Raw genomic sequence first — 247425 nt, forward strand, 5'->3', positions numbered from 1 at the left:
CAATCAATAGTTCCGAAAAGCTACACTCATCTATTATTCTCTTGGAGAAAATCCAAAGGGCCAAACGGAGCAGAGTGAGCGCGTGTGCCTGTGTATAGCTGTGCACACAAAAATAACAGTGGGTGATGTATGCTCATGCATGCATGTACTGTATATTTTTTCCTGCATGTATAAAGACACAGACCAGAGTTTCTACATCATTTCACATGCTAGATCCACCAGATGGCAAAATGGAAAGATTCATTAAGAACCTCTAATAATAATTATAATTTTAACAATAATTTAAAAGAAGAAAAAAATATCATAGATAGATAAATCGATATTTGTTTTGCCCACAGTTTGCCTAAAAAACAGCATAAATTCTTCTAGGTGCACTCACATACAGTTTTTGAAGGAACTCGGCAGGTAATTCGTTCCAAAAACTTGGAGAACTAAACACAGCCCTTCTGTGGCTGCCTCAGATCCTGCTGTCTCTTCGTGTAATCCCAGACAGACTCAATGATGTTGAGATCAGGGCTCTGTGGGGGACAAACCATCACTTCCAGGATTCCTTGTTCTTCTCTACACTGAAGATAGTTCTTAATGACATTGGCTGTATGTTTGGGGCCGTGTCCTGCTGCAGAATAAATTTGGGGCCAATCAGACACTTCCCTGATGGTACTGCATGATGAAGTATCTGTCTGTAATTCTCAGCACCGAGGACACCATTAATCCTGACCAAAAATCCCCATCTCCAGTTGCAGAAATGCCACCCAAAACTGCAAGGAACCTCCAGCATGCTTCACTGTTGCCTGCAGACACTCATTATCGTACCACTCTCTAGCCCTTTGCTTTCCTGTTACAACCAAATATTTCAAATTTTGACTCATCAGTCCTGAGCACCTGCTGCTATTTTTCTGCACCCAAGTTCCTATGTTTTAGTGTGTAGTTGAAATGCTTAGCCTTGTTTCTATGTCAGAGGTATGGAATTTTGGCCACAATTTTTCCATGAAGACCACTTCTGGTCAGATTAGATGGGTGTACCCGGGTCCCACTGGTTTCCGCTAGATCTTTGCTGATGGCGTTGCTGGACATCTTCAGATGTCGAAGGGAAGTAAGCATCTTTCATCTGCTGCATTAAGTTTCCTTAGCCAACCGCTGCGTCTACGGTCCTCAACATTGCCTGTTTCTTTGTGCTTACTGAAAATAGCTTGAACATCACATCTTGAAACCCCAGTCTGCTCTGAACTTTGCCTGGGAGAGACCTTGCTGATGCAGTATAACTACCGTGTCTTGTTGCTCTGCTCAGTCTTACCATGGTGTATTCTGTGACATGAAACTGTCTTCCAGAACCTCATCTTCTTAGCAGAGTTTGTCTGTTCTGCATCCAGTTTTAAGTCTCCTACACAGATCCTCTGTTTCAGATAATGATTGTATTTCAACCTGCATATGAAATTGATGATCATTAACACCTTCTTGGTATTATTGGCTAATCACACACCTGGCACTGATGCTACAAAATCCCTGACTTTGTTCAAGATGTCGGTTTGAAGCCAAAGGGTAGTCACATAATATATTTCATTTTCATGAAAATAACCAATGAAAATCTATATTTTTGAAAACATTACAGCATTCCTTCACACCTGCTGCCTAAAACTTTGCACTACAGCAGTACTGTACTCTCTCTCTCTCTCTCTCTCTATATATATATATATATATAAAGTGTTGGTTTTTTAGCATATACATATATATATATATATATATATATATATATATATATATATATATATATATATATATATATATATATATATATATATATATATGAAATATCCAAGAAAGTGTTGGTTTTTTAGCATATACATATATATATATATATATATATATATATATATATATATATGTATATGCTAAAAAACCAACACTTTCTTGGATATTTCATTATAAATACCGCCACGCACATGAATTCACACACTTGATTCTGCTGTAATGGTATCCGTAGCTGAACTGTGTTATTACAGCAAATGGCTATGCTTATCTCACTCTTGCTCAGCATTCTTGCACCTGCTCCATGCTCATCTCACTCTAATTTCATCAGGATTACACTGTAGCCACGCTTCTTTACCGCTTTCCAAATGGCTTCAAAGCGTAAGCATTGCCAAGCAAATATTAAATACCAGCATAAACATCTCTCTCTCTCTTTAATTTGCTCTTTCCATTTCTTCTAAATCCTACATACGCTTTCTCTCTCTCTCTCTCTCTCTCTCTCTCTCTCTCAGAATAACGGTAGTGGCTGGCATATTTGCAGCTTAGTTATGGTATAAATTTATTACCAGTTAATGGTAAAAAAAGGCTTTCAGTCTTCAAATAAAGTCTTTAAATAAAAATTGAAAAAATACATGCAGTAGGCCTTTATAACACATTAATAAACATTGCAGCCATCTTTTATTAATCATTGACTATGTCAAAAGCCATGAAGTGACATTAATAAATCTCATTAGGACTTTGTCATTATGTGAAAAAAAAAACAGACTGTTAAATATTATTATAGTTTGACTGAGACTGTTGGATTTGTTTCCTGAAATAGTTTCCTGAAACTTTTCCTTTTATTGTTTGGTTCTGTCTCCAACTCATCATGCCATTGGTCTGGTGCCTATTATGTTTATGATGTTAAGTATATCTAATCAAATGCACATTATCGTCCAGTGCTTGCTACTGTAATGAACAGCAGCTATACTAAATCCTCTCCACTTGCTTCTCTTTTTCTACTAATCCTGAGGCATCTAGAGACGTGTGCCAGCTCCAGTTGTGTTCTGCTTCATGAAGATTTTGACCTTCAGTGAGAAGAGGCCAACCCTGCGAGGATCCCGAGGCATCCAGAGATGTACCAGCTCCAGCTGGATTCTGCTTCATGAAGATTTCGGACATTTGAAGAGAAGATGCCAACCCCATGTGGGCTTTGAAGACAGCAACCTCCTAATCAATACATAAAATAACATTCAACATATGCTGTTTCTCCATCATTAAGCATCTGAAAGCTTTTGTTGAGTTTGTGTTCAATCTACAATGAACTCAGCTAATTTATGAGTTGCTCAGGAGCCCCTGGTTACACAACTGACTGTATATGACTGCAGAAAGGATGACATTCATAATCACACTTTCCAGTGTTTATGGTAATTAACACTTTCTGGCGTCACCCAAATGAGGATGGTTTCCCTTTTTGAGTCTGGTTCCTCTCAAGGTTTCTTTCTCTTACCATCTACAGTTTTTCCTTGCCACAGTCACCTCAGGCTTGCTCATTAGGGATTAATTCAAATAAATTAAAATATAAGTCTAATATTAATCTTGAACTTTTGTACTATATTTTTTAAGTTCTGTAAAGCTGTTTTGAGACAATGTCCATTGTTAAAAGAAATGAAATTTAATTTAATTGAATTAGAACCTGCTATGATCGTTCTGTACAAAGCCTTTTCAGTGTTATTATGCATTTCAGAGCCTTGTGTTTCTACATTTCTCTTTAAAAAAAAAAAAAACCCTGTCTGTTTTGGATTTGCTCATTTGGATTTGCCCATTTATGCCAATTATGCCAAGCTTCTGCATATCACCTTATATTGACCTTATCTACTTTATACAATATCTTAAAAATGGGATTTTCTTCCACCTGAAATATTTTTTATTCAATCATTTGCATTCAGCACTTTTACTGTATGTGTGCGGTGAGCTGGGGGAAAAAAGGTTTGATTGTTGTTTATGTACGTTAAGAATCCTGCTGGATAAGATTTTTTTCTCACTCTGAATGACATCAAGCTGAATGAACAGAAAGAAGGAAGTTCATCCTATAGAACAAAACTCGGTGAGTTAATCAGAGCTTATTTCAGTCAGTACTGTCAGGTCAACTCCAGTATCCTCAGAGTTTCCCAAACTAAACTTCCCAAAATACAAGAACTCGGTCACGTTCACAGTCACCGGACTTTTAATCATGCGCAGATGTCTCTAATCACACCAGCCACTTTATTAACTACGCAGACACACTCATTCAATGTGAAGTAAACACTCAGTGTGTTGTACCTGACTTCACCAAGCTTTTTGATCGTGTTTTGCTTCTCTTGTTTTTTGAAATTGTTTTTTCTCTGGTTTGTCCTTTCTGTATTGAGTCTTTTCACACATCACTTGACATTTGCCTGTTTTTTTTTAATATATAAGGATTTTGCCATACAATTTGGATTTGTTTGATTGTGGCTGTCACAATAACCTTTCTCTGTATTTGCATCCATTTATGACAAGTATGGATATATCAGCAAACATATGTGAGTGAACAGACAATTCTTTTCCCTCAGGTGATGAATTAGATTGAAGTGGATGATGCTTGATGTCAAAGCGATTACACATTTCCCATCATAAACTTCAAATTCTTTGATAAAGAGTACTCAAAAAACATATAAACAGATACATAGGCAGGATACATTGCTTTTCACAGCCTGCCAACTAAAGATAATAAAGATAAAGATATAGAGATGAGAGTTATTAAGCATGCTTAAAACAGTTATGGTGTAACAATATGCTATTTTATTGAAAATATATCATGCTGTTATTAAACATAGACTGATTTTTGAGTCTTCTGAATGGCCTGTCTGCCTACAGGCTATGTATTCATGCTGATATGGTTTTCATTGTCATTATAATTTGTACATCTTATTTATTGCATAATATATCTATCACTTTTAAAATTCAGAACTTCATAGGGTGGGGATTATCACATTCAATCTCACCAATCCTGCCAACCTTACCGTAGGGTTTCCAAGGTATAACACACATATAAAGGGAACACTTCCAATAAAATTTATTTTAATTATTCACGCTTAAATACTATGAGTGTTGAGAGAGGAAAAAAATTAAAGCCAAGCTGCCAAACTGGCTGTGATCTTTGTGGTGAACTTTTAAGGGAACTTTTAAGTGAAACTGCCAATTGCAGTGATTGCAGAGAGAAACACTGAAGCTTGTCAATCTTATTCTGAGCATTTTCTTTATCGGTACACAGCAAGTGGCCGCCAGTCTGCGATTCTACCTGGCACCACAGGTAGAACAACCTTTATACGTAATTCAGAACACATTTCCAGGTAGCCTGGCAACAAAGAGTCTTTGTACAATGGCTCATGTAATAACTTTGCAGGTAGAAAAGAGTCTTTATTAATCCATTCCATTTATGCAGGTTCTGAATAGGACCTCAAATTGTTTCAGACTGGGGTGGAAATTTTTGAATTTTCCTGAAAAATGCTCTCTCCTAATCACTGGCCTTTATGCTTGCGGATTTGAGGGGAAGAAAGACACAAAATGCCTGCTATAACAATGGCGCTATTCTTTGAAAATGATATAAGAATCAAGCAGGATAAAAAAAAAAAACATGCATAAAACAGTGAAAATTATGTTTTTCAGAACTATCTTGCAGATTACTGGGAATTTGTTTGGTATGATATAATAAAAGCAATACATTAAGTTTGTTTTTAATAAGAAATTCTAAGGAGGAAAAAAGAGGTTTTGAATATTATCTACAGCCGGTCCTGATCCCTCATCATGTCTCACAGAACAAGAATGGTTCAAAAATGGTTCAAAAACAATAGTTTTTTTTACTATTGCTTTTATAGCACTTGATATCCCATACAGAGAAACCCAGATAGCAGATCTTGACCTGTCACATAATGTACAAACACTGTACGTTATTTTAATGACTTTTCAAACATGACAGATACAGAAATCATGGTTGAATAAGATAAGCATGTAAGTACCAGTGCAATGGTTCCAGAGAAGATGAATATGAATAATACAGAAAATGAAAAATACTTGCAGCTGTACATTTTCAGTTTTTGTTCTGTTGTTTGTTTGTATGATTCCGAAGTCATATTCTCACTGAAAATACTTTAATTAATTGCTCTGTCACTAGGTATGGTCTGCATTTATCTGTGAATTCACCGTGTAAAGAAAGGCTGAAGGCTATCTTCAAAGTCCTTGCTATCCTTTTGAGCTTATTCCATTGATATAATTATTAAAACTGCTATGCCAAGACATGAACCCCAACTTAACATCAGTAACCAGAAAATAAATCGTTGGCTTCGTGGAATAAAAGCTGTAGGTTTTTTTAAAAAAAGAAAAAAAAAAAGAAAAGAAAATTCTTCTGAAGTCCTCACAAGGTCAAACCTGCCAGATATTTCTGCTCTTTTGGGGACATTTGATCATACATGTTTCATCACAGTTTAATGGGAATTAGAAGTACAGCTGTTGTTCTAACATGTTGCTATGTGCTACTTCATTTTTAGCTCCTCTGTCAGCATAAAATTCACTTTAACCCAGAAAACAGACAGCAATGGGAGAGCGTATGACAAGAGGAGATGAGTAAGATTAATAATCACAGACTGGGCTAAAGGCGATATATTCAAAGCTGAGAAATGCAAAGTTGTTCCACTTTCTCTTTCTGGCCCTTACATGGATCAGAAGTCGAATTCATTCTGGGTCGCCACCAATTTGCTTTTGCTCCGTGTCTTTTAAGGCTTTCTGCGTAATCTTGTCTTTTACATGTGTATACAGGCAGATATCAGAAATGATGCACCATGCCCAGGCTCCAGAGTGTCTAGAGACAGTGTGAAAAGGGTGTTCAATTTCACCAACTGCAGCTTCAGCCACAGAATCATTTCCCACTAACCACATATGTGTGTGCACTCAAATCGATATGGACACTGTTCCCAAACACTGTGGTTTACGGATACAGGTAAATAGTGACAGACTTCCCTTTCAAGGAGGATTTACGGCTCCGTGTTAGTACCCCGTCTAGGGCTGGACGACCTGGCATTTGAAGCAGATGGTGTGTGAGTGGCAGGACTGTAAATATGCAATAGGAAAGGTGACAGGGGCATGGAGCAAACACGGTGATCCATCATGCAGCTCTGACAGGCGGCCGAAAGCACACGGTAGATCTCCACCACCGCCCGGTTGCTCCTCCTTTTCCAACTCCATGTAATTCTCATGTTTTCTTTTCCGGCCACTCTCTCTCTCTTTCTCTCTCTCTCACTCTGTCTCTCTCTCTCTCTCTCTCTCTCTATTGCTATCACTATCAGGCATGTGGCTGGATGCTGCGAGAAGCAGATAAGAGGAGGCGCAGACAGTGTCTGAAATTGAATTCTGCTCAAATGTGGCAGTGATGAAGTGCTTTTCATACCTCACGCAATTGTCTCTATCACACGTACTGTCCAGGCTTATTAAAGACGCCCTGTTTACACTGCCAAGACCCAGTCATCTTACATTTAAATAACACAATTGGGAAAGTAAATTCACTATTGGGGCGCTTTATCTAGCCAATGAAGCAGGCACTGGAGCCTGTCATAATGAGACTCTGTCACTTAATGCCTTTTAAAGAGCCTCCACTCCTCCCTTCTCTCTCTCTCTCTCTCTCTCTCTCTAACACACTTTCTTTTTTTTTCTAAACATCAGCTCAACCTCCCCATGGCTAACTTTTAATAATAGAATAAAGTGCAGCAAATTGATCCAAGCTACTCTAGTGGCCTTGTCCTTGTCTGTGCTGACTCTGTAGTTCAGGTAAGAAATGAAAGCTTGGTAGAAAGAGAAAAGGTGATATGGGGGTGTTTATCCATTCTGATCAAGGCCTTTGCCAGTAGGAACAAAGCCAGATCAATCTTAAGTCATGTTATAATATCATATAGGAACGAGTAAAACATACATACATACATGTAGCGTACAGTTCCCTGTAGATGTGCTAACATTGCAACTTCGAAGGGAAACACATACAAAGACTAAACAGAGAGATTTGTTGAGAGAATTCCAATAACATCTATTCCTTTGAGATAGGAGAATGATTTGTCATGCTTTGCCCTTTATTTAAGTCTTAAGCAGTAAATTGTTAAAGTAATCCTTATTTGATTACTTGTCATAAAAACGGCCTCAATGGACATATTCATACTTTGAAATGTACTTTGGAAAAATGTGCACCTTGGGAATACTTGTAAAAAAAAAAAAAACAGTATTGACTACTAGTCTCTCAGGGCACACATTTTTAAAGGCTGATTTCTGAATATATACGGATGAAGTCTGAATATGGCCCGAGTTTTGTTAATGCTGTAAAAATTTGCAAATGTTTCACAGTAGAAGAACACAATTGCAGTATCTACACAGTGCCAATCTGGGAAAATCTGAGGATAGAGAAAATTCCCTCGTTACGCTCGCTTCACTTCAAATCTACTTTACTCCTTTACGACTGTGTCTTCTTTACACTTCCTCTATACAGGCTCTGTTTGATCCAAAGCACTTCAGCTTCAAGTTTGTCTTGCCGGCCTTCCTCTCCATAGCGATGATCCCAGAAACAGTCAGTACTATAAGACAAGGCAGGCAGGTGGGAATTTTAGTAGCTGAGCAAACCAAGTTAAAAGAGCATCAGTGATCACGAAGCCAGTCACTAGCCTTAACTAGAACATGTCAGTGTGTGTGTGTGTGTGTGTGTATGGGGGGAGAGAGAAAGGGACAGAGAGAGAGAGTTGGGAGGAAGGGAGGGCTGCATATACACTGTGGATTTTAGAACATCATCTCTAAAAGCTTTTTCTCCCAAACACTTCACCATAAGTATGAACAGCAAGACTAGTCTACTTTCACCCTCTTTTCTCTTGTTTGCTCTCATCCGTCCCTCCATCCACCCATCCATCTTCTTTCCTAATTCCAGAAATAGCATGTTCCTCTGTGAAACTTCACAAAAGTAATCTCACAAAGAACCAAAAGACTGCCCAGATTTCCATTAGACTTAAGATCATATGAGTGCAAATACTAAACAGTAAGAACAGCATGACCAAAGAAGGCTGACAATTTCAAACACAAAGCTACAAACGGACCCTTAGTTTTTTTCTTGTATGTAATGATGGGTACCATGATCAACAAGAATTCCTAATGGACTGCCCTTCTGGAGTAGTCCTCCAAATCCATAAGCAGAGCTTTAAAGCAGGTCATCACTCACTTTTTCGTCACCATTTTCTCTGGCTGTACTCACTTAGTACTGCTCTTGAGAACCTTTTTACCCCCCACCCCCGAAAGCAAATAAGCAAATAAATAAATAGGTCTTCGAGATTAAATATAGAGAGAGTCCCAGTGCCAAACAGCAGGCTAATATGCAGTGTTTCATGTACATATTTTCCTTCACACAAATGAGACCGCCCTTATCCACTACTTGGTACTCAGCAAAATAGATTTTTCCTGGAACCTCACTGGAACACTCTTAAACTTTTAGCCTGAAAACTACATTAGCCATGTCTTTAAAGATTTGTATTGCAGAAAGAAATGTCAGATACAATCAATAAGCATTATGATTAACGTATGACAACAAATGGCAACTGATTAACCTGAGTTTCTCTTTCCTGCTACTCTGAAAGTGTAAAGTACTCTTAGAGCAAAAATGCCATGCTGTGACAGCCTTTTCACGTGTAAGAATCATTACCCACTACAAATAAATGCCTCTAAATTCTGCAGAAGTTTATGGCTGAGTTTATATTGCTTTATACAGTGGCCTGCCAACATGTCAGTGACTCGCTGAAAGACCTTTGATCCAGTCTTTTCAAAAAGGAAACAAAATGAAAAACTCAGGATGTACCAACCATCATGATGTTAATAGCAACCTACTTCACCTGCTGCTCGGTTCAAATTATCAGGCTTGACAAAATTGCCAAAGCTCTCTCTTTATAACTAGGACTTGACAAAAACACTGTCTGAATCTGTCAGGGGGTAAAGAGTAGGCATTTCTCAAACACCTGCAGAGCGGTCAGTCGAGGAGAAAAGCAGAGCAGAAATGACCTTTAGGATGCACTAACTACCAGAGGCCTGGCCAGCCAGTGGTCAGATTCGATACATTTCAGCAGTCAGCCCCCACATCTTGTTGCTGTGGGTGACCTTTTAGAAGCACCACTGTCACCATACGACAGATTAATTTCAGTAAATCCCAGTGTTCAGGCATCTACCTCGCTGCATGACATACAGCTAACTGACCTTTTCTTTGGGCCTTTCTCCCTCCCTTTTTCTTTCTGTTCACACTTTTCTCTCTATCTTTGATCCAACATTTTCTCCCCTCTGTCTGAATCTATGTCTCAATGTATTTGTCATGTCTCACTCATATTTATACAATGAGAAAATAATTCATAGCTATTATATAACAGATGCCAACTGACAACAGATGCTGTAGATGAACAGGATATTGAGACACTGATTGAATAATCTATGACAATAAGCTGACAAATTGGTTTATATAGAAGTCTTTGGCTTCAGTGACATATTATCTGGGTCAATGTGTGGCATGAAGCACTTGATTTCATTTTACAGTATTTGGTATTATTTTTAAATGTACAGTATTATATCTTATACACTTCCATCTGCCATATTATTAAGATAAAATACACCTTACAGCTGCTAATTCATGCAATTATCTAATTGAGCTTTTCACACTGAGCTTAACCTTAAGTGATCATGTTTCTAAACCCTGTGTTTAACCCTGGATAAAGGAACATTTCACACTTGGTATTTAGAAGTGGGGTCAGCACAGCTCTTAACCCAAGGTTATGAAACCCTTCTGTGAAGCAGGGTTAGCAGCACTTTTGGAGTGTTAACCCACATTGCAGTGCCAAACAAGCACAGTGTGAAACAATGTGGTGTTAGAAAGTTACAGCTGGATGCTCAGACACTCAATCAGAAATCAGCACATTTCTCATATCATATGAAATCCAGGACATAGTAAATACTTAAAAAAAAAAAAAATAAACAGCTCGATAGCAACAAGTAGCAAAACACTGAACTTGACATTGGAAAATTAGTAGAAGTTGGATATCAGTGAGTGCTAGGTTAAGTATATAAAAACATTAAAAGGTTAAAAACGATTTGAAAGCTGTGAAAGATCACAATACGTTCTCAGGCACAGAAAGGCAGGTCTGTGTTTTATTCTGACTGGTGCGAAAACGTGAGACAAGCCGTTATTTAAAGCATCTGAACACTGCATTTATCGGATCACGGTCGTTGACACCACAAATATGCAAATAAGAAGGTTTATCCCAAGGTTTAGCAAAGTACAGTGTGAAACGGCGGATTATAAATAGCCAGGATTAATAGTTATTAACCATAACACTATGGTAAAGCATGAGCAGTGTGAAATGTGAAACCTAGAATTCCCTTTATTTTACAATCACCCAGAGTTAACTATTTTGAGTGTGAAAAGCCTTTAAAGTTAATCAGGAAAATGTATGCAATCATTCAGATATTTTGGATACTGTGAGAGTGAAGTCTTGGATGCTGTTGTAGAAAGGACATTATCAGCAGTTACATTATTTACTGTCCAGTGTATCCCAGATGAGGATGAGGTTCGTCTCAAGGTTTCTTCCTCATATCATCTCAGGGAGTTTTTCCTTGCCACCATCACCTCCGGCTTGTTCATCAGGGATAAACGTTCGGGATAAATAGTAACTTAACTTTAAACTTTATATATATATTTTTCTGTTTCTATGCTTCTGTAAAGCTGCTTTGAGACCATTTTCATTGTTAAAGGTGATATACAAATAAATTGAAAATTGAATTGAATAGACACAGGTCTAGAGAGTCAGTTAATATTCACATCAAACATCAGAATAGAGAAAAAAATATGATTTTAGTGACATGGACTTTGAGTCTGTTGTTTATACAGAATGGTGTGGAAAAATGTGTTGCATTTGCAAAATTATAAATACTATGTATTTTAACCAAACTAATCTCTACCGCAACCTTATATGAATAAGAAGTCAAGAATATTATTATATTGTAACTTATTGAAGGCTGCTCACTTCGTGTGTAAAGTTTGTGCTTTTCACAACATATGATTAGACATATGCTCATGAAACCTCTCCTCTTCTCTGCAAACACAATCGATTTTTTTTTAACTTAATGATTTCATTAATCTTTATAAAAAGTACAGGGACTACTACATTTTTGTATTCCAGTGAAATGAATCATATGTTCACACCTTGCTCTTTGTACCACACATTTACCTGCTTAATAGATAGAATTTGACTCAGACAATTTGTCTGACATTTCAGTGTACATTAGTATTGTCTTGGCACAGTACCATCTTGTTATTGTAAACAATTATCCGGCAGCATAGAGCTTGTGGGATTATAATAAGAAGTGTTACCAAATTGTTAAGATAATTAAGAACTCTACAGCCAGCCAAGTAAATGTCTATTAAGATGCAGTGCAATGAGAAAGACGTGTTTCAAATCTAACCGTTCCATGGAGAACACACTATGTGACACAGGTTAAAATGTGCAACAAAAAGCTGTTTGTCTGTGGTGAAAACTGCAGGCTTTGATGAACACAGATGCACAGTTACTCTTCCATCTGAATGTTCAGGTAGAATACAGAACACTCCTTGTGGCATCAGGCAACTTTTTGAGGTACACATGCTTTGATGCCTTGAAATACATAGAAGCTGTTTCCTTGTGAAGTTAAGAGAGAAAGTCAGCACTGAGTTTAACTGTGGCCTGTGGGTATAAAGAGAGTGGGAGTTGGAAAAGAGGAAGAAAAAAATGGGGAAAAAAACCTTTTTTTTTTCTAAAAATAGAGTAGCGATTTGGTCTTTGAAGAGGAGAAGAGGTGGGGACAGATCCCAGGAGAAAGAGTTAAACATGAAGAGTTTCAGAGTTTCACAACATTCACCGAAGGATCATGTTCTCCCTTTCTTCAAATTCCCCAACTTTCTGCTTAACACACCATGCACGGCCCATAGCCACAAGCACGCATCCAGTCATGCTACACATAAAGGTTTCTGATGTACAATGCAGCAATGAAACCTTAAACAACGTGTCCATAAAATTCAGCACTCATGGTTCATTTATTATTTCAATGACTACCTGTCGCGAATCAGACTCGGAAGGTAGGATGAAAATGCAGGGTGTAATAACAGAGCATCAAAAATATCAAAACAAGCTAAAAAAAAAAAAAAAAATTGGGCACAGTTCTAAAATATCAGAACAGGAAGAAAATTAGGCACAGGTCAAAAATATCAGAACATCCAGAACATCAGGCAGTAATGGTATCATTGGAACTGCTGACAATATTCCTCCTAAATTCAAAATATAACTATTGTTATTTAGAAAGGAAATGACAACACATCAAAATAACCCAAGATCATGCAGAGCTTTAATAACTCAAATAAAACAAAATGAAAATAATTTGTAAACAAATTGTGTTAATGCTTTGGCTAAATAACATTAAGAAATCAGTATTTGGTGGAATAACCCCGATTTGCATGCGTTTTGGCTCCATGCTCTCCACCAGTTTTTTACATTGCTGTTGGGGAACTTTATACCACTCTTTTTGCAAAAAAGCAAACAGCTCAGCTTTGCTTGATGGTTTGTGACCATCCATCTTCCTCTTGATGACATTCCAGAGGTTTTCAATAGGGTTCAAATCTGGAGATTGGGCAGTGGTCTCTTATTTTTTTCCAGAGCTGTATATATATATATATATATATATATATATATATATATACACCATGCACGGCCCATAGCCACAAGCACGCATCCAGTCATGTATATATATATATATATATATATATATATATATATATAAATTGAGGGTGAACATCAGCAGGCTTGCGACTGTGAGAATGAGAGTGCTGGTGATTGCTGGGAGTTGGAGTCCATGGCAGCCATATTTGTTGGCCATGGCTAATGGGAGTTATGTGTGAAGTTATACAACATGACAATAACACTATAATGTAGAATATCTGCACTATATAACTACTGTTGTAGCATTAATTTACTGTTGTGCCATTGATTTTGATTTTGTAAACACAAAAGACAACTCCAAATATAGCAGACTGTCTGATTATTCCTCTCAGAAATACAGATATATCTGAAGCTAAGCATTGCCACCTTATAGCCATAGGGTCTTTGGATCCATCCTGAGCTCAGGTCACTGTCTGTGTAAAGTTTCACATCTCCTCATTTGTGTATGGATATATTTTGGGTTCTCCAGGTTGTACTCACCCCCCAAAAATATGGTCAGTCAGTCAAGAGTCTGCTATAAACTGCACCTAGGTAATGACTGACACAAATGAATTGTTTTGTGCATGGTGCTCTACCATCAGTGTATATTCACTTGATGCCCAGTATTCCACCATGACCAGGATTGAATGGTTACTAAAGAGAAATGAACAAATCATATTTTGCACAATATTTTTGATTAACAGCAATACATTCTCTATTAAATTTATATATATAGCATATACAGCTTCTATATACAGGGGTTGGACAATGAAACTGAAACACCTGGTTTTAGACCACAATAATTCATTAGTATGGTGTAGGGCCTCCTTTTGCGGCCAATACAGCATCAATTCGTCTTGGGAATGACAGATACAAGTCCTGCACAGTGGCCAGAGGGATTTTGAGCCATTCTTCTTGCAGAATAGTGGCCAGGTCACTACGTGATACTGGTGGAGGAAAACGTTTCCTGCCACGCTCCTCCAAAACACCCTAAAGTGGCTCAATAATATTTAGATCTGGTGACTGTGCAGGCCATGGGAGATGTTCAACTTCACTTTCATGTTCATCAAACCACTCTGTCACCAGTCTTGCTGCGTGTATTGGTGCATTATCATCCTGATACACGGCACCGCCTTCAGGATACAATGTTTGATCCATTGGGTGCACATGGTCCTCCAGAATGGTTCGGTAGTCCTTGGCAGTGACGTGCCCCTCTAGCACAAGTATTGGGCCTAGGGAATGCCATGATATTGCAGCCCAAACCATCACTGATCCACCCCCATGCTTCACTCTGGGCATGCAACAGTCTGGGTGGTACGCTTCTTTGGGGCTTCTCCACACCGTAACTCTCCCGGATGTGGGAAAGACAGTGAAGGTGGACTCATCAGAGAACAATACATGTTTCACATTGTCCACAGCCCAAGATGGCACCATTGAAACCGACGTTTGGCATTGGCACGAGTGACCAAAGGTTTGGCTATAGCAGCCCGGCCATGTACATTGACCCTGTGGAGCTCCCGACGGACAGTTTTGGTGGAAACAGGAGAGTTGAGGTGCACGTTTAATTCTGCAGTGAGTTGGGCAGCTGTGGTTTTATGTTTTTTGGATGCAATCCGGGTTAGCACCCGGACATCCCTTTCAGACAGCTTCCTCTTGCGTCCACAGTTACTCCTGTTGGATGTGGTTCGTCCTTCTTGGTGGTATGCTGACATTACCCTGGATACCGTGGCTCTTGATACATCACAAAGACTTGCTGTCTTAGTCACAGATGCGCCAGCGAGACCTGCACCAACAATTTGTCCTCTTTTGAACTCTGATATGTCACCCATAATGTTGTGTGCATTGCAATATTTTAAGCAAAACTGTGCTATTACTCTTCTAATTAAACCTTCACACTCTGCTCTTACTGGTGGAATGTGCAATCAATGAAGATTGGCCACCAGGCTGGTCAAATTTAGCCATGAAACCTCCAACACTAAATTGACCAGTGTTTCAGTTTCATTGTCCAACCCCTGTATGTCTCATGGTATATGATAGTAAATAATGCAGTTCATTTCCAGTGAGTTTATTGTGTTATTTTGTTTACCATAATTCTCAGTCAATATCTTTGAACTATGGGCTGTTTTACAGAAGTACAAATTTACACAAAGCCAGTGTATCAGAGAGCAGCAGCATTGACCCAAGTGCAGAAGGGTAAACCTATAATAAGAAATGTAAATTTGGCACAGGGACAGACAATCTGCAAACAAGCTGAACCAGTACACACACAGAGAGACAGAAACTGAGACCGGGATTACAAACACACAAACTAGACAAGCTCAAAATCCTTAGCTCAGAAGTTGTGTGTGTGGGTCCAGGCCTGAGTTTCCCTGAGAGTGAGAAAGAGAGAGGGAGAGAGAGAGAGAGAGTTCAATGTGATGCTCGTTCAGAAGTCTAGAATATTGATCATGTCAGTGGCCATCTAACATGGTTTGTGTGACTGCTGAGGATTCTGGGGAGTACAATTCATGGTTTCAGTGGTGACAGGTACCAATAAAGGTGTGATACAATATAGCACACCCCACACAAGCACATTTTGGTTGTTCTGTTTTTGTGGCTTTATGCTTTTCTGTTCAAAATATTGCTGATTATTTGAGTTATCATACCCTTCCTGTCAGTTTGAACAAGTCTGTTTATTCTCCTTTGACCTCTCTCATTAACAAAGTGCTTCCAAGGTGTAACTGCTTACTTGGTGTTTTTATTAATCCCAACAACACTCTCTACTGTGAAGTCTAAAGATGGTTATCTGTAAAAATTCCAGGAGATCAGCAGTTTTAGAAATATTCAAACCAGCCTCTTTGGCACTAAAAGTCACACCACATTTGAAGTCACTGAGGTCACTGAGTTTCATTCAATCTGAAGTTTGATCTTGATATTAACTGACCTTCTTGACTCATGCCTATGTATTTATATACTGAGCTGCTGCTTCATAATACTTTGATTATATATATATATATATATATATATATATATATATATATATATATATATATATATATATATATATATATATATATATATATACAGATAGATGTACAGAGGTTCCTAATAAATTGGTCAGTGAGTGTATATATTCCAGACAATACATATGAATTAAAAAAATACAAACAAAGAGAAGCAAAAGCTCATTGCTTTCAGCCAAGATAGGGGTCAAAGGGAAACCATTTCATTTTACTTGAAATTATATGAAAACACAATGAGAAACAGTTCACAAAAATCAATATATGATGTATTTTAGGTTCTATGAGCAACACATATGTGCCTGCTCTTAAATGACCTGAACGTATGGACAACAATAACAATTAAGTGGTACATCAGTAGATCTCCAGGTGGACGGTACCAGCAACTGGGGAATTAATGTTGCTGTGATCACTAATCAGTAGACATTTATAGAAGCATTGTCTTGTTGTTGTGCAAGAATGTAAAACTAAAGCCCTATAATTACAGCTTGGCTAATAGTAAACAATTCCAATCATTGCTTGGATCATTACTGAATAATTACAGACTATTAAGAACTATTCTTTCTTTCCCACTTAGTTACCTTTGAAACAGTATTGTAAAGTGATTCCAATCTTTATTACCATGATACCGTTTCAGTGCATGTTACATAATAAGATCATGAATTAAATTTTGGTATAATGACATCACTAAATTGTGTATGCGTTATTAAAGATTAATAAGCGACCATGACTCTTTCGTAGTTCTGCATATTCTAATTAATTCTAAAAAACATGCTTACCGCAATCAGAAAATATGATGGGAATGACCGCATGAGCATCATTCATTTATAAAAGAAATCTCAGTGAAAGCCTGGACCTCATGAGGGAAACCAATTTCTCTAAAGGTTCCATGATGGTTGACCCACAGGTTAAACACCAATCAGTCACTGACTGTAATAATCAGAGATGAGGTAACACTTAAGAATGCTTGCCTCATCAGCTGAGAAGCACTAGCTTCACAACGGCTAAGCCAATAGCACTCTCTTTTTCAATAATACATGGAGCACTGGACAGTATACTGGCATTTACAGCAGATGTCAGCAGATGTTAAATACTATTACAGAATTTTATAATAATGCTGCATGTCCATAGATGACCCACTTTTTTGGGGAGAAACCTGTGTTTATTTTAACAAAGCTTATTAGAAGCACATCAGGTACCAGAAAAAATGTCTTTCTCTAAAAGCAACCATGCCGAAGTACACAAGCTCATTGAATTTACTTAATTCAAATGCGTACTGTACATCCACATGGTTGAATTGAGTAGCATTAACACAATTAGTTTTCGTACATCCAGCACGATTTGATCACATATTTTCAAAACCCTGAATGAGATCAACACCGAGATCACACCTGAGTTGAGAATTAAATCAAAAACACTGTTTTTTCACAACAGCCAAATTACTACTGCTTGATTCTTAAATTATAGTTATATTTCCAATTGGCAGAAACATCCTTGTGATCAGTTCCTTACATGAATTGATCATGCTCACTTTACATCATTCAATCTAGCAATAAAGAAAATTGTTTAAGTTTGGTAATAAACTATGAAATCACGTTTAGTTGAGAAAAGTAATATTTTCATTTCATCTATACGTTTTTTTTTTTTTTTTCTTGAATCTGACTGACCACATATTCCCGTTTTTCAGTGCATGAGTGATGCAATCTAGCAAAAAACTCACCTAGGAGACAAGTCCAGGATATTGATTGTCATTTAAGATTCAGTGGTATTTTCCTGCGGGTAATCTACTCAGAGTGTGAATTATACAATGACATTCAGGCATCCTAATCGAACACAGGCCAGAGGTTCAGTGAATTTGAAGTCTGATGGTAATGTATATTAGCCTAGGTTATACACCCTTTAGAAGAGTAGAAATATTATAGTCAGGAGAAGCAACGCATGTTATTTACAATTGTGAAATTATAAAGTGACAAATTTAGCAAATCATATAGGCCTATGATACATACTGCAACAATATAACAATCATCATATATTATATATACTTCAAAAAACAAGACAACTATGGTGTCAGTTTGCTGTTTACTTCCAGTGTTTAGTTTTTTCCTTGCTTACCTTCAAATCAGGTCAGTTTAATTATACTGCCTTGAAAAATGCATTATAACATGTGTTTCTTACCTCCATGCTTTCTGATCAGTCCTCTCTAATATTCCCCCTTTATAACGTGTTATGTTATAGTAGCATGTGACTTTTTTTCACATACAGCATTGTTCATATTTTCACCTGTGCTAGAGTTTACCATTCTAAATTCTCTACAGTACATCACGTCTCAACATCTACATAATTACTGCTTACTGTATGCTTGAATGGATCATCATCATATCCATTTTTGCAACATAGCACTGATGCTTTAAGTGGTTTAATTTGGCTCCTGTGATCTAGAAGAAATGTGTGATTGTTGTGAATATATTAACAGCCATAATATAATTACTGACACATTAATAATAGTAACAGAAATGTACGGTAGTTTAAATCTCCTATGCTATTCAGCTTTAAGGCAAGTATGTAAATCAAGTTGTCAGTCAGGAAAATAGACAAGACCACTAATGATAAATCATATCTCATCATTTGTGATTTAAGGAATGCATGTGTAGCACAGGGGTTGGTGCATAGATCATTCTTCAGAACAATTTTTCTAAACGACTTGATCGATTTCCAACTAGACAACTCTGACCTGTATACAAAACGTCATTTCCAGTAGATTTTTTTTGAAGTGTATATTGATTTTGAAGTTTAACATGAAGGCTAGAAGACAGTGTGGAGTCTGTCTGCATCACTGAAATAAAAAAGTTCCTATTTTATGCAAAAAAAAAAAAAAAAGAAATTGTTTTTTGGAAATCAAGTCTTCTGTCAGGAAAATAGAAAAGACACAAGTGTCACAGTGACACCACTCGCCATAGGAATTGAACCCTAGCCTATAGCAGGAGGGCTCAAGGTTTAACCACTGCACAAATTCCCAGACCCAGAAACAGAATGAAATGATAAGGGATCTTTATTAGATGAACAAAAAGGAAAATATCCAAGCAAATACATCCATAGAGCACCCATAGATTACCCAAAATAATCAAAATGGCAAAAAGCAAAACACAGGGAAAACTCGGAGAGAGTGTATAAAACATAGAAAACGTGAAAGAACACACAGAAAACTAAAAGTGCGTCACAGTTCAACGAAAACCCAGCAAAGAAAAACTGTATAAATAGGAAGGGTAATCAAGGGAAAATGGGAACAGGTGAGAAAAAAAGGCAGGAAAACAAAACAATAGGGCAAAACATAAAATGAGAGCACATAGCAAGGGCAAACATAAACAAATACATACGCATAAACAACAACAACAGTGCAAACGATAGCTATAAATACTTTAAGATATTAATAACAGAATGCATAATAAGACCTACTTATTACCATAATTAATGGTTATTTATATATGAATCAGTTGGCTGGTAATATATATGCTTCATTATTATGCAACAAGGATTCATCACTATGAATAAAAGCATTAGTTAAGTATTAATATTTATGTGGTTGCTTGTAAGACTTACAGAAATGAGTTGTTATATATGTGATTTTAAAAACCCTTCAACCTTAACTTTCTTTCAGGGCTTTCAAGGTCTTATTTAGGATGTTAAAACCAAACCCCACACTGAATCTACTCCACATTCCAGCAGTTGATGTTGATGAAGTGGCTGCTTGGCCCTGCAGGAGTGCACAGGTGTGTAATCCCGAATCCAGAGCACCATGAGAAACACCTGGGAGAAGATGATGTACATTGTGGGACTGGGAGACATAAAGGAGGCGAATGCGACCAGCATCGTCCAGACACTGGAGTCTGCAAGTGACATGAGAATTCCTGGACTTCCACAACAGACATTCTGTGGAAAAAAGAGAAACTAATGTGTTAAGATTGAATTCTATTCGAAATAAATCTTTACTTCGATGCTAACATGTTTTCCTAGTTAAGCACTGTTTATACATTTGGTTCATTTGGTAAACTGGAACTGGTCTGGTAAGTGAAGCTATTCAGTGGAGCAGATTCCATCTGTAAGAACACTTGATTTCTTCTGCAGTAATATCACCAAAAATGGATTCCTGCAGTTTGTCTTCATAGGAGTAACTTTACCCCTTAGAACTAATATAGAACTAATACTATATGGGCATCCTATAAATGATATGAAAAGTTATTCTAGGCTCTGTATTGGCCTGTCATAGTGAGGCTTTCACTGAAAATTGCTAAGCTAATTTGAGAATCTTCTGTATTCTCTATTTTGATTAACCTAGTTTTAGTCACTCTGTTTACTTTTCCAAGCCCACAGAAGTGAAGCCATTTAATAACTCACACTCTGGCCAGCAGAGTATAAAAACTCAAAAAGTCAGGCAATAGAGTGATTTATATGTAACAGGAATGAATCATTGACTTAACCAGAATCATAATTGTATTTATAATTAAAATAAGTACTCTGAAGAAAACAGTGTGAATTTATTATGCTCATAATTTACATGGCCTTCGGGTGCAACTGGTAACGTCTGTTGTAAATTTGTCCATCAGAGTTGCAAAAAAAGAGATTATCTACAATTTATGTGATTATGTATACAAAACACTATTGTTTTTTATTGGACAGCAATTTGGACTCTCCCCTATATGGCATTCAAAAACACAGCAGACTCGATGGCTCATTGTTATACCCCCATCTGTTGTGTTATACGGCATTTGACATTAGACAAAAATGCTAATTGCTGATAAACACACATTAGCATCTCGCACAATCTGATCGCTATTCTGAAGGCATCTGTCTGATTTACATTGTTCTGGAACGCTGCTAAACCCCAAGATTATTATCTTTAACCAGGCTCTTTCTATACATCCTGAAACCAGTACTTCATGTCTAGTTCTGAAAGTACCATTAAAATGTCAGAAATGTAAATTTGTGAAATTAAAGGTCATGCTATTACGTCTCTATCACTTGGAAGCTTGTAAATGGAAGATTTGCAGGATACTGCAAAGGGCAATGCAAAAAAAAAAAAAAAGCAGTGATATTATTCCACAGGGTTCCTTAGAATATCATAATAATCTTTGTTAAAACAAGCAAAAACCCCTTTAAGGCTTATTCACGAGGGAGGCATTACAGAGTCCAGTGCGCTTACTCACGCGTACCAAGTTTGTTAGGTGCAATTAAATGTGAAATGCTGCCTAATTCATCAAGAATTATACCTCCGATTATTATCCATTACAATCTCCCCCCTTGGAAAGAAGGGATCTCTAATGGCAATTTGCAGTAATGTTACGTCCTATAATTCTTGCTCTCTCTGTTGCTCGTATCGATGGCTGCTGTAATTGCCATTTTACTCATAGCTGATTGATTAGAACATAAAGTAACAAGCGAGGAACAATCATGTCAGAGAGATGGATGAGTACGCTCAATAGGCCAGCCTGGGATTCTGCGGATTTCTGGGAATCAATCCCACCTCTTCCTTCTCCTGGTGACAACCCAAGCCATAAGTCAGCAGTAGATCCTGCCTACGCTGCCAAGGCCAGCCTTTAAGAAGGGCCCGACTCCTGGGGATACGACCGTGCCCACTGTGTTCTATAAAGGAAGGTTAATGGCACAGCCGTGGCCATGGTGCTGGATGTTCTGTGCTGCTGGTGTGTGAGGAGAATACTAAAGACAAGCTCTTGATAAACAAGCTGTATCAACCTTGCAGCTAGTATGTGATGGCTAGAGATAAAACAGTGCGAATTAGAATATAGACGAGAGACACGTGGTAGTGAGGAATACTCAATCAAACTGCTGAAGTGTCACTAATGATAAATCATATCTCATCATTTGTGATTTGCATTTGTTGTACAGGGTTTGGTGTGCATACATACATAATTATTCATAACTTGTGAATGACTTTCAACTAGACCTGTATACAAAATGCATTTCCAATTGATTTATTTTAAGTGTTTATTGATTTGGGTCCTAAGTTTGACCTAAAGGCTAGAAGATATAAATATATATATATATATAAAATTATATATCTGTGATGTGAAGAAAAGTCAGTTATGTGAAGAAGACTCTGGGAACAAAGCCACTAAAGGAGTGCAAGAAGGAAAAAAATAGAAATATGACACTAATGGCATCATCAATAGGACAGTAACAGCATTAAAAAGGTCAGAGCTAGCAGTATGCATCAGGTTGGTGAGAATCCATTTGGCCCGTCAGATACTGATAAATAAACACTGGTCTGCTCTGGGTTTCTCATGTAGAGACTGTGTCAATAAGACCCTGATGGATTTGGTGAAGTACCGAGCACTTAATATACCTACAGGCCAGGGATCTGTAATAAATAAGCCAGTAGTCTAAATGAAAGCTCCCTGATCCAATTACAGAAGAACTTCCAGTTAAACCGTTGGCAATTAACAGCCATCAAAACTGATGATGCAGGTCTGGAAACCAGCGTATATAATTCAGTCCTGCAGACAGAAACCCACCAGACTTAATTAAAACGGCTCAAAAATGTTGTCAGCACCAAGGGTAGCTGAGGAGAGCAACAGTAGAGCAACAAGGCCCAGACTAATGATACAGCAGGACTTGATTCCCACATTAATTAAATATCAGTGTTGGGGATCCCATGATCTTAAGCTATTATGTCATACAATACTGAAATTCGACTTGGATTACTGTGTATTAGATATGAAAATTCTGCATGGACAGAACAGATTACACATAGCAGCTATGAATCTGAATGTCCTTGAGAATGTTTCAAATAGAAATAAGGAATCTCTAGCACACTCTCTGTCATTCACGTAACTGTTTTTATCTTATTTCATTTATTTTTGACTTCCAGTCTCACATAAAGCATGTGATGCATTGAAAATGTTTCTTAGTAGACCTTTGCAATAAAAAAATCTAATATAATATGTTCATTTAGTTCAATGTCAAAGTACTGGGCAAATAAACAGAGAATGAAAGACACATCTCAATCATTTTCTGCTATATTTTTATTCCCCTAATTTTATTACATCTGAAGGACAAAACAACATCCCTGAATGTCCCTTTTATGAATCCATAAATCATTCACTGAAAAAAGAGAGACAGAAAGCACCACACTAAACAGTTATGCAACCACATTTTCAATTTGTTACGCTATCCAATTTTTTGCACGTCCTAAAATGTGTTATTCCTCTCATTTCACAGCACTTGAAGAATAGTTAATTAATTTTTCATTTGTTAATGAATGACACATGCAGAAGAGAAGACAGTTCATTTTATCATGTTATAGCAGGTATAAACAGCGGTTTCCTCTTCTTTTTTTTTCCCAAAATGAACAGTATGGAATGTTCTGAAAAAGAAAGAAATGACTGGTGGACATTAAACAGGTCAGCAAAGGAAAACAGCAGCTGATGAGAGAAACATTGTGAGAGCTGTGAAAAAAGCACAAAAACAATAGTCAGTGACATCACCAACAACCTAAACAGAGAAGGGATGAAGGTATCACAATCCAATGGTCAAAGAAGACATCGAGAGCAGAAATATAGAGAGTTTTTACTACAAGATGCAATGCACTCATCAGAAGTAAGAATCAGAAGACCACACTAGAATTCCCAAACAAATACAGAGATGAGCCACAAAAGCTTTGGAACTAAAAATTAACCCCTGGAAAATGCTTGTAAGAAAGAAAGGATCTGCTCATGATTCAAAACATAAGAGCTTGTGGGTCAAACACAGTGGATATAATATCATATCTTGGGTTTGCATGACTTCTTTTGGAACAGGATCATTGATCTGCATTATTGATGATGTATCTCATAATGGTAGCTGCAGAATGAATTCAGAAGTCTGTAGAAACATCTGTCTGCTAATATACAGAGAAATACATCCAATCTAACTAGGAGGAACTTCATCATGCAGCAAAAAAAAATGATCCCAAACACACTGCCAACACAACAAAGCATATCATCAGGGAGAAGGTTGTACTGATCAAGTCAATCACCAGACCTTATCCCAATTGAGAAGCATTTCACCTCCTGAAGAAGAGACTGAAATGAGAAACCCCCAAAACAAACCACAGCCGATGGAGGCTGCATTACAGCCCGGGAAAACCATCACAAAAAAATTGAACACTTTGGTGATTTTGGAACAGAAGATTTTAATTGATTTTAAGCTAACCTAAAATTGGGTGGTCTACCACCGTCAGTGTCGTGTTGTAAGTTGTTTAACAAATCTAGATGTGAAGATCAGGAAATAAAAGCTGAATCTCTGATCCATCATCTCATATTCATCTTTCTGATCTCAAATCCTTCAGTGTAGAGCAAAAACAAAAGAACTGACCTTGCCCTTCCAATACTTTCAGAGGGGACTGTAAATGATATGAAGCACTAAATGTAGCCTAAAAAAAGCCTGGAGGAAGCTCAGAGGAATTGAGTAATGTCAAAGTGGAGCCTAAGGATGTATGTACTATCTTTTCTTCTCTTCTCCTTCTCTTTATATGTGTAGCCCTTTAGTTCACCCGTATTCAATTTCTCCAGTCTTATTCCAGATCAAAGGGAGGCTTAATTACAACATTTACTGTAAATTATATTCCCTCTTACAGCTATTAAAATATAAATTCCAATTTCAAATGCATGTGTAAATGTTTCCTGCATGACTAAATATGCTACATTACAGACCATCATGATCATTATCCCAGAGAAGGAAATGCCATCACAGCACTTTCTTTCTGTTTGTAAGTTCAAAGAAATTCAACTCTTTACCTTTGACCCTCTTCCCTCCAAAGAGAATCTCTGTCTTTTTCACAAGCGCTAAGAAGAATATCTCTAAGGGGAGAGAAAGAGAGAGAGGGAAGAAGGGTTGACATGGTAAAAAGCAAAAAAAATAAAAATAAAAATTGCTGAGCTATTTCAGATATACTGCGTTAAGGGATACGGCTCAGGTCTAAACACAAATGATTAAAAGATGTCAGAGTACAAAGCCAATGTTAATGCGGGGAAATGGTGTTAAATTGGATTTGTCAAAAGAGGATGGCAGCTGTCAGTGGTTTATGCGTCTCTAAAGTGAGAAAGCTGAAATGCTGACAACAGGTTCCTGACATTCACTTGTCACTGATGCTGAGAGATGAGACATGGTAAAGCACTGCAATGAGCCTTAAGCCTTATAGAATCAGCACATATTCCACAGACTCTCCACCGTTTTCCCTCTGAAACATACTGCACACTTGTCTTACTGAATGACCAAGCTGGATCACTAAAAAAGGTTTGTAGAAAACTAATTCTTTTGCCTTTCATTCATTTAACTATGCATAAGTGTATCAGAAAATACACACACATTATGCACATAATAATGGCTTGGTGGTTAGCACGTTCACCTCACACGTCCTGGGTTCGAGTCTCGCTCCTGCTCACTGTGTGTGTGGAGTTTGCATGTTCTCCCTGTGCTTGGTTGGTGCTCCTCCGGGTGCTCCGGTTTCCTCCCACAGTCCAAAGACATGCTTCTAGGCTGATTGGAGTCTCTAAATTGCCCATAGTGTGTGAATGAGTGTGTGTGTGTGTGTGCCCTGCAATTGGTTGGCCCTCCGTCCATGGTGTAACCTGAGACAGGCTCCCTGTGACCCGAGTATAGATCGGATAAGTGGTACAGACAATAATTTTTTTTTTTTTTGCACATTTGTTTTTCTATACTAATACTTGGAAAAGGAGACTACAGTAAAAAATGTACATTTCCCATGTATTTCCTGTTCTGCTTATCCTTACAAATAGTCACAGGGAACCAGAAGACTATTCCAAAGGACCGTGGGTAAAAGTCTGGGGACACTTTTGACACTTTTTACAGAACACTCACGCTCCATTCCATCGCCAGAATAGAAATCGACTTACCGGACATTTTCAATCAATATAAACAAATGAATTATTTTATCGCCGTAAGTCTGATATGAAATCAATTAGGACACTGTTGGTTTTCAGTATGAGATGTCTTTCCCTTTGTTGGGATAACCTTACACAGAATTCTAGTGGTTGAAGATAATGCTTTTAAATTTTAGATGCTCATGAACAGCACTTGAAGCATCTCAGAGTGCAGAAATAGGTTTAATATCACCATTTACTATGAAGATATAAACATTTGTATGAAATAAAAGTAACCGCTTTTGTGGAACTTTTCTATGGACATATTGCTCCTAGTAGGCTAGGACAGAAAAAACAGAAATACTTCTGAAAAGCTTCTTAAAGTCCTGAGTGTGTGCTTTTATGTGTGTTCTTTTGTGCCATTAACTACCATTTTGCAGTGTGAAACGACAGACAATCAATGCTAAACATGAGCTCACCAAAAACCAGGCATCTGGTAAAAAGATTTAAGCCTTCAATTTAATTCTGAGTAAAGAATACGCCATAGAAATAAAAAAACACTTGTTAGTACATCATATATTTTTTTAAGAAAAGAAAGGAAAACCCAAATAATGGCAAAAGAGTTGTGAGAAACTACTGAGAGAGCCTTTAGAGGTTATTGTACATTATGGTAGTTCTGGATAGTGATCTAGGAATTGACTAACCCCATTAATAAAATGTGTTTTTTAATTTCATTTTATATATCCAAGGAGTTACGTGTCAGCCTGCGCTTCCCTGCTGCTCTGCTTGTTATTCATCAGTTTAACTTATTACACTAATAACACAGCAATATCTATTTATAATGGAAAGAGGAAAGATTCTCCATCATAATGCTTGTGGAAAACAACACTTTCGCACAGTTTGGCCAACTGAGACACTCTTACAAATTGAAGATACCTGCTGGGGTGAATCTTTTTTTTTTTTTTTTCACTGACAAACATTAACCTGCAGTGTTTTTAATGGCTATGTTATAGGGATCACTGATTTTCTTCTAAATCCAGTAACTGACACATTTACTGATACTTTGAAAATGAGATATTTGTCATTTCTATAGTGAACATTAGCATTTTCCATCCATCTTCTGTTCTGCTTATCCTACCTAGGGTCACAGGGAATGTGAAGACTATTTAGGGATGATTTTGTCTAAGATTAATCTTGGACTTTTGCCCTATGTTTCTTATGTTCTGTAAAGCTGCATTGAGACAATGTCCATTGTTAAAAGTGCTATACAAAAATAAAATTGAATTGAAATTGAATATTCAAGAGGACTCGGGGGGGACACTCTGGACAGTGCACAAACACACTGTAGGACACAATCACACACACACACACACACCAGAGTAACCTGGAGAAAACCCCTGAAGAACTAGGAGAACATGGAAACTCCAATCCTGTGCTGACCACTAAGTCACAATTTAAATGAATTCTCTCTTTGGGCCCTAATTAAAAGAATAAGCTATCTATAATTCACAACATTTCTCTCTTCCCCTCTCTCTCTCTCTCTCTCTCTCTGTCTCTGTCTCTGTCTCCATTTCTGTGTGTGTGTGTGTGTGTGTGTGTGTGTGTGTGTGTGAAATAGTAAGAAGATGGCAGAATCTCATCCCTACAATGTTACAATATGCCAATTGGGACAAAGTGAAAGTTTATGTCTCGTTATTGTTCATTTCATTTGGATTAATGTATATGAAGACCAAACGTATCCCTCTTTGAGAAGTCATTCCAGCAGAGTAACATAAAAGCTTGAAATTTGGAAATAAATTTTAGCATTGAAATAAATAAGAAACAGGTTATATAGTAATATAAAAAAGATAGCATAAATAATTACATACTACAGTATATTAATAATATAGAATAATAATGGTTGCTTAAAAGTACAGTAATTTAATGATATAGCAGCAAAACACACACATATAAAACACACAGACACGCAAATCTAAATTAGAGGCACAAGGCTCAAGTTCAAGCAACATTACCATCACAACCGATGTTACAGACAATGGAAAATGATAAGGTTAAGAAGAATTGTACATAATAATTAAACGGTTCACAGATAACTGTGAGCTCTGATAAATATTACTTTTAACAATACAGGTTATTAGTTACCTATTGTATGTATTTCATGTAGGTTCATCCTCCTCATCAGCCCATAACGTGCAGGCAGCTCAGGAAAAAGTTACGGATACAGAATTAAACTCTACTGTCACATTCATTAGGGCATGAAACACACACACAAAAAAATGATCCTACATCAATGCCCTGGCTCTGAAAAGTCTGATAAACATGGTCTTGTGTCAGTTTTGCCGCCACCCAATTTCTTGCTTATGATTGATATTTCATTTCAATAGACAAATCAAATACAGTTTCATTCACCCTCAGAGAGCAGTACATATGGGAAACGTGAGACTCCAACATGTGGAGGAACCCCCAAACTCCCTTCTGTAATTTACTACTGAATAGTTTCAATCAGACTCTCTCCCAACTTCCTTTTCCTCCTTCTAAAAACCCATTTCAGCACATTTAGGCAATACAAAGGCTATCTTCCAGACTTCCAAGTGATAGAAACAAACATTAAAGAACCACAAATGCACTCATTCTTTAGCATTTTTCTGTATTTCATGATATAGAAATGAAATACGGATACAAATAAAATATGTCTGGCTTTTCATTATGTTCTTGAGTGATTAGCTTCACACCACAGGGATGCCCAAGCTCATTTATACTGCTGGCACAGAGTAAGTGAACAGAAATCATAAATCTGTAAGGGTTGAGACCAATGAGAATAAAGCAAAAGTAGACACAGGCCAAAAAGAGCATCCCTGGTGCATTAAATCTATATTCATACAAAAAAAAAATTGATATTCGATATTAGATATTAGCGAATGCACATGACATAGTATCTCATATAAGGATAACTGCACATAATCACTGTAGTCATCTGTGATGAAAAGTAACGTTTGAAGCAAGCAGAGACATTCAAGATAAGTCACACTTCTGCACAGTGCAAGAGTTGACGTCAGAGTGCAGAGACACGTTTTTGTACTTTTCCGAATCCTACCTGAGAGCAGGTTACTCTCCCTTCTTGTGTTGTCAGAGCAAATAAATCACAGTGAAGTGTGCCTCGCTCATTGGTCTCCGTTTTTCTCTGCTTGGAGTGCTAGCAGAGCAGCAGCCTGTCTACCCCAGCCTGGCAAAACAGTTCACTTCAGTGTGTATCCTCCCACTCTCCATTTACTCAGAGCCATAAAGACCCCATCATCAGCCCTATACTTTAACTGAGTGTGCGTGTTTAAAAAAAAAAAAAAAAAAGAGTGATTGCTGCTTTGACATAGGTGCTCTCCGTTCTCTTGCCTCCCACTGATACTCACTGGCAACCCGAGCAAACAGCATGTCTTTCTCCTTCCCTCTCTCTCTACTTCTCCCATTTAATAATTCCTTTGTAATTTCCTCTCTATTCTACATTTCTAAGAAGGTTCTGGAGCTCAGTTTAAACCCTTTTCTCATCTGAAAAAAAAAAAAAGTCTGCTCATTTCCTCAGTTGAATATAGGCACCCAGCGGAGGGTGCAATTACCTCTCCATCAATCTGTTGCTTCTAAATTATAGATGGCCTGACTACCTGTGTGCCATTCCTCACAGCTACAATAATGTGCTAAAGCCTTTCACTTTGCATGCAGATTCTTTATACAGATCATTTTTACAGAGATACATTCTTTAAAGAGATAATTCCTTCTTATGTATCTACCCCTCACTCCATCACATAGTGTATATTTACTTACAGCTAGCATTAGGAAATATTTTTTCATTCATATCAATAAAAGTGAGGGGTGTGCCCAAGCATAAGCGAGGTATATCAGCCACCTGACCTGTCTGAGATACACCGCTTTCTCGACTTTTATGAAGAGCCGAATTTCAATAAGAAGGGAAATGTCACTAGGGGTACAGACCTTTACTGGCTGTGAAGTCTTGAGGGAAGCACTGACCTAAAGGTGACCGGTGATGGCATATACTGTAATAAAGAAGTCCAAAAGTCTGCTACCTTTTTGTGTTCTTGCTCTTTCGTTGAGCTTTTGAACCCCATCCCGTGTACAAAGTCAAGAAAAAAGAAAGACAAGAGGCTTTCATATCTATAGACAAAAGACAGGAGGCCTTAGAACCTGCCTGTGATGGTGCCCTTCAGAACAAGAGATGCTTTCTGCGTGTGACAGACTGCAGTGTGGGGGCGGAAAGCTGACCAAATAAGGGAGACTGGAATAAGAGTCATTTTCAAGCCAAAGAATCTTTATATACAGTATATTCATCAGAACAACCCTGGCATACAGCATTTCTTATAATTTCCCCAATTAGCATCTTAGATATTATAATATTACTTAAATATAAATTCACTAAAAAGTATTTTATTTTTTTAAGTGGTCTGTAGTGGTAAACCGTCTTACATTTAAAAACTGTATTTATTAACTAAATCACAGCAATGCTGAATTTTTAATTCTGATCATTCAGATAATGTTGATTTAATTATTCCTGAGACCATCTTCAACAATTATTCATGCGGCATTAGACTTATATGCTAGATGCCCCATGTTAAAGAATTAAAACAATATTTGTATAATTGTTGTGTGTATAATAATAATAATCATAATCATAATCATAATCATAATCATAATCAATAGTTGTTTTTGGAAGGAGTCTCCAGTGCCAGGGATTTTTTTTATCATTAAACGTAATGATGCAACTTTAAGTTTTGTGCTATATGAACATCATCACAATGAAGGACTTTCCCACTTCTATGTCGCTTGATAATATGCTTTGTTTCCTGACTTTAACTTCTTTTGATAGAGAGAGATAGAGAGAGAGAGAGAGAGAGATTTCATAACAAAAAAAATGTATCAGTCTTTACTAAACAGAGAATTCACACCATCCTGTTGTTGATTTTTTATATAGGATGCCACGTCATGCGTAATTCCTTACACAAGCAATTGATCCAATTCAACAAAAGAAAACGATCAAGTAAACTTTGTCTGTTCTGTACATGATTCCAAATTGTAGACTGGCAGAACATCAGATAGCAGAAGTTCAGGAAAGCAATTTAGTATTGATCAAATACCCGAGCTTATAGTAAAGTAGCTCTGATATAAAGTTCAAATATAAAGATATGTACTCAGTCTAAAAGATACTAAAGTCTGTGTGTTTGAGAGAGAGAGAGAGAGAGAGAGAGAGAGAGAGAGAGAGAGACAGAGAGAGAGAGAGTGTGTTGAATATGTATAACCAGCCATTCTGAGATAAGGGTAAGAGCTTGTGACCTCGGTCTCACCAAAACAAGAAGTGCTTTTCTCAGCAGAAAGATCCTCACCAGTTTACCTGCTGCTTTAGAGCCTCTAAATCACCCTTCTGCCCTTCCATCCAGGCCCTAATCCCCCTTCCCATCATCAACTCACCTCATCTGGGCTCCACTTCCCATAATAAAGCAATACCCCCAACAGCTAACACCGGGCTGGCAGCAGGGAAAGTAAATGTGGCTACTGCAAATGAAATCAACATCCCACTTATGCCTTTGTAACTGCCCCCTTTGGAGCTGAGCCACTGGACTGCACCACTAGGAGACGCAGCTTTTTCAAAGTCAGCCTCGTCCTGCAAGGACATTCACATTAACTGAAAATGCACCTTGGTGAATATTAAAGGTGGAACAGTGTGTGAAATATATATGGCATGATAGCTGTGCAACATTTCTCTATTACCCAGTCCAAGGGCATCAGCTTTATGCTGTTCCCAAAATATTTTGTCCATAACTATTGTGGAACTAACTTGGGGATATAATTCTTATCAGCAGAAATTAAACACTACCTCAGCAAAACAGAGAACAGCATAGAGTTAGTCCTCAAATATCTGAAAAGACAAAAAATATGTATGTAGAAATACAAATAGATTTTCTCAAATGATAGACTTTTATGTCCCTTTACAGAATATGGACAGCATACAAATGTGTCATGATAGACAGTATTGAATGTATTCAGTAGAAAATCTTCTAAATAAAGATACAATGGGCAAAATTTTAGCATTTTTTTCCCCTGTTGTTCAAGTAACATTGGTAACATGCTGAACATGAAGAAACATATTTGTTGAAAGGAAGTGATCAAAGCAATTGTATTGCACACTTAAGAAGAAAGAAGAAGAAGAAAAGACTATCAGGTTTGTGTTGGACTCCTTGTATGTGTTAACAAGCCCTCCTGCCAGTCATGTTATAAACATGTTCCAAAGGGCATTTCTCTCACCATGTCTTTACTGCTACAGAAACACAAATGGGGCAAAAATCCAGTGCTAATTGGTGTGGGATAGAGCTGTTGTGTGAACAATACATCATTTGCTGTGAAAAAAATGAAGAAAGAAATAAAGCCAGATTAAGTTTGGAGCTGCTTAAAAAAAGTGTGGGGGGGTGAAGATGGACACTAAATTAGCTGCATGTACATGAAGATATACTTTGATCAGGAATGTTGTAAACTAATTCCAAGCAACAAATCATTTCTCGACATGTTGGTATTTCATGTTTTTGTCATAATTAAGTAAGCCCAAGTTAAACAGTTCACTATTACTAAAACAGTAATTAGACAAATTGGCTAAAAACAGGATCCTAGTGCCTTAAATATGCCATAAAACTTCAACCTCTCACTCTTCCTAGACTCTTCCTTCAGCAAATCAGTAGGTTATTTAATGCTACTATTTTGTATAAATATTATAGGAACATGGGGTATGGATGAGGTTGGGGGTCAAGAAATACTGTACATTTATGTTTTAGCTTCGATTCTCCCCAGTTCTTAAAATCTTTCAAATCTGATCTAATACACAAGAAAAAGAAGTTCTTAAATACCTTTAAAAAGTGTTTTAAATAAGCATTTTCCTTAAGGCAGAGGTGTGATGAATAAATCTGGCAAAGCTAGTAGATTGTAGTGAGGATCAGTAATGAAAAAGGATAATGTGTGTGTGTGTGTGTGTGTGTGTGTGTGTGTGCGTACGTGTGTGTGTGTGTCAGAGAGAGAGAAAGAGATAGGTTAAGAAGAGGCGGCACAAGACAACAATTAACATGTTATGCCTGAACTATCCACAGGTTAGTCATCTATATAGATATACAGAATAATGTAACAACTTCAGGTTTCCCTATTACCTTATCACAATCGCTCTCTCTACTGTGGGTAAAATATTCTATGATAAGCATAATTTAGAATTAGGATACAGAATGATCCCAAAACAAAGATGAATGTGGGTGTGTAATTTAAAAAAAAAGAAAAAAAAAGCAAATCATGGAAGATACTTGCATTAAAAAATTACAAGTCTAATGGTGAAATGAAATAATTATGCCACGTATTCAGAAAAATCAGAACACACCTCTGGGTCTGTTGTTTAGACCCTATTCAACCTCATCTCTCTAAAAAAAGCTAACTAATAACTCCATTCAAATTTCTCCAAAGACCACTTTCTGGAGCAATAACCATCTGGGCTCCGGCATTGCAATAATCTAAGCTGTGAGCAGACCAAGACAACAGGGTCTTGTTTACTGAAACATATGTTGCCATGTCAAGAGGGAAATGTTAAATCATACTTCGGTCCCACCCGTTCAATCCACATGCAGCAACACAATAAAGCCAGTGTTGCATAGAGTGAATAGTTTACATGCAGCAGTAGTTTATTCAGAGTTTGACAAGACCCAAGGTGAGCTGCTGAGTCGTTCATTTTAAAGGAGAACCACAGTGTGTGCAATAATATCCTTGACTGCACTTTTAAGTGTGTTTACATGCCATGTATTTCAGAAAAAACGAACGGTAATCTTTTTTTTCTTTTTTTGTATATATGTGTGTATATTTTGAATAGAGATTGTATTCAGAATAACAAGAAAGTATCGTTTCATTTCTCTGGTATGGATATTAATCTGAATGACCACGGCTGGCACATTTTCCCAGCATTTTATCGCGGAAATGTAATTTCCTTTGTGCCACTCTGCTGCTTCATAATGCGGTACAGCCAAACTCAATCATACCCATACATATTTGATAGACACTTTCAAATGACACGGAGCTTTATCCATGAGTTAGGCCAATTATGGTGGACAGATCATTAGTGCTGTATTTTCAAATCACAGCTCATTAATCACTGCAAACGAAATATAACGTCAAAGGCTAATTTGAGTCATGGTCCTGCCACAGTCTTTATGTAGGAAGTGAGAAAAGTATAATCTTCTAATATCTTCTGAGTCATTAGCACTGACCCAGACCAAATGTAATTGGGAGAAAAGGGCTTGAAATGGATTTTTACAGGAGACTGGTTGGATGACTGTGCTGGCATGGGTGAGTTCCACCTCGTCCTTCACTTGGCAGAGTAACATTTTAATGTTTTTACGTAGGACTCATTTTGCTAAAGTCGAGCTCATGAGGGTTTTTCCATATACAGTGCGATCCAATCAGGCTGACATGTACTGAAATCTGAATTATTCTTTCAACACAGTTTTATAGTATTTTATAGGTTCAGTTTGTTGTTTCAGTGTTCCCTCACCAGCAAATTTATTAGGAACATATTAATCTTAGGTAGGACCCTATTTGCTCTCACAGCAGGTTCATTATTTCTTCATGTAATGGATTTCATAAGTTGTTGGAAATATTGTTGGAAATTCTAGGCCATTTGATCATATAATTTTTTCAGATTTGTCAGTGACACATTCATGCTCCGAATCTCCTGATCGATCACATTCACATGATTGTGCTTTATGCATTATCTTGTTGGAAGCAGCCATGAGAAGATGGGTAAATTTTTGCCATGAAGGGATTGCACATGGACAGCAACAATAGGTTGTTGTATTGAAGCAAAGATTGATTAAGAAACATTCCCCACGCCATTATACCACCTCCACCAGCTTGGATTGTTAACTCAAGGCAGGGTGGGTCCATTGATTCATGCTGTTGATGTCAAATTCTGACCATCTGCATGTCGCAGCAGAAGATTCGTCAGAGAAAGACGCATTCTTCTTTATGTTTTGTTGAGCTTAAGGCCACTTTAGCCTGAGATTTTGTTTTGTTTGGTTTTGTTTTTCGTACCATTCTGTGTAAATGGCTTTTGTGTGTGAAAATTCCAAGAGATCAGTCATTTCTGAAATACTCAGAAATGCCCATCTGGCACAAAGCGTGCCACCATACTGTGGTCTATGTCACTGAGATCACATTTTTCCCTATTCTGATGGTCGATGGTTGTTCTTGACCAATATCTGCATGATTTTATGCATTTTCTGCTGCCCCATGATTAGCTGATTGATAATTGTTAGAATGATTAGATGTACATGTGAATCCTATCCATGTGACCAGTGATTGTATATCTATAATATAACTTGTCAAAAGAAACAGGGCATTTCAGACAAATGTCCTTGCTTCATCAGCCGTGCAAACAAAGCGTACCAAAAAAAAAAGAGAACATATTCATGGTGATAAAATCGGTTTAATTTAAATGTGACTAACAGTTCATTATCATTCTAATTTCTATCTTAAAAGTATCTGGGAGCCGAAGCTCATCGGCGATTGCTGTGCGTGACTAATGACACAGAGATGAAGCATTCAGACAGCTTTATGTGTGAACCTTCTCCCTAGGTTTATGGTGGCTGGATGACATCGTTAAGTTTATTTAGATCAATTTCACACTGTCTGTCCGATTAATCGAGAGACAATTATACACTGCAAGGCTCTGAATGCCACTCTAAATTACTAGATGAGAAACAGAAAGAGGATACAAACCTGTATCTTTCCTTGCCTACTATGAGACAGTTTCAAAAGCATTATACAAATTGAAAGGCTCAAAGACACCATTAAGGCATTTTCATTCTTGACGTTCGGCAGATGTTAAATTAAAATCAAAGTCCCAAAAATTAAGAAGCAGAATTGAATAATTAATATAATGAAACCACTGTGTAAATGATGGAGCATTTTGCCATTTTGTTATCTCCATATTCCCCCTTCCTCATTCTCCTGTCTTAGGCTGCCAGGCAGAAACATGCACAGATGTGTCCTCAGAGCCTCTGCCCTTTTGCCCTCAGCCTGTATTCTTGGTCAAGGTGTATAATAGCAGTATTTTAAAGGCCTCCATGGCTCATGGAGCAAAGATGCGTGTTTAGAGTGCAGTCATGTATCCTATGACCAGGGTCTGACCTTTGGCTTTGCCATTGTCCAAGCTCACAACTGGCTGTGCTCCAAACCAGAAATATAGCTAGTGGAATTGGTTTTGGTCCCAAGCTTTGTTGCTCTTATGCACCCTCTCTGATGCCGCATTGGTCAAATCCAGATATTTTTTCCCTCAGTCAAGAAGCACTGGAGGGATGTTCAAGAGGCCTGTAGATCATATCCACTTCACAGTTTTCATTATTATTTTACATTATTTAATACAAAATCAAAACAAATAAAAACAACTACACGGACAATACTGTACTATTGTAAATGCTGTTGTCTTGGCTAATGTTATTAATATTATTGTGTCAGTATTAGCCTACTCACCAGCAAGTTCTCTAGCTAGCTCATTATAATTAACAGTCAGATAGCTAATTATTGTTATTTCTTCTCACACCTATAGACCTATACGCATGTACATACGCTGTAGCTAATTTCAGCCATTTCTTTTCATTATAGTAATATTCCATCCATAATGTTTTGATGGTTATTCAGAGAACCTTATTTCCATGGCAGCAGCACATATTGTTATTCACCTACAACATTTCCTTCTCACTGAACTAATGGGGACAGATTGGCATAAACAACTGAACACTGATTGAATATATTGCTTGAACATATGTTAAACCTGGAATAATGTTTCAGTAGATGAAAAGGGAGCCATGATAATGAACAGAGTGCATTATGAATGGTGGAGTAGTGTGATGAGGGTAGGAGTAGTGGGCATGATACCCTGCTGCCAACTGAATAATCTATTAGAAATCATGCTGCTCTGTTATTCCCTTATTACTATGCCATTTGCCACCAAAGACTTTCAATGATAAATTTCTGGCAATGTCAGAATGTGTTTTTTATTAAAATCTCATACTGTGACCATTGCTTCAATGTTTGTCTAAAAGCCATCAATAGGAAGATGTCATAGGATTGCATCAAACTCACAGTGCAGCTGTATATACTGTAGTTGCGATGGTGAAATGCTAATGATGAAACATGCTAATAAACTGAATCAAATAGAGTCTTATTACTTCAAGCACAAAATGTTTCTGCGTAGGCAAGCTGCGTGTCTGTGTGGATCTGCATTGTGCCAATTTATGACGTAAGCAGACCATTTTTATCATTTTTAATCACTTCACTGTATAATCTGACATGAAATGAAATCCCACCGCTAGTTATAGAATTTAGCCAAGATATAATTTGATCATTTCATATTTTTAAGACGTAATAATCTTAAAATACTTTTAACTTTAAAGGCTTTACAGAGGGAGGGTTAGGTTATGAGTTATAGTGTGACTGGACAGGAAATAGGGATGGACGTCTAACTATTTTGACACAGAAGGATTTCTTCTCATCTTTGTTATCATTGTTTATCTTTCTTAGTATGTATGTTAATAAGGGTACCTGGTGTACATTCTTCCTGTAACTAACACATTTTAGGACTTGTTCAAAAGTGCAAATGAAAACATGGTAATAGGTTATTAAGGAAATACTTGACGATATGGTGACAAAATTCTGTTTCCAGGCTTTCAGATGACTATAGCTTGAATCACATAAAATGTGTAGATTGTTGTAAATCTTTACACATATTAGCATACATTACCATTACCAGAACTATTAATTCAAAATGGAACTATTAATTCAAAATGGAAACTAAACAGGCTTTGCAAAGCATGATAATTAAATGGCAGTGCTATGTACACAACAAAGCACAGGTGTTAAGATCCCCCATTCCTCTCTTTGATTGCAGTCTTCGGGTACCATTTAATTTATCTCAGAGTATCTGACAGCTTCATTCTGAGAATCACAGTAGATGATGGTGCGAGAGGCTGTATCACACAGGTACAATGTGATCCTTTTATTGTTCTACCTGACAACCTCTCCTTCCTCATATTGAACCACCTGGAGTGCACATGCTCACAAACAAAGCCATCTGCAACATTCTGCAACATTTGTCTCCCCGAAAAATTACCACATCCCCCTACTGCTTCACAAATCAAGCACCATGCAGCCACCAACCTTTTTTCCTCCTTCCCTTAGATGCCCCTCTGTTTCTGAACACTCTTAGCAATTTGGTTTCTAAATTACCAGGTCTGAATGGTCCCGGGAGCAGCATGAGGTGGACAGGCCTGCTGGCTGGTGGCAGTTGGGGGGAAGAGAGGGGTAGGTCCTATACAAACGCTACTGTCAACCTCTTTCATTTATTTTTCCTACAACTTCTTGTCATAAAGCAAACTAGATATCACTACCTATTGAGCTCCTGGTCATGTAAACCCAGGAAGAAAGAGAATAAGGTGAATAAATAAATTTATGACAGACACTTCTATCAGAGGAAGAGTCATGTCTGAATTAGGTGGTGTATGCAAAGCCTATGAGCTCTAACCCCTCTTGGGGAATGGTGCAATAGGATCACCTGCCCCATGAGCTCTAGCTATCACTGTGGTTCATAGCTCTTGATACAGACACCACATGTGTAGCTAGGAAATAACTACATTACCCAAGCTTCCATTTCTGTCACCACAGGGGTACCAATCCATATACAGCCTGTCTTTACCTAACGCAGCACGCAACGGCCGTTTTGGATTCTGTACACATTCACGCTTAGACAGACACACACAGAGGAAGATGAATAAAACATGGCAGAACACACCCTTCGACAACTTTGGCTGAGACTCCTTTTTTAGAAACAGCTTTCTTTGTCTTTGGCATATATCTTTAAGATGCACTTTCTCTCAAGGTAACTTGTGAGTCAATGTGGGTGCGAGATGGACAGGATTTTACTGCCCACATAAACGAGAAGCATAAATGAGCAGAACATAGGGTCAGTATGAGATGAGGCCATCTCCCTGTCAGGAGATAATGGCTGTACAGAGGTGTCTGGAAGCAACAGGGGCAATAAAAAGCATGGTATGTTTTAATAAGACGACTGATTGTAAATTGGCACTACATGAACAAGTTACATCAGCTGGAGGTGTTTAATGTGCTCCTTTTATTTTTTCCTTCAGTTCCAGTAATTACACAGAACATGAATGCGGTGACGTCTTGCCGTGGAGAGCTTGTAAATAAATGTAGCACGGTACTGAGGTAACAGTTTCTTCAACAGCTTTAGATTACACAACAACTAAAGATAATAGATAACAGTTTCTGAGACTAGAAGTTTTTAATGTTTTCATATATTTAATAAAGCCCAGTTTACACCAGAAGCAGCATGATTGTAGCATGCTCTCTATGTAAGTGCAGGTAAGGTACACACAAAGGGAGTGTTGTGGAAGTTTGGAGAATATAGGACACTGGTAGGCACAGGCAAGAGTAAAGGTTCACCCCAATCAATTGTTACACTGAGTTTTCATAAACACAATACAACGCCTGATCAGGACAACCTTACCGATGTCTGCCTAAGCTGATTCTTAGGCTTGAGTCTCACAATTTCGTCATAGGGCAAAATGTCATAGGAAAATCAATTTTCCATCATAGGAGTGAAGCAGTCACTTGTGTACTTTCTATCACTGGTTTAATAAAAAGATCATGCAAATGTCTTGTGACTATCAGATTATTCTAAAAATACACTACCGTTATATATGATGACATAAAATACTACACTCCGTCTCACTAAGAGCTGTCAAAATTGACACTCTGACATTATATTGCTATATAGTAAGGTTACAGGCATAAATAAAGCTTGTGTGTTGTGTAGGTTTAGGGCATTCACTGCGTTGTTTCTAGCTGGAAACCATGACTTTGCCATGTGCGGCACTCAGCAGAAATAGAATCCAAGCGAAAAATTCTGTTTGGCATCCACATCAACTGCACCACCATGCTTGCCACACAAGCCTGTGTAGAATACCACATGATTAACATGGGAGCATATTGGAAACACACAGGCTTATTGTGTCTGCTGTAAAATAAGCTTGACACTGCCATCATTTTAGTGAAACCTCCACCATGAAGCACACTAAATATGTTATAATGAAAAATGCTCTAGTGCTTAAGGAATCTGGTACTAATTTGTACACTGTGTGGATGAAAGGATGTTCGCACCTGACCATCACACCCATAAATGCTCGTTGAACATCCCATTCCAAAACCATGGGTAATTATATGGAGCTGATCCACCCTTCTGCAGCTATAACAGCCTGCTCTCTTCTGGAAGGGCTCTGTGCAGGTCACTCAAGTTCTTCCACGCCATCCTTGGCAAACAATATCTTTATGGACCATATCTTGGGCATGGGGCAGTGTCATGCTGGACCATGCTTAAGCTAAATTCTTGTAAATTTGGAGAAGGTGTACACATGAGTTGAATTGACAGGCATCAGCATATCTATCAGATATACAGCATATCTTTGGCCATATAAAGCAGGTCGATGCTGTATTTCTTTTATTTCTGTTAAAAGTTGCATGCAGGTCAGTTGTCACATGGGGACATTAGTGCAGTTACAATGTTGTTTCATTTGAAAAGTTTTTGGGACTTTTTGCTATCTGTTTGAGCAGAGTTTCAGAGTTTAACCAAGGCTCAAAACTGACCAGAATGTCAATGAAAGAACATTAAAACAAAAATATCAATTAAGTTCTTTTTTAAAAGTCATTTTGGATGCCACTAAATATCACAGATCAATTATTAATTAATGATATGCAAGATGTTCAAATTGGATTTTTCAACAAAAGATTTGATAAGATGAATGAAAAAGTGTGGCTGTTTGGGTTCTAAATTTAGGTTCAGTCAAAGTGCTCCCTAAATACCTGCACAGATTTTTAATGGCACCATGAACACTAACTAAATAGCAAGCAGAGATAATGGTCTGCATATTATGAGGTTTTAGGTTTAAGGTTTTAGTACAAGCAATCTCCAAAATCAGCGCACACACTGACCTCCTTTTCAGACCCTGTGTTGCTCTGTAAATTAATAACAAAAAAATGCACACTCTAGTGTACTAGCCTGGCCTTTCTAAAGGCACTCCAGTTTTGCTGTGGTCAAACCAATGCAAGTAGGTGTGCTGTAATATCCAGAGCTTGGTGGCCATGTTTAACCAGCAGTCAGTCCGGGCACTGTTTGCATAGTGAGCAGGCAATTTCCAGGGAGGTTTCCAAACACTGTGGCTTAATGTAAGATGGAGAGAGAGAGAGAGAGAGAGAGAGAGAGAGAGAGGAGCAAATGCACCCTGCTGAAGAGTCCATCTGTTCTGTGTGCATCCGCCCTGCCATGATGGGCCCAGCTGAGCTGGGAGGCAATTACCATCAAGGAGGTGAAAGTGTGTGTGAAGTGTCCAATTTGGCTGTGTATTTCTGGGGGAACAGCAGTTGATGGCTTTGAATCATCACAGGCAGCTTAGCTGTGAGTGTTAAAGCAGGGACGACTGTCCAGGTGCCAACGCACTCTGCTGTCCCATCAGGTCTGAAACGCAAAAGTGGAATGTTTCAGCTCTCTAAGCAAATTGAGTTCATTTCTGGAAATATGTGTACATACAGGACACCCTCCAAAGATCTTGTAAATATATCTCAACAAGATCCCTAAAACAACTCCTCATTCTTAAGAGGATAAAAAGATGTATATATTCCAAAATGATTGATTCCGAAAAAGCCAGTTAGCCTGGGTGAAATTGGATGTCAAGTGCGACAAATTTCATGTGTTGGTGTAGCATTTCAGAAGGCTGTTATTTCATGCATCATGTTCTCCTAAAGCACTTCCTCTCATGATCCCCTTCTCTTATGTCACAGTCACACACATACACACACACACACACACACACACACACACAAATGATTGACTTACTTGTTATATGATTGACCTTTCATTGCCATAATTATTAATGCAACTATTTGATTGAATACACTTAAATATACACTTAAACTACATTTAAATCTAACTATACATTTAACACTGGTAACTAAAAATATAGCATTTTAGTTGTCGTTTGTTTTTTAACAAAACATTGTAAACATTCAGTAAAAAGTCATTTTCCTCACTGGGACTAGTCAAATGTCCCAAAAGGGTATAACTGTCAGATATTCATATTCTTCTGGGTCCATTTTGTCCACACCAAGATTTAAAAACTTGCGCACATACACGCACACACACACACACACCTCTATCACCCTAATTCAGCCGCAGGGTTACGTCAGTGCTAACCCCCACTCATTACTCTGAAATAAGCCCCATTAATAAAAGTACACTCTGATTAATCAGCAAGGCACACATCAGCTGCTTAAGCATATTAAACATCCAGCAGCAAATAGCTTTTCCATTTAACTATATATTACTAAAACTAAATACAGCTAAATCTGAATCCTCAGCTTTAGTAACTCAGTGGTTTTATTTGAACATTGGTTTAAAAATGGACACACAGTGTTAAACTGCGATTTCCTTAAAGGGACATACTACATAGGGGGACACAAATGCATCCAGATGCCTGTAATCCAGGAGATTGAGAATGATGGACTGTGGTCTACAGTGGCAGGTAGTCTCAATACTCTTCCCTCATGGTGATGGAGTGCCTGGCACAAAGCACATCTTTCTCTGAGTCTATAATACACTGATCCTGGGTCAGAAACATCAGCGGCCTTAAACCTCCGCTCAGCCAAGGAGATTATCTACCATGTGCTTTCTCAATCTTGAGTCCAATCAGAAAGCCTCAGGTCTGCCACACAGAGACTGGCTTTGAACTGTTCTGATTAGATCCTTAGATAGTAACACCCACAGTGTTGATGTTCTAGGCCCCTTATCTCCTTTCATATCCACCCCTTGCACCTGTAATTTGGCTTTCACTTCTATGCTGATGAGTCTTTGAGTTTTTCCATACGCAAAGTTAAAGGTGCTATCTAAATATACAATACATAACATATAAACATGTGACTCACCTTCTGCAGGTGATTATAACTCCAATTAGATCCTCTAAAAACTTTACAAAACCAGTTTATCCCCAAGATTCATTAATGTTTCAGTCTGACTCACATACTGTAGAGTAGTACTGACCATCCCAGGACTTTTATTAACAATATCCCTATACTGAACACACTGACTACTGTTTGTTTTTACTCTTCTACTGGTTTATCAGACCACCATCCAGGGTCGCACAGAAGAGGCTTGTTTTCTTTATTGGATTTCTTGAATTAGAAATTGAATTAAAATATAGGTGCTGTGATGATGGTGATACATGATAAAACTTAAGAACAGAGCTGCAGAAAAGGAGAATCTTGAACTGAGAAATCTCAGCCCCCTGACTCATAGGAGGAGGAGATTAATTCAGTTCCATTTTCCAGAAGCTTCTAAGAGTCAGTGCAGCTCTGCCAACCCCATGTTGGCTGGAGGCAAGAATGTGCTGAAATAGACTCATGGTGAGACAGTGGACATCAGTATGCTTCTGATTACTGATCACTGAGGCTGGCAAAGCAAGCACACCGCAGGCATTGTTTGATTCAAACACAAGCCCCACCGTATCCACATCTCCAACATCCAATTATTCTAGGGCCTATAATTCCATTTGAATAGAGGAAATCATTTCACAGCTTCACGGAGGCTTTTCAATAAACAGTGTTTCAAGGGTTCCAAAAGCAACAAACAATTTATCACACAGAAGGAGTGATTGAGATTGCAACTCAATCTAATAATAACCAGGCTTCCCTTTTCCCCCCTTGATGAGAGCTATGCAATAGAATGAGAAGAGGAAATGAAGAGAGCAATATGTGGGCCAGATATGCAGGTGGTCTATACGGCAGGTAAAAGCTAATGAGGATGATAGTGACATCAGAAACAGGCATGAGAAACTCCAATACAGGCATTCTGAAATAAATATAAGTTCCCGAGATAATAAAGACTAAAATGTAGCTACAGGATCCCCAGGTTGATCGTGAATTCAGTTTAGTGTCTGTGTGGAGTTGCACAGAGTTGTTTACTCTGGATTCTTTGGATTTCTCCCACCTCATAAAGCCAGGTGATAAATGAGCTAGTCATCTGTTCAACTTCTATATTAGCTAGTCATTAATGTGGGAAGCTGTTGATGGCAGTGAAAAAGAATCTAAAAGGCAGGTCAGGGAATGGAAAGAAAACAGGCTAAACATATTTTGTTATTTTTTATATTTCAATCTGGATGAAGTCAATTCTCCAGCCTGCTGCAAGACCACATGCGGAATTTATTTATTTATTTATTTTACTTCGATATTTTTTCTTTAATGGATCACATGACACGTTTTTAATCCCACTTCTGCCCGCTCCTAATTGAATTCCTCCCACAGGTTATTTTTGTTGTCCTTTAAAACTAAATAAAGGTTGCGTAAAATCATTGCGCAGTGGCAGATTGAATTCCGTTGTGACCAGTGCTGTGTGAAAGGACATTTTCGAAGCTGCAGGTTGCACATCACTATTCAGTCCCAGTCAGCTAGTTTAGAGTCAGATCAGTGGTGCAGGAGGCTGATGTAGATTCAGTAAAGAGGTAGGAGTTGAACATGGTGGAAATATCTCTGCTCTAAACATCACATCACATCCCTCATCCATCACAAAGCTTTAAGGAGATTTCACATGGTTTCAGAAGCAATGATTTCAGCTGAGTCACCAGCTCATCCAATTACATTCTTAGAATTTGTCTTTAAATGGCTTAATATGATACACAGATTTATTACGCATTGATTAAGGCTTTTAATTAAAGACACTTTTTTTGCAGCACAAATAAAATAGCTTAAAAACTGGAATGTCCTAAAACGGATTTTGCTTACAAAATACAATTAGACTAATACTTTTTTAACATTATGATTGTTAAAAGTCATTCCTAGCACAACCCTGACAAGGGTAACACTGTTACTGAAGATTTATAAAAGAATGAATGAATGAATGAATGAATGAATGAATGAATGAATGAATGAATGAATGATTTACATTCACAACATTCACCAAATTACTGAGAAGAGAAACAGGTCTATGAAATCAGTAGATGTGTATTGAGGTGGGCAGAATCTAAGTCTCTCTCTCTCTCTCTCTCTCTCTCTCTCTCTTTCTTTCTTTCTTTCTTTCTTTCTCTCTCTCTCTCTCTCTCTCTCTCTTGCACATTCCTCCGTAGGATTTTATCACAAGGAACAAGATCAATTGTACAGTCAGATGTGATTTAAGGCAGCAATTGTCAAAATTCTCTCAGCCCAGCTCTCATCTCATTTTGCTCCCTATTTCATTGAGATCAGAGGCCGAGTGAATCCAGAGTTTCATTTCCATAAATGCTTATGAAGTCTTAGATTGAAGAGCTCTTATATGGATAGCTGATGTCAGTGCACTTTACTGAGTCTTATTCAGCAGCAAAAGGTCCATTTATACGTGACACTTTTGAAGGAGCAATAAGCTGATTTTTTTTCCATTAAAACTTGTAGGCGTGGTATTTTATATCATGATGATGGCTGTAGAATTCTTTTGTTCTCTACAGGTCAAACCTACAGGCTACTTCTTATTATAGTGCTACAAAATGGCCAGCGAATCAGTTTTATCTAACCTGAAACGTGCCCATTTGACCTTGAACATACTATGGAGAATATTGGTGAAAGAAAAGATTTAAAAGCTTAAAGCCATAATACAAATCTGCCACCACATAGACAGGTTAAGCCATTTGGGGGCTGTATAAGAGGTTGTTTGTGTACATAATGTTCAGCCTATTAAGATTCATCTTTTCTGCTGTAGAGTTTGACACAATGCTGGAGAATGCCAACAATCAGGGGGAAAAAACGGGCGAAGTTTACAGATATCGTTAGACACAACAGCCCTGCATGAGGTGAATGCCGGACTCCTTATTATCTGTCATGCTCTATCCATTATCCATTAGCATAACGATAACACAACACACCTCTCTGAATAGCAAATGTGTGTTCGCTGTCAAAGAGGCCTGCTTGAGATCGATAAGACACATATTTACTCATCGATATTGGTGGAAGAAGCTGGTTTGATTCAGCATGGATGGGAGAGTGTCATAGCAGAAGGTCCACAAGGTCAAACATCGCTCAAAATATATTCATCTCCCGAGACGTATTCATCGCACAAGATTTATTCTGCAGGGAAATTGAATGTGCACATTTTGGCCATGGAGACTGATACTGTATGCAATTGCTGAGGTCTGATATCCATACAGCATTTTCATCGAAAGCAAATGGATGGTGATTCATATCTTGCCCACCAAATCTCCCTCTCTCTCAGACACACACACACACATACACACACACACACCTGGATAGCATTTATCCATCCCAATCAAGGCAGCTAAAAGGCAGTAAAATCACACAAAAAAATACATTTGTATTCTTTTCTGCATTCCTTAATGAGTCATTGGTTTCATCTTCCAAAACCTATTGCTGAATAAATCCTTTGTAATGGTAGGACCTTGCACAATAAAGCTGATGTATGCCTATTCATTTATCTTCTCTCATTAACCCAGGCTGGTACTGGCTATGCTTCCTGCTCTCTAATCAGCAGCTGCTCCCCCCAGGCTGCAGCTCCAGCAAACCCCAGCACCAAAACAGAGTCCAGAGACTAACCTCAAATGATATGCCTGTCCAGGGGCTTGAAACAGATTCTCTAAAATCTAATGACCTGGACAAGTAGAAACTGTATTATGACCTCAGTAAATTGGGAAATGTGTTCAGTTGTTGTTGGGGTGACCATGTTTCCACTCAATTCAGTTAAGTCTTATGCAGTCTTGGAGGAGTACAGCAGTGTGTGTGTGTGTGTGTGTGTGTGTGTGTGTGTGTACTTCTTTCTCTGCCTGCCTCCTGGATAGGAATTCTGGTCTAGCCTCTGCTGGCTAATTAGGTAATGAGCACTGATTACAACTGTTTTGCCATGTCCTTTCACAGAACTCCAACGCTCCGCCCCTACTGACTCCTTTCCCACACATAGTTTACTCAGCTCTAACGCTGGAAATAACATGCCACTGGTACATTTAAGCTAATATACAGTAAATAACCACAAGAAAATGGTTATACTTCAGTGAAGTCATTTACAAAGAGTAATATAAATAAATTCATAGCTAACAGGTACTAAGCATGAGCTTGGTTTTAACTCTGTAATCATACTTTCAATCCACTTTTGTAATGCAAATTTTACCTCTTCAATGACACACATGATTTATCTGTATGCATATGTATTGAAAGTATTCAGTATTACTATAGCTTTGTTTTACAGTAAAAACTCACATTACTCAGAAAAGTAGAAAAGACAATTAGAAGATTATAAAGAAGATATTACCGAGCAATGAAGATCCAAATTTAAACAAATTCATATGAGTATTTCTTAAACAGATTGTTTACACATCAAGAGTGACATACATTTCCAGAAAAAGTCATATTAGAAATAAAGAATAACAGTACTGCTACCATTCTTGATTTCCCAATACAATCTAATGATTTATTTGTCTTATACCACAGCAACTTCCAAGAGATTACAATACTGAATTATATATTTCATCTATTAATGAACAACCCACGATACGTTATAGTAGCTATAAACATTCATTCCCTCAACAACCTCTTTTTTTCTGTGTCTTGAAGAGAAAAAGCTTATTATCTTATTGTTCTACAGAGAATCTTACAAAGGCTTTTCCAGTGACAGAAACTTTGCACTGACACTTGAGACTCCTTCTGTGAATGTTAATGAAATTTTCACATTCCAAAGTTTAGCAATTTTTTCACAATAAAAAATAACATTTTTTTAATTTTTCTTCACTGATGTATTTTAGAAGGAGTGCATTAACACAAACCTTTGATTTGAATTACAGATTGCTTCCCTATTACTATCAGAGCTGCTGTGACAAAAAAAATAATCAACAGCTTCTTACTAATCAGATTCAAGAACTCACTATTACTGGGGTAGGATAATAAAGAAATCACGAATAAAGTTACTGTTGATGCTGTCTTTACTGTTAATATGAATTCATTTCTTATATGTGACCCTTATACTATGTGTGACCCATATCCCATATGTATATCAAAGAACTTATTTCCTTTTCTTTTTTTTTTAATTATTATGATTTATTTATTCATTTCATGAAACTGCTTTATCCTGGTCAGGATCTCAGAATCACTGGGTGCAAGGCAGGAATACACCCTCAGTCAGACATGATTGATTGATTGATTGATTGATTGATTGATTGATTGACAGGCAGACAGACTGATAGATAGATAGATAGATAGATAGATAGATAGATAGATAGATAGATAGATAGATAGATAGATAGATAGATAGATAGATAGATAGATAGATAGATAGATAGATAGATAGATAGATAGATAGATAGATAGGAGTATGAAATAGATAATGAAATGAGACAGACAGACAGACAGACAGACATAGATAGATTTGATAGGTTGATTGATTGATTGATTGATTGATTGATTGATTGATTGATTGATTGATTGACAGACAGACAGACAGACAGACAGACTGACTGATAGATAGATAGATAGACAGACAGACAGACAGACAGACAGACAGACATAGATAGATAGATAGATAGATAGATAGATAGATAGATAGATAGATAGATAGATAGATAGATAGATAGATAGATAGATAGATAGATAGATAGATAGGAGTATGAAATAGATAATGAAATGAGACAGACAGACAGACAGACAGACATAGATAGATTTGATAGGTTGATTGATTGATTGATTGATTGATTGATTGATTGATTGATTGACAGACAGACAGACAGACAGACTGACTGATAGATAGATAGATAGACAGACAGACAGACAGACAGACAGACAGACATAGATAGATAGATAGATAGATAGATAGATAGATAGATAGATAGATAGATAGATAGATAGATAGATAGATAGATAGATAGATAGATAGATAGATAGATAGATAGATAGATAGACAGACAGACAGACAGACAGACAGAGTAGAGTTTACTGAAAATGTTTGGTGATTACTTTTTACAGTGTGTGTGTTTAAGCATTGCTGTGGTATTGGATAACATAATTTTGAAGAAACAAACGTATTAAATGAATTTGGCAGTGTCACATTTAGGAAACGGAAAGGATGTGTATCTAAAGTTCTGTATGTAAGAGGTAAAAACAGTAGAAGAGGTGAGGAGACAAAGTGAGAGCTGTGAAGAGACAGACAGCTGTCGCCCATCAGCTCAGCTCAAGGAGAGGTCTGGTCCCTGGTGTCCCTCATTGTGTCATAAAGGATTACTGCTGCTGGCTGGCCATAGAAATGACTCATTTGATCTTATAGTTGCAAATTAAAAATCTAAATTTAGACAATAAAAAATTAATCACCACTCAGGTCCAGGGTTTCAAAGTGAATGGTAATATGTATTTGCTCGCTTTAAGCAAGTTAGACATGTTAAGCAGATATGACTGTTCCTCCATGACTTTCTTTTTCAGCAGGAATCAAATTAGCTCTGACCTTCATTGTGTAAAAGTCATATGCTTTAATACATGACGGCTATTCATTCATGCAAACTTACGACATCCTGTCTTACTTCTTTAACCTTTCACAGAAGTGGTATCTTTGATCATGAGAACGCTGAACAGTTCATACAAATTCGATTTTTCAACAGTGCCAGTGCTCAGACTGCTCAGATAAAGCAGTTATTTGTAGGTTGTTGTTTTTTTTTTTATTCAGAGACAAGTAACATGACTGCAATGAAAAGATGCAATCTGAACAACCCCACATTACATTATTTTTGTATTCTTATTCATTGTCCTTCAAGGTAAAGAGACAGCCCTGGGCAGCTCTGAAGAAGAAACAGCACTTATTTCAGGAAAAATGTAAACAGGAACAAAATAAAGGCACTAGCCAGACTGACAGTGTGTGACAATATAGTGCAATTCACAGTTCTTTAGATCTATATGATTAATACAGAATTAGAGACACTTAATCATCACAGACAGGGGATCTGGCCACTGCATGGTGAGCAACAAGCACAGATTTGTAGTGATTTAGGCCATTAAGCTGTCAAACATAATATGATACATAGAACACAATCCAGTGAAGGTAAGATGACAGAATCTTAAATAAATACAGAAATGTTGGTCTCAATTTGGAACCTATTTGGAACTGGAGCTTGGATAACTGAGAACCCACATAAAGTGTGTCAATAAAATGAAACTTAAGCATGATGGATCGGATTAATTACTCAGAATTAAGACTGGGCCAAAAAAATACTGCTACTGCAGCCCATTGAATTGGAACTTGTTATAGAGAGGCACTTGATAATTTGGTGAACAAGACTGCAAGGTGAAAAGTAAAAATAAATAAACCAGTTGTGTAACTAAGACCACTCCAGCTCTATTCAATACAAATTAAAATAAATTACAACTGTTAATGTTTGTGTACCCAGAATTTTGTGTACCCAGGATGTACTAATCTGTTCCTGATGACACACCATGAACCATTCCTTTAAAACAAAAGCAGATAAAAATCATTCCTCTAACTGTAGTCTTCCTACTGAACAGGTAACTAGCTTATGCATTCTAGTCCGTTTTATGCTACAGATTTTATCACTGAAAAATCGCCATGAGGTGTTCCTACTACTGGTTGTACAGTATAGTAAAAAGGTTTATCAGTGGATGGTGGAACTAGCATTCCAGTTGACAACAAATCAGTTTTCTTGCTTGTAAAATAAACCATTCTAGAGGAAGAATTGGCAATTGTAGATAAAATTCAGTAGTATATACTGTATGTGCATCATATAATATGAGATGCTTTTTACCACAGATAAGTCTTTGCTCCCATTAGTATCATCACTCAATATTAACATTATTTCATTGCTGGACATACCCACATTTGGTTGCCAATGATCACTGATGCTCATTTTACTGAAAGTCACCAGCTCTCATTGAAATAAATGGTCTCCAGTTGCTTTGTTGCTGAGAGACATTGTATATATGGATGTAGCGTTACATAAAGTATCTTTGCTGCTCGGGCCAAAGGACAAAAGGCACATGGTGCAATCCATTCATATCACAGCCTTTAGAGAAAACATTTACCTGTATTTTTTTCAAGATCTGTTCACAAAAATTGCAGGGCCTAACACTAAATGTGTTTCCTACCCAGAGCATTGTAAGATGGGACTATAGTGATCTGCAAGAAAGAAAAGAAGAGTGTAAATAGCTGATGGAGGATATGGGTGATGACAGAGATGTTGAGTACCCTTAGAGAGTAGTGAGAAGACACAGCTGCAAATCAACACACTGTTCAGAATAATCTCTTTCACTCTCTCTCTATCCACCACTCTCTGACAATTGTTCTTAACAGATAGGAAGAGAACAAACGCTGAATAGAGAAGGGAATCCATCCATCACTGAGCAATATGTTTTGTCATTATTTATTGCTTCTTTGTATATAAATGATGCTCCACTGCAAGCGGATCCTGCTTCTCATTTCTATGGATGGGGATTATATATTAACAAATCCCTTCTTCCTTCGGACATATCAAGAATTCATTAAGAATTTGTGTGAGTGGAGTTGTTTGGCTTCACCACAGAGGCCTTATCCCATCACTCACTAATTCTCTCCACATGATTTTAGAACGGTGCCAATTAAATAATATTTCCATATGAGAGAGAGAGAGAGAGAGAGTTTTTACTTGTGCTAAGAATCATACATTTTCCTATTACACATTTCGGAAAAGAAATATGAAATCTCTACTTCATTACAGAAAAAAATCCTTCATCAAGATCATTCAACCAGAATGTATTTGATTATTAGATAAAGTTAAAAATCTCAATTAATATCTTCCCATTGTCTCTTATAACATTTTTATAACCAATTACAGACTATACTAATTAACAGAGAACAGCGACATAAACTAGTAAACTAATTAACTTCCAGCTTTAATCAGACTATGTTTAATTAATAAAAATTTTTCTTTCAAATCTTTCTAAGACAATGAAGCCAATTTATATTCTCCAGCCGATCGGTCTTCTTTTAATTTCTTTGTCAATTTCAATGTGCAATATTTAGTAATATAATTCATTTCTTTCCTTTCACACAAAGGATTCATTAATTGGGACATTTCTGCTTATCATTTCTCCAAAGGTATTGGCATATAATTTCATTTTCTATTTCAGGCATGTTCTAGGCCTTTTTTTGCCGAAGGAGCAATCAAGAGCAATTCAATAATCATATTGGCCTGTCTCCTCAACTTTCAAAGTTAGTTAACCTTACAGCATTTAATTGCAGGAATATTAATTTCAATTCAAATGAACAATCTATTTAATAGGCCGTGGTAATTGTGCTCAGCTTGAGAGGTTCAAGGAGGTCATTATGGGAAACAAATGAAATTAACAGCTCCCCTTTAATATGCATATTGCTAAAATACACAGGGTTTTTTTTTTTGTTTTCTGTTGATGCAAACCAACTGAACTAAATAGCTGATCCATTTTGTACATTGAACAAAAGCTAGGACTGATAACAAACAAAAAGAACTATGTATTGATACAGCATGTCAGTTAAAGCATTTATCTTCTTACTACAAAATAAAAAACACACACTACAATCTTCTCATTCAGAAAAAGATTTATAGAACTGCTTTACCTATTGAAAGAAGACGACTATGTCTATTCTGAGATTATTACTCCACACTATAGTATGTACCGCAATATGTAGTATGTATTGATTCTCTGTGCATCTTCTCTGTGCATTGGCTTACATGGCACAAATCCATATATCTGACAGTGTAGGACTGCTTGCAAGCCAGAGCATATTTAAGCCTATAAGCTATCTCTACTCAACATACGATATACAGATACATCAATTTCCTTCATTTAAGAAATCCAGAATCCATGGCAGTACACTACTGCCACCTACTGTTAAAAAGCTCTTTTGATGAAGACGAGTATGTGTGAACATCATGGTAGAAATGGATTCACTATGAAAGAGCAAAGCATGCGGAAGACAAACAGCGTAACCAGGGAATTATTTAAAAGCAAAGCAATTAGTGTCTAACGCATTTTCTGAGTATGCTGGTCTTAAATAGACCCATACACGATTTGGTAAGTCTAGTTTGTTGAAGCTTGGGGAAAGATACATTTAGAGCACGTTTCTACAACCTGCCCTAGTAATGCAAAAGTATTGATTGGCACAAATCATTTGGAACAAGCTGTATTGTTTCTTAAGTAAAGAAATCTCTTCTTTTTTTTTCTATTTAAGATCGATATCTCTTCTAGGTTATATTGTTTGTTCAGATGTGGCTTGATGCATTTCATTCCAGAAAAAGAGCTACAGGCAATATATGTCTAAAAGTAAAATCGTGTACAGAGTCCAACACATCTCAAACTGAAGGCTCAGAATTTGACAGTTTGTAAGCTGCGGCTTGCTCAGTGCAATATAAAAGTCAGCCACAACGAATGGTCATGAAGAAGACACTAGCAGTGTTTCGGAGCTTCAAGTAGTCCATAAGTAGCAAAAAGTTGTTTAAAATGTCTGCTTCTTAAGTAGTTGAGACTACTTAACTAGAATAATGTTAGCCCAAAGATTTACCCACCATCTAGGATTTTAACAGGCAAAATTTTGTGTTTAACTGATTTAGCTAGCTGGTAAGTTGACTAGCTACATACATACCATTTAGCTCCTTCACTATGATACTGCTTACTGTGTTAAATGACTATCATTAAGTTTCAAGTAATAGCCCGATGCTGCCTCCAGTGCAGGTGGAAGATTCAGCTTGGAGAGAGAAAACGACTCTGGGTGAAGTGAATCCACAGGTGACGCTTCCTCCGCTGAGATAATAAAGCAGACAGCAGGGTGCCAGACTTTGTTTACAGCCATGCAGAGCCGAGGAGCTGAGTATGGGGAATTCAGAGTCACACCTAACAGCCTGTGACTGGCCCTGAAATGACACGCCTCAGTCTAGAGGCTAGCCACACAGTGGCTCACACCAGACTACAGGTGTAGGGAAGATCTTGCAAAGAGCAAATCAATTCAATCTGGGCTTCACTGCACAAATCAATTCAACACTCCCTTCCCTCAGGACACAAAGCAGCAATAAAGAGGGCATGATGGCTTAAGAAGAGACAAGTGAGTGGTCTGAAAGGTCTGATTGGTCTCTGTGTTACACTACTGCTATTCAATATCAATATAGCCTCAGCAGGTTCAAACATCCATCAGATACAATGAATAAATACTTAGAATTATGGAGGCTGTGATGTCGGTACACAAATTGCTTGTATTTTTGTAAGACCGAGACCAAAATCTCATTATTCTTCTAGCTTTCTAAAATAATAACTGTACGAGATTCACCAGGAAGGGTGATACACTTCTAGAAGCACCTCTCATGGGGCTATAACCTCATAGTTTTTCATACCTTTGAATGCCAGCGTGAAAAAAAAAACAACCTGCAAAGAATAAAATAAAATGTGGTGGCTCAAATGAAGATCTATATAATTATTATGTAACAATAAGTACCTGCTTTACACCCATCAGAGACAAATAGTATGGGTATTTTGCATACCATAGGAACTCCTTATACATATTTAGCATTTTGAAAAGAAACACTTCCAAATGCTCCTAATGCGAATAAAAATTCTGTAAATAAACTGAAACAAAATGGTGATGACATAACACATGCGTCGAATGACACCTTGTTGCTGGCAAAAGGCCGTATTACAGCTGTACGGTTAAGGTCCATTACAACATAATCCTTTGTACCACTGGAAAATTTCCAGGATGTCAAACTCCCCAAACTCAGATGGAAGGAAAAGCTGTCAGAGACAACAAGAAGAGGAAACCTTGAGACAAACCATGCTCAATGGTGGAATTATAAATCATTGTGTTGAAAGGATGTTCAGTTTCAGCAGATTGTGAATAAGAGTCCTGGGATGATCACATGACAGTTGTTAAGATTGACAGCAACAGTTTTTAAGTACAAGTCTAAAGTATACACCGGAGATTATCCACTGAAGCAAGGTCATGGACATAGACATATTATTAAGTATGCTCTTATCCTACAGTGATTTTAAAGGATGATCAGAGTACAAGCGCAGTCTCTGACAGGTCAAGGCACAACAGCATAAATAAAAGCGATAACCATACAGGTAACATAGGCATGAGGGTACCAGACAACATAAAGTGTCCCAGTAGTCAACGAAACTGAGTGATTGTGAGAGGGGGGGGTTTGACAGCAAACATCAAAACTTTGGGGTAGTATTGGGGAAAGTGGTAGCTCAGTGGTTAAGATGTTGGCCTACTGTTTGGATGGTTGTGAGTTCAAATCTCAGGATCACCAAGCTGCCAGCACTGAGCCCATGAGCAAGGCCTTCAACTGCTTAGCTGTATAAATGGTAAATTTAAGTCAGTCTGAATAAGAGCATTTACCAAAAAGTACATGACAGTAACAGAACCCAACAGAAAAGCAATTTAATAAAATGCTTGATTTAACTGGGTTTTCAACCAAGACCAAAAGACTAAGACATTACACTGCTGTTGTGTTTATTATTCTAGGTACTGATAAAGATCCTGCACCTTTTAACAAGCAGGCATGGCAAATAACGATGGGTATTATGGGTGTAACCTTCAGATGATTTGAGTTAACTGATTGATTCTGAAGGCAACAATTGAAATAAGGCCTTAAAATTCTAAATCTGTGTATGTGCAAGTATAATGTTTACACCCATAATAAGTAATGTGGATCATGACTAAATCTGTTATTTAGCTTTGTTATTATGTCAATGTGTCATAAAGTAAAATTGCATTTAATTAACAGTATTTAGGACATCTGGCACCTACAGGAATAAGCCTTTTGGATTTTATTTGTAACACTAAGTCAGTTTTCATGAAGGATTCATGTACATAGGTGTCATAGCCCTAAAGTTGATGCGTGCCTTGCAATGGGCCGACGTCCCATCCGAACTGGATTCTCTCACCTTGCGCAGAGTCTTGCTGGGATTGGCTCTGAATAAATCACAACCCTGACCAGAATAAAGCAGCTACATAAGATGAATGACTGGATGAATGAAAGTTGACATGCTACTGAATTGTCTTTTAGTGCATGTGTAAAATGTAACTAAGATCCATGGATTTGAATAATTAGTGAAGGGAGAGAAGGCTATAATCCTTTAAAGGAGTGCAATTTGTGTGACATGCAAAATGAGAAAGAGACAGGAGGAGGATGAAGACCGAACAGGGTTAAGGTAAGGAGAAAAGCGAAAGAAGAATCTTTGCTTGATTGACAGGCTTTGATATTGGACTGAAAATGGACCAGGGCCTTGAATAGTTCTAATATTTACAGATCACCTCAGAAATGGTGTTTATTACAGACAGGCAGCAGACTGCACACTTGAGTGTGTACACAAACACACATTGAACATAAAAGGTTATGTTGCTTTCATGCAATGGTGTGTAATGGGACTTTTGAAAGTCTTTGGCATTGCCATTATATATGACTACGGAGACCGACCTTGGGTTGTTTATGCTTCCACAAAGGTGCAGTTGAAGACAGGATCTAATAATGAAGGACGTATCGGCTGATGTGACCCCTGTCACTGGTCTTTTGTTGACTCTTTGTTGATTTGGAATTCTAGAGTGGCTGCTGCAGAAGAGCAGTTCAATATCACTGGGTCTGGTATAACCCCTTAATGTTTATTTGCTCTGTTGAATAATGGCATTCATGTCCTCCAGCAGATTTTAAAAATTAAAATTAATCTCATGATCCATTGTTCAACTTTGAATGAGCTATGGAAAAACAATTGATGTATAAGTGATGATTTTGTGTTTAAAATGCCAGCATTTGAAGCTGTCGTTTTTGTTCTGGTTCTGATAAGCTAGTTATCATAACAAAGTGAGAACGCTAAACATTGCTGTGTATGTTGAAAACTGTTTTAATTTTTTAATGACACCCAACTAGAGGTGCTTGTGTATTAGAGCTTGCCAAGATAATGATTATCTGCCTTGGAAATCTTATTTGCTCTGTTGCCATGTTCATTATTATAGAACTAATCCAAAATAGGTTGACATTGTCAGGGGCTCACCTGATGACAAACCACCAGAGATTCCCAACACCTGGATCATCACACACTTCCAGGTTATTGAGTTCACCTGACTCCCACTACATAAACACTAGTTTCCAGTTAATCTTTGCAAAGTCTTGCCTAACTTTCCTGTTAATAGTCATGTTTGTGTTGGTTGCATTTGCCTTCTTGCATTTTCATCTGACCTGCTTCTCTGATTATGATTTGGTTTCTCATTCTGTTAAATAAACTCTACACTTAATATGAAAATGGACACTTAATATGATACAGTTGAAACATAAGTCAGTGGTTTACCCAAGTCAACACTCATAAACTTTTTAATAGTTAAAGAGGAGTTTGGTCATGGCAGTCAAGTCTACAGTGTGTCACTTGCCATTACTGCCTTGAAAGATGAAAGCTACCAGACTTAAATATCCTATGGGATTATGAGAACCGGCAGACTTTTTTAACACTACAAGATTGTAACCAAAGAATAACAGCTAAGGATATAAGGCTTATATAGAGATAGATAGGCTTTGATACAGGGAAAGCATGTTAAGAATGCTGAGTATTTCTGACACTGAGCACTAGTTTAGGCATATAGCTGGGGAATATGATGTACAGTCTGATACACACACCAACATATATATCTATGCATATGTACAGAATATATAAAATCTGTATTAACTCCTCAACTACAAACATATTTGCAAAGACTAGTTGAACGAAATGTTACAGACGCTCTAAATACACAATAGGGTCACAACTAAGAGGAGACAGGATCCTTTAAGCACTCCTACCACCGATCATCTTTATAATAATGCGTCAGAGGTGTAGTATCAGCACAAATCAGAGATGTGACCTGGTGTGAGAAACTATATTTAGATGAATTATATGAATGTTGATTGAACAATAATGTAAATTATTATCTTTTTAAAATAATCTCATATTTATAAATAAAAATAAGACCTTTCAACATTTCTCACCATTAAGTGAATATAAAATAATATAAAATAAATCTTATTTCTGGCAATTGAGCCATATCTTTGATTAAAATGACTGTTTTACCCCAAAATTCCATATACTTTGTGTGTGGAAAGAAAAAATGTTGGCTGATGCCATTTCTGTGAGACACCTTAATTGCCCCAATGATTATCTGGCAGGATATATTGCTGCCTCATATTTATCGTTGTGTCCACTTTTCATTACAGTCTTCATTACTGCTTATAAATAATGAACATAAATGTGCCTGCACCTCTCAACACACTCCATAATATAGCCAAGAGATATCCGTCTTGTCTGCAGTTATCAGACATTACCTTTCTGAATTATGCCTGTTAGTTGCTTTCTGGCTTGCTTTCCCATAAGCCCCTTCCGCAGAAATGACAGCATTAACTTTTTAGGTTTATTGCATCTTTTTTACCCAACGTAGACCATTAATCTGCTTAATGGCTACCATGACCCCTTTCAACTACTTTCATAAACTAGAAAATATTAATAAAGCACATGAAAACTCCTATTGTACAGAATCTTTTCATCATTCACAAGGCAGTGTTTAATGGCCTGCCTGGGTAAGGGGAGGTCTATAGGTTGTTAGTTCATCTTGTTTATTTTATAGAGCGAGCCCTCTAAAGAAAAGAGTGTTTTGTTTTTTAGTTTTGGTTTAATTCAGATCAAGTTATCAGCCAAATCTATGAATAAGATGGATAAGGTGACTCCTGTGGTTTTCAATATCTTGCTTTACAATGTTTCAGTGTGTACATCTGTTGAAGGACAAAAAGTTGGTGTATCTGCTATGCGTTAAAATGGTATCACAATATTAATAAGAATATGACAGTGCTGAGGTACACTTTAGGATCTGTGGAGCTGGCAGGCAATAGGATTAGGAATTATGGAGTTCACTACCCTGGGTCTAAGGCCTCTGAAAGAAGCCAGACTAATCCCTTTGATCAAAACCTGCTTGCCACCCTGTCATAACTCCCAAGTCTCTGCCAGCTTTTATATCACCAGGGCTTAACTCACATCAATATCTGCTACAGATGCATCAACTCTTTCCAGAAGCAGTGTAGGTAAAGCATAATCATCTTGCTCCTACACTAACCTTGGATTCAGATGGATGAAATGGCACATAAATTACATATTTTAAGGTGTAAGCTTCAAACACGAGGCACAAATCTCTGCATTTGTTAAGTCGGACAAGTGAGTCAGAATTGTTCCGTCTTCTCAATCAAACACATTTGATGATAAGCTCAGAGAGGAAACTTCAAATCAGGTATAAGGAGCATTATGCCTTGGAATCATAAAGCCATATTTCCAGCAAATGTCATTTCCACTGGCAGTAGAGAACTTAAGTATTCACCACAGGATAAAGAGATGAATACAGGAAAATGTATATGAAGGTGATGAACTATAGTCAGAATGTCTTGGATATCATAGCAGATACGAAGGGTTTACTTTGAGAGGAGTTTCTTCAGCACTTATGATTTTCGACACACAGGAGTGCCATTAAAGGAATAAGTCAGGAATGACTCAGAAGCCCAGCATTGATGTAGTGGACTTGGACTAAGGTCACAAATCTTAGATCATAATTTTTTTTTATGATGCAAACTCACTTTTCTTTGACTTAAACTCAGTTTGAACTTAAGATCATGAAGCTGATTTGAACATAAAGAATTTCAACAAGCTATATTTTCGCCATTAAGTAACCTCACCCAGAGTAAGCCTCTGCACCTTACAGCAATTTATTTTAAAAGATAAATCTGAGAAGAGGTTTTGGACTTGACCTGGGTGTGAGGCTGAGATTTGATTTTCAATTCAGGAAGTAAAAGAATGACAACACTGGGCTCCAGTTGCATTAAACATAAAAATAACTTTGTATTGTTTGGGGAAGTGGTCTGTCTCATAATATACTAATGCATATTATTATTTAATATTTTAAAAATGAATGAATTTATAGCTGTTTAACGTCTGGTGGTTTTATTCTGTACATCATTTACATGTCACCAAGTTTCTAGCACAGAGGTTAGCGATCTAACTAAAAGCTAATCACCAGACTTCAGCTAAATTTACCAGAGGCAGTGTTAACTACATGTAGACCTACTGCCTGATATCAGCTAAAAACTGTACAAAAAATATACTTCACATGGGCTGTTTGTACTCTTCAAAAGTTCTACATTTCTGAGGTAACATGCAGACAAGCTTAAAAATTGTTTTCAATAAAATGTTTAATCTTTCAGCTGAGAATAAATATATTTGAGGTGAATATATAGATTTATTAAAGTTTATATATATATAAGTTTATAAGTTTTCGTGTTTCTAACTTGTTTCTAACTTATCTCTAGGTTTGAATGAGTGTGGCATCACATCCACAATCAGGTGTATACCTAGTTCGCACCCAGTGTTCCCACCACAATTCTGTTCCCAGTAATCCTCCATGACCCTATTCTTGATGAATGGAAATAACCACACATCCTGAACTGAGTATTCAGAAAGGGGGTCCTATTAGCATTCAACCCAGAGATCAGAGGGATTGCACTAATATTCATTGTATCCAATTCCGAGCACATTAACCAGTGTTGATTTTAATATCACAGCACCTCCATTATTGAGAAGCAGTCAAAATCTCATTATTGCTCACCGAAGGGCAAGGCATGAAGCACAGCTGCTATCAGTGGATCTCATTTACCTCGACAAAGACAAGCTGGCCATGGAGACTGGAGGTGGGTGCAATATCATGTAGCGTGCATGTATTCATAATTCATATTGGACAACATGCTGTTCTCCCGGCGTCATTAACATTTAGGTGACGGTGGAGTTCATCTATACAGATAAAATTTGCTTCATCAAAGAGTATCCAAGATTTTTTCCAAATTCACATCATTCCAAAAGTTCTCATTTTCTCTAGAAACATGGAAAGCACATCTTCTCACTCAGCCTGCCTCAGGAGTAACAGCCATATGCATCACAGGAATTACAGGACATAACAATCTTTGCTGTTTCAGAATGTACACATCAGTTTTGAATAAGATGTAGGATGTCATCCAGGAATATTGTTTTGAAGCAATATTTCCATATGGCAGTGTAGAAGTATGGTGTTTCTTTGTCATGATGCATAATGTATGGAGCAGAAGGGACAAAAAGACTAACAGATCCTCAGATGCCTGGGTTTTGATCTCTTACTATATGTGTTTCAACACTTCATTTAAAAAATCCATCTGTTGCAGAAGCCAAAAGTCGAGCACAATTTGTCTTGCAAGCCAGACATCTAGGTCCATTAGAGAGTCTGGTTTGTTTTGTCAATGAATGGTACAAAGACCAAATGCACTATATTACATAAATTTATGTCTATTTGGATTAATAAACAGATGCATTGTTTGCTTTTATGTAGAGATGATAGACATGGCCAAGAAGCACCCCAATACACAAAACAAGTCATCTGACTGACCAACCACATACTTTTTTTCCATAGCATTTAACATTTACCCAGCGTTAAAAGCTTCACACAAAACTCTTAAGCAACTTTTAAACCTATGGGATTCTTTGGCTACTGAATTTCTTGCTTCAAAAAGCTTCTGGTTCAAAAGTTTTTTCTCTGGAATCTAGTGTGCAGAGGTGGCTGGTATGAATGGGTTAGCAGAGCTAAGCTCTACCTGTCTTTCAAAGATAAAATAGAAATCAATATATTCATTTGTTCATTCATCTTCAGTAACCATTTTATCCTGGTCAGGGTTGCAGTGGGTCTGTGCATGAGATGGATTATTTACTGTCATCTCTTTTTGCCCAGGATACCTTTGGAGAATAAACTAAAAGTGTTCAGGAAAAAAAAGAAAGGTTTTTTTTAATGGAAGGGGTAAGACTTTTCTGCTTACCATGTTTGGTATAGGTATTCATGGCATGATGAGGGTATATGAGGAAGTGCTACCAGATTTCAATTAATTTAACTTTAATTTCTAAAGCCTTTGACCAGAAAACTGTGAAAAACTTTGCCTAAAGATACCTGATTGGACTCACTAGTCAATTATCATGTTTTCTATATGTTGTAGAGTATAGAGATTATCACATTATGGCTCTGGCTTTCCAGGACTAGAAAAGAACACTGTATTTCTAGATCACATGATGAGCCAGAGAGAGAAAAATTAGGCCAAGCCAAAATCCCAACCTAACAGCAAATGTCCTTTCTTCCCTCTTTACCCTTGGCAACCTCTGAGGCATGTGAAAAGAGTTAATTTGAGAAATTACAAAACAGCAGGACCCTGGACCCCCCACAGGTGGAGCAGGCCAAGTCTCCCCTATACCAATTTAAATAATTGTGTTAAACAAATACACTTTGTAGTCTGAGAAGGATAATGAAATCTTGCATTTTGCCTTCTCTACAGTTTTACTCTGCTTTACGTTTGTCTGCTTACAGCAAAATCTAAAATACAAGAATACAAAAAATACAGATGGCATACAAAAATTAAAATCAGTCTTGCTTTAATGACACTGTGGCTATCATCAGCACATAAAAGGCTCTGTGCTACATTAACATTCCACTAATGGAGGATTTTGTTTCAGTCACATCACACACCAGTAAATGATTGCCACTGGCTGGCCGAGTGTAGAGTTGTACGTGTTCAACAGCTGGAAACAAAGAAATTTTACTAAAACATTCTGTCTAATGTCTATAAAATGCTGCAGGCTGGATGTGCTAATGATGGGAATAAAGATATTCTAATCAAGAGGTGTTTTTGAGGTCAATAACACCTCAAATCAGGGTTGTCATTTTCAAGACTGCAAACACTGCAACCTGATTCTCTATAAAGTTCCAGGATCCAAGTTCGGGGGTTTTGAGTATCCAAATCACATATGCAAACACAGTGGAACAGGATACCAAATGAACAATAAAGACAACACATTCTCCTCTCATGGATGCTGCCCGGGTGCTGAAAAGACAACTCTGCTCCAGCAACCCGCTTATTGTGGAAAGCACATGGCTGCAAGGCCAGGTGGTAGAAACACGTATGGCTGGCGGCCAGCGATTGCAGCGGCAGCTTTCCTTCCTCCTGCAGAAGACACAGACAGGTGAACAAAGTTTCCTAGCAAAGTTATGCTGACCCGTGTGTACCTCTTGCCTTCAGAAGCCAAAGACAGCAGTGAAGACTACGCTTCTGGACACACAGCACCACATAGAGTTCTCTAGGTCAATACTCAGTGCTGCTCAGCCCCACTGGCCAGCTCCCACACCAGGAGACCTCAAGAACAAGCCCTCTACTCTTCACTCCCTCACCTTGTCCTTCCCGACTTTTTCTTAAATAAAAGAGCACTAGTTTTCCCTACTTCCACTTCCTGTGTGTCTGTCTTCGGTCCACTGCAGCCTTGAGTAGCTACACATGGGTACAGAGCCCTTTTATTCCTTGCATTTTGCACCATTTTACTTCGGATGTGTCGAACATCTTCCTCACTTGGAATGATAACTGACTAAATATTTTATTTCAACCTGAGTGGTAAGTAATGAATAAAGCATGATGGGGCAGGATGTTATGGAAAAATAATCCATGACAAAGTGATGTGAGATGACCCCATGCAGAGAGTAGGTACTGGTACTACACCAAAGTGGACTATTTTCCTAAAACAATGTTTTATTTCTCTAGTTCAACGGTGATTTCCAAATGATTACTATTTGTAATTTATTCATAAACAACATGTTTATTGTTAGAGCGCCAAGCACCAATGGTGTGTAGGCATTCTATGGTTACACTACCTTTTCTTCTTCTTCTTCTTCTTCTTCTTCTTCTTCTTCTTCTGTCTGTGAAATTTGACTAACTGATTGTAGAGGGTTTAATGAACATTCTGACTGGATTTGGACCAAGTGCTGCCAATGCTCTTACAGATATTAAAGCAAAATATGTTGAAGTATATTAACATATCAGTCAGTTTTAGGAAGCCGACCAGTCCAGTAAGTGGGCTATATTAAATAATAGTTCATAAAACATTGATAAACAGTATTGCTATGTGGCATAAAGACTAAAGCTGGCCATATCACAGGAGTTATCCTTTTTCTTAACGATAGTTCCTCATGAACATTTAATGCCTTACCTTAAATCTTAGTGAGTGCAACAGAAAAGGAGGTGTATGAGCAGACTGAAGACATAGGACAAGGTAGGTTTAAGTTTTCTCAGTATGTCCTCATGACCTCTCTGTGGATGAACCTGCTGCACACCTCATTACTTCACAAAAGTCCAGGCCTGACATGTCTCTGAGGTGCCCTCTGACCCCTCTGAGTGTATCTGAGTGCAGAGTGAGCACTCTTAAGGTGAGAGGACTGGATTCAGTGTTATTGATCTGTCTGAGCTCTATTTTTAAACCAAGGCTTCCCATGGCTTCGAAATGATCTAGTTAAAAAAGACACTATTTTACACTTTAGGCAGCGCGGCTATGCTGTGAAGCTGCTATGTGTGGAGTTTAACTCTTCTGGAATTGGAATCTGTTTAAAAGTGAGCATGAGCATGAGCACGTGCTGGGCATGCGAGTCCTAGTGACGGAGGTTCACACTGCATCGATTAACCTCCATGTGTGTATTGATTACTCTGCACCGTAGCACAGTGGAGATGATACACATGCATTGATTAACCACCATCACTTGCACAGTGTCTGCCTTCCCTCCTATCCATCCTGTTGCAATACAAACCATAATATAACATTAACAACAATACACACATGGAGTTGCACAGCAAAATTCAGGGAGCTTGAATTGTCCTGGTTCTACTAGACTACCAGCTACTACATAGAGCTTTTCACAATGTCAGGGTTACAGGATATAAAATGCTCCTCCTATTTATGGAAATCTCTCACAGGTAGAATTTGTTTGGTCTTCCATATTACATTGCTAAAAAAAAAGTGAACTAGTTAGCTAAGCTTAGAAGATTTGTCACAACAAACATCACAAGTTTGTAGCTAACCTTACAGTAACATACCAGTTTATTATCTAAAATTACAACATGATAGAGCATATGAGGAATCAAACATGATGGGCCATGATATGGCAATAATAATAATGACAGGGTGTGTGGCTCAACACAAAGCAATGTTAATGTTACCACCACAAAGTCAATTATTTTCTTTTGACAGCAAGAGTGTTGCTCCTCTCATACCACAGCAATGTCAATGATTACAGTTTTTAATTTATTAAAGAATGACAAGCTGTATTTTTCAGCCAGCTGTGTTGAACCTAATCCACAAAAGGCTGGTGTGGGTGCAGCTTTTCATTCCAACCAAGCAGAAGCCACATCTGCGTCTATTGAAAGCCAAGATCAACTGATTAAACAGGTGGAATCAGGTGTGACTTCTCATTGGAATGAAAACCTGCACCCACACCAGCCCTTTGCTGATACGATTGGACACCCCTGTTTTAACCTAATATAGTTAGACGTTGTGGAACATTAGTTCCTGTTATCACTTACATTATATAACAGCTACAGTCATTTCCTCAATAGTGTATTTTTCTCTGTTTTGAAGAAAAAGAAGAAAATGCTTTTATTATTACTGCATATTACATTACAGCACAGTGGAATGCTTTTCTTCATATATCCCGGTTACTAAGACCAAAAACACAGCTAGTTGCTTTACAGAGAAACTGGAAAGCTGAAACTCTCTGTCCTGAAGACTCTCCTCAAATATTACTGTTACAACATGCGCACACTGGAGACTACTTCCATAAATAAAATATCCTTACAGTAAAACTAGAAATAGATTGCAAACTGATTTATAGTTTTAGAAAGGCAGAGAACTGGAAAAATAGCAAAAGTGAAAGTGATGACAAAACATAGATGATGATGATGATGATGATGATGATGATGGGGACTTGGGTGAGGGAGAAGGTGAGCATAATGTAAATGAAATTTAGAGAGGACAGGACTGTTCAAATTTAAGATCAGCACAGGCTAGCAACATATCTGTTGTTTGTGTTACCTCAATGGATTGAAGTCAAGATCTTGCTGATGGACTGCAGCAACCCAAACTGCTGAGAAAGTACCTGAGCCGGAAATTTGGAGATCAGCAACAACCTTTCAGCTTCTGCTGGTTTGAGCAGTATGCCTAACTTAACTATTCTGTATAAATGGAAGTTCATGTCATTTTCAAAATAACATGGAACATGTGAACAAAGCTTTTCATGTCTAAATCCATCGTTGGAGGAAAAAAAATGGTGGCAGCATGCAAACAGCAACCTTACTGGAGAAGACTAAAACAGCTGGATATTAATCAAATCATTGATCATTACGCCTTTAACCACAACAGCAGAAGGATTGTTGTTTGAATTCTGTGTGCACAAATCAATATTTTTTTGGAAGTTAACATATACTAAACCAGTCACAGTAGAAACCTTTTGTTTTGTTTTTTTGTGTAACATATGTTACTGGAGACTGTTGCTTGGCTTTTTTTTCAACTGGCATGCTTAGTTTGTAGTTCATCAGCACCAAGTTATTTGAGTTATGCATGAGATTTCTGCAACTATTTACATTAACGGCGTTTGGCAGATGCCCTTATCCAGAGTAATTTACCAGTGAGAAATTGAGGGTTAAGGCCCTTGCTCAGGGGCCCAGTCCTGGAACTAACAACTTTCCAATCAGTAGTCCAGCACCTTAACCACTGAGCTACCACTTCCCCATTTAAAAACCAGAACAATGGCTTTGAACTGCCACTAATACAAACAGCTTTGATATTATGGTTTAGGACTGCAATTGCTGTGAACAGTTTTGCACTCAAGTCAAAGTCTCCAGACCCCCCCCTAGAAATTTTAATTAGTTTTCTCTAATTCTTGTGGGGATCTATATCACCTCAGCATCCACATGCTTTCCGCAAGATTGCTTGCCCTCATTAAAATAAATAATTTTTGTATGGTGTTTCACAGACTCCCAAAGCTGATGTACAACCTCTAGTCTCAATCAGGCCTTGTGAACCTTCAGCAAGCATGTAAAAAATTCATTTCAGTACTATGTATACTGTATATAAAGATGTAATGTGCAACTCATGGTTGTATTTTGTATTTGCATCCAGAAGGAACACATTACATACCCTGAAACAACCCTGCTTTAGCCTACAACTAAGCCATGAGAACATAATAAAAAAGACAATTTTGCCAAAGCTTGTGATCCTATTGTGATGCAGCTCGTTTAAATGAATTGTTCAAAAAAGAAAAGCTCATGAAAGGCCTACTACTAATAAAGCACTTCACAAAGTGACAGGTGAGAAAACATGAACATTGTACGATGCAAAGACACCTATAATCTCACCAGTCATCAGGTAAAAAGTGGGTTATTGCACCACATTCAAAGAACACAATGTATTTAGTGCTGTTTTACACTGTTTGCTAGGTAGTAACCAAGAAAAAACTCAAAAGGACCTGCAAATCTCTGAAGGCAAATGCGATTTCATTTTCAGGTGAGAAATACTTTCACACAGACATCAATCCAACGTAAGATCACATGGCAGTTGGAAAATGAGACAACAAATCAATTCCAGTGATATATATGCCATTTCTACCTTGTCAGTTTTGGGACTAAGAGGGCAATTAGGTACTACTTTTTAAACTCACATTTTCCTTGCAAAAAAATAAGAAAAAAGACCAGGCATGTGTCTCGTCATTTTTCCCCCCCACAGAGATTTATCATATCTAAGAAACACGGCCATTTTCTCAACTGTCAAGCCATTTCCTCACCATACTCTATCATAGCGTAGCAGATTCATCATCTTCTCATGCCTGCAGGACAATGTGTAGGTAGGGGGAAAAAAGACTCAATTTACTAAGTCATTTCAGAGCAGGTCATAGATCAAGACATCCTTTATGAGCCTCTCTTTTAGTATTCAGCAAGATATGTCCAAAAATAGACACTGAAAGTGCTAATGCTAGTTTTGCACGTATGAGTGTTTAAGGGATGGCAGGCCAAGGGGGAGGTCGTGCCGAAGGTCAGAACTGAATTACTGCCTGTCACTGTTAGGACAGGATGAGTGTAGATACAGAGAGACCCTGTCAGGGGCCAGAGGCTTACCGTCCCACACAGCACGGCAGAAACGGTGAGACAGGAAGGCCACATTCCAGGGCACCTGTCCCAGAAAACATTCAGTGAAATGACTTACCTTAAGCAAGATTTTCCAATTTCCTGTCAAGTCAAGGTCAATTCAGAGTCAGAGACGGAAGTGACAGGTGAGAAAGTCCCTGCAGAAAAAGTGCCGGAATAACAATGTTAAATGTGCAACCTTGACTTTTGGAAAGATGTTGCTGCTTTCTGGAGCCAAGTAGCTAATGATTGCAGCAAGCTTTATATTACTCTGGAGTTTAGAAAACTGAGTTGAAGTAGTGACTATAATCTGGTGAACAAGTCCTGAAAAAATGTCCTGAAAAATCCAAACAAGCATTATACTGTAGCAATAGCAGTGCTTGTAAGAGTTTGTCGTGATACATGTAAAGAACTTCCTAATACATTCATAAAATTTGCATTTATATTACAAAAAAATATTATAAAGCTGGGCAGCATGGTGACTTAGTGGTGACTAAGCACTGTTGCCTCACAGCAAGAAGGTCCTGGGTTTGAATCCCGGGTTCAAACAGGTAGGGGCCTTTTTGTGTGGAGTTCTTGTGTGGGTTTCCTCCAGGTACTCTGGTTTCCTCCCACAGTCCAAAAAAACGTTTACATTAGGTTGATTGGTAATTCTAAATTGCCTATAGGAGTGTGTGGTTGTCTGTCTATATGTGGCCCTGTGATGGACTGGCGACCTGTCCAGGGTGTACCCCTGCCTTTTGCCCAATGTGTGCTGGGATAGGCTCTAGGAATAGGTTTGGATCCCTTATTTCCAGTAAAGGGAAATAATACTCTCTCATACAAAGACAGTCTATAGAATTCCAATGTGTGCTTCCAATGTTGTGGCAAAATTGCTGCTCATAGAGTTCAGTTCAGCATTCAACACAATCATTCCTTACCATCTGAAAAGCTGAGTCTGCTAGGCCTGAACACCTCCATCTGCAGCTGGATTCTAGACTTCCTGACTGTGAGACCTCGGGGGCAGCATCTTCAACATGACCACACTGAGCACTGGAGCCCCTCAGGGCTGTGTACTCAGCCCACTGCTGTTCAATATGCTGACTCGAAACACATCAAGTTCACCGATGGCACTACTGCGGTAGGTCTCATCAACAAGAAAGATGAGTCAGCATACAGAGAGGAGGTGAAAAAGCTGCATTGAAATTTTGAAAAACAAAAGAGGTTGTTGACTTTAGGAGAGTACAGAGCGACCATTTTCCGCTGAACATTAATAGATCCTTTGTGGGGATCATCGAGAGCTCCAAATTCCTTGGTGTTCACACTGGTCCCTAAATACCAGCTTTATCACAAGAAAAGCCCAGCAGAGTCTCTACTTTCTGCAAAGGCTGAGGAAATTCCATCTCCCACCCCCATATTGTTTTACATAATGACTATCAAGAGCATCCGGCATCACTGCCTGGTTTGGGAATTGCACCATCTCGGACCGAACGACCCTGCAGTGGATAGTGAGGACTGCTAAAAAGATCATCTGAGTCTCTCATCCCTCTACCACGGACATTTACATCACACGCTGCATCAACAAAGCCAACATCATCCTCACACACACTCTTCACCATTCTGCCACCTTGAAAAAGGTCCTGAAGCATTCGGGGCTCACACAACCAGACTGTGTAGCAGTTTCTTTCCTCAAGCCATCAGACTCCTTATTTCCCAGAGAATGGAATGACACACACACACACACTCAACTATATATATCTCTGCAATTTTTACACAGTGCTTTTTCAATGCTGATACAAAACTCTGCTAAATGTTTTGTTTACAACCAAAGCATCCTCACTTGCACTCTACAGAAGTGTACACTAAACTGCACTGCTCTCTGTACACTGTACTGTAGTGTAATGTCTTGTATTGTACTGTCTCATCATTACTCAATACACTTTTCTCCTCTTAACACTCACTTAAAAATCTTGTATGGTAGCATTACTTGTATTGTCCTCTGCTTTATATATAACAGTTTCCATGAATTTCCTCATTAGTAAATCGATTTGGATAAAAGGGTCTGCTAAACAAATAAACCTAATGTATATGTACATACAGTATAGGTTTCAGTTGTATAATGTAAATAATTTAAATTGTGAGACACAAAACTAGTTCTGGGTGCTTTAAACCTAAACAGTACAATATTATAGATAACTTTTCTGTAGAAAGACAGAGCTTGGGTATGTTTGTGTTGTTAATAGCTTCAGAACTTATAGGTACAACTCAAATAATGCTTGTATTCAATTGGAGCTTCAAATTGAAGTAGAAATTCTTGAAAAAATTGTGAGAGACTACTGGCTAAAGTTAGTTATTAGTATTAAGCCATGAAATGAAACTAAAACGTGTGAATGAATATACACACTACTTCTTTTCTGTAACTCTTCTGTACTCCAAGCACACCTGATCCAGACTGATCAGCTATTTGGCAAAACCTTCATTATAGAAAACTGCACTGTGCTCAAAGCTGGAATGGAAGCAGCCTCATTCTCCTACACTTCAGTGCCCTCTGCTGGATAACAGCAGTAGAAACAACACAGCCTTGTAATTCAGGTTTAATATCTATGAAAGATTTATTAAACCCTTCAAAAGGAAGCAGTTAAACGGTCACTCACTTTTTTACTGTGGAAAAAACAATGTACTAAATGCTTCCATAAATTAAGATGAATGACTTCTGCTCAGCTTCATTTGATGTATACATTTCCCATAACAGCAAGATAACAGTAACGAGAGGTGGAAAAAATAAAATGACAAATTTAAGGGGAAATTATGTTCTTTTTTTTTATTAAATAACTGTTTGACATAGCAACACAATCATCAGATTTAAAATCATAAAAGAAAAGATTTGTAAAAGCTTTAAAAAGTAAAGCATTAGAACAAAGAAAAGAGCAGCCAAGTAATCAAATTATGGTACATGAAATGTGCTGAACTGAGTTGAGTAATTGGATTGAAAATATAAATTGGATTAACAGGACTACAAAATTAGATTGAAAGTAAGTTCAAAGGTTACAAAATGAATCAGAATTGAAGTGAAGATAATGGATGAGCACGCATAACCCAGTCTTACAGCATACTAGACAACATACATATTTTAACAGATCTAGTAGTTGGGTAATCAAGACATAAAACAAAAAAAAGATGCTTAAAATATTACTCATTTTAAAAATATATTTCAATTCCCATATTAAGTCCTGCTGTATTAGTGACCCAAAACACAAATGCAGACAATAAATAGAAACACCCTGTGTCCAGATACCACGGAGAACAGAAATACCCAAGTGTAGAAGGAATTCCCTCAAAGCTTGCCTTAAGACATCACAGATAATATCCACCAAGAACTGCTTGTACTTTTTCTTTGACAGGTTCTTCCTCTCAAAGTCTAGATCACTAAATTCTTTGTGACGGTATACATTAACCCTACAAACACAGTGTGGGAATTACAATGTGACAATACATCATATATTCATGTAACGACTGATTAGTAGCCAACTTGTACATTCTGGCTCTATCTCAGAGGCATCACAGGCTGCTGATTCTCTTTATGCTCGTGTTTGAAGGCCTTGCTGGGGTCAAACCGGCGTGGCGCCTCACTGGACTTGAGCTGCTCCAGTTCCCTCTTCTGCTTCCCCACTAGTGTCCTCAGCTTAGTCACTTCCTGTGAAGCAAACGGTAAACTCAGTAAACTCATCTAAACAGTAAACATCTATACAGCACAGCTTAGAGTAGCCCTCACTTGAGAGATTCAGCACTACTGTTTACCACACGAGTGAGGCAATCCTGACCTGCTTGAGCTCCAAGTTGTCCTCCTTGAGCTTGACCATGTGCTTGATTTTCTGTCGTTGGTTCTGATGGCCCAGCAGGTTGGCATAGGCGCCTGCCAGCTTATTCAGCTCTGCCTGAGTGGCCCCTTTCTCAGACAGCAATGCATCCCTTTCTGCTGCAAAGCCATCTAGCTGCTCCTGTGGTCCAATAGAAGGAAGAAGGAAATAGGCATGAGGCATGTTAGAAAGCCACAACAAGTGCCAGCATCAGCAACACAGGCTCAGAAAAAACAAAACAAACAAAAAAAAAACCCAGATCAAGACTTCTAAATAAAGAGAGTCAAAAGTTGTGAAAACTTTGTGACAAAAGTAATTTCATAGCACAGGCTCACCTGGAAGGGCTTAACTTTAGAGTAGAGCTGTTCATACAATGTCCTCCAGTGCTCAGTCTCATCATTTGATGTGCTGTAATAAACAAATACAAACATAGCTTTTATTTGTTAAATATTATATAATTATACATAATTGCAATAAACACAAATACCAGCCACCTTTACACTGACTTAAGACACTGGTTTAATAAGCAAGGGGTTGTATACCATAGCATAGTTGAATTCTCAAAAGAAAAGGCATGCAATAAAAAAAAATAATAATCTAAATGCATGGTTCGGACAGTAGTTCTGGCTGTAACAAAGAGGCAAGAAATATATTAATGCACTTGTTCTATAATTATTACAAGTCCTTTAGTAATAGGTTCTTCACAGCGACAAACCTATAGCCTCAGGAGCAGCTTGGCTTGCATGGCCGATACAGGACTTCTGTCCAAATCTTTCTCTAAAAAGCTGTTTTGGACTTCTCAGATAAAAATAAATGCCCCAAGGCTCAGTGCTTTTGGTGAGATGCTTGAGTCTAGCCCATTTGTACTGAGACTAACCTTGACAGACTTCTGGGAATTAAGTCCCTCAATATGTTTCAGCTATTGGATGTGATTCAGCCTCAATATTGCTTCATTTTAATTTCATTCAACTTAATCAATTCCACAGAGCTAGTCCCTAGAAAATACAGGAGCATTGAGTGACTGTTACTGCTTCACCTTGTTTGTGCCTCTGTGAGCTGTTCCTTTAATTTGTGCTGCTCCTGCTCCATCTGCTGGCAGAGTTGCTCTTTCTCCTGCTCCATCCGCTGGCGGAGCTGCTCCTTCTCCTGCTCCATCTGCTGGCAGAGTTGCTCTTTCTCCTGCTCCATCTGCTGGAAGAGTTGCTCCTTCTCCTGCTCCATCCGCTGGCGGAGCTGCTCCTTCTCCTGCTCCATCCGCTGGCGGAGCTGCTCCTTCTCCTGCTCCATCCGCTGGAAGAGCTGCTCCTTCTCCTCCTCCATCTGCTGGCAGAGCTGCTCATTCTTCTCCATCTGATGGCAGAGCCGGTCCTTCTCCTGCTCCATCTGCTGGCAGAGCTGCTCATTCTTCTCCATCTGATGGCAGAGCCGGTCCTTCTCCTGCTCCATCTGCTGGCAGAGCTGCTCCTTCTCCTGCTCCATCTGCTGGCAGAGCTGCTCCTTCTCCTGCTCCATCTGCTGGCAGAGCTGCTCCTTCTCCTGCTCCATCTGCTGGCAGAGCTGCTCCTTCTCCCTCGTCATCTGCTGGCAGAGCTGCTCATTCTTCTCCATCTGATGGCAGAGCTGGTCCTTCTCCTGCTCCATCTGCTGACGGAGCTGCTCCTTCTCCTGCTCAAGCTGCTCCTTTTCCTGTTTCAATGCCTCCATCTGCACCTGGAGGAGCCGTGCCTCGTGAACGTTGCCTTCTGCTGACTCCCTCCGCTGCTGCTGAGTCTGCTCCACCTCAGCTAGGGCTTGCCGTTTCTCCTCTTGCTCCTGTGCTAACTCCTCCTTGGCCAGCCTCAAGTCCATCTCACATTGGGCCAGCTTAGTCTGGACCTCTAGCTGCATCCTGAACACAAACAAAATTATATAAAAATGTATTGTTTAGAATATATGATTCAGCTGTATAACATTAATTCATATTCGCTAAATTCATGTATTCTCATATAAAATAAACAGTTATAAAATAACATTCTTCCTCTTTTTTTATATATAAAATTTTAACCCTTACACTCCTAATTATGAAATTAAGTCAGGCTTGGCTGTACGCATATTATTGCATCTGAGTGTGTATCTGACCTGGTATGCTCCTCCTTCTCCTTTTCCTGAGTGTGCTGCTGGTGCAGGAGTTTATTCTGTTCATCCTGCAGTTGCTGAGTGATTCTGCTCAGCTCCTCCTTCAGTTCCTGTACACGAGTCTGATCCTGCTCTCGCTGTGTACTGAGAGCCTGCGTGGTGCTGAAGGGAATAAGGGATTAATAGCATGATCTGATTTGAGTCAGGGGTTTAAAAACTAGTGCTCAGGACTTACCTCTCTAGCTCAGCAGCCATGTCACCTAACTTTCCCAGCGAGTTGTTGTGTTCGTCCTGTAGTTTCTTCACAGTCTCCTGATGAACCTCTTCCAAAGTCCTGTTCTCTGTTTTGTGCCTACCAAAAGATTACCAGCATTAACCGGTGATCATTCAGTGATTACGGCAAACTTAAAGCTTGTTTCCCGTCAGTGAGATCTCACCTCTCTAGTTCTGCACGGGCGTTCTTCAGTTCTTCCTCCATTGTGAGCTTCTCCTCGGTCAGGAGACGGATGGTCTCATGCAGGAGCTTGTCCTGCTCCTCGAGCACATTCACTTCCTCCAGCACCTCTTCCAGCTCTGCCTCTAACTGCTTCCTCTCTTTGTCTAGGTCTTCACGCAGAGATGCCATCGTGCTGGACAGGGACTCATTACGAGTCTGTGGGCAAAGTTCACATTTCAGATAACAACTTCAGTTTCCAAAGCACTTTGGCACATGAGCTTTTAAAACTTCATGTCAGTTTCATTACAGTTGCCCTTCTATTTGAGGTTCAGTTATAAATATGATGTACATATAAAGTAGGAGCATCATTTTCCACTTACATGTCAAGGTTAATAAAAAGTAAACACCACATCGAAATTATGTGCATGATTTGGTGACTCAGATGGCCGAGTAATTAACTGAGCAAAAAAAATTGGTCAATATGCGTGAAGCACTCTCCAATTAAATGAAGAGTGCGCTTCAGGCTGTTAAAAAAAATGCTATAAGTGTTATTACTGTTGCAGTATAGCCACTTTTAGAGAAATTGGAATCAGCATGGAAGATATTCAAGCACAAAATTAAGATGCTTGGATTGCAGACTTTTTCTAATGCGTATAATTAAATATAACAAATTTCGTCTTAAAACAATCCCTGAAGCAGAGGGGTCAACCCTGCTAACAAGAAATTCTTTAATTTAAAAAAAACCCACCCCAATCCAATTAGATTTTAAGTTCCCCCTCATACGATCAGTTCAGTTTTCTACATTCACCATGTCTATGTGGGTTTCCTCACAATCATCAGTTTCCTTCCACATACTTGTGGGTGGATTTATCGAAATAAATTGCACTTAGACGGGAATATGAGCGTGTGTGTGTGCCGACCCGGGAGGGACTGGTGCCATATCCAGGGTGTATTCCTGCCTCCCGCCCAATGTTCCCAGAATAGGCTCCAGAGCCGCCACAACCAGGATAAAGCTATAACAACTGTAACTGACTGAAGTGAAAGAATAAGTTGGACAATAAATTACCTTCTCTTCCTCCAACTGTTCGGCAAGAGCAGTGTGCTGTTGCTTTAGCTTGTCATGAGCTTCTTTCTCACACTTCTTGCTCTCCTCCAATGAGCTAACTTCAGCTAGCAGTTCCTGCACTCTCCTCAGTCCTTCCTCCTGTGTCCTGGCTACTCACACACAGACACCAAGGCAGGCAGAGAGAGACATACAGACACACATACACACACACACAGGCAGAAAGTCAGTTACATATTTAATTAAAGATTACATACAGTAGGTCTACAACTAAGTGTAACATGCAGAGTCAGCCATTTTGGAAATGAAAACTGAAATGCAAATGCAAAAGTGTAAGTGTACGCAGTCTTGTCTTGAATGACCAACTGCTGTAACTCTGCTGTTAAGGATGTTAGATGTTCATAAGCTAATAGATCACATTATACGCCGTTATAAAAATCTAAAAGTCTCCACAATCAAATATAACAGACCCCAGGGATCCAACATTAGCACATTAGCAGCTCACCCCGCTCATCCTCCATGCTCAAGCAACGCTCATTCATGTGCGCCACACGCTGGTCCAACTCCTCTTCTGTTCTTCTCAGCACCTCCTTCACTCGTGCCAGCTCCTGCTCTTGCTGTTTCACTGTGCTCTGCGAGTCCCTGAGCTCCTGCGCTCCCTTGACGATCTTCTCCTCCAGCTCTTTCTGCGTAGCCCGAGAGGCCTCCAGGTCACGCTTGTGATTTTCCAGCTCTTTCTGACGCTCCCCGAGCGTGCTGCTGCATTCCTTCAGTTCTTGCTGGCACCTCTGCAGCTCCTGCTCCTTCTCCTGTAAAATACTCCGAGACTCCTGGAGCTCCACCATGCGCCGCTCCAACTTCTGCTCCACCTCGCTGTGCATGAGGCAAGGCAGAACACGTTAGTAACAAATTACTCACTGTGTCTTGAAAAAGGGAACATGGATGTACAGTGAGGGACAAAACCTTACCCAAGTTTCTCTTGAGAATCTGAGACCCGGCGCTCCATTGTGGACTTGTCCTGCAGTTTTCCTTTTAGATCCTGATGAAGATTTATTTAAATGACAGTCGAGAACTAAAATCGAAAACTCTGACTAAAGACTTTGCAAAGACCAATTTTTTTTGTACCGTACAAACTAAAGCCTCTTTTCCACAGTAAGGTTCGTTTTCATGATGTGTGCTGCTCAATGAAACACAATAATATGAGAATAAAGACACAGATTGATGCATGCATTAGCGACAGTGTCAGGAATTCATAATAAATATACAAAACATTATCATGACTTCATATATTGATTGCTTTAAAAGCAAATCTTAAGAGCAGTTCTTTTTCTTCTTCAGTATTAACATGGACTTGAGTGTAACACTTTACACTGCTGAAAAATGGTAGTGTGCATTTAGCCATGTATTGTACTGTATATATAAATAAAAATGTTATTAAATGGCTAAACGGATTCCAAAAGCAAACAAGGCCTTTATTTAAGCAGTCCAGCAGTCATTTAGTTAGGAACCAAGAAAAACAAGTCAAGACATGAGCTCAGTACTGTTATAAATACTGCACATCCATTGGATGAGATATTTATTTCCTTTTTATTATTTATAATATATTTTAATGTATTCACAGGCCAGATGAAATCCAACGTTCTTTTGTGCAATCTGCTGAGCATGCAACTGTTTCCATGTGTGTCTGTGGCCAAAACGGTTTACTCCCTACAGTGGAAAAGAGGCTTAATATCTATATTCAGTGTCTGTACGATTCAGAACTAATCACCACATGAAATGTTTAACAATTCTATTCCACAGCACAATCACTTTCATCCCTCTGTAAAGCTAAGACCAGGAATGAACCTAGAGCTTAAACTTTACTGTAAGTAATGTTAACAAAGATTCATTTATTCTCCTACACTATTATTTTTAAATAAAAGTGAATACTTTTTACAAGCATAAACCATTTTACAATAATTTTAATTTTATACATTCATTTTAGTTAACATAAAAAGTGCAATAAATAATGTCCAGCTATTGAGAACATATATTCCTTCCTACACTGGGATATTATGTATTTTATTAATACCTGAATTTCTTCATTTGCAGTATCAAGGTAGCTCTGCAGCACTTTGAGCTCCTCCCTCAGCTCCTGTATAACAGCTGTAATGAAAGATGATGGAAATAAGACAAATAGGAGGAAAGAATGAGGGAACAAAGAGGCAGCACACACACACACACACACACAGAGCACCTACCATGCAGCTTATCCATTTCTTTCTCCAGTTCCTCATTGTGAGCTTTAGTCTCTTCATGTAGGCTCTCTGCAAAACCAGCAAATAATAGTAAAACATTCACTTCACAGAGAAGAACACTACAGGGAAATGCTAAACACCATGAATTCACATTTGGAGAAAATTAAATCGAATCATGTGGCTTTGTCTGCAACACATGTTCCCTAAATGGCTTGGAAAATATCAACTTATTTGACCACAAAAAGAAAGAATTGATCCTTACCCAGGTCTTTGTTTCTGTCCTTAATAGAGTTAAGAGTTGCTCTTGAAGCTTCAAGATCAGTCTCCAGCACCTTTATTTTGCCTTCTGAGCTGATCTGTAGGAAACTCAGCTCCTGTTTATTTAAATGAAAATAAAGACATAAATAAATATCTTCACCTGGGCTGTGCACAGATCTCACATGACCTGTTGAGATGTAAATGTAACCCACCTTGTCTTTAGCATCTAGTTTGTTTCTTGCTTCCATAAGCTCCATAGACAGTGAGTGGATTTTCTTCTTTGTGGTGTCTGCAGAAACCTGTGGATGTGGAAAAGTAGGAACAGGCAGACAAAAAGAGGGCACAAAAAACATGCATTACTAACCAAGGACGGTTCAAATCTTTTGTTTAATAACATCTCGGGTAAATCCAACCTTGTTTTTGAGAAACTCGTTGGTTTTCTTTAACTCTGCAAGCTGTCTTTCAAAAGAGGCCACGCTGGCTGCGAGACCAGTCTTCTCTCTCACAGCAGCCAGCAGTTTAGCCTCCAGCTTCTTTAGCTCTTCCTCTAGGGCCTGAAGCCTGCGGTCCTGTTCTCCTCTCTGCTGAACCAGTGACCGGATCTGGAAAGCAGGGTTTATCAGAATAGGCAAAATTTCTGGTATATATGAAAACTGGTATATACGATAATATATTTCATACAGATCAAGAGAACATTATTACCATGGCTTTTAACATGGGGTCACTGACAAATCCATTGCTTCCTGTGATACTCACCTCTTTCTCTAGCAGCTTATGCTGTTTCATTTCAACTTGAAAGTTGCTCTTGTCCTTTTTTGTACTATCGGCCTGTGTGGAAACGTGCAGCCACATTTATGATTTCAAGCAATGTACACATCTTTAAAAAAGATTAAAAAAAAAAAAAACAACAAAAATTTTGACACGGTGGTCACTCACCAAGCCATCAACTGACATGGTCCTGCGCACTGGAGACATGACCACATCGTTGGATGTGGGTGGAGCAACTAAATCAGGAAGAGATAAACGTACGAGGTGGTTAGATCTCAGGACAGGATGAGGAATGTGTTCAGAACTGATCCATTTCTTCAGATTTCATGACAGTAATGGGAACTAAACCAGCAGGCAGTCTCTTACGTTTCTGTGATTTGAAGCGCTCGGCCTTGTGAAACGAAGCAGCGCCCTTCAGTTCTCCAGGTTTCAGCTCATATGTACCTGGTGGAGGAGCACAGCCTGGCAAATAGAAATGCACAGATTATTTTAAATCTGAATATCTGAAAGCAGTTACATGTAGGCAAAGTAGTACGACCCATCACCATATAACTAAGGTTTCAACATAGGTGTCTTCTAAGACTGTTGTTTTCACAGAAGGTTATGTGACACAAACAGATAGTCTAAACAAAACTAATAACACTTACATGCACTGCATATCACTTCTTTTATAGCATTTTTAGCTCTGAGCACTTTAGTTTTACATTCTGGTGCAATTTTGTACACGCTCGGCACAACAACCCTAAATAACCTGTAACTCCGCAACTGATCCACCTCTAATAAATGCTACTGATATATGACGTGTTCAGTGTTGCTGTGGGAAAACATGCAGGTTTACAGTGTTTTTTCCCCTCTCTCGGTTTCCAGCTTTACCCAGTGTAGACTCAGCCTCCTGTTCTCACCTAACAGGAACAAAACCTGACATCATCTGCTACTGTAGCCCATCTACATCATGGTCCATCATACTGTCCATTCTGGGATGCTTTTCTGCTGACCATGGCTGTAAAGAGTGCTTATTTGAGCTACCCACTGTCCCATGGAACCAGTCTGCCCTTTTGCCTCCAAGCTCCTTCATCAACAAGGCCTTTCCAGTCCAGTTTTTCTTCCTCATCACTGTGTCAACTCTAAAGCCTGGTGTGTATATAAATCTCAGATAATCAGCTATATTTTAAAACACTCAACCACAACAAATAGTATATACAATACTGACAAAAATCACTGAGATCACACCCTATGATTCTATGCACTTCATGATATACACGAGGGCGGTAGGTGTATACACAGTTCGAGCATAACATTATGACCACCTGCCTATTATTGTGTTGGTCCCCATTTTACTGCCAAAACAGCCCTGACCTGTCGAGGCATGGACTCCTCTAGATCCCTGAAAGTGTGCTGTGGTATCTGCCACCAAGATGTCAGCAACAGATCCTTTAAACGATTATAGGACTTAAAGGATACTTTTGATAGATACTGACCACTACAGACCAGGAACACCCCCACAAGAGCTGCAGTTTTGGAGATGCTCTGATCCAGTCGTCTAGCAATCTCAATTTGGCCCTTGTCAAACTCGCTCACATCCTTTCGCTTGGCCTTTTTTCCTACTTCCAACACATTAACTTCGAGGACAAAATGTTCACTTGCTGCCTAATATATCCCACCCACCGCCATGATGAGGAGATAATCAGTGATATTCACTTCACCTCTCAGTGCTCAAAATGTTATGCCTGATCGGTGTCTAATATTTAAATAGTTAGATTATACTCAGTATATTCAGGGTTTTTTTTTTAAATAGCTGAAAATGTCAATAAACTTTAAATTTACCTTGCGTGCAAGAAAGGCTAGCTAGTACCGACGTGAGGCGAGTTGTTATGCTAGGAGTTGAAAATTACCTCATGTATTAAACACAAACTGAGTCAAGATACTTCTGCAGCTGATAGTAAGGGAGAGAGAAAAGAATATAGGAAGAGTCTGTTCATTTCTCGTTAACAGTAAACGAGCTCGTATTAATCACAACAATGTTAACTATCTTCGTGGTTAGCATTCAGTATCAACATTCACATTCGCTATAGTTGAGTATCTCACGCGCACTTAATTAAAGAAAGCGCTTCATTCAGCTAACAGAGCACTGCAATCTGTTATCATGCTTACCGATGTGTTCATTAAATCTTTTCAATGGAGCCCTGGAAAACGACATGATTCCTACAGCAGAAAAGTTCAACTACAGAAGCAGTTTTATAAATGAAAACGCTAACAGAAAAAAATAATAATAATAGGGAAATATTCCCAGCGCTTCGAACAGCTTTATCAACTGCCGCTGAAATTTTTGAAAACCTTTCTGCAGCCAATCAACGTAAAAGAAACGAATTGACCAATAAGAAGCTCTCAGACCGTGACGAAAGCAAAGGCTGTCCAATCAGAGAGAATGTTCGCCATTCTACGTAGGCCGCCCGTCAGGAAGCCTGTGGCTGTTTGTTATTGAGCATACAGTGAATTCATATAGATGGAAAGGAATTTTTAAAAATGAATTTACATAAAACGCACATTATTTCCAGACGAATACTATGATAAACATGTAAAAAAAAAAATTAAAAGCAAGCTTAAACAAATAAGAAAAAAAAAATCCAACGTGCTTAGTAATTAAAGGTTAAGTTCAAATGATGGCTAAAGATACACTATATTGCCAAAAGTTTTGTGACACCTCTATAAAAATCATTGAATTTAGGTGTTGTTTTTCAGGGATTGTTCGTGGCCACTTAGTTCCGGTGAATTAAACTCTTAACGCTTCAGCATACCAAGACATTTTAGATAATTTCACGCTCCCAACTTTGTTGGAACAGTTTGGGGATGACCCCTTCCTGTTCCAACAAAGGAAGGTCCATAAAGACATGGATGAGTGAGTTTGGTGTGGAGGAACTTGACTGGCCTGCACAGAGTCCTTACCATAACCCCACAGAACACCTTTGGGATGAATTAAAGCGGAGACTGCAAGCCAGGCCAAAACTGTGACATCTGACTTTACATGCACATGAATTTAATATGGAGTTGGCCCGCCCTATATTGCAGCTATAACAACTTCAACTCTTCTGGGAAGGCTTTCCACAAGGTTTAGGAGTGTGTTTGTTAGAATTTTTGACCATTCCGCTAGAAGCGCATTTGTGAGGTCAGGCACTGATGTTGGATGAGAAGGTCTGGCTCGCAGTCTCCGTTCTAATTCATCCCAAAGGTGTTCTATCGGGTTCCTCCACACCAAACTCACTCATCCATGTCTTCATAGACCTTGCTTTGTGCACTGGTGTGCAGTCATGTTGGAACAGGAAGGAGCCATCCACAAACTAGTCCCACAAAATTGGAAGTATGAAATTGTCTAAAATGTCTTGGTATGCTGAAGCATTAACAGTTCATTTCACTGAAACTAAAGGGCCGAGCCCAACCCCTGAATTCAATGATTTGGAGGGGTGTCCCAAAACGTTTGCCAATATAGTGTATACTATACATTTCTGTCATATAAACAATTTCTAAATGAATTATATGCGATTATATTGCATTACATTAATTACATGCTATTGCTGTAGCCATTTTTACAAAATACTGTATTATGATTTATATCATGTCTAAACGAAATCATGTTTCTGATTATTCTATCTACCTGTTAATGTTGACTTTTTTTAACAAGAAAGTAAGGGAATGGTATAGATTACATTAAAATGTGCATTATATTAAAGTTTATACTAACATATTGGTACGCCATTTTGATTAGTTTCAGTAGCAGGACAGAAAGCGCTGACAGCTTTGATGTAAATCTAGAAAATTCTATATACTAATGCAAGAAAATGTAAAAAAAAAAAAAAGAATTAAATCCATAAAATTCTATACTAATGCGCTCGCGTCTCCTCCAGCTTTCCGCTTGAACCTCTCGCTTGCCGTAGCGAGACTTTAATCAAAACACGGAAGTGTCAAGATGCAACCTCGTTTGAAACTCCATTTATTCTATTAAGAGTGTGCTGTTGAAATTTACATCGGGATCGGGTTTCTATGTGTTGCTCAACTAAGTAATCGACGCTTTAAAATCAAGGTGTAGTGTTGTTAAAGCGTGTGATGCTGGTGAACTTGCTGTTTTGTGGCTAGTTGGCTGCGGATTAAGGTCAGATATGTAGTGGAGCCATATGTAGTGTACGCGATCAGACGGTTAGTTAAGCTTAGAAAACTATTAACCAACGTTAATAGTACTGATACCATTACTATTACACCTCTTACTACTACTACTACTATTACTAATAATAACAACACCACCGATCCATCAATATGAAGCTGAGTTCATCAGTGTTCTCTGCAATCTGTCTCATTATTGAGTTACTCGGCATTGCCCTTTTCTTGAGAGGCTTTTTCCCAGTTCCAATCAAGTCGTCTTTATCATCAAAGAGCAAATTATCGGATCTGCCAGCAGAACCAGTAGTAGGTAAGGAACAGCTCTATTGCTAAGATATGCCATATGTGCAATCAAGTCGTGATTCCATATCGATGGTGTGATCTGGTCACTTTTGTTTGCTCTTATGTTCTGGAGATGATCAGTAATATCATCAGCATTTTGTCTCTCTTTTGCAGGAAGTAGCCCAAACTCAACCAAAGTGCCTCCTCCATTATTCAACAGAGTGGTCATTGTGCTAATAGATGCTTTAAGAGACGACTTTGTCTTTGGGCCCAATGGGAAGAGGTTCATGCCCTACACCAGGAATCTAGTGGAGAGTGGATCATCTCATGGCTTCATTGCTAAAGCCAGACCTCCGACTGTCACCATGCCTAGAATAAAGGTGAGTCTGTGCACGTGGCTGTGTAGAAATGCTGCTCTCAGTATTGTGTGGTGGTTGTTTTTAAGTGTATTTAAAGGCACATTGTATTTATTCTCCAGCATGACATCAGATGGTTTGGTAATATTACTTTGTGTTAAATGATTTGGATGTAAACTCGCCATGTTGATCAGTTTTAAAAAATAACTCATTTGATTAAAGATCAGATGCAGAGAGTATTTTGATAGTTGGCACAGTGGACAGCATGTTCAGGGATTGATCCTAAGTTGCCGTTACTGTCTGTCTGTTATTGTGCATATTTCTCCTTGTGTCTGTGTCATTTTTCTTTCGGGGTAGTTTGCCTTTTTCCTGCCTCCCCAAACTTAAAACCCTAAGTGTGAATGAGTCTGATCACTTGAGTGTGGGGTGTCCTGCATTGCACCCAAGACCTCTTTAGGATTAGGATTAGGTGCTGGCTTCTCAATGATCCCAACTGTGATAAAGCAGCCACTGAAGATGAGTGTGATGAGAATGATTTAGAATTTCTCGGACACCTTCTTCAAAATGGTGACAGCTAGCATTGGCTGTTTTTACAACAATATGATTTGCAATAATGTTAGCAGTGGGTAAAAAACAGATTTGTGAAAGATGATCTTGAAAACAAATGCAGTCTAGGTAATGTTTTTTTATGAACATTTTGCCTCGCTTATTAAAAAACTATGCTGTTTATGTTATCATGTACTCAGACTGATGAAAGATGTGTTTAATGAAACTCGGGATTATCCTGAGTTTCATTTGAATGTTTTGCATGTACATCACTTACCAAATGATCTAGGTGCTGCTTCATATGGGCATGGATACATATGACCTTTGTAAATATTCAAATATGTAATATTAAATGTAGTAGTAGAAACTGTATTATGCCCTGTATCTGTCCTAATTATTTCACTTAAACACAATATGTTTACCGATCTCAGAAGAGATATTAGGAAATACTATTGTCATGAAGTGATGTACTCTGTCTGCAAGAATGTTTAGGTAGGTTGTTAAGATGATGCCAACTTCTCTGGTCAGTGGTTTAAATGATATGGCTGATCGGTGTGTGTATACACTGACCAGGCATAACATTATGACCACCTGCCTAATATTGTGTTGGTCCCCCTTTTGCTGCCAAAACAGACCTGTCCCGTCATGCACTGTGTATTCTGACACCTTTCTATCAGAACCAGCATTAACTTCTTCAACAATTTGAGCAACAGTCTGTTGGATCGGATCACACGGGCCAGCCTTCACTCCCCATGTGTATCAATGAGCCTTGGCCACCCATGACCCTGTTGACGGTTCACCACTGTTCCTTCCTTGGACCACTTTGGATAGATACTGACCACTGCAGACCAGGAACACCCCACAAGGGCTGCAGTTTTGGAGATGCTCTGATCCAGTCGTCTAACCATCACAATTTGGCCCTTGGCAAACTTGCTCAAATCCTTACTTGCCCATTTTCCTGCTTCTAACACATCACTTTGAGGACAAAATATTCACTTGCTGCCTAATATATCCCACCCACTAACAGGTGCCATGATGAGGAGATAATCAGTCTTTTTCACTTCACCTGTCAGTGCTTATAATGTTATGTCTGATCGGTGTATAATCACATATCCATCTGCTATCTGTGTGGCAGCCTTTCTCTGATCGTCCAGCAGATAGCAGTAGAGTCCTTTCATACTCAGAGCGATCTCCCAAATCATCTCATTCCAATGTTTTCACTGCTACAGTATGGAGAAAGCATGGCAGTAAAACAGCACTGGAGCTGCCCAAAATGTCTTGCACTTCAGCATGATAGAATGAACCCTGCTGTCTGGGAGGTTGTGTTTTTCAGACTGTGATAAATATTTTAGGAGTGAGGTGGTTTGACTGGCTGACTCTTCTGTGTTATGTTAAGAGGGAACTGCATGAAATGATAGAACCTGCTTAAATGATGCCGATTCACTCTTTACACACACTGTCTTCTTCGTATTTGCATATCCTCTTACTAAATATTTTAAGCAGCTCATGACTGATACTTACCTGTGAAAAAATACTGATACTGGGCTATGTGATGAGATCACAGTGATGATATGAACATTATGTCACAGTTTTGCTACTTTTCTGAGATATCTCAGCATTGTAATAATTTGGTTAAAGATTTTATTTTATTATTATCATATTTTTTTCAAAATCTTGCTTCTTAGTGTTTGTCATTACATTCTGTTTGTCAGTTTTTGCGCTCATGATATTTAGTGAATTGTAGATGTATGGTGATGTGATATTTTTGTTTCAAACATAGTGACAACCATCACGTGCCACTAGGAAACCCTAGCAGTAACACATTTCTTTCTTTTTAGTTTTTACCACGATTTTCTCTCTGGTTTAATTAAGAAACCCTCCAGCTAGCTCTCCACTACTGGTCTTGCATCCTTTTTGAACTGCCATTCATGCAGCTTCAGGGTGTAACACTCTGAGATAAGGTTTATTTGCCACTTCCGCATGTATGCGCTCACAGACGCCCGTGCTTGGCTAGTCTTGCTGTAATTCCTAGGGGAGTTCGTACTTCTAAGTTGGGAAGTCAGGTGCGTTCAAGTCATCACTGGTTCGGAGCAAGATGGAAGTGTACCTTCCCTTAATTAATTAAATAAAAAGGAAGATTTATATCCCTGCTTCTAAATATTCAGATGTGTTTTGTTCACATCGAGTGTGTTAAAATGTTTATTAATTTATTAAACCACTAGAAATGTAATCGCTACATATTATATCGTAGGCAAAGCATTTCTGTCCTGCACGTGCTTAAATGTTGTCCATATTGCTTGTTTTTCAATATCTTGCTATATATACAAAAACACAAGTAAAAATAGCTGAAATCAGTTTGAAATCTGTTTGTTCCAAGTAAATATTCAAATGCAGCAAATTTAAAAATATACCGTCACCACAGACGTTATATACTTGTATACATTAATTGCACCATGTTTTCTGAAGAACTTGGAGTTCAAAGAAAACCTCCATCAATAAATACGACTTTGAGGTGGTGCTTGTATGTGTTGTTCGTAAATACGATCTTTCTGACATGACTTGAACGCTCTCTCTCTCTCTCTCTCTCTCTCTCTCTCTGAGACAAAGTGGACAGTTTTGCTATCTTGGATTGACACAGTGTTCGATCTCCAGATCTCCTGATGATAGCATACAGTCTGGAGCTTTAGCACTAACACTTAGTAGAGACACAGAAGTGTTTATAGTGCTGCTGTGAGTGTATAAGATAGAAGAAAACGAGACGTAAATGTCACTGCCTAGTTGAGAAATATCAAACAAATTGTGCTTGGAAACAGAGCTAGAGTATTTTTATACCTACAAGGTACACCCGTGTGCGTTTAGCCTTTTGGATCTTCAAAAAAGCTGTGCAAGCAGGCAAAAAAAAAAAATACAGATGGATTTTATTAAAGCTTCATGCCCACGGCCTAGATGTTACCACTTCAGGTTCTAATTCCCCACAAAACTCTTCTATCAACCTCTTGTTCCTAGGTGCCCAAGGTCATGTATTGTCTGAAGAGATAACTTTCCCTAGCAACCCATAGAAACTGCATTCCTCTATCCCTGCAGCACCGACATTTACCTAAAATATGTCCAATTAGAGGAACATTTATGAGTTTTTCATATACAGGAATGAAAAAAGGAATAAAAACCTGTCATATTCTGCAAGATACGTGCGTCTAATAAAGCGAGCAGTATTTCAAACACTGTGCTAAGAATAGTGCATCAGCCAAACATTTTAAAGTCAGTGGTGGTTTTATTGTGCTCCTATTCCTCTGGTGCTCAGGGTGACAGATCGTACCCATTTTCTGGATCCAAAATGAATAAACGGACTTTGCCATAGTGGTTGTTCTGCTTGTTCCAGTCTTGTTGATCAGTGTTCTACGTGCTCGCTGTCTACGTGCTCACACTACAAGATTTGTAGTTGATCATTTCGAACACAACATCTGTGCCTTGTAAATCAAATCTCCGAACAGCTCACGCTCAACGACTAGTCAGAACATTAAAGCTAAAATCATGGAGCGTGCAGTTCCTGAAGAAAAAATGTTCATCAATCATGTGAATCGTTTTAGGGGTTTAGGGTCACCCGAAATTTTCGAAAACAATTTTGATTTTCCCCTGAATAAGAGTCGCATAATCTCAACTACAAGGTAAAACCGTTGTCATGTTTTATATCGGCTTTATATTTGTCTTATTACAGGGATGGACAAATAAGTAGAATAGACTATATGATATGATTAAAGCAGTAACTCGATATCTCAATAATTGATGTGTGAAATATAACCCATATTTATTTGGCTGTAATTTTACTTAAAGTACAGTAAAGAAAAGAAAACAGTTGTTTTGTGCTCACCAACATAAACAAACTCAGGCAAAATTCAGAAAAAATAAATACGCCCTATAATTCCATAACATGTCAAACCAGCTTTAGAAAGAATAACTTGAAGTAAATGTTTTCTGTATGAGTTTATCTAATTTCTGAGAAATTCTGGCCCTCTCTCTCTCTCTCTCTCTCTCTTTTTTTAACACAATTGCTTTAATTCTTTAATGTTTGAGGGCATTCATTTATGCACAGCTCTCTTAAGATCTCACCAAAGCATCTCAGTGGGGATGAGGTCTGTATTTTAACTTGGCTGTTCCAGCTCATTGATTCTTTTTCTTCTTTAGACATTCCGATGTTGATTTGCTGCTGTGCTTTGGATTATAGTCCTGTTACAAGATCCAATTTCACGTGCAATGGTCAGGACTACAGAACTGTTCTTTAGACACAGAAATGAAGTACGGTGTCCTTTTTTTCCCTCATGATTGTACTTTTATGATTAAGTTATGAGCAAATCAGGATAGAAATATGAATTCTGTTTCACAGATCAGTTGTCTGTTAGTTTTCAGTGATAATCCGTTAGAATTGATAATAGTCCTTTTTTGATTGTTGCCTCAAATCATTTCAGTCACTGCCTTTTAAATCGATGGATCAGACTTATCCAAATCATCTGATCCTTACATCCCAAGCCAGACAAGCAGATTTAGTGTCTAGGATATTAGTTTATTTATTCATAGCTGCCAGGCAGACAAGAACTGCTTGTATAGTTTAACTCCTAGAAGATAGAAAAATCCTACTCCTTATTGACATTCACAAAGTTTTTATTTGGTATTCTTGTTTAAAGGTGCATTAGGTAAGATTAATCACCACCTTTATCTTGTACACTGCTCATACTTTACCTGGGGTTAACAATTAATCCTGGATATTCGTAGTCTGATGTTTTTACACTGTACATTCCTAAACCCTGTCTTAATGTTCTTATTTGCAAATTTGTAGTGTCAACATCCGTGATTGGATAAATACAGCGTGCGACCGATTTAAATAACGGCTTGTCTCGCGCTTTAACATCAGTGAGAATAATAAAAGGACATGTCTGTTATTCTGGGTTCTGGTTATTTTTCAGTCTTCTCTTTTTTTGGCCTGTTATGTAGTTGACCAGGCATTCGTTGATATCCACCTTCTGCAAATTTTACAGTGTTGCATATTTCCACATTGCTATGGCACACACTTTTGTGATGTTTAGTATTTTAATGGCTGATGCTACCAAGCTGTTTTTGTTATGTGTTTCTGTATTTGGGTTTTCACATTGTTCAAATTCTGAATTGGGTGTCTGATGTTAAGCGTCTAGCTGAAAGGTTGTGACACCATATTGTTTTACACTGTACACTTTTGCACCACAATATGGGGTTAACATAAATGTTGCTATTTCTGCTTCAGAATTAAAAGGGTAAAAAGCAGTGCTAACCATGCTTCTGAATTATAAGTCTGACCGTTTCACTACCCAGGGTTAAAAGCAGGTTTAGAGTTAGAATAACCGTTTAGAGTTAGAAATAATTCAGTCCTATTGTGTAGAAATATGATTAAATAGTAGACCAGAGACATCAGGACACATGCTGGTTAATCAATACTGGTAATTAGTGTTATGTGTTATTAATGATGTCAGTCGCTGTTTATATATTTATATTATACACTACAAGAAAGCATTATATATTGGTGATATTTTGAACCCTTCACATAGCTTTTGTAATTTCCGGCTAAGATTACGATTTGGAACTCTTCATAGAAAATCCTATGGCCCTGACCATATACTTTACTGGCCTTGCTGTGTTTGCAAAATGCTCCTTTGTTGATATTTAATGCTAGTTGGATTATTTCTTTTGTCAGAGCTAGGATTTAATCTAAATCTGAAAGTCGAGCGAGTCTGGTGAGAAGACAGCCTTTCATGGGACTCCTTTTTCTTGCTGTATCTTATTTTCTGGGTCACTGCGTACACCTATTCACAACCAAAAAAAGACATGGGGAGAAAACTTGCACAAAGAGATCTGTACAGAGTTGTCTCTAAAGAAATGCTTAGAGGGTCTTGACACTCCTGAGATGTTCAGGCCTTTTCATGACTGTGCTGAAAGGTCTTCATCCTGTTTCATTCTCTTCGTTGGTATTGGCTTCTGCATTGTACTGACATGTGCTGACATCCATTACAACACTGGGTGGGAAAATGAACAGTAATCTGGCTAAATTAGACATTTAATCAAATCTTATTAATAATTTTGGTTTACTGTGTCATATTGTGTTCACTTCACTGCTTTTACTTCATGCGTAAATATAACTAGCTTGATGGAACAAACTACCTGCTGCCTGGATAACCAAAGTGTGTGTGTGTTACAATATGTTACAAATATTTACAATATTTTAACCTAGTCTAAATATATCATGGCTTCATGGTATAAAGTAACCATTTAAACCCTTTTTATCATCACACTGGCTTTAGATATAGTGAAAATGAATAGGGATTAATACAAATATATTTAAATATTATTGATCTTGAACGTTTCGTACTATATTTCATATGTTCTGTAAAGCTGCTCTGCGACAATGTCCATTGTTAAAAGTGCTATATAAATAAAATTGAATTGAATTCAAAATAATCTTAACTGCAATTTTGAATCAATATAAACAAATGAATTTTTTTTATTGCCACAAGTCTGTCATAATTCAGTGTGCTTTCAGTGCGAGATGTTGGGATAACCTTACATGGAGTATTAGTGGTCGAAAGTGACACCTTCCGATTTTAGATGATTATGAACGGCTAATGAAATGGATTTGATATCACCATTTACTTTGAAAGTATGACGCATTATAAATTCTTAAAGCAGTGAGGTTCTACTTCCATATGAGCCATTCTGGTAAAACGAGTTAAAAACACGAAAGAAATATTTATACAATAGTCTCTTTTCACTTCTTTTTGTATATAAAACCCAAATCGAATGGAATCAAACACTTAAAATCCCATGATTTTTGTTCTTTCAGAGAAAAGGAACCATCTGAAAATTTCTGAAGATTCATTTATAATATCCAACTCGTGCTCGAAAAAACCTTTGTATCCATTCACATTTATATTTACATTTACAGCATTTGGCATGATGCCTTTATCAGAGCGATGTACAAAAAAAGCTTTGAAGTCTCCAGCAATGAATAAATCAATACTGGTTCACTAGGACACCAGACTAAAGAAAACGTGTAAAAGCTCTGTTGGGAGGAAATATAGCATTTTTCTAAATAAAGAAACAGGAAAAACAAGTAAGCACTAGTTTACATATTTCAGTAAGAGGTAGGTCTGACTCAGGTTTTTAGACATTTAAGGGATGTTTATTCCATCACCTTGGTGCCAAAACACAGAAGAGTCTCAATGATTACCTTCCTTGTATCCTGTGAGATAGTGGGATCAGTCAAGCAGTGCTAGAGGATCTAATGGAGTGAGGTGCAGTGTGAGGAGTAATATGAGCTTCTAGGGGGAGCTGGTCCATTTATGGCTTTGTAGGAAACCATCAGTGTTTTGGATCTTATGTGTTCAGCTACCGGAAGTCAGTGGGGTAGTGTGTGAGAACAGCTTCATTTAGGATCATTTGCAGAGGATGGATTGTGTTTAGGGGTTAACCTACCAGTAGAGAGTTACAGGAGAGAAGAGACTGAACAAGCACCTGAGCAGCCTGTGTGGATAAAAACGGCTGAATCTTTCCGATGTTGTAAAGAAGAAACCGGCATAAGCGTTTCACATTAGCAACATGCGAGGAAAAGGTCAAGTCAAGTCAAGTCAAGTCAAGAAGCTTTTATTGTCATTTCCACCATGTATAGCTGACATAGTACATAGTGAAATGAAAGAACGTTTCTCCAGGACCCTGGTGCTACTTAAAACAACACAGAGCTACAAAACAACACCAAGCTAAGGACTAAAAGTAAGTTGTCGTAGCCACATTAAGTGCAGCGTCTGCAACCTAGTGCAAACAGTGCAAGACAAAAAGACAGAGCAAACATGCAATACAAAAACACTACAGGACAGATACACAAAATACACAAAATAGAACAAAAAGAAAAGGTGATTGTCCTGGATACCCCAAGATTGCGAGCGCTGGCCAAAGGGAAGATCAGAGAGTTGTGCAGGGATATCACAAGATCATGACCTGGGGATGAATCCTACTTGTACTCCTGAGTGCCTGCAAATTTATGCATAATACGACTACCTAATGTGAACCTTGACTTGATCAACTTGAAATTGATAAAATTTACACGGATTTCTGCTCATTTTCCTCACACCATTTAGCAGGCACTGTTCCTCATCCTCGGGAGCTAACTCATAAGGTCAGGGACTAGAAATACCATTTTGTAAAACTCGAATGTTTGAAACGATTGGCATTAATTAAATTAAAGAAAATGAGTTCAAACAAACCCATCAATTTATCAAGACAAATAAAACCATTTATGACAGTTAGGACAAAAGCAGTGGTGCTGTATAAAAAGAGGACGAGCTGTTTGTCTGCACGCAGCCGTAAACCTTAACAATGCCTCAGCCGAAGGAAGATTAAGGTCATGCTTTAGAGTGAAAGGATATTTAAAAACCGCTATGTTTTTTTCCCGCAGGATAAAAGCTGGCTCATGAATTGGTGCGGTTTGCCATGGTATCTAGTTTTAATGCTGTGCAACACTACAAGCACGTCATATGAGATACCTAAACCAATTTCAAATAGCACTTTCCCTGTGTGACGTGCTTGGTGTGCACAATCACCTGAGAACAGTGTAGATCTTTCTCTCCACTTTCATTTAACAACACTTCCTTTTCACCTCAATTAATTCTTAACTCATTTACCTTTTGTAACATGTCTCTAGATTTTGAACTTTTAAGTGCAATTGTAGTGCTCAAAATTGATTTTATTTGGCATAGAAGTGAGACAAAAATAACACCTACTTCTGCCTTTTCTATCACCGTTTAGTAGTCGTTTCATATTTCCAGCCCTCTGTGTGCATGACCTTTTATGGAGTTTTGAAGGCGTCGATAAATGCAAATGAGCTGTGTCAGGAATGTGCTTTGCACTTAACAGGCCATCAACAGACGTATGCAAGAAATAAGCATTTCTGGTGGAAATCTTTAGCTTATGCAAAAATTCACACAAACATTGTATGTTTCTATGACAATAAAAAAAGAAAGTGACTGAGAGGACAAGAGAGAAAAATTGCTTTATGCAATTCTGTTTAGCCAAAATACACAGGATTTTTGTTTAGTTACGCTCAATGATAAATTTACGAACATACTAGGAGTGGCATCAGCTGTAGTATTGTAACATGTTTACAACGGTAACAGATTACTCAGCTGAAGGGTGTTCAGTGGAGTCTGGTTTCCTCTGAGGAAAAAGAGGTTACTGTTGTATGATTTTTGACATCCAGAGGGAAGGGGTTGTGATATTTTTGGGTAGTTACAGCCAGAAACAACACACATGAGAACTGATGGAGTAAGGAACTTGATCGGGAATGACCACAAAGGTGGACACTGAGGAAAGGGCATTTTATACAAACTCTATATACCACACACACACACATATATATATATATATATATATATATATATATATATATATAAATTAAACAATTGTGTTTAAAAAAAATAATAAAGCAGAAATAATATTTAATATATACATAAATATATACATAGGTTTAACCCTGAAAAAGATTCAAATATGTATAGATATATTATTTTATATGCTAGATTATGTACAAAATTGTAAACATGCTCTATTATTTATTGCTATTTATATTATTACTATTATTTTTAAAACATAAATATTAAAATTGTTTATTAATTATTTATTACATTTTTTCAAATGCAGCATTATGCAGTTTGTAAGCAAACCTGTACAATATGATATATCAACTACCGTAGAAATCTCTTCAAGAATCATGCTATGATATTTTGCCCATCCCTACCATAAAACTGTGACACCATAGCAACCATATTCCTGCGTAACATGATCAGCTTACTAATGCATGTTAGATGGAAGGGGATGGTAAACAGGAAATGGGCATTATATACAAAGAAATCTCCTCACATGGGAAATGCATGTGAATCCTGATACCAGCTAAAAGCATGTTGGGTAATACATTAAGACTGTAGCAGCCTCTGGAACATGCACTTAACACTTAACCAGGTACTTCCTGGATATAACAAAATGTGTTTACTGTAAAAGGAATACGTATTCTGTGGATTTCATCTGAGAAGACGTTGTTCTTTGTCACCACAAAAACCTGTTGGCTTTAGTCTAATATAAATTTGGAACATAAATTAAAGGGGAAAAAAAACCCTGAGCAAACACTTCATCCTATTTGGCGAAAGTCTCAAATGCAACTCATTTTCAATGAGGGAATAAATAGTAGAAGGTTAAATCGCATGAAGCTCTGCAGCACTGGAGCTGACCTTTTCTCTGACTGTAAATATGTGAGTCATACAGCAGCAGATTTATTATGCTCAGGAAGAGAGCCAATGAGACCCCATGATGCCTGATAGAATGTTTAACTTGTGTGTGTGTGTGTGTGTGTGTGTGTGTACTGGCAGCATCTCAGAAGGCTTACTTATTGCTTTTTTTGTGTTGGTTTACCTTTAACCCTCAAACTCTTCCTGCTTAAATACTGAGAGAGAGAAAAAAACAGGTTCAGGAAAAAGGAGCCTCTTTGGCTTCCCTTCTGCAGGTCCTTGCCTGAGATGCATTAGGCCTGTTCCATGTTTTATGAGCTAATCAATACCTCATAAAAGTTTACATGAGTAGGCAGTGATCCTTTTACAGTGTCCTAGCTCAAAGTTACCCAGCAGAAGTGGCAGGATGGAGAGGGGAATTAGAGAGAACTTCAGCTGATGGGATTTCAAGTCACTGAGAGGAGAGTGGTAGACAGTGTTATATTTCATCATGGAAGCACATCCTGTCTTTTTGTACAAAAAAAAACTAACCAAATAAGGTTTTCTAGGTATTCTCTAATACTTAGATTATTCAGCTAAATATCTTTCATGTTTTTTTTTTCACTTTTTAAGAGGATATGGGCTTATTCCTAATGTGAAGATGATGGATTTTTGTCACGCCAATTTTTTTCTTTTCTTGTAATTTTCCAGTTTTTAGATTTGCTACTTCTTTGGCTCTGTATTATGGGGGGAAAAAAAAGCTAGCAGCATGGCGAGATTGGAACTTTTGAAGCATCTCTTGGCCACACCTCACTATCCAATCCCCATTCATTTGAACAAATGCACAAAAAGATCTAGCCTGGCTTTCTGTAGGAAGCCTACAAAACCAAAATAGTTTGAATTTAGAATTTACATAGGGTTAGCAGAAGGATTTGTGTCAGAAGTATAAAACCATTGATTGCCCAATTCCCTCTCCATTCTCCCCTTTGTTGGAGCTCAAATGATTTTCTGATTATTCAGTTAGCAAGCGCTTAATATTTCGCACAAAGACGGACGTGCCGGTAGAATCGTTTCTCATCACGTCCACTATCATTTTCTCAAGAGTTTAGACTGATGCAGTGTTCATTATAGCCTACAGTCATGTCAATAGCATATTTCACTTCAAATTCACTGGGAAATAATTCGAGTTTTTTTTTCCTGTAGAGAAAAGACCTATTTTAAGCACCATTAAGTCATTTTGCAGGATAACAGTGTCTGTGATATTGAGTTCTGTGTGAGATTGGGCCAGTTTTGTGTATTTTCCTTAAAGTCTTTAATTTGTAAAATTGTTAGTGTTGATATTGTAGATTTAACCAATCTTTTCATTCTTTGAAAGTGTGTTAAATCCAGTGGTTATTTTCAAAAATGATTATTTGCTGAAGCTTCTCTTGAATTGAAAACCAGCAACTTCCTTTTATGACTAACAAGATTCTCAAGTTTGTGCATTTAGACACCCTCTTAAATTCAGACAACAGCTTCAAATCCAGAGATTGAGCTTCTTTGTTATTGGCGGATGTTCTGGTTTCAATATATTTCTAGAACTGCTGATCTTTAGAGATTACTCAGAATGGTGCAATAAAGAAAAAAGCATCCAGTTCTGAGGACAGAAATGCTTTGTGGATGAGGTCAACAGAGAATGGCCAGACTGGTTTAAGCTGACAGAAAGGTTACAGTAACTCAGATAAACACTCTAAAATTGTGGTGAGCACAAAAGCGTCTCCTAATGCACAACATACTGAACCTTGAAGTGGATGTTACAACATCAGAAGATCATGTCAGGTTCCAATTCTGTCAGACAGGAACAGAAAGCTGTGGCTGCAGTGGGCACACACTCCCCTAATCTGGATAGTTGAAGACTGGTATAATGTATCCTGGTCTGGTGAATCTTGAGACACACATATGGTAGGATCAGAATTTGCTACCATCAGCATGAATCCATTGACCCAGCCTGCCTTGTGTCAACAGTTCAGGTTGGTGTAATGGTGTGGAGATGCTGTGACTTCTTAGGCATACTTACCAATCAGTCATTGCTTGAAAGCCACACCCTATGACAGTATTGTTTCTTGTTTCTTACTATGTGCACCCCTTCATGGCCACAATCTTTTCTACACAAATCTTCTCATGGCTATATCCAGCATGATAATACACCATAAAACAAAGCAAATGCCATCTCAAACTAGTTTCATGAGCATGACAATGAGTTTAATGTTCTTCTGTTGGCTTCCCATTCACCAGATCTGAATCCAGTAGAACACAATTGGAATGTGGTCGAACGGGACCAGCATGAAAGTGAACCAGAAAAATCTGCAGAAAATGTGGGAATCATGTCAGCTTGGACCACAGTCTCAGCTTAATGTTTCCAACATTTTGTGGAATCCAATTCATGAAAAATCAAGGCTGTATTTAGAGCAAAATGAGGCCCAAGCCAGTATTAGTATAGTGTTTCTGATAAAGTGCTCAGTCTGTTTAACTGCAAGTAGTGCTTTATATTGTATAATAAATGCCCAACAACAAATTAGTCTTTTAACTCTGTAGATAAACAACATGTTTTCTGGGCAAAAGAGGGAGTAAACATTCATAAAACAGATTAATATGCCTAAAACAAACTATAGTTCCAACAGTGTTTTCAAACCCACTAAGGTAGAAACTGGATCGTTTCTATACAAGGTTTTATCATAAACCCCAGGCAAGTGGCAGCTTCACCTAAATTGCCCCATACTTTCCTTTCAATAGAACGAAGAGGCTTAAATGTGTTCCAGTATGACAGTGTTCCGCTGTACAAAGTGAGCTCAATGAAGAACTCAAGTGGCCTGAACAGAGCCACATGTGGGCCTTTCCCCAAACTGGAAGCTCAGAATTATCTACAATGTCAACCTTTATCATGGTTGAAGTGAAACTTGAACTCGAGTGTCCTGCAAAGAGCCCTGACCTCAACCCCTCTGGAAACCTGTGGGATTAACTGGAAAACCAACTGCACCCCAGGCCTCCTCTTGACTAAGGAGACTAAAGACTTTAGTTTGACTAAAGAGACTAAAGCTCTTGTGTCTGGATAAGCACAAATCCCCACAGTCTCACTCCAAATATCTGGTGAAAGTTTTCCCAAAAGAGTGGATGTTATTATAACAGCAGAGGGGAAATAAATCCGGAGTGGTATATTCAAGAAGCCTTTATTATCGCCACACATACATTACAGCACAGTGGAATTCTTTTCTTCATGAGAAATATCTATCTATCTATGAGTGCATGGACAGCTATGATGCAGAGAGGGTTAAGGGCATTGCTCAATTGCCCAACAGTAGCAGTTGGTAGTGCTGGGGCTTGAACCCCAACCTTCCGATCAACAACCCAGAGCCTCAGCCACTTGAGCTACCACTGCCCCAAAAAGCACATATTGGTGTGATGGTCAGATGTACATAAACTTTTGGCTAAATCAGTGTATTTCCTTCACCCCCCATCCCCCATACACGTCCACTCTTCTGCATAAATCAATATCCTAGCTGTAATTTCAAATGCAAATCCTTTCATTAATTCACAAGCACAGATTGGCAGTTTGCTCAACATACATTTGTGCTTTTTACATTTTGTTTTTATGACTAAAACCAGCAACAGAAATGATCATCTGATGAAGGTCAGCAGTTGTGTTTTGTCGGTTGCTCTCAGCATGGGTTCTTTTGTTCACTGCCTTTGAACAGTTTGGTGTTTTGGGGGTGTTTAATAGCCTGACTGGAAAAATCAACTTAACTCTTCACTCTTCAGAGTCTTCAGCTTCTTCTTTGTGTGTGTATGTGTGTGTGGGCAGTATGTTTGTGCATCAGATTTAGTCCTAAATGCTGGATTATAAAGTATATGCATTTAATAGAATATTGTCCAAAGATGACACTTTGTTTGTATTTGCTTGAAATATTATTTCAGGGATTTTCCTCCCTCAATCTCTTCAAGGGTGGCAATAATTCTGCCTCTGACATTATAGACTTTGGTAACATTAGGTGCATTTACCTATAACTGTATTTGTATTAATGGAAAAATTGAACAAGTACCAAATTTTAAATGTCAAACAAAAAAAGGAAAAAGAAAGAAACCTGCACGCAACATGAATTGGACATATTTTATAAGAGTCGCCCATGCTGTGGAACAAATGGAAATTGAGTTCTGTTTCTGTTTGCCTTTAATCAGTCCAATCTGTTCCCTTGTGTGTTTATTTTGGCTTTGCTGTGTGTCTGTGTTTATGTATTTTGTTAAGGACTGTTTTGCTGCTGCTTTTAATGATGAAATAATTGGAAGTGTACTGCTTATTAATGAAGAGACTTTGTTTTTTCCTTCCATACACATGAGAAATGAATTGTTAAAGAAGCTGTCAGTAATACAAGTGCGGCATTTTCTACCAGTTTCTCAAGATGTGCGTGAGAGCTGAGAGCTGAACAGATCGCTCAAAACATGAGTTCATGGCTTACTTTGTTCTCATTAATGCTAGAAATATCGAAATTGACTGCTATTCATCACTGACTGTTTGAAGCATACTCATTTTTATTCTCAACGCTTTCCTAAAACTCTTATCAGCCATTATTATTGCCATTATTATTGTTTTATAATAATAATAATAATAATAATAATTTTTATTTATTTATTTATTTTTTGTTGTTTTTTCTTTTTTCTTTTCACAGTGCTGTGAAAAGGTTTTTGCCCCCTTTCCTATTTTTTTTTTCCTTTTCATTTTTTGCATATTTGTCACATTTAAAAGATTCATATCATCAAACAAATTTTAATATTACACAAAGATAATGCAAGTAAATACAAAATGCAGTTTTTAAATGATTATTTCATTTATTAAGGGAAAAAAAGCTATCCAAACCTGCCTGGCACTAGGTGAAAAAGTAATTGCCCCTAAATCTAATAACTGGTTGTGCCACCCTTTGCAGCAACAACTGCAATCAATGGCAATGAGTCTTTCACATCGCTGTGGAAGAATTTTGGCCCACTCTTCTTTGCAGAATTGTTTTAATTCAGCCACATTGGAGGGTTTTCGAGCATGAATGGACGGTTTAAGGTCATGCCACAGCATCTCAATCGGATTTAAGTCCAGACTTTGACTTTGCCACTCCAAAATCTTAATTTTGTTTTTCTTGAGCTATTCAGAGATGGACTTGCTGGTGTGTTTGTGATCATTGTCCTGCTGCATAACCCAAGTGCGCTTGAGCTTGAGGTGACAAACTGACGGCCAGACATTCTCCTTCAGGATTTTCTGATAGAGTGCAGAATTCATGGTTCCATCAATTATGGCAAATCGTCCAGGTCCTGAAGGTGCACAGCAGCCCCAGACCATCACACTACTACCACCATGTTTGACTGTTGGTATGATGTTCTTTTTATAAAATGCTGTGTTGGTTTTACACCAGATGTAACGGGACTAACACCTTCCAAAAAGTTCAACTTTTGTCTCATGAGTCCACTTAAGTTTCCCTTAATAAATCAAATAATCATTTAAAAACTGCATTTTATTTTACTTGCATTATCTTTGTGTAATATTAAAATTTGTTTGATGATCTGAAAAACCTTTTCAAAGCACTGTATGTTTGTTTACTTACTTATTTATTTATTTTTTTTAAATTTAGTGTATTATTTTCTTTACGGGGATCATGTTCTTTATGGGGATCATCAAGTCTGTCAGCATGATGTTCCATGAACAACCTCACCCCCAGTGCCACAAAGACCAAAGAGGAAATCTAACAGCAGCAGACACTCCCCTATCTACATCACCGGGTCTGAAGTAGAGCATGTCTGGGTGTCACTGGGTGTCCACATCTCTGAGGATCTGTCCTGGCATCTGAACACCTCTTTTTCGGAAGGCACAACAGCGTCTTTACTTCCTGAGACGACTAAAAAAAAGTTCTCTATCCCTCAAGATCCTGACCAACTCTTACTGCTGCATTATTGAGAGCATCTTGACAAGCTTCATCGTAGTGTGGTATGGCAGCTCCACAGTGTGTGAAAAGAAATCACTGCAAAGGGTGGTGAAAACCGCCCAACGCGTCATTGGCATCCAACTACCTGCTATTGAGTCTCTTTACCACAGTAGATGTCTGCGCAGAGCACACCTAATCATCAAGGACTCCTCCCACCTGAGTCATAAACTGTTCAACTTCCTTCCATCCAGGAGGAGATACAGGTCCATCCGCACCAGAACCAGCAGGTTCAGGGCCAGTTTTTTCCCTACAACCATAAATATTTTTAACTCTACAGTACACTGCTAGGACACTCATGTCTGATTACCCTTACCACCTTGCAGTTCTGCTCCGCCCTGTACATTCTGCAATAATATAATTATTATATTTTCTCTGTGTAATATAATTATAATGTACATATTGTCCACTTTATAGATTACACCTAGTTTATCTATTTGTCTATCTATTTATATGTATATTTATATATACTATATACTATCTGTATATACACAGTATATTATTTTTGTTACTGCTGTACATACAATGTACATAATCCACACATACAGTATTTGCACAATTTATAATTACACCTGACACTTTATCTGCTGTAAATACAACTTGCACATACTTCTTTATGCACATGCCTTATTTATTGATGTACATACCATATTTACATATTTATCTGCACTTGTTAATTTGCACAATTTCTACTATTTGCACTTCTGGTAGATGTTAAACAGCATTTTGTTGCTATGTACCTGTACTTGCAATGACAATAAAGTTCTATCTATCTATCTATCTATCTATCTATCTATCTATCTATCTATCTATCTATCTAATTGAAGTTGCTAATCTGAAGACAAGGTTTTGTAATATACAGTGTACAATGAATAATCATAAGGGTTTAAGTCAAGACTATACTGAGCTCACCAAAAAATCAAGGACCTCTACCCCTTAAGGACAAAGAGGAGGGCAGTGAAAATTGCTGCTGACACCAAACATCCAAACAACCACTTACATTTTACATTTATGGCATTTGGCAGAAGCCTTTATCCAGAGCGATCTACAGAAGTGTGTAATGACTCACCTGAGGTGGAAGGTGAAGAATCCATAAGCAGATTTCTTCTTCTTCTACTTTCAGCTTTTTCCTTCAGGGGTCACCACAGTGAATCATCTCTCTCCACCTATCCCTAGCTTCTGCATTCTCAACACTTGTACCCACTAGCTTCATATCCTCATTTATTACATCCATATACCTCCTCTTTGGCCTTCCTCTTTGCCTCCTGCCTGGCAGCTCCATGTCCAACATTCTCCTACCAATATACTCACTCTCCCTCCTCTGAACATCTCCAAACCATCTTAATCTGGCCTCTCTAACTTTGTCCCCCAAACGTCCAACATGAGCTGTCCCGCTGATGTACTCGTTGTTGATATTTTTCTATCACACAGATTTATTGAATTAAAAAAATGTGTTAGAGAATGTAGCTCTAGTATCAGAAACTGGGAAAGCAATCACTGGGAGCAAATACTAGACTAATGCGAAATGGTAATCAAACTGGCAGAATATCATACACAATAAATCCAAATCCGAAACAAAAGGCTTGGTATGTCTATGAGAGGACAATACTTTGCGTAGCACACTGTGCTTATATGCTGCTTATATGTCTGTAGGGAACACGGAAGTGTGATTCATGGGAGTTTCAATATTCGGGAGAGGCTCCTCTGGTGTTCTGAATCCTGCTGGGACGTGACAGAGCCCCCTGGTGATGTGGATGCCCCCATGGACAGGGAGCAGACCTGTTGGGGTGAGAACGGTAAAAGTTCCCCGTTTGGAAGGGGACCAGGATATCAGAAGCATCAACCGAGGAGCGTTCCTCTGGGTCATACAACTCCCCGTCCATTAAGTATTGTTGTCGGTTCCAAATGCGACGTGAGTTTAAGAGCATGATTCCTGGGCAGGTTTGAGGAGGGAGACATGGAAAGTATGCGAAATGCGGTACGTGGCAGGGAGCTGGAGGCGGTAAGAGACTGGGTTAATCTGACGGAGGATAGTGAAGGGGCCAATTAACTTTGGGCTGAGCTTCTGATACGGGAGCTGTAATTTCAAGTTACGGGTTGATACCCAAACTCGTTGACCCACCCGGTAGGTGGGGAGTTGGCGTCGGTGACGATCTGCTTGAAATCTCTGCCTCCTCTTGACCTCTTGACTCCGTCTTGACAATTCATCAACTGAAGGAACATCAGAGGGTTCCCCAGACCATGACCATAGAAACAGCGGAGGTTGATAACATAAAACACATTGAAATGGCGTGAGACCATTGGAGGAATGTGTCAGAGAATTCTGGGTATAATTGGCCCAGGGGAGGAACTCCAGCGTTGTTCTCTGCTAGAGTATGAACGGAGGAACCTCCCAATCTCTTGATCCAGGTGTTCTGCTTGGCCATTTGATTGTGGGTGATATCTTGAACTCAAGCTTACGTTAATGCCCAGTTGTTTGCAGAAAGCTCACCAGACCTGGGATGTGAACTGGGGACCTCGGTCAGATACGATATCTTCAGGAAGACCATAATTTCTAAACATGTGGTGAAATAATGTGTTGGCTGTTTCCATGGCAGTAGGTAATCCCTTAAGGGGAATTAGTTTACACGCCTTAGAGAAGCGGTTGATAATAACTGTAACGTCAGATCTGTAAGAAATTCAGTGGACAGGTGAGACCAGGATCGACAGGGAATAGGTAGATGTTCTAATAACCCCTTTGTCAGCTGGCACCTGGTACGGGACTGGGCGCAAGTAGCACATGTTTTGACATCCTCGACATCATGAGTGAGTGAGGGCCACAAGAACTTGTGCTGTATCAGCTGGGCAGTACTGTGAATACCAGGATGGCCTGTGCTGGGAGATTCATGGGTCCATTGCATGACCCGGTGGCAAAGCAAGGATGGACATAGAGCTTGGATGGCAGGCAGGCTGCTGGTGGAGGTTCTGTGGTGTGGGCTTGCTGGATTTCCTACACCAGGTTCCATTGTACAGGAGCCAGGACGACTGATGGTGGAAGAATGGGTTCAGGGAGAAGAGGAGGATTTCTAGTTTCATATTGTCGGGACAGTGCGTCAGCTTTTCCATTCTTAAACCCAGGGTGATAAGTGACAGAAAATTGAAAACGAGCAAAAAACATGGCCCACCGGGCTTGGCATGGGTTCAGGCGCTTGGCCCCTCTGAGATACTCTAGGTTACGATGATCAGTGAGGACTAGGAAAGGGTGTGGGGCTCCCTCCAGCCAATGTCGCCATTCCTCTGGAGCAACCTTCAAGGATAACAGTTCATGGTTGCCCACGTCATAGTTGGCCTCAGCCACTGTTAATTTCCTCAAAAAGTATGCACAGGGGTGTAGCTTACCCGAGTCAATTCCACAACTAGATGCATCAACTTCCACTACAAATGGGAGATCAGGGTCGGGATGTCAGAAAATAGGGGCTTTGATGAAACTATGCTTGAGAGAGGTGAATGCTTCTCTGGCCTGGTCCATCTAGGCTAGTCTCTTGGGTTTCCCCTTAAGTAGTGATGTTAAGGGGCTGGCTATGGTGCTATAGTTATGAATGAACCGTCTATAGAAATTATAAGAAGCGCTGTAGCTCTTTGACAGTGGTGGGTTCAGGCCAGGTGGTGACAGCTTGCATTTTGATTTGATCCATTTCCACTCCTTCCTGTGAGAGCACATATCCTACAAACGTTATATTTTTGCAGTGGAATTCACACTTTTCAAGCTTCCCGAGGCTAGTAGCTCTTTCTTTACTGAATGCCTAGTGTAGCAGTTCCCGGGCTTTCTACTGACGTGGTGAGACATGGGCATGGAATGGTGCTGTATAAACAGGTACTGATATAGTGGGATGACCAGCATTTTAATTCCCTCTCCTTTCATGATACATGTGGGTCATGTTGCTGCAACCATGGGAACCTAATTTAATGGGGTTAGCAGGAGAGGAGATGATGTAAAATGCCAGTTTCTTATGGTGAAATAGTCCTATTTGTAAATCTAGCTGTTTAGTTTGGCATATGAGGTATCCCTCCCCTATAGGTTGATTGTTGATGGCTGTCACACGTAAGGGAGGAGTGCATGGAATGGTGGGGAGGCGTAATTTCTTTACAAGGCTGATGTTGATGAGGTTGACAGCTGTTCTGGAATCTATTAATGCTGAGACAGGGAAATCTTCATGAGCATAGTGTAACAAGGCAGGCAGGGATATTTTAGATACGAGACAATTTTTCCCCATCTGTGTGACATGGCTGGTTTTTCAGGGCATCGGTAAACTCGGTGGCAGGGTTGTCTACAGTAATAGCATAGCTGTTGTTTGGTATGGCATTGACGTTCCTCCTCCGATACGTCACTCCGTAAGGAATGAAACAGTAATCAAACTGGCAGAATATCATACACAATAAATCCAAATCCGAAACAAAAGGCTTGGTATGTCTGAGAGGACGATACTTCCAAGTAGCACACTGTGTGCGCGCTGCTTATGTGTCCGTAGGGAAACCCGGAAGTGTGATTCGTGGGTGTTTCAATATTCGGGAGGGCGCTCCCTCTGGTGTTTTAAATCCTGACGTGACGTGACAAAGTGCATTTGAAGTCTCTATCAATGTATACAATGATACTGATACACTAGAGCACAGACTAAGGAATACCATCAGTCTGAACCAACAAGAATATTTCTTCTTCTTCTTCTTACTTAATGGTGCTAGTTTAAGTATTTCAGGAAGATGTATGTCCTTAGACATCGTCTGAAGACAGTCAGTGACTGTTGGACATCTAGGGGAAGTTCATTCTACCACCTCAAGCTTTGTCAAACTGCCATCACAGAGGCACAACAGGTCCATTATCTTCTGCTCCATCAACTACACAACAACTTCACAGTTCAGCTGCAGTCTACGAGTTCCATAGCAGCTCTTACTGAACTGCCTCAAAATGTCCTGCATGGAATTCTGCACACACTGACACCATGTCTTTTGTGTTTTTTGTCTCGTTTTCTGTCTCTGTGTAATCATTTGTGTCTCTGCACAGCAGCACTGTCTGATCCGCTGCACTGTTTCTTTTTCTTGTTGCTCCTGCTCTGTCTGTTTTGTTGAACTGTGTAATGTTCACACTGGCACCAAACCAAAACCAGTTCCTGCAAGCACCAGTCATAGGCAATAAAATGTGTCAAGTTTTCAGTGGTATACAAATTGCAAAGAGCAAATTGGTTTTATGACTAGTTATTTATTGATTGATTGATTGATTGGTTTGTTTGTTTGTTTGTTTGTTTGTTTGTTAATTTTTTTGTTTTTCCAGTTTCACATTGCTCATACTTTACCTGCAGTTAACAATTAATCCCGGTTATTCATAATCTGCTGTTTAACACTATATATTCCTAAACCGTGGATTTTTGCATATTTGCAGCATCAACAATCCTGATTGGATAAATACAGCATTCGACCGATTTATATAATGGTTTTTCTCGTGCTTTCACATCAGTTAGAAGACAGGACAGGCCTGTCATTCTTTGTGCAAGCAGGTATTATTATCTTTCACGGCTTTTTAATAATTTTTGGCCTTTTTAAGTTCGTTATGAGTAGTGGCTTAGTGGTTAACATGTTCACGAGGCAAAAGTGAAGTGCTAACCACATTAACCTAATAATAATAATAATAATAATAATAATAATAATAATAATAATAATAATCAAGATACTGAATATTTCCTTTCTTCATTTGAAATATTTCAAAGTTCCATAACGTTCTATTTATTTCCGTTTTCTAATGAAAAAAGAAAAAAAATGCACCCCACTGTATTTCATATTTAGTAACCAAACCAGAGTTGGCAATCTGAGCTGAAGATATCAAAAGTAGTTGCTTAAGTAATCTGATCTTATTGATCAAGGTCTTATTGTATCATTGAGTGCATTAAGGCACATGAATTGTTTACACACAAAGGAATTCACACACACACAGACTGCAAGGAAATTCTCACTCTTATGAGCACTTCAGTTCAGCGAGCACTGAACACTGAGACACACACACTTTACATTTCACTCAAGATACTGTACACACTCTGGTCATCTGTGCTCTAGGTCTTTATTAAAGTTACTGTTTTAAATATCTTCAATAATAATAAATAAATAAATAGTAAAGTAATGCTAATAATAAAGTAGGTTATTCATTTTAGTCATGTGAGTCAATATGAGATGAAGAGCAGTACGAGCTTGATGAGAATTTTGATGTCAAGATATTTGATCTGGATTGATCAGGGCCCAAAGATTGATCAAGACTCTGCTTGTTGCTAGGAGACAGGTAACGTCTGAAAGTCTGCGGCAGTGTGTCAATTTTAAAACAAACGGCAACCTTGAACAGAATTTTATTCCGTTACTTTTTTTTTTTTGTTGCAAGAAACTGTTCAGAAAAAATGTCCAGTTTGGCTGGGACATGTGGAGGACATTTCTGAGGCTTCTTGAGCATGAAAACCTGTATACTAATTGCTCTTTAATGAGCACTGCTTTTAAATTCTCTCTCAAGGGACATCTCGGGACAATTAAAATTGCTCTCCAAGAGGATTTTCCGGCTGTCCTGATTTGAAGCGCAGCAGGATGTATTCTGGAAGGATGAGTAAAGACAGAGTATCGATTGTGCTACATTTCCCAGCTGAGCCCTGATCTGAGAAAATAGATATTTTAGTATTCATCCTTTATTTTAAGACACAAAGTACAAACATCCCAAGAGAGCACAGATGAAGGGGGAAAAAAAGAGAGATGCTCATTCACCAGTGGAAAATATCAGACTATTTTAATATACTGTATATTTAACATGAATAAATTACATGAAGGGGAATTCTCAATTCTCAAGGTGCCCAAGATAATACACACACAGTATTGAGCTTTAAACCTTCTTATTAATTATGTTCTTGTAGTTGTGGCAGTATAATTTGTTAGGTTCCTGTCGCACTGGCAGGCCTGATTTAAAATGCCGTTCAGCTCTCAGGGTTACAATTTTGCACAAGAAAAAAAAAGTGCATAAAAATGTGCATTTTATGTTTGATTCACACAAGTCCTAGAAACTCCTTTGCTTCTTGCCTTCTAGCCATGCCAGTGGCATTCGGGTTGGCTCTGTGCAATGTCCTGGACAGTGACTGACACACACACACACACACACACACACAAACACACTCACATACACACAAACAGAGGGAAGCTCTAATTGGTTGTGTTTCAGTTGCCAACACCACCGAGCCAGTAAATGAAAAACCTCCATGTTTGGTCCCGAAAACAGGTTACTCTGATAAGTGAGGACTGACACAAAGCTTTGAGGCAGAAAATGTGTAACTAATATTCATACATTTCCTTGACAATGCAGTAGGTGGATGAGAGTGCGTGCACTTTAGGATGGGGGATTTTTTTTTTTTTTCCAAGAAAGAAAGGTGTTCCAGAAGATAATACGTGCATTTATGTGAGTGTATTAGTGCAGCCTAGAAAGAGCACCAGGTAAAAATTGGGAGTGCAGGATGCTGGCCATGACATGGCAAGGATAAGAATGAGAAATGCAGGGCGATAAATAGCGAGAGGAATGCAGAGAAAAAGTGACAGACTACTGACCCCATCCTTGCTCTTGTTAGTTAGAACTTACACACACTCTCGGAGACACTAATTGGCTCAGGAGACAATCACTGTAATGTTAAATCCTTTCGTGTGCGCAGTCAGAATAAACACAGTAATTATGGTGTGAATCGAGTGTAGGAGTGCAGGAGTGTGAGAAGAACAAACTTGGGTGCCTTTTATTATTTCTTCTTCAGCGTTTTTAATTGTGCCGGAAGAAGTACTGCCTCTCGACATACTTTTGGTAAGTTCATGGTACATTCATTAACTAGCAGACAGTGAACTAGTTGCCTTTCAGTCTAAAATTTTCATTTCATTGTCATCTAAAGTCATATAAGATCTCCTCGACACAAACTTCCCTAGTTCTGTTATTTTTGTTAATGCTGAATACACTGAAACCTTCATTATTTCAAAGCACCTTCCAAAAGCTGATGGAAAGAGAAGTTGCACTAAAAGCAATATCTAAATGACATGGGTAATGAGGAAGCGATCGACCAGTGCAAGTGCAACCGTATTGAGAGTGCTTAAGTAAGACAAGATAGCCCTTCAATTCACCCAGAGATTGCAATCTCGTTTTAGTTTAAAGGTGTTTTTGTAGAAAGCGAGCACTTTTGAAAGAAACCGACCTCTTTGATAAGTGTTCCCTCATGTCATGTCCGCAAAGCTTGAGCTGTGAGAACAACCAGGTAGGCTTTTTTTTTTTTCTTTTTTAATTTATGTTTACATAACTTACTACTTAAGATAAGTAGGCTTTTTGTACAGGTGTGATATCTGCTTACCATAACAGCACACAGTGACCTGTACACTCAACAAATACACATGTGGGAATACTAGTGTCTTATTACCATGTGCATAAAATAAAACAACAAAATAAAAAAGCAAAAATTTTGAACCATCACTGGGCACTGTTGCCATGGTAACATGTTTAACACCTGAATGCTAGCACAACATAAGAACAACCTTCTGAAATGATGACGGCGGGAATAAATGCCTTCTTGTTTTGGCTGTACATTGATCACAAACGTCCTCCCTGACAGGAAGTAGCGAGTTGTAAGAATCAGTCAGAACATTTCAGAACTCGGGTCACTACAAGGTTGTGTTCTCTCACAACTCTTTTCTATTCGCTTTACACGACTGACAGTGATGTATCTATGAAGTTGATCAAATCTCTAGACTGTAATTGATCTCATTACCAACACCAAGGAGTCAAAGCACCATCAGGAGGATTGAGGATTAACAACTAGCCTCCAGAAGTAGCCAGAACAACCTTGACCTGAACACTCTTAAAACCGCATCGACTTCAAGAAACGCAAATCTTCCCCCAATCCACTCATCCTTAATAACTCCTCAGTGGGTACTGTCACTGGGAAATACGATCACATGGGATCCCAAATGGCAGTTCCATACATCATCCATCAGCAAGAAAGCTCAGCATAGGATGTGTTCCTTACGACATTTGGCAAAGTTCCAGCTACTCCAGGCTATAATGGTGCAGTACTGTATTGCCGCTATAGAAAGCGTCCTTATGTCTGCTGTCGTTATCTGGTTTGGTGCAGCCTCCTCTAGAGGAAAGGGGAAGCTGAAGCACAATATCGAGACCGTTGTCATCACTTGAAGGAAAAAAGCTGGAAAAATCATGAATGACATCCCACCATGCTAATCGCATGACAACTTGTCTGAGATTCTGCTCTCCTATAACCAAAACTGCATGTCATTGAAACAGTTTCTTTCCACTTGCAATCTATGTTATTAAGCTATATTATATTATTAGGCAGCATTTAGTAGTTACTACAATACTGATTATTTGCATTAAGAATATAATAATATTTGCATTCCTGGTTAATGTAATATATTACTTGTTTATTAGTAGTATTGGCAATTAGTGTTAGTATTTAGTATGGGGACGTGGTGGCTCAAGTGGTTGAGGATCTGGGTTGTTGATCAGGGTTCAAGTCCTAGCACCACTATTAGGCAATTGAGCAAGGCCTTTAACCCTCCCTGCTCCAGGGGCGCTGTATCATAGCTGCCCCTGTGCTCTGACCTCAACTTCCTCAGCTGGGATACATGAAGAAAAGAATTCCACTGTGCTCTAATGTATGTGTGCTGATAATAAAGTATTCTTCCTATTCTTCTTCTAGTGTTAGTATTTGTTTTTAACTCTTTTTACCAGATGCCAAAAAAAATGGAACTGGCACTTGTTTTGTAGTGCCCACATTCACCATGGAATTTCATGTGGTTAATGAGACACTCAGGGTTTTAAGTAGACACTCAGGTCTTCGAGAATTTGTAGTCACAGAAAATTTGTATTCGCAGAAAGTTCCAGAAAAAAATAACAATTTTGCCCCTAAGTGCTTGTTCACAAGTATCTGAAATTTAAAGGTATTTTCAAGCACTAAAATTCTGTGTAAGGTTATCCGAACAGAGGTAAAAACGCCTCAGTGCTCAAAGCCAACAAAGTCCTGAGTAATTTTATATCAGACTTGCTGTGATTAAGTAATTTGTTTGTATACTGATTGAAAATGTCTGAGTCGATTTCTGGTTAAAGAAGTGGTTAGTGGTTAGCATTGTTTGCCTTTTACCTTGTGTTGGAGATTCAATTCCCTGTGTGTAGAGTTTGCATGTTGTTCCTGTGTTTCAGGGGTTTCCTCTGGGTACTCTGGTTTCCTCCCCAATCCAAATATATGCTTTGTAGGCTGACTGGTATGTTTAAATTGTCAGTAGTGTGTGAGTGTGTGATCCAGGGTGTCCCCTGCCTTGTGCCCCTAGCCCCCTGGGATACACTCCAGGTTTCCCTGCAACCCTGTGTAGGATAAGCAATACAGAAAATGGATGGATGTGTGGATGAATATTATTAAATACATAGTTTTTAAATATTCTCATTACTATATACTGTATCATTGCTGTTATTTACTATTTCTCACAGTTGGTCCATTCCATTTAATATGTCCTGAACTTCATCCAGCTGCCATTTCTACCTCCTCACTAACTATCCACATTTATTTGCACTTAAGGTACACTTAATATGTTCATTAGGATGGTAAGTGTGTTGTGATGTCTGTGTTGAAAGTATTATGTTGTGACCAGACCACGAGAAAAAAAAAATCCTAATAGCTGCATACAGGGAATAAAAATGATTCTGATTCTGTTGCTGGTCCTCATGATTAATTTATTCTCCTGTTTACTCAGTCTAGGAGCAGATATTTGATTGGCAGCTGCTAGAATGTAAAGAGAATGTTGAATATGTGTGGTGGCCTGGGTAGGGGTGAAGTTTTATCCGTTTCTGATGTAGAAAGTTTTGATCCTCTTTTGCATGTACACTAGATAGCCAAAAATATGCGGACACACATCTATACCTATTTGAAAACCATGCTAATTAACACACATTTAATCCCCTCTTGCAGTTATTATAATGTCCACTCTTCTGGGATAGCTTTTCACTAGAATTTGGACTGTGACCTTGGGAATTTGTGGTCATTTAGATGCCAGAGCATTACTCAGATCAGATACTGATGTCAAGCGAGGAGGTCTGGGGTGCAGAGTTCAGGACACATAAGTTATTTAACCTTAATACAGCATGTCTTCATAGAGTTTGCTTTGTGCACGGGGCCATTGTCATGCTGGAACATGCTTGATACTGATCATTAGCTGTAAGTGAAGGGGAATGTGAAAGCTACAGAATACAAAGACATTCAGACAATTGTGTACTTGCAAATTTGTGGCAACAGTTTGCGGAAGAGGATATAGGGGTCATCTACATGCTTTTTGAGCATCTTAATCACAGGCTATAGCACTGTAATATTTGATTAACCTCAAAAGTGAAGGAAAGAAGGAAGGAAGGAAGGATGAAAGGATGAAAGGAAGAAGGAATGTAAGAAGGAATGTAAGAAGGAATGTGCAAATTTGCAGTGTGTACATGAAAAAGTGTTATATTTATGATAGATCATTGATGCTTTTAGGGCTGTTTTGTGGATGGTGGTTCATGTGATTAATTTCATTATGAATTCCACCGGGAATATTTTAACCCAAAAACCAGTAGCCTTTACCACAACTGGATCCTTCACCAAGTTAAACGCACCAAACATATACAGATCAACTCTGCACTGTTTGCAGGAACCTAAAATCAATGTTTAAGGACATTTCTGCCTCTGGACTTGATCTCTTGTGGTCTTAAATGAAGAAGCAGCACACGAACAAACCTGAAAATGTAATAGAGCTTCAAATGTTCTGTGGTGTGGAATGTTTAAAAGTCCCTCTCCAGGTACGAATCACTGTATTCTTTCCAGAGAAGGTATAGGGGTGCCAATAATTTTGAGACTTGTTTTTTTTACAGAAATATGAACAGGGAAAAGATATTTAACAACAACATAATAACAACATAAATGTCATAACATAGCAGAAAGAAAGAAAGAAAGAAAGAAAGAAAGAAAGAAAGAACGAAAGAAAGAACGAAAGAAAGAAAGAACGAAAGAAAGAAAACAAGAAAGTTATTTTTATAACAAATACTCAAACTACTCTATTATTAATTAGATTAGAATAGAATTAGAATAACTTTATTAAACACCGGAGGGAAATTAAGCTGTTGTAGCAGCTCTGCACTATTAAAATACAGTAGGAATGCAAAACAAAACGGATAAAAAGATAAAACGGATAATGAGATGGGGAACAGAGTAGTAAACAAAAAAAGTGCAGAGTGCAGTGGGGATGATGTGAGAATCTGTACACAAAAAAGTACAAAATTCTGAGTCATATGTGCAAGAATAGACAGATATGCCGGAAGTGCAAAAACAGACAAATGTGCAAGAAAAGTGGTTAAAATATGCAAGAAATGTATTAATAAACTACTGACCTACACTGACCAGGCATAACATTATGACCACCTGCCTAATATTGTGTTGGTCCCCCTTTTGCTACCAAAACAGCCCTGAACCATCATGCACTGTGTATTCTGACACCTTTCTATCAGAACCAGCATTAACTTCTACAGCAATTTGAGCAACAGTAGCTCGTCTGTTGGATCGGATCACACGGGCCAGCCTTCTGTCCACACCTGCATCAGTGAGCCTTGGCCGTCCATGACCCTATCGCCGGATCACCACTGTTCCTTTCTTGGACCACTTTTGATAGATACTAACCACTGCAGACCAGGAACTCCCCACAAGGGCTGCAGTTTTGGAGATGCTCTGATCCAGTCGTCTAACCATCACAATTCGGCCCTTGGCAAACTTGCTCAAATACTTGCCCATTTTTCCTGCTTCTAACACATCAACTTTGAGGACCAAATGTTCACTTGCTGCCTAATATATCTCACCCACTAACAGGTGCCATGATGAGGAGATAATCAGTGTTATTCACTTCACCTCTCAGTGCTCATAATATTATGCTTGATTGGTATAATAAAATAAGGCTATTGAATTTAATTTGCATTTAACTGATCATGTATGATCATGAAAACTGTCTTCATATGCACCTTTTAATCATAACACATAGCTGTAGCTTTTAGTCAGTTTTTTAGACAGACATTTTGAAACATGTTCTTTAAAGAAAGCCTAGGCAAGTTTTTAAAGTTCATGAAAAAAACATTTCAATCATCATTTGAGCAATTTATTAGGAACACCTGTAGCCCTATTCATACATGCACTTATCTAATCAACCAATTGTGTAGTAGCAGAGCAGTGCATAAAATCATGCAGATATGAGCCAGCAGCTTTGGGCTGGAACGGGGGGGAAAATGTGATCTCAGTGATTTTGATGTAGTGTGATTGTTAGTGCCAGAAAGGTGGTTTATGTATTTCTATAACTGCTTCTATAATCTCCTGGGATTTTCTAGAATTTACAGAAAATGGTGCAAAAAACAAAACATTCTGTGTGCAGTAACCATACTGAAGTCATAGAGATAACACTTGTACCATATTCAAATGTTTGGTCTGATCGTGAAGCACTTGACCTGTGTCTGATTTTATGCATTGTGCTGCTGTCACCTGATTGGCTGATTAGATAACTACACAAACATTCAGATGTTGGGGTGTTCCTAATAATGTGCTTGGTGGGTGTATATTTAGTTTTTTTTTTAGTCGTAGTAAAACCTAATATTAAGCAAATTTCAGTCTGATTTTTCACTTTTTTCCAGACTGATAAGTGTTTAAACTAAAAAACCTTGCTGTCAAGTTTCCTTTAATTTCCTTGCTCTTTTATTGTTAACAGATAATAACTTTGTTCTCTATATTGTTGCTGTTCTTGGCTAGGCTCTTACAACAGGCAGCATTCCTGGCTTCATCGATGTCGTAATGAACCTGAACTCCCAGGCTCTTTTAGAGGACAACCTTCTCTGGCAGGCCAAGAACTCTGGCAAAAGGATCATCTTCTACGGTGATGACACGTGGGTGCGGCTCTTCCCTAAGCACTTCTTAGAGTACGATGGCACTACATCTTTCTTTGTCTCCGACTACACTGAGGTGAGAGGTAGCACAGGTTGCTGTAAGACTCCGTGTGCTGGAGATTTCATTGCATTTGCTTCTTTTTTCTTTTCTTTTCTTTTCATGTCTTTTCTTTCTTTTTTTTTTTATTTTATTTTATTTTATTTTATTTTATTTTATTTTATTTTATTTTATTTTATTGCAGTTGTCCAAAGCATATTCTTTTTCACAGCAAAGCTTCATTAATAATTAATAATTAAAAAACAAAAAACACCAAAAGAAATTGAGCAATTATGTACACATGGGTAGATTCCAGGGGCATTTCTACCACTAGCTGGGAAATTAAATTTTTTATTTTATTTTATTTTATTTTATTTTATTTTATTTTATTTTATTTTATTTTATTTTATTTTATTCAATTTATAGTCTTTATATAGTGTGAATTTATGTACTGTATTTATTCAATACAACAAGCAGAAAAAGTTTACAAGAACACAGAAAGAGGCAGATAAGAAAGTGTTAAGAGACAGAGACATTTTCAGCTTTAAAAGAAGCGATAGAGCCATGATTGAGGAAGTGTGTTCCAGCGTTTAAGTGCTGAGACTCTTAAAACCCTGCCTCCCTTTGTGAGCAATTTCAAACTCAGGGACAGATAAAAAGCCTGGTGTCAGAGATCTGAGAGTATGTACTGTACAGGGGATCAGGGATTGAACAGCTCAGAAAGGTAAGATGGAGCAAAATGGCCATGGAAAACTTTATATGTCATTATGCAGGAGTTTGCACTGGATCTGTCTGAAACTATGAGCAGATTTTGTAGGGGGATTCTAGCAGCTGGGATTTGTACTGTATATACTGTAGCTGCTATATGGTTTTAACCAGAAATAAGGGGAAAAGGGTGTAGCTGTAGAAAGAAAAGCAAGGATGTTTAAGTATCATTTGTGTTTGAGAAAGTAAGAGAAAGGTTGTAAATAATACCTCTTTTTTTCCATCTCTGTCTTAAAGGTAGAATATGTGGACAGTAAAAATTTAGGGAAGGTTGTTTTCACACTTGATCACTTGATTCTATCAAACCCCAGGGGATTTGCATTCGTCTTGTATAATCACACAATGCAACTAACCATAATCCTTTTTTTTGGTGCTGTTATTATTATTATTATTATTTTGATTTGTTTTGGGGCTGTATGTGCAGTAAGGCATCTCACCTCTCCTGTGTCCAGCAACGTTCCCCTGCCACTCATGGTGCTCATGTGTCATTGAAACTAATGATGTCTGAAACACACATACAGTTTACTCTTACTTTCTGAACAAGTAGATCCATGTTACGTTCACATTCACAGGAATCACAGCAACCAAACTCCACCATCTCCTATAGCTAGTCTGGGGTTCGGTACTGCAGTGCCCTTCCTGGGATTTCACATTACCAATTTTTCATGAGAACTGTACTCTGTTTCAGTTTCAGGCTAAATTGCCAGTGTGAAAGCCTTTTAAAACTTTTTTTTATTAAATTTAGAAAAATGGCATTCATCCATTGTTTAATATCTTAAATGTTTTCCAATAAGGCAGCAGGGTGTTTTTTTTTTTTCTTTCTTTCTTTCTTTTTTTTTTAGACAGGGTCAGACAGTTGATTGCTTCAGGAGCAGTAGATATGTAACCTGAAATCAAATCTGGAAACAAAACACAAATTAGACAAATATTCAATCATCATAAATTAATAATGCACCACATTTTGCAACCTATTAGACACTGAAATAGAATAAGCTCCTGATTTTATTGGTTTCAGAATCAATATTAGTCATGGAGGTAATATAAGGATCATGATTAAACTCAGGGATGAACAAATCACAAACCCAAGGGAACTATCAATTCTCAATCCACAAGCAGGTTCAGCTGACCTGGTGATAAAACCATAAATGTCATAAGAGTTTTTGTTACTTTAGTCCAACAAGCAGATAAAGAAAAACTCTACTTCCTGTTGACTTCTGTAAAAGAAAACTGTTCATTTTATAGTTTTAAAAAAAAAACCACAACATGTACCCCAGTACCAATTTCTGGTAAAAGAACAGACATAATAATTATCTTGAAAGTTCTTTGCCAGTAGAAACAGGAATATGCAGGGACATGGTGACTAAACTGACTAATGTGCCATGTGACTAAAACTTCTAACTAATAATTTCTGGAAAAATATCAAAGAACACACCTCCTGAACTCAGAATTCCTATTTGGAAAAAGTCAAGAAGCTGTCCTCAACACCCAATTCAGCATGTGACACCATATAAACATAGGCATTAGGGGGAAAAAAATAGAACATAAAATATAACTACAGCGCTTATTTTTCAGTCGCTCTTTTTCATCGTGTGTATATTAATACACAGAATAAACTTGTGCTTTTGAGTTAAATTATGTTTGTTGTCATTTTTTTTGGTCTACCTAATTGGACTTTCACAGGATAAGATCATTGGACTTAGATAGCTAGATTTGTAGTCATTTTATTTCGTGTGTGTGTCAGGTGGACAACAATGTGACCCGTCATTTGGACAGCACCCTGAAGAGAGACGACTGGGACGTGCTGATCCTGCATTATCTGGGCCTGGACCACATTGGACACATCAGCGGGCCTCACAGCTCTCTAATCGGGCCCAAACTCCTGGAGATGGACGATGTGATCAAAAAAATACATACCTCTGTTATCACAACGGTAAACACTTTTCCACTCCTTATTCTATTCTTGCTCTCTGTGTCTTTTTTTTTTGCTCCTTAGCAGTGAAGTGCAGTCGATTTTCTGAGCGTACGACTATGATGATTGCTAAAAATTAGAGCAGATTCTAATCAAGGTGATGTAAGACCTGGTTTAGTAAATCAGATATGTCTTACATATTTAAATTTTCGCACCAGCATTTCTGTGTTAGGTTTGATATTATTCTGTTGGCGTGGATTCAGTAGCCCACAGTAGAATATGTATCCCATTTATATGTCTGGTCATTGTCAAGTGCTTTTAAGTGTTGTTTTTTTTTTTTTTTTTTTTCATTCTACTGTTCACATTTGAGCTCCAAACACCCACAAGAGTCAGTATTATATCATTCTCATCACACTCCATGTCTTCATGTTTTATGGAGTATCAGCGGCTGCATTGTGCCAATAACCTCAGCCTTTTGATGAGTTTATCCGAAGTGCGCAGCGTGTGATTTTGCGGATATTTTATTTAATAGGACCAAAATGCTACTCTGTTCTCCTGCATTTTTAACCACGACCAGCCTCGAAGCTTTCACTCACTTTCAAAGACAGAGTCAATGAAGGAGCTTCCGTTCTTTGTTATTCCTTGTTTTGTTATGATGCTTTCACATTTCCACCTTCCTTCTTTCCTTCCACCCCCCCCCCTTCTTCTCAGAGCATTCTCTAGAGCTCTGTAGCCCCGGTTTGGTTTGGTGGCTTAAATATCAGATGAAGCATTGTGACCCAAATTCAGAAAGCTTTATTGATCACACCAGGCTTTTGGATTGGCACCAAACACTGCAACATATCTGTCTCTGTTTCTTTTTCTTTTTTTTTTTCCTGCATCTGGCTTTGTTTCTGTCTCTTATGTTCTCACAGCTTATGCTCTCTTTACTAATCCCCTCAAAACTGTTATGCTGTCAGTGAGTTTAGGAGAAGAGGGGAACTGAAGGATCAAGTAGGAGAAATATCGTTTTAACCATTATCCACTGAAAAACAGGAATATGTGGTCAGTCAATTAAACATAAAAGTCATTTGTAGTGTTATACTACATATCAGTTTCTCAAGTTTCTCATCTCAGTTTCTCATGATTCCATTGCTTAAACTAAACTTAAACAAATTTCTAATTACTAGATTGAATGATGTAGAGTGAGCATGATCAGTTGATTTATATTAACAGAAACCAATTAGCTCGTGAAACCTCATGAGGATGGTTGGTGCTGATCATTTTAACTATAATAGTAAATTTAGGCTGTTAAAACTCCAGCATTGTGGGTTCGATTCTCAGTTCGGGTGTGAGCTTGGTGTTTGAATTTTTTCTGGGTTTTAAAAATACACACGCAAATCATGTTGGATGTATGCTAACTAATTGTGTTAATGTTGCACAGTTCAAAAATGTTGACCTGATGTACAGATTTAAATTAAGTAAATTTAATAAGCTTGTTCGTAAAGACTTCTCTTAACCAACGTAACAGTTTTTGAAATCTTTGCATTTGATTGAGCGTTCCTGTTTGAAGCTTCTTGAGGGATCTGCTAACACATTCCCTCTATTTTGAATTGTAGCATTTTCAGAGCAGCCTACATTTGTCTTATTTATAAAAACTGAGCAGTTGAGGATTAAGGGCCTTGCTCAAGAGCCCAGCAGTGGCAGCTTGGCAGTCTGGTATCTAAACTTGCATCCTTTCAGTCACTAGTCCAACATTGATCTACCACTGCTCCATGGTATAGTGATTTTTAAGTGAGCATGCAGCTTCCTCAGTGTTTTGTTAGTGAGCCACTACACCTCCAGAAGGTTCAGCGGTGAGGGTTGGCATCCCGGGTTCACACCATTTGGTCCCGGATCCTTCCTCTTCATCCACAGCCACTTTCTTTTTTTCTCATCGACTTTGTGGACAGGGCTTTGATGTCTTGATGATGGGTCTGACCTTGCGCTCCCATCTCTTTTGGGAAGCCTGGTTGTTCACATGACTACAAATCCTTTGCACTCAACTACTTGTTTGGCATTCAGCACAAGCTCAAAGTTATTAACTTTCTTGTGCTCACAGGCCCCATCTTTAGCATCTACCCAGGTCTATAATATACATGACGAACAGATAGGAAGACCACAGTACGAGGTCTAGCATGATATTTGTTGAAACCACAGCATTTTTGCTAGTAAAGCGCTTCTGTCTCAGAATCGGTCATCTTCAAGTCCAGTTGCCCAGAGCCTGAATGATTCTGCCTTTCCTGATAAATGTTAAACAATGTGATTTACAGGACACAGGGGTAGGTCTGTTGTTAAACTGGCATGTTTTGAGCACTCTCAATAGAATTTACAGAGCAGTTAAAGGATCGTAATTGATTTAGAAACGTATTGAAGAGTAGTTACTGACTTTTAATGTCTTTTGATCCTTCTGTTCCCTGATGCAAACTGAAGCCTGGCCACTAATGAGCTTGCTTTCTCTGAGAAAGCCCACAACAGCTAACACAGATAAATGGGCCTGCCACCTTTGTCCAGAATATCTGTCTAGACCAGAGCTGTCAAACCTGCATGTGCATAACTGCATGTTATATATATATATATTATAAGGTTATATTCTGACCAACCAAATTCATAATAATTTTTTTTTAATTGGAATTGTAATGTAACCTTTAAAACCCAAACTAAACTTGTGTGTGTGCCCATGTGTGTTTTCCCATTTGTGTGTGTATTCCAGTGTGGGTGTGCCAGTGTGTGTATGTGCATGTCCGTGTGTGCATGCCTGTGTGTGTGTATGTGTGTGTGTGTGTGTGTGTGTGTGCACACATACATGCCTGTGTACATGCTTGTGTGTGTGTTTCTGTGTCTAGATGCAACTGTATGTTGAGGAGACTAAGTGTTCCAGGAATCAAGCTAGTTTTCTTTCTCTCTCTCTCTCTCTCTCTCTCTCTCTCTCTCTCTCTCTCTCTCCATCTAGAAACATTAGAACATTAGCTGGGAGACCATTATTAAGGCTTCCTCTTGATCTACAGGCTTGTTTGATGTTGCACAGATGAGAGGTATATAATTACTCAATTCTTCATAGCCACAACAAGGGAATGTGCTCATTTACCATATCTGCAAAGCAGACAAGGAAGCAAACAGGACAGAACCTATTTGTGTTCAGGTTCACGTCTTCCTTGAATGCTTACCTAATCCATTAAAGGAACAGAAATTTCAGACATTTCTAAAAGCTTCCTCCTGAAAGACAAATAATGGTTGCAATGAAAACACTGACAAGCCTTGTCTTCTTTCCCTGTGAACAAGTGACTCTTAGTCATCTCAGTCACCTGCTGACACAATGGTCTGCAGTGTCCTTTTTTGTTTCAACAAAAGAAAGAAAAACCTCCTTGTGCCTTTTATTACACAAGTAAACCTTTGGACCATAAGTTCTTCCATTTGTCACATATATTTCTTGGTGGCATGACCCATAATAATGCTGAAATATTAACTTGCTACTTGTTCACAAACCCTGCTGCCTTCTGCATATTAGCCAGGGATGCATTCAGACAACTAGTGAGATAAATTTAATACCATTCTATCTGGGTGGCTCTAGTTCCAACAGTGGCAGCTTGGTAGTCCTGGAATTTGAACCCCCAACCTTCTGATCAGTAATCAGTAATTCGACACACTTCCTTGGTAGGTTTCCACTGGGCACACTGGTGTCCTCTCAGCTCCTGTAAGCAAGCATACTTAATGGTATACTGGATCTTATTTACTGTCATGAATAAATTGAATAAATAAATCACTGAAGTAGCATTGAAGTATAAACCCAGGCCCTTTTAATAGTGTAGACATAAAGATCCCAATATAATCACTGGACCCTGTATGTTTTGAAAAGAAATCACTGTAAAGTACCCTTATGAATTGAGCCAGCTGAGATAATGCGAGTGGAGTTGAATTGAGTTAGCTAGTAAGCTCACATTTCACTTTACATCAACTTTTATTTCAGCTCATTGTTCCACTGCTTAAAAAGACAACATCCTCACTTTGCTGAGTTGACCTTCTCTGGAGAGCATTCTTTTTAAGAGTTATTGTGAACTTTCTCAAAGCCGCAGCTATAAGTCTCTGTACGTCTTGCTAGCTTTAAAGAAGCAATGCATTCATCTTTGCCTTCGGGCTGTGGTTTTTCTCTGTTTTGGAAAATTCACCACAAGGCATATATGGTTTGTTTGAGCATAGCTCATGCAAGGAGGACTCTGATGAAGTCTGATGTGTGTACTTTTGGTCACCAGTTCATATGGTCTACTCTTAAAAGAAGTATAGTTTGCTGGGGAAAATGCTGGAGAAATGTTTCCCTTCTGAGTCAAGAGTCTGTTGGAGGGACCAGGAGGGACCTGGATAAAGCAGGTGGAGCAGCTTAATGAGATGAGAATTTAGAGCAGCACTTGCCACTAACAAGGATGAGAAGATGTTCAACCTTGGCATTAACAAGCACGGTCTGTTGAAAGAGAAATCAGGATATGCAAACAGCACATCTTGTCATTTTGGCTGCTCGAGTAGATAATTTCTTCTCCGTGCTGCTTCGTACTGCTGCACAAAAGTTGGATGTAGTTGGATTTATTTCCTACCTCTGGTCCTAAACATTTGTGCAGTTACTTTCAGCGACTTACGGAAGTGCTTTATATTCATTTTTGATTGAAGACAGAGAGCGACTCGGCTGATGGAAGACATTCACTCTACCACTTGGATGCCATGATGGAGAAGACTCTTGATGCAGGTCTTTATTGGTGGGTTAAGTCAAATTGAGCTAGTGGCATGGAGGGAATGTGGTACAAAACGGGGTTTGATAGACTCACCTAAACTTAAGTATCTTTTTTTTAACTACAGAAATAGATGTTCTCACAAAAATGCATTTGTTTATTAATTAATGTTGTGATAATTTCATTTCACATTGAGATTTTTTACACAATTTCATCTTTACAGTAAAGTTATTTGTTGCATTGGTCATATGATACAAGCTGGCCACTGATCTAGAACTTGTCTCTGTCTCACTGTATGGTACTGGTTGATGATATTTCTTTCCTGGATAAATGCCAATTAATTATTGGACTAATGAACTGATACAGAATACTGAATGCTGGCTAATATTGGCGATATTCAGTATAACCACATGATCATAAGTCTGATCTTGCTTTTATATAACAGTTCTATAAACAAAAGTAACTGATATTTTGGACACAACATGGCCGAATATTGATGTTTATTTCTATAGCATGTCGGTTATCTAGCTCACATCAATTTTTATTTGTCATTTAAGCAGTTTCTAGTGAAACTGGTGTCCCTTCTTCCTTTTCATCTTCATATATTCCTGAAAAGTAGCTTTTGCCATAATGTTGTAAACAATACTGTAGAACTTGGAAGTGGACTTTTATGTGAGGTTATTTTAAATATAAATAAGCGCTCTTGGAACACTTGTCCAGTCAATTTAGTGGAGTAGAACAAATTGGTGTATAAAAGGCTTTAACTCAGAACTGAACTGAGCTTCCACAAAGTGTGTTCTCTCCTGAAAGCTTGGTGCTGTTATAAACCTGCTCAGCTAATGTGATTTTTTATTTCCCTCCCTTCTGCGCTCTCTCTCTCTCTCTCTCTCTCTCTCTCTCTCTCCATCCACATCTTCCCTTTTTTCTCTCAGAACTTCACTTTTTAGCCTTTTGATCATTTCAGCATCTCTCCTGTTATTCTCTCACTTTCTCTGCTTCCTTCTCTTTTTTCCCCACAAAAACACACAATCACTCGCACACCATCAATAGTCTCTTCAGTCACTTTACGACCATGCAGCAGCAGGATCTGCGTCATCCGGTGATGTGGGTTTGATTTTGTTGTTGTTGTTGTTGTGTGGGGTTTTTATTTTTATTTTTTTTGCTTTTTTATTTTTTATTTTTTTTGGTCTGCCCTCCATTATTTTGCCCTCTCTATTTTTTTTGTATGGAGATGGATGGCATTCCTGTGGATTTCTTTTACTTTTTTTCTTTGAATAGCAAAATGAAAATGTTGAATCCTCTTCCCTTCTCTGCCCCCAAATCTTTATCACAGTCCCTGCAAATCCCTTGAACGGAACTGCAGATATATGTAGGAGAGGAAAAGTGTCCCAGCATGCACTGTGCGTTCAATTCTCTTTCTCACTGACTGCGCAGTAGAGGACTAGAAATGAATTACCTGCAGACTGTGCACAGGACAGGTTTTGTGGAAAACATACACACACACACACACACTCACACACACAAAGTCGGTTGTATCCCAACACATTCTAGTTAATGTTCTTACTGTGAGTAATAACTAGAGAAATTGCAAGTGTACTAGCATCTAAACATTTTTAGTGCCTGGCCTCTTGTCCTGCTTAATGTACATAGCTTTCAGCATATAGTAAGACGTTCTATGCACAAAATAGGCCAGTCTATTCTAGTAGAGGGGTGAAAAATCTATTCACTAAGCCAGCTGAACAATAGTTTCTTGTGCTCCTTATATTCCTCTTTGCAGATTAAGTATTTCTTAAAATGTATTGAATCTAATATTAGATACTTTTCAGAAACATGCATATAGTCTCCTTTGAAAGTATTTGAACAGCAAGGACAGTACTTCTATTTTTTTTTTTCTACAGTGAAGACAGTTGGGTTTGAGAGCAGAAGATGAATGATCTAATGGATCGAAATTTCATTTTTCAAATCCTGGTCTTTACATCTAGATGTGTTAAACAACTCAGAACATGGCACCTTCAGTGACAAATCACCCAATTTTAGGTGAGGAAATGTATTGGAACAAGTAGTCCTAAAGTAAATTAAAGCAAATGACACTTAATATCGGGTTGCTTGCCCCTTGCTTCAATAACAGCATCGAGACAGAGACCCAGTGACATCATCAAACTGGTTCATCTTTCTTTTGTGGTGCTTTTCCAGGCTTATACCTCGTTTTCTTTCAGTTGTTGTTTGTTTAGGGAGGTTTCTCCCTTCAGTCTCCTCTTCATGAGGAAAATGCTGCTCAGCTGTTTTAAGGATCTAGTGATTGACTTCAGTCTAAACCAAACGCCACCCCACCCCACCCCACCCACCCCTGATGAAGTACCATGTTGTGTTGGCAGTGTGTTTTGGCTCATCATCTTGCTGCATGATGAAGTTCCTCCTCCCAATTAGATTGATGCATTTCTCTGTAAATTGGCAAACAGTATGTTTCTGTAGACTTCTGAACTCATTCTGCTGCTACATCATCAATAATGATTAATGATCCTCTTCCAGAAGCAGTCATGCAAACCCAACCCAAGCTATGACACTACCTTCACTGTGCTTGACTGATGCGCTTGTATGCTTTAGCTCATGAGCAGATCCTTTCTTTGGCCTTTTCAGCACTTTTCAGGTTCCAGAATTTTTATGGTTCATCTTTGTATTTCTTTGTGATGTCCAGTCTGGACTTTTGATTCTTAGGGGTAATGAGTGGTTTGTATCTTGTAGAGGTTGTTGGTTTTCTTCATCTTTTACAAAGTTTCTGGCATCAGCTTCTGTTTTCTTTGGTCAGCCAGTTCAATGTGTGGTTGTTAGTACACTAGTGGTTTTCTTCATATTGTTCTATTGGCTATGCCCAGTGTTTATACAGTGACTCTGATCGAGTTTCCCTTTTTCTCAGCTCGCTTTTACCATAGACATCTATTTAGTCTTTATGTTGTTTTATCCTTTTTAAAAACAAATGCAGAGGTGAAACTCAGGACTCAACCCAAGAGTGGACTTTTAGAGCTATTAATAGTTTAAACAATCAGTCTAAAAGTGCACATCTTGGCAACCAGAAACACCGGTCAGTCAAATATTAGTCCATATGTTTTATTAACATTTGAAAAATGGGCAAATTTAAACAAAAGGTGTCAAGTTGTTTAAAATATCTAGCTGTAAATATCAGGAAATTAGAGCTGAAAATAAAAGTAAACACTAACTAAAGAACATTGCAGATCTCCAAGTTCTGAATATACATCTGTTCTTGAGTGCTGGTGATAAAACCTAATTATACATGCTGTTTTGCCTGAATTCTTAACTGCCTCTCGAATCATCTTCTAATTTGATGAAAACAGCAACTGGTTATTTATTTCTTCCCTGCTGTTTTGGCTATTTTAAGGCTATGTTTCTTGCCTCATGACTCCCCCTGTCCAAAAGAGTATCCCAAGCCCAGAGAGCAAGCCCGTTCTGTTTCTAAATCCAGCATGTATCAACAATTCAATGCTTCTGGTTTTGATTGTTTTTGGAGAAGATGGCAGAAAACAGTTTGTCTTTGCTACATCATTTTATTGGTCTGAAAAGGTTGGTGTAAACTGGGCCAAAGTTGAGTTTAAGTGAACTTAGTGTGCAGTGCTGAGACATCTAATTCAAATCATGTATGCATAGCAGCACCCCTCTCTCTCTCTCTCTCTCTCTCTCTCCATAGGGAAACAATGGCATGACCAGCACAAAGCACGTTTGAGGATGATCATCTGTAGGCTCAGTTACAATTGCAGGGTAGTTTCTAACGAAACAGGACATTTCAGAGGAAAGTCCCATGTAAGAAAAAGTGCTTCTGCTTCTGAAGCTTTAGGAGGTTCTAAAGAGGACTTGATGAGGACTTTTTCCTTCTGTGTCCTTAATTCATTGCTCTGCCAGCAACAACTATCAGTGCAAACGGAGGTATCATTAATGCTCTGCTCAGTGCTGTTGAAGTGTCTCGTCACTGGAAGGAAGAAATCCATCATTCTCGTGGTAGGAAGATGTTCGACAAACCAATCAGCAAGTCTTGGTTTTTCTGATGTATAGCTGATTGCATCTCTTGCAGGATAGAAAAAAGCTCCTGCAGTGATGTATCAGGAGTAATGCGTGTTAGAAAAAAACAACTGATCCTTTAGGCTTTACAGCCTTCATCTTCTTCCTAGTCTTTGTCTTTTTCTGGTTCTTCATCTTCATCTGCTTTTTCAGCTTTTCGGTCATCTTCATCTTTTTCTTTGTCGTCTTCTTCTTTGTCATCTACTTCTTTTTCATCTTTGTCTTTATCGTCTTTCACCTTCTGTGATTTTCAGTGGCTGTACTAATAAATCACAAATTTTGGATGCCTCAGTTTTACATCTTACATCATTTTATTATTATTTTTTTATCCATAGATGAATTAAGGTTCCTTTAAAAAAAGGAAGTAATCTCGGAGGGTTCTGAGGGGATTTAGAAGTTTATAACTATAATTTTAGCAATGGTAAGTGGACACCAGAGAAATTCTCACTGTCTCTTGAAGCCAACTGAGAAAACTTAATGCCATTGTAATGGAGGAGGCTGTTATAGGGAATGAATCCACGTCAGGCTGGATTATTTTCCTGAAATATGTTATTCATCTTATTTCAGACATTTGCCAAAAATTCTAATGCTTCATTTATTAATGAATGAAAAGTCATGCTATTACTCATGGAAACAACTTACACTATATGGCCAAAAGTTTTTGAACATCTCATCTCACCCTTTGCTGATATAATAACCTCCACTTTTCTGGGAAGGCTTTCCACTAGATTTTGGAGCATGACTTTGAGTACTAATTTCTAGAGATCAGGTGCTGGAGTCTGGGGTGCAGTGTGCATTATAGATCATCCTAAAGGTGTTCATTGGGGTTGAGGTCAAAGCTTTGTGTAGGCCACATGAGTGCTTCCACTTAAATTTTGACATTCTAGACCAGGGGTATTTAGTCTTATCTGGAAAGGGCTGGAGTGGGTGCAGGTTTTCATTCCAACCAAGCAGAAGCCACATCTGAATCTACTGAAAGCCAAGATAAACTGATTAATCAGATGGAATCAGGTGTAACTACTGCTGGATTGGAATAAAAACCTGCACCCAGTTACTCTTATATTTTAGACCACTGTGTGCTTCATTTTTGTGGCAACCGATTCCACATATATGTAGGTGTGATGGTCAGGTGTCCACATATGTTTGGTTGCATTTCCTGTTATCACTTGTAGGTATTCAAAGTGTGTATTTACTCTAGTGGGGCTTGAAGAGAGATGGAAAATACTGTAAAATAAGTATTACATTTACCATTTCATTTCTTGCAATTTCTTTAAAAAATTGGGAAGGGCGATTCCTGAGGGAAAAAGTCTGAATACTTCTGATTTATATTACAGCAGCTACTATTGTTCCCTCTCCAGCCATTTGTTCTTCTCTGTTATTTTTTTTCCCCTTCTCTTTTAGACAAAATTCAACATGTCATATTACCAAGAAACCATACTGCAAAACCAGTTGGAAAACATACTGAGTGATACAAAGTTCTGACATCCTGAGACCCCGCCCATTAATGCTAAATAAGTGCCTCCCAAATGAATTTGTGTCATTGATTATTTATTTTTTTGTTATTAAACAGCAATCCATATTTAAATATGTAAAGTTATTAGCTTTAGGTTGTGTGTATTATGTGTAAAGTTAGCATAAGCATAGCTACACATGTGGACAAACTTGTTGGTACCCTTACATTAAAGAAAGAAAAACCCACAATGGTCACTGCAATAAGTGAAACTGACAAAATAATATCCATAAAAAAATTTCTGAAAATTGACCAATGAAAATCAGATATTGTTTTTGAATTGTGGTTCAACAGAAGCATTTAAAAAAAACAAAACAATGAAACAGGCCTGGACAAAAATGATGGCACCCTTAATTAATATTTTTTAATATTTTTTAATATTTTTTAACATTTTCTTGCACAACCTTTTGCGGCAATCACTGCAATCAAGCGATTTCTGTAACTCTCAATGAGACTTCTGCACCTGTTCACAGGTATTTTGGCCCACTCCTCGTGAGCAAACTGCTCCAGCTGTCTAAGGTTTGAAGGGTGCCTTCTCCAGACTGCATGATTCAGCTCTTTCCGCAGATGTTTAATAGGATTTAGATCAGGCCACTTCAGAATAGTCCAATGTTTTGTTCTTAGCAATTTTTAGGTGTTTTTTATCAGTTTCAAGTTATTTCAGTGACCATTGTGGGCTTTTCTTTATTTAATAGAAAGGTACCAACATTTTGTCCACGTGTATATAGTCAGAGCTATACTTTCTGAATCGAGATTTGTGAAACTTGAAGAAATCTTTATGCCTTAGTCTGAGACATTGTCATATTCCTAATCCTGCATGTGTATACACAATCAAACAAACACTCCTATACAGCTGGAGGGCAACTTTTATTGCTCTCCTCGTCCGTTTTTCGACATCGGTAATATTAAGGTGACATGGCACTCAATGTTATCATCCTTCTCCCAGCCTGGGTTTATTGTGTGCTCCGTGTATTTTCATCAGGCACATTTCTCTCCCCTCACATCACAAATGACTTCAGCAGCTGTTCACAATAGTCCATTATCACGCTGCCATTATACTCAACACTGCCTCCTGACAACGAGCAAAAAAAATCACTGCATTTCTAGGAGCAAGAACTAGAACACCGTTTTTATACCTTCAAGTCATCCATTTACATCTTGACATTTCTGTCAGCTTTCCTGAATGAAATCAATGTGTTTTTGTGGGAGCAAGCAGGTAGCCTTGGACTACTGCACTGTAAATCAGCCAAAAAAAAAAAAAAAGAGGGTAGTGCGATGAAGACGGAGTGTGAAAGTGCAATAAGTTTATTCCGTATTTGATTTAACTTCATACACTTTTTAAAATTTATTTTCTAGGCTTTTCCTTGTATTTCTAATACTTACCTTTTTTGTAACTACAGGCTATGCGGTATAAGCAGAACAATATGTGCAGCAATAAGAACTCCTTTTCCCAGCATGATTACCATCCATCTCCATTCATGACGCTCTGTAATGGCATTCCAAGCCCTTGAGCATTCCCACCACTGCATTTTACATTAAGAGTTTAGTAAGAAAAAAAAAAAAGAATCGTGATAAGAGATGGAAGGCAGTTAGGTATAATTAGTATCTTAAAAATGCCCCTTAGTGATCTTCAGTTATTGGTGCAAGAAGCAGCTTTGTTGTGATATTTATTTCATTCTCATTCAAAGAACAGAAGCAATTCTGACACTGTGCTTAACCCCGGGTTATCATCGTTCTCCTAAACCCGGCTATTAACCCTGAAAAGAGGAACGTTTCACATTTGGTATTTACCCAGGGTTATGAAACTCTACTCTGAAGCAGAATTTTGCAGTGTTAACCCCAAACGTGTACAGTGTAAAACAGCGTGGTGTTAGAATGGTACGGCAAGATGCTTAGCAACAGACACCAAATCGGAAATTGAACCGCGTGTACATCCTATCATGCTTTGTACAGTCTCAGAAACCTTGCGAGTTGTGTAAACAGTAGTTGCAGCATTTGAAGGGTGGGGGAGGTTTGGGAACTGTCCAAACTGGAGTGAAGAGGAGACAGTTTTATTTTTTTAGTTACATTCTGAAAAGTCTGGATGGTGCAGTCCAAAATATGTGAGGAAGAATTAGTAATTACTGGATGTTAAATATCGATGAACACCTGATTAAGTACACAACATACTTATAAAAAGGATATACAGTACGTGATATTTTACTCACTGATGTGAAAGCATGAGACAGACTGATTATTTAAAGCAGTTGTGCACTGTATTTCTCCAATTATGGTTGTTGATGCTGCAAATATGCAAATCAGAACAATAACCCCAGGGTTTAGGAATATACAGATTATGAATATCCATGATTCATTTTTAACTCTGGGTAAAGTATGAGCAGTGTGAAACGTCAAATAAAAAAACCTAGGATCTCCTTTACTCAGAGTTTACAGTCACCCAGAGTTAACTATTTCAAGTGGGAAAAGCACTGGAGTGTGTCAGAAGAGCTGATTTTGCCTGAATTTGATCTCATCTTCACATTTTTTTATTGTGTTTGCACCAAAAGTTCAGGAAGTTTGAACACTTGTTTTTGAGCACAGGAGTGGTTCTGAGAACTGATTCCTACTCTTGAAAACAATGGTCTGGGGTTTGTGCTGCATGCCAAGTACCGCTATTGATTTAACTTGTCATGCTGCTTTCTGTTGCAAGATTACTGATGGCAGGGAGATGGTTGTTACGGTCAGCAGAGGAGACAGAACGCCTTATTGAAATATCAAGCCAGACTTGACCGGATTAGAGCAGTTGTAATTAGTACTTGCACTAAAAGCACTGGAGGAAAAACACACAGCTAATTACAGGGCTGCATGGCTTACAATCTTCTTACACAACACTGACTGATGTTTGTAGGTAGTCCTATAGAGTGACATGCCATGCATCCAAAAAATGCTCTTCTTTACAGCTGAAGTGTTGCTATCCAAGCAAAATAGTAATAAAAATAGTCTATTATTTCATAAATCAGTGAGCCTAAAAGTAACATATGGAACTGTGCAAAGGAGCCACAGTTCGATGTAAACCTGTGAATAAAAGCTCCGCCCCCAAACAGGCCAAGAGTTTCTGCTGGAACCTTAAGAATGTAAACAGGCCTTCAAGGGCTCTTTAGAAGTCAATTAGTCAGTTAATTAGGACATCATTAGGACTTTATTTATTTATTTATTTATTTCAAACCTGACTTTTCTAGCAACTTAAATTTCTGCTGGTACAAGCTTACAGAAAGCTGTAGATGTTAACATTAAATGGCATTCCAGCTGGGAATATAAAACATGCCTCAAGCTACATGATCTATGCATGAAATGTATCATAATTATATTCTTAGAAAAAAGAGATCAACAAAGCCGATCATCTGATCACGTTTCCCCAGAGATTTTTTCTCGGCTCTAGGCAGAGGCCAGGAGTCAAGGCTGCTCGGAGCATGGCTTTAGAAGAGTGTTAAATGGACACCAGGGGACTGTTTGGTGTGAAGCATTCCGAAGCACTGTCTTCCCCCTGAGCGACCTATAAACTGCCAAATAAACGTTTCAGCACTTGAAGTTTCTTATGTTTTATTACAGTTTAATCACTATTATTGCTACAAACCAAATAAAAGATAAAGAACAGCAATTAAATGATGCAACCTAAATCTGTATGGAAAGTAACTGATCACTCTAACAGTTCCAAATGTGTCTGAGATCCCAGACTGTAAAAGTGCTTTATTGACACTTTCATACTTAGTGTTTATACTTATGGACAATTTAAGGCTGATTAAGGAAAATAGAAGATGTAAGTCATCTACAAATCACTTAAGCGCATTACTGTAATTTACATAAATCATTATCTATAGATTATTTGCCATTCTTACTGCAGCAAGTCTCTGGTGTATACAAACTTTCTACACAAAATCACAAATTAATTAAAAATATTTTGTGCCAGATTTTTTGTCCAATGAATGCCTTAGCTTTCTTAAAACTATATTATTATAATGATGATGATGATGATGATGATGATTATTATTATTTTTATTATTATTATATTTTTATTTATTTATTTTATTTTAATTATCTTAGTTCAATTTTCAATTTTCTAATTATCTGTCAGGAACAGCTAGACAGTTCCCTGCCAGGCCCAGAGAGGGCGCTGGCAGGTGAACCTTGGAAGCCTGCTTCTTTGTGTGTCTTTCGTTACGCCCTTCCTATTGTTCCTATCCTGATTGTGTCACCTGTATCCCATTAGCCCTAATGTCTACCCCTATAAATAGGGATCCTTGTGTTTGTGTCCTTGTCCATGATTGTTATCTGTACTGTGGTTTCTGTTGGGGTTTTGTTTGTTAAGTTCCATGTCCAAGCTAAGGTCTAGGTTTTGTTTAGTTTAGTTAACCACGCCATGTCTAGTGTTACGTTTGTTTCCCTATGTCGCATCTTAAATGTAATAAAAGCAGTGCTTCGCTGAATCCTGCGCGTGGGTCTCATTACACCGTGTGCTGGCGTGCGCACACACACCACGGGCGTCTGGGGTCGAGCCCCGCATAGGGCGGGGGTCCCAGATGTTACAGAATCATGGACCATCTTTGAGACCCAGCGGGATTCCCAGCTAGTTCCTGTATCCAGGAAGGATTTGCAGTCTGCTGGCTAGAGCCCTGGACAACCGGTGGAGGGCATCCGGCGGATCCTTTTCCCCGTTTCCCCCGGGAGGTGTCCCCATCTTTACTACGGTCGAGGACGTCGCTCCCACAGGGAATTTATAAGGAGGACGTCACTCGACTTCAGGCCATGGGGGGCACCCCCTTTTTATCGGTCCCACTGGAGGTGGGCTTCCACCATTTTCCAGCCGGGGACGCCGCTCCGCGATGTAGTTTCCGTGGAGGACGTCGCTCGGCACCACGGGTGGAAGACGCTTCCCTCCCGTCTCTTGCCATGGCCGGATGTCAACTTACCCCTGGGACCTGGGGCATCGCCGTAGACTGCATTTATGAACTACATCAGGCCTTGCACCTCCCCTCTATGAACTACATCTTCCCCTAGGCAGAGGTTGGGCGCTTCGGGAGCTGCGCCTTAGAGGAGGGGGTTATGTCAGGAACAGCTGGACAGTTCCCTGCCAGGCCCAGAGAGGGCGCTGGCAGGTGAACCTTGGAAGCCTGCTTCTTTGTGTGTCTTTTGTTACGCCCTTCCTATTGTTCCTATCCTGATTGTCACCTGTATCCCATTAGCCCTAATGTCTACCCCTATAAATAGGGATCCTTGTGTTTGTGTCCTTGTCCATGATTGTTATTTGTACCGTGGTTTCTGTTGGGGTTTTGTTTAAGTTCCATGTCCAAGCTAAGGTCTAGGTTTTGTTTTCGTTTTGTTTTATTAACCACGCCATGTCTAGTGTTACGTTTGTTTCCCTATGTCGCGTCTTTAAATGTAATAAAAGCAGTGCTTCGCTGAATCCTGCACATGGGTCTCATTACACCGTGTGCTGGCGTGCGCACACACACCACGGGCGTCTGGGGTCGAGCCCCGCATAGGGCGGGCGTCCCAGACGTTACATTATCATTAGACTTACCTATTTGTTTATAAATATCTTTTGTTTCATTTTATTATATAGTTATTTATATTATATTTATTTATTTATTTATATATATATATATATATTATACACACACACACACTATATTGCCAAAAGTATTCGCTCACCTGCCTTGACTCGCATATGAACTTAAGTGACATCCCATTCCTAATCCATAGGGTTCAATATGACATCGGTCCACCCTTTGCAGCTATAACAGCTTCAACTCTTCTGGGAAGGCTGTCCACAAGGTTTAGGAGTGTGTTTATGGGAATTTTTGACCATTCTTCCAGAAGCACATTTGTGAGGTCACACACTGATGTTGGACGAGAAGGCCTGGCTCTCAGTCTCCGCTCTAATTCATCCCAAAGGTGTTCTATCGGGTTGAGGTCAGGTTGAGGTGCAGGCCAGTGAAGTTCATCCATACCAGACTCTGTCATCCATGTCTTTATGGACCTTGCTTTGTGCCCTGGTGCACAGTCATGTTGGAAGAGGAAGGGACCAGCTCCAAACTGTTCCCACAAAGTTGGGAGCATGGAATTGTCCAAAATGTCTTGGTATGCTGAAGCATTCAGAGTTCCTTTCACTGGAACTAAGGGGCCAAGCCCAGCTCCTGAAAAACAACCCCACACCATAATCCCCCTCCACCAAACTTTACACTTGGCACAATGCAGTCAGATAAGTACCGTTCTCCTGGCAACCGCCAAACCCAGACTCATCCATCAGATTGCCAGATGGAGAAGCGCGATTCGTCACTCCAGAGAACGCGTCTCCACTGCTCTAGAGTCCAGTGGCGGCGTGCTTTACACCACTGCATCCGACGCTTTGCATTGCACTTGGTGATGTATGGCTTGGATGCAGCTGCTCGGCCATGGAAACCCATTCCATGAAGCTCTCTGCGCACTGTTCTTGAGCTAATCTGAAGGCCACATGAAGTTTGGAGTTCTGTAGCGATTGACTCTGCAGAAAGTTGGCGACCTCTTCGCACTATGTGCCTCAGCATCCGCTGACCCCGCTCCGTCAGTTTACGTGGCCTACCACTTCGTGGCTGAGTTGCTGTCGTTCCCAAACACTTCCACGTTCTTATAATACAGCTGACAGTTGACTGTGGAATATTTAGGAGTGAGGAAATTTCACGACTGGATTTGTTACACAGGTGGCATCCTATCACAGTTCCACGCTGGAATTCACTGAGCTCCTGAGAGCGACCCATTCTTTCACAAATGTTTGTAAAAACAGTCTGCATGCCTAGGTGCTTGATTTTATACACCTGTGACCATGGAAGTGATTGGAACACCTGATTCTGATTATTTGGATGGGTGAGCGAATACTTTTGGCAATATAGTGTATATATATATATATATATATATATATATATATATATATATATATGTGTATATATATATATATATATATATATATATATATATATATATATATATATCTATATATCAGTATTAATATCATATCATTAATAAAACATATATAATGTCAGTGATGTTAGATTCATGATTCAAGTATTAAGAATAATAGACATCTAAAGAAATGATAAGTCTTTATTTACTAATTTACTAAGGCAATAGATAAATGACTCCTACAGCACTTTATTATTATCATTAGAGAATTTTGGCCTTTTCCTATTAGATTAGATCTAGATTACAATAAAAAAAAATTCATTAATAACATTTCACTAAGCATTTCATTATAAACCGTTTTTCATAAACAGATCTTTAAGAAGCCTTTCTTAAATCACTTATACCTGTTCTTTACCTTCTTCTCTCTCTCTCTCCTTCACCACCAGATATATATCTTGCATACTCAAGTATGTTAAGACCCTCTTTTTTGTCTTTGTGTTTTTTTTTTATCTCACCGGCAGGAGGTTGAGGGCAGGCTGCCTAATTTGCTCGTGCTGTGTGGTGATCACGGCATGTCTGAGACAGGCAGCCACGGAGGATCTTCAGAGCCGGAAGTCAACACTCCACTAGTGCTCATCAGCCCCGCTTTCCCGATGAAAGGTGAGCTCTCGTTTCTTCTGCATAAGGTCTGCATTACTCCAGCTCAGCCCGCCGATGTTCTATAGAGCATTCGACTGCAAAATGACCTCTCTTGTATTGAGGCTCTGTAATGAAAGTTAAAGCTCATTGCACACATGGAGGGAGGAGTCAGGTCTATTTGACAGAAAAGGGCCTGCTTCTATAAATGAAACTCAAATTAAGAACTCATAAAGCTTATATGCAGAGAAACTTGTCTTTTTCTTTTTTTATTTTTTAAATTAAGTCACATGATCTTTGATATTCACTGATACTGATACTGATGCCAGAAGCCTCTCAGCTACAATTTGCACTTATTGTAGGTAAATATCTGGCCATTTCTTTGCTGTTCTCAGCAAGAAAGTTTACCAATTAACGGACTAAGAGAGCTATCACAATCCCAGCCGAAAACCTCACCCACTTTTCAGTTATATCTAATGCTTCTAATGTTTCATTTTGGTGGCAAGAAAACTGATTTAGAATGCTAGCTGTACCTCCCACTGATGAAAGCAACCAGGAATAGGAATGCCTACAGCAAACTGGGGACTTACAGCAATTAAATTGCCTTAAGTGTTAATGTAGCTCCTGTGTACTAATTATTTAAGCATCTATTCTAAAAACCACAACGACACAAAATAACACATTGTTAAGTCTTATCATATGCAAATCTCTCTTTATTACTGAACCTATTTTGACATGTGGTGATCTGCCAGCTGTAATCACAAATCCATGACCTTAAAATGTGACATGAGACAGATTGTGGAAAAACTAGTGTCTTCGTGTTTATTTTGTTTCTTTATGTTGATGTAGCTAAAGAGCCTACATAAACTACAGTGCATATACAAGCAGTGAAAGAATAAATAGACTTGAAATATATGAGATGCTTATAAAATAAGTATGCATGTATTCATGCACTTAGACTACTAGACTCATTCTATATAACGTTAGCTAGATGATTTTAAATGAAGTGCAGCCTCTAGCCTTGGATGGGAATGTAGTGGCGATGCTTCTGTAAAGCTGTAAGTACAGAACATTTTTGTCTGCTGCATGGCAGAGTGATTATATCTCTTTTCAATGACCGCTAGCGTCTGATCATCCTACAACAGCATTGTGGATAAGAGCTTTTTTCACTCACTTAACATTGTCTGTAGACATTTTATTCTCCAAGCTTGCATCCTTTTCATGCTGAGTTTAAGGTTGAAGATGTTTTATCAGGTTGCTTAAAAAACCTTTGAAAATGCCGTAGTTTGTCTTCTTGATAGTTTCACAGAGCACAGTTTGCAGTGTTTTTCCTAGACTGCCATCATTAATCATTTCAGTTGGCTGCAATTTTGTGTTTTCTGGTCAGCTTGTTTTGTCTGGTCATTTTATTTTGTCTTGTGAATTGTTTTGTCTGGTCATTTTGTGTTGCCTGATCATTTTGTGTTGTCAGATCAGTTTGTGTTGTCTGGTCATATTGTGTTGTCTGAGCAGCTTGTTTTGTCTAGACATTTTGTGTTGTTTGATCAGCTTGTTTTGTCTGGTCATTTTATTTTGTCTGGTCAGCCTGTATTGTGTGGTCATTTTGTGTTGCTTGATCAGTTTGTGTTGTCTGCTTCTTATGTTTTGTCAGGTCATTTTGTGTTGTCTGTCTGTTGAAACAACATAAACTGGGTTTACCTCACATTATTTTACAAGCTCAGATGTTGGTATTGGAGAATCTTTTTACAGTACCAAACCAATACCTCGTATCAGTATCATGATCGATGTATCTTTTACGAAAACTACTAAAAAAAACAATGTTCTTTTTCCCAGCTCAACCTGTTTAAGCTTTCATTACGGAGCTGTCTGGATAGATGTAACAAAAATTATTACCCCATCTGTTTGTCAAAATACAGGAGGTAATTCAGCCCGGAATGTTTTCAGACAGGAGAACGCACACAGACCAGTTTCTGGATGTATGTGTACTGTATCTGAGTGTGATGTCATTGTAATCACATGAATGAATCTGCTCATTTCTTTAAACAGCCACATAGAATATGGTGTAATAGTCTTCATCTTTATAGACATCCGTGCTGTTCACTGCTGCACACAAGGTGTTACTAAACATGCTTGTGTGAATAAACACACACATACATGGTTTGTTTGTGGCTCAGCGAGCGAGGTTCTGACATCTTGGCACAGCAGGTGAGAGGCTCATTAGCATTTTCTCTCTCTTCTTGATGAAAGTGTGGATCAGCTGAGCATCTGTGTGCTCCGCACTGCCAGAATGAATGTGATAATTGTTTCTTTTCCTGCTTTATATATTTCGGAACTCGCTCAAGCTTTCACATTTTGATGATCGTATTTAGAAACGCTCTAAAATTGAAAGCTGGGTGGATTTGTACGAACTGCATACCTACTATTTTATTCAGGATTTTGAACACGTTTGAAAACCTGATATATCTGAATGCTGTGTGATCTTCGTAGATGCACACAGTCCTATTGATGCCTGAAATATTACAAGTGTAATTGAAGTCTGAAAGGATGACAGCTTTGTCAGATTTGTTCCATGAGTTTCTCCTGCAGATATTAAATCTTAGGATTTATAGCAGGGACCGGGCATGCGAAATGTTCCCCACTGTGCTGCTCAGATTAGTGAGGGAATGTGTAAAGTGAGGGAAGGTGTTTGTCTATTTATGCTGCATTGTCCTGTGTTTCAGAGGGCATGGGTGAGACACTCGTGGTGGAGCAAGTGGATCTGACCCCTACCCTTGCGCTTGCTCTGGCACTGCCCATCTCGCAGAACAGTGTGGGACGCCTGATTCCGGCTGTGTTTGAGAAAGCCTCACTGAGGGAGCAGCTGCGTTACCTCCATATCAATGGCCACCAGCTGAGTAACCTGCTTCGGGACAGCAACCCCAGCTTCCATAAGGGTGAGAACATGAAAACATGACATTACACAACAAAACACATGTGAATACCCAGTGTAGATACTAATAATCAGTATAAGGGATAACTGTAACTGAATACAAATTAATTATTTGGTTTGAACAAATATGGATACTGTAGAGCACTGAGCAACACACAGAGCCAGGTGGGACCATCCTCTCCGTTGTGTTGTTCAGCTGGAGGGTGAAGAGCTTAGTGGCGCTTCTGATTGGCCCAGAGCGTTTTGGCGCGCTTTCTCCCGCACCGCCCTGCACTCTAATTTAGCGGCGCTGGCCATGGTGCTGATCCGCTTCAGGTCTATGCCGGCGCCGCTATCCAGGGTGCTGAACCGCTGCTGCTTGTGTTTTTCAGGGAGAGGGAGGGGGCGAGGAGCCACTCTCTTCTGCGTGCGTGCGGCGGTGTGCGCGGCACCGTCACAATACACATACAAATAAGTTTATTTTTGTTGTTGTTTGCCAGAAAGTGCATCAATTTTACATGCAAGTGTAGGGCTGGGTATCGTTCAAAAATTTCCGATATCGATACCGATACCTTGACTTCAATACCGGTTCCTGAACGATACTTTTTTCAATACCAATTTTATGAAATCCATTTTAACAAAAGTACATTACATATTACCTCAAAGAAACTTGGTTTTATTTTAATTTCAGGTTGTTGACTTTTTTATACAGATTCAAAGACTCTCCTGAGCACAAAAAAGCACAAATGAACAAAATGTAACCAACACAGTTTTAAGTCAATACATGTTGCTTACTACTGCTTAAGATCTTCAAATAACTCAGCAGTTCTTCTTCAAAAAAATTAGCATGTCTGCTGTTTCAGGAGACAGACAAGCTCGCTCCTGACTAATAATGTCCCCAGCAGTTGAAAATGTACGCTCTGATGGTGTGGATGATGCTTGCACACAGAAATACCTTGTTGCCAAATCAGAAAGCATTGGCAGAGTGTCCTTCATGTCCCACCACCAGGTTACTGGACTCACTGAGGACAGCGTAGATGGAAGTAATCTGTAGTGCTTTGTCTCTGTGTTAATCTTCTCTGAAGTGCTGCTGACAGTGGTTGGTGTTCTTGATTCAATTGCCATGTCCTCTACTTAAATCTTAATTCTTGACCTATGATTTTAAAAAAGTTATATATTCTTAGTTAAATTACCATGGTTACTAATCAGATAAGATAAGATTGTAAGTTCGGCTGTTTCTGTAATACAGGCCCTGGGACATTAACCTTAATGGTAAAGTAACAACACATACATGGTAAACAACACAACCACTTACAGTTTACTTACCTCCACCATGGATACTCCACTGTAGAAAAAGGCAGCAAACCTTTAACAATAAAGTTTGTGACTGCTCTGTGGCATTCATCTTGCTTTTCCTTCTTCATTTTTCCTTTTTCTCCCAGTGAATGGATTAACACTTAATGGTCTCCTAATTCCAGGGTCAGCACGAGCAGCTATAACATTAATGTAAGGGGAGGGGGAGAAAACAAAACTGTTAATGCAGTCAACCTCAAGGATAAGCACGCTTTAACAACATAAATACTTTAATGTGAGTTAAACGTGATCAGTTTCTGTTAACCTTAAAACATTTTTAGCATAGATTTAGCTATCTATAGCCATCCAAACAAAATCTAACGTTACGTTGGTCACAATATATAACGTTAGTACGAAATCACCGCGCACAGAAATAAACGCTAACTTAAATAGATCACAAGCATGTAGCACTATAAGTTAGCCGATGTTGTTTGCTTGTTTGCTAAAAGTTAAGCTTACCGATGAGCTGTCTTCATCGGTAGTTTTGGAGGAGAGCCCGTGTGGTGGACATGTCGAAGCAGGCTCTGGGGCAGGAAAACACAGAGAGGATGACTGCATCGGCTCTGTCTTCTTGCAGTCGAAGATGGAGCAAATTTCTTATGTTTATTCTGTGCACGATTAAGTGCCTCATCAGATTTGACATGTTGCCGGTCTTGGCAGCAATTATTTTGTTGCAAATGTTGCATCGCACACTGTTGTCATCGAGCTTGGTGAAATGCAGCCACACTTTCGACCTTTTCCACATGTTTTAAACACGTCAGGGTTAGGATGAACACACACAACAGCTTCTCTGGGCGTAACCGGTGTAAACTAGTGTTTTTCCTTGGTGCCTCGCTACAGCCAATCACCAGCATTTGATTTAGGGATGTCAAGCATGCTGCATGCTTATTGGCTCACTGACAGGATTAAACTGACAAGATTAAACCCTTAGGTATCGAAATTTGGTACCGAACGAAAACACATTTTTCGATACTTTCGAACATAGCCCTATGCAAGTGTAAATTTGCTTGCAGCAAAGCATAAAGGATAGATAGATAGATAGATAGATAGATAGATAGATAGATAGATAGATAGATAGATAGATAGATAGATAGATAGACAAATTAATAAATTAAGTAAATAAATTAAGTTGCAGTGGAGTAATGGTATCAACTGTATACATTAGAAAATGTCCCATTATATAGAAGCAAGTAAAATAGCTGGCTAAGAATGATCCGGTGCACATCTCTAGTGAGCAGTTATGAACATGAATGATTCACGAAACATGCTAAAAGCAGTGATAGCTAGAAATTAATTTAACTGGGTGTGGAAATACAATAAAGAAAAATCACTGCACCAACTGTATGCTAAGTTAATGTAAGTGCAATATGCTCAGGCATTTTGGGTTGGTCCCAGACAAGTAATTGAAATAGTGATGGATTTTTATTTTTTTATTTATTTATATTTACATTTTTCTGACCGATTTAGTCCACAATCTTACCTCAACCAATCTTGCCATATTAATATTGTTGCCATAAAATACCTTCCTGACACTTTCAATGAATATGATTAAAATAAGATGTTAGTAATAGCTCAGAAACTGTATTTTCTTTCCTTATAAACCCTGCAATAAAACCTCTGATACTTCATAGGGCTTCACCTTGATATTTCTGAGCACTGAATATAGCTGGCTAGTTGTTAAACAAAAAAATGACATGATTGCAATCGGTTAATTCTGTTTCTCACAAAAGCAGCTGGTAGCCAATAAAATCATAATGATGACTTTGTTGACCTTTTTATGAACATCATTATAGCGCAATTACTGTGCACAGAATGTTATCTGACATGTATATAATCATTTGCACTGTATGGGTGTTATGTTATCCACCAGGAATGAAACCTTTGGACCGGAAAATGTTTCTTGCTGTGTGTCTAGCTGACAGTGCTGACATTTCTACCTCAGAATTTTTAAATTAGGTTTGTTTTTGTTTTCTAGGAGCAGAGTGTTCATTAAATATGATATAATATTAAATACAACAACCACCTTACGGTTTAGCATAGATCCATTTCAGCTTTGAGCTTTAGATACAAATATTCGGAGCACTGAACAGATACACATACAGACAATGACATTGTGCTTCACCCGTAGAAACAATACAGTCTTACAGTATTTACCCGGAAAGTAAGTTTCCACATCCACAGTTCAATGACTAGCATGTGACCTAAACAGATTTCATGACGTTATATAGATCTGAATCAAGCACAAATGTTTACATTTACAATAACTTCAAAAGACTGGAAACATTTATAGACTTTTTAGAAACATTTATAGTTTCGTCTAGGTTCCAACACCAGAGTCAAATCATCAGTTAATTATCAGCGCTGACCCTGCTGTATTCTGGACATCAGGACCTTGTAGTCTGAGACTCAAGATTGAACAATTTTATCACAAAGCAATCATACTGTCTTTACCAACAATGGCACCAACAATTAATCTTTAGTCTGAATATTTTATCTACAGTAGAACCTCAGCATACGAATACCCTCCTTCACAATTTTTTTGTCTTAAGAATTGAAATTTTTGCAAGAAATTTTCATTGGCATATGCAGCTTTTTCGGCATAGGAACGAACCGAACTGAACCAAACGTTGGCTAAGTTGTGCATAGATCCAGGAGCCATTTAAAACTTGTTTTGTTTCAGTGGAAAGCCAAGGGAGCGAGTTTACAAATTTTATGATTTTTTTTCAGTCAGCAAAAGCTATTTCAAAGGCACCAACCCACGATACCAACGTTGCCTTCAGCATGCGTTCAAAAGATACATGATTTTTTACGCATTTTTTGTTGACAGTTTGGTGTGTGGGAAGTCTGTTCTATTTTAGCCCAAGCCTGGTGGCACGACTTCCTGTGAGGACCCTTGACATGGAATGCTTGGTTTGGGTCAATTTTTTGTAAGCAGCCATACAGTTTACATAAGCTTCGTATTGGTAATATTGGAAATATTTTTGGGTGGCTAGAACGGATTGTCTGAATTTACATTATTTCTTCTGGGAAAATTCGTTTCGCTATACACATTTCCGCCTTAAGAACTCGCCTCCAGAATGAATTAAATTCAATGTATTCAATGGTTTCAATGATTCAGTGTATTCAATGGTTCCAATGTATAGACTTTTTAGAAACATTTATAGTCTTGTATTCATTCCAACATCTGAGTCAAATCATCACTTAATTATCAACAATAAACCTATATTCTGGACATCAGGGCCTCGTAGTCTAAGATTAGGGATTGAACAATTTTACCACAAAGCAAACATACTGTCTTTAACAACAATGGCACCAACAATTAATCTTTAGTCTGAATATTTTATATTTTCTTGAATTTGGACAAAGGAACATTTGAGCATGCTACTTTGATGTCCAATCTGGTGTAAAATTGGTAAAGAGATTCAGTAATACTTCCCTATGTTCCTTTGACAACAGTCATAAAATGTTTAATACCTTTAGTGAGTTAAAGGTGTTCTGAGTCCCTTTTAGTGCCACAGCAGTGAAGTGTAATGACACAGGGCGTCGCTCCAGTTTCTCAGTTCTCATTATGTTTTAAATCTAAAACAGAGCCACAGCTTACACACACACACACACACACACACACACCTCACAAACTCATCCAATTTATGGTTTTTCAATTCAATTCAATTCCTTTCCCACTGCTCCTTTTTATAGCCACTGAAGATCGACAATGCACAAGACTGGGAGTTATGCGTTTGTGTAGACAGACATGGCCTTTGCCTTTGGAGTGTCATAAATCCATACAAATAAGGAGTTTATACCCTTGACCTTAAACCTTTGTGTGCATGTGTGTGTGGTAGGATTGGGTGCAAGTTTGAGAAAGTACAATCTTTCGTTGTACAGGTCAGAAACAATAAATGAAAGATTCTGTGTGACTATACATGACTACATTGTACGTTTGGAAAGAGGTTAAAAAGAAAATCACATTTATTCCATTCAGGTGGTATTAACTCTTCTAACTCTTCAAGGTTCTTTTTAATTTGCTATATTTTAGTCAATTTGAAGGCACCATTGAATGTGTCCTTTAAAAAGGCAATCTTGTTATTTCTATTGGTAATGGAGTAATAGTTTACACTTCTGAATAATCCTGAAAGCCCTCAGAATTGAACTGTCAGATTCACACCACTGGTGTGATGTTAATCTGAGTGATGCTCAGGTAGCAGCAGCACTGACTCCCTGGAGAGGTGCGCATCTATACAAGGTCCATGAAGAAGAGTTGCTCCCTGTAGAGAGACATGTTATACTAGAGACTGGACCTCTAGGCCATCAAAGACCAAAGGGGATGACATCCACCACCCAGCAGGACTAATCTCTGCTTAGGTAAGAAAGCATCCTGTGTCTTACCCCCACAGAAGATGGCCTTGGAACTGAATGGCTGCAATAATGCAAGGCAAATACTGGGTAAAGCAAAGAATATCTGGAGTACATTCTGTATTAAAACCATTCCAGAGAGATACTATTCATTGTTCTGTGATGCTCTAAGGTACTGTAGTTAGTATTTTCACCTTCAGGGTAGATAGTGATTTGCTGCTGTTCAGAAATTACAAGATCTTTGGTGCTAGACAATGCAGCCAGTAGGATGAAGAGCATTCTCAGGGCAGTTTCTGCCTAAGGCTTGTGTGCAAGGGCATTATGTACTTAGGGTTTGCTGGATTGCTAGATCAAACCTAGTTGACCTGATTGGAGATTCAGCATCCATCTGGGACAGTAGATCTGCTCAGGCAAGAAGCAACCATGATGTTCTAACAAACAGTGAAAGCAGCAGTAGCAACCAAGCACTTGAGGCCAAAAGTAGAGTGGCTTCTGTGGCTTAGGTGCTTTATCTTTTGCACAGATAGGGAAGAATCAGCAGTACATGATGAATGGTGTGTAACAAGTGGTAAGCCAGTTATGGTCCAGAGCATCTTGTCCCAGAAGACTGCCAAGTTCAGCAAAAACCAAAGCCAACAGTGGCCACGTATCACTAGTACCCTGCGGCATGAGACAGTCCTCTGGCCTGTAACAGAAACATCTATGAAGAATTGTTCTCTTTCTGTCAGGGAACAGTCTCCAACCAGAATCCTTTGCACTGGTAACAGCTAATGTGTTTAGGGTCCAGTTGCAGTAATTTTCAGCCTTGTATTTATCTTTAAGCACGTTATGGCACAAAACAGACTCCTTTGCTTTTTATTTATTTTTAAGCATGTACTATCCAGACCTCATTTGGAGGCTTTTAACTCTGAGCATGTGCTGTATGAAAATGTGACTCTCCTAGCTAAGAAGTTAATTTTAACCATACAAGCAATAACCTTTATAAATTTCTTTAATCTAGCTGAATATTATACTTAACTTTCTCTGTGCACCCATTTGACAGTCATTTCCGAAAAAGACTGTCTAAGTGACGGGTGGGGGGGGGGGTGGTAATTCTAATTCTTTTCGGAAACAAATTGTTCAGATCAAACTGGAAGTCCTTGAGTCCTAGATACAAAAATCCAACATTTTGTGCTCAATAATCACAAACCTGGTGTCACAGGAAAGGGTGCACTTCAATAATAATATCAAAAAAGTTAAACAATATGTCCATCTCATCAGTCATACTTCAGCAGGCTTTTTTTGACATTCCCCATTAAGCTGTTAGCCCAAAACTTGAATGGTGGTTTCATGGACAGACCTAATATCTCACTCAGAGCTTACTCAAATTGCCTAACTCTGATTCTTAGGGGTCAGAGATGCAGTGGAACCTCGGCATACAAATTGAATTCGTTCTGGAGGTGAGTTCTTAAGGTGAAAATTTGTACTGCGTAATGATTTATTCCATAAGAAATAATGTAAATGCAGATAATCCATTCTAGCCATACTAATATTACCAATACAAAGCGTATGTAAACTGCATGGCTGCTTACAAAGAACTGACCCAAGCCAAGCAGTCCATGTCAAGGGTCCTCACAGGAAGTCATGCCACCAATCTTGGGCTAAAAATAAAACAGACCACCCACACACCAATCTGTCAAAAAAAAATCACGAAAAATCCCATAGCTTTTGAACGCATGCCGAAGGCAAAGTCTGTATCATGGGTTGAATCTTTCGAAACATCTTTTGCTGACTGGAAAAAAAAAACGTTTGAAATTCGAAAACTCGCTTCTGTTGGCTTTGCTTGGCTTTCAACTTACGGAAATAGTTTTCAAAAAGTTTTGTACGCCTCCCGGACATACGCGCAACTTAGTTGAGTTTGGTTCAGTTAGGTTCGTTCCTATGCCGAAAATGCTATGTATGCTGATCCAAATTTCTTGCAAAATTTAAATTCTTAAGGCAAAAATTCATAAGAGAGGGTATTCGTATGCTAAGGTTCCACTGTACTAATACATAGCTGTTTCTCAGGAATCAAAATCTAACCTACTGAAATTTGGTGTTCTGATTCAATCTGTAACTGGATAGTTACTCATCACTGAATAGCATCAAAAACATCGCTGTCATCAGCCAATCAGTTTTCTGCAGGCATTTTACACAACTATCATTAAACTCTCAACACAAACCTTGAGTATAATATTTGTGTATGTTTTCTTTATTGTTCTATGTACCATGCAAGAACCTGCTATTTGCAAAAAGTGCTTGTACCCCGCAGATCGCTTCATATTAGAATGCAGGTTTTAATTGTATAAATATGTATAAAATATATATCATTTTATTTTCTGAAATCAGATTTTTCCTCATCTTTGGAGGTGATTATCCTTAAGTTGACTGTCACCAAAAATGCATGTTTTTTAACAGATGATTTAAATAACTGCTGTAAATAACGGATGGCCATGAAAGTAACGATAACAGTCCAAAGTACAAACAGAAGCAACAGTAGAGTCAACGAGGTTGTCGTTTTCAGTGTGTCAGCTAAGCAGCAGGCCTAATCAGCACATGAAGCCAGTAATTAAGAATAATTACTGTCTTAAGGCTAATTGCTTTTACTCTTAGATCCTGGCTGCTTTCGGGTGGATGAATGCAGTAGTTTAGAAATTAATTGAGTGAGAATCCCATTGATGCCAGCAGCTCTTTTGATAGATGGTTGCAGGTTATGTATTAGATATGGTATTAATGTGCATAGGGGTACAGACAGAACTGTAATAAGTTTTTCTCCCCTTTTAGGAAAGATGATGTCACCAAAAGTTAATTGTGCACTAATACAGAGCAAGGATGTGTCTGTAATTAAAAATTATCTGTAAAGCAATTTTCGTGAAATATCTTGAATCTACTGTTCTACCATATCCTGAAGATGTTCTGTTGGATTCAGGTCTGGTCACTAAGTAGGCCATTGAACATTTAACATATTGTCATCTTTGTGAAACCAGTTTGAGACAACTTTGGCTTAGTGACTGTGTAGCCATTAGAAGATGGGTAGATTGTGGCCATGATGGCGAGACGCACATAGTCATCAACAATACTCAAATTGGCTGTGGCTTTCAAATAACGACTGATTGGAATTAACAGCCCCACAAATTCCTCACACCACTACATCACCCAGAAAATCAACAGTTATTGAAATACCAAACCAGCCTATCTGCCATTAACAAGCAAACCACAGTGACAAATCACTGATATCATATTGTTTCACCACATGGTTGATGTGAACCCTACCAAGCTACTGACCTGTATATGCATGATTTTATGCATAATATATATATATATATATATATATATATATATATATATATATATATATATATATATATATATGTATATATATATATAGTGTGTGTGTGTGCGTGTGGGTGTGTGTGTAGGGTGGGTGTGTGTAGGAGTGAGAAAGAGAGTTAGTTGCCATATATAGCCAGGTTGGCACCATGTGTGAACTTGACAGACCGTATAATTGTTCAGTGAGAGGTGTGTGTGTGTGTGTGTGTGTGTGTGTTTGAGAGAGAAAGAGAGAGAGAGTGAGTGAGTCAGAAAGCATGTGTGTGTGATGTCGTCTGCTCTCAGAGAAGCTCAGAGCTCAGATGAAGCATGATCAAAGCAGCTAATTTAAACTCTGAGTGTGTCAAAACAGCCCACCGGCTCCCATAGAAGATTTCCATGGTGGTGGTGATGGTGTGTGTGTGTGTGTGTGTGTGTATTAACATATTTTCGGAGTGAAAGGGGCTTGATGTTAGTCACAATGCACCCATTTATCTCAGAACATCTACCTGTCTATCCTCTCTCGTTAACTATTGAATTATTCTCCAGTTTCAGGAGTTATTATTATTATTATTATTTTGCAACTGTTAATTATAGATGTCTTGTTCAACATACTATTAACCGTACTATCTACTTTTCTGATTCATTTATTTAAATATTTTGGACTTTGCACTTACAAAAAAATTTTTGCATTCTTCAACAACAGTGCAGTGACTTTAGCCAAGCTCTAAATCTGGTATGGAATTTTCACTATCAGCTTAAGAAATGCTGCTATTTTGCCTATTTTTTATACAATAATGGTAGAATCTTATGAATACGCTATATGGCCAAAAGTATCTATACACCCATATGCTTGTCTCCCCCAAACTGTTACTACAAATTTGGAAGCACACAATTATTCAGAATGTCTGTGTAATGTGTAGCATTAAGAATTCATTTCACTGGAACTACATAGCCAAACATTGTTCCAGCGTGACAATGCCCCTGTGCATAAAGAGAGCTCCTTATTTTGACAAGGTTGGTTTGGGAGAAATTGAGATTGAAACACCTTCGGGATGAACTGGAATGAAGGCTGTGCACCAGGTCTTCATACCCAACCTCAGTATCCTACCTCTTGAGCTCTTATTGCTGAATGGACACAAATCCCTAGCCAAAAGAAAAAAGGCTGTTATAGCAGCAAGGGGGAACAACTCCATAAGAATGCCCTTAATTTTAGAATGGCATGTTCAGTACTCTGGTGCCCACACACTTTTGGTCATTTAGTGTTAATTAGTGTCAAAGATTTCATGTTTCACCTCCTTTTCCATACCCAGGTATCAACAAAGCATTCATGTGGAGGAGCAACACTAGCAAGATTCTCACTAATTAATATTCAGTTTGATTTGTATAGCACTTTTAACAGTGGATGCTGTCACAAAGCAGCTTTACAGAAATATATAAAAATATACACATGTACGTATGTATACATGTATCAGTTTATTCCTAATGAACAAGCCAGAGTTGATGGTGGTGTGGAAAAACTTCCTGAGACAAGGAAGCTTGAGAGGCACCAGTGTGAAAAGGGAATCCTCATCTGGGTGACAACAGATAGCGTGAATATAAAACATTTCACTTTTATAACTGTGTACTATCTAGTCAAACAAGTACAGTTTTGTAACCAGGAAATTCTGTCTCGTTTTAACATACAGTTTATTTTGAGGTTATCACCTGTTCACTGATCTGAGTCTTGAGTGCAAATCGCCTTGAGTTCATGGCGATTGCAGTCCATAGCTATCGTCATGGTTTGTAAATGGTACCATCAACAATAATCTTATGTATCTTTAAGCTGTTCATCTAGGGCCATCCTCATCATACTAGCAGATCTTGACTGATAATGATTATTCCACCAAGAATTCTGTTTCACTTGTAATACGAAAGAAGAAAAATATGAACGTGTTCTGACAAACTTTATCCTAAACCTGTTGCCAAATGACTTTGTTAATTTATCTTTTTTTTTTGCAAGACATAAACAGTAAAAAGTGCACCCAAACAAAACGGAAAAACAAAAATAGTTTCAGATCCTTCACCAAAAGAATTCTTTTGATCTACTAAGACTTTGTTAGTTTTTATACCCTTTCATTTAATCAAAGTGAAAGATCTGATGCAAAAGACCAGATGTGAGATGCACGCCACATACGAGGACGATAATCATCTCCTCTCCCTGCATTGTTTAGGCTGCTGTACTGGATGCTAAAAAGTAATTAAAAAAATGAATCCCAGTCTGCCACCCAGTCCTTTTTGTGTTTAGCTCAGCTAAATCTGGGTCAGCCCGATGGGAATGGGTTTGTGATTAGAGCTCGTTACTGTACAGAAACTGCCTCATTGCTGGGATGATTGATTACTGCGATTAATAGGCAGATTATTCTCCACCGCTCGGTTTTTCACTTCTTTTGACCTGAAAATGTTCTGCTGCAGGCTGGAATGCAAAATTTGGGTACATTTGTTACCATCGTGCCACAAGGCTAAGAATCCTGAAATGACACATTCTGGAAAAAAAAGATTTGTTTATTCAGTATTTCCAATGCAAAACTATTGAAGTTTTTTTTTTTTAATGAAAAGAACAGTATTTCTGATTTCCTGCCTACTTTCAGTGTTAAGTGAATAAGCATTTCTTTACGCAGTGGCCTTCTGTTGGTGCCGTACATGATGTCGGTGAGCGTGCACGGTGAGCCTGCTGCAGTCCTTGCAGGTAGAAAGTGCATATGTGATGGAGACTAGAGAGGACACCGCATATCAATGGGCTGCTGCACGTCACACTGCCTGCTAATCATTTCCCTTTTTTATGACATTACATGATTTATGAGAGGGGCGCGTCTCCAGGGCTGAACTTATGAAGGCCGCAGTGCGTCAGTCCCTCTACCTCGCTCTTGCTCTCGCGCAGTCTGTCTTGCTCACAAACAAAAAATGTATGCGCGTGCACTCCGAGTACACCAGCTGTGTGTAATGAATCATCCACGTGTCATTTTGCCATTGTTACGTGCAATAATTTCATCTCTTGCCCTTAAGTGCTATTCTGTTAACTACTGTAATATTTAGTCTGTTTTGTCAGCCGAGGTAGTATTTAAGAAATGCGAACGTGTATGTTCTTGTAACGTGGGCTCGATCCTTCTGTTAAATCGAGACTTTTTATCTCTTAACTTCACTTTTAAAGTGTAGTAATGCACCATGCTGTGATCTAAACCACGCCCCCATGCCCACTCCCACCCTACGACAGCCTAAAACATTAGCAGATTACGGTGATTTTTCTCTTTCATCTGGTTAGACATGCGGTTACTGACCAATAAAAATGTTCTGGCATGTAATCAAAATAGAACAGTTTTCATTTTGAGATTGTCAGGACTTTGGGCTGCTTCCCATAACGATATAATAACGGTATAGAGATTGCAGGGTTTATTTAATAAAATAAAAAAAATAAAAAAACAGAAGCTAAGGTTTTGGCTTTAGTGTAATACATAAATTCATATCACACAAGTCAACAGAAGTAACTCACAGAAGTAGGAAAACTTCATGCATGTGAAAGAAACCAACTGTAGCATTTAAGCATCTTTGCTTTTCAGCACTCAGCAGTTTTAAAGAAAGTCCATTATTAAAGAAGCGAACAAAACGAAATCCTCCCTTATGTCTTTATTAATCTGCCACACCGAATAAGACAGCGCCATTATTCATACACACTGATATACGCATACATGCCGTCTCTTGCATACCTTTACACACACTCTCTCCTCGTTCCCTTTCTCCTTTAAATAAATGTATTATTCAAATTTTGCAGTTCTTCCTGCCTTGTGGGAGAAAAGTGTTTGCAAGGGCTGTGAAGTATGGTAGAAATTTACATATCACGACTGTTGAATACTTATATCCATCGAAATGTCTGACACATGAAAAGAGCGAGCTGTTGGAAAGGCCAGCGAAGACTAGAACGAAATCAATACATAGCGACAGAGTGCATAATGGGGACACTGTCTCTGATTGGCTGGTCTTCTTTACTACATCCTATTCAGGAAAAAAAGAGAAATATTTTTTTTCTTTTTTAAAAAAAAAAATTTATATAGATTTTAAATATTTATTTATTTATTTATTTATTTATTTATTTATTTATTTATTTTCAGTTTATGGCCCAAATGGCACAGCAGGTAGTGTTGCCTCCTCACAGATCCATGTTCTTGCTTTGATCCTGAGCTTGGGTCACTGGCTGTGAGGAGTTTCTCATCATTTCCCTATGTTTTCATGGATTTCCACTGGTGTTATGCCCCAGGTAGCATTGTCTCCATGTGTCTTTTGTCTTTTTTTCTTTCAGGTTAAGGCTGATGAGGTTGGTGTGTGGATCTTTTTTTGAGCATGTAAGTCTAGTGATGGCTGATTTAACCGAAGTTCTTCCTCTAGTGAGGACTGCTGCTTAGGCAGTTTGGCATCATCTAGTTTTTATTTTGGTTATTGTTTAGTGTACATTCACACACACCTGCTGATAAGAAAAACTTTGTTTATTTCCATTTGACTGATTGACATTCTGCCAATTGACTTTTATTCCAGTTTTTTGTGTTGCCTGTTCTAGTTGTGTTGTCTTGCCTCTGTGCTGCATCTTAGAGCCACGTGTGACAGCTGGGTTCTCCAGTTTGCTCCAGCTGTCCAAAAGATATACAGTTAGGCAGATTGGCTGCTTTAAATTTTCCCCTAGGCATGAACGAGTGTGTGCATGGCTTCCTATCCGGAATGAATTCTCATGCCTTGCACCGTGTATCTGGTATTGGTTCCTGATTCATCCCAATAACATGGTTACTGAAGATGAATGAATGGATGGATGAATAAATGAAATGAGATATTTTTCTACAGTTACTATATGCATATAAATTGCTCTTATAGCAGATTGAAATAATAGTTATACATTTAACTTTACTTACTGTATAGACAACCTGAATAAAGTGAAAATGGAGTTTAGATCCGACACCAGTCACAGATTTAATGTTAGGATTTGTGCTGAAGGTGCTATCATGAGTGCAGCAGTAAAAAGGAGTGTCTTCCATCTGTTCCACAGAGAACCATGTGGAATAAGGCATTTTCTCCTGTATACATGGGACTGTGTGTGTGTGTGTGTGTGTGTGTGTGTGTGAGAGAGAGAGAGAGAGAGAGAGAGAGAGAGAAAGTGTATTAAGTCAGATGAGACCTATGATTGAACAGTATGCTTATAATTGATCCCTTTAAGCATTGCTCTATATCACTTAGCAACTTGCAACTCTCTCCCCAACCCTGCCCCCCCCTTCTTCAATCCTCTCTTTCTCTGTCATGTCCTGTTAAAGCAGTAAATATTCATTCTTAGGGATCCTCTCAGAGGCAGAAATAATTAGCAGTAATGCAGAGAGAGGGGTGGTGGGCAGTAATGATCCCATTAGGTCCTGCTAGAAAAGCCTGGGTGCAATCCATTCATTTATAGTCTGCCCAGTGATCAATGTGTGAAATTAAACTTTCATTATCAACGCTCAATAGATGACTCCACGTTTGAGAAAGACTTCTGGGATTCATAGACTGAGATTGAGGCTTTAGCGTAACAGCATTATTAATAATGTTATTACATTAGAGGATGTGATGGTAATAAGTCTGGCTGTCAGGGTCATAATTCTTCACTCTAGACTCACGGATTAATGGGAAGAGATGCACCTTTATGTTCAATAAAAGCTGAATGAGCATAAAACAATTGGTTAAGAGGAGAAATAATTAGTGCAATTATGGTATTCAGTTACTTTATTGCACAGATTTCTGTACTATTATCACCATCACCTTGACTGTTTGGGCTATTCTGTCTACTTTAGTTATGAATAACCGGATTGTTATCATATCAATTCCTTCATTTTATCCCGAACTCGATTACGTCTGCATCTTCAGCATTTTTTCCCATTACTTGAATTTATTGCTGTGTCATAGCTGCATAATCTTGCACTGTTGCCTCCTATTCTATCCCCACACAGTCTTCGTTCCTCCTTAATCTCTTGCTCTATGAAGGACAGACTGGATTAACTCTGGATTAGCTTTCTTTGCATGTAGACTAACCGAGCTAATCTTTCCCTCAGCAGGTATTAGCTACACACTACACACTATGGACCTATGTTTTGCCTGGTTTATGCAATCTGTGATAATGATAGATTATCCCCACCACTCCACACCACCACCACCACCCCCACCTTAAAACATCCTCCGGTGGAATTCCTGGCTGATCAGTACTTGTTTCTGCTGTGTGATTCATGTTTCTGACTCGAGGCTATTGTATCTGCTCTTCTACGTACTGCTTTGGCCTGCATAATGTGAGCCACTATTCGTCTCCATAAGGCCTTTATTATTCAAGCCAGGCGGCACACCAAGGAGATGGAGATCAGGAGGGCCGGGTAGGAACTGAGCATAATATGAAATTCAAAGAAGGAATAAGAGGGCGGAAATATGTGCATGACAGAGTTTCAGAAAGAGCAAGAGACAGACAGAACGAGGAGATGTAATGGAATTTTTTCACGACAGGATCTGACTAAGCAGCCAATGAAACTTTATATAAGGGTTCAGGTTTTAGATAATTTTCTGGCACCCTGAGATATGTAACAGTTATAGTAATAGTTATAACAGTAACCACCATCGAACAACACTAACTTTTGATGTGCAGCAACATAACTGAAAAGTTCAGTGTGGGTGAAACAGTTCAGTTTAGATTCATAAAAAAGCGTGCCGTCAACTGTAATGACTAGATGAATAATTTGCACACTGATGATTAGTTGATTTTATGTTGTTGTCAGAAAGATAGCAAAACATAAATAATGTTATAAGGACATGATCAAACACTGACAATGAAAGTGGGCCTAGAACATAGCCTTGAGGTACACCACAAAGATGGTATACTCATTAAAAAACTTTTTTATTTTAGCTTTGTTTCAAACCATTTTGGATGGTCCCAGTGAGACCACCACAGTTTTTATGAAAACTATGATGACAGCGGTCAGGAATCTTTGCTTTCGAGTGTGGCAAACAGAGCTGCTTAGTGAGCATAGCAGCCCGCAGCGCATGGTTCCAGGTTTGTCATCCTTTTATGTTTTATTTATCTTAACTCATACATTATCTATGAGTTATTTTGGTTCATGTCTCCTTACCTATTTTGCCACTGGTTGTGTCCCACATGTTTCCTGATTGCTCTCAACTGTTTTTATTTTAAATAGTTTGTGTATTTACACCCTTGTGTTTTAGTGTTCAGTGTGAAGTAGTTGAGTGTTTTGCTGACTGATGCTACTAAGTCGTTTTGTTCTGCATTGCTATTCTGGTTCTTGATCCTGTTCTGTTACCTCATGTTTTGGATTAGCCACATCCTTTTGTTTGCAGATCACCTGACCTCCACTTGTTTCCTGATTTCGTTTGTCTCCCCTTACATGACAACTGTATGATGCGTGCACACGTAACTAATTAGCATTGAACAGTGTCTCTAGCCCCGTCCCTCTGTACCGTTCATTCCTACTGATGCCATTTTGCACATTTTGAGCTTAAGATCTTTGGTACTGCTCATGTGACCAAGGGAGAAGAAATGTGGTTTTAATTTTCCAGTCCCAAAAGTTTTAGTATATTTTGTAGTTTAAAAAAGCTGCTTAGAGGGAACAGAGAGACTTCTTGTAGTGAGCGCTTGTAGTGTGTGCTACATGAGGCTGACATGCCTGTTAACATTCTGGGAGTTGCCTGCTGAGATCGCCTTGGGCTTTCCACTCTGCTCTCGAACACATTAATGCTTTTCCATGTTCTCAGACACACCACTGCTGCCACAGAGTGGAAGTGTGCTTTGTCGCAGAAGGCCTTCTGTTGGTTAGAGATTGTTGTTTGCCTTATTTTTTTAATTATGCTAATTTCTTTCCGTTTCACACAGAGGATGGTTACGAGCAGTTTCGGATGGCAGAGAAAGCCCATGGGAGCTGGATGAAGCTATATGTAGAGGGAAATACGTCTGAAGTGCTGAGCAACATGGCGAAAAAGGTGTTTAAGCAGTACCTGGAGGCTCTGCAAGCCATGAGCGCAGCCCTCAGCAAGCAGCTGGGCAAATACGACATGTACTCCATGATGGTTGGCATGAGCCTCATACTGCAGGTAATACTAAGAGGAATCTTACTTCTTTCGCAATTAAATAAGGATTTGTCCTTCTTTAAGCAGTCAAGGACATTCGGTGGATGTTTCAGCAATTATCTCAGATGCCAAGACTGGCTGAATCCCAATTGGCTCCTTACACTTTCTATAAGTACATATGATATTGCTTAATAGATTTTAAACGCAAAGTACTGCACTACACCTACGTGCTAATGGAATCACATAGCTTACTATATCCAGCACACTTCATGAAACAGTGTATATTTGTCAGCTTTAAAACCTCTAGTTGTTAATCTGCTGACATCTTGCCATCTTTGCATCTTTTAATTGCTGAATCCATGGTCACACATGCATATGTCTGAAACTCTGCCTCTTAAAGCAACAGACTTTTTTTTTCTAACTTAAGGAGGGCATTGCAGAGGATGCATTTGATTGTTCTTGGCCTGAAGAGCTCTTTTCCTCTCCATCCAAGCCTACAGCCAAGTTATTACACGCTTCATTAAGCGGATTCTCTCCCCTGATGACCTCTGAACAACCAACCAAACTGAACAGAACAGCTGCAAACAGTTGAACATTGACTGAAGCTCTTCAGTAGGCAGCAATATGTGAACACTGAAGGCTGTCTTTCTCCACAGGGAAAGTAAAGGCGGGCCAAGTAGAGAGCCCTGTGATAGGGATGTGTGGATCTCTTCCACCCTAATGCTGCATCTATACATCCAGTGACTCGCAGAGACAAAATGAGCTGAGTCCATTCATTTTAAATGAGAGCTGACGGCTTCCAGGGAATCTATGTGGGCATGTTGAGAAAAGTTTAACTTATGCAAATATAAAGCGACTACCAATAAGAGCCAGAACCAGAAGGAGGACACATTGCTTCTTTTTATCATAATCAGACATTTGTAATCACTGTAATACCTTCAGCATTACAGAAAGATGCTGAGCTAAATCTCATTCTTACCTATTCTTATCTGTTCTTCCCAACATGTGCCACAAATTTTTACAAGAAATATAAAACAGTAAATACTGACATCAGAATAGATGATAGTGTTAAGGCTTTGTTCAGACAGCAAGGCAAATCTGATCTGTTTCTTAAATCCGTTTTTAAAAACTGAGCTTCCACTATTACAGATGACCAAACCTGATATATTTGGACTGTAGTTGCTTGCATATGCACTTTGGTTATTATAGAAATATCACCAGAGTTATGCTGAGTAGTTCTGGGACAATGAAACACTTGCTAGTTTTCTGCCATTATGGAGATTGAGGCATGGCCAGTATCCAGTCATGGGGTGCGTCTCAATCAGCCCTCCAGTTCAGTGGTCAGGACACTAATCAGGGAGTCAGCTATTTTAAGTCTCATTCACAAAATCATTCCAGTGTCCTGGAATGTTTGTTCCCTAAAAAAAACAATCCAGCAATGCGCCACATACACTACACATACACATGACGTCCTGTTTAAGTGTCTTAAAAAAGAAGCCTATCAGAAAAATTCTAGAAACTTTGTTCTGTAGAACTCTCAGCAAGCTTCATTTACAATTTTAATCAGCTTGTTGTTGTTACTCTCTCTTACATTAGTGATATTTAACTTTATTAGACATCTTCTGTGTGGTTTGTTGGAATCTAATGACTTTTAAGTGTTGAATGATTGTAAAAAATCCACTACTTGCCTGGGATCCTGCTTGAAGTAGCATGACAGAAAAATGTGTGATTAAGCTAACAAATTTATATGACAAAGAAAATATTTAATGTTTGAGGTTTTACAGTAATGAGGAAATTAGAATCTTGCAGAAATTGTCCAAATAGTGTCCTAATGTTTAGTGAGTCCATAGCAGTGCCCTGAATTTGAGTACACTATGTAATGATTCACCACCTAGTGAGCTAGAAAGCCGATTGAGACGCACCCATGATTATATATATACAGTATCTCACAAAAGTAAGTACACCCCTCACATTTTTGTAAATATTTTATTATATCATTTCATGTGACAACACTGCAGAAAGGACACTCTGCTCCAATGTAAAGTAGTGAGTGTACAGCCTGTATAACAGTGTAAATTTGCTGTCTCCTCAAAATAACTCAACACACAGCCATTAATGTCTAAACCGTTGGCAACAAAAGTGAGTACACCCCTAAGTGGAAATGTCCAAATTGGGCCCAATATTTTGTGTGGCCACCATTATTTTCTAGCACTGCCTTAACCCTCTTGGGCATGGAGTTCACCAGAGCTTCACAGGTTGCCACTGGAGTCCTCTTCCACTCCTCCATGATGACATCACAGAGCTGGTGGATGTTAGAGACCTTGCGCTCCCCCACCTTCCGTTTGAGGATGCCCCACAGATGCTCAATAGGGTTTAGGTCTGGAGACATGCTTGGAAAGTCCATCACCTTTACCCTCAGCTTCTTTAGCAAGGCAGTGGTCATCTTGGAGTTGTGTTTGGGGTCGTTATCATGTCGGAATACTGCCCCGTAACCCAGTCTCCGAAGGGAGGGGATCATGCTCTGCTTCAGTATGTCACAGTACATGTTGGCATTCATGGTTCCCTCAATGAACTGTAGCTCCCCAGTGCCGGCAGCACTCATGCAGGCCCAGACCATGACACTCCCACCACCATGCTTGACTGTAGGCAAGACACACTTGTCTCTGTTCTCCTCACCTGGTTGCCGCCACACACGCTTGACACCATCTGAACCAAATAAGTTTATCTTGGTCTCATCTGACCACAGGACATGGTTTCAGTAATCCATGTCCTTAGTCTGCTTGTCTCCAGCAAACTGTATGCGGGCTTTCTTGTGCATCATCTTTAGTAGAGGCTTCCTTCTGGGACGACAGCCATGCAGACCAATTTGATGCAGTGTGCGGCATATGGTCTGAGCACTGACAGACTGACCACCCCACCCCTTCAACCTTTGCAGCAATGCTGGCAGCACTCATACGTCTATTTCCCAAAGACAACCTCCGGATATGACGCTGAGCACGTGCACTCACCTTCTTTGGTGGACCATGGCGAGGCCTGTCCTGAGTGGAACCTGTCCTGTAAAACCGCTGTATGGTCTTGCCCACCATGCTGCAGCTCAGTTTCAGGGTCTTGGCAATCTTCTTATAGACTAGGCCATCTTTATGTAGAGCAACAATTCTTTTTTTCAGATCCTCAGAGAGTTCTTTGCCATGAGGTGCCATGTTGAACTTCCAGTGACCAGTATGAGAGAGTGTGAGAGCGATAACACCAAATTTAACACACCTGCTCCCCATTCACACCTGAGACCTTGTAACACTAACGAGTCACATAACACCGGGGAGGGTAAATGGATAATTGGGCCCAATTTGGACATTTCCACTTAGGGGTGTAGTCACTTTTGTTGCCAACGGTTTAGACATTAATGGCTGTGTGTTGAGTTATTTTGAGGGGACAGCAAATTTACACTGTTCTACAGGCTGTACACTCACTACTTTACATTGGAGCAGAGTGTCATTTCTTCAGTGTTGTCACATGAAAACATATAACAAAATATTTACAAAAAATGTGAGGGGTGTACTTACTTTTGTGAGATACTATATATATATATATATATATATATATATATATATATATATATATATATATACTGTGTGTATATATATTTTTATGTTTTTTTCTTACAGGTTCATGTATTGGTGAGATGAACAGTTTTCATTCATATTCATTTGTAAACAAATTGTGTTAATGCTTTGGCTAAATAACATTAAGAAATCAGTATTTGGTGGAATAACCCCGATTTGCAGGCGTTTTGGCTCCATGCTCTCCACCAGTTTTTCACATTGCTGTTGGGGAACTTTATACCACTCTTTTTGCAAAAAAAAAGCAAACAGCTCAGCTTTGCTTGATGGTTTGTGACCATCCATCTTCCTCTTGATGACATTCCAGAGGTTTTCAACAGGGTTCAAATCTGAAGATTGGGCAGTGGTCTCTTATTTTTTTCCAGAGCTGTATATATGTATATGAATTCAGTGAAGACAACTTATGACAGAAAATCTTATAAGATCTGTTTAAGTTTAAAAGTTTTTGTTTGTTTTGTTTTTAAACTTTTGGTCTGCTGTAGATTACAGTAAAACATGTTTAGATGCCCGCTTCAAACAAGCGCAAAATTTTCATTGTGGATACTAAAAGTTGATTTGAAAATAAATTCAGATATACAGATTAAAATGTCTGTTAAAGTTGTTAGTAACTGTGCGAAATAGGTGACGTATATACAGCCCGTTATTGAACTACCCGCTGGCCTGTGGGTAAAACCTGACTCTGAATCTTGTGGTCTGAGTGTTAATAGCACCACTCCTCCTGCCAAATAGGAGACAAGAGAAAGTAAGTGTGTGTGTGAGATAAATTACTTTTGTTTATGAGCTGTGTTGCAGTACTATGGCACATTGTGTAAGGAGTTTGCCCTGCATTATAAGAACTTGTGTTCCGTGCTGCTCACTAAAAGCTGAATGCCTCATGAGGTAGTTTATGCATGAATTGCCACTATGGACCAGAGATTCTACACATTTTATTGACTCGTTCATTTACTGCACTTTCAAAGAACTGTAAAAAGGCTTTTTTATACATGCTAAGTGGCTGTTTTTTGGCAGCTGAATGCAATCAAGCAACTAAATGTCTAGCTGGAAAATGATTGTTTGCTATTGGAAGTATAGCAGAATGACAAATTATGGAGATTAGCAATCATGGCCATACAAATTGTGTTCTTTCAACACAATTGATACATTTTCAAGTATTTTAAATAACAAATAAGTACAATGTCCCTGTAGGTTTGAGCTCAGAATATTGCTGTTATATGTTTTGTATATTTCACCACAGTTTATTTTTCTTTTATAAATGCAGCAACTGGTACGTTTTTAGTTAGAAAATCTTTTTAAACTTCTAAACTGAGACATTTGCAAGGTCTTTTTACTTTGGACTCTGGACACACATAACAGCTCAGTCAGCAATATTTTCTTTCTGATATAAAGGATGACAGCACAGGCTCTGTGTGTGTGTGTGTGTGTGTGTGTGCGTGCGTGCGTTCAGAAGAGCTTTGGCTCCATTTTACACCCAATAATAAGAATAATTTGGCTCTGCTTCTTCTTTTTGGTGCTAAAGTTCTTGAGGTGACCCATCAGACGATGTTCTCTATTTGATGAGTTAATAGAAAGAGAGCCTTTTTCTGGTTTGGGGCCAAGATAGTGCCAAGAAATGAGGAGCGTAGATTTCAACGCTTCAGCTCTTTGACTGGTGTTGCTTTGTTGCTGCAGTGTGTCTTTTTTTTTTTTAATGTCAGTGCTCCCAAAGGGGTTGCTCTGTAAGCTACTCAGCAAGAACTGAGTTTATTCAGCAGTTCAGACTAATGAAGACTTCCTCCTAGCTCAGGTTGTGCAAAAGATTTTTACACATGGTTATGAAGAAAATGTTTTGTAAAGCCAGCACTCTGTATATTTCTGTGGCTGACATTCATCATAGACGTCGATTACTAAAGCGAGTATTGTATTATATAAATATTTTTATATTTATATTAAACAAGTGTTCCAGGTAGTCAAGGTCTCTAAAGGAAAATGATATAATGCCTTGTATATATTAACCAAAAAACAAAAAAAAAAGGAATAAGGAAAATACGGAGTACCTTTTTAATCTTTGCCAATATTATATATTTTGTATATATTTCTCCAACAAAAAAATACTTATGAGGAGCAGTTGAGGCTGAAAGGCTATATTCAGTAGTGTTTTGCAATTTAGTACTTTTAAGCTGTCATAAATGACAAGAGCAGGATAAAGAAGGACCGCATTCATTAATATAAAGGGGCTTAATATAAATATATACAGGGCTTGCACAAAACATTTATAGAATTCTTACTAACTGTGAGGTCATGGGTTAAATTCTGTGTTCATATTTTAGAGCTAACTCTCAGTGCCAGTCCCAAGCCCGGATTAATTGGGAGGGTTGGATCAGGGAGGGCATCCGGTGTAAAACCTGTACCAAATCAAAACATACAGACCAAATGTTCCACTGTGGCGACCTAGAACAGGGAGCAGCCGAAAAAACAACAACAGCAATGACATTACAGCACAATGTGAAATGCTTTTCTTTGCATAGCCGGGCTTATACATGATTGAGCATCCCTAGAGCAGAGAGGGTTAAGAGTGTTGCTCAAGGGACCAACAGTGGCAGCTTGGTGGTTTGGACTTGACCCTCAACCTTCAGAGCAACGACCCGGAGCCTTAACCATTTGAACCACCACTGGCCAATTAAATTCATCCTAATTAAACACCAACTAAATTCTTTTGACAGTATAATTGTCAAAATTCTTTTGACAATATAGAACTAAATTCTTTTGACAATATATAATCTATGGCAGATTCTAACAGACTGCCTGGAGCTATCGTCATTGAGACCAATTATGAACGTGAGCTGAGGTTGAGGAAGTGTCAGAGTCATAATTCAGAGACTGTGCTGATTATGAGAGCATCTCTACATTGGTACCTCAGAAATTTTTTTTTTTTTTGTTTTAGCTGTTCTGTGATAGGGTTCATATTTAACGCCCACTTTGAATTTAAATCCTAATATCAATGCAGGTTCAAATATTTGGATGTTAGTGTCATTGCATTGGAATTAGACTAAGATTAAGCTGCATTACCTGCTGATAACATCTTTGTTAAATGGAATGTTTTAATACTTGTTTTTTTCCATGAAAATTATATAAATTATTATAATTATAATATATATATATATATATATATATATATATATATATATATATATATATATATATATAATATATATAATATATATTGAAGAATTGCTGCTGATTCTACATCTCATTACTTGCTAACTGACGATGACCTGATGGTCTTGTGAAATCTGTCTGAAATGGCTTTTTTCAATTCTTCAGATGGCACATGAGCAGATATAACCAATTCTTTAATGGCAGAGCAAGTTAAGCTCACATTGACACCAGTTGCTCTCTTTTTGAGAAGATCTAGAGGTTTACACAATTTATACAAAGTGACTTAACCCCTTTTACCAGTACACTGGCGTTCTGTCCCCTGTTGTAATGGAAATCGGCTTATCAGATATTTTCAATCTGTATAAACAGATTAATTATTTTATTGCCTGTAATTGTAAGTCTGATATAAAATTAGTCAGAACGCTTTTGGCTTTCCGATTGAGACGTGTTTGGATATATGAACATCTCATTAAACAGATGCGTCACCGTTTATATTTTTGGCCATTTTTGTTTTTTTCCATAAATGTTTGTTTCCATAAATATATATTGCCTCTAGTAGGCTAGGCAACAACAGAACTACTTATGAAAAACTACAAAATCCTGAAGCAGTGAGTTTCTACTTTAATTATCACTGTGGAATGTGACATGAATGAACAATGATGATGGAATTGATATATTCACAAATCCCATTGATTCCAATGTGCTTTCTAAATGAAAACTCAGCCCATTTAATAATTTCCCCTGATTTTCTATTCTTTCCAGCCTGCACTCTCTGTGCCTCTAGACTGAAGCCTGTATGCAGCTGAAGGAACGTGTAGGCGTTCGCTTGGTATTTCTAAACACAGTTTAGTGCTAGGGTAGGTGTGAGACTGACAGGTTGTGTGCAGGGACATTTAGCCTGTGGATCAGGCCCTGGGATTAGGCAGAAGATTGGTAGGGGAAGGTATGGTAATTGGACTTGCCTATTAATGTGTCAAAGGCAACTCCCCTGAAAGGCACGTTGGCCCTTGCTTGAGTGTCGCTTCAGTCTAATCAGCAGGTTCAGTCTGGCAGGGCTGCTGATCACACTGAACGTATCAGTGGTGTTGTCCAATGTGAGCAGAATTCTGTTCAGGAGTAGAGAAATCACTAGAACAGGTGCAACAGATTTGGTGTCCTGACTATTACTTTTTTATTCATAGTTTTTACAACTAGAGAAAATCAAAAACCTTACTCCATAGAGAGTTTCAACAAAATTTTTGATTTCATATGTAGCTATGTTTAAACAAGTTTATTACTTCATGGGGCAATAAACTACTGTATATTATCCTCATTCCTCAGGTGCACTCTAGTGAAACAATCTATGAATACATGCTTTGCCAAGGTTTTTGTTGTACAGAGACCTGACCACAACCACACTGAACATCTTTGGGATATACTGAAGTTCTGTCTCACCAGGCCTCCTCACCTGCCATCGGTGACTGATCTCACTAATGCTCTTGTAGCTGAATGGATAACTCTCCACAGCCAAGCTCCTAATTCTAGTGGAAAGCTTTCTAAGAAGAGTGGAGCTTATTGTAAAAGCAAAGGGGAATAAATCTGGCACAAAAATATGGTGTCCACAATCTTTTATGCAGTCTACATATAATGTAAATAAATTGTATTTATACTGTGTTTGTGTCTATTCAAAAAAACAGTAATCAGTTTTAAAGTCTTGTCGCATTGTTCAGGTAATGAATATGACACAAAGCAGCTGTGTGTGCTTTCTGTCTTATTCATTAAATGCAATTAATATCTAATCCCTTGATCTTCATCTCACTATAGATTCTGGTGCTGCTGTTGTTGGCCATGCCGGAGGCTCTGAGCAGCGCTGCATGTGTGGACGTTCCCCTGGCAACCACTTTCCTCTCTTTACCCTTCTACCTCCTCGTCCTGCTGGGTTTCTCTGTTCATGTGCTGGTGTGCACTTCGTCCGAGGCCTCCTGCTACTTCTGCTCGCTGCCCTGGCTCCTGGCCTTTATCTCCATCGTCTTCTCCTCAGCCCTGTTTTGTTCTCTGGTGTCCATGGCAGCCAGACGTGCACTCAAAGTCGATAACAAGCAACCCAAGGTGAGTGAGACAGAAAAGAAGCGGGAAAGGCAGTGTGGGATTGCGGTTGTTAGTTTCAATCTGCATAGGTTTGGTTTTGTATTACCTAAAATTCCAAAGACTGGTGCAAATGTTTGTCAAATAACACAAAAGAGATGAATTCAATATCCAGTCTGTAAACCCTGCAAGCTGTTTCTCTTCTGGATCCGTGCAAGGCTTTTGGTTCAGCATTGAGAGACTGCTGAAAGCTTTTGGATGAGTGACGAATAAATATTATACCACAGATTCTCTGATGCACGAGGAAGAAACCTAGAGAGGAGAAAAGGAAATCCATTCTCTTGTAGATGACATTGGATAGTGAGAATATAAATCATTACCACAATTGTGTACTATAAAATCGGACAAATGTGTTGAAAGGACGTTTATTATGAGAATCATCACTTCTTTATGATTACAGCAGCAGTTCTTAGGCAGGAGTTCTGCTGAGGCAGCCTCTCTACTACACCGGCATCATTTTTTTCCACTCTATAGTCCTTTGTTCATGTAACAGTGTATGAGCTGAGAGCGAGGTCTTGTGCTGTAGGTGTGTGTGTGTGTGTGTGTGTGTGTGTGTGTGGTAACAGAAGAAAAGTTGTGTTTCAGTCTGCTCTGCTGCTCTGCTCTGGTTGTAATGCAGGCTTGGGTTGCCTGGTAATTGGTTCACCTTTTGATCTGCGAGGCAGATATAGTAAGTTGCAGTGCTTTATCGTTACACAGCCTGACTTTCTATTTTTCACCTTCTTCTAGCTTTTCAGTGCCACCACTTCCTTTTTAAATGTAAAGGTCTTATTAAATAGCTGTTCCTTCTCTCTGTGAATAGGTTACCTTTAAAAATCTTCTGTCTGCTGAACATCTATTGTTAGAGGGACGGTGGAAGTAATGTTACCTTGCTTAGAATCGGTGAACAAATAAAGTTAAAAAAAAAAAAGGCTAGCTTTCTTAATTACGCCTTCCAAGGTGAAGAGTCATCTCTTTTTTCTGTCGCTTTTTCCCGTCTTTTACTATCTTACTCTTTCCCACGCTCTCTCTCTCTCTCTCTCTCTCTCTCTCTCTTTTCAAGAGTATATGAAAAAGGATAGTACAGCTGTGTTTTTATGAGAGAGGGATTCTTGAGTTTATATAATGATATAGGGATGAATTAGGATTAAAACACATGCAGAATGAGTATTAATGATCTGGCTCCTCGTGCTTTTTGAAGGTCATTTTCACCCTGACTGAAAGCTGGCAAGAACATTGATGACTCACCTACTTTTTTCTTTCCACATCCAAACCTGGCTAGAAGTGTCTGATGAAATTAATTGGCCTGGTGACAAAAAAATGAAAAGCAGCTCACACACACAATTTATGTCTGATTATTTAAGTGGACGTTGCACATTACCTCGATGGAAATAATTGAACAGGGACACATATGCCAGCATTGTGAACGCCATATTTCTCACACTACTTCAGATTAAGCTTTTAAGAAAAAAAAAAAATGCTTTGAAGCCTACCAATATTTTGTCATTTTTTATTCCTATACACTATAGCCCTTATGGGTGAAGATTTACTTTTAGTTTTTAGTAAGCTGGTTTACTGTCATCATGCATTTTCTTTTCTTTTTTTCTCTTTCTCACAGAGAACAGAGAGAACAAGCCAGGTTTCTTTTCTTTGAGCCATAACAGCATAAAGAAGTAGTTTTCTACATGCTAACAGCACAAACTCAAATTATATTTACAGTTGAGGCCAAAGGTTTACATACACCTAAGCTAAATATATCCAATTTCAGATTTTCACAACCTCACACATTTCATGTTACCACACATTTTTTTTGGCAAGTCAGCCTGGGCCTCTATTTTACTTATATCAGAAATCATTTCAAAACGATATATTAGAGACAGATTTATTTCTGTTTTTTGCCTATGCACTAACTTCCTGTCTCTACTGAGTCTGAAAATTAACAGATTGATTTTTAGAATCTTCTGATTGGCCAATTGTGATTCTCCTGTGGCTATAAAATTACCTTTTAAAGACGATAGCTGCATCCGGATATCCTTACTACCTTACTATACATTAGCAGAAAAGCAGTACAGGTGAGGAGAAATATGTCTGAATTCTCAGTGTTCATAAAACAGTAGGTGAGAAATACCTGGATGATCTACTGCTTCCACTGTGATTCTGCACTGTTGAAACAATGGGCACTGCGCTATCCCATAAGACAATGAGACTGGCATGGAATCAAAAACAGCAGAAGGCAGCATGTCAGCTCTTTTTAAGTGTGATGCTATAGATTTAATATATAGCTGCTTCTTGTGGTTAAAGCATACTTGTTTAAATGCACCTGAATATATTCTGTACTCGTTAAAGGTTAAACACAGTTTGTGTTGTTAATCTGACGCTGTTGGTCACATGGCAATGCCAGCATGGCAGATATCTAGGTTTTGTTCAGACTACACACACATACTGATCAGTATGTACTGTATCACCAGCCGATCAGAATCGAATGAGTAGTCACTGTTATGGTACACGATTTCAATACAACTAGTTACTGTGTCCAAGTTGGACTAGTATCAGTCCCAAGCAGAATTTAAGGTTAATATTAGTGTGTCCCAAATCATTGTTTGTTAAAATGAGTATCCACACAGTACCTGGATGGTCTGCTATTTCTGGGAGATTTTCGTGAAGCGTGGATCCTTGGACATTTCTTTCATTAAATTTTGCCTACACAATGGAGGAGGGGATTTGTGGCAGTTTGCTTTGCCAAATTCAATCTGCATAAATGTGGATTAAATAAATCCAGGGAATAGTTAATTAAATTACATAGCATAAATTTTATAAGGAATAATGAATAAAGAAAAGCTGAAATGCAATAAGGTATTTTTTTTACATATCCCACCGCTTGCATACTCTTTTACAACACATTCAAAAAGTATGTACCTTTTCTACCCAAAAACTTTTAGTGTACAGTATAAGGAGACGCACTGGGATGCAGCATGTATCTTTTTGCTATTGATACCATGAAAAATCCAAGTAACTGAGACAGTAGACTGTGACAAGTCTGGTTCCTCCTTGCGAGGAATTTCCAAACAATTGCCTGTGAACTGACTTGCACGAATGGCTAGGTCTGCAGGTATTCCTAATAAAGTGCACTGGGAGTGTATATACCACTTATAAACCGTGAAGATAGCTGTAATTGACTCCATCGGTGACCAGGTGATAACTTCAACAATATAGACTTCATGTTAAAACTAGAATTTCCTGTTCCTGTACCCATTTCCACTTTTCTGACAAGTTATAGAAAGGAATGAATTGTATTCAAACTGTCTGATGTCACCGAGATGAGGATGGCTTCTCTTATGTTTTTTCTTCCTCATATCATCTCGGGGAGCTTTCCTTGCCACCGTCAACTCTAAAACTTTTTATCCTGAATTTATACATTTCTGCAAAGCTGCTTTGTACAGTTCTAATTGAATTGCATATATTTCTATAAGTATTATATGTATATGGATTTGTTTGCTGTGTATATGAAAGGGGAGTCTGATTCATGGCTTTTGGGTATAGCACTGTAATAACTTGAAGTTTGAATGATTACTAAGTGCCTGTTTTTTTCTTTTCTTTGCCAATTTAATCTATATTCCCAATAGAGAAATGTGAGCGGGAGAGAATAAAAGTGTGTTGAAAAGTATTAATTATGATCTTTATTTGCTCATTTGATTTTGCCAGCATTGCTGTTCGCTTTGTGATTTCTGCTCGACCTGGCTGTAACACAGACCTGTTCCACAGACGGCTCATTTGAAACAGCGCACCAGACTGCCGCCAATTACTATAATAAGCGATATTAATTTATACTAAAAATACACATTCACTGCAAGAAACCTTTGGTATATGAGGATGTGTAAATAGTAGCAGACAGTATATTTCACTTCTATTATTTGCTCCCAGACAAACCCGACTTCAGACAGTCGCGATAATCAGGTTTTATCGCAATAATCATGATTTTTGCTTTTTGAGCATCTAAAAATGCTCTGTGAAAGACGTGTACGAGTAAATGATTTTGCACCAAAAAGAGGTTTGTTTTTTTCCTGAGTATAACTATTGTGATCTATTGCTCACTTTACATCCACAACAGCAACAAACAAGTTAGAATTTCTGCATAATGCAGCAGAAGTCATATCAACACCTACTACAAAATGACAGCATGTATGAATAATAAAACATAATTTGGAAGGCATTTTAATGTCATGTAGTGCTAGTCTTCTCCACATTCCATATATTAAACACACCAATAAATTTTAAACAGACTCCATCTAATTATTTAAATTAATAAATAAAAAAAACACTTTTTAAACTAACTTTTATAAAGTTTAAATTTTATATTCTTTCTAGCATTCTTTTTATTTTTACACCTTTTTTAATTATATATGTTTTACAATATTATATATGCCTGTTTATATTTCCTTTTATCATCAATGCCATTGTCTGTTTACTTTTTTTTATTTGTTGTCTATTTCACTATTTTTATTTATTTATTTATTTATTTTTTCATTTAAATGTAAATGTATAAAAATTATCTACAAAGTTTATTATTCATTCATCTTCAGTATTCGCTGTTCAGGCAACAGATAGAATCCACCAGTCCATTGTGGATTACTGTTCACACACTTGTTCACACACTCATTCACATACTCGTTCACACACACATTCACACACATTAAGCATAGCCATTCAACCCAGCTGCATGTTTTTGAACAGTGGAAAGAAACCACAGAACCCAGAGGCAAACATATAGAAAACCTGTGACTGAAATCCTGGATCCAGGGGCTGTGAGGCAATAATGCTACACACAAGCATCTAATCAGCCAATCATGTGGCAGCAGCACAAATCATAAAATCATGCAGATACAGGTCAAGAGCTTCAGTTAATGTTCACATCAGACATCAGAATGGGAAAAATTGGCTGGTTGTTACCAGATTTTTACCACTGATTTGAGTGTTTGAGTATCCTGGTCTGCGAGATCAGAGGAGAAGAAACAGACTGCTCTGAGCTGACAGTAAGTCTATAGTAACTTAAATAAGCAGTGAGCAAAAAAGCATCTCAGAACACACATCACATCAACCCTTGAGGTGGATGAGCTACAACAGCTGAAGACCACATCAAGTTTCACTTGGCCTCTCAGACCTGGATATTGTTCTAATATTAGAATAATATAGATAACATTCATATTATTATTAAGAATAATATTATTTTAATCTGCTCAGATCCTGGTTCTTGGCTGACAAATGGAACCTAATGTTGTAACCCATCCACCTCAAGGTTTGATGTTATACATCCATTATACAGTGATCATATATCCATCCTGGCAGCTTGAACCAATCTGGCCATTTTCCTCTGACCTTTCTTATCAACAAGGTGTTTCCACAACCAGAACTGTTGCTCACTGTTTGTTTTTGACACTATTCTGTGTAATCTCTAGAGAATGTTGTGTGTGAAAACTCCAGTAGATCAGCAGGTTAGAAAATACTCAAACCAGCCCATCTGGTACCAGCAACCATGCCACAGTTAAAGTCACACAGATCTCTTTTTTTTTTCCCTTTATTCTGATGTTTGATTAACTGAAGCTCTTGACTTGTATCTGCATGTTTGTGTTGCTGCCACTAACATGATTAGTTGATTAGGTACTGTAACTGCATGGGTGTTCCTAATAAAGTGGACAGTAAATGTATATATGGATAATTCATTCTGGCGCTGTTAACGACACCTAAAAAGGATATCACAGGATGAAGAGAAGAAGTAATCGGGAGAGGGAGAGTCTACAGAGTGAGGTCTTCTTTAGTCTCTGCAAAAGCAGTTATATTTATCCGTTTGAGTTTTTTCTCTTGTAGGGAAACCTCCAGTTATTTCGAGATGCAGGTTTTGATAAGTTGCTGGTGATGGGAAGTGCTCAAAATATCAAAACGAGACAGTCATCAGAGGGAATTATCTGCTCATAGGATGCATTGAATTAGCATATAAATAGTAAAGCCTGGTGCTTTTTCTTTTCTTTCATTCTTATTTTAGCCGCACTATGATTTCTTCTTATACAGAGATCAAAAACCACAACCAACAGAGGCCAAAACAAAGAGTAGAGGAACAAACTCTGGCAATAATCTCCAGAAGGATGCTTTCCAGTCAGTTCGAGCTTCAGGGATACAAATATTCCAGTAGAGGGGAATCAAGCATGGCTTGAAAAGGAGGAGAGGGAGATAGTGAGAGAGAGAGAGAGAAAGCAAGAGGGAGAGGGTGGTAATATTTTTTCTCCCCCTCTCCATGATTGTGCTTACACAGACGTCAGTGTTAGTGTGTTGGTTACACAATTCATTTTCCCCTTGGCTAAGTTCTTCTCGGCGTTGCTCTCAGTGATGGATGGTGGCTCGTTGGTCATTGCAGTGACGCCCTGTCACAGCCCAGAGGAGTACAGTGTCCCCATGGTAACTGGTGTCATGGCGACATGTGTTTTGTATCACTCAGTCAGGATGCTCAGACATGAAGTAACTAATTAAGATTTCATTAGTACACAAGGGCAAGGTGGACTCTGACTGTGTTTCCTGTGCATAACTCAGAACCATGAAGAAGATTCCTGAAGATGTACATTACTGTATCTGTACAGTCAATGTAGAGAATCCTAATCTGTTGCATTCTAGTATTTAGACATGGTTAACTGGTTAGTATGTTGGTAGCCAAGGGTTCGGTTAAAGGAAACCTTCTCCTGTGGTATTTAATGTCCACAGCTGTAGCGTGTATTGGTGCAAGTGATCTCTTGGGGAAATGTTAATGTTGTCGGTCTGGCATGCAGAAGGCAGTGGTTGTGTATGTATGTTTGTCCATCTTTTATTGCTTAACTCTGTAAACATTGCTCCCTGGAGCTGCTTAATAACACAGTGAGGGCAGCACCTGTGTGTGTGTGTGTGGTTAGTTTGTATAAATCGGTGACTCTCAAGATGCTTTCAGTATTGTAATGTATTGCATTATCTCCTGGACTCTTATTTCTTTCATTCTAGTTGTGTGAAATTTAACTAAAATTTATAGCAGAGCAGTTACATAAAATTCGTTGCTTCAACATGTCCAGATAAGCAACTACCATGACTGAGTGGGAGATATTTTTGAAAGCTTAGCTATTAGTGATTAGTTCAAAGCTATAAAATAAAGTGGAAGTGAAGCTGTGTTTTATAGTAGAGACAAACACATGCTTCTCTGTCCATTTTAATTTTGTCCCTGACCACTTTTTTTAAAGAGAAAAACAGCAAATAACAGGAAAAACCTATAAACATTTTGTGAAAACTCCACTCTTTCTGATGTAATGCTGTTATGGTGTGTTCAAGTCATCAAGTCAAGATCGTATTTACGACTCGAATGCACACGGATGCCAACACAAAGTTGTAAATATGAGTGGGATTCTCTTTGAAGTTTTCCAGTTGAGGCGTGTGAGTAAGAAAACACAGTGGAATTAATAGATGCAGCATTTGTAGCTGATGGTAAAGTTGATGAAATGTAATGTTTCCTCGTCTCAAAAGCTGATTTCTGTTATGAGGTCATTTTCTAGAAGTTAAAAAAATCTCGCTCCGTCCTAAATGACTTAAATGCCCCTAACATCGTAATTACGACTTCCCAACTCGTAAATACGAGCTTGGGAACACACATTTAGCCCTGTAGCTAGTTCCTGATCCAATAAGCCACCTTCAGCTAAGTGCATAATTTATATAAATGCCTATGATTGGCTACAACAGGCCAAGTAGCTCCTTTGGTTGTCTTGAATTGCGTTTTTTCCACAGTGTTCCAGGCAGGAATTTGTTTCCGGTTCAGTTGAATCGAACAGGAATTTGGTTAATTCTCCTCCTTTCACCACGGCATTCTGCACTGCAGGAATCTTGCTGCCGATTTCAGTGTCGCTCATTTGGCACAAAGTACATTTTACACGTGCCTGCATTTCAGGCTCTTAACACTTTTATTCCTATGATTTAATTTAAAGTCCTTTAATTAGTTCTCAGCACGTCCTAACACGGCTGAGAACTCAAGTGTGAGAGAAGCTATCGCAGGCACACAGTCAGCGGGTGTGAGCGTGCATGTAATAGGTGATACTTTTTACATCTCTCTCTCTCTCTCTCTCTCTCTCTCTCTCTCTCAGACCTCTTCCTCAGAATGGACTCTGTCTGAACTGGACGTCCTGCTCCTGATCGGCACACTCGGCCACACTCTCAGCTTGGCCTCCAGTAGCTTTGTAGAAGAGGAACACCAGACATGGTACTTCCTGCTCAACACACTTTGCCTGGCCGTCTTCCAGGATGTCTGCAGGAAGTATTTCAGGGAAAAGAGACGCCCAGGTGAAGAAGAGGAGGAAAGTCTTCTCCTGCCTTCTACCATGGAGGAAAAATCTGCATCTTTCTCTCCGGTGGCTGAGCTGGGGGTCAGTGCAGACTCAGAGAAGTGGTTAGCCTTGGCCACACCGCTCCTCACTCTGGCATGCTGTCGAATGCTCAGGTCACTAAACCAGACCGGGGTGCAGTGGGCACATCTGCCTGACCTGAGCCACTGGCTCAACAGGTGAGAAAGAATCATTAAACATAACACAACACAATACTATACATTGTGTTATGTCATTTAGTTCATGTAGACATCTCTGTGTCAGATGTGTAGGCATCTCTTCCTGTGCTAATTTTTCCTTTTATTCTAATCCAGGGTTATTCAACTAAAATTGATAAAGGAGCCTTTACAATACAAATCTTTGCTTCCACATGTCCAGATAAGCAACTACTATGAAGATTTACGTTTAAATGCCAAACTATTAATGCACCTGACATTGTAATTACGACTTCCCATCTCGTTATTACGAGATTCCCAGGGGGTCTTGAACACACATTTAGCTCTGTAGCTTGTTCTTGTTTCTGATCCAATGAGCCACGTTCAGCTTTATGAATAATTTGCTTAAATGCATGTAATTGGCTGCAACAGGCCAAGTTTTTATAGGTTTGAAATTAATTTGAAGTTAAAAAGTTAAAAACAAGTTGCAAGTTTTGGAATTTGCATAGATGAAATCTTGATTGGAAGTAGCAGGAAAAGACAACACGTAAATGCAAGGGCAGTTTTGCAGCTGCTTCATGATTGTAGATGGAATGTTTATTAAAAAACGATATGATTTCATACGCAGTAATGTAAGTTTGTGAATATAAGTTTGCCTAATGAATGTGTTTGCTAGGACCATACCGCGTAATTGTTGTCTATTTATACATCTGTCCAACATTCTCAAGAATGATTGGTGAAATATTTGTAGGATTTTTATGGAGTTAGTATTGTATCCAGCAGATGAACCGATTAGATGTTGGAGTTCATTCAGACATTATTTGTCATACAAAGATGTTACTTATAAGCTCATGTTCAGATTCCCAACTACTATTTTCTGGCTATCTTCAAGTTTTTGCAATTGGTTGGTCCATATGGCCATCCATGCAGCTTCCATTTATATGGACTTTTCATTATAATAAACAGATGAACAGATTAGATTTCCAAACAGAGTGGAATGTCTGAAATTTATATTCAGTTGCTTCCTTCCTGTTTGACTTACAGAGATGTTACATACATATTCATGCTCAGAAAATCAAGGCCAGATTTCTGGCTAAATTACAATTATTGCAGTTCATCCATCCATCCATCTATCCATGCATCTGTTAATTTAACCATTAATCCATCCATCCATCCATCCAACATGGTCAAAGTCACAGCAACGTCAAACTTTCTTCCTGTTTGTTTCCCTGATAGATATAGTGCAATAATGCAGGGTCAAGGTCATAGAAAATTTCCAAAACTGTTTTCTGAAATAGCTTCCTGTAATGTGTACAAATTAGTAGCAAGAAGGATTTACTAGTGATGGGGGCTTCCCTGTCAGTGCAGTTGACAATGAGTTCCACATTCTCGATAGCTTAGAAATATAAGAAAGAAAGATTTGGATTAAAATAAGTTTCTGCACTTAATAGGTTCAGTATAAGGATTATCAGCATAGTATGGGCCAGTGGTTTAATTAAGGATGGCATGGTTTGGGTTCTTCAATCATAAAAGGAAACATTTGGCTTAGAGAAAACAAATATTTGATGATAGTGAGCAGGTTTCTATATTAATATATTACTCTCCCACTCTGTTAGCTCTGTCTTGTTGTATCTAGTCTCACTTTTCCTAACAGCAGCCACATTTCATTAAAAACTCTCAGAGTCTATGTTTAACTTGCTGAGCATCAGTCAGACTGGAGAACTTCAGCTCCAGTATAAATCTGGAGTCTCAGTGTGAGAGACTGACACTCATTTAGAGAAAGCTTTAAAGCTGAAATTGTAACTCCAGAGAATCGTACTCTATCCAAATTGGATCTTATATTTAAGCTTTCTCGCATTTTCAAACTTGTGAAAAGCTGGAACCGGGTTCAATTAGACATTTTTTATAGTTAAGAAAAGGCATGTTGTTAAGGGAAAGCCAGTGAACTGTAAATGGTAGCACCAAATATAGTGGTTGTAATTATTTAACATGAGGAAAGTGGAGTGAGATGAACTTAAAGCTTAAATACCTTTAGTGAATGGTATATAACTATCATGTTTGCCTGTGCGTAATTTGTGTGTGTGTGCTTTTATATCTAGATGGGGAACAAATGTCCCAACAAGATTAGGAATATATGACAGTTTTGACCTTATAGAGACATTTGGCTAGAAAAAAAAATGTCATTATAAAAACACACGCAAACAAAAAGTGTCAAAAGGTTTCCTTACTAACGTAGTATTACTTAGCTTCATTACAAGTTTGTGAATGTAGGGTCCTCACGATAGACCTCATTTATTAAGCTGGAAACAAAAGAATTTATTCATAAATCATTCATAGGTGTTTTTACGCAAGACATTTGGTATTCATGAAAAGCCTGCTAGTTCAGAAAGTGTTTAAAACTTATGAGAGCTTCTGCGTTCTTCTGAGTAAAGAAATTCGTAGGTAAAGAGACTAATGTACTAATGAGTTTGGGTGATTTCATACATGGTTTATATTGTGAAGTTTTAATAATCGACTTCACACACAAATTTAATGACATGTTTTGAAGCGCAGTCATTTCATATGGAAGAAATATTAAATATGGATAATTATATAATACGTTTTTCTTTATGCAATCATTAAAGAAATCCATAAGTTAAGGCAAGGAAGACTTCATTCACTTGAGACAAAAGAAATGCTGCTATGGCTCATGTGTACAGTAGTATAAGATGGTATTGTCCAAATTGTGATGGTTCTTGGCATTTGGCATTTTCTTGGCTACAGCATTGATCTGGTTACAGACTCACTTGATTCTAGCAAACCCAATCACAAACACCTATAAAGAAACTGGTGTTGACCCTAGTACGAGTTGTGTTCACATTCACAGCACAGTTCCAGTCCAACCGAACTCACACCACTTCCTTCAAGTAGTCTCGGTTTCAGATGACCAGCTTTCAAACTCTCAGTATTTATGTGAGCCTGCTCTGTTTCAGATTAATCTGCCAGTGATTTCCATTTGGCATCTCCTTTAGTGCTTTGCATCACTGCAATAAGTGACTAATAAGTGAGCAATTTGGTCTTTCTAAATCTGCAGTGTGTTGTATACTCCCATATGTGGTGTGTGTCATTATTGGCTCTTTTCCAGATACATTGCTCAAAAAAAAAAATTAAGGGAAAGCTTAATCATCATAGTAGAACATCGAGTCAATTAAGCTTGAGGGATATCAATCTGTCCAGTCTGGAAGCATAAGTGATTGTGAATCAGTTTCAGCTGCTTTGGATCAAATGAAAGAAACAACAGGTGCACTGCAGAGGCAACAGCAAGACACCCCCCCCAAAAAGGGAATGGTATTACAGATAGTGACTACAGATGATTAGTCTCTCCTTATCCTTCCTGTTAGATTTGGCTCGAGATTCACTGTGTGATTTAAGTTTCGTTTGTTTTTAGCAGTGTACATCAGGTTTTCTTACAACACAGTCTTCCTGCTTTTCCAGCACAGCGTCAGGAGGCCATAATGTGCAAGAGGCCAAAAGCATGTGGATGAGAGATAGTTCTGGGTGATACTTGCGAGAAACTTGGTGTCCATGTTCATCTGGATACGGTGTGGATATGTTTTTCCTCCCATCCATTTTCATTTCAAAGGCGCAAACACACTTTGCACTTTTTATGGCTGATTGATATTTATTGAGGCCTATGAAAGCATTTATATTTATATTATATAAACATGTATGTGTATATGTGTATTATATATGTATAAGGACTCATTCATAATAGATTCTGTCCGTGTGTGTGTGTGTGTATACTGGTATGGGTAGGGAAGGGGTAGTCACGTCAGGACCAGCAGCACACTGAAGGCACAGGACACAGGATTTGCAAATATGAAGTGTGAGTGCTCATTGATTTGAACACACACACACAAGAAACATCTGCTTTTCTTCTGCAAACACTAAGCCACACTTATGCCATTGGGTTTGAGCAATTTGACGTCTAGCGGAAGCCTGAAAATAGTGCCGTTCAATACACGTAGTTTTCGAGTGCACTACCTTAGCGTGTCTAAAAAGCCAGGGCTGAGCCTGTACTCTCACTGCACTTAGTGATAAATAACCATGATTGCGCTCATTATAAATCCAGACTTGTTACGGCAAGATGATGGGCAGACGCTAGTCTCAGCGATGGGTAGCGGGGGGTCAAAGTGTCTGACTGCTTCCTCTCATTACGGAAAGAATGAATCAGAGCAGTGGCCAGGTTACTAAGACCCCGGAGCCTACCTCATGATTCACGCTATGAAAGGATATTAATGCTCTTTAGAATGGAGGAACGGAAGAATGTGTGTGTAAGCGTGTGTGTGCAGGGGTATTTAAACATACATGTACATGTGTGTTCTTGCAGGTGTGTGAGTCTGTGAGCATGAGTGTGAGTGTGTGTGTGTGTTCATGGATATGCAAGCATACATGTATATTTGGGTTCTTGCTGGTGTGTCTGTGTGTGTGTGTGTGTTTGTGTGTGCATGTGCATGTGTGCTTATATATACAAGCATACATGTTCTTGCATGTGTGTGTGTGTCTTGTTAACTGTTTCAGCTCTACATTAAAGTGTGTATAATTTGTCTGTATCATCTAGATCATTAGAGACAAAGCTGCTTCTGTCAGTCAGAAGACACTGCTGTATTGTCATGCACCTGACAAAAGCAAATAAACCAGTGCTTTTCAGATTTTGGAATAAGACTACTCAATTCACACTGGTGCAAACTAGAAGAGAGAGAGAGAGAGAGAAAGAGAGAGAAAGCATTTAAAACATAACTCTATATATTATGAGCCATCAATTGCTGGACTACAGTCCAGATATGCAAAGCAAGCAAAGTATTTCAGCGGCTCAAACTAGTGTAGCAGAATGAAAAACTAGCCACAGTTCATCAAAGCCAACTTTTAAACATAAACCTTTGTGGCTTCTGTAGCAGATCCTCTTTTGTGGCTTATCCAACTGCACACATTGCATTTATTTAGCCTGTCAAGCAAGGACTTTTTTTTTTTTTACAAACTTCCATAAGTTTTTTTTTTCTTTTTTTAATGTCTTAATTTATTTACATTCTCTGATCTAATTAGACGATATGGTTTGCTAAATACTTCTATGACGAAACCAGAATGCTTAAATTGATTGCACAGAGAAGCTTCTTCTCCACTTCAGGTTCAAAACGGATATCTCAGATATCAGTGCAGAATCCATGGTGCTAATTAAAAGTGGTAAAGTGAAGCACCAGTGCATAACCACTTAAACATTACTTTTTTTCCTTCTTCTTTTTTTTTTTTTGCCGTGTGTTATGTATAGCTATTTAGAGCGAACTAACCACTGAAATGTGAGTGTTGTTGCCAGTCAGTCATGCTAGTTGCTAATTGGGATCATTGTAAGCTAGGAATTTGACATAGCTAGACCTTTTTATTTAAATTTTACTTGAATATGCTTCTGTACTTAAGCAACAGAGATGAAGGATATCTTTAGTTGAGACCAGCGATGTTTTTGAGTGACCTAGTTGAAGTTGAGGGAACAGTCAGGGTCAGAATTCACACACCATGCTGACAGTGCTGGCATTTCTAAACCGGCATATCCATATTTGGGTTATCAAAATCAAAATAAAGTCGGTCCTTCACAAAAACCTGTGAATCTGTAGATTCCATATTTAGCACACTTAAAAGAATACGCTGCACTACAACAGTAGATTTTGGAAAGTATCAACAATGCAGGCTAACACACTTTGAAGTTCAGAGAGACAGTATTAATGTTTGTAAAACACAGTTACTTAACTCCTCCAGGTTTGGTGAGTCGATCCCCACCTCTGACCTGTGTGTGTGGAGTTTTCACATTTTTCTAGAGTTTGCTCTGCATACTGTAGTTTCCTCCCCCAGTCCTGATTGGCATCTTGTCCTTAGTGTGTGAAGGTGCATGTGAGTGTGTGTGTATGTGTGTGATGGTGCCCTGTGATTGGATTGTCCCCTACTTTGTACCCTGAGTCTCCAGGGATAAACTCTAGTGGGCTCCCCGTGACCCTATGTAAGATAGGCACTACAGAAATAACTAGAAATATCTGGTTGAATCACAGTTACTGCATATACAATACAATAGAGTATGTTGTTTATTCAAGCAGTTCAAGGGGATTGTCAGGGTCTTCATCCTTCTTCCAGTCTTCTGCATGTTCTGTAGGCAGTTATTAGCATGACAAGAGACAAGAGCATGTTGACCCCAAACAGGCTGCTTAGTCTACGTTTCTTTAGTGCTTTAAAACAACTTAAAATGCAATATATACATTTGTGTATATATTTATGGTAGTAAATAATAAATAGTCTAATAATGCATATATTACTCATATGTACTCCAGTGATGCAACTGAGGTTGAGGAGCAGTCAGGGTCAGCATTTCTGACTTACTAAAGTTTGCAAATATGCCGTCGTCCTATCATGCCCCGAATTATTGCTGAGTGATGATAGTATCACCTGGGGAAGAGAAAGGGGTGTGGCCAGATATCCATATCACATGTCATGTACATGTTATGCCCATTACAGCAGAAAAAAGCAGGTTAACTGTAGCTGCTAGTGATAATGTTTATTCTTTTTTGGTTTTGCTTAATTACCCATTAATATGCTCAGAGGAGACATGTTCAGAAAAGTTGGTTCAGGATAGTAAAGTCAGAAATAACTGAGACTTCATGCTTAAAAGGAATTAGATTAAAAAAACATCCTATATTTATTCAGTCATCCAAATAAGAATGTTCTAACCCGAGGTTTAGGAATATACAGTGAAAAACATCAGATTATGAATATCCAGAATACATTTTTAACCCCAGATTAAGTATGAGCAGTGTGAAACTATTTCAAGTGTGAGGAGAGGTGTAGGCTCGCCGATAAATGAATAAAGCATGCCGTTTTCTCCTGTTCGTTGTACTTGTTCTATGTAGCGTCTTCTGATTCACACAAGCCTCATTTGTTTTCTCATGCCTTCATCATTTTAGGTTCGATCAATTACTCCGATGAGTCCAGGCAAGCCAGCCATCTGCACAAAGGCATATTGTTTATCACTTGCTGCCGAGTGCTAGGGAAATAAATGTGTGAATGATACAGGGTGCTGTGAGTGCTAACAATCTTCTATCTATTCTGATTGTCTGCTTTTGGTCTCAAATCAGTGCTGCTACAGTACATCACCGCTTCTTCCCAGGTGCTCAGAGATTCTCTTTGACAAAGCAGAAATCCGAAAAATATAGAAGTTCTATACTATACGATGCTTAAACCATTTTTTTCCACTCTGGCTGTTTGAAGTTATTCTACACAGCTGAAAGGAAAGTGCAGTTACAGTGTCAGACACGTTCATGGCTCTCTGAAATTTTTTAATTATAGCCGCTATTATGTATGAGGGATCTCGATTAATTCTTTTACTTATATTTGTAAGAGTGGAGCCAAAATTACATTTCTGTCAGAATTTTAAAGCCATTTCAACCGATTTCCTACTCAGAGAGCCTTGATTAACATGAGCCCACGCGTGATACGGTTAACTACGGCCACTGAACTGATACTGAACGCTCGTAACAGTTTGAACCCTGTTTCCTTTGTCCTTCCTGCTCTCAGGTTCATATTTGCTCCCATCGATTATCGCTTGGAGTTTGAAACTGTTAATATTTCATGAACTGACCGGGAAAGTTCTACAGAAAGGTTACCGCTTTCTTTATTAGTCATATTCAAGCTTTCCTGTCAGTCAGAAGCTTTAAGAAAGGCAGCCTATTGGCACTTTATCTGGAGGTTGGGAACACGATTTTCATACATAATGATGCATAAAGCAGGAAGATAATGAAATGTGATGGCAGAAAAGGGAAAATATTCCAGATAATCATCAGAAAAGTCATTTAATTCTTTTTCTCATTGATGAATCATTTGCCATTTTTTAAATATTTAAGTCTTACTTGGGTAATTTTTGTGGCAGTCACAATGTTTAAAAAGGATGATTAGATGAAGGCCATCCCATTGTGTGGTAATAGTTTAAGAAAATAAATAAAAAAGTAAAAAATCAAAAATACCAGAGCCCATTCCAGCTGAGTAAATATTTGCAGGCAAAACTAAACTAGATATCACAAAACCCGGGAACTGTAAACATTGCATATCTTTCTAGACTCTCTAAATTGCAAGGGAAATTATGTTAACAAACGTGAGTGGAATTTTAAACTACATAACTTTTTCCACTAGACTCCCACTTGGCTTGAAGTGGTCGTCACTGTTGTGTGTAGATCATGTTTAGAGTTTGGATCCCAACAGTGCCGTAGCCATCTGTGCCTGGGAGTCCAGCAGTGCTTTTCCACCAAACTGCACGGCACAGCCTTGCCACAAATCCAGCCTCGGGGATGTGCACCACATGAGAAAGTGGGTGGAGTTAAGCAATAGGAAGCAGTAGGAACATACTACACACACCAGACACCTGGCTCTGCCTTATGGTGCACTTACAGATGGAGCTTCTGAGCATGACATAGCATATAGCAAGTTTGGCAGCACACGTCCCAAACAGGGCCATGCATTAAAATATTTTAATATTAGCTAAAAATATAAAGATATGGCTTCCGGTAGCTGTCCGGATCAGATTTAAAACACTGATGCTTGCCTAAAAGCTAGAAAAAGCCCAGCATCCACTTACCTCAAAGCGTTATCGCACACCACACTGACTCACACACCCTCCATTCTTCTAGCGCTGCTCGACTGATCCCACCATCTCTCAGGGTACAAGGAAGGTTCGCATCAAGACTCCTCTCTCAAGACCTACCTCTTCCTGAAATATTTAAACTAGCACTTGTTTTTTTTTTAATGTCTGTCTGCTTTTCTATGTGCTTGTATTACATCCCAATAGAGTGTTTAGAATGATGGTATTCTTAGTCGGTGTCCTAGTGAACCAGTATCATTGTATTTATTGACAGAGACTTCAGAAGCACTTCAGTAAGTTGCTCTGGATAAGGGCTTCTGCCTAATGCTATAAATGCAATGTAAATGTTAAATTTAAAGACAAGTTGTGACATTTTATGTGCATTATGGATTGCATTAGATAGAGACAACAGCATCGCAGGGGTAAAAAGCTAGACATTAGGCTCAAAATTAAGAGTCAGGTTAAATAGTTATAATAAAACATTACTGTTGATACATCTGAAAAATTTCTAGATATTCTCTTCTTAATCGGGAAGAAAAATAAAAGTTTTCACAAGAAAACAAAACTTTAGCAGACAGTCGCTACAATTATTGCTTAAGGTTTTTGAAAAGAAAAAGGAAAGAAAAGAAATTTTGGCTAATTATGACAAGTCTGTGGTCAGTTCTGGATGATTTGCTCTAGTCACACTTAGCAGATGTAGCAAGAGTGGAAATGGTATGTCTTGCTTTGTATGGAGGATAATAATAATAGGCAAATAAAAGCAAATAATAGGATCATTTACTGAACAGAGCCATGTAATACCAAGTCTCAGCCACAGACATTGCTCCCATGAAGTGTTGGCTGAACATCTGATGCACACAACACATGGCACACAAAACCGGAAACACCTCAGGTGTTTTGAAGTTGTCATCTGATTTTACAGGATTTCTAGGAGACGTGTGTTGTGTATTTTTATGTTATGCCTGAAATCAAAGCTGTCTATTTCCCTCATGGAAGAAGCAAGCTGTCATGTTTACAACTATGACATTAGCTGATCCTCATAAGCTTCAAACACTGGATTTTCCAAATGATGTAAAGGTCATTAACTTGCACAGCTTTCTTAAATGAATGATCTATAGTTGCACACCAGTCTGTTTTAGTCAGACATTGACTAAGCATAATGCTTAACGAAACAAATTGTGATTGGTTGCTTTACCTGTCAATCACACAGCCTCTTGGGTGGTCCTTCTGCCGTCATGTATCAGGTTTCACAAAGATGTTCAGAAATATTCTAATCTTTTCCATTTTTTTTTTGTACACAACCCCCACCATATCCCACAACAAAAATAGTTATTATCCGTAAAATAAACTAAAATAAGATACAAATTCACAATTGTGTATTACAGCAGAACACTAGATGATGGTAAATGCTATGAACAGTAAGAAACATAACACAGAGCATTTTCTGTACAATCCTTTTACACATCACTTAATAATAATATCATAATATTCTTCCTGTAACCCTGAATGCTTTTTGACCTTCGTAAGTCACATCGTGTGCAGTTCAGAAAAACAGAATTAATAATTTTCTGAAAATACAATTATATATTATGTAACTGAACTTATAAAGGAGAATTATTCATAAATAGAGTATAAAAGTTCAGTATAAACATCAGGTCATGAGTGCGTTCATGAGTAAACCTCTCTTCAGGAATCTTTTGTAGTTTAGGTGATTTAATTAACATTTATGAATTCAAATTATTTTGCCATAATGTTATGATTTTAATGAGCATCTGTGCATTTCTAAATATTATATAGGCACAGTCCTAACAGCATCTCATGGGCAAATATGTTGCTTTTTATTGTTTAAACTTTTTCCGTCATCTGTGCATGAGCATGAATCTATGAAACTTTTAGAAACCAAAACACACAAGCACACAAATATTACAAATATAAAGAGAAAAGCTTTATATTTATATAAAAGTTTTATATCACCGTCCGTTTATAATTTCCGTCAACATTATTTGCGAATTCTTACATTTTATGCTGATTTATTTAAGGGTTTTTTTTTTTCTTAGTTAAAAATTGCAGCCTTTTTTTAATGGCTTTTCTAAAAAATATCACTGATATTATATGACAGTTAAGTATTATCTTTATAAAATGATAGTCGATTAAGTGATATTTACGTCAGGATCACATAGTTTTTATTTCACGTTGACCATGAACTAAAATAAAAGTGAAAATATCGTATCAGGGCATGTTTGAAGCAGAAAGCTAAAAGCCCCTGTGCAGCTGTCAGTCAGTGCAGAATCATGCGTCAGTCATCAGCTGTTTGATTAGAGGGAAGACTGCTCTTTTGGTATGTTTTTTACATTCTGCTATGTTAACATAGCTCCAATGCAAAATATGTCAAATTTGACAGTTAAGTGTTTATTTTTTTTGTATTTTCCATCTCACCTACCTGGTTTCTGAAAGTTTCATGGATTCATGCTCATGCACAGATGCTTTATTACAGAAAAAGTTAAAACAATAAAAAGCAACATATTTGCCCATGAGAAGCTGTTAGGACTGTGCCTATATAATGTCTAGAAATGCACAGATGCTCATTAAAATCATAACATTATGGCAAAATAATTTGAATTGAAAAATTTATTTAGTCACATAAATTGCAAAAGATTCCTGAAGAGAGGTTTACTCATGAACGCACTCATGGCCTGATGTTTATACTGAACTTTTATACTCTATTTATGAATAATTCTTTATAAGTTCAGTTACATAATATATAATGATATTTGCAGAAAATTATTTATTCTGCTTTTCTGAACTGCACACAACGTGACTTCAGTTATCTTATGAGGGTCAAAACGCATTCAGGGTTACAGGAAGAATATTATGAACGACAGGTCTATATTAATGCACTGTTTTCTAGAATTATCTGTGAAAAAGGAATTAAAAAAAAGTGTTATTTAACAAATAACGTTCTGGGTTTTTGGTAACTATCATGATGTACAGGTACAAGCTTAAATGGGCTGATGGGAATTGTAGTCAGGTGCTGATTTGGCATAATCATAACAGTAGCGCAAAGCTGTAACATACCATAAGCTCCACAATATTAATTATAGCTATAAACATTTATGTTTTTCATTTATAAATTATTGAGTTCAAATCGCTGAGGTATAAACGGAAACTTACTTCAGCATGTGCTGTTATAGTACAAGCGTCTGTCTCGCGTCCGCTTCACCGTCAGCTCACATCATACCTCATCGTTGATTATTATCTATAAGATTACACCTTTATTTCTCAGTAAGTCCTTACTTTGTATTCACCGGTGATCGCATCTCTCTGTGTAACCTGCTTTACATCCGAGACATGGTCAGTAATTTGCTGCGTAATGACGAGTAGCTCTGTGCATGCAGATGAAGTTCACATCCGAGGTTGGAGAGCAGTGAGTCATCCACTCCGCCACAGTTTTGCTTGTTTCGTCTGCGAGACACTGAGGACTAAATGTTAACCAAGATTGGGCTCAGGCACCTCACACTTGACTTGGGAGGAAGTGCACATTGGACTGCCAAATATTGTTCCTCTTAAGGTGGCTTGTCAGGTTACTTCTTGCTTGCAGCATGAATGCTAACAATATTATTAGTGTGTGCAGTTGTTTCTTCCTCTGAGTGTTGAGTAGAATTCTGCCCAATGTCTCCGCTCAAAGGTTGTGAGGATCACAGCGAGGTCCTGTTTGTACGGTGTGAGATCGGAGAGCCTGGCCTCTGATTTTACATGGACGTTATTTGTGATTTGGATATATGTTTAGTGGATCTCCATATATCTGGATCTGGACTGAAATGGAACTGGAACACAGACATAATCTTGCTGGAACTGTGAATTCCAGCTCTGACAGCTCATCAACCTCAGCTACGTCACTCCATGATCTTATTCTTATTATTTTATTATTTATATGTCTATTATATTATTTGAACTTATATGAGGCTACTGTAAACCACAACTACAATGCTCAGCGTAAATGAGTACACCCTCTTTGAAAAGTAACATTCTAAACAATATCTCAATGAACACAAAAACTATTTCCAAAATGTTGACTAGACTAAGTTTAATATAAGATATGACATGGAAGTAAGGTTAATAATATTACTTACACATTTTTCAGTTTTGCTCATATTAGGGTGATGCAAAAGTGAGCACACCCCACAACAAAACTACACTACTACATCTAGTACTTTGTATGGCCTCCATGATTTTTAAAGACAGTACCAAGTCTTCTAGGTATGGAATGAACAAGTTGGCGACATTTTGCAACATCTGTCTTTTTCCATTCTTCAACAATGACCTCTTTTAGAGAGACTGGATTCTGGATGGAGAGTGAAGCTCAACTTGTCTCTTCAGAATTCCCCATAGGTGTTCGATTGGGTTCAGATCAGGAGACATACTTGGCCACTGAATCACTTCTTCAGAAATCCAACAGTGGCCTTAGATGTGTGTTTAGGATCATTGTCATGTTGGAAAAGTGCATGACGACCGAGGGCACGGAGTGTTGGTAGCATCTTCTCGTTCAGTATAGAGCAGTACATCTGTGAATTCATGAGGCCATCAATGAAAAGCAGCTCCCCGACAACAGCAGCACTCATGCAGCCCCACATAAGGACACTGTCACCACCATGTTTCACTGTAGGCACCATACATTTTTCTTTGTATTCCTCACCTTTGCGATACCATACAGTTTTGAAGCCATCAGTTCCAGAAACATTTATCTTGGTCTCATCACTCCAGAGTATAGAGTCCCAGTAGTCTTCATCTTTGTCAGTATGGGCCCTGGCGAACTCTAGGCGGGCTTTTTTGTGCCTGGGCTTTAGGAGAGGCTTCTTTTGTGGACGGCACCCATGCATGCCATTCCTCTGCAGTGTACACCGTATTGTGTCTTGGGAAACAGTCACTTTTTCAACAGTTTCTACTAGATAACTGCAGTGAACTTGCATGCCGAATTTCTTCAACCCTTCTCATCAGAAGACGCTCCTGTCGAGGTGTTAACTTCTGTGGACGACCTGGACGTCTCTGTGAGATGGTTGCAGTTCGATCTTTTTTACATTTTTGTACCACTTTTGCTACGGTATTCTGATTGATAAATAAAGCTTTGCTGATCTTCTTGTAGCCTTCACCTTTCTGGTGTAAAGAAATGATTTTCTTTCTCAGGTCTTGTCACATTTCTATTCCGTGTTGTGCCATTGCTGACAGCATGAAATGAGTAACACCCTTTTATAGTCAACTGTCTGCTGGACACCTGTGTAATGAATAATTAGACTCATTTGTGGTTGAATTCTTGTTAAATTAGACATTTGTAGTCTAAAATTTAGCTTTGCTCCAGAGATTTCCATTGGGGCGTACTCATTTTTGCATCACCCTAATTTGAGCAAAACTGAAAATTTTGTTCTCTAAGTTATATTATTAACCTTACTTTCATGTTATAAGTTAAACAGATGTTATATAAAACTTAGTCTTGTCAACATTTTGGAGATTGTTTTTGTATTCATTGAGATACTGCTTAAAATGTTCCTTTTCAAAGGGGATGTACTCATTTACGCTGAGCACTATGTTCTGATGTGTGCACACAGTACAGCGAAGATAAGCCAACAAACATCAGCGTCCAATTATAATTACCATTAACGTTATTTGTGAAGTGTTACATTTTACACTGTGTTGTAGTTCTAGTTAATGGATTGTTCATATTCAACACTTTCAGCCTTTTTTCCTTGCAGACAAAAAACACAAATGGATATTTTTGTCCACAGTGTTTGGTAGCATCCCTAGACCACTAAGACTACATTATATTGACAAACGTTTTGGGACACCATTCCACATCATTGAATTCAGGTGTTATTTTTCAGGGGTTGGGCTTGGCCCCTAAGTTCCAGTGAAAGGAACTCTTTTTGGACAATTTGACGCTCCCAACTTTGTAGGAACAGTTTGGGGATGGCTCCTTCCTGTTCCAATATGACCTCACAAATGGTCAAAAATTCCCATAACCACACTCGTAAACCTTGTGGAAAAGCCCTCCCAGAAGCGTTGAAGCCAACTCCATATTAAATTCATGTGTATGTAAAGGCAGACATCCCAGTTTTAGCCTGGCTCACAGTCTCCTCTCTAATTCATCCCAAAGATGTTCTAGTGCGTTGAGGAAGTTTCTCCACACCAAACTCGCTCATCCATGAAATTGTCCAAAATGTCTTTGAATTCCTTTCACTGAAACTAAGGGGACAAGCCCAACCCCTGAAAAAAAACACCTGAATTCGATGATTTGGAGGCGTGTCCCAAAACTTTTTGCAATATAGTATATATGATAGTTAAATAGCTCATTATAAATGATAGTTAATGAAGGAACATATACATCAGAAACACAATGATAGATTTTGTTACACATTAACAGCGATTTCAAAGAATATTCATTTATTGTGAGAGACAGCGAGAGCATGATTTAAGCACAGAGCTCTAAACATCTGTGCAGCTGTCAGTCATTCATCGTGTTCCCACCCCATGCTGTCAGTTCTTCACACAGAAATTCCAAATTCCAGCTCTGTCACTTCCTCAACCTCATCTGCATCCCACTAGTTTATAATTGTATTATTTTCTCCATTTTATGTTAGTTTGCGTCTGCTTACAGTAGCTTCTAACAAATTTAGTTTAGTTAACTTGAATAAACCCCCGCAACTTTGACCATTCATTTACAAAGCATCATGTTAATAAACATGGTTTTGTTTCTCCTGAGAGCACATGAAAGTAAAATCCTTGTGTGCTTGTGGGACTCTTTTGTTGGTTGCTTCGAGCAGGATTTCAGTCCTCATGCACACATCTAGTCTCAACCAAATGCCCTGTGAGACACTCTGGCAAGCTTAAAAACCAACAAACAAATAGCGCACTTCGTATTCGCCTCTGTGTTTGTGTATGTTTAAAACACATTCCGAATAACAGTTACATCCGTATCACAAACACACACTTTTAACAATATCCTCCACCTTCTCACTCCAATACACCTGTCTAAGTCTCGATGCCCCACACATGATTACCATAGATGAGAAAAGAACACAACCAGCATGTTAAAAAGGCACATTAGTCCCACTCCTCTCTCTCTCTTTCTCTCTCTCTCTTTCGCTCTCTCTCTTTCGCTCTTTCTCTCTCTCTCTCTCTCTCTCTCACACACACACACACACACACACACAGATTCATATATATGCAAAAAGCTGTGCATGTAACTATCATTTCAAACACATTAAATGCCCCTAGTTAACTCGTACATTTCTTAAAGCAACCCTCTGGCCAAAAAGATAATCATTAATACATGCCTTGTAAACATGGCTGCTTGCCTCTTACAGCACAGACACAGTGATCACTGGAGACTTCCCTATTTGTAGAAGCGGAAAATCCGCCACTGATGATGAATTTGAAGTCTGATGTAAAGTAGCTGCATCTCATTAGACTCACTGAAGGTACAGGATCTAATTCTAAAATTATTGAGCCAGATTATCAAAGTGCACAGTTTTGGGAGCAGGTTACTTTTAGTAAACGGTAATGATAAACCGATGTTGCAGTGAGTAATTGCTTCCTCACAGCTGCATGCTTCCATCCTGAGCTACTGTCTGTGTGGAGATTTGCATGTTCTCACTGTGCCTTTGTAGGTTTCTTACCAGCTCTCCAGGTTCCTTCCTCATTCCAGATACATGCTGGTAGGTGGACTAGCTAGACATTAGACTAAATCATTTTGTGATTACCTGCCAGCCTGTTAGTTTTTGATTTTATACAAGGGATACAAAATGAACATATGTATGATCAGTCAGATTTCTAAAAAGAAATCAGTAAAATGTGATTTCAGTATATTATACTGGGTTTATCATGGCCCTCACACTAGTACTGCTTTATTTATAAATCAGTACATGGCTTGTTTGTTTGTCATCCTTTATTTCTGTCAAAAATGAATATTATAATATTCACTTAAAGGACATAATACAACTTGTTCCTAGTGTTAGGTGTGAGCTAGGGAAAATATTTTTTTAACTTTAATGCCTTATCCACAAACTTACTGTGCTTCCTGAATTTATGGCACTTTTAAAATAACTTTGAGGACAGAAGTTCCTGCAATAGTTTGAGTACTTATATTTCTGTATTTGTGTATTGTGTATTTTTTTTTTAAATTTACTGAAATTAATTCATTTAAATTTTAAATTGTTAAAATAAAAATATATATATATTTATTTAAAATATAGCCATGCTGGAAATTTATGCAATAATTTAAGTATTTATATCACTGTTTATTTTTTTTTCTGTTTTAATTCATTAAAATTAATTCAAATCGATTTCATTTGATCAAAATAAAACATATATATATATATATATATTTTTTTTTTTTTTTACAGTTATTTTTTATATTTATTTTAATTTACTTTCATTATTTTCCCCCTCTCGGGAGAGGTATGGGACGTTATTTATTTATTTACTTACGTATTTATTTACTTAGTGATTGATTGTTAATTGGTCTAAAGCAGGTTTTACACTGTGCTGTTTTCAGCAGGCTTTTAAAAATTATTACTTGTCACAAAAAATCTTTGCCTAACAGACTGTGCGACAATGACATTAAAGCAAATGACTACATTATGTTCGTCATCAGACAGAAAAAGTCAGAAAAAAAGAAACAAGCGCACGGTATTATAAATAACAATAGTACGTCTAGAGGAAACATTTAAAAGGGCAAATAAAGTGGAGTTTGGAGCTTTTCGTTGCTGGGTTAAAGAACACAGCATGGAAGTACGAGTTTTCAAAGCGAGTTTGAGGAGTTAGAGGTTTTTCTGTCTGTTAGAATGAGTAGTAGCTTTGCACCTCACTGTAGGAGGGGTGAGGTATGTAGGCTGGTGCAGTTATATTAATTAGTGTGAGCAAATACTTTAAATGGTCACTTGGTCAAACATAAAGAACATTTATTTTCAGCTTTTTTTAGCTTTCTTCTTATTGCTGGAGGTTTTAACCAGAGATTTCTGCCAGAGAGCATGTTGCATGCATTCTAAAACCGACCGAGATCAACTCCCAACTAAACAACTCTTTTACGATGTCCAATATTTTTCAGCAAAACTGGTCCAGAAATCATAAAACCTGGCTTAACTTCCAGTTCTGTTGATACTAAAAGAATGAAAAACTTCTTTCTGCCATCTGTTGTATAAGTGATCTGGACAGAATCGCAGTCTCCTTAGAGTTCTTTATTTGGTGGATATCCTGTGTTTCAGCTCTCCTCCAGGAAATTAACATCTTTTCCTGTAGCACTTGACTATTATTTGCTAAGTTTTTTTGCAGAGACAGTTTCTTGCTTCTTTTTAGATTAGATTAGATTAGATTCAACTTTGTCACTGCACATGTGGGTACAAGGCAACAAAATACATTTAGCATCTAACCAGAAGTGCATTTCGCAGTGCAAATAATTAGCATATATAATAAGTATATAACAATAAATAATTTGCATATATAAACAATATACAAAAATATATAAATAATTTGCATATATAACAGTATATAAACAGTATACAGTGGGAGGTAAATGCAATGAGTGCAAATGAGCAAATGATTGTAGTGGTGCAATAAAGAAGGTATTGTATACCATGATAATAATTAAATATGTAAACAGTATACAGAGGAGTTATGTACAATGAGTGCAATGATTTAGATGTGTGCAATGAGGAAGATATTGTATACTATGATAAATAATTTGTACATGTAAACTGTACACAGAAAGGGTTATATACAGGAAAGGTTATATACACTGATAATAATGTGTTCAGTCAATGTGTGTGTGATCGGTGGAGGCAGAGTTCAGCAAAGAAACAGCTGTGGGGAAAAAGCTGTTCCTAAACCTGCTAGTCTTAGTCCGGAGGCTCCTGTAGCACCTCCCAGAAGGCAGGAGGGCAAAGAGTCTATTGGCAGGGTGATAAAAGTCCTTTATGTTTTGCGTGCTCTGGTGAGACAACACTTCCTGTAAATGTCCTCGATCTTAGGAAGTGGAACTCCTACGATGCGTTGTGCAGTTTTCACCAACCTCTGCAGCACTTTCCAGGCTGACACAGTGCAGTTCCCATACCAGACAGTGATACAGCTGGTCAGGATGCTCTCGATGGTGCAACGGTAGAAGTTCACCAGGATGTCTGAAGAGAGATGGTTCTTCCTCAGAGCCCTCAGGAAGAAGATGCGCTGGTGAGCCTTCTTGACCAGACTGGAGCTGTTGGTAGTCCAGGAGAGATCCTTGGAGATGTGGATACCCAGGAATTTGAAGCTAGTGACACGGTCCACCACCTCTCCATTGAGATGAATAGGTGTGTGTGTGTGTCACCTTTCTCCTTGAGCAAGTCCACTATGAGCTTCTTGGTCTTCGCAGTGTTGAGCAGCAGGTTGTTGCCAGCACACCACACAGCTAGACGGTCCACCTCCTCTCTATAAGCTGACTCATCGTTGTCTTTGACGAGTCCAGTCACCGTGGTGTCATCTGCAAACTTGATAATTGTGTTGGAACTATGTACAGGCTTGCAGTCATAGGTGAAGAGAGAGTAGAGGAAGGGACTCAGCACACAGCCTTGTGGTACTCCGGTGCCAAGGATGAGGGTGGAAGAGCATTGGCGATCTATCCGAACATGCTGGGGCCTGTTGGTCAGAAAGTCCAGAAGCCAGTTTCATAGTGATGCGTTGATGCCCAGGTCTCCAAGTTTGGTGACTAACTTGGAAGGGACTAACTTTTGTGCCTCTCTGTTGACATTATTAAGAGAATTGCTTTTTTTTTTTTTCTTTGACTGTAAATGATCTTGCAGCTTTTAATAAACCATTAAGTTCAAGTGATAGAAAATTAATCACAACAGAAATCCCCAATTGTCAAGCTTGGTAATGAAAACATCGATTTCTGACAGATGTATGAAATCAGGACAGAATTTTGAATTCTGCATAATGACTAAAGCTGAGAAATGTGATTCTGCTCAATGGAAAATTACATAATGTGTCCACTAGTGTTTTATGTGCCTCTTATATGCTAGTTTGCTCTTGTAAGAAATAACGGCCTAATGGTTTAAGCAATTTGATGTCAGTATATCAGCTTAATTGGTGCCTTGACTGTAATGATGCTGATAAAGTTTGTTAGATTTGTTCCGTGGATGATAATAAGACAATATGTGAATTTGGTTCACTTACTGTACATTAGCTCTAGTAGGTTAGTGGCAGGTCACAGTGGGTCCCTTTTTTTTGTCTCAGAACAAGTTTCACATTTCACTAAACTTTAAATGATAAGAACACTTATAAAACAAGATATTAAAGTTGCTACCAGGCAGCAAATTAAATGAGAAATAGAAAAAAAAATAACCTCAGAGACTTGTAAATATAAATTACCTCAGTTTTCAGCCAGCTTTTATTAGAGATTTATTACACTCTTCTTTTATGTGCCATGAACATTCAGTCAGGCACCAGCTTTATTGCTGAATCCATAGTGTCTGGCTTATAGAGACTCAAAAAACATAATTTTTATACTGAAGGAGCTTCTGACATTTTCTGAGGAGAGAATACATTGTTCTTCCTCTTCCTGGCCAATGAGTGTGTGTGTGTGTGTGTGTGTTTGTGTTTGTTGGGGGGCTTATGTGAGTTTGTGTGTGTGTGTGTTTGTTGGGGGGCTTATGTGAGTTTGTGTGTGTGTGTGTGTGTCTGTTGGGGGCTTATATGGGTTGCTGTTTGTGTGTGTTTGTTGGGGGGCTTATGTTGGTTACTGTGTGTATGTGTGTATGTTTTTTTTTGTGTGTTTGTTGGGGGCCTTATATGGGTTGCTGTTTTTGTATGTGTGTTTTTTGGTGGGCTTTTGTGGGTTACTGTGTGTGTGTGTACACATGCACATATTTGTTCCTTTAATGGAAAAAAAATAGCATTTCATAATTCCAAACTACATTTTACCATTGAAATGTAATTATGTGTGTCTGTGTGTGTGTGTGTGTTTCCACAGTGGAGATCATAAGGTGTTCCTGTCTCTGCTATCTATCCTCTCTCTGCTGCTGATTTTCCTGTTGGTCCAGCGGCACTGTTCACTGGTGTCTAAGATCGCCCTGGCGCTCGGCCTGCTGGGAGTTTACTGCTATCGTGCTGCCGTTGGCAGCGTCCTGTTCCCATGGCAACACTCAGCCCAAGCCATGTCCAAGTAAGTTGAAATACACTTGTATATTTTATTATTGTTGTCAGAAAGTGATGTTGATGTGCTGAAAAGTCACCCATATTGTAGACACTTTCATTGGTTGTTTTGTTAAAAATATTCAATGTGTCTTGGTGCAAAAGGAAATGTGATGTATTTGTTTAATAATGGCTGATCTCATGCCACTAAGAAAGTCTGATTTGGCCATTTGCAAGCCCTATATCCCTGCCAGTCTGTCACATCCTGCCTAAATTATTATTATATCTAAAGAAAATGCTGAATACATTGAAATATTTAACAACGATGTTCATATAGAAGAGTTTTATAATAATCTAGCAAACTAAATGATACAGCTATGGGATGTAAGATGCTTTTGTAATCTATGCTATTGCAATCTAATAATGGAAGAACATTTTATACTGTGGATTAATTTCTCAGCTGAGAGTGCTCACATTGTACAGATTCAGAGGGGTGAAAGGCTGTGTCTCAAGTCACATAACACACAGAAAAGAGTATGCCCACACACTAATAATAATTAACAGGAATATTAATTTTGTGCGGTGGCTATAACTCCACTTCCAGTGATATGAAAAATTGTGCATATAAATGTGACTCATATATTTACTGAATACCATATGAAAGAGCATAAGATTCAAAACATTCATTCTGTGGAATCAAAAACCGCTCACAAGCTTCCAGAGTTTTATCTTTTATCTGACTGGATAACACAGAAGCTCTGGGTGAAGACAAAATAGTTGCTCTGCTGTACAAAACTATAAAGCTTGGTCTCTCCTGATGTGTGTACTTTTTGTTACAAGATCTGTTTTTTTTTTTTTTGGTGTATTATGGTCTCTAGCCTGTCAAAAAAGCACAGAACAGAAGAGAAAAAGAACCAGATCAGTGAAAAATATCAGTACAGAGGGTGAGCAGATGCCTGGAATAACAATTTAACTGAGTTTCAAGTACAAAAATCCAGAGAAACAAACCAGCATTTTGTGATAGTCTCTTGCCAGCTATGATAACTAAACATCACCTTATTTACATTACTATAAATAACTTGAGCATTGTTCAATATCACCCAAACAAAGTAGAGAACAAATCAATTTCTTAATTGTTCAGCAAGAAAATGATAAGACCATCGGTCATGAATCCTTTTTTAATAGTATAGTATTGGACTCTTTCACTCGTCCCTGATTTTCTGAGCGAGCTACACCTATAGCTCACTTTATGTTTTATCCATAAAAAAATATTCAGTCCTTGTATCTCTGATTAAGGTCCTGTCCTCTGATGTTCTTTGCTGACTATACAGAAATTCTACTATCAATTAATAGCATCACATTTACACTAATCAGCCATAACATTAAAACCACCTGCCTACTATATTGAGTAGATCCCCTTTGTGCCTCCAAAAGACCTCTGAAGATGTGCTGAAAACAATTTTTGCAAGGAGCTTTATCCTGCTGAAAGAGGGCACTGCCATTAGGGAATACTGTTACTATGAAGGTGTTACTTGGTCTGTAACAATGTTAAGGTAGGTGGTACATGTCAAAGTAATATTCACATAAATGCCTGTCAGAACATTGCCCAGAGCATCACAATGCCTCCACAAGCTTGCCTTCTTCCCATAAGTGAGGAACGCACACACACAGACACATACACGCACATATAAACACACATATATACACACATATACACGCATATATACAAACACAGTCCACATGATGACCAAGAAAACATGATTCATCAAACCAGACCAACTTCTTTCACTGCTTCAGGATCCAGTTCTGATGCTCACATTGTACATTGTAGGCATTTAGTGGTGCACAAGGGTCAGCATGGGCACTCTGACCAGTCTGTGCCTTCATAGCCCTATATATAGCAAGCTGTGGTGCACTGACACCTTTTTATCATAGCCAGTATTAACATTTACAGTAACAATAGCTCTTCTATGGACCCAGACCAGACAGATTAACATTTGCTCTCCACACAAATGCCTGAGCCTTGGATGCCCATGACCCTGTTGTCAGCTCCCTAGTTGTCCTTCCTTGGACCACTTTTGGTAGGTAATCACCTCTGCATACCAGAAACACCCCACAAGACCTGCTAGTTTTGGATATGCCCTAACCCATCTGTCTAGTTGTCACAATTTGGAGTTGCTCAGATTCATACTCTTGTCTATTTCTGCTGCTTTCAACACATCAACTTTGAGAACTGACTGTTCACTTGCTGCCTAAAATATATCCCACCCCTTGATAGGTGCTATTCTAACAAGATAATCAATATTATTCGCTTCACTTGTCAGTGGTTTCAATTTTTTTGGCTGATTGTTGTATGTGTTTAATATTTAAGAGCCTTACATGCTTTTTTTTCCCTTCAGTTTATTTACAGCCCAAAGCCTAAATTTCAGCGTGACATATTGTGGTTACATGAAACAGTCAGGCAGTGGTGCTGGATTTAATACTGCTCCTTGCTTAAGGCTGTATTGCACAAGAGAAAAATCAAGGTCGAATTAAGTTCAAAGTCAGAATCATGTGGAACTGAGACACAGCGTTTAAGTCTGTAGCTCTGTCTTAGATCTAAACACTGATATGCATAATCGAAGGTATTAACTCCTCTCTATGCTTACTTAACACTCAATATGATCCTGTGAGCTCAAAAACGTGTTTAGCCACAGAGGAATAAAGAGTTTATTGGAAAGAAATAAATTATTAGTTAAAAGAAATTATTAGAGCCTATTATTAAAGTTATGAACAGATTTACTGTGTTGGACTTAATACATACAGGGAGATTTGTATGACATGCACATTCCCAAATACCCCAAGACACACACACACACCTTGTAATGCCAAGAGAGAGCAGTTCTTCTCACCTCCTGCCCTTGACATTTTTTCCCACTTAATTAAAAGCTTGACCTTTTGCCCTTTTAACCAGTTGACCGACTGCATTTCCTTCCCCTCTCTGTATGTATACTCCCAAAAGGGACAGAGAGTAGTGGCTTTATGTCCTTTGAATAATTCACAGTGTTACTCTGTGCTACCAGAGCCACTCACATACTCATTAGTCATTACACGCTGGTGTTTATATAGCCCTGTAACCTCTGGCTTTCTATTAAGTTGACTATCTTGTCCTGTATGTCCTTTTGTGTGTTTAGCTGATGGAAGAACTCTCACTCGCTCACCCACCCTTTTCTTGCTCTCTTTTATCACCCAGAGAATCACAATCCCCCGTTTTGTTCTTAGTAAAATGTTTGAACATGTTTTTTTGTTGTTGTTTGTTTGTTTTCTCTTAAGAACTCTTAAGGACTTTAGTTGTACATGGTTTTAATAGCTCCTTGAGAGAAGTAAATCACAAAATCAGTAATCTGTGTCTTCAACACCAAGCTACCACTAGCCCATACCAGTACATCCAGTATAAGTATTTTTCTCATGTACCACAGCAAATTGCCAGCGATTAAAAATGTGTATGCCTAATGTACATCATTTTTATATATTATATTTCGATTTGGCCGCTCACTGTGTGTGTGTGGAGTTTGCATGTTCTCCCCATGCTTGGTGGGTTTACACAGCAAGGTCAAAGTTTGAAATATTTTCTCTTCAGTAGCTTCCTTCATGTTTGATGGAACTTTGGTGATCATGATCATGTTCAGGAACTCAAGGCCCATTTTATTTGGCTAGATCTTTTGCCATCAGTCCATCCATGTGTCTCTCCGTGTGTTCATCTGTGCTTGCATCTGTCCGGGATTTGAGATTATTGTTAGTACAATATCTCAAGACAGAGAGGTTGAGTGTTTGTAGGATTTATGGATAGACTATAAAAGTCCTTTCGGTGAACGTATCTGTATATGGCAGAAAGGCAAAAACAAATTAACCCAATATGTGGTATTTATTTCACTCAGACTGGATTTCTTCATGTAAACAAGAAATCTTAATGGAATAGTCGCTTTAATATGCATAGAAGGACTCCTGTTCAGGATGAATCTCATTACACGTACTCCAAATTGCTGCATGTAAATGTAGTCCCTGCTTCTATGTTGACAGAATTACATAGTAGGAAATTCTGCAGTTTTTTTTCCTCCATTGCAACAATGTCATGAAGAAATTAGTTTTGGTGATGGTTCCTCAACAAGTTCTGACAATTCTGTTGCAGTCTCATTGTTGCTTGCTTTGCACCCTACTGTTATGTCAGCAGTTTTCGTTTTCCCAAATATCTCACATTTATTTCTCATTACTTTTGAACTGAAATTGCAGCAAGAAGTAGAGCAGCTGACTGCACACAAAAAAGTAGGCTTCTGCACTATTGTTCAGTCTTTGGACTTGATATCTTTATAAAACCTTTTAAAATGATCATGATATGAAAAATCTCCAGTGTGTCTCAGGAAAATATGAGGTTACAAATATGAGGCAATGGTTTATTTATTTATTTTTGTTACACAGCATATAGTGTACAGCTCAGTATTTCAAAAACTTTTGCACTTCATATGCACTCAGAGAGCGGCTTATTAGGAAGACTATACTAAAGCTGGGTTGGGCCTCACTTTGCTTTCAAAACAGTCTCATTGCTTTGTGGCACGGATTCCACAAGATGTTGGAAATATTTCTTTGAGAATCTGGTCCAGATTTTTTTTTAGGTGCTCTTTCATGCTGCGAATCCCCTGTTCTACCACATCCTAAAGGTGTTGTATTGGATTTAGATCTGGTGACTGGGAAGCCCATTGAAGATTGAACTCATTGTCATGTTCATGAAACCAGTTTGAGATGACTTTTGCTTTGTGACATGGTGCATTATCATGTTGGAAGTAGAATTAGAAGGTAAATTGTAAGTATGATCAGCAAAAATACTGAAATAATCTTACCCTACCATCTGTCTGCCTCAGCAGAAATGGAGATTCATAAGGCGACATTATTTTAGTCTTCTACTGTCCAGTTTTAGTGAACCTGTGATCTTTCTGCTTGTGGCTGTCAGAAGTGGAAGCTGATGTGGTCTTTTGCTGTTGTAGCTCATCTGCCTCAAGGCTTGATGTGTTATGCATCCTGAGATGCTTTTCTGCTCACAACAGTTGTACAGAGTGCTTATCTAAGTTATTGTACATTATTAATATTGTACATTATTGTTATTGTTATTGTTATTGTATAGTTTTCTGTCAGCTTGAACCAGCTTGGCGATCATCAGTTATAGAAATACTAGCCCATCAGGTACCAGCAATCATGCCATGGTCAAAATCCCTGAGACCACATTTTGTCCTATGCTGATGGTAAGATTTATATATACAGCCCCCTCTGGAGGTATTGGAATTGCAGGGTTTTTTTTTTTTTACATTTACATCTAGATGTATGAACAATTACATATTTACATATATTACAATTCAATTATGAACATTACATCTTTGGTGGCAGACCATGTGTTCAAAAGTATTGGGACATAGTCTTAAAATAAATAACACTTAATATTCGGTTGCATATCCTTTGCTAGCTAATGACTTACTGACATTCCCAACCTGTTGCATTCTTAATATTCAGTTGCATATCCTTTGCTAGCCAACAACTCACTGACATCCCCAACTTGCTGCATTCTTCTTCTTTGATGCTTTTCCAGGCTTGTACCCTGCTTTGTTCAGTTATTGTTTATTTCTCCCTTCAGTCTACTCTTCAGGAGGTCACATGCTCTTCAGTTGGGTTCAGGTCTGATGATTGACTTGGTCAGTCTAAAACCTTCCAGTGTTATATAACAAGATTGCTAACAAAAGCAAAATGACATTAAAAACAATGTATACACTATCAATACTTTCACAGCATAAAGATAAATACCTGAGTACCATTTATCATAAAACAATCAAGGAGGATATTGTTCACTTAAGCTAAAAATGATGATTGATGATTTATCATCGTTTACCTTATGATAAATCAGAGGCATAGTCAGGACTTAATTTCCACCTATGAGGAAATACTAAATAAAATAAATACACTGTGTTCCAAATTATTATGCAAGTAACGTATCAGGAGGATTTTAGTTAAATAAAGCTTTAGTTTGAAAGTTTTGCTTGTTTTATTTATTTTAGATAACTGGTATTAATCTCAGACAGGTTTGTTTATTAGTTTGCCAGTTGATCTCAATTAAAGTTAAACCTATTTAAAGAAATTGTTCCACATTATTAAGCAGGTCACAGCTTTCATGCAATATAGGGAGGAAGAAAGACGTCTTGTAATGGGCATGAAAACAATTGATATTTAAAAAAAAAAAAAAAAAAAAGATCATAGAAATGAAAAGAGTTTTGTGTGATTTGGAGCACACATGAATTTGGTCAGATAAAGGCTTATTAAGGAAAGTTTCTGTAAGGCAAATTAATAGTATTAACAGGGTGGCCATAAAAAAGCCACTGTTGAGCTGCAAACAGATATTTGAAGCTCTTGGTGTCTCTGAAGTCCAAAGAACCTCCCTCTCAATGTATGTTTTTCCAGAAGCTTGCAGTTGTACATAAAGCTTTATTTTGGCGACTCCTAACCAATGCTCACAAAGAGAGATGTTTGCATTGGGCTCAGCAAAGCATGAACACTAATTTTCAAACAGTTTTATTTACTTATTTTGTGAATGAGATGCTACACTGGATGGTCCAGATGTATGGAGGTCTGGATGGTTGGTGAATAGCCACTATGTTCCAACAAGACTGCATCGTCAGCAAGGAGGTGGTAGAGTGATGTTTTGGGCAGGAATGTTGGGAATTGAGATGGTACGTCCCTGAAGGTTTCAAAATGACCTCAGCAAAATATGTGGAGTTCCTAACTGACCATTTCCTGCCATGATATAAAAACAATGCATCCCATGCCTTAAAAAACTCCTTGGTTGCTATGGATATAAAGGGAGAAAGAATCATTGTGTGGCCACCATCATCCCCTGACCTCAACCCTATTGCGAACTTATGGAGCATCCTTAAAAGGAGGATCTATGGAGGTAGGAGGCAGTATACCTCAAAACTGCAGCTCTTTGAAGCAATACTGGCATCCTTAAATAAAATACAGACAGAAACAATTCATGGACTTACAAGTTCGAAGGATGAGAGAATTATTAAAGTGATATCAAAGAACGGCTCATATATTAATATGTAATTTGATCTGTAAATAAGATTTTTAATTTAAACTGCATTATTCATTATTTATATTGGAAAAAGCTGTTGTCGTCATCAGTAGTCTTGCTTGTACCAGCATCCACACTATAAGATAATGGTTGAGGATTTTTTTTAAAAATCCTTAATTGTATTAACTGTTTAAGAAAAACAAACAAAAACTGCGTCTGCATAATAATTTGGAACATGGTCTTGAACGTAAAATTGTGAAATTTGACGATTTTCGCATTTAGACTGGATGGTTAGTAGTGCTTTGTAGCTTTCAAGCAGAAATCCATGATTCTGTTTTTAAACATAGCACTTGCTATCCAACTGAATGTGATTAAACAAACTAAGGGGTGTGTTTATTTGGCGTATGGAATCATAACACTTTTTTATGTGTTATGCGTTTTATGCGTTTTTTATGAACATTGTTGTACCTTAGTCACTGCACAGAACTACGTTAACTGTCATGGATATATTCAGCTGCTGACTTGGTCTGTTATGTCGAACACCTACAAATAAGCATTTTAAGAATTCTCTTCAAATATTTAAAGGGGAGTTCAAACCCCAAAATCCCCTATGTCTATTATGTGTGAGGATTCTGAAAGTTTTTGCAGCCAGGGACCTGAAAAACATAACATAGTATGTAAACATAGTAAAATTATTTTCATAGATCATCACAGCATAGATTTATTATAATGAATAATAATTCTATAACTGAATACTAGAATCATTATCAAACTTGTACAGTAGTACTGTAAAAGTGTCTACCCACAGAGCATTTTAAGTCTAAGTACAATCCTTTTTTTAAATAATTTTTCAGATATTTTGGTTTGGATTAAACCCATATATACACATATAAACCCATTTATACACTATTATTAAACCCATTCATTTATCGCAGTATTGGGTACTCGTATTGAAGCATTTCTGATGATGATACTGGACTGATGCCTGATGCCCAATAATAAAATCAATACCAGTTAGGCTGCCTTCTTACTAATATCTGTAAGAACTCTGAAACAAGTTTACTTTCTTTGATACTGTTGGATTGTTTTTCTCACTACTGTAACTCAATGCTGTGCTTCATGGACTCATTTAGTGAAACATTGCACTGTGTGAGAAACACAGCCTACCACACACACTAACTCGACAGGAATTGTCATGAATTCCACCGCCAAATGCCAAAATAATCTTATTAATCTTTCCCAAATATTGAGAAGAACCGAGGGCAAGTTAAAAAGAAGTTAGGTAAGATTAATTTTACCTCATAAAAACACACACACACGTGCACACACACACACACACACACACACACACACTATGTCCAAACGTTCTCGTCTATAAAGCTCTCTTGCTTGGGAGTGTGAGTGATTCTTAAAGTACATCCAATACTATAGAACTTGTTGCCATTTTTCATCTTCATGCTCTGCTCTAAATTCTGTTCAACTTAGAGGGAACAGAGGGCTGTTTTATCCCCTTGCAGAATCTACGTTTCTTAGATAAATGTGTCAGTCACTATACAGATAGTGTTGCAGAGTGCGAGAAATATTTTTCGCAGCTTTTCCCAGTTGGACAGCAAATGAATCCTGTAAATGCATAGCAAATGCATAGCATGTCTGAGCAAGAATGAGTAGGTGGTGGTTGTATTCTTTTACAAACCCGCATATGTCTCTTACAGTCTGCATGGTGTCTCTTGTCACACTGATGCTGAGTGATTTTCAGTCCTTCACTGAAAAGGCACAGATTCAATTCCAGAAATCTGCCTTGTGGTGTTGCTTGTATGGTGTAATGTATGATGAAAAAGGGAGAACATTTTTATAGTACCTTTTAGTTGGAGGTTCCTAATTGTACAGAAAGATCATTAATGGAAATAACTGGACCTTATATGGGCCTTCCTAAAACTATCCGAATAATGCTTTTGTATGTTGTAGCATTAAGAATTCCCCTTCACTGGAAGGGGAGGCCTACAAACAACATAACAAACAAAATAACAAATCCAAAAACAATGTAACAAATAGGAAAACAAAAAACACAGCTGTTTTTGTAGCTATAAGTTATGTTGTTTTATGTAGCACCCTGGAGAAACGTTGTCTCATTTCACTATGTACATCGTCAGCTATATATGGTTGAAATGACAATAAAAGCTTCTTGACTTGACTTGAAATCTATAATAGGATGTTCAACAAACATTAGTATGGAACGCAAATTGTATCAACATTCTTTCTAACTAGTTATAGGCCACTTAACAGTGTAGGATCCAGGATCTAATAATTCTGACACTCAGAAGATCACCTTCTTCACTGGAAATTGTACAGAAAGTATAAAGTTAAGAAAAAATGATTCTGCTTGCTTTAATATCACTTCATCATCACACTCATCCCTCAGTCAGAAAACTCTGCTGTCTTCGCAGATCGCGTTGCCAAATCTTATGCATACATCACAAACTTGTGTAGTAACACAAAGAGGGATGCCTTGAACTACTATATCCACACACAAATGCTTATATTCTTAATATGAAATCTCTCCACAAACATGAAATAAAAGTAACCTTTAGTATATACACTACACTATTAACTGCCATTAAAAATATGTCACCGAAATGATTCACATCCTCAGATGTCTCCTACATAAATTTATCAAACTAATACCCTCTGCCTGGTCTTCATTCAGAATGAACTCTTCAGATATAACGTGTTTGACAGATGCCTTTTGAAGTGTAAAATCAAATCAGAAAAGGGAACAGGAACGTAAACAGACACTTTAATTTGGACCCGAGCAGTGGTATTCAAACATCTGAGCACAATAATTAAAAAGTCCCTGGCACACCTGCACTAAGAGGGGTATTATGAGGAGGGGGCACTTTTATTTTTAATCACGATTAATCTGCAAAGCATTTCTTCTTTTGACACCTCATGTGTGAGTTTGTATCCCAGATTTCTCATAAAGATGGAAACTATATAAGAATTTTAGCTCTGGTCAGTAAATAACGCATGCAGGGAATGGTCAGGATATCTATCTATCTATCTATCTATCTATCTATCTATCTATCTATCTATCTATCTATCTATCTATCTATCTATCTATCTATCTATCTATCTATCTATCTATCTATCTATCTATCTATCATGTTTATAGCAAATAGGATTTTAGAGAGCAGATTTGGTCAGCCATTGCCATTTGAGGATCTGGCACATTTTGTGCTCTTTATTAAAAAATACACACACCACACACACACACACCAGTTACTGCACCGCCATTCTTCATTTCACTTCACCGAAGCCTTGTGCTAACTTATTTTTTGTTTGTTTGTGGTGTTCTTTTTTTTTCATTAAAGAAATATCAACACTTTCTTTCGCAATCTTTCAGACCTTAATAACAGTGTGCATCGGAGCTACTGATATAATTTATGATTAAAGTTGAAGTGAATGGATGTGAGTGTTTTCTCGGCAAAATCGTTGCTGTTATACTTCTCAAATCCATGAATCATCTGATTACATTTCTTTCAGCTCTAAACCAAATATCCAACTTATCTCTGCCAGTTTCAATGATGTTTTTAAGAGAAACCTGTCATGTTTGTTCTGGAGCGCCTTTTTCCGCGAACAGAATTAGCAAACGTTTCACATTGCGGCATGTTTAAAAGGCAGTCATGTGGTACCACTGGCGCTATACTAGCACCCAACTTTCCCTGTTTTACTATTAATTACACTTTATTGCTGACTGTTGTATATGTATGAAGGAAAGTCATGCCCGTAGTTCTGCAATACATTTTTAGAATGTGACATTTTTATATCTGACTCAATACCTGGCAACCCACCTCTCTCACACATCACTGACACCTTGCCATTATCATTATTTTAGCAGGTTTCACACACCTACAGCAGACAGAAATACACAAGGCTGCGTGGCAGACAGCACTCGAGAGCCATCAGCCTGAATTAATCAGTGGAAAAGCATGCTAATGAACGATATAGTGACAATTGTGCCGATAAAAAAAAAAATCTTAATAGATTAAAGCTCTGCAGCAGTACAAAAGATTTCATTATGTCTTCTTGATGTTATTGAGGCTATTTCTGAGGAGTGTGTTCGCAAAATACCTTTTGTTGCCATGGTGGTCAGTGGTCACCGTGGCTGTGTAAAAATACACAGCCATTCTTTTTTTCAATAGGATTCAGGATGCAGACAAACGCTTTGCTGTATTGGGATCTGCAAGCAATAGCTTACTGATTCAGCAATAGTTCTGCATGTCGGGGAAAAAATGAAGGCAAGAAAATTGAAGAAAACCACACACACACACACTTCTTAATCTTCCATTCAATCACCGATCACTGCCGAAAGGAAATAAGCCTCCAAACAACCAGTTCTTAAAGCTACATTCTAGGATAATGCTGATAATGCTGACAACTGCTGTCAGATTTTTCTCTTTAAAAACCATGCTGCAACTAGTGCTCTGAAAGGTTGAAAATGTATTACAGCAGTGGTGCAGTGCACTTTTCAAGGCAGTCAGTCCTCACAGGCAGGATGCTTCTTGTAGCTACAGATTGTCTCCAGTGCGCTCGCTTTGAGCTCTTCTTCTACATTCTGTTGGTAATGAGTGGGGATGTTTGGCATGCTGCCACTGCAATCTCATGGCCTCTCTAAATGGCACAGTGGCATTTCTGTGCTCTAGGATCCCGCAGGCTGCGCCCTCTTGCTACTAAGAGAGCATAGGCCAGACATGGTGAGGAAACATTTGAATTGATCCACTTGAAGAGCATAGCCTGGGCAAAACTGGCATATATTGAACACTTAAGCTCGATGGCTTACTTTGGCAGTTTAAGTTTAAAAACTTATAAAAAGGAAATTGGGAAAACTAAGCACATTTTATTCTGATATTGTTGCTAGAAACTTTTGTAAAACCAATGGAATAGCATATAAAAATGTAATGGTAGCCAAGAGTATTTAGACGATATTGGTGTTGATAGACGTGAACTTTGCATTCATTGTAAATTTCCCTGCATTTTATATTAAATTGTACTCTGAAACATTGTGAAAATATTCATTCAATTCAGTTTGTGTAGTGCTTTTCACAGCAGACATTGTCATAAAGCAGCTTCACTGAAATCTGGATGTAGATTGGGATTAAGGTCCCTTATGAGCAAACCACAGGTCTATTACCTATGTATGAGAAAATAAAGAAGAAACCTTGAGTGGAACGAAAAAAAACAAAGCTCTTCAGTCTGTCAATGGATAATGAGAATATAAATCATTGCTCTCCTACAACTCTATACTATAACATTACTACATGTGTTGAAAGGATCACAGTTTTTATGATTACAGCAGAAGTTCTTAGATACTAGAAGAAGGGGTATCTAAAGCTAAGAGATGGGGAAAGTGCAGAAGTTCTAAGCAGAAGAAGAATTGGGATGAATCAGGCAGGTCTGGAGGTCGGAAAGAAGAGTGTCAGGAGCAGGAATCACATACATCCTCGTCAAGGTGACCCAGCCAGGTTTGATCAGACCACGAGTTGTGTTCAAGTGACATTATGCTGCAGCTCCCCATGGACATGCTCTTTTAATCTAAAGCCATGTTGAAGCTTTCTCTGCTGCTGCAGTGGAATTCTGAATGTCTTTCTTGCTCGTGTCTCCTGTGATGCCCAGTATGCTGTAGATCTTGGATAGGAACCACCCCCACAAACATCTCCAGCCAACAGCAGTATGCATATATTTTGGCTTCCAGTCTTTTCTGTGACAGATGCAGATCATAGCTTGATGTCCTACACTCATTGGCCTCCTCCAGGTGTTCCTCCATGGCACTATCAAATCTAGTAGGGTGACATTTTCAGTACTATGTCAGTTGTTTGACTGCTGTGCTGGGAAACCTTCTCCATGTCAGTCAAAATGTGTTCCTGTCAGACAACTGCACAATAGTATACAGCAGGTCTTAATAATAATATACTTAAATTACCAAACAAATTTCTACTTCGTATCAAGCATGCAGTATTTGCATGCTTATAAATGCTCTTTCTATCACAGATTATATGCATCAAGACTCTTTTCTGTTCTTGTACCTAGGTGGTGGACCTACATCCTCCTGAAGTACTTAAGCACTTAAAAACTTTGAGAACAAAATTCTCTTTCTATATTACCTCCCAATAGAGAGATGGTATACTTAGTCTGTGTCCTAGTGAACCAGCATCATTGTATTTATTGACAGAAACTGCAAAAGCACTTCTCGTGCTTCGTTCTCGGTAAGGGCATCTGCTAAATTCCATAAATAATAAATAATATTTTAACACTGTACAGAAAGCAAGAAGTAAATTGGTGAAAAACTGTGCATAATTGATGACATGATAATGTACACTATATGGCCAAAAGTATAATGACACATGACCATCACACCCATTTGTGCTTTTGAACATACCGTTCCAAAGTTGTACACTCCTTTGCTACATTGAAGCATTTCAAGCATGCAGATTTGTTTATTCAACCACAAAAGCATTAATGAGTCCAGGACCTGAGGAGGGCTTGGAGTTGGTGCTCATCCAGAAGGAGTTCATTGAGGTTAAGGTCAGGGTTCTCTGCAGGAACCTTGAGCTCTCCAACCTTGGCATACCTGGAACTAGCTTTGGGGCCTTGTCATCCAGAGATATATTTGTGTATTAATATTCAGTATTGCCCGAGGATGCACAGGCTGGACCTGGTCAGCATATGTTTGAACTGACACAACTAGAGAGTATAGCTGGGGTCACAGCTGGCTAAAGTTTGAACTGATTTACTTGAACAAGCAACAGTTGCCTGTTGCCAAAGCATCACAGTCCTTTGCTCTCTTTTTTTTTCTAATTGAGCTTTTTTCATGTTGTTTTGTTTGTTTCTTTCCCTGTCTCTGTGGGAGTAAGTTGCACAGAGAGCAGATTAATAAAACATGATGGAACATCTGCTTTCCTCCCTGTGCTTGAGAGCTCAAGCTTTCTTAGTGACTCTCTTTTCCCCACACTGAAGCAAGATGCACACTAATCAGACACGCTGCTAGTCCCAATGCAGGTTCTCTTTGTGTCCTCAGTGTGTCTGGCACATCAGGATTTTATCTTCCTCCTCTGCTGTGTATAATAATGCTTATTCACTCACAGAGACATATTTAATAGTTGTTTCTGTCTTGCATATAAGACAAGGTAGTGTGGACTAATATGCTATAGGTTTGGATTGTGTAAGTGATTCAAGGTGTCCATATTTAATTGCACTAAATGAAAAAACTGCTTTGTTGTCCTGTGGCTTTGAGGTAAATGGTTTAATCGTGTTTACCTTTATTTGTATATAAAATTCTATTTACACTTTCTGTCAAGAGAGTGGGCTTTTTGTGCTTAGTTTTGTCTAGTGCATGATAAGACACTTGTACTTCGTCTCTCGTTGGCCTGTAGTGACAGTTACTGTTGTTACTTTTACATTTTTAAGTGTTCTTTCCAATGAGTACACCTAAATTAAATAATGCACTAACTGATGTGAAATTGATTTACATGTTGCATGCTAGGCTTCATACTAGCATTGCTGGAAGATTATCACAGCAGATAGCTGTGTACATGCTCTAGATGCACCAATAAGCTCTGCTACTTCCTTTCAAACTTTTCTCTTCTCTCCATTCACTTCTTATAGGACAGAATAAGAGTGAAGGGGATTAATTGCAAATATGAAGTAACTTTGAGTGGGGAACAAGATTGGTCTGAGAAATTGTTCAAGATGACGGTTTAGGGTTGTCGATTTAACCTGTCATGGCAAATTTGCACAGAATTGAGAAAATCTCACTTTCACAGTTTAATTGTCACAGTGTCACTTGCCGATGTAGCTAAAATTGTGGCACTGTGTTACGCACATGCATAGAAGTTTTGTCTGTCAGTTTTTCACTTGCTAGCATAAATATAGGGTTAGAAAAAAAGTCTCCTCAAAACTGGGAAACATATATTCCGAGAGTAAACTATAGTATATTTCGAGACACAGAACACACACATGACAACCCATTCAAGCTGATCTGGAAGAAGTTTGACTAAACTGTTTGGAAGGGTTGAACATCCAGCTTTGAGAAATCCTGCTAGAGATATTACATATAACCTATACCTCGTTTTTCAGTTATTGCCACTAATATCTACACTTGTGATGTTGTTTCATGACTCCGCCAGCTCCTGCATGTACCTGCCTAATAACAAGCTGTTGCCAGGGCTCTGTCGTCATGGCAACGCATTGCCATGCTCGCTAATGGCATCTCAACAGTTCAAACAGAGAAAGAGAGACGTCTCACTACTGCATAATATTGCTGTATATTATCCTTATACTACACATGGAGGATTTCTGTTAGGCTGGTAGTCATTATGGTGTAGTGTCTGTACTAATTCCAACTTTATTCTCTTACAGTTATGAAAATTTGGAAACTGTTAATAAACTAATCCTGACATGTGGTTTAACTGTAAAATGTTTAGAGCTGCATGTATTTCTCAGCATTTATTTGTAGGGGCTACCTGAATACCAGCCACTGGATGTCCTCCATGCTGATGCTCTGCTAGGTCTTTAAAGCAAAATGTAAAGGCTTTGTGTTTTAGGTGTCTTTTGCCTTTATTTCTATTTTCAAAAAGTTACAAGAAACTGACTGAGATTTGGATTTATAGAAATTACATATTTTGACCTTATTTATTTTAACCAGCCATTCTGGAAAGCACCATCGGCTGTGTTCGAGGCATTTGTGCTCAAGCTTCTGAACCACTAGAGATATAATCCATCCTGCATTAGCTGTCAGCAGTCAGATAAAGACAAGGAAGGCAACATGCCTGTGTTTTCCGCACGAGGTGGCTTGTTTGGAGCTGTGATGTTAATAGACAGATAAATGTGTTGGATGTTTTCATTAGTGTTCAGAGTTTGACTTAGCCTGCCAGCATGCGTGCAGTGCAGTAAGTCCTGTCTGTTCAGCTCTCTACATTAGAGCACGTATCTTCAGTACTATCGATCTGCCGAACTCCAGCAGGTCTGGCCAGACAAACCTTCAAACAGCAGGGTTCTGTCAATATTGATCCCTAGAGTGTGTGTGTGTGTGTATGTGTGTGTGTGTGTTTTAGTCTTCGTAGAAGTTTGTCCTACTGCATATTTTCTGGAAAAATGCAAGAGCTTATTTAAGACAAAGGGTCACATTGTTGTGACTTAATGATTTCAGTTATAGATTGTGTAAATGTGTTTCAAACCATTTGGGGATATGGATTCGAAAATGTGAACTGTTCTTAATTTTGTAGCTGTACTACGAATTTAAAACAGCTGTTGCATAATTCACATTCACAATGCAAATTCACAATGGCATAATTTAGGAAGAAACCAGAGAACCCAGTGGAAACCCAGATGGACACAGGGAGGACAAGTGAAACTCCAAACAGACCATAACCCGAGCTCAGGATCGAACCCTGGAGCATTCTTAAAAAACTGAGCTTGCATAAATCCAGAAATGCTAAAATGATCTTTATGACTTCATCTAGGGGAACAGGTGAGGCACACTTCGTCTACATTTTCGTCCTCGGGATCCTCTTCACCGGAGTCAAGGACTTGCTGCGCTCTCAAATGATGTCATCGGTGGCGGACGGCAGGCGTATGAAGAGCAGGGGATTATGGGAGGTGTACAGTGGCATGGTGCTGTTTGTGGCACTGCTGTTCCGGGCTCACAATCTGCCCACGCTGGCATGCTGCCTGCTCATCCAGACCCTCATGGCTCAGTTCATCTGGAAGAGGCTGCATTATGACGCCGCCCAGACCACCATCATGCACTGCTGGTTTGGACAGGCTTTCTTCTATTTCCAGGTAAGAGTATCGCACATGCTGTCTGAGGTATTTGAGTGCATGTGAGAAAAGATAGTGACATTAATGAGAATGCTTTACTGGCTCTATGCCCTAAGCGTCACAACTGCCATTGTTCATGTAGGAAGAGGGAACTGGTGTGGCATTGATTAAAAGGGTGATTATCCTCATATGCCCTGTGCTGAGTTCAATCTTTTTGTCACGTTTTTATATTGCCGCTGAATCTTGTGAAGCTCCAAAACCCACATGAATACAGTGATGCACCTTTGGTTCTGAATCATTTGTTCATCTTTCTACAGGCTTTAAAAAATGGTTGGAAAACTTCTGGACCTACACACTTTTGTTTCCTCTCTAAATATCATGTTTGATGATGCAGGCCTCAGTCTCCCAAAGCAGCATATTTTCTGCAGCAGAAATTCAATTTGCACCCTGAATAGGACACAACGTGCTGAATGATGTGGTCCTGAATATGTCTTTGTCCAATTTAGAAATATTCATGCAAATTATAGAGAGAAGAGAGAAGCCGTTTTCTTCTTACCTAGAATAGCCCTTAATACTTTTTTATTGAACCCACAGACCTGGTCAGCTTTTATTATAAATGTTTATTACAGAATTTCTTTATAGTGCCTGCTTTAGCAAAAATTTACTTCATATGCAAATATTTCAGCTGATTCATAAATGGCCATCTGCATATATATATACATATAATAGTTCACTTCCCGAAGTCTTTTTTTATTCAGATGACTGCATTAAAACCCTGATCTATCAGTTAACTTTTTCGATGTATATTGCTTATGTATGCTGTTATACAGTGTTGTAAATATGTTTGTTGGATTTAAACATGATAAAAGACATCTATAAAGATGTTCTTGTTATTTGAAGATAATCAAATATTTCTTGGCATGTTGGACTCTTTAGCAGACATTAATAGAGCAGATCTGCCTGGTTATCATTTTAACTGGTCAAGCATGAAATTACAGGCCTGCAAAAATGCCATTTGGATCCAGAAGACAAACCTCTGAACTATGTATTTCAAAGGGCATGTCCCTCTCACCCTACTCCTGCTTTCTTTTTTCTTTTTTTTTCTTTTTTTTTCTTTTCTTTTCCACTCATTCAAGACGACTTTGGGTGTTTTCACACCACAAAAATCCGACCCAATGGACCAACAAACCATCCTGAACCAACAACCTGCATGATGGGAACTGCGTCACATGATAACTGCATTAGCTAATGGCATGCAACATTTTAAGTCTCCTCATTTCAATATGATGTATAATGGAACTTTTTTGAAACAGGTGAATTGTGCCGATTAAACAGAGATTCTCACTCATACTGATCAAATATTACAACTACAGCTATTTAAAAAACAGTGATACTGACTAATCTACTTGATAGATGACGTCTATGAGCCGAACTCCACAGCATAAATAGGTACACTCTGACCCATGAGAGGACAGTTTACTCACATGTGACTTGGAAAAAGAAATTTTGGTCATTTTGTTTGTGTGAAACTGAGCCAAGGAGAAAATGCAACATTGAAAGTCCCCCGTTCCTGAACAGAGCACAGGTCTGAAAGCCGTCATCATTCCTGCTGTCCATCAGTCATGCACTGATGTCTTCATGCAGAGGCATAACTCATGCCTGGCCATTTCCTGCAGTTATACAGAGATATATGGTGAAAGCTAGCTAAAGGTGACATGGTTTGATGTACTGTCTGTGCATCCATGTTTGTACTATAGGTGGATTGTCTTATGAACACCATCATGTCTTTGTGTATCTCGTTTGCTTTGCCATGGGCACTCTGTGCCACCTTCAAATCAGTGAGGATATCAGAATCCTCACTTGTTTTACTTTTCTTCAATCATTCTCTCAATGCTTTGCCATTAGCAGTTAGTGTATAGAAATAAATCAATTTTCCTCTGCCTGCAGTAAATGTAGTGAAGGATAAATTCCCTTTGATTTCGTGACATTAGCTCTTCCCCATGGCATGTACATACATCATGCATGTTTTGTTGGTTCGATACATTTCCCCAGTCTTTCCTTTGCCGTTAATTTACTTGCATGCCATTGATCACTGACTTCAATGCTCTCTCTTCTTCATCAATTTATGGACCGTTTTTGTTGTCTTCTCAGGGGAACTCCAATAACATAGCGACGGTGGATATCTCAGTGGGCTTTGTGGGACTGGAGAGCTATGTGGAGGCTCCTGCTGTCTTCCTCACAGCATTTAGCACCTATGCAGGTCCGCTGCTCTGGGCCTGCCATCTGGTGTGTTACCTCAACTCAGAGAGAGACAGGTAGGACAACCTTTTCCACTAATATTCACACAATCAAACTGAGAGATACACAGACGGACAAAGACAAAAGATAAAAGTTGGCGTGTAATACATAGATTAACAAGATTCTGTAAGACACAAACACATTACAAAGTTTAAAGCAGTGTATATCAGTTTCACCTGAGGCCAAAATATGGAATTGGTGATCATGTTCAGCATTGAATTTCTTTGTCATGTCACACTGCACCGTGATGATTAATGGCTCATATGAAAGTAGACACTAAGGGCTTTAAGAATCTGTAGCTTTTCATAAGTATTTCTGTTTTTACCTAGCCTACTAGGGTCAAAATATTCACAGAAAAGTTCCAAAAAACATTTTTTTTCCCACACAAATGTTTATATCTTCAAAGTAAATGGTAATATCAAACCCAACTCTGCTTGAGATGCCCTAAGTGCTTGTTCATACGCATCTAAATTTTGAAGGCGTTATCTTCAATCATTAAAATTCTGTGTAGGTTTATCCAAGACAGAGATAAAAACGTCTCACCATGACAGCCAACAGAGTCCTGAGTCATTTTATATCAGACTCGTGGTGATAAAGTAATTCATTGTTTACACTGATCGAAATGTCAGATAAGTCTAATGGAATGCCAGTGTACTGGCAAAAAGGGTTAAACACGTCTATGACTAAAATTCATCATTGTATTTAGTAACACGCCTCCTGTATTTTATCCAGGCATTTATAATCCCACATGAGAGTAATTATTATAAGGTTATGGGCAGTAACAGCAGGTGACTATAGTTTTAAATGGATAAATGCGGGTATTATTATCTGCCTTTGGCACATGATAAGCTCGGGATATGAAAATATCTGTTAATTATATCCGATCATCACATTTGCAGCTTGGCTTCTGTTCTCCTGTGATTAATAGCATATTTATGTGGATATTTGCATTTTGTAAACATTAGTGGTAACACTAATAAACATTACGTAATACAGCTGGAAATATTATTAAGCAGGAAGTCATGTCTGATTATTTTCTCTTGTTTAATCTTTTTTTTTTTTTTTAAGTATTAATAAGCGTGCATTAAGTAAGGAATAATGTGTGAAGGGGCATCATTTCCAGTTGCCTTGTGATTCAGTGGCCATTACAATCCTGAATTTGATTTTTTTTTTTTCTTATAACAGCATGTTCCAAAGTGTTTTATTCATGTTATACCACAGTGCCTGGCCGACAAATACATTTTTATGAATTAAATAATTGAATTTTGTGGAACAGCCACAAGAATGTGAGAGGTATCCTGGTATCCCTTAGGTTGTAAGTTTTAAACAGCTATAAACAGTAATTTCCTCACATTCTCTTGATGTTAATAAGACAAAGATGAAGTCTAACACAATTTTTAAAGGAACACATATTAGGGCATGATTACGGTCTTTTGTTTTTTATTTTATTTTTTTATTTTTGTTCTCTTTGTGTTTTGTTTATTAGAATGGTTTCCTCACTATGAAAAGATTTTTTTTATAAACTCTTAATCAGGGATTTGTTGTGTGAAAATGACTAATAAATGCATTATTAGTTGCGATTACATTTTTAAATGCCCTCATTATGCAAACAACTGAGCAATAATCTTATTAGTAAGCTGCAGCCCACTGAAGGCACTAATACTACAATATATGCCTTCATATACATTTGAATATTAATTCTTTAAATTAAAATTCAAACAATGCCCTAAAGTGTTTTTATTTTTATGAGAGTTAAGAAGATGAAGAATTTTTAAGAAGTTGTTATCTCAGCTTTGTTGGCTTTCGGTTTTGTGAATACTACGCCACAATAACTTATTTTTTAATTTTTTTAAACTAAACTACCAGTCGCTTGATGCTTGATAGAATCTAAAGGGTGAATTTAGATTTTTCATTTATGCTTAAAAAATTTTCCTAACAAGGTACACTACACTGAAGAATCTGCTCATGGCATAAAACTGGCAAAAAAAAAAAAAAAGGGAACAGCATTATCTCTGACTGTTACAAACCCTGACACTGGAGACTCCTTCCTAAAATACCAAATAAACATCACTAGTTTCATCATAGAAATGATTACTTCACATTTTCAACAGTTTAATTAACTATTTATTTAGTTGTTACACAGTGCATCTGCAAATCCCTCTGTATTATGTTACTATAGAAACAACTACCTATTAGACAGAGCACTGTAATTTATAGACAAGTCCACTGACTTTGTACTTTAATAGGAACACCAGAATTTATGCACTTATCCAGTCAGCCAATCACATCGCAGCAGCATAGTGTATACAATTCATGCAGATACAAGTCAAGAGCATCAGTTAATGTTCACATCAAAAATTAGAATACAAAAAAAATATGTGTGGCTTTTAACTCTCACATAGATGTTGATACCAAATTTCAGACACTGATGATCTCCTAGGATTTTCACACACAGTAATCTGTAGAGTTCACGCTGAATGGTGCCAAAAAACAAAAACATGATTTAATGCATTGTGCTGCTGCCACATGATTGGCTGAATGTATAAATGCATAAATATTAGGCATTCCTAAGAAATTGCACAGTAAGTCTGATCTTCATGTCATAATAGACCCTGGATGCTATCCTACAGTGTTCTTTTCCTCTTTCTGTAACAATGGTGCTCTATAAAGGACAAAAGCACAACTTCTGGGATTTGTCCAAAGAATAATTTAGGTGAATATTACATGACTTAAAATGAGCGTAACTATCCATCTCATTAAAGACACATACACAATTTTCCTAAGCTGGCCTTTTAGGGATAAAAAAAAACACATGTACTATAATTGTGTCTCCACAAATCACACATCACCCACATATTAGACAAGTGTCTAATAATCAGCTCTCCATCTCTCTGGCTCTTACACGCATCACTGATATTTGATTGTAGATTATTACCTCATTATATGATACGAATCAATCATAGTAGAGACATTATTTTTCATGACACTTAGCAGAACATGAACAGCAGCAGTAATACGGAGACATTAGCTTCATTGCTAGTGTTGGATGTGTCATTATGTTGATTGATAGATAGTGGAGTGAATAATGAGTAATGATTAATGATGTGAGGATTACACTGAAATTCACATGCTCATAATCTGGTCTCGTGTATCACTTTTACATTTACATTACTTTAGAAATAGATGTCTAGGAATAAGGATATGGAGCATTCAGTGCTCAAAATGTTCTGCTATATGACTAGACTTGGGTATGAAAGTTTAATGATGCAGGAGTGTGTTTAGCCAGACCAGCAGCTTGAGCTTAGATGGATGTTAGATGGAAGGGTTATATCGTGTTGCGTCCCACTGCTTATAAATGCCTTCCTGTCCTAACCTCTGGAATTCTTCAGTATTACCAGATGTTCATGAGTTGGTAGATATCTCTGTTATATCTGTTCTGAGCTGTCTTTTGGTTCACCAGTCATTAAAATTTTAACTGGTCAGCTCATTAACACTTTGTTCAAATATTTACATTATGCAAATAAAAAACCTGAGTGTGCAGTCTGTTGTTCTCATTAAGAAAGATTCAGCACACACACACACACACACTACACATTTTGCTAGTTGTCCAGTAATTAAAAAAGTAGCCATACTTTCCATATTTTAAGCAAAAAGTGCACTTTTTATGTCTGTTTTAATTTGTACAGGAAAGAATATGTCACTCTAATTAACTCTGCTCTATAGCCTACACTGAGAAAAGTGAATAAAAAGGAAAGAAAAAGTTGTGCAATAAAAGTGCAAGGATAATATTATTAGAATTATTACTATTTTGAGGTGCACCACTTCTTAAACTTCCATTCATTCAAGCAAGTTGGCAGCTCAGCCAAATTGAAATAGTTGATTCTGTAACCGAGAGTGCACAACATGGTGCGGAAGCTTTTTAAAGCTTAATGATGGATGGAGGATGCGATGTCTACAGCGGTGTCTGGGAGACGTTCCTGCCCTCGTCAGCTTCAGCGTCAGTAGTGTCTAAAAATGAGTCTGGATCAGTCTCTCAGAGCTGGCATGTGCTGCTGCTCTGACTGACTCTGCACTTGCTGAATGGGTTCTCACACAGTCTCACAGTCTCATGCACTTCAGGCACAGTGATATCAAAGCATTAACAGTGCATTATAACAGGGTTTTTTTTAAGCTACACTTTTCCCCTAGTCTTGTGTTTGACTAAATCTGACTTCATCTTATTTGAAATATGTTCATTTGGTTTCTTTAGTCTGCTATCTGCCTGTGTCTCTTTTATCTCCCTGTTATTTCTACAACAACTGGTGTATGCGACTTAGAAACACACACACACTTACAGAAACTTCCTTTGTGCACTCTCTTTCTGGTGAGATGAAATTATGGGTTTAAATAGTGTAAACCCATAAATAGTGGGTTTAACACACGCCTTTCAAAGTCTCATGAACTGTGAACTTTATCTTTATTAGCATCCTCATTCTCACACACACACACACGCACGCAAACACATACAGTCTGAATGTTGGAAATACCCTTTGATTTAAATACTTTACTTTCCCAAATCCCAGAGGACAACCCACCCTAGATTCAAGAGTAAAGTTTTCACTGACTGCTAGAGAAGCGGCCCTGAGACGTGCCGAGATTAAAAAAACACCCTTGTTGGAGCACATTTTCAATTCGCTTCCAACAGGTGCACTGTGTTATGGGTATTGAAGGCTGCGAATAATCCAGAACCTCAGTGTCTGGGAGTTGTACATTAGAATTGTAAATGCCTTGATAGCTGGCAGAGGGTCAGGGAGGACAGGATTGGAGGAAAAGGAAAACTTGCATAATGCTAAGAGAATAAAAAAAGTGCAATGTGTCAGACAGTTTGACACAAATTGTTGCAGGCAGAACTGTGGGGTGTTGATGGCAAATATTCAAATGTGACAGTAACGACGAGGAAGTACAATCTGGGAAGCTAGCAGTGTTGCAGGCGATTAAGCGCTGCAAGATCTTGCATCTGATTTCTTGACAATCACACAAGAGAATAATGTTAAATGGAACAGATTTAGAAATGTCAAAGAACTTCCACACAGCCAACAGCGAACTGAGATCCAAGAATGAATGATTACGAAAAATATAGCTGTGTTTTGACCTGGGCATTGATTCGATCTTGATGGAGTTGTATTAAACGTCTGCATTATTGATAAACTGCTAGCATCAATTAAGCCCCCCCTTCCATGTCTCTCTCTCTCTCTTTCTCTCTTTCTCTCTCTCTTTCTCTCTACCTCTCTCTATCTCACACATCCACACCTTTCCCTCCTTTACTTCACTTCTGCTGACACAAAAGCAAAACACTGGGACATCTATATTTAAACTCGCTCTGTCTCACAGTGAAATCTGATATCATCACGTGCAGATCCATAGAGCCCCACAATCTGCCCTTGAACCACTGAAAAGCAAACCAAAGCAATTTTTTTTTATCTTTTAGCCACACCATGTTCACTCTATGATTCTGCTTTGCTCTTTTTTTATTTATAGGACCAAAATGTTTTATCACTCTTTTTTTACAGATCATCTTTTTATTCAGTGTGTATTCAGGATCAGTTATATCGCACAAGCACATAAATATCTCTTATTGTGTAATGTTGCTTATTGCTCAGTGTGAGACATTACATTTAATCTCTTCAGATTCAGCGTCATTAAAAGGAGCATTAAACTTCCAGTACACCTGTACAGGGATGCAGCGATAGCATTTTTTAAAAATATGAGGGACCTGCTTAGTATTAATCAATCTTTATTTTGTTCTGTTGATGTTTCCATGAAGTGAAGTGATTTAGTAAGCTACATTAGTTACCTCAAGTGAGTTGCAGTGGAGAACATTAGGATTCTTTAAGTATATTTCATTTATTCCTTGGCAACAGAGTCCTTCGTTGTCAGTGGCTGATCTTCAGGAACAATGTCCTAGCTATTATTGTGGCTAAGCTGGCATTGTCTGTAGACCTTTTTTTTTTGCCTAGCTAGCAATGCTATGTTTTTTTGTTTTATGTGTCCGAAGTTGATGTGATTTGCACACTGAGAACTGTGAGCAGGACACTGAAAGCACTCGTATCTCATCAGTGCTCAGTGCTCACACGACTGAAGTGCTCTCACTCCTAATAGTTTTTCACTGCTTGACACAGGAGAATAGATTTGTGTATGTAATTCATGGCACCTTTTTTATTGACCACGGTCCACATTTACTGATAGGTTACCTGTCAGAAGATACTATTAAAGCCCTTCTGGGATATTTTACAGATTTGTCTGTCACAGTTATTTGTCTCAGACAGCATACATTATCACATAGTACATGATGTTGGTACTGTATTGAAGTATTTTCTGTTCTTTTTCTTCTTGTCTTTGTAATTAATATGAGTACTAATACAGTGGAACCTCAGCGTACGAATGCCCTCCCTTATGAATTTTCACCTTAAGAATTGAAATTTTGCAAGAACTTTACATTTCTAGTATTTGTCAGATGGCCTTATCCAGAGCGACTTACATTTTATACAACTGAGCAATTACGGGTTAAGGGCTTTGCTTAAAGGCCCAGCAGTGGCTGCTTGGTGGACCTGGAATTCAAACTCACAACCTTCTGATCAGTAGGCTTAGGCCGAACATTGGCTAAGTTGCATGTATGTCCGGGAGCCGTTCAAAACTTGTTTGCATCAGTGGAAATCCAAGCAAAGCCAACCGAAGTCGACATGGTCCACTCATGATACCAACGTTGCCTTCGGCATGCGTTTAAAGCTATGTGATTTTTTGCACGTTTTTTTGTTGACAGATTGGTGTGTGGTTGGTCTGTTCTATTTTTAGCCCAAGCTTGGTGGCACAACTTCCTGTGAGGACCCTTGACCATTGGAAATTGGTAATATTGGAAATATTTTTGGGCGGATGGAGCAGATTATCTGCATTTACATTATTTCTTATGGGAAAATTTGTATCCGAATCCCCATTTTTGCCATAAGAACTTGCCTCCAGAACAAATTAAATTCGTATGCCGAGGTTCCACTGTATATGAGCTTGGTATTAGACTGATACCAGTATCATTATCAAGCATCTCTACACATGTACAGTACACAGCATCTAAGTATTTTCAGCCATCATGTTTTTTATAACAATTTTTGTCTTCAGTTTTAGTTTATTTATAAAATGAGATTTCATATTTCCAACCATTACTTTTCCAACAAAAATGAAATGTTACAAGAAAATGTCAGAAAAGAAGGTAGCATATGACGCAATAGACCACTTTTCAGACAAATAAAATAATGAAAGCTGTCAGGTATTGCCTGCAGAAAACGGAAGCATGTGTGACAGTCCAAGTCTTCAGAAGAACTGTGACAGTTTCTCCAAGATGCTTTAAAAAAAAAAAAATTAAATAAAAAATATATATATTTATATATTCTCATAAAACTGTATGAAGGGTACCTGAGATGACTGATGCATTTTTTAAAAGGGTTGTCATGCCAAATATTGATTTTGTTCAGTTTATTACACTTTATAGAAGATTTGATTATGTAAAATGCATTTACTTCATAATTTCTGAAGGTGTGTTTTTACTGCAAAGCATTTTTCCACATGCACCTTTTGCACAGCACTGAATAGAGATGAATTGATTGCATTCTTGATGAATATTATGTCAAATGTCGAATTTGCCTCAGCAGTTTATATGGCCCGAGCTTTATTATGCATCATGTTCCAGTGCTGAGACAGTATTTATATTTACTCTGCAGCACCATACAGTCATAATGGAGGCGGTGTCTTCAGTGGGCAGTTATACAGTCAGCGCAGGGCACACACTGAATCCAACAGCTATCTGAGTGTTGGTCATATTTCTGTTGTGCTGTTAAAGGAAGGTGAACAAGGTGTTCTGTCATTGTGTGAAAGAGCATGATGATAATCGTGTTTATCGTAGGGAAAAATGAAATCACAGGTTTTGAAAACAGGGTCACTGACCTGGGGTTAAAGTGGATAATGGCTATAATATGTATGCACATTTTGTATTTATGAAAGTCTCTCTCTCTCTCTCTCTCTCTCTCTCTCTCTCTCAGAGCGGTCTCTCTCGGCCACAGCAGCTACTGTTTCGCCCTCCTGCGCTCCATCCCCGCTGTATTCTATATAGTCCTGGTCACCGCACTGCGCTACCATCTCTTCATCTGGAGCGTTTTCTCCCCCAAGCTCCTGTACGAGGCCATGCACACACTGATCACCACGGCCGTGTGTCTCTTTTTCACCTTCATGGATCAGGATCGTACACGTAGACCATGAAACACCTCAGCAACAGCTCTTGATTCCTCCAGAAGGATCACACAGATATACACAGAGGACAGGATCTGATGGAGAGGCTTGTCACCTTGAAAGCAGGAGAACACTAAGATGAAAACGAAGACAGGGGGATAGGTGAAGGGATGTTTGAGATGTCACAGCATTGCAACAGGATTTTGGTGGGGTGTGTGTGTCTTTGTGTAGTGTGAAAAGACAGAGATAGTGATGGATGAGGGTGAAGTGAAATTTAAAGCAATATGTACTCAGTACTCATAGGTACTACTCCTAAGTTCTGATCCTATATTATAAAATACACACTCAATTTCTCTGGAGGTTTTGTCTCGGGTTTACTTAGGAGAAGATAAATAAGGTCTGTTTCTAATTTATTTTTGTATTGCACGTTTAAGAGGCTATTTATTGCGATATAAGGAAGCACCACAAATGAGCTAATACCATCAGGGAGTTAAACACTTTCAGCCGTTTCGTTACCTGTGTTTGAATGTAGTTTCGTTTTTCAAAACAATTTTTACCCATTTAAATTATAAACATTGCATTCATATATTACCGCTCTTGAAAGGACTAAGGCCCCATAGCTCTGAAATCTAACTACAGCTATTCAGATTATAAAAGTTTCAAATTTGCTGTTTGACATTCCGTGTAATTTATTAATGCAAAGGTCCTTCAGCTGACATGTAGATCAGATTACTTACAGAGCCAATAAGTTATCTCATTTAGTCTCGTTCTCACAGTTCAGTCACCTCAACAAATTAAATTTAACCTCTTCTTTGAAATTAACTACATGTTATAACAGTGTTAAAAGCAGGACTGAATCAATATGCGCCCGTTTGTCTGCACTTTCATCTAACTGCTCCGCACTCAAATACCTGTGTACACACACACACACACACACACACACACACACACCACACACACAGCAACCTGCACTCATTTTTATCGACCATGCTTGCTGACACTGCTCTGCTCACTCAGGTTGGATGCCCTCATGCTCTCTATTAAATTTACTGCTTAAACACTAGAAGTTGTTTTATCAGCTTACTTGTATTGCAGAAGGCTCTCTGCAAATACAAATAAATGCTCACAGCATTAGCCTTATAACCGAAACCAGTATCTGTACTGATGCATTCCTCTATATTTTAATTTCTTCAAGCATTTAATTGTCGCTCTTATCGATCAGACAAGATTAATCCTAATCATTTTCTATGCATTCATGGGATCTGATCTATTACTGCTTTTTTTTTTTTTTTCTTTTTCCATTTCCTTGGGGTTTTTCTTTTCTTTTCTTTTCGTTTTTTTAATCAGGTCTTATCAAACAGAAAAGGAGATCATGTTAAAGTCGTACAGGAACCTCTGATAGTTCTATAAAAACAATACCTGACACTATGAAGTCAAGTGGACGTTCTAATTAATACACGTTTAACCTTGAAGCTCTGAGGTGTAGTTATGAAAGGGTCTTTTCTAATCCCGCGCTACCTCTCCTGACCTTACTCCAGGCCTGCCGATAGGCATCAGTGGTAGGACAGTGTGTGAGGACCCTCACTCTGCTTATCAGCTCTTTTCAGTAGCAGAGAGGTTGATTTTCTAATCGACTGCCCTGCCAAATGGGCTGCACTCTCCAAGGAATTGGGGAGCAGAACACACACACACACCTACACACACTGTAAGTGACTTTAGTTCCCCATATGACTTGTAGGACTCTGTCAGTTTAGAGGGTAATGAGTTTAGGTGCTCAGTTCAAACACCTCTGCTTTTTTACACTGCGACAGGGTGTGATACGGATGAGGCGAGCCTTTAGGGTTGTTTTGTGTGTTCTGTAAGGGCTAATGGAATTGAATATAGTTTTTATTAAGAGTAGACTGTGCACTCACACTGATCTCACATTCAGTAAATAATTACTTAATTTTGTGTTGGATGATTGCAAGTAATTTTCATTTAAAGGTGCCAACAGCTAAGATTTGTGATTGCTAACCTCGATGATGAAAATCTGGGCTTTCTACCTAAAGTATATTTTCACACTTCATCTTATACAGTCAGGACTATATATATCTGGAAATTGACAAAGTTATTGATTTTTTTAGCCAAGTATATTAGAGTTGAAATTGAATAATGAATATTTTCAGCTATAATTTGAGCATATATTTACATCCAAATTTGCTGAAGAGTGTAGGGAATACAGAACTTTTATTTCTTAGATCCCCCAGCATCCCCTTATTTTTAAGGGACCGAAAGTAATTGGACATTTGGCTGCTCTTGCATTTGGATTCTGTTGCTGTTAGCTGTCAATATTAATCTCAAAGTGCCCCTTATTAATTCCCCTGCCAGTAAAGCAAGCTATCATTAGGCTGAAAAAAATCAAACCCATCAGAGAGATAGAAAAATGTTGCCAAAACTACTACAAAAGATTTTCTCGGATGTTTACCAGAAACCCTGTCCAGGAGGTAGGCATATCAGTGTCAACAACTGAAAGAAGATTTCACCAGAAGTTTTACCACATGATATATCCATTGATAAGTTCAAAAACACAAAGACCAGATTAGAGTTTCACTAAATTGTCTAAAAACAACATCCAACATCCTGTCCTAAGGACAGATGAGTTAAAAACTAACTTGTACATGAATGATGTGAAGAGAGGAGCATAGAGAGGGGAACGAACTGCTCATAATCTGAGCCATACCACCTTATGCTATGGTGTGTGCATGTATGGGTGTATGGCTTGCCATACATTGGTTACCTTCTGTTTATTGATGTGACAACTGACAAAAAAAACAAAAGGATTCATTCTGTAATGTGTAGCGCTGCACCTTTTTTTAGCCAAATGCCTAAAGTATAGTTCAAAAGCAAACCATGATTTAGTAAGACAGGGATAAGACAGGTTCTGCGATGGCCAAATCAATGACCTGATCTGAATCCAGCTGATCATGCATTTCACTTTCTCAAAACACCCCAGAACACTCCAAGAACAATCAGAAATGAAGGACAACTACAGTAGAGCTTCACCAGGAACAAAACCCAGCATCTGATGATGTCTGTGGGATCCAGGCTTCAGCCAGTCAAAGGATTCGTGATCAAATATTTAAAACGACCATTTAATTTATGATTATTTTACTTCTTCCAATTACTTTTGGGCTCTGAAAAATAGGGCAGACCTCGTAGAAAAATTGCTGTAATTCCGACACTTTGTCTCATTCGCATTTAAATGCCTTCAAATTCCAGCTGAAAGTCTGCACTCCAGTATTTCATGGTAGACAGCTAAAAAAACATTGTCAATGTCTACATATTTATAAATATTACCTGTCTGTATATTTTACTGAAAATGACGAAGATTTTTATCTACATGCCTCAAACCATGAGTGAGATTTCAACATGCAATAAACATCACTTTATGTGCTGTAACAAAAGCAACACGTGTGTAACCGGCTCTGTTTGTGGTCAGATAGCAGCTAGCTGTCAAAATGTCTGAAACTTTTGTTGTGTACTTCAGATGGACTAGACTCTTTAATTTTGTTCTTTTGTTTTTTTATTTTTTTTGAGCTAACGATGTTAATTGTGTAAAGGGATGCTTTAATAACTTATGGAATGTTCATTTTGTAACAATAATATAAAATAAGCTTGTTTATCAGCTGGTTGCTTAAGAAATCCAAACATTGCAGCAGACTGCAGTTAAATATCAGTTCAACTAATATGTTTTTTATTATTTATGCTGTAGGCATGCTAGGAGAATTTTTTTCCTGTCAGGATTTTCTTGCTTGTAACGTTTCTACTTCTGAATGAATGGTTTAGTAATAAAGGGGACACCTTTCTTGTTGTTATATGTGATCACTATATTAGTTTGTGTAAGTTTTTAGATTCTGAGTTACGACTATATTGATTTGAACTTCCGTGCCCTTTCCAAGCACTCTCCAATACAGATTGTCTAGATGTTATTTTATTGGTTTTCCAGTGTGCTTTCTATTGAATGGTCTCCTGTTGAATAGGTTTCAGCATTGTGTGCTCGGGTTATCCAGCCTGGGGAGCTTTTCTTTCATATCAGAAAGTTGAAATCACCTGAAGACCATCAGCTGATCTAGCCAGAAGTGCCAGTGGAGAATAAAGTGTGTTGAGGCAGCTCAGAACCGCTTAGCTTCTCTATATAAACATGTATAACCAGTACTCTCTCGCTCTCTCTCTCTCTCTCTCTCTCTCCCTTTATTCTTCTTTCTGTCTCATCTCATTTCTTTCTTGCCCTGTTCCAGAATTACCTTCATTGAAATGTTTTAATGTTTTATGTACTTTTTACAATCTTGCTCTCTTCACCCCATGCCCCAGTAGGCAGCTTTTTTGAAGCCTTGCCTCCATTCAGACTCCCAGAACTCTAAGCTTTTTATCAGCTCCGAAGCAGTTTCTCATCTTACTCAGGGCATACTGGCCACCTCAGAACCCCACTGCCCCTTTTCTACACCTCCCTCCATTCCCTGCCTTTCCTTTTGCCTCTTCTTCTTTTACTTCTCTCAGAGCTCAGTGCCTTTTCTTTCAGTCTCAGTTTCACCCTCCCTGTACTGCCTTTCTCTCCCCTGTTTCTCCTGCCTGAATTCTCATTCTTTCCCATGTCTGTTCTTAGATGTCTCTCTCTCAACCAATTTTGCCTCCATTTTGGAACTTTTGGAACACCGCTGTGTCCTCCTCCTCTCTTATTACTGCTTTCCTGCTTTATAATATCGATGGTCTGAGAGAGGAACTTGAATAGAAAAGCGAGCAAGAAATGGAGGTGGAGACGGTAGTAGAGAGGAAAGGAATAAAACAAAATTAAATACATTCTCCTCATGCCAAATGATGACAGTGTCAGTAGCTTAATGTGCAGCTGCTGCCATCTTTCCCGAGATGTCTGGGATAGAGAGTACTCAGGAGGCGAATGTATTGGTTGCAAATCTCAAAGAAGCAACGCCTTGCATTTTACAGAAGAGTTCAAATTGTAAAACTTTCACTCCTGGGTGCCTGTGGATGGCGATAGCGATATTCCCCGGACTAATCCTCCTATTTAGCCAGAGTTTACTGTGCAAATTGGCTAGCCTGGAATACATACAGGCAGAATGAAGTCCCGAGCAGCCATCCATAACACCATTTAGTAACTGACAGAAAATCCAAGCTTGCTATCATACTCATTGTTAGGATAAAAGCCTCTGACCCGAGCACCTTCTGGAGGTGCTATCTCATCTTATGTAGTTTTTCCTTCCAGTGCAACCTAAGGCAGGAATTGACTTTATGAACCATTCAAGTCACCACGGATTTTTGCTGTTCTTGACATGTTCTCCAACATTTTCTTCCATTTGCATTTTATTCCATGGAAGTCATTAAGTTATGCAGCTGCCCATTTTATTATCAGTTGATAGCCTAATAAAGTATTTTGTCAGAAAATCAAAATTGGATTCAGAAATTCTTTTCAATTTAGAGGTATATTAAAAATATACACATTTATTTTTTTTGCATCATGGAGAAATAATGTTTCTTTGTTTATTACTCATTTGTGTGTTGTTTTGTGTATCACTGTTAACTAAGACTGTTCTGAATCCTTAGCTATTTTTGCTGTGAAATCAAAAACATTAGGCATTACATCCTTAAAACTGTTTTTTTTTTTGTGTGTGTTATTTACCATCCTTTGTATTCGTCAGTAACTTTATTTTGTTGTTTTATGGTTTAATTTCCATGATGTTTCGAAATTAAACATTTGTGGTTCTATTTACTGCTGTCTCTTCTGTGTTTTGATAAAAAATAAATGTAGTTTTAGCCTCAGTGCAACCCAAGGCAAATATTGACAGCATGGAGTTTTGCAGTTCTTAGTCTGTTCTCCAGTCTATGCGCATTTTCTTTCAGCTGAGCACAAACACTACATTAATCAATTTAATGCTTGGAATTCTGCTGTTTGATATTTTAACTAAACATAAATACACAAAACGGTTCACAGAAAATGTCTTGATTTATGTCCATTTTTTCCTGATCCCCAAAAAAATATTTTGGATTTTTAATTAATGCTATTTTTTATTTTTAAAAATTCTATATACTTCATATACTCATTAAGTTTTTGTGTAGCTTTTTCCCCTAATAAACCCTTATTATAAAAAACCTAGGAATTGTTTTATTGTATTCACAGATAAATTTCTAGAATATTTCTAGACATTTACTTCCAGAACAAAACAAAATATTCTGCTAATAAAATAAGACCATTTTAAAATTAAAATGGGTTTACAAATCAGTTTAATGGTTTTATTTTTTTTTTATATAATAATCTCATAATGAGAATTGAGAACTCCCATAACAAGCAGGTGGTGGCTTTTATAAGTGGACACAAACCATGCCAGCAAATAAAAGTGCTCCTCAGCATAACAGAGCCATTCTCTTTCTGTATTTTTAATGCCAAAAAATTGAAAAACTAGGTCAACCGGGATTCCTCTGCAGCCAACAAGTCTAGTTCTCCTTATTACTACTTTCTATATAAGATATAACCTTAAAGTATACTCCAAATAGGAAGGAAGGAACCTCTTTGGATCCTCTGCTGATGGTGCTTATGATTCTATAGAAATCTACATCAATCTCTTCTTATTGTTGATAAGAATTTCAGACAGATCTATGGATGGATAGATGTATGGGTGGATGGGTGAGTGGGATGGTGGATGGATGTGTGTGTTAAGTTAAAAGTAGCATTTTTTGTCACATGTACATTACTGCACAGAGAAATTCTTTCTTTGCATATCCTATCCTTGGAGGTTTGGGGTCAGAGTGCAGGGTCAGCCATGATGCAGTGCCCCTTGAGCAGCAGAGGTGTTAGAGGCCTTGCTCAAGTGCCCAATGGTGGCAGCTTGGCAGTGCTGGGACTTGAATCCTGATCAACAACCAAGAGCATGGATGGATGGATGGATGGATGGATGAATGGATGGATGGGCAAACCAGAAAACATAATGCTTCAGCAACTCAGTTGCAGACACGTAAAATCACATTTAGAAAAGGGAAAGTTACGAAACAGAATAATTCAACAGTGCAAACAGCCATTAACAGCTGTGTCGTACAGTGTTGTTGTATCACATGGAAATCATTAAGTTATATAGTTTAATAATCAGTTGATAAATAAATAATGCATTTAACAAGGAGAGGGTCAGAAATACAAAGTTTTATTCAGAAATTAAAAATATACATAAATTTGAATACCTGTGTAAATTGTGATTGGGTTGTTTTTTTTTTTTTTTGCATCATGGACAAATGTTGATTAATAAAGGCTTCTTTGTGTATTGTATGTGTCTGTGTATCAGTCTTAACTAAGACTGTTCTGACCCCCTTTTGCTGTGAGAGCAGGAACATTAGACATCTCTACATTGAATATATTTGTTATTTAGTATCTTTTGTGTTTGTCAGTTTGTCAATAACTTTATTATTGTTTTATGGTTTTATTTCTATGCTGTTCGGAAATGAAACCTTCTGCTTTTGCTTCTCTCCCTTCTGTTTTTAGATCAGAAAAATCTATCAAGCCCTTCTGAAAAATGGAATAACCACTGCTTTCCAAACATTGCTTTCTCCTCTAATTGTACCAGAAGGTGATCGATAGGAGATTGATGAGATCTCAGAATACAAAGGAGATTGAGGTCAGAGAAAAGGACTGTATGCTGCTATTGGCATCGCCCGGAAGCAGCTATTCACTGAGCCCATTTAGACACTAGATGGATGAGATGTGCTCAGTGCCTCTTGTTTAGAGCATTAGCTTAAAACAGGGTTAAAGCTGTGTTTAGGCTGCGTAAATAAATCAGTAACACTGATAGGAACCAGGAAAGCACATGAACATGTTCACTTCAGCTTTCATTGCTGCAACACACTATAAAACAATATGTTCAGTATTTAAGTAGCAAACAAACAGCAAGAATGTTACATATATGATTACGTGCAGAATAAAATTATATTCAGATTTTGTGTGTTTCCATACGAACAGAAATGTCTCAAGTTTTTTGTCTTTTTAAATTTTTAAATATTGGGTGATTAATGAAGGAACTAAGGAAGTGATAAATAATAAGTCATTTAATTTAAATTGAACGAATAGACATTTGCCCTCAGAAATGTTTTTTGAAGAGAATTATTTCTAATAGATGTCCATGTTTCTTTATGAAGAAATGTGACCACTGCATGATTGCAGGCTTGAGAAAGGATAATGTTCAAACCACCATGTTAATAAAAATGCTTGAACAGGATGTTGATCCCAAGGTTTATTCAGGTCAGTCTGGGTACAAGAGTGTAGGTTTTCTGCCAAATGAAGCACAAACTGACCCCCTTGAGTGAGATTCTCTTTTTATGAGCAAGCAATGAATTTGTTATCTAAAAGGTCGATTTGTGCTGTTGGGCATCTGAATCAGGAAAGGGTTCATAAACATGCTTGTTTTAACCATGTACTATTAAATCAGACAATTTCTAAGCCAATAGATGAGAGCTGTTATCATCAAACATTTATAGGTAATTAAGATGGGTGATTGGCTTGAGGTGCTCTGTATTTGCAGTGCCAATTGCATCTCACCTAAGTAGCTAACTATTATTTGAGAAACCTAACTAAGAATTTTGATAGCTAGCTAACACGCTTCATTTATCAGATCAGATTCAATTTTATTATCATGTACAAGGCAATAAAATTCAGTTATTTTACTCTAAACAGTCTTATTATGTTGCATAAAATCTGCATCATAAAACTAGCAATCAAACCAGCAATCAAAGGCTAGGCTGCTTAGTCAGGTTCTTGCTGAGTTATCTATAATGGAGAATTTTTCATCAACTAATAAATGAATTCATGGCATCCAATTGAGCAGCAGCTCAGCTTTCAGTGCCACAATGTCCTTGATGTTGTAATCGTAAAACGCCTTGAATGTGCCCACAAACAACAAAGTTGTAAACATCAAGAGCTGTGAGGTTCTTTGAGATATGCACATAGTATTTCAGGCTTCTGGAGTTCGTAAAGTTTGAAAGTGTTAGTTTAGCTATCTAGAATAGTAAATATTAAAATGTAGAATATTTCACTATGTGTAAATCTGATTCCTGACGAAAATTCTTGATAGAATCTTTAGATTATAATTCAGTTCAATTATTTGTATATCACTTGAATGGATATTGTCTCAAAGCAGCTTTACAGAATATAAGAAATATAAAAAATATTTTAACCAAGTATCCAAGTATTTTAACCAAATAACCAAGCAGTACCAGGTTGCATGTGATTTTTAGCTTTAAAAACACCAAAGGGGTCTATACCAAACACATGAAATGTGTGTGTGTGTGTGTTTCTGATCTGAACATACAGAACTCTCACCCTATCACCCTACCCCACAAGCAACAAATTTGTTGGGTGAAATTTGGCCTCAGAGCTTCTCTGTTCCTCCTAAATTTCAGTGAAGATGGCTGAGAGCACCTCAATCCTGAGTCTGTATCTAATACTGATTGGAAGCCTATTGGTATAAAGAGTATCTTGGGCAATCTATCTTTACCAGGAGCCACCAAAATGAAAAGCACCAGGAGGCCTAAAAAGCAAGGTATTTTTTTTTTTGTTTGGCACAAATTTAGTGGAGTTGGAGAGCTGATATTAGCAGCGGATTCTCTTTGGGGTTTTTTTTTTCCACCATGGAAGGTTGTATACTGGCTGAAATAGTGTATATCTGGTGGGCTACCATCTACACGCACCGTGCCATTTTCTATCAATAACTCAAAAACCTAATGGAAGAACTTCATATAGCTAGACAGACAGACAGACAGACAGACAGACAGACAGACAGACAGACAGACAGACAGACAGATAGATAGATAGATAGATAGATAGATAGATAGATAGATAGATAGATAGATAGATAGATAGATAGATAGATAGATAGATAGATAGATGTACATATATATTTGCTGCTTTAAAGTGTACTAGTGTACTGAAGTGTGCAATTAAAAGTTTCTTGATATTTTTTCCCACATCCCACAATCATTTATTGAGTGTGTTAACAAATTACAAAGAAAATGAAAAAAAAAAATGCATGCCTGCCCATTCTATTGTTGGATATAAGAAGAAAGACCTCGGAGATTTGTAATGAGAATTTTGAAGGTGTAAGAAAATACATAATCAATAAAGTATATAAGATGTTTTTCTTTTCTTTTTTTCTCAATGTACTGGTCACTTGATCAACCTGATGAAGTGCTTTGCTGTGTTGGCAGTGTGTTTCAGATCATTGTCTTGCTGTATGATAACATTCCTCAAAATTAGATTGATGTACTTCTCTGTAAATTGGCAGACATAATGTTTCTGTAGTCTTCTGAATTCAATCTGCTGCTTACATCATGGGTTACATTATCAATAATGTACATTAGTGATCCTGTTCCAGAAGCAGCCATGCAAACCCAAGCCATGAGACTATAACACTACCTCCACTGTGTTTGACCCATGAACTTGTATGTTTTAAATCATTAGTAGATCCTGTCTTTCTTCACGTTGGCCTTTCTATCACTTTTGATACTCATTTTGATATTTCTTTGCAAATTCCAACCTGATGAGTGGTTTGCAGATTGTTGTATGACCTCCATATATTTCTGTTCTTGAAGTCTCCTACCAGTGGTGTGGATAGTAATGCCTTCACCCCCGCCCTGTGAAGGCTGTTGGTGATTGATGGTCACTGTCCTCTTTGTTGTTTTGGGCATTTTCTCTACAGCTCTCACAATGTTTTTTGTCATCAAGTCCTGTTGTTTTCCTTTACTATACAAAATATGCAATTACTCAATCATGTCCCATCCTGCCTACAAAACAATCATGAGCACTGAAAATTAGGCACAGCTTTGTTAAATTGTGAGCGAAACAAAAATGTTGAATGTAGCATAGATCAGACCCTAAGTTACAGTTTAAAAAACAATGCTCTACAGGCTAATGTGGTCATCTTCCCATTTCTTCTAACTCCTCACTCATGAAGAACTCCTACTTTTTCATCTACCCAGTTTCACTTCTTGTCCCAAGGTTTTTACTAGAACTTTAACCTGAATGGAATTATGAACCTCTTTTAGGACCTAGCTGGGTGATATCATGCTTAAACCTGATCACTATGAATCTGACCTGCCTTCTGGTCTTCTTTAGGCCAAGCAGCAAACTCCTCATTTCTGCAGGGGAGGATATGTGTTTGCAAGAGCTTTTTAATATTTTGGAATAATTTGGAAAAGTGAGCTATACATGAAGACATAAATGTGGCTGAAGTTGCTCTGGAGAGCTGAGGCAATGCCTAACTTTTTATTACATCTTATATATTTGTCTTTAAAGCCAGCTCTTCTGAGGTTCCTTTAAAGCCAAGTTTTTTGGCTGATGCCAGAAGAAGAGTAGTATATTCTGAGTCATCTTAAATCATTGTTGTCTAGAGCCTGATTTTTTAGGAGAGCTAATTGCTCTAAAGTATAGAGAAGTATCGGGTTTATGTCACTGACTTTGGGACTTTGTTTACCACACTTCGAACATGTCTATTAGTTTTAGTATACTGCCTAATCCAATCCTAGTCCAGAATAGACAGGGTGCCAGAGCATGACAGTTTCTCCTTTTTACTAGACAAAAAACTAAATGAAATTAATGCATGCTACATCATGCATGTCTTTCTGAGGTATGTCGATCTTTGTCTATATATAGCTGTAGTGCGTCTTGAAGAGGAGCTTCTGCTGAATTTATGATCTGCATGTGTGATCTGGAAATCCTCAGAGGAGGCTTGAAGGAATCCAATAAATTGCTTTTTTAGGAAGTTGAGGAAGTTAATCACAGCCAGATAGAGTGGAAGGCTGAAAGCCAAGACTAATGTAGTGTAGGAATGGCATCAGGGTCATAATTGAAAGGTTTCCTTTTTAACGATGAAAAAAGAGATGAGCTACACATGCACCAAAATTGTGCATAGCATTATTCAGTCCTCATAGAATTGTCAGTGGAAGCATGTGCAAGCCTGCAAGCCATTGCTATCCCTGGTAGCTTGAATTTGTGTGTTAGTTATACAGAAATGAATAAAAAGTCTAAACTGGCAGAAAAACAGTTTAGCAAATGAGTGTTTGGTCAGCTTATCCTTTATACAATAGGCATGTTTTCTTTATAAGAGAGCACACTGAATTAACAAATCCATTTGACTCAGATTATTGAGACACAGAAAGTTTGCTGTTATTGGGAGACAGAGGAGAGGAAAGATCATGGAAGCAGCTGAGGAAGGAGGAGATCCTGCATATGAGGGCTGCGATAAAGTTAGATAAAGCGATTACTGGGGTAAAGACTAATAATACTGCTAGGAGCAAGACACACCTAATATTATTTGCTTTTTTTGGCACTGAGGTAGTCGAAGAAAATTCATTTATCATCAAAGCTTTCTGCAGCAAATGAGTCAGAAATGCAGGAAGAAGCACTGAAAATGCTTCAGTAAAAAATAAATGAGCAAAGGTGTCAAAGCTGAACTAATTAACGCATCCTTTGTGTTCTTTTCCAAACAATGTGCACTGGACAACAGGTGAAGCCTAATAATTAAACCACTCACTTAGAGCCGTTTTAAGTTAAGAGCTGTGGAAATATGAGAAAAGGGCAGAAAACACCTTCAGAGCAATAGCTATAAGCAGAGCCCAAACCACCTATCTGTGGGCCGAAACAACCCTTTCAGCACTCCCACTCAGGCGGCAAATAGTGCGAAAACACTCCCTGCACACGAGACAGGCTTTCATTAGCAACCAGACTAGAGTAGAGACAGGATGAGCAGACTAGCTATCTCATGGTGCTTTTAGCTGGACACTGCGGCCCGGCAATAACCCAAGATGGCTGACAAGGCAAGTCCAAAGTGCAGCGTCTGCTAAGCTTTCATCCCTAAGGTCAAAACCTGCTTACAGGCATCCACACTGCTCTAAAAATGAGAAGAAAAAGGTGGAGACCGAAAATGTGGTGAAGAGGCAATCCGTGCGTCCTAGCCGAGAGGGATTATACATTACGTAAGGCATTTGTTCTGCAGTGTCAAGTGAGGCTGCCCATGTGTGCATTGTAATTCAGAGGGAGAATGAAAAAGTGTGGGGGGAAAAAAAATAAAACATCCTCCTCCACATAGAGTGGATGGAAGCATTATAATGAGTTTGGAGTTGAAGCACAAACAGTCTCATTGTGTGGGCATGAGGACCGAGATCGGCAGGGAGGAAGTGACCTCTGTCCTAATGTTGTGAATGGACCTTGGGCTGGTGTGGACTTCAGTGGACTGTCTGATGTATTAAACTAATGCTGCTTTACGAAGACACACCATTCACCTTTGCCCTTCGCCCACAAACACAGTCTGAATCTGACTGTCATTAGCATTTCTGGCACTGTAGGCACTTTCAAAACAGCTATAAAAAGTCCTTCAACTGCATAGATGCAGAGGATTTTGTAATGACACTGATCTGTATGTGTACTGTTTAAAAACAGAGGTTAAAATGTGCTTTTTTATTTTCTTTGCCCACCTGAATTCCTGAATTCACACACTACTTTTTACTGAATATTAATAGATGCCAGATGTGTAAGTGACATATTTTTTGCTCTTTCTCTTAATTTCAACAAGTGCTTTGCATATGTGGAAAAAAAAACTTAAAAAATAATAAATAGTTTTCATTTTTGGTCACATTATACTTTTAGGTGTTATTTATTAAATTTGATGTCTTCATGGTACAGTACAGTTGAACATCAACAGCAATAGCCAACATTTTCAGGGTTTAGGGTAGAAATGTAAATATTCAAAACCTTTTGGACACATAATGCCCTCTAAACAAATACAAATACAGTTACAAAAAAGAGATCTGCATGTAGGTTCTGAGATCCTTCAGGATGCAATAAAAAAACGTGTGCTTGCTTTTACTCTTTTCAGACCACGCTGACAGTGCTGGCATTTCTAGCTCTGTTGTACTGTTTCTGAGAGGGCTTGCACACCACACAAGCTGCGATGGATACAGCAGCTTAGTAATCCAAGCAAACATTTACAAAACCCTGGGACAGAATCAGGGTCAAAAAAACAGGCAATAGGTCAGGCGATTGGTAAACAGTGCAAATGTAGCAGAAATGAGAATTTAAAACAAAAAAACAGGACTCAAAACAATGAAAACAAAACTCAGGAAAGGTACACTGAGATTACTTCGCAAAGTTTGTTGAATGAATGTCTCTTTTAAACAGAAAGTGTGTTGTGTAACGTGAAACAGGTGTATTTGTGTGTGTGTGTGTGTGTGTTGGCAGAAATCTGAAGATTGTGTGCAGTGGTGTTGTGTGCAGCTGGAGATTGTTTACGGTGAACATGTTTGTAGGCTGCAGTGTTATTCAAGATACAGTTTTTTTTATAGAAGCCTTTATTTGTCACATATACATCACACATCCCAACTTTGGAAGTTGGGGTCAGAGCACAGGGTCAGCCATGATACAGTACCCCTGGAGCAGTGAGGGTTCTAATCAATCCTCCGATCAACAACCGAGAGCCTTAACCACTTGAGCCACCACTGCCCCAGTTATGGTTATTTGGGGCAGTGAACAAATACAGATACAGTTCCTGGCATTATGTAAACACCTTTAGCCTTGAGTTCAGTCCTGAACTTTGAGTTTCACATGTTCTCCCAGTCTCTATATAGATTTTCTTTCAGGTATTCTGGTTTCTAACAAAGCAGGTGTATTGTCTACTCAAAATTCCTGTGGTTTGGTGGGTAAAAAATTTCTCTTAATCATATGCTTGGGCCTTTGCAATCACCAGATCACAATCTAGTTGAACACAATGAGAGCACTCTCCATCATCATCATCATCATCAACATAAAAACACAGATTCAAGGAATATCTTCTAGAAAAACCATGTTCGTTCTTCTGATATAGTTCCAGAGACTGCTAAGGTGCAATTAGGTTGTTGTGTTGAAAAAAATTGATGTTTTTTCCCTCTTTAATCTGTTACTTATCTATATATAAGACAGTTATCTGTGTAATATCTAGAGTCAGAATATTCTGTTGGTAATGTTATAATCTAGCTAGTCAATTTACTTCTCTGTACATTGTTAAGACCCAAATTAAGAAGTCTTTAGATTTCACTGGAGGCAGTTTACTACAGTATAACACTCAACAATAAAACCACAGGCCTGTTATTTATTTGCTGAATATACCTTCTGAGCTCTGGGGATCTGGTAAGAAACAGCATGGATCTCAGCAGGAAGCTGAATTTAGATGTCTTCTGTAGGAGAAAATAAAATGCTTGTCTTGACCATATGGAACATGGTCTTAACACTTACTCTTACAGTAAACAGGATGCTAGATTTCTTTATTAGACACATTTCAAATCTATCCATTAATTAGTCCATTCGGAAGAGCAAGTATGCAAGTGGGTGTTAAATATTGACAAGATTGTATTAAGATCTGTAGATGTTTAAGACTAATTAAAACATTTGCTTGGACGTTGCGAGTGCAGGAGTGAATTTATTTGGAGGAAGGTCATTATAAACAACCCAGCTGCTGGATCTACAGTAGTAGGTCTCCAGCATGTATAATGAAGTTCTCTTCCTCAGTACAGGTTTGACACAGGAGGGAAACCTTTAGTTCTGCTGGCAGAGACCTGTCTGTTAAACCTATTGTTATACACTGTGTTAGGCACAGTCTGTAGAGGATATCTGTTTACACAGAAACATTCATTCTGTACAAACAAACATACAGTAATTTCCAGTCCAAATCTGTCAACTAGCTCTATGAGTTAGTTCTCTTTCTGTCAGTGAAAATTTCTTTTTCTCTCTTCTTCTTCTCCTCTCCAATTCCACTACCCCATGAGGCATTTTTCATGTCATCTACTCTGAAATTCAAAAATAAAATCAAGTCTCTTGATTTACAGCACCAAACTGTTAGTTCCAAGCTTAAATTGCATATCTGCTCTTATCATTGGCACATGAGTGGGAGGAGGTCCTTTTCTGCATGATGCTTTGACAAGCTATCAAATCATAAAGTGGGCCTGAAGTGGTACAGGACAACATACTTTGAAAATAGCACCATCCTCACCACCATACACTGTGTTTGCGTGAAACTCTAGATCAGACTTTTGTATCAGGAATTCTCATTCAAATTTTTTTGTTTTTACTCTGTACTGAAAAAAGGCATTTGGTGCATGAGTTAAAACTTGAATTATGCCACAGTGGCCATGTAAAACTGGGTCTACTAGGACATGGGAAATGGGCTCATTTATGGATACTTTCTGGATCCATGTCCGTTTTGCTCAGTCTTAGATTGCAGGAAAGGAGAGAAGGGTTGCAGATAAGCAGCAATGAGAAGTCAAGAATGAGAGAGACAGAGAGAGAGAGAGAGAGAGAGAGAGATTCTGCTCATCAAATTCTAAAAATACTGTAGGTTGCTGGTGCTATTGATTAATGGGTGATGCAGTATCTGACTTGTAGAGTTCCAGCTGTCTCTTTTGTTCTCTTTTGTTACCTTTGTTTCCTCTAAGTGACCTTATATATATATATATATATATATATATATATATATATATATATATAATGGAAAAAAAATAAGACACCACTGCAAAATAATCAGTTTCTTATGTTTTTTTTCTTCCAGGTTCATGTATTGGTGAGATGAACATTTTTGTTTCATTTTTTGTGAACTGCTGACAATATTGTTATTTAAAGTGTATATTTAAAGGAAATGACAACACATCAAAATAACCCAAGATCATGCAGTATTTGCAGAGCTTTAATAACTCAAATAAAACAAAATGCAAATCATTTGTAAACAAATTGTGTTAATGCTTTGGCTAAATAACATTAAGAAATCAGTATTTGGTGGAATAACCCCGATTTGCATGCGTTTTGGCTCCATGCTCTCCACCAGTTTTTCACATCTGCTGTTTCACACTCTTTTTCTGCATAAAAGCAAGTAGCTCAGCTTTGCTTGATGGTTTGTGACCATCCAGCTTCCTCTTGATGACATTCCAGAGGTTTTCAATAGGCAGTGGTCTCTTATTAGAGAGAGAGAGAGGGAGAGAGAGAGTAATAATGTTAATGCATATATTTTACATTTTACAAGTTAACAGTAACCTGAGTGTAAAGTAGAATATTTACATGAATTTTACATGATTTTTATTGTGTTTTAATATTTGGATCATTCCCTTTTTGCTGTATTGACCATGTGCACTTAAGCTGCAAACCTGTGCAAAAATGTATGATCCATTTTAGATCAAATTTATCTGAGTGTTGCCTGAAATTAGAAATTAGGCATGAAGAAAATCCAAGCTTTAGTACAAAGCAGTTAACATGGTCAATAACACACAGTTGCTTCACTACAACATTATTTGGAAGCTGCAAAAGATACAATACATTGTATGATAGCTAGTAGTTTATGAGAGTTTATATAGTATTTTGGTCATGTCTTAGTTTAGAAAAACATCAAAAGATCTGTGATAATTGCACATATACTACAGATGCAGTAGTCAAAGCCTTGTTAAGAGTATTAATATAATAAATTTTGTCAGTGCCATCTCATCTCAGGTTATTATTAAATCCTGTTAAGCCTGATTTATATCACTATCAGAGAGAGAGAGAGAGAGAGACAAAGAAAAGTGAGACAGAAAGATGGAACAGAGAGCAGTAGTTTAGAAAAGTCAAACTCTAAAACTGAAACATCCGAACTTCCTGTAGAAAGGTGTGAATGATTGGGTCCAACTGTGTCTGACACAATCACCTCTTCAGATGTGTTTATTATAGTGCAGTGTCGGGTCACTGTGAATCTGTCAGCCTGAATATTTCCAATACAATAGCAAAGTGGAAGCATTGTTCCTTTTTCAAGCAAGTATGCAGTATACCTAGTGAATGTTAGTTACTTTATGTAACTGTGCTTCTATAAGACCCTATTTGCAAAAAATACAGATGTCTTGACTTCCTGTAATATATTTCTTAGTTCCTGTCATTATGGCACTAGTTTCAATTAACTAGGAACCATGGCAGTTATCCAGGGTTCACAATTTCATGACTTTTAACAGCCAGGGGTGATGAGAATCACTTAGTTAAAGTATGGTATATTTATACATTTTTGTAGATGTGGAAGTAACATTTTCTTTTCATAGGAACAAAAGTATAAAAAAGTACATAAAATTAAATAACACATGCAACTTTTAGTGTTGCATTCTTCTTTTATGATGCCATTCCAGGCTTGTACTGCAGTTTCTTTAAAAGCGCAGTGGTGGCTCAAGTGGTTAAGGCTCTGGGTTGTTGATTATAAGGTCAGAGTTTAAGCTTCAGTACCACCAAGCTGCCACTGTTGGGCCCTTGAGCATGGCCCTTAACTCTCTCTGCTTCAGGGGCTCTGTATCCTAGCTGCCCCTTTGCTCTGACCCTAACTTCTTGTGGGATATGTGAAGAAAAGAACTCCACTGTGCAGTTGTTGTTTGTTTTGGGTGGTTTCTTTCTCCAGTCTCCTCTTCAAAAGTTGAAATATTGCTCATCGGTCTGGTTACTGAATTGGTCAATCTATTGATTAAGTCTTTTTTTTAAGTTGGATTAGATTTGAAGTGTTTCTCTGTAAATTGGTAGAATGACAATGTTTTGGGAGACTTCTGAATTCATTCTGCTGCTACCATCATGAGTTACATCAACAATAAGATTAGTGATCCTGTTCAAAAAGCAGCCATGCAAGCCCTAGCCATGACAATACCTCCACTGTGCTTGACTGATGAGCTCATATGTTTTTGGTCACAAGCAGATTTTTTCCTACCCCACACCATGGCCTTCCTTCCCAGCAATTTAGTGGAGGCTAATCTCCTCACATCTGTAGTATATGTATCACATATATATATGTATCACATATATATATATATATATATATATATATATATATATATATATGTATCACATATATATACAATATATATATATATATATATATATATATATATATATATATATATATATATATATATATATATATATATATATGTGATACATAATAGCATAATAAAGTTTGGTAACTACTGTACCCCGTTTCAGTAATTCACCGGCTCTGTGAATAAAATCTCCATTCTTCTGATTGTTTGCGATGTTGCCCACATTTTGGGAAATAACTGCACTTAGGCTGCTTATTTACAGCTGTGGGTGGATTCGTTCACTCACACACAAGCACACATATACAGAGGAGGGCCAAGGGCATGGGTCTTCACCCCTTTCATGCTATTACACACACATACACACACAAACCTAGAAACTGTCTCCCACTCTCTGAATGTTTATTACTGTAGATACAGGAATGAATGTTGTTTACCGTCACGCTGTCCAAAACAAACACCTGCCTCACACCTTCTTCACAGAGCAGAGGATGTTTAACACAGTCCAAAGGCATTAGTGTGTATGTGTTTGTTTGACATGACACAGCAGCAAGAAGCCAGTGTTAAGCAATGACAGATCAAGTACTTGCAGTGGGTGTTTTATTACAGTTGAAGGAATATAATTTCATGTCATATGTTAAGCCACCCTGGGATGTGACTGTTGCTGAACCTGAACTGACACTAATGAACTGATCCTCGTTCAACAAGCTAAGGCCATATACAAGCCTTACACAGACTTCCATGCACAGCTGCCATGTCAGAAAGACACAGCACTACAGATTCTGCTGTCAAAGCTTTCAGTTTTCCCTGAGATAGACTGACATGGGGTAAATTTCTGCCTCACAACCTAGTGTTCCCAATGTGGGCTCTTGGATAAGAGGATATAGTGGTTGCTGCGGGTGAATGAGCCTTTAAAATATACATGTTAGTTATAGGCATATATCACTACAAATCCCTTCCTATCTCTTTACAATTTCCTGGCCCTTTGAAGGTTCTTTTACTCATAGCCCTGTGTTCCATTATTCACAGTGATACCCCTGGTCAGATGACCTGCCAAATAAGGGCAATGCTGATAAAATCTGCTATTTTTGAATGATGCCACACCCATGTTAGAGAGTCCAAGAAAGCAAAACTGGCTGTGTTGAGAGGGATGACATTACTCTCTCTGTTATCAATTAAAGCTACAATAACCAATCATGCCCATTTGTGAGCTTCTTGTATGTGGAAGAGAGCAGTTAGTCCTTTCCTCCAAATGTGTTCCATCAAATTCCTGATGATGCTCCCATGCAGGATAAAAACTAAAACCTGCACAAAGCACAGACACAAATAACTTGAAAAGATGAGATGGTTGGCTTAACATTACCTGGAGGAAACACTGCTGCTTCACCTCCAAGCAGTTATGTTATATGGGAGGACTGATTGATGGGAATTAGCAGTAGTCTAAACATGGGATCAATGTCACAAAATAAAAAATAACGCAAAAGGAACGACAGAAACAGACCACACCAACAAACAAGAACTCACAAGGAAACCTATTTTCAGAATTAAGTTCCATCAAACACACACACACACACACACACCTGTTTAAAACATGCTGTGAACATATAGCCTAATATACCTCTTACACTTAAGCTATAGGTTGTCTTGTTTAAATGCAGTATAGTTGAGCTCATACAGACACACACAAAACTCTATGTAAGCCAGTCTGTGTTAACACATCTGAATGTGCACTACTTTGTTAAAAGTGTGTAGTCTATAAAGTTATAGTCTTGGAAAGTGTGTCACTTTCCAAGACTTTTACATTAGTGCCTGTGGGGAAAGATTTAAAGGTCAATGAAAGAACAATACAAAAGTAGATTTCAATCAAGGAGCCCCTTTGTAAAGTTAGAACCAATAACCATCCAAACTTTATTTCTAAGTTTGTAAAGTTACACAGGAAATAAAAAAGGCTCTCTCTTAACTTAAACAAACTTGAAGCAGCATTGGTTGTAATGATCATGTGATGCATCACTGGTTTTGTCCCCGGACTGAAATGGGGTGTCCAGATTTTTTAGTGGCATTGTTATTCTTAATTGTTTAGTGTCTTCTCTGAGCATTAAACTGGTAGATAACTGATCCTGAACTTGGGTTCCTGTCTCTGTGAAGTTTTGCATGATCTTCCCATGTGTGCTGTGTGTGTGTGTGTGTTTCATCTAGGTTCTCTGGTTTATACTCCCACCACCCAAAAACATGCTAGTAGGTGGACTGGCCACTGTAAATTAAAAGTGTGTGAATATGTGTGGGTGGTGCCCTGGGATGAGCTGATTTAAAGTGAATTTTCACCTCATACCCTGTGTTTCTTAGAATAGGCTCCAGAACCACTGTAAGCAGATGCGTCACAATCCTTATCATGATGAAAAGGTTATAGCAGAAAGAATGAACTGGTGAAATGACAAGAAGGACATACGGTGACGTTAAGAAGCAACTGGTTCTGTGTGTCTACTGTATGCTGTCTACGTGGACTAACTGAGAATTTTGGAATTAAATTGTTGTTTATTTCTTAAAATAAATGAAAAATGTTGCACCTGAAAAACAACATCTAAGTGTATCCTTCTCTCCCCCATTGTGTTTTGTCTGTCTGATGAAAGATTCTGTCTTTGTCTCTGTTTCTCTTTCTCTCACCCTGGCAGATGAATAATTCTTCAAAAGAAAGGAAATAACTATAGACCATAGACAGACAGAACAAAAAGAACCAGTGACACGCCTTTGACTATAGAGCGAGTAGGTGTGCACTGCATGTACTTTAGCATGAGTTTGTGTTTTCAGTTTTTGTGTTTTCTGCCTTTGCACTACTCTGTATGTGAATGAATGTTGTTACTTCTCTATCTGAGCGGAAAGCAGTGAGGAGCAGTAGGTGGACTTCTGCTTTTCATTTCATATACATTGAAGATTCATCATGAAAAAGAATGAGCAGTGGCAAAGAGATGCAAAGAAACAGAGTGGCCTTCCTGATCCTACATAGCACCTTAAGTGCTTTTAAAGCTAACTACACTTTACCTGTCACTCTGAACACTAAAATATTAAATGTGAGAAGCCACTAAAATGTGTATCCAGCCAAAAAAAGTTATGGTACTTCTTATTTAAACAGTTGTCATTGTCAGAAAATATAAGGAATGTAGTTTAGATGTCCTTAAAAGCTGTAAAACTTTTACATTCCAGTTACCATAGCACATAACCATGGCAGCTGTTTAGTAAATCTGTATGATGAAAGTCCGAGCCAGCTATGAATTCAATGTATAGATTATCTAACCCCAACCCTAATGATTTTAGGTTCAGTAGGTTCACGTTTGTCTCCTAAGAAGAATTCATGTAAAATATCCTTTTTTTATTCTCTCATTTTCACAGCATTGTCTCTTTCTCACTCAAACACTTCCATTCTGCTATACTCTCCATTACATTTTTGTCAACTTGTGACTTAAAGGAATACAATAGCATCTCTATTTGATTGCATCTGGAGTTGCACACAAGACAATATTGTTGAGATATGCTTGTTAAATATGTGTCAAAAACTTAAGTTAATGTCAGCTGTCTAAGCAAATTATGGCTATTCATTAACATTGCAGTTCTGTGGATTTGATTGCACTCGCATTTGTGTTATTTAATTGTATATTTTTTATGTTTATTTATAGAGCTTAACAACTACCTTTAATTAAAGCCCATGTGTAGAACAAGTCTAAATTTTTCGAACTCTTTATGGCAATACCAGTGCATCTTCACAAAAATACACGATGTTGCCAAAAGTTTTGGGACACTCCTCCAAATTATTGAATTCACACATTGTTTCTCAGGGGTTGGGCTTGGCCAATTAGTTCAATTGAAAGGAACTTATAATGCTTCAGCATACCAAGACATTTTGGACAATTTCATGCTCCCAACATTGTGGGAACAGTTTGAGGGTGGCCCCTTCCTGTACCAACATGACTGTGCACCAGTGCACAAAGACATGGATGAGTGAGTTTGGTGTGGAGGAACTTCACAGAGTCCTGACCTCAACCTCATAGAACACCTTTGGGACGAATTAGAGCAGAGACTGCGAGCCAGGTCTTCTTGTCCAACATCAGTGCCTGACCTCACAAATGTGCTTCTAGAGGAATGGTCAAAAATTCCCATAATCACACTTTTAAACCTTGTGGAAAGCCTTCCCAGGAGAGTTGAAGCTGTTATAGCTACAAAGGGTGGGCCAACTCAATATTACATTCATGTGCATGTAAAGGCAGTCGTCCCAAAACTTTTGGCAATATAGTGCAGAAGCCACTGGGCCAGCTGGCATTAGTGAACTATAAGGTTTTAGTTCCCCATCTTTAAAAGAAACAGTTTCCTAAAATTATATTATTCTTCTAAATAAAAATTTACAGAATGGTGTGAAGTAGAGGCTAGGGCTGGTTTCTTTCTAGCTCAGAGTATTTATTTATGCAGCCTATTCTTACAAGTGATTACACTTGATGAATTACCCTTGGATTTTGTGTGAACATGGTCTAATTTACTTTTGTTTTCCTCTCACATCCACAACACATCAGCAGTGAATAAGAAGGTTCACTTGACATTCCTTAGTAGGTATAATAAACATGAACGAGGTGCATTATTTTCTCAGTCACTGATTTTTCAAGATGACGAGAAACTAGAAGAAAATAGACTAAGCAAGCCTCGTCCAATCAAAGTGCAAATAACCCGAAAGGACAAAAAAAAGGGGGGTTTTGTGTGGCTTGAATGAAAGAGCTTGCCAATGCCATGCACAGATTTTCAGCTTGCTATTTTGAAGAAGAGGCTCTGCATGATTATAAACTTAAACACTTGACTTAAAATATAGCAATCATAAATGGGGTTGTCTATTTGTGGTTCAGTGAGTGTGTTCCCGTGTGTGAGCAATAGTTTTATGAGTCTTATAAAAGCTTGTGGTTTAATGCTTTCATAATAGTAATCCAAAATACTGATAGGTAGCAGAACTTTTTTTAGCCCGCTCATTCAGTATTGTGAACAGCCTTCAGTGAATAGTGAAGTCTGAATATGGCTGTTTATTATGACCAATGGCTTTCTAGCTCTGAACATTAATAGGTGCTATACCTCTATATCTGTCTTTTAAACAGAAGCGCCGAGGTTATAAATGTAAATTAAGCACTAAATGATTTCTGTGCATTAATAACTATAAAAGTTAACTATAGAGTATTCCTTTATATCATAGCTGTGGTAAAAATGCATAAAAATACATAGTCTCTCATGATACATCCTTAACTTTGTATTTACGTTAAACACTTGAATGCTTATTGACAGAGCTCAGCAACTGCCCTTGGGATTTTAATAAGGGAGAATTTATCTAACTCAAATTTTATTTGTCTTATACACAACCCATACACAGTATGACATGTAGTGGAATGCTTTATCGACTGTCTGTGTAATAAAAATATAGAATCAAAATATACTAAGGATTGATTTACAGCAAAACTACAATAAAAGAATGCAGATCGAAAATTCTGATGGAAGTGCTGTGTGTTGTGTAAACGTGTCCAGAAAAGTCCAGGGTCGAAATATTGTTCTGGTAGACAAACCGGAATGGCCTGTGGTAAGAAGCTACTCCTTATTCTATATGTATTAGCCTTCAAGGAGTAGAAGTAGAAGCGCTTCCCTGACTGCAATTTTGAATGTACAAGCTTATTGTTCTTTTCATAATACAATTACTTTGTATTATCACAAGTCCAATGTCCATGTTCTTTATGGATATGGATAAAGATCAGCAATATGAGACCATGTCCCACATATTTTCATTTCCAATGTCTGCCATTACAAGCTGCTTTTTGTTGTGTCATTCAGCTACACAGGTTCCCAAATCACACAGGAATATTCAGGTTGTAATACACACCAAACAACAACATACAGCTGCATTCTGTTTCAACAGTACAAGAAGTCATTTTCACTCGGTCCCTCTGTTAGGTAGGTGACAGAGCTGCGAATGACATTCGTTCCTTGAGGGTGTGCGATTGGGGTACTTAGCTTGCAAGTCTGACTGTTGTGTTGCTATTTTTTTCTGTTTCAAACTCTCTCCCTCTTCATCTTCAGATCAGTATCAAGACCCCATAAACGTTTAGGATCTAGTCACATCTCTGGCATCTAGCCAGTAATCACAGCACCTGGTGTATCCTGTATTAAAAGCATGCATGGAATTACGCCTGATTAATTTTCAGATTGCTTCAGCAGACACAGGGACTGAGAGATTTTTCCCATGCCTCTGCCTTTTGCATGTTTCCTAACACATTGTGACTTCATTTGCAACATCTCATCCAGTCACTTTAGTGATGGTAATTTAGTATTTTAGAAACTGTATTGAAAAACTCTAAGACATGGAGCATGGAGACTTCATACCAGCATGGAAAATTACCTTGACAGTTAGAAGCTGATGAAGAGGAGACTTCTGAGATCTTTTTATCAGTATGCATTCATTCTCTCTCAGTGGGAGTCTGGGTGTATGGACAGAACTTTGCTTTGATTATGCTAATTTCCTGTTTTCAGATTTTTTACATCATGTGGTTAATCTGTATCATTGTGAAGTCTTGCTGATTGTTCACAGTTCTGAGCTGTTGTCTAGCATTTGCTTTACTATGTATGACCCTTGCCTTGCCCTTTGAATTTGTATTCTGGTTCGGAAAATGTCTTGTTCTCAGAACAAGCTTTGGATTTGCACCTTGTCTCTGGAAAGTATTGTGATTTCTGTGTATGAGCCTAGGGTGTTTATTCACTCTGTGTCTCAGATTAACGATATCCCTGTTAACAAATGTCTCGAAAGATAGATACTAACAAAACCCACGGGTCCTGTTTTCATATTTTTCCTTAGTTAGGATAGTTGTATTGAATTTATAAATATCAATATTTCAATATTCATGTTGTATTGAATTTAAAAAGCATTTCCAAACATTACTTTCGATTGGCTTTTGGGTTTTTTTGTTTAGTTTTTTTTTTTTTTTTGCAGCACCTTCACATATGAAGTATTTATTTACAGTGACTGTCTAGACTATTTAGGCTATGGTAAATGGGCATAGTGGAAGAGTCGTACATCCTAGGGTCCCATAGCTCCATGGCCCTCAGTTCAATACTCTGCTTAAGTTACTGTCTTGGTGAATTTTCTCCAGCCTCTCCAGATATAGGTAGGTGTATTGTTTACACTGAATTAAGTGTAATTAAGTGTGCAAGTGTCTGAGTGTGAATGATGCAGTACGTTTTAACATTACCTAAATTCCTAGGTTGAGTTAAAAAAAAGTTTTAAGCAATAATAAGCAGTACAGTCTACCTTGACTCCTTCTTAAAGTACCCCATTAAATAAATACACATGTCGTTGTTCTTTGTTGGCTTTGGTTTGCTTTGAGGTCAATTCAATGATTATTCCATCCTAATGCTCAGTGTACCAGTATTGACATAA

General features: G+C 38.2%; 2 protein-coding genes across 3 annotated transcripts; one reads left to right on the forward strand and one right to left on the reverse strand.

Annotated features, from left to right (window-relative positions):
* Positions 1-71370: 71370 nt before the first annotated feature.
* On the reverse strand, positions 71371-81647 carry hmmr (hyaluronan-mediated motility receptor (RHAMM)). Its single transcript, XM_058397863.1, has 19 exons — positions 81441-81647; positions 79656-79751; positions 79458-79525; positions 79278-79349; positions 78935-79123; positions 78734-78820; positions 78526-78637; positions 78267-78332; positions 78098-78171; positions 76995-77065; positions 76532-76899; positions 76030-76178; positions 74965-75179; positions 74763-74879; positions 74531-74689; positions 73449-74300; positions 72748-72820; positions 72377-72553; positions 71371-72249 (listed from the first exon to the last, which is right to left on the reverse strand). The coding sequence occupies exons 1-19, from the start codon at positions 81484-81486 to the stop codon at positions 72100-72102; spliced, it is 3141 nt and encodes a 1046-aa protein (XP_058253846.1). The 5' UTR covers positions 81487-81647; the 3' UTR covers positions 71371-72099.
* A 1560-nt stretch (positions 81648-83207) lies between these two features.
* pigg (phosphatidylinositol glycan anchor biosynthesis class G) lies at positions 83208-223142 on the forward strand. Of its 2 annotated transcripts, XM_058397276.1 has the most exons (13): positions 83210-83748; positions 83895-84100; positions 114728-114937; positions 117405-117593; positions 135323-135461; positions 138158-138370; positions 155294-155511; positions 164043-164327; positions 172484-172899; positions 193512-193703; positions 210278-210596; positions 212727-212890; positions 220940-223142. In XM_058397276.1, the coding sequence occupies exons 1-13, from the start codon at positions 83595-83597 to the stop codon at positions 221154-221156; spliced, it is 2922 nt and encodes a 973-aa protein (XP_058253259.1). In that variant the 5' UTR covers positions 83210-83594; the 3' UTR covers positions 221157-223142. The 2 variants fall into 2 exon arrangements, with proteins under 2 accessions (XP_058253260.1, XP_058253259.1); XM_058397277.1 differs by lacking the exons at positions 193512-193703; positions 210278-210596; positions 212727-212890; positions 220940-223142 and adding an exon at positions 176350-176431 and having other exon boundaries at positions 83208-83748.
* Positions 223143-247425: the final 24283 nt, after the last annotated feature.

The sequence above is a fragment of the Hemibagrus wyckioides genome, linkage group LG08 (genome assembly GCF_019097595.1).
Source record: "Hemibagrus wyckioides isolate EC202008001 linkage group LG08, SWU_Hwy_1.0, whole genome shotgun sequence".
NCBI classification, from domain to species: domain Eukaryota; kingdom Metazoa; phylum Chordata; class Actinopteri; order Siluriformes; family Bagridae; genus Hemibagrus; species Hemibagrus wyckioides.

What these genes read in the sequence shown, in the direction of transcription:
- hmmr (XM_058397863.1), bottom strand. Translation starts at nt 81,486, where the DNA reads ATGTCGTTTTCCAGGGCTCCATTGAAAAGATTTAATGAACACATCG. An exon ending in CTGCAAATGAAGAAATTCAG is followed by an intron (nt 77,066 to 78,097) that starts GTATTAATAAAA and finishes AATCTTCATCAG; the next exon opens with GATCTAAAAGGAAAACTGCA. An exon ending in GAGAAGGAGGAGCATACCAG is followed by an intron (nt 74,301 to 74,530) that starts GTCAGATACACA and finishes GTTTGTGTTCAG; the next exon opens with GATGCAGCTAGAGGTCCAGA.
- pigg (XM_058397276.1), top strand. Translation starts at nt 83,595, where the DNA reads ATGAAGCTGAGTTCATCAGTGTTCTCTGCAATCTGTCTCATTATTGAG. An exon ending in GCATGAGCCTCATACTGCAG is followed by an intron (nt 155,512 to 164,042) that starts GTAATACTAAGA and finishes ATCTCACTATAG; the next exon opens with ATTCTGGTGCTGCTGTTGTT. An exon ending in CTGAGCCACTGGCTCAACAG is followed by an intron (nt 172,900 to 193,511) that starts GTGAGAAAGAAT and finishes GTGTTTCCACAG; the next exon opens with TGGAGATCATAAGGTGTTCC.